Source organism: Odocoileus virginianus, chromosome 28 (assembly GCF_023699985.2).
Source record: "Odocoileus virginianus isolate 20LAN1187 ecotype Illinois chromosome 28, Ovbor_1.2, whole genome shotgun sequence".
Classification (NCBI taxonomy): Eukaryota; Metazoa; Chordata; class Mammalia; order Artiodactyla; family Cervidae; genus Odocoileus; species Odocoileus virginianus.
The window spans coordinates 39,003,256-39,268,557 of NC_069701.1; the positions used below are offsets into that span (position 1 = coordinate 39,003,256).

The 265,302-nt window shown below is 56.2% G+C and overlaps 21 protein-coding genes and 3 long non-coding RNA genes across 51 annotated transcripts; 12 read left to right on the plus strand and 12 right to left on the minus strand.

Annotated features, from left to right (window-relative positions):
* The first annotated feature begins 3,903 nt into the window (after nt 1-3,903).
* Nucleotides 3,904-22,745, plus strand: GRK2 (G protein-coupled receptor kinase 2). 3 transcript variants are annotated; one of them, XM_070457712.1, is made up of 21 exons: nt 3,904-4,260; nt 14,024-14,100; nt 15,846-15,919; nt 16,050-16,151; nt 16,243-16,317; nt 16,442-16,503; nt 17,260-17,311; nt 17,546-17,637; nt 17,793-17,892; nt 17,976-18,054; nt 18,144-18,274; nt 18,502-18,596; nt 18,670-18,777; nt 19,241-19,307; nt 19,596-19,696; nt 20,277-20,343; nt 20,408-20,521; nt 20,746-20,908; nt 21,068-21,204; nt 21,286-21,399; nt 21,497-22,745. In XM_070457712.1, exons 1-21 carry the CDS (start codon nt 4,148-4,150, stop codon nt 21,659-21,661), a joined length of 2,088 nt encoding a protein of 695 aa, XP_070313813.1. In that variant the 5' UTR covers nt 3,904-4,147; the 3' UTR covers nt 21,662-22,745. The 3 variants fall into 3 exon arrangements, with proteins under 3 accessions (XP_070313813.1, XP_020743427.1, XP_070313814.1); XM_020887768.2 differs by having other exon boundaries at nt 3,905-4,260; nt 20,426-20,521; XM_070457713.1 differs by lacking the exon at nt 3,904-4,260 and adding an exon at nt 13,364-13,593.
* A 3,235-nt stretch (nt 22,746-25,980) lies between these two features.
* ANKRD13D (ankyrin repeat domain 13D) lies at nt 25,981-37,140 on the plus strand. 8 transcript variants are annotated; one of them, XM_070457714.1, is made up of 16 exons: nt 25,983-26,242; nt 26,793-26,928; nt 27,047-27,171; nt 27,262-27,426; nt 28,101-28,146; nt 28,241-28,384; nt 28,606-28,795; nt 33,773-33,839; nt 34,206-34,287; nt 34,509-34,570; nt 34,679-34,809; nt 35,634-35,791; nt 35,888-36,004; nt 36,095-36,258; nt 36,338-36,426; nt 36,699-37,140. In XM_070457714.1, the coding sequence occupies exons 1-16, from the start codon at nt 26,153-26,155 to the stop codon at nt 37,108-37,110; spliced, it is 2,178 nt and encodes a 725-aa protein (XP_070313815.1). In that variant the 5' UTR covers nt 25,983-26,152; the 3' UTR covers nt 37,111-37,140. The 8 variants fall into 8 exon arrangements, with proteins under 8 accessions (XP_070313816.1, XP_070313815.1, XP_070313817.1 ...); XM_070457718.1 differs by having other exon boundaries at nt 25,987-26,242; nt 36,776-37,140; XM_070457719.1 differs by having other exon boundaries at nt 26,153-26,242; nt 26,670-26,928.
* An 86-nt stretch (nt 37,141-37,226) lies between these two features.
* Nucleotides 37,227-45,837, plus strand: SSH3 (slingshot protein phosphatase 3). 2 transcript variants are annotated; one of them, XM_020887775.2, is made up of 14 exons: nt 37,227-38,232; nt 38,788-38,828; nt 39,351-39,582; nt 40,524-40,642; nt 40,729-40,800; nt 41,137-41,202; nt 41,290-41,478; nt 41,558-41,651; nt 41,901-42,029; nt 42,108-42,154; nt 42,914-43,060; nt 43,236-43,436; nt 43,531-43,804; nt 44,874-45,837. In XM_020887775.2, exons 1-14 carry the CDS (start codon nt 38,167-38,169, stop codon nt 45,144-45,146), a joined length of 1,950 nt encoding a protein of 649 aa, XP_020743434.1. In that variant the 5' UTR covers nt 37,227-38,166; the 3' UTR covers nt 45,147-45,837. The 2 variants fall into 2 exon arrangements, with proteins under 2 accessions (XP_020743434.1, XP_020743435.1); XM_020887776.2 differs by having other exon boundaries at nt 38,791-38,828.
* Nucleotides 45,838-67,949: 22,112 nt separating this feature from the next.
* On the minus strand, nt 67,950-69,748 carry POLD4 (DNA polymerase delta 4, accessory subunit). Of its 2 annotated transcripts, none has more exons than XM_070457721.1 (4): nt 69,450-69,748; nt 69,114-69,203; nt 68,793-68,929; nt 67,950-68,445 (listed from the first exon to the last, which is right to left on the minus strand). In XM_070457721.1, the coding sequence occupies exons 1-4, from the start codon at nt 69,544-69,546 to the stop codon at nt 68,176-68,178; spliced, it is 594 nt and encodes a 197-aa protein (XP_070313822.1). In that variant the 5' UTR covers nt 69,547-69,748; the 3' UTR covers nt 67,950-68,175. The 2 variants fall into 2 exon arrangements, with proteins under 2 accessions (XP_070313822.1, XP_020743437.1); XM_020887778.2 differs by having other exon boundaries at nt 68,326-68,445; nt 68,793-68,904; nt 69,450-69,747.
* An 8,576-nt stretch (nt 69,749-78,324) lies between these two features.
* On the minus strand, nt 78,325-88,152 carry CLCF1 (cardiotrophin like cytokine factor 1). The gene is made up of 3 exons (XM_020887779.2): nt 88,008-88,152; nt 81,587-81,753; nt 78,325-79,766 (listed from the first exon to the last, which is right to left on the minus strand). The coding sequence occupies exons 1-3, from the start codon at nt 88,021-88,023 to the stop codon at nt 79,272-79,274; spliced, it is 678 nt and encodes a 225-aa protein (XP_020743438.2). The 5' UTR covers nt 88,024-88,152; the 3' UTR covers nt 78,325-79,271.
* A 4,038-nt stretch (nt 88,153-92,190) lies between these two features.
* LOC110133679 (uncharacterized) lies at nt 92,191-95,705 on the minus strand. The gene is made up of 3 exons (XR_002312842.2): nt 95,396-95,705; nt 93,268-94,189; nt 92,191-92,395 (listed from the first exon to the last, which is right to left on the minus strand). It is a non-coding gene; the product is annotated as an uncharacterized lncRNA (long non-coding RNA).
* A 1,042-nt stretch (nt 95,706-96,747) lies between these two features.
* LOC139031900 (uncharacterized) lies at nt 96,748-100,735 on the minus strand. The gene is made up of 2 exons (XR_011484419.1): nt 99,948-100,735; nt 96,748-98,844 (listed from the first exon to the last, which is right to left on the minus strand). It is a non-coding gene; the product is annotated as an uncharacterized lncRNA (long non-coding RNA).
* A 172-nt stretch (nt 100,736-100,907) lies between these two features.
* On the plus strand, nt 100,908-106,378 carry RAD9A (RAD9 checkpoint clamp component A). 2 transcript variants are annotated; one of them, XM_020887783.2, is made up of 11 exons: nt 100,909-101,070; nt 101,154-101,224; nt 101,696-101,824; nt 102,272-102,386; nt 102,474-102,573; nt 103,947-104,056; nt 104,179-104,288; nt 104,370-104,434; nt 104,526-104,666; nt 105,398-105,614; nt 105,899-106,378. In XM_020887783.2, exons 1-11 carry the CDS (start codon nt 101,037-101,039, stop codon nt 105,992-105,994), a joined length of 1,188 nt encoding a protein of 395 aa, XP_020743442.2. In that variant the 5' UTR covers nt 100,909-101,036; the 3' UTR covers nt 105,995-106,378. The 2 variants fall into 2 exon arrangements, with proteins under 2 accessions (XP_020743439.2, XP_020743442.2); XM_020887780.2 differs by having other exon boundaries at nt 100,908-101,070; nt 104,179-104,434.
* Nucleotides 106,379-106,637: 259 nt separating this feature from the next.
* Nucleotides 106,638-110,115, minus strand: PPP1CA (protein phosphatase 1 catalytic subunit alpha). The gene is made up of 7 exons (XM_020887785.2): nt 109,979-110,115; nt 109,313-109,444; nt 108,935-109,165; nt 108,192-108,296; nt 107,381-107,604; nt 107,163-107,297; nt 106,638-107,083 (listed from the first exon to the last, which is right to left on the minus strand). Exons 1-7 carry the CDS (start codon nt 110,031-110,033, stop codon nt 106,973-106,975), a joined length of 993 nt encoding a protein of 330 aa, XP_020743444.1. The 5' UTR covers nt 110,034-110,115; the 3' UTR covers nt 106,638-106,972.
* A 923-nt stretch (nt 110,116-111,038) lies between these two features.
* Nucleotides 111,039-116,916, plus strand: TBC1D10C (TBC1 domain family member 10C). The gene is made up of 10 exons (XM_020887786.2): nt 111,039-111,142; nt 111,399-111,577; nt 112,295-112,394; nt 112,605-112,712; nt 112,799-112,905; nt 113,114-113,228; nt 113,926-113,991; nt 114,102-114,291; nt 115,773-115,927; nt 116,227-116,916. Exons 2-10 carry the CDS (start codon nt 111,426-111,428, stop codon nt 116,572-116,574), a joined length of 1,341 nt encoding a protein of 446 aa, XP_020743445.1. The 5' UTR covers nt 111,039-111,142; nt 111,399-111,425; the 3' UTR covers nt 116,575-116,916.
* A 6,686-nt stretch (nt 116,917-123,602) lies between these two features.
* CARNS1 (carnosine synthase 1) lies at nt 123,603-132,569 on the plus strand. 5 transcript variants are annotated; one of them, XM_070457724.1, is made up of 11 exons: nt 123,610-123,682; nt 123,811-123,915; nt 124,110-124,147; nt 125,445-125,718; nt 126,504-126,593; nt 126,848-127,335; nt 127,571-127,745; nt 127,831-127,916; nt 128,653-128,884; nt 128,994-129,274; nt 130,326-132,569. In XM_070457724.1, the coding sequence occupies exons 3-11, from the start codon at nt 124,145-124,147 to the stop codon at nt 131,550-131,552; spliced, it is 2,856 nt and encodes a 951-aa protein (XP_070313825.1). In that variant the 5' UTR covers nt 123,610-123,682; nt 123,811-123,915; nt 124,110-124,144; the 3' UTR covers nt 131,553-132,569. The 5 variants fall into 5 exon arrangements, with proteins under 5 accessions (XP_070313824.1, XP_020743450.2, XP_020743449.2 ...); XM_070457725.1 differs by having other exon boundaries at nt 123,616-123,682; nt 125,648-125,718; XM_070457723.1 differs by lacking the exon at nt 123,811-123,915 and having other exon boundaries at nt 123,603-123,682.
* A 100-nt stretch (nt 132,570-132,669) lies between these two features.
* Nucleotides 132,670-140,329, plus strand: RPS6KB2 (ribosomal protein S6 kinase B2). Of its 2 annotated transcripts, none has more exons than XM_070457726.1 (15): nt 132,670-134,230; nt 134,577-134,617; nt 134,717-134,837; nt 135,247-135,315; nt 136,320-136,467; nt 137,528-137,585; nt 137,680-137,780; nt 137,858-137,948; nt 138,033-138,123; nt 138,239-138,346; nt 139,006-139,068; nt 139,204-139,281; nt 139,365-139,472; nt 139,566-139,678; nt 139,909-140,329. In XM_070457726.1, the coding sequence occupies exons 1-15, from the start codon at nt 134,153-134,155 to the stop codon at nt 140,096-140,098; spliced, it is 1,458 nt and encodes a 485-aa protein (XP_070313827.1). In that variant the 5' UTR covers nt 132,670-134,152; the 3' UTR covers nt 140,099-140,329. The 2 variants fall into 2 exon arrangements, with proteins under 2 accessions (XP_070313827.1, XP_070313828.1); XM_070457727.1 differs by having other exon boundaries at nt 139,368-139,472.
* Nucleotides 140,330-140,422: 93 nt separating this feature from the next.
* Nucleotides 140,423-142,822, minus strand: PTPRCAP (protein tyrosine phosphatase receptor type C associated protein). The gene is made up of 2 exons (XM_020887793.2): nt 142,434-142,822; nt 140,423-141,267 (listed from the first exon to the last, which is right to left on the minus strand). Exons 1-2 carry the CDS (start codon nt 142,524-142,526, stop codon nt 140,665-140,667), a joined length of 696 nt encoding a protein of 231 aa, XP_020743452.1. The 5' UTR covers nt 142,527-142,822; the 3' UTR covers nt 140,423-140,664.
* On the plus strand, nt 142,005-147,086 carry LOC139031901 (uncharacterized). Its single transcript, XR_011484420.1, has 2 exons — nt 142,005-142,156; nt 146,157-147,086. It is a non-coding gene; the product is annotated as an uncharacterized lncRNA (long non-coding RNA).
* Nucleotides 142,917-148,331, minus strand: CORO1B (coronin 1B). The gene is made up of 11 exons (XM_020887792.2): nt 148,222-148,331; nt 147,240-147,439; nt 146,703-146,825; nt 146,450-146,579; nt 146,102-146,283; nt 145,891-146,010; nt 145,106-145,210; nt 144,878-145,023; nt 144,565-144,622; nt 143,535-143,813; nt 142,917-143,379 (listed from the first exon to the last, which is right to left on the minus strand). Exons 2-11 carry the CDS (start codon nt 147,435-147,437, stop codon nt 143,254-143,256), a joined length of 1,467 nt encoding a protein of 488 aa, XP_020743451.1. The 5' UTR covers nt 147,438-147,439; nt 148,222-148,331; the 3' UTR covers nt 142,917-143,253.
* Nucleotides 148,332-151,951: 3,620 nt separating this feature from the next.
* On the minus strand, nt 151,952-153,695 carry GPR152 (G protein-coupled receptor 152). The gene has a single exon (XM_070457728.1). It carries the CDS (start codon nt 153,682-153,684, stop codon nt 152,140-152,142), a length of 1,545 nt encoding a protein of 514 aa, XP_070313829.1. The 5' UTR covers nt 153,685-153,695; the 3' UTR covers nt 151,952-152,139.
* Nucleotides 153,696-153,779: 84 nt separating this feature from the next.
* On the plus strand, nt 153,780-161,970 carry CABP4 (calcium binding protein 4). Its single transcript, XM_020887802.2, has 6 exons — nt 153,780-156,014; nt 156,409-156,439; nt 156,524-156,667; nt 158,042-158,151; nt 158,471-158,618; nt 158,728-161,970. Exons 1-6 carry the CDS (start codon nt 155,658-155,660, stop codon nt 158,754-158,756), a joined length of 819 nt encoding a protein of 272 aa, XP_020743461.2. The 5' UTR covers nt 153,780-155,657; the 3' UTR covers nt 158,757-161,970.
* A 91-nt stretch (nt 161,971-162,061) lies between these two features.
* On the minus strand, nt 162,062-169,875 carry TMEM134 (transmembrane protein 134). Of its 5 annotated transcripts, none has more exons than XM_070457729.1 (7): nt 169,586-169,868; nt 168,583-168,647; nt 168,077-168,166; nt 167,848-167,924; nt 165,618-165,662; nt 165,349-165,402; nt 162,062-162,203 (listed from the first exon to the last, which is right to left on the minus strand). In XM_070457729.1, the coding sequence occupies exons 1-7, from the start codon at nt 169,757-169,759 to the stop codon at nt 162,106-162,108; spliced, it is 603 nt and encodes a 200-aa protein (XP_070313830.1). In that variant the 5' UTR covers nt 169,760-169,868; the 3' UTR covers nt 162,062-162,105. The 5 variants fall into 5 exon arrangements, with proteins under 5 accessions (XP_070313830.1, XP_070313831.1, XP_070313832.1 ...); XM_020887808.2 differs by lacking the exon at nt 162,062-162,203 and adding an exon at nt 165,070-165,240 and having other exon boundaries at nt 169,586-169,862; XM_070457730.1 differs by lacking the exon at nt 167,848-167,924 and having other exon boundaries at nt 168,572-168,647; nt 169,586-169,875.
* Nucleotides 169,876-176,594: 6,719 nt separating this feature from the next.
* AIP (aryl hydrocarbon receptor interacting protein) lies at nt 176,595-183,197 on the plus strand. Of its 2 annotated transcripts, none has more exons than XM_020887797.2 (6): nt 176,595-176,838; nt 180,003-180,182; nt 181,573-181,761; nt 182,139-182,315; nt 182,418-182,551; nt 182,890-183,058. In XM_020887797.2, the coding sequence occupies exons 1-6, from the start codon at nt 176,740-176,742 to the stop codon at nt 182,960-182,962; spliced, it is 852 nt and encodes a 283-aa protein (XP_020743456.1). In that variant the 5' UTR covers nt 176,595-176,739; the 3' UTR covers nt 182,963-183,058. The 2 variants fall into 2 exon arrangements, with proteins under 2 accessions (XP_020743456.1, XP_020743454.1); XM_020887795.2 differs by having other exon boundaries at nt 176,596-176,838; nt 182,418-182,559; nt 182,890-183,197.
* Nucleotides 183,198-183,773: 576 nt separating this feature from the next.
* On the minus strand, nt 183,774-197,284 carry PITPNM1 (phosphatidylinositol transfer protein membrane associated 1). Of its 3 annotated transcripts, XM_070457734.1 has the most exons (24): nt 197,089-197,284; nt 196,063-196,181; nt 194,371-194,585; nt 194,164-194,285; nt 193,737-193,961; nt 191,718-192,047; nt 191,530-191,625; nt 191,342-191,449; nt 190,581-190,642; nt 190,233-190,489; nt 189,724-189,913; nt 189,515-189,622; nt 189,098-189,255; nt 188,808-189,013; nt 188,161-188,331; nt 187,357-187,521; nt 186,951-187,099; nt 186,699-186,809; nt 186,175-186,291; nt 185,814-185,962; nt 185,572-185,721; nt 185,296-185,479; nt 184,889-185,017; nt 183,774-184,269 (listed from the first exon to the last, which is right to left on the minus strand). In XM_070457734.1, exons 2-24 carry the CDS (start codon nt 196,138-196,140, stop codon nt 184,006-184,008), a joined length of 3,744 nt encoding a protein of 1,247 aa, XP_070313835.1. In that variant the 5' UTR covers nt 196,141-196,181; nt 197,089-197,284; the 3' UTR covers nt 183,774-184,005. The 3 variants fall into 3 exon arrangements, with proteins under 3 accessions (XP_070313835.1, XP_070313834.1, XP_070313833.1); XM_070457733.1 differs by lacking the exon at nt 197,089-197,284 and having other exon boundaries at nt 191,342-191,446; nt 196,063-196,517; XM_070457732.1 differs by lacking the exon at nt 197,089-197,284 and having other exon boundaries at nt 196,063-196,513.
* A 1,240-nt stretch (nt 197,285-198,524) lies between these two features.
* On the minus strand, nt 198,525-200,862 carry CDK2AP2 (cyclin dependent kinase 2 associated protein 2). Of its 2 annotated transcripts, none has more exons than XM_020887809.2 (4): nt 200,183-200,862; nt 199,771-199,871; nt 199,550-199,682; nt 198,525-199,056 (listed from the first exon to the last, which is right to left on the minus strand). In XM_020887809.2, the coding sequence occupies exons 1-4, from the start codon at nt 200,262-200,264 to the stop codon at nt 198,989-198,991; spliced, it is 384 nt and encodes a 127-aa protein (XP_020743468.1). In that variant the 5' UTR covers nt 200,265-200,862; the 3' UTR covers nt 198,525-198,988. The 2 variants fall into 2 exon arrangements, with proteins under 2 accessions (XP_020743468.1, XP_020743469.1); XM_020887810.2 differs by lacking the exon at nt 200,183-200,862 and adding an exon at nt 200,058-200,161.
* A 5,915-nt stretch (nt 200,863-206,777) lies between these two features.
* Nucleotides 206,778-211,508, minus strand: CABP2 (calcium binding protein 2). The gene is made up of 7 exons (XM_020887812.2): nt 211,452-211,508; nt 210,777-210,965; nt 210,170-210,200; nt 209,213-209,347; nt 208,413-208,522; nt 208,166-208,313; nt 206,778-207,037 (listed from the first exon to the last, which is right to left on the minus strand). Exons 1-7 carry the CDS (start codon nt 211,506-211,508, stop codon nt 207,012-207,014), a joined length of 696 nt encoding a protein of 231 aa, XP_020743471.2. The 3' UTR covers nt 206,778-207,011.
* A 7,818-nt stretch (nt 211,509-219,326) lies between these two features.
* On the plus strand, nt 219,327-223,241 carry GSTP1 (glutathione S-transferase pi 1). 3 transcript variants are annotated; one of them, XM_070457735.1, is made up of 8 exons: nt 219,327-219,559; nt 219,692-219,727; nt 220,117-220,223; nt 220,319-220,406; nt 221,156-221,244; nt 221,340-221,447; nt 221,613-221,660; nt 222,900-223,241. In XM_070457735.1, coding segments are annotated over exons 1-8 (687 nt in total). In that variant the 5' UTR covers nt 219,327-219,558; the 3' UTR covers nt 223,110-223,241. The 3 variants fall into 3 exon arrangements, with proteins under 3 accessions (XP_070313836.1, XP_070313837.1, XP_020743475.1); XM_070457736.1 differs by having other exon boundaries at nt 219,368-219,559; nt 219,692-220,223; nt 221,141-221,244; nt 222,900-223,232; XM_020887816.2 differs by lacking the exon at nt 222,900-223,241 and having other exon boundaries at nt 219,417-219,559; nt 221,141-221,244; nt 221,613-221,860.
* Nucleotides 223,242-248,771: 25,530 nt separating this feature from the next.
* Nucleotides 248,772-251,674, plus strand: LOC110129404 (glutathione S-transferase P). The gene is made up of 7 exons (XM_020880767.2): nt 248,772-248,867; nt 249,066-249,101; nt 249,374-249,480; nt 249,602-249,689; nt 250,214-250,317; nt 251,132-251,239; nt 251,406-251,674. Coding segments are annotated over exons 1-7 (633 nt in total). The 5' UTR covers nt 248,772-248,866; the 3' UTR covers nt 251,595-251,674.
* The last annotated feature ends 13,628 nt before the right edge of the window (nt 251,675-265,302 follow it).

Sequence of the window (265,302 nt, forward strand, 5' to 3'; positions counted from 1 at the left end):
AGATGGGGTTAGATTTAGGCCTGTGAAGACTCTAAAAGATTCTGGCTAGAGGAGAGGCAGGGTGGAGGCTGGTGCAGAAGTCAGTGCCAGGCAGGAGGTGATGGGACTCAGATCGGGTTTAGCAGGGCACAGTGGAAGGACTTGGGATGTATCAATACCTTGATCCTGGAGAAGACTCTTGAGAGTCCCTTGGACAGCAAGAAGATCAAACCAGTCAATCCTAAAGGAGATAAACCCTGAATATTCATTGGAAGGACTGATGTTGACGCTGAAGCTCCAATACTTTGGCCACCTGATGCAAAGAGCTGACTCACTGAAAAAGTGACTCACTGACTCACTTTCCCTGATGCTGGGAAAGACTGAAGGCAGGAGGAGACGGGGGCAACAGAGGACTAGATGGTTGGATGGCATCACCAACTCAAAGGACATGAGTCTGAGCAAACTCGGGGAGATAGAGAAGGACAGAGGAGCCTGGCGTGCTGCAGTCCATGGGGTCACAAAGAGTCAGACACGACTCAGTGACTGAACAACAATACTTTGGAGACAGACACACCAGTAGTCAATGGGATGAGCTGGATAACAGCCAGGAGAGGGGGCACAGGAGCAGGTGAGGGAAGAGAGGAATGGAGGATGACTCCTGGGCTTTTGGAAAGTGAAGGAGGCACGGCTGAGAAGGGGAGGCGGGAGAGGAGCAGGTTGGACTAGGCTGGGTGGTGGGAGCGAGAGCTAAGTGTGGTACATGTTAAGTTTGCAACACGCATTAGTCATCCAGGGGAGATGCCAGGTATGGCTGTATCTGCAGCTTGCCAGCTGGGTGGAGATGGGATTCCACTCCTCCACCCCAGCCAGAGACTGGCACCGTCTAGGCACCAGACAAAGGCTGGTTGAGAAGGACTGAAGCCAGACTGAAAAGGCAAGTTGACAATTGACCTTCCCTCAACCACCAGAGGGCAGCACCATCCAAAACACAGCCTCCCCAGGCCAAGGCTTCCAGGAGCTGCTTTCCAGGGTCCCAGGAATCAGCGAGGAGAGGGCCCTGGAGGCTCGCTCTCTCTCAATCCTGGCTTCAGGCCTGCCTGGGTTGCAGGTTGGGCAGTGGGTGGGAAGGGCTTTCTGGGTTTGCAGGTGGTGTGGAGGAGGTTGGGCCTCCTCTGGGAGCAGGATGGGGGGCTTTCAGAATTCACAGGGGCTCTGGCCTAATGAGTTCACTGGACAGAAGTTTTAAAACAGGAGCTGTTCCAGAAATCCCAGGCCAGTGAGTGACTGTAGTTAGAGTCCTGAAGAGTTTCGGAAAGGCAGGAGGAGAGGAAGTCGGAGGCCTTCTGTCACATCCTCCTATTACTCTGGCCATCTTCTCCCGCAGACACCATGTGCCACCTTGGGCTGTGGGGCTCGTTCACTCAGTCACTCATTCATTCATCAAATGTTGACTATATCTTTCTGTGTCAGGTCTCATGGTGGGCTCTGGGGGCCTTGGTTTCAGTGAGAGGAGGTGTGAACATCAGGAGGCATTTTCCAGTGGATGCGAACATTGAATAAAGCTTCGTGGATTGATTCAGTGGACCTGAGTTTTGAGCAAGCTCCAAGAGATGCTGAAGGACAGGGAATCCTGGCGTGCTGCAGTCCATGGGGTTGCAAAAGAGTTGGACATGACTGAGCAACTGGACAACAACATACACACACATCCCACCCCCCGTCAAAAACTTGAAATGACATGCATCTTGCAATTGATGATGTTTTCAAATCAAGGAAACAGGTACTAAGTGCAGAACTGGAGATGTACACAATTGGGAGCAAGGGGATTGGGGAGGGTGGCCTGGAGGAGGTGGGTCTTAAAGAATGAGCAGGAGTTAGCCAGGGAAGAGGACACACAGAGTGCTTCGAGACAGTGGGAGGGGCAAAGGCCCAGGGGTAAGAGCTGATGGACAGGCTGCTGCGGGTGTACCTCGGGCTTAGGGGATGATGGCAACACTGGCCTGAGAGGGGAGCAGGACTCAGTCATCCAAGACTTTGATTTGCAGGTTAAGGAACTTGCTCACGTGATTTGCTTTCGGCAGAGTCGGGTGGGGGCCTGGAGTCCCCTCTGAATTCCCCACTCTCAGCATCCCCAGAAGGCCTGGAGCACTGCTTCTCAGTGCTAAGTAGACAGTAAATCTATCAGATCAAGATTCGAGAGAGGCATCTCTGGTCAGGGCCTGTATTAGGGCAGGAGCCCTGGGGATCTTTAGAAGCGGACAGGTTTAAGAAAATTCTCAGGAGGCCAGGTGAGAGGGTATGGTGATAGATTAGGGCATAGGGAGACAGAGGAGTCAAGGGTAATGCCTGGAGTTCTGGCTGAGTGTCTGGGTGGATGGTGGTGTCACCTGCTGAGAAGGGGACCTCACCATCCTGACTGATGCGCTCTGGTTCCAGGCTCTGCCGAGGCTGATCTCAGAAGGTAACCTGAGGAGTGCACATGACAATGTTGGTGGAGAATCCTAGACTTTGCAAAAAGGTCCTGGTTACTGACCCACAAACTGGCATGAGGCTTTGGTTCCATGTGCCCAGGACTGGGAGGGAATCTTGTCACCTTGGAAAACAGAGAGGCTCTTAAGAGCAGCGCACTGAGATGGGGTGCTGCTTTGTGATACATGGATCCCCTCCACCTCCACCATGCAGTCTCATCAGAGTAAATTTCCCTTGCCAGGCAGTCCAGTGACCCCCATGACCCGCCCCCCCCCCCCCAAGGCTGAGAGAAGTTGGATCCCGCTTTCAGGAATCATGATAATTCTGACCCAGGGAGGGGGTTTTTGGTGCATGGTCCTCAGTCTTGAGTGGGAGTCCTGGGGCCTGGAGTAGGAGTGGGGATTGGGACTGGGGTAAGTCTGGAGTCTGATGGCAGTCATCAGGTCCCAGGTTCATGACGACCCGTTAAGGGCTCATTTGAGTCCTTGTTGGATGTCTTGGTCCTGGGTCTGTGTCCCAAATTTTTGGGTTCAGAGCCCTGGTCTGGGACTGATGGTTCAAGCCCAGGCCCAGGCTCTGTCCCCAAGTCCAGGGTTTGGAGTCATGATAGTGGTCTGAATCTGGGGGTGGAATCAAGGTCGGGCTCAGCAACCAAGCTGGGATCAAGGTCATGGTCTGTGGTTGGGATCAGTGTTTGAGGTCGTGGCCCCAAATCTGAATCTGGGGTCCTGTTAAGGGTCAGGGGTCAGCATCAGGGTCTGGATGTGAAGGGGATTGGTGGTCCAGAATGGTGACCTGAGGTCATGGTGTCTGAGGGGGTGGTCTAAGGTCTAGTTCTGAGGCTCCTGTTTGGAATCTGGGGTCAGAAATGTGATCGGGTCTGGTGTCAGGTTTCCAACTGTGTCCAAGGTCAGGGGTCAGGGGTGATAGCTAAAGTCTGAGATCCATGTCCCTGGGAACACATTCTGCAGTGCCAAGTCTGGGGTTCCGGCTATGGTCTGTCGTGGCCCCTGGGATCACATTCTGCAGTGCCAAGTCTGGGGTCCGGGCCGTGGTCCATCGTGGCCCCTGGGGTCACATTCTGCAATGCCAAGTCTGGGGTCCGGGCCGTGGTCTATCATGGCCCCTGGGGTTACATTCTGCAATGCCAGTATGGGGTACCGGCTGTGGTCTATCGTGGCGTCTGGGAGCCGAATTGTGCCCCGAGTCGTGGTCAACGCCTGGGTCTAGGGTCTTCTGCGGGCGAGGGTCCCTGTCGTGTCCCAGGTCAGGGGACAGGTCACGGCCGGTGGGGGCCGTGGGCGGAGAGTCGAGGCCGGGGTGGCCTCGGGGGTCAGGCTCGGTCCAGCCCCGCGGCCTCCAGGGGGCGCCGCCGCCCGCCCGGCCGGCCCCTCGCGGGCTCGCTGGCGCTGTGCGCGGCAGGCGGGGCCGGAGGCGGCGGCGGCGGCTCCGGGGCGCGGGCGGCGGCGGGCGGCGGCGGCCCGACTGCAGTCCCGGCGGGAGCCGAGCGAGCCGGGGCCGGGCCCGAGCCGGCGCCATGGGGCGGCGCCGCCTGTGAGCCGCGCAGAGCGGAGCCGCGGGCGCCGAGCGGGGCCGGGCGGGCGGCGGCGCCCGAGGCCGACGGAGCGGCCGGGCCGGGCCGAGCGCGCCGAGCGGAGCGGAGCGGAGCCGAGCGGCGGGAGAGGCCGCCGCCGCCGCCAAGATGGCGGACCTGGAGGCGGTGCTGGCCGACGTGAGCTACCTGATGGCCATGGAGAAGAGCAAGGCCACGCCGGCGGCGCGCGCCAGCAAGAAGATCCTGCTGCCCGAGCCCAGGTGAGGCGGGCGCCGCAGTCCCGCGCCCCGGCCGCCCGGGCACTGGCCCCGCGATCCCCTCAGCCCCCCTCAGCGCCCGGCGTCCGGCAGCCCTGCCCGGCCCCCGGCCCTGTGCACTGAACACCCGGGGCGCCCCAGCGCGGGGGCTTTCCGGCTGCGCGGGCTCCCCGACCCGCCCGCTGCCCCGGGCCGGCTCTGCCTGCCTCCCTTTGGCTTCACACACTCCGCCTGGCCCCCTTCTCCGTCAGCCCCCCTCGCTCTTGCCTTCTCCCCCGGGGACGCCGTGCACCCCCTTCATCCTCCTCTGGATAGCCCAGGGTCCCCCGCTTCCCACCGTGGAGTCCCCCACCTCTGCCTGCTCATCTCCCCGGGCCCGACTGTGTCGTCCATCCTGTCGCTGACCCGACCGACTCCCAGCACCACCCTCTTTGGGGTTCCACCGGCCCCCACCGTGGCCCCCTCGGGTGGACCCTTCGTGAGGTTTGGGGCAGACGAGTCTTCCGGGGATCTTCCCCGGGATCCCCGGTCTTCGGCGGGTCACTGGCTTGGGGTGGGAATGGAGAGTACTCTGGGGGCTGGGGGAGCGGTGGGGAGCGGAGTCCGGTGTGTGCCCTGTGGCTCTGTCCCTCTCCCCTGGAATTCCGCCTCTGGTGAGAATCCTGTCTGTGCAACCCGGGGGTGCTGCTTGCCAGGGGATGTCCCAGCATGCCTGCAGCAGCTGGATCACAGCTGCCCCCTCTCTGGGAGATAACTGACCTGATACCCAAGTTTCACCTGCTCAGGGTTTAGGCGCAGGAGTGGACAGCGTAGGGACAGTAGCTGAGGCTGTCCAGCATGTTAAGGCTTCGAGAGTATTTTCCCATCCCTTGAGCCTCGCAACAACCCAGGGGGCCGGTCGGTCAGGTGTGGTTTTGTCTCCGTGGATCAGATAGGGAAACTGAAGGCCCAGACATGAGTGGCCTGCCCAGTGTCACAGGTAAGCCAGGGCGGTGCTGGGCCACCAGAATCAGGGCTTCTGGCTTGTGGTTCCACGTTGGGTCCACCACTCTAACCTGAGCCTGGGTCTGGCCATTCTGCCTAAAGAGCCATATGCCCTGCCAGCCAGGACCCTGGACCCTTCCTAGCTGTCTTGGTCTTATCATGTGACTTTGGGCAAGTCCCTTCCCATTTCTGGGCCTCAGTTTTCTCATCTGTGAAATGTGGACGGTGTGAAATAACGGCTGTGACTCTGTGGCATCCTGAGTGAAGTGGGGCCCAAATGGCCTCGGGGGGTGGGTACCATGCCGACATCTCCAGTGCTTTCTCCTGCCCGTTCACTGGGTTTCGGATTGACTGAACACCAGGCCGGGGAGAGGAAAACTGGTCTGCGTTTTGCAGAGGCTGTTAGGGCCCTTTTTTTCTCAGACATTTGCAATCAGATTTCTCAAAACAGGAACCAGACTGACTGCCAGCCCCGGGGCTGTCCGGGGAGCAGCGACAGTTAGAACAAAAATGAGTTCAGAAATGACAAAGCCACGAGGGAGGAAATGGGGGAGTTGGCCTCTGGGGCACACAAGCGGCTCTCCGTGGTGGCCGCGGCCTCGAGACCCTCCAGCAGGTTGGACTTCTGCAAAGAGTGAGGCGGGGCTTTTTCTGGAACTCTCTGCGTTTGGGTAATCTCGCCCCAGAATGCATTGCTGGCGGTGGGGCCCCGCCTCGGGTTGGCTCTGCAGGTGTTAGAACCCTGAGAAAGAAGACGTTCCTCTTTTTCTGTCCCTGTCACACCCTTGATATCGACGGCGCTGAAAGGAGTAGTGGTGGAAGTCGTGATAATTTATTTATTTCTGACATCTGTCATCTCAGCCGATCCAAAAAACCACCCCGCGAGGTTGGCAAGGCCGTGCCTTGCATGTAGTAGTTGCTCAAGAAATAGCAGGACCACATGGTGTCTGAAAGCAGGGGGACTGTGAGATTGAGGGGAGCAGCAGGAGGCCGAGAGCCAGGGGCCAGGGGTTCTCAGGTAGGGTCACCACCTGGCGGCACGACCTCGGGCAGATGGCCAGCACCTGTGAGGTGCACTTGATGCACTCGAGGCCCTCGCCGTGAGCTGAGGCTGGGCAGGGGCCTCGGAATCCACACCTTCCACCTCGGAGGGGACGCTGCCCATTGCCTTATGCTCTGCACACCCCCTGGGTCTGATGCCTATTGCCCTGAAGATTGTTATGACTGTATCTTACAGTTGCCAGTTTGCAAAGTGCTTTGTACCTCGTTTTATCCTTTTCACAACTGTAAGAAACGGGCACGGCAGCTTGTATTTTCCCACTTAATGAGTCGAAGCACCTGAGGCTTGGAGAGGGGAAGAGACTTGGTCACAGAGGCGAAGCGGCGTTTGAATCTGGGGTCTCCGGGCCCCCAGGCGGTCTTTGCCCGCTGTGCTTCCTGTCTCCCACACGCCCTTGCGGACCTGCGCTCACCCTGCTCCTTCTCTTGAGGAATGTTTGCCAGCTGGCCCCCCATGCCCAGGGAGCCATAGGTCTGGGGGGAGGGTGGCCTGGAAGCCCCAGGGCAGACCCCACGCCTTCAGCTGTCTCGATTCACAGGGCCCAGCCCCCTCCCCGCCCGGGGTCACATCATCCCCTCGGCCACGACATTGGGGTCAGGGAGGAGGGCCATGCTTTGCCTAGGACAAGGTGCCATTTGGAGCCATTCCCACCTTGGGGTGGTCCATCTTGGCAGCCTCCCTGTGGCTGGTGCCTGGGTTGTGGCTTGGCTGGGAGCTGGGCTGGCTCACAGCTCTGACTTCTTGGGGCTGGGGAACAGGAGCTGTTGGGCACAGGGCCACTTCGAGTTGGCACAAGGGCCTCCCCTTCTGTCACTCTATAGAATCCAAAGGAGACAGACTCATTTCTCGCCCTCTGGCAGAGGGAGGCAGCTGTGTGGCAGGAGTCTGGAGACCTGGCTTGCAATCCCGCTGCAGCGCCAGCTCACCTGGGCCCTAGGGACACCCCTTATCCTGGCCGAGCCTGCCTCAGTTTCCACCTTGGTCCAGCGAGGGGGCTGCCCTTGACTGATGGACCCCCCGCTACACACACACCCCCGCCATGCTCCTTCTGCTCTCAGGGTCTGTGGTCAATGCCGCTCTCCAGAGAAGCTGCTGTCTGTCTTTCCCAGCAGCGGCCGCGGTCCCATAATGATCGTCGTTTGCTTAATATGACCACGGAGGCCTCGTGTAATTAATCTCTGGGCTCCTGGCGGGGGAGTCCGGCCTGGGCGGTCCCGGGAGATGCCCAGCCCTCCCTGGTGACTGCGGCAGCCCCAGTGGCAGATGTCAGAGCCGGGTGCCTCTTGCAGCCGGGTGCTTCTCTCGCCTCTTTCTTTCCCGGTCCCTCCCCCCCGCCATGAATTTCCTCCTTCCTGCCCTTTTCTGGCTTCCCTGTCTCCCAGACCCGCCGCTCTTCCTCCGCTGCTTCTTCGTTCCTGTTAACTCTTTGCTCCCAGGACTTCCTGCCCTTGGTCTGCGGAGGGAAGAAGCGCAGGCGGTGGTTTTCTTGCTTCCTCCTCCCTCCGCTTCTCCATCACCAGCAGAAACCCTGCTGGCTTTTATCCCTTACCCAGAACGTTCCGCTCCAGTAGCATCATTTTCCCACCCTATCCCTCCGCCTCCCACCATCCCCCGCCTCCAAAAACAAGATTATCTTTTAGGGCACTCATCCCCTCCGGGTCTTCGAAGCTCCCTCCCACCCCCGCTCTCCCCAGGAGTGGGTCTCCAGGACCTCTTTCCCCATCTGTTCTCCTTTCCAGATCATGGGGTTTCACATTTTTGTCATTAAGTTGCTCGCCTGCCCGCCGTTCTCTCAGTAAATGGATTCGAAGGGAGCATGAGCTTGACAGGTTGGAATCCGTGCCGGGGAATCTGGGCTCTGTCAAGCCAGGAATAACGTGCCCTATTAATGCATGATCAGTCCTTAGTAGTAAACTCCCGGTGACGTCAGGTGTAGGCACAGTCTGGGGCGGCGTTTCCTGCCCGCCGCGGGCACCTGGGGAGGCTGTGCAGAGGGGCCGGGCTGTGTGCACACAGCTGGAGCCTCCAGGATATTATGTTCCTGCCTTGGAACAGACAGCAGAAGCCACGAGGACCGGAGAGCCTTTGAAGAACACAGCATCCATCACACCTGCCCTTATTTTTTTTTTTGGCTGCACCGGGTCTTAGTTGGCACATAAGGAATCTTTGTGGCTGCATGTGGGATTTAGTTCCCTGACCAGGGATCAAATCTGGGCCCCCCTGCGTTGAGAGCACAGAATCTCAACCGCTGGGCCACCGGGGAAGTCCCACACCTGCCCTTCTTTTTTCCCTGTGGCCCCAAGGGACCAATGTCCTCTGCTGATCACAGAAGACAGAGTTATACCCAAGTCATCCTTCATCTGTTTCAAACAGAAGATACTAAAAAATGAGGCGTTTGGCTGCAGACTTTTCTAAGACAGTAACCTGCCCTCTGCATCGCTGTTAACAGGCAGGGTAGTGTCTTGATTGGCTGAAGAGCAGGGTTTCCGAAGTGGGTTTTCTGTTGCTGACGTGTCCGCTGCTCTGTTCTCTGAGCAGGGAGGCCATTCTGGGTTTGGGGTTCCGGATAGCTCTCTTCCTGGGAGTGCAGGGCAGGGAGCCCTGCAAGTTGTTCCAGGTTTGTTCTCACGGGACAAGAGCAGTGAGCGGCAGGCTGCAACAAGGCCACTGGAGTGTCTTTTCCTGCAAGCCGTCACTTTGTGGCTGCCATGCCTTGGTGGGCTCATGGGTGCGGTGCCCCGAGGTGTCACTTCTCTTCTCCGGCCCCGGACTTGCTCCAGAGCTGGCCGATTCAGTCGTTCTTTCCCATTTGGTATGTGGTCCTTCCTCGAGCTCTGAGGATGTTGTCAGCCCCAAGGAGAGCCATTGAGAAATATTCATCAGAAGCCCCTGAGGACTTCCTCATACCTCTTGGCACTGTGGTGCCAGGTTTCCTGGAAATGCCCCAGAGGAGTGCCCCGGCCGTGGCGACAGCCTCTGGCCTGCTGGCTTGCCAGCCGTCTCTCCCAGAGCGTGTCGCTTCCTGGCGTGGCTGCCCCCGAGTGCAGAGCCCCCGGGCCAGCTTGCACCGTGGCTGTAGCATCTTGTCACCCAGGAGCACAGGAACCACGGCCCCTGGCCCTGCCACATGCCAGCTGGGGCTGCCCCAGCCTGATCGGCACCCACAGCCAGGATACAAGTCCGGGGTCCCCTGGGACCCTGCACCCAGCTCTCCCAAAGAGGCCCTTTCTTGGGAGGGGGGGCTGGACATTTTATTGCCACTGGCTTGGTTGGGACTCAGGGTGTGCTGCTTCTCAGCTTCGTCTGGCCTCGATTTCCTCACCATCAAGATGAGCGTGTTTGCGCTCAACCCTGAGGTCCCACCCCATCCACACAGGCTGCGGTCTCTGACCCTGAGGGGGTGTATCTGGGAGGCCACCGTGCCACAGAGCCAGGGACTTAGCTTTCCCCTTGAACCACGTGGCACCAGAAGGTGCCGGAAGCTCTCCCCCTCAGCCCTCACCCTGCCACCCCATCACCCCAGCCCGCGCTGGGGTGGCGGGCCGGAAGTGCTGTCTCCCTGGCCGCCAGGCAGCTCTCACTGGGGGGCCTTTGCTCCTGGCAGGGCAGGTATTGGGCTCTGCCCACGGGGCCCCCCAGGCCAGTCTGTGAGCAGAATGGAGTTCCAGCACTTCGGGCTCGGGGACGTGCTCACGGGCCCTGCCCTGGGGAAGGGTCCAGTCGTAGCCCGACTCTCTGAGGACATGGCAGGTGTGATCAGATTCTAGAAGGGGGGCTCCCTCCAGGAGAAGGCAGCCCGACACGACAGGCTGCGTTCTTCTATCGCCGTGTCCTCTCCGCCTTTCTCAGCGGTCAGCTCAGTGTTGGCGATTCAGCATTTGTTGACATCCTCATTTTACAATGGGGAAGCTGGACATTTAAAGTCTGTAACTTGGCCTGGCCTCTGGGAGGGAGGAGGGAATAGCCACTTGGAGCCTAAGCCTGGACACCAGGCAACTGTGGGAACCAGGTCGGCCGAGCCCCTTCCCCCGAGAGGCTGGGAGCCAGAGGGTCCTTCGGGGGCAGGGACGGAGGAACGATGCAGGCATGGGGCTCCCCTGACAGCCCGACGTCCATCTGGGGGCCGCACGCTCCTGGATATCAGAGTCATTGACCTGGGTGGGGTCAGGAATGCTGCTGTGGGCCCATCGCCACTCAGACTCCGCCAGTATCAGGGTGCGGGGGTAGGAGACAAAGGTGACCCAGCCCAGGAGGCTGCCACCGCCTCCCGTGCCAGCCTGTACTTGCCACCCTGGCAGGAGTGTCCCCCACGACACGCTTTCCTAACCTACCAGCTCCCTGGGCCACAGCCCCGTGGGAACAGACAGGAAACCCTAACGTTGCCGCCTGGAGGCCTCCCCTTCAAGGACTGCCGAGGTTGACCTCGTGTTTGATTCGGGTTGGGGTGGGGGGGGGTTGTTTATTTTATTTAGAAAACATTTTTTTCTTTTTAAGGAAGAAAGTGAAGTGCTGCGGGCTGGGAAGAATGCTGTGGCCATCCACCCCGTGCGGTCTTCCGAGGGAGGCGGGGTCTAGCTTGCTGCACCCGGGGCCCAGCCGGCAGCGGGCAGAGCCCCTGGGAGGGAGAAGGCCTGTGCCCGGCGCGGTGCCCAGAAAAGAGCTGCTGGCTCTGCTGGCTCTCGGGCAGGCCCTTGGAGAGCCCGTTTCCCTGGCCTTGGTGTGTCCAGCCTACGGGGCCTGCAGAGGGAAGTGGAGGCCCTGCTCCCCGCTGGGCATTCCCATCGTGTGCCACCTTTGCTGAGCCTGGGCCAGTCCTGCTGGTTCCTGGGGGGTGGGGCTGGGGGGGCGGGGAGGCGCTGCCCTGTGACTGTTGCAGGGGCCACACCCAGCTGCCCCATGGGGTCACCTGACAGGCTGGTGTTGCTCTGCCTGTCACCCGCACTTACCTGTCTCTGGACATTCCCCTGACCACCCCTCTGACCGTCCTCCTCCGTGGAGGATCAACATTCTGGGATACTTCTTTTTTCTTTCTTGCTCGTTACCATCCCCCTTCCATAGACCAAGAGGTCCTGAAACCCAGGAACGGGATGTGGACACAGAGACCCAGGAGCCGAACCGCAGAGCGGTTGAGGGCCCAGCCCTCCTGTCCGCCTCCCAGGAGAAATCTGGCCCTTGTGGGTCCCCGGAGCCACACATCCGTACCTCCGGCTGCCGGGTCTTGTGGACCTGCTGAGCGTCCGTTACCTTGGACTGGGCCCCCTGCTGTACTCGGCCCAGCACACCACCCAGCCTGTGTGCCCGTCCAAAGGAGAGGCCCTGAGCTGCCCTCCGCCAGGCTGCGGGCCCGAAGGGATGGGCACACACTGCGGCCCGCAGCCTCCCTGGGCTCCTGTCTCTAGTCTGAAGGCCTGGCGCGGGGGCTGGATCTTGCTCAGTATCACAGATTTTTAAACTCTTGATGTGTGTTAAGTGCTTGGGGGGCCTTGGAGTCGGGTCTTGCCTCCAGAGTCCCTGCAAGTCCCTCAGGACCAGGGAGCCGTGCCCTGGGCAGAGGCCGGTGGTGACTGTGAGTGGGTATGTGGCCCCCAGGAGGGAGGGTGTGCCAGCCTGGCTCAGGGCCACTGCCCAGCCTTGGAGTCCCCACAGCCGTGGAGGGCGTCCTCGCTTTCCGGGACGGAACTGGCTCTGGAGCGGTGGCTCAGGGCCACTGGGCCCCAGGCAGTCAGCTGGGGCTCTTGTCGGCTGCAGTCCCAGGATGGGGACACAGGAGGCCCGTCGGGATCAGCAGCACCCCACTCTCCTGTTAGACAGTTCTCAGGGAGGGTCACAGGGTCTCCGAGCTCCTGGGATTACGGCTCCAGGCCTGTGCCCACAGTGGTTCTGTGTGCGCCCGCGTTGCCTCGTGTGGCTCAAGTGCAGGCAAGGGCCTGGCCAGCTCAGGGCTGGACCTCCACCCCAACCCCCTCAGAAGGAAAGGGCAGGAGTCACCCCACCTGTGAACCTAGGTTAGGGCTAGGGGCTGGGCAAGGTCTGCTGGTTGCACTGGCCTTCTGTCCTTAGGCCCCCTCTCTGATGGGGCCTCAAAAACCCCAACTGGCCTTGTCATTTCTGTCCGTCCGTCCATCCACCCCTAGCCTGCTCCTACCCCACTTTGGTTCAACCCTCCTTCCTGGCCCCGCATCATCAGATACCTGGGCTTCCCCCCATGTTGCCTCCATCAGAGCCTGTCCACTCACCCGCCACCCAACCGAGCTTCCCAAGTGTGGTCTGTCGAGCCTCCTCCCTGCCCAGTGGCTCTCCCTGGCCAGGCCTCCCGTGTCTGTCCCCACGTCCACCACCCACCCTGGGCTTCGCCACCTGTCGACATCCTGTTTGCATTTGAGGAACCTGGTGAGGTTCCACCTCCTCCACGTGACCTCTCCAATGGCCCAGAACGTTCTTTCCTGCCTGAGTCTCCTCCAACCGACTGGGCCCCGTGCAGTTCGTCTCATGCTTTCTAATGTCACAGAATCGCAGACGTAGGACCGGTGCCCTGGGCGGGCCTCCCCGGGGGGCAGGGCTGCATGGCGCCTTCTAGCAGGTGGTGGGCAGCAGGGCCCTGTGCTGGGCTCCACGAGGCGGGCAGGGATACGGAGAGGTGGGCACACAGCATCCTTTTCACCTGTGACCTGCTGGTGGCCCCCCCATATCTTGAGGCCCTGTGAGCATCTCGAGAGCCAGGTGGGATCGCAGCCGGTGGCTGGGCAGGACTGCAGGTGGCCTAGGAAAGGAGAGGAGGGGAGACCAAGCTGCCACTGAGGCATGAAAGCTGGCCAGGTGTGACTTTCCCAGAGCACTCGGTGTTGGGGGTGAGATAACCGGGGGCGGGGAGTGTGATAACCTGGGCTTCCGTGTCACAGGGGCAGCCCCGCTCCTCTGCTGCCCTGGAGGCAGCTCAGGGCCAGGGGTCCTACTTTAGGTATTAGGGACAAGGGAGCTGAGGCTTGACTCCCCCCTCCCCAATATTGGAATATAATCCACATGACAGAAAATTCATCATGCTGAAGTGCTAAAGTCAGTGGATTTCAGTACATTTACTGTGTCATGCAGCCCTCATCACTGCCTAATTCCAGAACATTCCCATCACCTTATAAAGAAACCCCGGCCCATTAGAAGTTATTCCTCTTTTCTTCTCCAGCTTTTGAAACTCACTCATCTGCTTTCTGTAGATCTGCCCCTTCTGGACTTGTGGTATAAATGGAATCATATAATGTGTGGGCTTTGGTGACTGTTACTTGGTGGAACACTCGCAGGTTGGTCCGTACTGTGGGGCACACACATACCAGCCTTTCACTTCATTTCCCATTGTGAGGATGGGCCGTATTTCCATGATCCATCATCTGCTGATGGGTGGAGGCCTGGCTTCTGAGGTTCGGCCAACTCCCTGAAGCCAGCACGAGGAAGGGCTAGGACCAGACTTCTGAGCAGCCACTTGCTGGTCACCCTAGCTTTGGAAGACGGAGCTTTGGTGGGCAGACAGGCTTCCTCGGGTCCCACTGGTGTGACCCACGGTCAGGTCTGACGGGGTGGCTGCCTTGCTGGAAGGGATCATGACACCCACTGGCAGTGCCCTCCACTCCAGATTCCAGGGGCAGATGCAGCCACCCTCCAGGGGAGCAGGGCCAGCAGGCCTGGCGGTAGCCATGGGGACTCTGGGTCACTACCTCCCGCCCTGTCTTCCAGCATCCGCAGCGTCATGCAGAAGTACCTGGAGGACCGGTGCGAGGTGACCTTCGAGAAGATCTTCTCCCAGAAGCTGGGTGAGTATGGCGGGGGCTCTGCCAACCCCAGGGCATCCGCCCCACCTCCCAGTCCGCCTGCCAGGCCTTTGTATGCCACCCCAGCTGACCGGGCTGTGTGACCCCTCTTTGCCAAGAGATCTCCTGTCCACCGTGGGGGAAGCACAGGGCAGCCAGTGAGCCCCGCTGCTAGCGGCAGGGCCGGAACCCAGCGTCTCCCAGCCCCTGGCCGTCGCCCCAGGAGGCCCCTGAAGCGGGGTGGGGGCCCAGCAGTCTTCCAGGGCCGCCAGGGAAGTTCCTCCTTTGGGGTTTTTGTTTTCGAGAGTTGCAGCTTCCCCTTGGCGCAGGCACAGCTGCTGGGGCCGTTGGTGGAACTGACAGGAAGGGGCGGGGCCCTTCCTGTGGCGCCTGCCGCTGCGGTCGCCCCCGCCCCCACGGCCCTCTTTGTGAGCAACCTGCGCCGGCAGGCCCCTCGGCCGCCGCCTCCAGGGCCCCGGCCTTAGAGGCGGGCACCCGCGGGAGGGGGAGGCGAGGCGTGGGGAAGCAGGCCCGGGCGCCCACAGCTCTGACTCGGCCTTTCCCGGAGAAGGGACCTCGGCTATGAAATGGGAGTGGCCTGTCCCGGAGGTCAGGCGTAGGGAATCTGTGTGTCAAGGAGGCCTGCAGCGTGGGTCCCCTGCCTGCGCTGTGTGACCTTGGGCACAATGCTGCCCCTCTCTGAGCCTCGCCTGAGAGCTAGCATTCTGGAGCCTCACTGTGCAAGACTGTTGCAGGCCCAGGTGCGGTGGTGGCAATGAAAAGCCCCTTGCCCACTGGGAAGCCCGGGGCTCAAGTTCCTCAAGGTCCACTGTTGAAAGGCCCGTCTGCCCTTACCAGAAGCCGTGGCCGTGAGCTCTGACAGAGGGGGCAGGGCCCCCGGAGGTGTGCGAAGCCTCCCAGCTTGAGCCTGGGCACCCATGTCAGGCTCGAGTCAGGACCACCCTTCCTCCTGCTGGCCCTCCAGGGCTGCTCTGGGGCCCGGGCCCTGGCCCGCGTCTTCCAGGGTCTCCTGCCTGCCCTTCCTGCAGCCCGTCTCACCCCCTCCCGTACCCAGAGGCCGTGCTGTCTGGAGCCCTCTGCACACAGCCTCTGCCCTGTCCTTCCCAGGACCTGCCACTGGGCAGGAGAGCCCTGAGTTCCCCTCAGGCTGCCAGGTTCCACCTGCCTGACAGGTCTCCCTGAGCCTCGATTTCCCCCACTGCACTTGCCGCCCCATCCACTTGTTTGGAGTGGCAGCTGTGAGAGCCAGCCTGATGATGGAGGCGGGGTGTAAGGTCCAAGGACAGGGCACCCCCAGCCCCCACGCAGCAGCCCTGGCTTGGCCCAGGCAGATCTCACTGCACCGACACGGCCCAGCTGCCCTCTGGGTGTGTCCCCCTCCTGGGGGAGAAGCAGGCCCCAGATTGCATTGAGAGGGCAGGGGGCCCAGGTGCCAGAGTCAGCCCCACACTTTACCTCACCAGGGCACCTGCCGCTTTCCAGCCACCATCAGAAGAAGCAGATTCTGAGAGGGGTGGGAACTCGGGCGCCCCAACCCTGAATCTGAGACTCTTCGGTTGGTGGTGACCTCCGAGGCCACCTTTCCCAGCCTCTGTCCAGGGCAGGGACCACCTCTGCCACCTCCTTGGCCAGTTCTGCCCAGGAAGCCCCAAGCCCACACCCCCCACCATGATGGGACGGCGTCTGTGGGGCTGTGACTCAGCCTGACGCAAAACACTTGCTTTCAGGGTACCTGCTCTTCCGAGACTTCTGCCTGAAGCACCTGGAGGAGGCCAAGCCCTTGGTGGAGTTCTACGAGGAGGTGAGGCCGGGCTGGCATGGCCCTGCAGCATGTGGGGAAAGGGAGGGGCTTGGGCTGCTTGCATTGAACCTGTAAGACAGTCCCGCGCCCCGCTGGGCCAGGGCTCACCTGTGGGGATCTTGTCCTCCAGATCAAGAAATATGAGAAGCTGGAAACAGAGGAGGAGCGCCTGGCCTGCAGCCGAGAGATCTTCGACACGTACATCATGAAGGAGCTGCTGGCCTGTTCACATGTGAGTGTCTGGGGCCCATGTACCGGCCTGGGCAGATGGATGGGCGGGCCGGCCCCGTGGAGAAGTCACTCGCCTCTCCCTCCTTCCCCAGCCCTTCTCGAAGAGTGCCATCGAGCACGTCCAGGGCCATCTGGTGAAGAAGCAGGTGCCTCCAGATCTCTTCCAGGTGTGTGCTGGGCTTGTCCCCACTCCCGCCCAGCCCAGTGAGGGTCCCCCATGGGCGGCATAGTCCCGGAGCCTAGTTGGCTCTTGCTATGGCTCAGTCACCCACCTCCCACTCCCTCCCTTAGCCATATATCGAAGAAATTTGCCAGAACCTTCGAGGAGACGTGTTCCAGAAATTCATCGAGAGGTGAGAGCAGGGCACGTGCAGGAGCAGAAGGGGTGCTCTGAGAAGGGGTGCGGATGTCCTGGAGGAGAACTGCCGGCCTGCTTCAGTGCCCAGCGTGTGTGCACCTGGGCCCGTCTACACCCCAGCGCGGGGACTCCTGAGAGGTCACCACCTCCCTCACCTGCCCTGCCCTTCTCAGCACTAGGCACCTCAAAACCCGTCCCTGTCTAAAGGGAGCGAGGGACCACCCATGTGTCTTTCCCCCCATCAACTGTCTAGCCCCTTGCTGGGCCCACTGGGGATGAGAAGTATCAGGCTGGTGGTGAGGATGGGCACGAGGACACACTGCCCACCCCTCTGCCCCCGTGGCCTTCATGGCCAGAGCCAGCCTGGGGAGTGTTCCTTGATGTGTCCCAGCTGCCCTGCCATCTTGTAGGGGCTTCACTGGGAGAGAGTGGTGTGTCACTGGACGTATGCAAGGAGGGAAATGAGATGAGCCTTGTTGTGGATGTGGTAGCAGGAAGTCGGGGTCAGATGGGATCTTACCTCTTAAGTTTATCTGATCCAAGTAGAAACCCAGAGACTGATAACAATGCTGGTATTGCTGGGAGGCAGGTGGGGGCAGCCTGTGTAGGCATTCTTCCTGGCAGGCCCGGAAGAGGACCCTGAGGTTTGGGAGCCCAGGCAATAGCAATGGGTGAGGCCAGCTTGCCCCCAGCATCAATTTCACTCACTTTCTAAGGCTTAGCTGAGCTTGGGTTCTTTCTTCTCTTGCAGTGATAAATTCACACGATTTTGCCAGTGGAAGAATGTGGAGCTCAACATCCACGTGAGTGGGCTGGGTGGGCGTGCAGAATCGTCTCCCTGCTGCTCCTCCCCAGGGCCCGGGGCGGCCGGGGGAGTCTACCTTCAACCCCCAGGGGCAGCTGTGGGCTTGGTGCTAGGACCCCAGTGTGGATGGCTCCAGGCAGGGCGGCACCTGGGAAGGGTGGCCCTGGGTCAGAGGCCTTGGGGGAACACCCTGCTGCTCCCAGGGTGACTCCCCCGCCTCCCACCCCCGCAGCTGACCATGAACGACTTCAGCGTGCACCGCATCATCGGGCGAGGTGGCTTTGGTGAAGTCTACGGCTGCCGGAAAGCCGACACGGGCAAGATGTGAGCACCGGGTCCGCTGCCTTGGGTGGGATGCCTGAGGGGGAGGAGGGCCCCCCGAGGGGTGCCCTGAGGACCGGCCACACCCCACTGCACCCCTGGGGCCCTGCACTGCAGGTGCCAGCAGACTGACTGAGGGACTGGCCCCTCTCCCCCAGGTACGCCATGAAGTGTCTGGACAAGAAGCGCATCAAGATGAAGCAAGGGGAGACCCTGGCCCTGAACGAGCGCATCATGCTGTCACTCGTCAGCACTGGGGTGAGTGGCAGCCCGCCTCGCCTCAGCCCCCGGCTCCAAACCCAGTGCAGCCTGCGCTGACCTCCTCTTCCACCCCCTCCTAGGACTGCCCATTCATCGTCTGCATGTCATACGCCTTCCACACGCCAGACAAGCTCAGCTTCATCCTGGATCTCATGAACGGTGAGTGCCTGGCCTGGCCCCAGGTGGACCTTGGGGCTGGGGACCGGGGTGGGAGCTGAGCGCCCCCCCCTGCGGGCTGCCTCCTTCAGGCGGGGACCTGCACTACCACCTGTCCCAGCACGGGGTCTTCTCCGAGGCGGACATGCGCTTCTACGCGGCGGAGATCATCCTGGGCCTGGAGCACATGCACAACCGCTTCGTGGTCTACCGGGACCTGAAGGTGAGGCGCCGCCCCAACCTCCTCCCGCCATGGCCCCGCCCTCCTCCCGGCCTGGCTCCTCTCCTTTTTGTGCCCCGCCCTCTTCCCGGCCTGGCTCCTCCCCTCCGAAACCCCCACGCCCCCGACCCAGGCCCGTCTCTGGATACCCTTACCTCTAGACAGCCACCCGGCTGGCGTCTTGCCCGGCCGGGTCCTGTCCTGAGCTGCTCACTGAGCCTTCTCCACAGCCGGCCAACATCCTGCTGGACGAGCACGGCCACGTGCGCATCTCAGACCTGGGCCTGGCCTGTGACTTCTCCAAGAAGAAGCCTCACGCCAGTGTGTGAGTGCCCCAGCCCCACACCCCCTTCCCGCACCCTCCGACCGACCCGCTTATGGCCTCCTTACTCCGCCAGGGGCACCCACGGGTACATGGCTCCCGAGGTTCTACAAAAGGGTGTTGCCTACGACAGCAGTGCTGACTGGTTTTCTCTGGGCTGCATGCTCTTCAAGCTGCTTCGAGGGTGAGCAGGCCGTCCCAGGGCGGGTGCACAGGACAGAAACAGGCTTTCCCCCAGGGCTGGGGTGGGGGGCCCCCTGCTGCCTGGCTGTCAGGGGTGACACCATCCCTGGCTTTGGTAAGGATCATTCATGGGCTTCCCAGGTGGCACTACTGGTAGAGAACCTGCCTGTCAGTGCAGGAGATATAAGAGTTGTGGGTTCGATTCCTGGATCAGGAAGATCCGCTGGAGGAGGGTATAGCAAGTTTAGTTCAGTTCAGTCGCTCAGTCATGTTGGACTCTTTGCAACCCACTCCAGTATTCTTGCCTGGAGAATCCCCAAGGACAGAGGAGCCTGGCGGGCTACAGTCTATAGGGTCTCGCAGTCAGACACGACTGAAGTGACTTAGCAGCAGGCACTCATGCAGCCTGCCTCAGTTTGCACATTCCCATTCTCTGACCTTGGACTTTGGCTTTTCTTGCCCAGGCATAGCCCTTTCCGGCAGCATAAGACCAAAGACAAGCATGAGATCGACAGAATGACATTAACAATGGTGCGTGGAGGGTCCCAAACCGGGGAGGCTGGGTGGAGCTCATGAGGGGCCATAGTGCGGCTGGGGTCTCATGTGGGCATCAGGGTCTTGGCCGCCAGCAGCCCACCCTCTGGCCACGTATGCTTTCCCTTCCCCACGCTGTCAAAGCAAACATGCCTACTAGGGGCATCCGGAAGCTCTCTGCCGGGGGCCTGGACCCGCCCGCCCCTGCCTCATGAAGCCTCAGGAGGCCCAGAGCTGTGATGGGGGCCAGGGTGGGCCCCTGCCAACATCCCCTCCTCCCTGCAGGCTGTGGAGCTGCCCGACTCCTTCTCCCCTGAGCTCCGCTCCTTGCTGGAGGGGCTGCTGCAGAGGGATGTCAACCGGAGGCTAGGCTGCCTGGGCCGAGGGTGAGTGCCCAGGACCCCGGCCATTATCCCAGGCCTTCCTGCCCTGCTGGGTGATGTCCACACTGCGGTGTCTAGGCGTCTGCAGGGGTTGCTGGGGCAGCCTGCCTGAACCTCCACCCGTGTTCGTCTGAGGCTATGTCCTGTCACTGGAGCCCCCCCAGTCTGTGGTCCCAGCCTCCTTACAGAGTTCACAAGTTGGGGCCAGGACAGCCCTGCCCAGTGTTCCCAAGTGGAGAGTGCCTGCCATACAGCTGCTGGGGGTGGGCACAGACCGGACAAAGATGATGTTGCTAATGATGATGACAGCAGCTTTTTATGTTTATTAAACATTTACTAAGCACTGGGCGTGATGTTGCAAGATTCCCAGTATTAAACTCACCACAGCCCTATGCGGTGGAAACTGCTGTTCTCCCCATTTGATAGATGAGAAAACAGGCTGAGGTTTAAGGAACTTGCTCAAGGTTGCAGAGCCAGAGCGTGGCTAAACCAGCAGTTAAGCCTAGGCCACCTGTCCCGCAGCCCAGACCTCGCCCCCGCAACCTAGGTAGTGCCAAGCCCCAGTGACCCACTCTTCCCACAGGGCCCAGGAGGTGAAGGAGAGCCCCTTCTTCCGTTCCCTGGACTGGCAGATGGTCTTCTTGCAAAAGGTAACAGCCCAGAAGCGGGGCTGGGTGGGGTGCTCGGGAGCCCCTGCTCAGTCCTGATGCCTAGCCCCTGCTCCAACTGCAGTACCCTCCCCCACTGATCCCCCCACGAGGGGAGGTGAATGCAGCCGACGCCTTCGACATTGGCTCCTTTGATGAGGAGGACACAAAAGGAATCAAGGTATGGGGCCTGGCCTGGCCTCCTGGGCCTGAGCACGGCTAGCAGGCCACCGTCCTCTGGCCCTATGAGATCCCTGCGTCAGTCCCATCTGCCTGGTGGGCCCCGAGCTCCTGCTTCCCGCACGTCCCCGGGGGTGGCCACTGGACCGGACCATCATGTCCGGGGCCCTGCGGCCGGGCTGGCCTGTGGCTGAGAGCCATCCCTTCTCCACCCTCTGGGCGAAGCTACTGGACAGCGACCAGGAGCTCTACCGCAACTTCCCCCTGACCATCTCGGAGCGGTGGCAGCAGGAGGTAGCAGAGACTGTCTTTGACACCATCAACGCCGAGACGGACCGGCTGGAGGCCCGCAAGAAAACCAAAAACAAGCAGTTGGGCCACGAGGAAGGTGAGGGTCAGCAGCTACCGTGGGCGCCCACTGCCCGTTCTAGAGATGGGAAGCAGGCTCAGGTGTCAGCCAGGGTCCCTGCCAAAGAGCAGCCGATCCAGGACTCAGACCCGGGTCGGGCAGCCGGCTGAGTGCCCCTCTCTTGCTCTCTCACGTCAGACTACGCCCTGGGCAAGGACTGCATCATGCATGGCTACATGTCCAAGATGGGCAATCCCTTCCTGACCCAGTGGCAGCGGCGGTACTTCTACCTGTTCCCCAACCGGCTCGAATGGCGGGGCGAGGGCGAGGCCCCGGTAAGGAGCAGCCCGGGACCCGGGAACCCCTGGGATGGGCGGGCGGTCCCAAGCCCTCACCGCCCGCTCCCTGCCCTGCAGCAGAGCCTGCTGACCATGGAGGAGATCCAGTCGGTGGAGGAGACGCAGATCAAGGAGCGGAAGTGCCTCCTCCTGAAGATCCGAGGCGGCAAGCAGTTCGTCCTGCAGTGCGACGTGAGTGGGGACCCAGGCTGGGGCCGGGGTGGGGCCAGAATAACTGGGGCGGGGCCAGAAGGGCCGGGGCCCCGCCTAACAGCTCGAGTGCGCGCAGAGTGACCCAGAGCTGGTACAGTGGAAGAAGGAGCTGCGCGACGCCTACCGCGAGGCCCAGCAGCTGGTGCAGCGGGTGCCCAAGATGAAGAACAAGCCGCGCTCGCCCGTCGTGGAGCTGAGCAAGGTGCCACTGATACAGCGCGGCAGCGCCAACGGCCTCTGACCTGCTGCCCCCTCGCCCGGCCACCCTCCTGCCCGCCCGCCTTTTATAAACCTCTAATTTATTTTGTTGAATTTTTATTATTTGTTTTCCCGCCAAGCGGAAAAGGTTTTATTTTGTAATTATTGTGATTTCCTGTGGCCCCAGCCTGGCCCAGCCCCCAGGGAGGGGCCCGCTTGCCTTGGCTCCCGCTGCCACCCACCCAGCCACTGTCCATCCACCTCACCCTGCCCCCAGGGGCCTCCACTCCCGTGTCTCCCCCACACAGGGAGAGCAGCAGCCCCCGGCGCCCTCCCACCCTTCCCCAGGGACCGTGTCTCCTGGAGTTGGGCCTGCCGCCCCCCTAGCCCCAGCTCTGTGCCTACAGCACAGCTGGGTGGCTCGCTGGCCCCACCCAGGGGAGGCTGCAGCACACGGAGGCTACTTGAAGCTCCCACCGGCTGACCTGCCCTCCAGCTAGTCGGTAGATAAGGGAGCCTGTGGACTCGCTGACCCCAGGGCCTTCCACGTGACTTCGGCTCCTGCACCCTTTCTCGGGAAGAGCCCCCGTGTCACTGGCTGCCTCCCCGCCCACCTTCCCTTGGACACAGTGGGGCCTCGCCAGGAAGGGTGGCATTGGCAGGGGCTGCTGCTGCCCCCATCCCCCGCCCCCCCCCTTCCCACCCAAGCGCCCAGGCTCAGGGACCACAGAAAGGCACCTTCGGGGCTGTGCCACACTGGCCTTGCCTGGCCCCGAGCCCCCTTCCCCTGGGCTGGGCAGGGACTCCTGCTCAGAACCGTCGGGGGCCGGCCTGGGCCGGACGGCACAGTGCGAGGGGCTGGTGGGGCAGCCCTCCCCACTCCAGCGCGCCCCTCGCGGTCCAGCCCCACGTCCAGTCAGTGCCGCCGCCCCCAGGGCGCCACCTCGCCCGCAGCATGCCCCCTCGTGCCAGTCGCTGCCGTGTGGTGTCGCGCCCTCCCCCGGGGCTGGGTCGGCGGGCCCTCCCCTCCCATCTACACTCCCCGGGGCGTTCCTCTGCCGATTTTTGAATGTGATTTTAAAGAGTGAAAAAGGATACTATGCGTTTTTATAAAAAATAGTGCCTGACTCCTTGGCTGTGTCAGACTCTTGTGTCATTTTCAGCCTCTCCCCGCCCCCCCACCTCGGCGTGGGGCCTGAGGAGGGAGGGTCTTGGTGGCGCCAGATCTCCGCCTCCAGGGCAGGCACTCACAGCCTGGGGAGGGTTGGGGGTGGCTTGTACCCTGCCTGTCCCATCCCGGTGGAGCAGAAGGAGGTCTTCTGCCCACTGCCCGGGAAACAGGAGGTGCCCGCAGGCTGGTACTTAGTGTCATGTTTGGACTGGCTGGGCATCTAGCCCACCGGGGCCCATGCTGAGGACCTGCTGTGGACAGATGCACACCTCTGCCCTGGGGGCCACACATGCAGCCTCCAGCCTCAGCCTCTGGCTTCGTCCTCACCTCTGGCTTTGCAGCGCAGCCTCCAGTAGAGGTCCCTGAAGCCTGAACGATCCCCCAGCACCAGGCTTCACGTACCCAAAGGCTATGTTCAACTTTCTTCTCCCCACGTCTCTGCCGTCCAGGCCCCCATGGGTGATGTCGCTGCTGCCCTTTCCAGGCAGGGGTCTGCAGGCAAGGACTCAGGGCCCCAAGGAGTCCCCAAGGAAATGGCTTTGGAGCTGGCCCTCCAGCTCTGGGTTGGACGAGGTGGGGAGGACATTTCTGATGCAGGGAAGGGCCCAGCGGTCAGGAGTGGCTCAGGTTGGCAGCAGTACTGTGGGAAGGAAGCAGGCCTGGGAGGCCCTGAATGCCAGGCTAAAGCCAACCCAGCGTCCAGGGGCACTTAGTGACTGCAGCACAAAGATGGGAATGGAGATGGAGCCTGAACCTGGATAGGCTCTCGGGAGTCCTTGACGGTTCTGGACAGGGGCTGGGTGGTGACCTGACAGCTGACTGCAGAACTAGTTGCTGGTTACATGTGCAGGGTGTGCAGAAGGAGATGGAAGATGAGTCAGGGAGACAGGGGAAGGGCCAGTGATTCTGTCCAGGGAAGAGATGTCATAATGATGCTGGTGGTAGAGGAAGAGATGCACAGAGGCTGGATGGAAAGAACCTGGCCCAGCGGGAATGGGCAGGACTTGGGGACTAGAGAGAGGTGGGGGTCTACGATGGTACACCAGGAGGGCCCTACGGTCACTCAGCCACGACAGTCAGGGAGCAGAGCTGGCTGGAAGGGAGGAGGGTGAATGTGGCCTCATTTGGCTTGGGACCTGCTGATGGATTGCATGGGCCTTCGGGCACAGAGGGGTCCAAGGAAGAGCTGAAGTGTGGTCCTAGAGGTGGCACCAGGGTGACATTGGAACAGACAGGCTTTTAGCCGGGAGAAGCCTGATTTGGGAGTCAGGAGGAGCCCTGGAAAAGGGTTGAGAAGACAACGGAATTAGGAGTCAAGTACCGGTAGGGAGTTGTGTTCGAGGCTGCATAAATCAGGACAGGCTGGGCCTGAGACAGTCCTGTTAGATTTGGGGTGAAGAGGGCTTGGGACTTTTTAGGGAAGGTGGAGGCTAGAAAGAGCTGCAACAGTGGTGGCTGGTAGGACCTGATTTTATTTTATTAAAAAAAATTTTTTTAAACACGAAAACCATTTGTATTCAGGTATAGCCAATTAACAATGTTGTGGTAGCTTCAGATGAACAGCAAAGGGCCTCAGCCGTACATATACATGTATATATCCATGCTCCCCCAAACCCCCCTCCCATTCAGGCTGGCATATAACATTGAACAGAGTTCCAGATGCTAGGCAATAAGTCTTTGTTGGTTATCCATTTTCAACATAGTAGGGTGTACATGACCTTCCTAAAGTCCCTAAGTAGCCCTTCCCCCCAGCAACCATAAGTTTGTCTTCTAAATCTGTGAGTCTCTTTCTGTTTTGTAAGTTCATTTGTATCATTTCTTTTTAGACTCCATATATAAAAGGTGTCCTATGACATTTTTCCTTCTCTGTCTGACTTACTTCACTCAGTATGACACTCTTAGGTCCACCCACATTGCTGCAAATGGCATTATTTCATTCTTTTTAATGGCTGAGTAATATGCCATTGTATATCTGTACCACATCTTTATTCATTCCATGTCTGGTAGGGCCTGATTTTAGAGTTCTAGACATTCAGAGGCCTCTGCTCTCGTAGACCCATGGACATTATAATGACTTGATGGCACCACAGTGCAGGGTAGCAAGTCATCCCAGATAACACAGGAATCACTTGGCCACAATGAGAGGGCAAGGTAAGAACGTTAACTAGGGCCTCCCAGCCCACAGACAGACCTCAAACATCTAGATCAAATGGCACGACCCTTTTATAAACAGAGAGATGGAAACCTGAGGGTCAGCCTTGGCCAAACCCAGCCGCTGCCTCACCAAGTCTGGGGCCAAAACCCAGGCTAAGGCTAGGGTAACACACCAGAGCTTAGCAAGGCCTGCACCCGGGTTCCGGTGCGGGCGGAGGGGGCTGGCCCTGATTTCGAAACTCTCCTTCCTTTCCTGACACTGGCAGCAAAGCGCAGCCTCTGCAAAACGGACACACGCGGCAGCTGAAAGCAGCCACCACGCTGTGAAGGGCCCTCCGAAGGTCTTGAGCTAGCCAGGCCGGCTCCCCACCCCGCCCCATATTCCCATTCCTGCCTCCCGTGCGCCCCACCCCCATCCCCCAGGGCAGAGTCCAGCCCAGGAAGGGGGCTTCAAGCAAAGCTGGTGAGCATTTAGGGGCATCTCAGAAGTGATGGGGTTGGGGCCAGCCAGCAGCTCGCATCCCACCCGCACAGTCAGGCACGTTCGAGTACCCATGGGGCCTGGGGTAGGAAGATCGGGCTCATGGACAAGGCGGGGAGCTGCCGGGGGAACTCTGGTGACCAACAGCCGCGGGACCGCGGCCCGCCGAGCACGCAGGCGCGCACGTCCGCTCGCCGGGCCGCCGGGCCCCCGGCCTCGCTTCTTCCCCTTCCGGACCCGCGAGGACTGGTCTGCGCCGTGCCTGGGTCGCCCCCTGCAGGGCGCGGGCTGAGCTGCAGCCTGGCCCTGCCCCCCGGAACGCCCTCCGCAGACCCCTCCCGGCCGAGACCCGGGGCTGAGACCCGGGGCTTGGCTTCTGCCCTGGCGCCCGTGGTCGGCGGCGCTTGCTTGGCGGCCCCCCTCGCCCGTCCCCGGCGCGCGCCAGCCCCGCCGAGTTTCGATGGCTGCGAAGCAAGGCGGGCACCAAGCCCGACGCTCCGCCCCGCCCCGGCGCCGCCCCGCCCGCCGGGCCCTCCCTCCCCGCCGCCTGCGCCACCGCCGCCGCCGCCGCCACTGCCGCCGGGGGCGCGGGGGCTGCGGTGGGCGCAGCTCCGGCGCGGCGCGGACTGGAGGTGAGGGGGCCGCACTAGGTCCCCAAGCCGAGGGGGGGACCGGGCCGCCCCCGCCGCGCCCGCCCGCCCTCCCGGGATGCGGCGCTGACGCCCAGCATGGCAGGCCCGGGTCCCACCTTCCCGCTGCATCGGCTCGTCTGGGCGAACCGGCACCGAGAACTGGAGGCCGCTCTGCACAGCCGCCAGGTGAGGAGGCCCACCAGGTCCCGGGGCCTTCCCCCTGGCCACCCACCCCCCCCCAACCCAGATCTGTGGTCTCCATCCCGGAGGCCGCCCGCCCGGCTCCCTCTCCCCGGAGGTCCAGAAGTCCAGGTCACCTGCCCCTCGAGCTTGGGCTTCTGGCCTCGGGACTCCCAGCGCTGGGCCTGGCCCTACCGATCTCCCCACTTCGCATTGCATCCAGCCTCCGAACTCGCGCTGCACCACCCCTGAGCCCAGGCTGAGAAAAGCAGCTTGGTCCTGATCCTCAGGCCAGCCCTGACTCTTGACGTCAGCGGCTGCATCTCTACCTGACCAGACGCCCCCCTCCATCGGGCCCCCAGCTCTGACCCTGGCAGAGAGCAGGAGAGGTGGGCAAGCCCTTCCCACCTGCCCCCTTCTCTTCCTTTGCCAGGACGCTCAGGCCACCGGTGCCATTCCCACCGCCAGTCTGCAGTGACTCCCGCCCCTGTTCATCCCCGCGGCCTCCTTGCCCCCGCCTCTTCTTACTTGCCCTGCTGTGTCCCATCTCCCCCAGCACGACATTGAACAGGAAGACCCCCGGGGGCGCACCCCGCTGGAGCTGGCCGTGTCCCTGGGGAACCTGGAGTCCGTGAGAGTCCTCCTTCGACACAATGCCAACGTGGGCAAAGAGAGCTGTCAGGGCTGGGCAGGTACTGCAGAGGCAAAGAGGGGCTTCCTTGAGACTGGCAGCAGGGGGTGGTGTGGGGGAGTGAGTGGTCCAGCCTGGGGCCGTCTAGGGAATGCCCCTCAGCCGCCCGGTGCCCCCAGTCCTGCAGGAGGCTGTCAGCACTGGGGACCCTGAGATGGTGCAGCTGGTGCTCCAGTATCGGGACTACCAGAGGGCCACGCAGAGGCTGGCCGGCATTCCGGAACTGCTCAACAAACTCCGCCAGGTGCAGCAGGGCACGGAGGTGTGGCCCGTGCGGGGAGTGTGGGGTGCCACGGAGGGGGCCATGACAGACTCTGTGGGGTCACCCCGCCAGGTTCAGCCATGGAAGGACACCCAGCCTGTGCAGCATGTTTTTCGGACCCTATCAGTGGGGTTCCTCCCTCTGGACCCCAGCCCAGGGTCAGGCAGGAAAGAGGGGCATCCGGCCCCGTGGATGAGAGCGGGCCCTTTGGAAGGAAAGCCTTTGCCAACATCGAAGGTCCTCTATGATGTGTCATCTCGATGTGTCTCTGTGGTCCAACTCGCCCCCGACCCCAGCCAAACCCTGCCCAGGAAAGGGTGAGCCTAAATAGGTCTGTGAGTCCTCAGGCTATAACCATCTGCAGGCCAAGGGGCCAGGCTCAACCCCACCACTAGCCTGCTGATATGTCAGAAATCTCAACAGAGCTTTAGGTGGTGGGTCTCCTGGTTCTTGCACATTTCCTGGAAGGAGGATTTCATCCAACGTAGCAGATGTGGCCTGGACCCCCGTCCTCCCTTCTCAAAGCACACGATGGGCGGGGCGGGGGGGTGCCCCACTGGGAGAGTTCACTGCCTTGTGCCCTGCAGCCCAGGGGTTAGGCCCAGAGGGGGTCACTGTGTCCCCTTTTCAGATGAAGACTCTGGGACCCAGAGGGGGTAGAAGTGCCCTCAGGCCCCCCAACAGGTAAATGGTGGGCTTGAGCCTGGCCCCCAGGCCTCCAGATGCTGATAACCTGAGGACCTGTTTAGGCCACATGTGGCCCACCCTTTGCTCGGCAGGGTTTGGCTGGGGTGGGGGGTGAGCTGGACCACAGAGACACATCGAGACCCGCCAAGGGGCTGGGCACCCCGTGGGGCTGGCCCCCCACTGCAGGCAGGGAGGGCCCTGAGCGGTGCTCTGGTCTCTCTCAGGCCCCCGACTTCTACGTGGAGATGAAGTGGGAGTTCAGCAGCTGGGGTGAGTGGGGACCTACCGCTTGGCTCTCGGGGGCCCGGGATGGGGCCTTGGGGAAAGAGCGCTGGTGACCTCCGTGACCCCCCACCCCCCACAGTGCCCCTGGTGTCCAAGATGTGCCCGAGTGACGTGTACCGCGTTTGGAAGCGGGGTGAGAGCCTGCGGGTGGACACCAGCCTCCTGGGCTTCGAGCACATGACTTGGCAGCGTGGCCGGAGGAGCTTCATCTTCAAGGGCCAGGGTGAGCTTGGGGGTCCGGCCTACAGCAGACCAGGGCCCCCGGCTTTCCTGTGAGGACGGTGCCATCTTTTGTCTAATAGAGGTGGGGTGGGGGGACCCGGAGCCTGCGTCCACACCCGGCAGCAGCGGGTGGCTGAGGGGTCCCGGGGTGGGGGGGCCCTGCAGCCACCGTCTGGACCTCACACTGATCGGTCACCCTCACACCCCCATGCCGGCACGTAGAGGCCGGAGCTTTGGTGATGGAGGTCGACCACGACCGGCAGCTGGTGCACATGGAGACGCTGGGGCTCACGCTGCATGAGCCCGAAGCGCTGCTGGCCGCCATGCGGCCCAGTGAGGAGCACGTGGCCAGTCGCCTCACCTCTCCCATTGTCTCCACCCACCTGGACACTCGCAACGTGGCCTTCGAGAGGTCAGTTGGGGCCTGGCCATGCCACGGGCAGGGCTCTGGTTCAGGCCTCTGGGAGGCTGAGCCACCGGCAGAGGCTGCTTGGATGGGGCAGGGGGCGGTCACTGCAGGCCCAGTGACTCCTGGACCACCTGCCGGTCTTAGACCTGTGACACCTTCAAACCCCTGCACGCCTGTCTGTACTGGCAGCTGTCTCCCGGGGAGGAGGCTAGGTCAGGGTGTCCCGTTTCCTGACTTCTGACCTCACATGCTTTCCCATAAGACAAGGATTAGGGCTGTGGCCTGTTTGCACCAGAGCTGGCTTCTCAGGGGTGCAGGTGTGTCTAGGCCAGAGTCCTTTGTGGGTGGGCCAGGATCCTATCCCCGCAACAACACGTACCCCAGTTCCAAAGCAGACTTCAGAAACTTAAAAAAAAAAAAACAACTCTCTTGAGATAATAATTTTATATACCATACACTTTACCTGTTTTAAATTGTTTTAATTGGTCTCTAGTATATTCACAGGTGTGTACCACATCCAACTTTAGAACATTTTTGTCACCTCAAAAAAGAAACCCTGTCCCCTTTCATTGACTCCCATCCCCTCATCCCCGCCCCCAGCTAATAACTTTCTGTGTCCATAAATTTCCCGGTTCTGGATTTTCATATGAATAGAATAATACAATTTGTGCAGTCTTTTGTCACTGGCCTCTTTGGCTTAGCATAGTAGTTTCAAGGTTCATCCAAGCTGTAGCATGTAATGACTTCATTCCTTTTCATGGCCAGATCCATTGTATGAATACCCCACATTTTGTTTATTCATTCGTCCGTTGGTGGACCTAAGGATCATTTCCACCTTTTGACTGTTGACTATTAGACTATGAATAACGCTGCCCTAAACGTGAGTGTACAAGTTTTTGTGTGGACATATGTTTTGTTTTGTTTTTTTGACGTATGTTTTGATTTCTCTTGGGTATTTACCTAGGAGTGGAATTGCTAGGTCATGTGCTGATTAAACACAGATGTTTAATTGTTTGAAGAGCTGCTAGAGTGTTCACTGAAGGGGCTGTGGCATTTTCCATTCCCATCAGCAGTATATGAGGGTTTCAGTTTCTCCACATCCTCACCAACACTTACCACTCATTTATTTATTTATTTTGGGGTTATCACCATCCTGGCCGGTATGAAGTGGTATTCATTGTGGTTTTGATTTATATTTCCTTAATGACTAATGATACTGAGCAACTTTTCATGTGCTTGTTGGCCATTTGTGTATCTTCTTTGGAGAAGTGTCTATTCAGATCCTTTGCTCATTTCACAAATCAGGTTATCTTTTTATTATTGAGTTACAAGAGTTCTTCATGTATTCTGGATATAAATCCCTTATCATGTACATGATTTGCAAACATTTCCTCCCATTCTGTGGGTTGTCTTTTCACTTTCTTGATGGTGTCCTTTGAAGCACAAAAGTTTTTAATTTTCATGAAGTCCAGTTTATCTCTTTTTCCTTTTGTTGCTTGTGCTTTTAGTTTTATACCTAACAATACTTTGTTGTCAAATCCAAAGTCGTGAAGATTTTCCCTTATGTTTTGTTCTGAAAGTTTTCTGGTTTTAGCTCTCACATTTAGCTCTTTGATTTATTTTGAATTAATATTTGTATATGGTGAGAGGTGAGGGTTCAGCTTCATTCTTTTGTATGTGACTATCCACTTCTCCCAGCTCTATTTGTTCAAAAGACTATTAATTCCCATTAAATGGTCTTGGCACCCTTGTGGAAAATCAGTTGACCAGAGACAAATGGATTTATTTCTATATTCGCAATTCTATTCCACAGATCTGTATGACTCTCTTTATGCCAGTACCACACTATCTTATTAATCACACATTTTTTTGTAATAAGTTTTTGAAATCAGAACATAAGAGTCTTCCGACTTTGTTCTTTCTCAGGATGATTTAGGTATTCTGGGTGGGTCCCTTGCAATTTCATATGAATTCCAGATTCAGTTTATCTGTTTCTACAAAGAAGTCAGGTGGGATGGTGTTTGTGTTGAATCTGTAAAGCAGTTTGAAGAATAGTGCCATATTAATAATGTTAAGACTTCTGCCATGAACATAGGTTATTTTCCCATTTTAGATCTTTAATTTTTTTTCAGTGATGTTTTGTAGTTTTCAGTGTTTTGCACTTAGAATAAATACATTTATTCTAACTAATTTATTCTTTTTGATGCTACTATAGATTATTTTCTTAATTACATTTTGAATTGGTCATTGCAAATCTGTAAAAACATAATGGAGTTTTGTATACTGATCTTATATCCTGCAACCTTGTCAGACTCATTTTTTAGTTCTAAAGTGTTTTTAGTGGATTCCTCATGATTTTTTTATATGTAAGATCATGTCATCTGTTAATAGTTTTACTACTTCCTTTCCAATCCAAATCCCTTTTATTTCTTTTTCTTATCTAATTGCTTTGTCTGGAACTACCAGTAGAATGTTGAATGGGAGTGGCAAGAGCAGACATCTTTATCTTGTGTCTGACCTTAGGGGCAAAGTTCAGCCTTTCATCATTTAGTATGATGTTAGTTGTAGGCTTCCCTTTATCAGGTTGCGGAAGTTCCCTTTATTCCTAGTTTGCTGAGTGTTTTTCTCATGAAGGTGTTTGAGTTTTGTCAAGTGCTTTTTCCGTGTCTATCGATAGAACCGTGTGACTTTTTATTTTTATTCTGTTGATATGTGTTGTTGTTCAATCACTCAGCCGTGTCCCCCTCTTTGTGACTCCGTGTATTGGAACACACCAGGCTTTCCTGTCCTTCACTGTCTCCAGAGTTTGCTCACACTCATGTCCATTGAGTCGATGATGCCATCCATCTCATCCTCTGTCGCCCCCTTCTCCTCCTGCCCTCAATCTGATGTTGAACCAGTCCTGTATCTCTGGGATAAATTTAGCTTTGTCATGGTGTATAATTCTTTTCATATATTGCTAGATTTGGTTGGCTAGTATTTTGTGTCCATATTCATAAGAGACAATGTTTCATAGTTTTTTTGTACTGTCTTTGTCTGACTTTAGTATCTGGGCAGTGCCTCAGAATAAGTTAGGCAGTGTCACCTCCTAGTCTATTTTTTGCAAGAGTTTCTGAATAATTGGTGTTAATTCTTCTTTAACAGTGTGGTGGGATTCTTTGGTGAAACTGTCTGGGCTGGTCTTTACTCTGTGGGTAGTTTTTTTGTTTATTTTTATTTTTACTACTTCAATCCCTTTTCTCATTACAAATCTATTAGATTGTTTATTTCTTGAGTTAGTATTGGTAGTTTAGGTCTCTCTGAAAGTGAAGTCACTCAGTCGTGTCCGACCCTTTGGGACCCCATGGGCTGTAGACTGCCAGGCCCCTCCATCCATGGGATTTTTCCAGGCAACAATACTGGAGTGGTTTGCCATTTCCTTCTCCAGGGGATCTTCCCGACCCAGGAATTGAATCCAGGTCTCCCACACTGCAGGCAGATTTTACCATCTGAGCCACCGGGAAAGCTCTAGGTGTCTCTAGGATTTGTTCATTTCATCTAAATTATCTAATTTGTTGGGGTACAATTAGTTCAACATATTGTTTTATTTATAATCCTTTTTATTTCTGTAATGTCAGTGGTAATGCCCTCTCTTTCATTTCTGATTCTGGTAATTGAGTCATCTCTCTTTTCCTGTCAATTCCATTGATCTTTTCAGAGAACCAGCTTTTGGTTGAATCAGTTTTCTCTATTGTTTTCCTGTCCTTCATTTCATTAATTTTCACTCTGATATTTATTATTTCCTTCCTTCTGCTTGCTGTGGGTTTAGTTTGCTATTTTCCCAGTGTCTTATTGTGGAAGATTAGGTTACAGCTATACATTTCCTGGTGAGCATTGCTTAAATTGTGTCCCACAAGTTTTGATATGTTGTATATTCATTTCCATTCATCTCAAAGTATTTTCTGATTTTACTTTTGATTTATCGTTTGATCCATTGGTTATTTAGGAGTGAGTTACTTTTCACATACTCGTGAGTTCCCAACTTTTTTTTCTGTTTTTAATTCTAATTTCATTCAGTCGTGACTGGAAAACATCAGTCCATCAGCTCAGTTCTCATTGGGTCCTACTCTTTGCGTCCCCATGGACGCCAGGCTTCCTTGTCCATCCCCAACTCCTGGAGTTGGAGAACATACTTTGTGTAATTGCTTTCCTTTCAGTTTTGTTGTGGTTTCTTTCATGGCCAAGCATATAGTCTGTCCTGAAGGATGTGTATTCTGTTGTTGTTGGGTGGAATGTTCTAAGGACATCTATTAAGTCTAGTTTATAGCCTGTTCAAGTCTTTTGTTTCCTTGTTGATCTGTCTACTCGTTCTTTCCCTTCTTGAAGGTGGGGTTATAAAGTCTTCAACTATTATTGGGTCAGACTTTTTTTTTTTTAATTTTTATTGTGGAAAATTTAAAGCACATAGACTAGTATAATGTATTCATCACTCAAACTTTAACATGTATCAACATTTTGCTATTTTTTTTTTTTTTTTTGGCTGTGCTAAGCAGCACGCGAGATCTTAGTTCCTTGACCAAGGATCGAACCCATGCCCCCTGCAGTGGAAGCACTGAGTCCTAACCACAGGACCACCAGGGAATTCCCAGCATTTTGCCAATCTTGTTGAATCTACTCTTCCACACTTTTTTCCTTTTCCTTTATTTTAAAGCACATCCCAGATGCCTTATCATTTCAACAGTACATGCATCTGTACGTGACTGTAACAGATAAGGATGTTTTTAAACTGAGCCCTAACACTGTTAGCAAAAAAGAACAATTCCCCAGTACTTCCTGGTCCTCAGTCCGCTGTTCATTTGTCCTAGCTGTCCAGGCAGCCTCTTCAAGGTTCCTCTGTGTCTCACAGCGGGAAGGCTAATTGGAGGGGGTCTTTGGAAGGGACAACTTTGGCCAGAGTTGGGGGGTGTGAGTCCTCATGAGCTCCTGTTTGGTCTGTTTCAGGAACAAATGTGGTATCTGGGGCTGGCGGTCTGAGAAGATGGAAACCGTTAGCGGCTACGAGGCCAAGGCAGGAGAGCCTAGTGGTGGGGGCTGGGGTAGGAGACGAGGCCCAGGAACTCGGCCCCTTCTCCGCATCCACCCCGTGTGGAGGGAGAGACTGAGCAGTCCACGGGCTCCGGAAGCCCCATGTGGCCCCCGCTGAGCCCACAGGGATCACCCACAGCACAGGCCCCCACCCAGATCACCAAGATGAAGCGAGGAGCGTTTCCCCTCGTTAGTGACTCCCTGGGGTTCAGACCCCTCCGCCTCCACTGCGGGGAGCGAGATCTCACCTGTCCCTGGGGACAGCAGGCCTTGGGTCCTGTGCTAGCGAGGCTGAGTGTGGGGGACAGGCTCTGAGCCCCCAGTTCCCCATGTCCCCCCTGCTCCCCAGGTGTACAGTGCCACCAACGTGGAGCTGGTGACACGCACACGCACGGAGCACCTCTCTGATCAGGACAAGGCGAGGATCAAAGGTAAACCCAGGTGCGCCTGCCTGCTGCCCAGTCACACCGTATGGGCGGGTCACCCGTGTGTGGGGTCAGGGCCAGAGTGTCTGGGCCAAGCTGGGAGGCGTCCCCATTCCTATCTACTCTGCCTCCCACTACCCAGGAGGCTCCCAGGGTGGAAGGTGGGTGTGGGCAGTCTGGGGGCAGTGGCCCCAGGTCCCCTGATTGGCTCCACCCCTTCTCCTTAGGGGGGAAGACTCCATTCCAGTCCTTCCTTGGCATGGCCCAGCAGCACTCCTCCCACAATGGGGTGAGCCAGGGCTGGGGGGTGGGTGCTGGGGGCCGGCTGGCAGGGGCCACTGGGCAAGGCCAGGCCAGCGCCTCTGGAGCACTAAGCCTAGTCCTGGGGCCCACGCAGGCTCCTGTGCAGCAAGCAGCCAGCCCCACAAACCCCACAGCCATTTCCCCCGATGAATACTTTGACCCCAACTTCAGCCTGGAGTCGAGGAACATCGGCCGCCCCATTGAGATGTCCAGCAAAGTACAGAGGTGAGGTCTGGGGGCTGGTTGCAGGCCTCCCTCTGTGCCCCAAGCCGTTGTAGATTCCCCTCACACCCTGGGCCCCCTGGAGTGGGGGGACCACTCACCCAGCCAGCTGCCTGCTAGATTATTCCCTGGGGGCAGGGGCCTGGTCTGCTTTGGCTACCATGGTCCTCAGCACCCAGCTTGGGGCTTTGCTTAGAGGCCTGATTGCTCTTCCTGGTGAATGAATGAATGAATGGATGGCTTTCTGTTCAACTGAATGAGCACCTGCTAGGGGCCAGCTTGTGGCAGAGGGGAAGGACACGGGGCTCTCACACCTCCTGGCTTTGGGGCCTGAGGAATCATCTTCCCCTCTGAGAGTCTAGACCCCCCCCCTCAGTAAAATGAGAACAGTCGCATCTGACCATCTGCCCATAAGATGCTGGGAGGCATCTCATGGGAAGGTCTAGCACTTCCCATGAGCCTGGCACTGTCCCGGAACTTCATGTGGGCTCCCTCAGCCAGAGGCTGGGATGTGACCCTAGTCGTACAGTCCTAAATTGTGTGTGTGTGTGGGGGGGGGGGGTGCTGGACCCCAGAGGAAGCGATGTGCGAGGTGCTGGCTGTGGGCTGAAGAGGAGGATGGGCCAGACTGAGCCTGGGGCCTGGGGACAGCCCGGGCTGTAGGGCCAGAAGGACATAAGCTCCCAGGGGAATCAGGCAGGGGCCGCTGAGCAGAGAAGAGGGCCCCCCAGGCTAGGTGGAGAGCATGCATAGAGGCAGAGTAGGTGGGCCTCAGCAGAGGGGCCACCAGAGGTCCCTCGACCCACACCCTGTGGCTGGCCGGGCAGGTTCAAGGCGACACTGTGGCTGAGCGAGGAGCATCCGCTGTCCCTGGGGGACCAGGTGACGCCCATCATCGACCTGATGGCCATCAGCAATGCTCACTTTGCCAAGCTGCGTGACTTCATCACCCTGCGCCTTCCACCTGGCTTCCCGGTCAAGATTGGTGAGAGGGTGGGCGGGGGAAGCAGGAGGGTCCCAGGCAGCCCCCACCCCCCGGGAGTGGCGGCAGGGCTGGCTCAGGCGGCCCATCTCCTCACAGAGATCCCCCTCTTCCACGTGCTCAATGCCCGCATCACCTTCAGCAACCTGTGTGGCTGCGATGAGCCCTTGAGCTCCGTGTGGGTGCCGGCGCCCGGCTCTGCTGTTGCAGCCTCAGGTACCGCTGCGGGCAGGTGTGGGGCCATGAGGTTCACCCGCCTCTGTGTGCCGGGGAGGGGGCTGAGCACGACCCCTCTGCTGTGCCCAGGGAGCCCCTTCCCCTGTGAGGTGGACCCTGCCGTGTTCGAGGTGCCAGAGGGGTACAGCGTGCTGGGTGCAGAGCGCAGCGAGCCCCTTCGTGATGAGGATGATGACCTGCTGCAGTTTGCCATCCAGCAGAGCCTGCTGGAGGCGGGCACAGAGGCGGAGCAGGTGGGCTGCAGGCTGGGGCCGGGCCCTGGGCGTGGGCCAGGGTGGCAGAGGTGACAGCTCAGGGCTCTGGCTGCTACAGGTGACTGTCTGGGAAGCCCTGACCAACACCCGGCCTGGCGTCCACCATTCCCAGGCCGCGGCCTACGAGGAGCAGCTTCAGCTGGAGCGGTGAGCTCGCTGGGACCTACCAGGGCCAGGTCTCAGCCCTGCCCTGCCTTGCGCGTCCTGCCAGCCCTGGGGGCTCTTGGCCGGTGGGGGGTAGGGAGCAGGGAGGTGCTGGCCGCAGGATCCCACACCCTCTTTGAGGCCACGCTCCATCTTGAGGGCTGCCCAGCAGGGAGGGCGGCAGGCATGAAGCCTGAGGAGACAGGACCCTGCCTTGTCTCTTCTCTCGGGTCTTCCGGTCCCAGCCTCCCTGCCCTTATCTGCGCCCTCCACAGCTGTGGCCCAGCCCCCGTCCCCTCCCCAGCCTTAGGGCTCACGGGTCTGCTCTCTCATCTCATGCCTGGCCTGGAAGGGCCCTCCAGGAAAGCCTGCGGATGTCCACAGAGCCTGGGGGTCCGGGCTCCCTGCACCGGGCGCCCCCATCCCCGGCCCCCCCCAGCTTCGAGGAGCAGCTTCGCCTGGCCCTGGAGCTGTCCTCGCGAGAGCAGGAGGAGCGGGAGCGCCGGGGGCAGCAGGAGGAGGAAGACCTACAGCGGATCCTGCAGCTCTCGCTCACCGAGCACTGAGCCGCCCTCGGGAGGGCATCCGGGCTGCTCCCCCACCCACTTTTGTAATTTATTTATTTATAAACACTCAGCTGCTGGGCTCAGGGGGCCTGGAGCCCTAGATGGGGGGAGCTGGCCTTGAGACCAAGAAGGAAATAAAAAGACCCCAGCAGCAGGCTTGCTCTGCTCAGTGTGGGGTGGGGCTGGGGGGGCCGGGGCGGGGGGTATACCAAGGCAAGACACTGTGGGTGATGGCCTTGGGGCTTGGATTTGAATCCTGACCGTGGTCCCCTTGGCCTGTTTCCTCAGCTTTAAATGAGACCCCCTCCAACACTCAGGGCTGCTGGGAGGGTAAGATGAGTCGACAGGTGTCAAGTGCCCTCGCGGGGCAGGTGCTCCGTGAGCATCAGTTCCCCTGAGGCCCATCGCACCTTCTGGAGACCCGGAATGCGGGAAGGGCAGAGGCTGGTTCTCCAGCTGGCTCGGAGGCGGAGCCCCAGACCTGGGTTCCTGCCCCTACCTACCTGGCAGGTTCGACTGCAGCGACATTAGACAAGTCACTTCCCTTTGCCGTGGCCCTGAACCTGCTCAGCTCCGCCCAGCTTACCTCCAAGGTGGCCCCGAGGACCCCTTGTGAGCCTGTGGGTTTGTTCTAAATCCAGCCTGACACCCCTCAAGCCGAGTGGAAGTGCCAGGACCAGCCAGCCAAAAGAAATAAGTCTGGGGTGCGTCCACTTAAGACCCACCGTGCCTGGTCCTCTCCCCTGCCTCCCTGGGCTCCACCTATGCGGGGTAACAGAATGGTTGAGGCCCAGAGCACAGCTCAGGTGACCCAGCCGGGCGGAGCCGGGGACTGGGGCGGGGGCGCCTCATGGGAGGAGGGACCGAACCCTGGAGCTCTACGTAGGCTGCCTTTTCCCGCCGCGGAGACCCGGCACCTCACCTGCGCCCCGCCCCCGGCCCCGCCCCCAACGTGCCTTGAGGCGGAGACGCGGAGGGAGGGGCGGTGGCCACAGCGTGCGGGCTCCGCAGCCCGGGCTGGACGTGTGTCTGGCCCTTTAAGGTCCGCCCCGAGGAGGTGCCAGGCCCTGGTGGCGCCGGACTCTCCTTCCTGGTCCTGCGGGGCAGGGACCGTCTGTCCGCGGGGCCGAGGGAGGGCGTCGTGCCGTCCCGGCCTAGGGGCCCCCGGCCTGGCCCCATGGCCCTGGTCACAGTAAGCCGCTCGCCCCCGGCCAGCGGCCAGTCCACGCCTGTGGGGCCCACGGTGAGTCTGGCTTGGCTGTGGTTCCTGCCCACGCAGTTGGCTGCCAGTTGGGCCTGGGGGAGTGATTGCTGCCCACGGGCAGCCGCCCCTCAAGCCTGGGGGTGTGCGGAGGGGGCCTTCACGCCTCAGGCTGGAGCGGCTTAGGGGAGATCTTGAGGCAACCAGGAACTCGGACCAAGGCAAGATCCAGAGCCCCGAGCGCCCGCGGAGGCCCTACCCCGTTCTGGGCCCAGACCTGGGCCAAACCCTCAGGCATCTCCAGCAGCGCTCCCCCTCCCTTACCTCTGGTTGCCGGCCTGAACCTGGGCCCGGCTCCGCCAATGTCTCCACGTTAAAAGTGGACTGGAACAGAAAAGGATCTGACACCTTTTCTGGTTCCTTTCCCCACTGTGGGGGGGGGCGGGAGGGGGCAAGGAACGAGGGAGGGCAGAGAGGAACGAGGGAGGAGGGCGGAGTGGGGGGAGCGTGAATTCTGCACTCCCAACCCCAGCACCCTGAACGTGGGGAGGAGTCCGTTCCCATCACTTCACTCTGCCCTGGGGGCTGCCTTCTCAGCAGGACCAGGTGTCCCAGCGCAGAAGCCGGCTCCAGCGAAGGTGAGCACCTCTCCCCACACGCACCTCCAGCCACCAGGCTTGGCCACTGCCTTCTAGGAGGACTTGCAGCCAAAGCCCACTACTTAGTATGTGGGGGCAGAGTTGCTAGTGGGCACGGCTGGCTGCCTTTGCTTCCATCTTCCCCCAGTCAGTTGAGGCTTCTTCATCCACTATCCTGGACCTGGCTCTGGCCAGTGGTCCTGCGTTATGGGGCGAGACGGGACACCTGGGTCCCCACCAAGTTCACGGTTATTTCTTGAGTTAGTCAGATGGGAAGGGAAAGTTGGGCTCGAGGCTTGAGAGCCTCCAAGGCAGTGGTTCCCCGAGCACTGAGGTGGCATCACCTGGGAACTGGGTAGGGATGCACCTTCTCAGGCCTCCACTCCAGACGTGCTGACTCTGGGGATGGGGGCCAACACCTGATTTAACAAATCCTCAAGGCGGTTCTGGGGGTTTGGTTCCCCCGTCCTGAGGGGTGGGATGGGCCATCACCGTGTCACTTTTCCCTTGCTTCCCTGCCAGGCAGAGCTTTGCAGTACTCCGAGGGGCTGTCCTGGGACTGCAGGATGGAGGGGATGATGGAGATGCCTCCAGGCCCAGCCCGGAACCAGCAGAGGAGCCCCCTGGGGAAGGGCAGCCCCACGGGGACCAGACAGACAACGGGCACGGGCCCCCGAGTCCTCGCAAGCAGGAGCAGAGTCAACACCTGCACCTCATGGTGGAGCTGCTGAGGCCACAGGATGACATCCGCCTGGTGAGGGCCCCGTCCAGAGCCCTCTGGTCCCCCGAAAGGGGAGAGAGCCACTCCTCAGGTGGGAGGGGAGAGTGGAACAGAGCCAGCGTGTGTTTGGAGAGCCTGTTTGGAGAGCCGTGGTGTGAGGGCAGGGGACACCCTGGGGAGTATAGAGGTTACCCAAACCATGATGACTCTGCTGTTTCAGCTAGAGTTTTAACAGGCCGAGGTGGTGTCTTCAGGTCTCTGGAGAGAGCTGGGAGAGGATGGGGAGGTTTGTCCCACGTGAGCCTATAGGGCAAGATTAGGACCAAGAGCGGGGAATTACCCAGAGGCGGGTTTCTGTTCAACCAGCACAAGACCTTCCTGACCGTGTGAGGTGTCCACAAAGGGACTGGTGCTCAGGGGGGCCTGCTGAGCACCCACCGTGGGCTGGTGTCCTAGAAGGGCCCCTTGGGGATGGGACACAGGCGGCAAAGTGAGAACCTGGATGCCTGTGGAACATCTCACTGTCTACAGCAAAATGGGAAAAATGAGACACAGTCTTTTGTAAGGCAGAATTAATTCCACGGAAGCACCGTCCTTCACTGTGAGATTGGGTCCTTAATATTTCTTTAGTAACAAACATTTCTTGAATCAAATTATGGTAACTGGAAAGGTATTTTTTAAACTTCCTTCCTAGCAGGAAGAAAAAAAAAGGGTGATGTCATGCCCACGCTCCCCTTTTTTTCCCCCACATACATCCCCTTTGAGAAAACTCTTTTTATTAATGGACCATGAAGTCCCAAAGCTGGGAACCACTAGACTGTAACCACTGATCTGATATCTGCGGAGGGAGGGGTGGGTACAGAGGGAACAGGTGGAGGTCTGCTCCAGACCCAGATGTGTGTCGGGTGGGGGTGGGGAGAACAGGTCCCCTGGGCCACTGCAACCCCAGGCTTCTTCCTTCCCGTCTTCCCCAGGCAGCCCAGCTGGAGGCGGCTCGGGCCCCCCGGCTCCGCTACCTGCTGGTCGTCTCCACCAGAGAAGGCCTGAGTCAGGATGAGACAGTCCTTCTGGGCGTGGACTTCCCTGACAGCAGGTGGGAGCAGGGGGAGGAGGAGCAGGAGGGCCCGGTGGGGAGGCACTGGTACTGATGGGCAGCCACGTGCCCTGTGTCCCTGACAGCTCCCCCAGCTGCACCTTAGGCCTGGTCCTGCCTCTCTGGAGTGACACCCAGGTGTACCTAGATGGAGACGGGTAAGAGATGGCGCCCGGAGGGAGGGGAGAGGAGAGGGCGGGGCCAGCGGGTGAAATAGCCAGGTGTGATGTATGCCTGGGGGCTTGGTACTGGGGAGCAACTGCAGAACTCCAGGCTGGGCCTACTCTCAGCTCCACGAAGATCCACTGGGTGAGCCTGGGCAAGTCACCTAACTTCTCTGGGCCTCAGCTGCCCCATGTCTGTAAACAGGGCTCATTTTGAAGCTCAGACGATGTGTATATGTTCTGAGGACCAGCCTGGTCAGGTGACTAATGGGTAGGCCTCTCGGAGGCACTGTTCTAGAGCCAGGTCCCACCCCACCGGGTCTCCCACAGGGGCTTCAGTGTGACGTCCGGGGGGCAGAGTCGGATCTTCAAGCCTGTCTCCATTCAGACCATGTGGTAAGGGGTGTGGCTCCACCGTGGCTGCAGGGCCCAGGGAGGGCCGCTGGGAGGACGACTGTGTGACCGGCCTCCCCACTGTCCCAGGGCCACACTCCAGGTGTTGCACCAGGCGTGTGAGGCGGCTCTCAGCAGTGGTCTTGTGCCAGGGGGCAGTGCCCTCGCCTGGGCCAGCCACTACCAGGACAGACTGAGCTCTGACCAGAGCTGTCTCAACGAGTGGACGGCCATGGCCGACCTGGAGTCTCTGCGGCCTCCCTGCGTGGAGCCCAGCCGGTCAGTCCGGGGAGGGGGCTTGGGGGGAGGCGCACAGCAAAGAGGGGAAGGACCCTGCACTGACAGGCTCTGGTCCCAGACCCTCAGAGCAGCAGCAGATGGAACAGGCCATCCGGGCCGAGCTGTGGGAGGTGCTGGATGCCAGTGACCTGGACAACGTCACTTCCAAAGAGGTGGGCCAGGTGTGGGGGTAAGCGGGGAGCTGGGCCCTGGGTGGGGGCCCTCCGGCTGGGTGCCAGAGTGGTCCTCTCCTTGGAGCCTTCCCTTTTAGCTCTCCTCCTGTCTGAGCTGTTCCCACGTGCCTGGCCTCAGCTTCTCTGCCACGATGGGACACAGTACTGACCTCAGAGGCCCCAGAGGGGAGGCTGGGGCATAAGAGCCTTGTGAGGTGCCCCAGCCTCACCTCCCCCGCCTGCCTGCAGATCCGCCAAGCCCTGGAGCTGCGTTTGGGATGCCCTCTTCAGCAGTACCGTGACTTCATCGACAACCAGATGCTGCTGCTCATGGCCCAGCAAGACCGGGCGTCCCGCATCTTCCCCCACCTCTACCTGGTGAGCTGCAGGCTGGGGGTGGGAGGGGGGACGGCCAGAGCCGGCAGAGACCGAATGACGGGCTCTCCCTGTTCCCAGGGCTCAGAGTGGAACGCAGCGAACCTGGAGGAGCTGCAGAGAAACAGGTGGGGTTTCCAACCCTCTCAGGACTGCCCAGCCTCCATCTTCCCCAAGAAGAGACCTGGCCAGAAACTCCCAGAACCCTCTCCCAGCCGCTAACTCTGCTTTCAGCTCTGCCCCGGGGCTGCTCCCCTCCTGTGCGCTCAGGCCCGGGCAGGCTGGTCTGCTGGCAGCTCCCTGGCCCCCTCTCCCTAGCTCTAAGGCAGAAAAGCCCCTCTCTGCCTGACCACGTCTCTTGGAGAAGGAAGGGCCCCTCTCCGGCTGCCTGCTCCTGACACTTCAGTTCCTTGTCCACCATGGGCCTTCAGCAACCCCATGACAAGGGTCATAGGTTTTAGCTATTGCCCATCCAGCCAGGCCTAGCTGAGCTCAAAAACCCTTCTCTGGGGACTTCCCTGGAGGTCCAATGTTAAGACTCTGAACTTCCAATGCAGGGGGTGTGGGTCAGGGAACTAAGATCCCACATGCTGCACAGTACAGCCCCATTTCCTGCCCCCCCCCCCCCCAAAAAAAAGGTCCTCTCTAACTGACTTCTGATGATAAGATAAGGGCTTGTGCGGCAGACAGCCTGCAGCTACCTGGAAGGCGGGGACAGGGAGGGGAGGACAGTCCTCAAGCCCAGTGGGGTAAGCCGATTTGCTCAAGGTCACAGTCACCCCCTATCCCCACTGGGACTAGACCACACCCCAACCCTCAGCACTGGGAACGCGAAGCACCCAGCATGCATTGGCCCCACCTCAGCCTGGCTCATGCCTGGGCTGCAGGGTGAGCCACATCTTGAACATGGCCCGTGAGATCGACAACTTCTACCCTGAGCGCTTCACCTACCATAACGTGCGCCTCTGGGATGAGGAGTCGGCCCAGCTGCTGCCCCACTGGAAGGAGACACACCGCTTCGTGGAGGCCGCCAGGTGGGGCTGTGCTGCCCCGCCGCCCACCACACCTCAGCTGCCTGCCTGCCCTGCCCTCCACTTTGCTGGCCCCAGGGCCCTCCCCCTCTTTCCCCTCTGCTCTGGGCTGCCCTGCCCCCACACGGCACAGCGACGGGGTGGGGAAGGGGAAGCTGACCGCGTGTGGCCTCCGCAGAGCGCAGGGCACCCGGGTGCTCGTCCACTGCAAGATGGGCGTCAGCCGCTCGGCTGCCACAGTGATCGCCTACGCCATGAAGCAGTATGGCTGGAGCCTGGAGCAGGCTCTGCGCCACGTGCAGGAGCTCCGGCCCATCGCCCGCCCCAACCCCGGCTTCCTGCGCCAGCTGCAGACCTACCAGGGCATTCTGACTGCTAGGTATGCGGTGGGGGAACAAGGAAGGGGGCGTGCGGGTGGCCGCTGGGGGTGGCCGCTGGGTCACCAAAATTGACTCAGGGTCCCCCCATCGTAGCCGGCAGAGTCATGTCTGGGAGCAGAAAGCAGGTGGGGCATCCCCAGAGGAGCCCCTGGCCCCCGAGGTCTCTACACCGTTCCCACCTCTTCAGCCAGAACCGGGGGGCAGTGGGGAGCTGAATGCTGTGGGGTCAGAGGACAGCCAGGCAGCCCCAAAAGAAGCGCCTGGGTCGCGGCCCCGTATCAACCTCCGTGGGGTCATGAGGTCCATTAGCCTCCTGGAGCCGCCCTCCGAGCTGGACAGCCCCTCCGGCGATGCTGACCTGCCAGAGGTGAGGCTGCGGCCACTGGAGGAGCTGGGCTGAGGCAGGGTGGGGGCCAAGAGGAGGAGGGGGCGGGTGGCGGGAGGGTGAGAGAGTCCAGGACTGAGGCTTGGCTGGCCCTGAGCAGGGGGCTCCCGAGCAGGCGGCCATGCCCTGGTCTGCTCCTTTTCATCCCCTCAGCAGCGGAGGAGACACGGGGTGGACAGGTGAGCCCCGCTCTCCACGGGAGCGGGAGCGCAGCCTTGGGACAGGGCCATCTGGTGGGCGCCACAGCCCAACAGCCCTAGGCTGGCGGCTGCAGGCAGCTCTCAGCCTGACGAGGGGACCTGCTGCCTGAGGCTCAGGGCTGCCCAGACTTGGGGGAGCATCCTCCCCAGGCCAGGAGCTGCACAACCAACTGCTGAACCCAGACGGGTATGGATGACCTCAGCACCCCCTCCCAAAGCAGAGGGGCAACCCATTGAAGGATGGGGTGCAGAGTGGTCAGAGCATTCACACAGCCAAAGTCGCGGCTGGAGAGCTGAGCACTCTCACTCTGCTGAGAGCGGCAGGGCACATGTGTGAGACCAGAAGCTGGCCCCTGCCTTGCAGTCAGCTCATGCCTCTCTGCAACTTGAGGCCAAGGTGGCTGACCCGAAGGAAAGAAAAACAGCTCATCTCACAGAGGAAGGGGACATATGGGAGAGGCTTCCTGGAGGAGGTGGCACTGGGTGTGGAAGGCTGGGGGGAATAGATGGTTGATGGGGGGTGTCAGTGTTCCTAAAGGCAGGGTGTCCTCACTCAGCACCCAGCTCAGGGCCTGGCATGGAAGATGTGTCTCTTGTGGCACACAGGACGGGCTCTACAAAGCAGTGGGGGCAAGAGGAGGAGAGGGGGCTAAGAAGGGCTGCTGGGGGCCACTCGGGGGCAGGTGAGGAGCAGGAGTAGGAGGCCTGGGGTGCTGCCTTCCCTCCTAGGGAAATCTGACCTGTCAGTAGCTCAGTGTTTCTGTATTCACTCAACAGACATTCTGCATCTACCCTGTTCACGCCCAGCCCTGGAAAGACTACCCCCTGACTCTATAGTCTCACTCTTCCAGGTTTTCTCTTCAAAAGAATCTTCAGATGAGGAGCCTCCCCAGCCCTTCCCTCAGCCCTCAAGTGCCAAGGGAGGCCGGCAGGTCCGCAGGGGGCCTTGGCCTGCCCTGAAGTCCCGCCAGTCGGTGGCGGCCCTCAACAGCGCCGCCCTAGTGGCCAGCCGGACCCGGGCCTTCCAGGAGCAGGGGGAGGCCGGCTGTGCGTCCACACCCAGGCACCAGAAGATTGTAAGGCAGGCCAGCGTGGATAGCAGTGGGGAGGAGGGCGAGGCATGAGCCCTCACGCGTGCCCATGCCCCCTTAGACACAAGTCGAGGCGCCCGAGCACAGCTCCTGGGGCGAGCACCCCTCAGTCCTGCCAGTGTTCACATTCCTCTTAGGAGGAGGCCGCAGGCTCCTGTCACTACAGCCTCAGCGCCTACAGCCTTAAGTCTCCCACCCATGTCCACCTCTCCAAGGGCTCAAGATTTTCTCCATATTTGGGGATATGGTAGAGACTGAAGGTGCCTTTGCGGGCAACAGTACCCTAGCTTCATTCTCAACTGCTGCCTGAAACACACTTGAAGCCACAGATTTAAAAAACAGAGTTTCCTGGTGCAGAAAGGCTCAGGCTCCCTCCCTCTCCCACTCCCATCTGCCTCATCCCCCCAGCCCCGCCATTTCATTCCTGGGGCCCTCCAGAGAAGCAGTGGCCCCTCACCTGCCCCCCCCACCCCCGCCAAGGCCGAGAGTAAACTCAGTCCTCAGTGCCCGGACCCCTCCAATGGGGCTAGCGGTCGGCCTCGCTCACACGCCCTGTAAGCAGCCTGAGTCTGCTGCTGCCCCAGCGCCCTCACCAGCACTGCACTGGAGCCCAGGGCACCAGGCCAAAGAGAGTCTTCTTTGTGCTTCATGGCCTCTGGCCAGTTTTTCACAGTCTTAATAGTATCTCGCTTTGTACTCAGAAATAAAAAACATTTTCATACCATTTTCAATTTTATGATAAAGCCTGTCAGTCCACTCTTTCTCTGGTTACACAAGGAGTCTGGCCTCTCATTACCCCTTCCAGTCTCCTCACAGTTCCCAGGTTATCTCGTGACAGGCCCATGTGGGCAGTGGTGTGTTTGGGGTGGGGTGGGAGGAAGAATGGGGAAGAGATGAGAGGAGGTGGGAGCTATCTCCCTCATCTCCCAGGGCAGGGCCTGGGTAAATGCTAGCGGCACACCCCCTCAGGCAGGTCAGCAGGGGAACAAGTCTACACTGGGCAGCAGGTGCTCGACGCTGTTGGGGCAGCGGAAGGGAGTTACTTACGCGGAAGTGGGAGCTGCCAATGCCTATCTGGACAGGACCGAGCCTGTCCCGGAAACTGAGGTTCCTTTCAGACACTTGCTGCTAGTTCCTGAACACACTTTGGGTCCCAAGAATCTTCCTGCTACAATGCAAGACAGCCTCATTTTTCAAGCCAGCCCACCACTGCCAGGGAAGAAGGAGCCTTGACGGGCCCTTCTCTCTGCCGAGGGGTTCTTTCTGTGCAGTTACAGTGTTCAAGAAGAGTAGGCAGGTCCATCGTTGTCACTTCTCTCCCTGCTTCCCAAGATAATATAACACGGTGCCCTATACCACTAGTTTGGTTGGGGGCGGGGAGTGGGCGGGTGCAAATCCTTCCCTCGCAGCAGACCTCACAGATCCAAGCTGGTGGCAAATGTTCTTGTTAAATGAGATGTCATGCTCAGTTCTAGAAGTGAATCTCTCACCCAGACCCTCATTGGACCCCCAGCCCTGCTCTAACCTGGTGGACAGAGACTTGGGTTGTAGCCCTAGCTTTATCACTTGCATGTTACTTCACCTTAAGTCCCTGTTTCTTTCTGTAAAACTAAAGGATTAAACTAGGAGATCCCCATGCTTCCCTCTCCTGCTTTGATATTTTAACAATACACGTCACCTGTACATTGACAGAATTCAGCCTCAACGTGCTCTCTGGAAGAGGAATCGTTTTCTGTGGGTAGCAGGTTCAGGGTCACAATGTGAGGTTTAGAAAAGCTAGATCTGACTCTTGATCCACTAGGCTGATCCACCCTACTGAGCTGTCTGCAGGCAACCCTGGTTCCCACCCAGGCTGCACTTTCAGCAGTCCAAGGCCTAGGCTGGGGGGAAGTGGGGGTGACAATGTTGGGCCGGAAGCCAAGGCCAGGCCCTGCCCTCCTGAAGTCTGTGCAGCTGGGAAGGCAGGATTCAATCAGGAACTCAGAGCTGTGGGGCCCACTATAATCTACGGACTCTGAAAAGTAAGAATTCACCACCAACAAAAATTGGAAGGAAAATTATCTGTATCAAAAATGCAGATAAATGATTAAGAACTATATATGTACTGGGAGTTTCCTGGTGGCCGAGTGGTTAGGATTCCAGGCTTTCACTGCTGGGGCCTGGGTTCAATCCCTGGTTGGGAAGCTGAGATGCCTCAAGCCAGGTGGCACCGCGCCCTACCCCCCCACCCCCATCCCCGCACCAAAGAAAAAGAACTATATGTATAGATAAAGATCACACAAATTGCTAAAGGGGCAAAAAATACAGTATTAAAAAAAAAGATATGAAAATAATGTCTCCATCTGATCTTGCCCTCCAATCCTTCACAGGCAAACACTGTTACCAGCTTGAATCCCTCCAAAGACATTTCATGCTTAAGTCATCCAATATATTTGTATATTCTTTTTAAAATATAAATTAAATCATTATTATTAACATCCTGCATTTTGACAATTTTTTTCATATCACAGAGAGCTGCACATCAGTACAGTAAGCTCTGTCTAATTTTAAAAATAACCACACATATCCTCTTTAATGGAATCCATCATTATTTAAGTGGTCATCTATCAATGATTTGTTGTTTTGTTTCCAAGTAATGCCTAATTACTTTGTATACACTTTCTTGTGCACACATGACCACTAATTTCATAGGAAGTATTTCTAGAATCGCTGAAGCAGAGGTTATGTGCATTTTTTATTGTTTTCATTTTTTAAATTTTATTTTTCTTTTTAAAAATTTTTATTTATTCTTGGCTGCTCCGCCTGGCATGTGGGATCCTAATTTCCTGACCACGGATGGAACCCACGCCCTCTGCACTGGAAGCACAGCGTAACCGCTGGACCGCTAGGGAAGTCCCACTACGTGCATTTTTAATTCTAAAAGGCACTACCCTAATTTCCTTACCATAAATTGCACTAATTTACAGAGAATGGGAATGCCTGTTTATGTTCTTAAAGGCATGTCCAATCTGCACATCAATCATCTCTTATAAACCTAGTAACACTCTCAGAGGAGAAATGGGAGCTATTACAATTATCACCCTTTTAGAAATAAGGAAACCGAGGCCCGGTAGGTCCTGGGTCAGCTCCCACCTCCACACCGTTCTCCCTCCGGCCGGCCCGACTCGGCCCGGCCTGGGACGAGTCACCGGCCAGGGCATCCCCATCTCAGGATAAATTTTCAAACGGCAAGACGAAACGCTCCGAAGACCGCGACCCCACCTCTTCACCTCGCCTCCCAGACTCCTCAGAGCCGCGGCTACCAAGAGAAACTACCTTTCGGCCTCCACGGCCTCTCCTACGCCGGCAGCACCCAGGAAGGGCCCAGGCCGGCCGGGGAACCTGGAGGCTCAGAACGGACAGCGACGCTGGGGCGCCATCTTGCGTCCGTTCCTCTGGCCGTCGGGTGACAGTCTGGAAACCACATTTCCCAGTGTGCCTAGCGCCGCTGCGCAGGCGCGAAGAACCCCCACCCCCACCCCCCCCGTTTCCATAGGAACCTTACCCTCCCGGGTGCCGGCGGCTAGACTCTGAGGAGGGTCGGTTGTCGGTCTCTCTGTGGTGCCCCGACGCCAGGACCGGGTCTATAGACTGTTGAGGGGGCAAAGTAGGAGCCTGAGGAAAGGAGACCAGGTGGCCCTGCCTTCGGGCTGGGGCCAGCGCTTCCCAATTCTCCTCAGCCTCCGGGCCTCCTGGGGCCTCCGCGTTCTGAGGCGAAAGGACCCGGGTTGGCGAGACCAAGTCAAGCACTGGTCTGCGCGGCCCTGCTGGTCCCGCTCAGCGCTTTGTCACCCCCTGCCAAGAGCCTGCGCCCCGCCGACAGGTATTCCCGGGGCGCAGGCGGGTGAGTTGATGATTGGCGCCCCAGGTGAAGGTGAGGGTAGCATCCGGCAGGATAACGGACGCCCCCGGAGTTGGATTCCGCTCTGCCTGTGATGGATCGGGGACCCGCGCTCAGGGCTTCACGTTCCCCTCTGTAAAGTGGAGCTTGGCCTGGTACTCTTGCGCACATTGCCATTCCGTTGCAGAGCAGTTCCTGGCTCTGTGAGACCCAAGGAACATGTCCCTTTATCTCTGTGGGCCCAGGTTTCCTCTCTCTAAAGTAAGGAGGTTGAAGCAGATGATCCATAAGGTCTCATCTAGCAGGTATGAGGTCATTGTCCCTCACTGCAGACCAAATGCAAAAAGGAAAAAAAAAAGGGACCTGTATGGTTTGGGCAAGAAGAGCCAGAGACGCTTGGGTTTGTGACTTTGGACAAAGTGGCTACATCTCTTGAGGCTGTTTCCTGATTTGCAAAACTTGGGGTAATGATAGAACCATCTCAGGCTTTTGATGGTTAAATGGGAGTGAGTTTTTAGCCTACCTGTAATAAGTGCTGTCCCCTGTCCCAGCCATCAGTTCTGATACTTTCAAAAATATTCCTTAGCCACTGTGAGAACTTAATTTTTGGAGTCATTTCCTCCAAGGCAGGATGGTTTTATAGGCTGATCCTGATGGGAAAACCTAGGCCTTCTTACCCAAGGCTGGATGCTCAGAGCCGGTATATCTCTTCCCTTCAGCCTCAGTACAGCACAGGATCACGAAGCAATCTTGAGTACCAGTGATGGACAGTCCTCTGGCTCTTGTGGCTTTTGTGTCGTTCTTGGCTCTTCTTTTTCTGGGGCCCACTCTTCCCCAGAGATATTCCTCTCCCAGCTCTGACCCACCTGGGAGTAGGGAACTATGTACCACACCAACAGATTGTTGAGATCAACAGCTGCTGCAAAGGAATGAGGCTGGCTCAGCAGCACCATCTTCAGGCTGGCTTCTAGGCCTTGCCCTTCCACAGGCCTGCCTAGGGCTGAACTTGTGCCAGGAGCTGATGCTGAAGCGGACCACTCAGAGCAGCTGTCCAGTGACCTGGGGAGTGGAGAACTTTAGGATCTGGGATGGAGCTGTTACTTGAGAAAGGCAGAACAGAGAAGATTGAAGAGAGAATGGCTTGAGGACAGGACAAAGCCTCCCAAGTCTTGTTTAGATGTCCCCTGGGATCCTCTGTTGCTCACAGAGGATGTGGTCATCCTCTGAACAAGAAAACTGGGGAGAGGTTAAATAGGTACGACCAAGGAAGGGATGGACCACAGCTGACACTCCATTTTCTCACTATATGTGAGGTGGTGCAGGACGTCTGGGGGCCACAAGTGCTCCTTTTCCTGGAGATGTGACCCAAAGTGAGCTGTTACACCGTCTTTCTGGTAACGTGTGCTCCCACCTGGGATCCTGCACTTCCTCTCTGCCCTGCTTCTCCAGTTTGCTCTACTCCGCTGGCTGCAGGTAAGTGCCTGCTGAGTGTCAGGATTCCCGTGTAGTGAAGTGCCCTAGGGAGTCTTCATTACTCCAGACCTGGTGCAGCTCAGGGCCTGCCTCCATCAACCTACTGAAGGGTCATGATGATCTATTGCAATTTACAACAGCTGAAAAGTCTTATGACTTTCACTTTCCCATCCGCGGGATATTGAGTTTTCAGGTTTAGGTCACAGAGCCAGTGGTAGCACTGAGAACAGGGGTCTTTCTACAGCCTTGGCTGTCATTGAAGTCATGCCGTCTGCCTCCTGATAAAGCCACAGTCCGAGGCTAACCTGCAGTTAAACCAGAGCTCTCCTTCCTCCCATTTCAGCCAGAATTCCCAGTCCATTTTCCCCAGTTCTCCAGCCCAGCTTCTCTGTCATTGAGCATATTTGACCAGAGCCTCTCACTCTCACATCCTAGCGAGTTGCTGACTTGTTCCCATGGCAGCAGGTCTTACCAGTGCTGGCACTCCTTTCCTTTCTCTGCCAGGCTTACTGGTTCCCAGGCAGTGGCCCTGGAGGGTTAGGACATTTTAGGGAATTCTGTATCTGGGCTTGAGGACCAAGAATACGAAAGCTGTCTTCCCAGTGGGTGGGGAGGCAAGTTGGTAACATCTGCCCAGTGGGATTCCCTGGCCTGGGCAGTGATGCTACCTCCACCCTACTGGCACCCCTCAGTGAGCCTTGGAGGTAAAGTTGGGGAGGCAAGAGTGGCAGGGAGGGGCATACAGAGAAAGCCCTGGCTAAAGCAAGGCCCCACATACTGGCCTAACTCAGGCCAGACATAATTGTGGAGGTTAGGCGACAGTTTGGTTGAAGGAGGCTGCCCTGGAGGCTGGCATGGGGAAAAAGAGCTGATTATATGCACCCCACGTTATTGATTTTCACACAGCCTGAGACGGTGTGAAGCTGGGCGTGTCTTCACACCACCTGTCTCCGCAGGCCACGCTCTGCTATGCAGCTCATCTCTTGGTTTGGAGAACTGGCTCTGAGACCTCCGAGTTTCTCCATGGCTTCCACTCTCACTGGTGGCTCAGCCCAATGCATCTGAAGGTTGTAGTCCAGAGAAGGACTCAGGATACCAGTCAGCTCAAAGGGCCTGCTGGTCTCGGGGATGGGTTGTGGGGCCGGGTGAGGCTGGTCTAATGGAGAACTCTGTTTCAAGTTGGACCATTTGACAGCCTGAGGGTCTGTGAAGGATTCATTTGACAAGAAGACAGGGTTAAAACTAAACCTATTCCTTTTTCTTATAATTCTTCTCTTCAAGCCTTGAGCTTCAAACTTTTCTCTCCTGTTGACTTTCCCACCTCCTCTATTTATACGTAGCTGTAAATCTCAGGGTGATAACCCTTACTTTTCACATTTAATCAGTTATCAAATTCTGTGGGTCCTCCACAGAACAGTTGCCTTTTATTCCCACTTCCTGTACCTAACCCAAGCTCCTGCTCCCACTCCTAGACTACCGTAATAGCCTCCTAACTGTGATGCCCTTTGGTCTGTCCAGAGTGTCCTGACTAGATTAACCTTTCAGGAGAATTGCATCACTTCACATGTTACTCCCATGTTTATTGCCTTCCATGGTGCTCCTGTTGCTTGCCAAGTACAGTACACACACTCTGTTCTTTTGTTTAGGGCTTTTCCCAGTTTGGCACACAGCCTACCTACCTTTCTGACTTATCTCCCAGAACGTCCTAGTATGCACCTTTGACTCAGATCAAACTAGATTACTCACTGTTTCTTGAAAACAATTTTCCTCCCCTTAACCTTTGTTCCTGCTGTTCTTTCTATCTAGAACGGTCCTCTGTCACATTCATTTATTAATTTTAAAATATTTATTGAGGGACTTCCCTGGTGGTTCAGTGGCTAAGACTGCGCTCCCAATGCAGAGGGCCCGGGTTTGATCCCTAGTAGGGAACTAGATCCCACATGCCACAACCAAGACCCAGTGCAGCCAAATAAATAAAAGAGGTTGTTTTTTTTTTTTTTGAGTTTTTTTTTTTTTTAAATGTATATATGTATTTTATTGAATACCTTTTTATTTTGAACATTTTTAGATTTAGTTGAAAGTAGTAGTACAACAAACACATATCTAAATTCACCAGTTGTTAATCTCCTGCCACATTTCTTTCTTTTTGTTCCCTAGATTCACTAAAAATAAGTTTCAGGCATTAAGAGACTTCATCCCTAAATATTTTGGCCCGTATCTCCTAAAAATAGGATATTTTCTCATATAACCACAATATCCTTTTTAAAAATTGTGGTAAAATATACATAACATGAAATTTACTATTTTAACCATTTTAAGTATATAATTGTGGCCTCAAATTTCTTTACAATGCTGTGCAACCATCATCATTATCCACTTCCTGAACTTTTTCATCATCCTGAAAGGAAACTGTACCTAGTAAATATTCCATCTTCCCCTGGCAACCTCTGTCCTACTTTATGTCTCTATGAATTTGCCCATTTTCAGTAAGTGGAACCATGTAAGTAGAACCATACAATATTTGTCCTTTTGTGTCTGGCTTATTTCATTTAGCATGATGTCTTCAAGGTTCACCCATGAAGCATTATCAGGATTTCATTCCTAAGCAATACTCTGTTGTATGTATAGATCACATTCTGTTTAGCTACTCATCTGTTGAGGGACACCTGGCTTGTTTCTGCTTTTTGGCTGTTGTGAATAATGCTGCTATGAACACAGGTGTACAAGCATCTCTTTGTACCTGCTTTCAGTTCTTTCAGGTATATATCTAGAAGGGGAATTGCTGGGTCATATGGTAAGTCTATGTTCAATTTTATGAGGAACTGTGGAACTATTTACCATAGCGACCAAGAAATTTCACAGTGCAGTATTATTATCTAGGTTAATTAGGCCATAATAGCATTTCTCCAAATATTCCTAAAATCTAGTTTTCCTGCCTTCTTGTTTTTCATGACATTGATATTTTTGAAGAATCTAAGCTAGTTTTCTGGTAAAATGCCCCTTGATTTAAATTTTCTTTGAATGTTTCTTCACAATTAAATTCAGGTTAAACGTTTTTGCAAGAATACTACATGAGGGACATGTTCTCTCTGTTGCATTGTTTTGGTCATTTAAAGTTGCTTTATCTCATTAATGTTGATGCTGAACCAAGACACACACAGAAGTACAATGAGAGGAAGAAAAGACAGATAGGAGACAATGAATCACACTTTTAAATTGCTGACAAAGGGAGAGTTTCAGTCTAGAGTTCTATATCCAATGAAAATATCCTTTAAAATGAAAGAGAAATAAAAACATTTTCAGAAAAATGAAAGATAAGAGAATTTATTGTCTGCCGACATGCACTATGAGAAATACTATGAAATTTTTCAGGCTGAAAAGAAATTTGGAAACTTGGATCTATAGGAAGGAATGAAGAGCCACAGAATTGATAATTCTGGGTAATTATAAAAGAATTTTTTTTCTTTTGTTAATTTCCATAAAAGACAAATAATTGTTTACAGCAAAAGCAATATAAGTGTAAGGGGCAGCTTATGATATATGTAAGAATAAAATATATGATAATAGTACAAAGGATGGGAGAATAAATGAAATTAAAGCTTCTTTTGTGAAATGTGTTCAATTACACTGTGATAAATTAGTGATACATGTTATAATTTCTAAAACAATCATTAAAAATAATAAAAATGATAAGATATAGCTAAAATCCAAAGAGGAAATAAAGTATAATATTAATGATATTTAATATTGAATTATAATGTGTAACAGGTATCTATATTAATAATGAATACTATTAGATATATGCTATTAATTATATATGATATTAATATAGATTTAATATTCAGTTTCTCAGAAGTCAGGAAAAGAACTAAGGAACAAAAGAACATATGAGGCAAATAGAAAACAAATAGCAAGATGATAAACTTTGTTATGGGTTGAAATGTGTCTGCTACCAAAGCATATACTGAAATCCTGCACCTCAGATTGTGACTGTATTTGGTAGAGTCTTCTTTTTCTTGCCTGTTAAAATTTAAAAAAATTTTTTGGAGGTGGAATCTTTATAGAGGTATTACGTTAAAATGAGGTCATTAGGGTAGACCCTAATCCAATATGACTGGTTTCCTTATTGGAGAAGGCAATGGCACCCCACTCCAGTACTCTCGCCTGGAAAATCCCATGGACAGAGGAGCCTGGTAGGCTGCAGTCCATGGGGTCGCTAGGAGTCGGACACGACTGAGCGACTTCACTTTCACTTTCATGCATTGGAGAAGGAAATGACAACCCACTCCAGTGTTCTTGCCTGGAGAATCCCAGGGACGGCAGAGCCTGGTGGGCTGCCGTCTGTGGGGTCGCCTAGAGTCAGACACGACTGAAGCAATTTGGCAGTGGTGGCGGTGGTTTCCTTATAGGAAGAGAAAATCTGGACACAGACATATACAGAGAGAAAACAACATGGAGACACAGGGGGATGATGGTTGTCTACAAGCCAAAGACAGGCCTGGAAGAGATCCTTTCCCACCCACCTCAGAAGGAGCCAACAGTGCCAACACCATAATTTCAGACTTCTTGCTTCAGAGCTCTAAGTAAATAAATTTCTATTGTTTAAGGCCCCCAGTCCAAAGCACTTTGCTATGACAGCCCTTGCGAACTAACACAGATTTAAACCCAACTGTATTAATAATTCCACTAAATATAAATGCTCCAGTTAAAAAACAGAGCTGGTCAGATTGAAAAATCAAGACCCGGCTATAGTTGACCCTTGAACAGTGCAGAGGTAGGGGACACCAACCCACCTAGCAGTGGAAAATTTGAGTGTAACCTCATAGTTGGCCCTCCCTATCTGCAGCTCTGCATCCACAGAGTCAACAAACCACTGACAGTTTAGTACTGTAGTACGTGTTTTTTAAAAAGAAATCCATGTATAAGTGGGCCCTGCAGTTCAAATATGTATTGTTCGAGGGTTAACTATATATATCTAAGAGAAATAAAATTTTACTATACAGATAACAGACCGTAAAAGATGAAAAAAAGATATACTATGTACATTAAAAGCTGGTATGGCTACATTAGTATCAGATAAAGTAAATTTTGAGACAAGGCGAAATAGCAGAGAGAAAAGCATTTCATAATCAAAAAAGGGTCAATTGAACAGGAGGATATAGTCCTAAATGTGTGTGCATGCATGGTCGCTTCAGTCCTGTCCGACTCTCTGCCATCCCATGAATTCTAGCCTGCCAGGGTCCTCTGTCCATGGGATTCTCCAGGGAAGAATACTGGAGTGGGTTATCTTGCCCTGTACCAGGGGATCTTCCAGACTCAGGGATCAAACCTGTGTCTCATGTCTCCCGCGTTGGCAGGCAGATTCTTTACCACTAGTGCAACCTGAATCCTAAATGTATACACCTAATAGCAGAGCTACAAAAAATGAAATAATAATTGACGGAACTAAAGGGAAAAACCGACAAAAGGATAATTACATTCAGAGATTTGAAAACCCCTCTGCTGATAACTGGTAGAACATTTAGGCAAGAAAGCAATGGGATTTAGAAAATCTAAACAATACAGTCAACCAACCTGATATAATTGACAGCATATCAGCAGGACAGCATATCAGCACAGCATATCAGCAGGACAATCAAGAGAGGAGACACTCTCTTAAAGAAAGTGGAGTTTAAAGAAACTCCACCCCATAAATGCAGAATGCACATTTTTTTTCAAGTACATGTGGAATACTCACTAAGCTAGATTATATCCTTGGCCATAAAATAGATCTCAATAAATTCAGAAGATTAAAATCTCATAGAATATGTTCTCTAATCACAGTGGAATTAAGTTAGAAATAAATAAATAATATATCTAGAAAATCCATAGATGTTTGGAAATTAAAGACTGTATTTCTTTATAACTAATGAGTCAAGAAAACAAATGAAATTAGAAAATATTTAAAGCTGAACCATAATGAAAGCACAGCATATCAAAATTTGTATAGTGCAGCTAAAGAAGTTCTTAGAGGAAAATATTTAACTTTAAATGCCTATATCAGAAAAAAAGAAAATTTTCAAGTCAATATTCTACATTTCTACCTTAATAAGCCAGAAAAAGTTTGGTGGTTTCTCAAAAAGTTTAACAGAATTACCATATGATCCAGCAGTTCTACTTCTAAAAATATACCCAACATATATTCATATAAAAACTTGTATATAGGTGTTCATAGCAACATTAGTCATATAGCGGAAAAGTAGGAACAACTCAAATGTCCATCAACTGTTGAATGGATAAACAAAATATGATATATCAGCCCAGTGGAATACTATTCAGCCATAAAAAATAAATAAAATAGTTACATCTTGAGTACCTTATGCTAAGTGAAAGAAGTCAGACATAAAAGGCCACATCTTGTATGATTCCATTTACATGAAATACTCAGAATAGGCAGGTTCATAGAGATAGCAGACTAGTGGTTGGCAGGGGAGAACTAGGACTGACTGTTAATAGAGTAATGAAAATGTTCTGGAATTAGATGGTGGCGATTATTGCACAACATGGTGAATATACTAAAAACCATTGAATTGTACACTTTTTTCTTTAGTAATTATTTATTTTTGGCTGTGCTGGGTCTTCGCTGCTGTGCAGGCTTCCTCTAGTTGTGGTGAGTGGGGGCTGCTCTTTAGCTGCAGTGCGTAGGCTTCTCACTGAAGTGGCTTCTCTCGTTGCAGAGCACTAGTTCCGGGTGCATGGGCTTCAGTCGTTGTGGTGGGCAGGCTCCAGAGCACGGGCGCGGTAGTTGTGGCACGCGGGCTTAGTCGCTCTGCGGCGTGAGGGATCTTCCTGGACCAGGGATTAAACGTGTGTCTCCCACATTGGCAGGCAAATTCTTTAACACTAAGCCACCAGGAAGCCCAAGTTATACACTTTTATAATGGCAGTTATATGACTACTATCTCAAAAAAGGAATAAAAGTAAAAAATGAACAAAGTAAACCCAAAGGAAAGAATAGTGAAGAGCAGAAATTAATGAAATAGAAAATATACAAAGAACAGAGAAAGCACAGCAAAAAAAGTTTAATTAATTAAAAAATAATATAAAAAGAGCCACTTTGGAAAACAGATGGGCAGTTTCTTGTAGAATTGAGTGTATATTATATTACACCTCCCAGCAATTTGACTGACATCTACCCAAGAGAAATGAAAATATGTGCCTATACAAAGACTTGTACCTAAATTTTTATAACAGCTTGATTCATTAGAGTCCAAAACTAGAAATAACCCAAATGTTCATCAACTGATAAATGGATAACTACATTTTAATATATTTGTACAATGGAATATTACTCAGCAGCAAAGAAATGCTGATATACAATAATGTGAGTAGATCTCACAGATATTATATTGAGTTGATGTAAGCCAGATATGCTGAATGGTAGCATTTATATGAGTTCCAGAAATAGCAAAACAAATCTTAGAATATAGGAATCAAGTTGTCTAAGATGGGAGAAGAGAGAGAGACAAGGTGCAGAGGAGAGTGGGGGAACTTTCTGGGCTGATGAAAATGTCCTAGATCTTAATTGGGTTGAATTGGTAATTACACTGGTGAATAACTGTTATCTTGGTGGTGCAGCCAAAATAAAAAGAAAACAAAATCTATGTAGTTTTGTTGTAGATAAATGATACTTCAATAAAGTTAATTTTAAAAAAATCAACATACTGATACCTCCAATTCAACTCCAACACTTCAGAACTCTTTCCCACCTTTCCCCATTCCAATTTTCCCCCTCTCTACATGGTTTGTGGGATCTTAGTTCCCTGACCAGGGATCAAACCCATGCCCCCTGCAGTGGAGGTGCAGAGTCCTAACCACTGTACCATCAGGGAAGTATCCCTCAATTCCATATTTTATCTCCCTTTTTTCACAGTGAAGTCTCTGGTTCCCAACATCTATATATTTATTCATTTTAAAATATTTTTAATAAAAAGACAGCAAAACAGTTTTAGAATTTATATATCAATACCATTTATCAACAACAAACCTACTAAGTAAAGCTCAAGTTTTTTTTTTTCCATTTATTTTTATTAGTTGGAGGCTAATTACTTTACATCATTGCAGTGGTTTTTGTCATACATTGAAATGAATTAGCCATGGATTTACATGTATTCCCCATCCCGGTCCCCCCTCCCTCAAGTTTTCTTTTTTGTGTGGTTCTTTTGTTCTTTTGTTCTTACGAAGTCCATGAATTGTGTTCAAAATTTACAATTCTTATATTCTTTTTCTGTGAGGTTATATTATTAACATATAGTTGGATTCATTTGCTACCATATATATTCAACTTTAGGATTTTTGAAAATCTCTTTTGATACATTTTTAAATATGCAAAATGTTTATGTGGTTCAAGAGCTGAAATTATATAAGAAAGTATATTTAGAGAAATCTCATTCCCATCCTATCTCATCCACTTTCTTCTTACCTTCCCCAAACAGTAACCATTTTATTTGTTTCTAGTTTACTCTTCCAGGGTTTCTTTTTTCGGATATGTATCTCATTTCCCATTCTTTCTTACCCAACGATAGTATACTATGTATTTAACAGTTTGTCTGGTAATCACTCCATATCAGCTAATGGGAATCTTCCTCATTTTTCAAAATGGCTACACAGTATTACATTGGGAAAGTTTGTTTAATCTGTGGACCAGAATTTAGGGTGTTTCCAATATTCTGCTTTCACAAATAATGCCGGCGAATACACTTTTGCCTATGTTGTTTCACGTTTGTCAAAGTGACTCTTCAGGGTAAATTCCTAGAACTGGGGTTGCTGGGTCAAAGGTGAATGCCATGTCATCTTGTCAGCACTATCAGATTCCCCTCCATGTAGGCTGTGACGTTTTCTACTCCTGTGTGTTTCCCCCAGGCCTTATCAACAGACTACACTGGTCAAATGTTTCAACTTTTACCAGTCTTTATTTTCTTATGTATTATTTATTATGTATTATGTATTTATTATTATGTATTATTTATTTTCTTATGTATTTATTTATTTAAATATATTTTATGTATTTATTTATTTTTGTCTTCATTGCTGTGCAGGCTTTTCTCTAGTTGTGTCGAGTGGGGGCGACTCTTGGTTGCAGCGCTGGGGCTTCTCATTGTGGTGGCCTCTCAGGTCATGGAGCACAGGCTCTAGGGTGTGTGGGCTTCAGCAGTTGTGGCACATGAGCTCAGTATTGTGGTATACAGGCTTAGTAGCTCTGAGGCATGTCGGATCCTCCCGGACCAGGGATCAAACCCATATCTCCTGTATTGGCCAGGCGGGTTCTTTACCGCTGAGTCAGTAGGAAAGCCCTTTTGCCAGTCTTGTTTGGAATGAAGTGGCACATCTTTTGATGTATTTAAGAGTAGACTGAAAACTCTTTTAGGCTTGGGACCCAAGCCACATATTCTCCACACTACTCACTCTAGCAGATGCCCCATTTGCATTTGTTAAATGAATAAATGAATGAACTGGTCGGACTTATATTGGACTCATCATGTTGGCACTCTTGTGAAACCTGTTCCCATGACAAGTTGCCTCTTGTCCCAGTGTAGGGCAGTGCCAGGTGCCTGGCAGAGGTCTAGTGAACAAGGAGATGGGCCAGCTAGAAGAAGTGAGTCCTGGACCTTCCCACTGCCAGTTCAGTTCAGTTCAGTCACTCAGTCGTGTCTGACTCTTTGCAACCGCATGAATTGCAGCACACCAGGCCTCCCTGTCCATCACCAACTCCCAGAGTTTACTCAAACTCATGTCCGTTGAGTCGGTGATGCCATTCAGCCATCTCATCCTTTGTCATCCCCTTCTCCTCCTGCCCCCAATCCCTCCCAGCATCAGGGTCTTTTCCAGTGAGTCAACTCTTCGCATGAGGTGTCCAAAGTACTGGAGTTTCAGCTTCAGCATCAGTCCTTCCAATGAACACCCAGGACTGATCTCCTTTAGGTCCCACTGCCAAGACCCCACCAAACGGACAGATAGAAGCCCCCTTTCTCCCTATATTCTCCCAGTGGAATATAGTTAAAAGAGTGTGGCATCATGAGTGCAGAAAATACACAAAACCATCACAGTGCGTGATACAGAACCTTGTATCCTAGTGGAATTGTTTCTATTATTTTTATTTGTTTTGTCCATGCCCCACAGCATGTGGGATCTTAATTCCCTGTAGTACTTATTAAATAAATACATCAACATGGATATGGTGAGACTTTTTTCTTATTGATTGATCAAATAGGTAATATAAAGTTCAAGGTTCAAAAGTCTCATTTAATGGAAAATTTCCCTTCATTCCTATTTCCAATCCACCAAGTTACCTTCCTCTTATTCCTATTTCCAATCCACCAAGTTACTTTCCTCTCAAAGACAACTGATGGTATTGAGTTCGTGGATATCCTTTCAGGGATATTATATGCAAGAAAGAAGTGAATGCACACACATTTTAGCCCAAACTGTAGCATAGTGTGCACACTGTTCTGTAAATCCTTTTTTTCCCACTTAACTATTTCTTTCAGAGCTTATCCTATTCTGTACCAATACATAAAGAGTTTCCTCAAACTTCTTCACAGGGTACAGTATCCATTGTGTACTACTTACTTTCTGGTTGCCTTATTGATAGGTGTTTAGGCTGTTTATAGTCTTTGCTATCACAAACAGTGCTATAATGTTATTTTATACATACAAGAGTATCTGTAAGGTACATTTCTGCATATGAACTGAAAGGGATCTGTGTACTGGTAATTGTGATAAGCAAGGCCAAATTGGTGTCTTTGGGGTGTACCAGTTTACACACCAGCTCTGCGGGGGTGAGAAGGATCCTGGCCTGCTGTGCTCTTGAGAGCATGTAGAGATGTTGGCTGGATGTTGCCTCCACTCCATCGAGAGGTGGTGGTGGTGGTGTAGTGACTAAGTCATGTTCAACTCTCGTGACCCATGGACTGTAGCCCGCCAGGCTCCTCTGTCCATGGGACTCTCCAGGCAAGAATACTAGAGTGGGTTGCTATTTCCTTCTCCAGGGGATCTTCCCGACCCAGGAATCCAACCGAGGTCTCCTGTGTTGCAGGCAGATTCTTTACCAACTGAGCTACAAGGGAAGCCCAGAGGATCTCAGATGAATGCTCAGTGGGCTGGCCCAGAGAGGGTGCAGGTTTCAAAACAGGAATTGAACACGATCCTGCTTCAGAAGTCGACAGCCTTGATGCCTTCCTTGACAAGAAGGCTCTAGGAAAAGATGGCTCCTGCCGTCAAGGTCACACAACCCGAAGAAGTGACTTAGAAGACCAAATTGCATTGGAGTTCAGGACTAGCCTTCAGAACTGGGACCTAAATGATTCTCACAGGCTGGATAGGACCATCAGATCAAATGGTAGGTGTGAGTGAGGCAGGAGGGTTCTTTCAACTCTGAGTGCTTTGTTGTTGTTCAGTCGCCCACTTGAGTCTGACTCTGCAACCCCATGGACTGCAGCACACCAGTCCTCCCTGTCCCTCACCATCTCCTGGAGTTTGCTCAAGTTCACGTTCATTGCACCGGTGATGCCATCCAGCCATCTCATCCTCTGATGCCCTCTTCTCCTTCTGCCCTCAATCTTTCCCAGCATCAGGGACTTTTCCAGTGAGTCATCTATGCACATCAGATGACCAAAATACTGGAGCTTCAGCTTTAGCATCAGTCCTTCCAGTGAATATTCAGGATTGATCTCCCTTAAGATTGACTGGTTACTATGCACAGTGCCTGTGCCGGTTACTCTGGTGACAAGGATGCCATACTCTCCGGCAGTGGAGATGCTGAAATGTCCAGTTGTAGCAATGTGACACATCGCTACATAATAATATATGAGCTTCCCTGGTGGCTCAGATGGTAAAGAATCAGCCTGCAGTGCAGGAGACCTGGGTTCTATCCCTGGGTCAGGAAGATCCCCTGAAGAAGGGAATGGCAACCCACTCCAGTATTCTTGCCTGGAGAATCCCATGGACAGAGGAGCTTGGCAGGCTATAGTCCATGGGGTCAGGAAGAGTCCGACATGACTGAGTGACCAATACTTTCACAGGAGGAGGAGGAACCCTTAATTCTCCTCAGGGAAAGTGCCTGGAGAGAAGAGCATGCAGTCAGGGTGGGGCTCACAGGAGGAGGAGCCAAGGGAACCTCCTGGTGAGGTGAGAGACTTCCTCCTCATAGGAGGTCTCTAGGAAATGGCTGTCCCTTCAGAAGAGAAAGGACCCAAGTAGGGCTCAAGAATTACCCGGCACTTGTCCCCGGTGGAAGCCATGTGGAAGCCCCTACTCATCCTTGAATGCTGAGTTAAAGGGCCATTTTCTGGAAGCCTGAGTTCCCAGAGTCCAGTTTACACCCATCTTGTGGCAGCATTTACAGTTCTTTGGCACATCTTTTCTCTGTCTCCCTCTGCAGTAAGCTCTTGGGGCTTAGGGACTAGGGTTCTGATCTGCCATGACCAGCACGAGACCAGCACAAAGCTGGTTTCTAATTTAGGACTCAGGTGGATGAACTGGAGGCCAGCCTACCTGCCAAGGAAACTAGCAATCATGTTGCAGATGCCCTAAGTCCTCGAGGTGGTGTCAGCCCTGCTCAAGCTGGCACTGCTGTGGCTCCCATCTACTTCTAGACTAATTCAGAAACATCTTCCTTTCCCTGTTTACTCAAGTTTCTTGGTAAATTAGCTCCCTAAGCCCTCACGCTACCAGTGAGTTTGTCTGAGTTTGAAGGTGGATAAATGTTGCCACACCTGAGTCAATAAAGAATGAATCAGTGTGCCCCTCACTGATGGGTGTGGCATGGTGGTTACTATGACAGCTGAGCTGCCAGGGAGAACTGCAAAACAGGGACAGAGGGAAGCAGGAAATGTGGGGACCAAATTAGGGTGAGACACCCTGTTCCTTTCCATCTCTTCCTAACGACATCTTCCTTGATATCTCGGCATCATCACACCTGCGCTACCACGTGTGAAGTTCTCGGAAACCTCCCAGACACGACATGGCCTCTCCTGCCACTCTGACACTATCCCCTCCTCTTTGCTAGTTGTTTTCTACCTTCTAGAGAGACTTTTCCCAAGTGTGATCTTTGGTCCTATCCATGCCACCTTCCCCTGTCTCCCTTTCCTCTCTCAGAGAACTCATCCATGCTCATGGGCTCGAATGTCAGTTCCCTGCACGTGATTCCCCTCAGTCCCCTGGATTCCACACACTCTCTGTCCTTGCTTCAGCACTTGGGCTCTGGCTTCCCATTGCCTAATCGATGTTTCCATTCAGACGTCCTGTTGTCATCTCAAACTAAACATGCATGAAATCAAGCCTGTCCTCCCCTCCCAGTTTCCATTTCTTTTTCTGCCCACGGCACCAGCATTCTCTCATCCATCCACGCTCAAAACCTGAGTCATATTTGACCACTCCTCCCCATCCTTGCCTTCCCAAAGGCAAGTCTTGCCAGCTTCCTTTGTGACTTCTCTTTCTTTGTCCTCTGCGTTGTCTGCTCATCTGGGTCTCAGCACCCATGTTTTGAATATTTTAGAGCTTCCTGCTTGGCCCTCCTGCCTGCAGTTTGTTCCCCATCTAGTCTCTCATACCTGGTCAGACAGATTCTCCAGAATGATTACTCTTCTGCTTAGAACCCTTAGGCACTGTCATCACCATTGAGGAGTCCACACTGCAAAGGCCCCAGGCTCAAGACCCTGTGTCGGTCAGTCCCAGCCACCTCACTAGTGTCATCCCACGTGATATGGACGCAGGCTGTGCAGCGGGGCTCTGGAATCAAATCCTGTCCCTCACAGTCACGTGCTGTGTGATCCTGGGCAAGTACTTAACCTTTCTGTGCCTGAGTGTTCTCTTTAGATCACCTTACAAAATGTTTATAATTGTTTCTAGGATTGCTGTGAGGATAAAGGTCACTTAGGACAGTGCTGGGTACATAGCAAGCACTGAAACGCTAGCTTTGGGCTGTGCTGATTTTCACAGAGCAAGTGCTGCGGTCCCCACACGTTTCCCCTGGGTGCACACACCCACCCCTCCTCACGGCCTTTGCTTAGCCCGCTCCCTCAGTCTAGAATGTTTTCCCCTGTCTGCTGACTCTTACTCACCCGTCAAGGGCCACTGGCCTCCCATTTCCTCCCAGTGCACACTTGCTGGGTGCTTTTTACCGTGCTGCTCAGCCTCAGCTGGTGGTAGTGGGTGTGTCATGGTATTTGAAACCAGCCATAGGCCACACATGAATGCGTCTTCCTGGGGTTCATTTTACTTGATAAGTAACTTCAGCCGTTTTTGTTTTGTTTTGTTTTTGGCTGCGCGATGCACAATGGGGGATTTTCGTTCCCCAACCAAGATTGAACCCACGTCCCCTGCAGTGGAAGCTGGGCGCCTTAACTGCTGGGCCACCAGGGAGGCCCCAGGTTCAGCCGTTTTTATGTCACAGCAGCTACTTCAGACATACCATGGAATAGAATGCAAAATTTGCCAAAGATAAAACACACAACTACTAAGAATGTTCAGAGTGGTCCCAGGGGTGGGTGTGCCCTCCTTCTGCAGTGGAAAGGTCTGAGAAGCAGGGGCCTGATGAGTTGAGGAGCCAAGTGTGATGAGATTGAGCAGGGGTCATGTAGCAAGATGTGGCAGCCCTGGACTCAGGGCCCTTGCAATGAGGCTCCCTGTGACACGCTGTGCCTGGTCCGTCCTGAGAACTCTGTCTGTACCTTCCTACCTGCCCCAGGGTAGCACTCGTAGTGCATTGTTTTTCCACTTTCCACATGGGTAGGTCTTTTCGATGCCACCCTAAACACCTGGAGTGCAGATGTGGGTAGGAATGCAGGTGTGCGGTCTCAGAGTGGGAAGGCAGACCCGGGTGGGAGTTGGGCCCTGGTGTTCACTGCTGAAGCAGGGCACTTTTCCTCTCAGCCTCGGTTTCCTCATCTGTGAAAGTGGCTGATACTCACCTAACGAGATTGTTCTGAGCAGTCAGCGGGGTGACCTGAAGCGCGGCAGATAGCACGGGTCAGTGCTCGGTAAACATCCGCTCCCTCCCAGTGTACCAGGCTGTCAGCAAACATCTGATTCTTGAATGTTCCCTCCCCCGGCCATGTCCTCTTCCCTGCATCTGCCCCCACTCCCTCTGCCTCCCTTCCTGTCACCATGGATGCTCTGATCTAAGGCCACCCTCTTCCCTGTGCTAGTCCTGGCCCTCCTCACCTTCACAGACTCCACTCATCACACTGCCTCCCCTGTCTCCTTGCCCTCAGTGCCCCACCCCACTGGGTCGGTCTCCCCCCTTACTGGGTCATTGTGCTGTGCTGCCACCCTAACACAAAAGACAAAGCAGAACAGCAAATAATAAACACCGTTCCTTGACCCCCACATCCTCTCTAGTTGCCACTTCTCTGCTCCCTTCACAGTGAAAGGTCCCTGACTTGCTCCTTGTCTCCACTTCCACCACCCCTCCTTCTGCGCCCACTCTAGGCCCAGTCCTATAACCACCAGTCCAGGGGAACCGCTTGTCTCCAGTGGCCTCCACGTGCCCAAGTCCAGCATGCACTTCCCAGGTTTATTTTACCAGCCTGTCAGAAGCATCTGAGACCTTGAAACACCCTCTGCCCAGGCTCCCAGGCCCTCCTTTCTCCTGACTTCCTCCTGTTGCCCCTCCTCAGTCTCCTTGCACAGGCCCTTGCCTCTAACTATACACACTCAGGTAATCTCATGCCCACACATGGCTTTCATTGCCACCTAAAGGATGCCCAAATTTCTATATCAAATCGAGAGCTCTTCCTGGAATTCCAGGCTTATGTATCCATCACTGCCTACTCCCCAGCTTGGATGTGTCACAGACCTCAAATCTGAACTCTTAATTCCCCGCCCCACCCTCCCCTTCCCGCAATCTTTCCCATCTTAGTAATGGGAACTCTGTTCTTCCAGTTGTTGAAGCCAAACCCTTTGGAGTTATCCTTGGCTCCTCTCTCTCTTAAACCCCACAGCCAACCCATCAGCAAGTCCTGTCAGTTAGTTCTTCCTTCAAAATACAGAAGGAATCTGGCCACTTCCTACCTCCATCTCCTACCCTGGTGTGCATCACCATCACCTCTCACGAGGCCAACTCCAGCAGCCTCCTGAGTGGTTGTGTTGCCTCTTCTGCCCCCTGCCCCCTACTGTGTTTTCTGCCAACAGCCGTGTTTGTCATTTGTTGGCTTAAAACCCATTGACGACTTCCTCTCTCGCTCAGAATAAAATACAGGTTCCTCACCCTGGTCTGCAACTACCCTGGGACCACCCTGGTTACCCATCTGTCCTCATTTCCCCGCACCCTCCCCTCACTCCCTCCGCCGGCAGCCCTGGTCTCCGTGCTGGGAGCACGCCTGCCTCGGGGAGGGTGTGCTGGCTGTGTCTTCTGCCGGAAGCCCTCCTGATGCCACCCTGTCGGAGAGCCTCCCCTCACAGCCTCTCTAGCACCCTTGGCACTCTTTGTCCTCTCACCCTCATTTTGCCCAGCACTGACCACTGCCTGACATAATACTTATGTGTTTGTCTTTGTCCATCTCCTCACCACTAATAATACCCCCAGAGGACCTCTTGAGTCCAGCACACAGCAGGTGCTCAGCAGCCAGGTGGGGCGGGGGAGACTCGAAGAGCCTAGTGCACATGGCCCCTAGTCTCTGCACCACCACATACTTGCTGGTACTTCTGAGCAACTCTGTACAACAGTCTAGGCTTCAGTGTCCTATGTAAAACCTACTGTGAAGATGTTTTTGGAAACTTAGAGATAATACATTCAAAGTACTTGAGGCATGGTCAGTGCTCAATAAAATGGGGACTAAAAAGACCACTTGGCTGCCCCCTGGGCCTGCTTCCAAGGAATTAATAGTTCTGTCTCTGGCTGCCACAGGACAGAGAGCTGAGGCATCACATGAAGGTGACACCTTATAAGCACTGATTCCATTCTCCGTGTCCCAGGGTCCCCTAAGCATTGTCAATACAGCCAGTTGTCCTCCATCTCCAGGACCTGTCAGTTCCCTACCGAAGCTCCTCAGATGATGGCCATCTCTGAGCAGGTCCTGCAGGTTGAAACCCTCCCCCAACCCTGCTTTGGAGCCAGCTGGCTCCCAGTGGCAAGTGGAGGTGCTTGCTGGGAATGTGATGTCTGTATGAACCTTATAAGTGGGCCCATGGGTCCTGCTCTGACAAAGGACCCATTTTTGTGAGTTAGGCAGCACTGGGCAGGCTAGGTGATGGGTTCAGTGGTTTTTTCCTGGCTGGTCGGTGAAGGTGGCTAGAGTCGTTCTCCTGTGCACCACCAGGGGGCGCCAGAGGTTGCCCAGCGCTTGTAAGGACCAACGGTTGTTTTTTTTTGAAGGTGTCTCTCCTTCCTCTTTGGTCTCCGGTTAGGAGGGGAAGAGACACAAACACCTTGCAGGACAGCACTGTGCTGGTTCTCAGCCACCTGTCAACAGCCCAGGCAGGGCCCCATAAAGAGACTGGTCAGGTTTCCAGGCTCAGAGTTCTTTATTGATAAGCACTAGTGAACCCCTTGCCCTGTGAGCTCAGCCAGTTCTGCCCCCAGGCTCCTAGCCTGAGGTGCGGGTGCATCTTGGCCTCTGAGGTCATCTGCCTTCTGCCGGAGTCTGGTTCTGCCCAAAGCTGCGCCTGATTTGCCACATTATGCCAGGGACCACAGGCTCCAGGTCAGGGGTGTGGCAGGCTTCAGAAGGGTCATGGCCAGGCCCTTGTCCTCAGAGACCACTCTCCGTGTAGGGGGCACCTGGCTTCCGCAGTGTTGATTCTCAGAGAGGGCCCTGGAACCCTGCTGGTTAGACCTCCAGATTCAGCCTCTTTCCTTCCCTGTGAGCCTCTTTTCTGCCAAATGTTCTCCACGGCAGAGCTGAGCCGTGGGGCAGCAACTGGCTCTGGCTTGTGTCCGGTTCTCAAGTAGCAGGCGGGAGGTCTTCGGTGGCGCGTCAGAGGGGGTAGAAATGCCAGAGGCTGTGCAGGGGGTTGGGATGGAGGGAAAACCGAGTCAGTGAAGTCTCTCCACTTGCTCTCACCAGCCCCAGCTCTTGGCCACAGCCTAAAGTCCTTGGCCAACCTTTGAGCATGAAACAGTTCCTTACCCTTCCTCCACCATTAGCTCAGAGATAAGAATAACATAGGCAAGCTTCTGCCTCCTGAGCCCAGCACCTTGTAGAACCTTCTTGCCTGCCCAGTGATGATCCCCAAGGCTACACCTACTTCTCCCGAAGGTCAGGACAGCCCCCATCCGGGGCCAGCAGGCTGGTGGTACCTGAAGTCCCTGCCCGACCCCCCAGAGCTCTCCCCGGCTTGTCTCTGACCTGCACTGGAAGCGGGGATCCCCGGGGTGGCTCTGCAGCACCTGACGCACTTCTGGGGGAGGCTTTAGGCCCATCTGCTCTGCCCGATGCCAGCGCTGCAACCGTGTGATCCCTGTAGGAGTGGAAAGGAGACAGGCCTCGAGGGGGATAGGGAAAAGTCCAGGCTAGAGAGTATGTTTGGAGGGGTGTGTCAGGACCTGCACACCCCCCCATCTCAGGAGGCGGTGCCCAGAGGGTCTAGCAGGGGCTGGGGTTGCTTGGGAGATGTGTGAGTGGCAGGACTGGCTCCTGGATGTGCTCTCCGGCCTACGGGGCTCTCACCTGTGCAGGGCCCGTACTGCCAGGCCAGGTCAAACTGCCTCAGCAGCTCCAGCTCCGCTTCATCCACGCTCAGGGGTAGGGGCTCTTCCCCTGCAATGATATGCTGTTCCTCAGGCCTGCCCAGGCCTATGCCCTGCCGGGCTGGCCCCCTGCGCCTTGCCTCACAGCTGACCCACGGTTCCCCAGCCCTCACCGCCCCTCTGCCTCTGCTGTCCACTGGTGTAGGAAGTAGGCCGGGTGTCGGAAGTAGAGGACATACTTCACTTCCCCTTCCACTTCCCACGTCCTTTCATGTCCCGCGCGTCCACTCCTCCCGCCCTCCCACATCTCAGAGACCTAGCTCTGGTGCCAACTCCCCCTTGCTGTGCCCAGCGGAGCCCTCCCTCCGCTTCACTACAGGGTAGGAGTCAGTGATGAGCCGTTTCCGGCCCATGGCGGCCACCCAGGCAGGCAGAGGCGGAGGCGACTGCCGGGAAGGAGAGGCAGGCCAGCGGGCACGAGAGAGACAGCTGCTGAGAGAGAGCGAGAGAGGGCTGGGGCCAGAGAGCGAGCCTGGGGCCAGCGATGGGCAGACGGACGACCCAGACAAACAGCAAGGAAGTCGGAAGGTTCCAGGGAATGACGCGTCTTCCCCACCCCCGCAAGCATGAGCGAAGAACTAAGCCAATGAGAGGCCGCCTCTGAGGGGCGGGGCCTGGTCCCAGCCAATGGCAGGCTGTGAAGGCAGGGGCGGGGCAGTTGATGCAGCTGTGCTCCGGGGGTGGGGACCTGTCACGATGCCCCAGACAGCACCACCTCCTCCAGCCACCCTCCACTGGTCTGCAGTGGGTCTCAGGGGACTTACAGAGCGTTATCCTTGGCCTCTCACTTCCCGTTTTCCCTTCCTAGGCAAATGTTCTTTTCAGCCTCACTAATCCCCGTGGCAGGTCTGTAACTCCCCAGAGCCCAGCGGGAGACTTCCACTCCCGCCCCTTGGCCCAAAGAGCGTTGTGGGGGCAGGTCTGGAGGTCCGGAGAGAGTTTGGGCTAATCCAGACCCCTTCCCTGCTCCCACCCCGCCCCCACGGGCCCCAGGAGACCTGGCTGGCTGGAAAAGCCCAGGGGTTCTGAAAGCTCCTTTCTCACAGTCTGCGCCCAGAGATACTGCTCACTCTTAGTCCAGGCGAGTGCTTGCCTCTTCAACTGTCCCGGGGTCCCACAGCCTGGCCCTGCCCGCCCTCTGTTCAGGAAGATTCCACACGGTGCAGGAGGCCAGAGTGTGTTTGGACCCCTAGTCCTGCGTCAGTAAAATCTGTCCCAGTGTGAGAGTATAAGCAGAAAATACCAACAATAAACCTAACACTTACACAGTGTGCCAAGTTCTGTCCTGAGCACTTTCCCACATATTCTCTCAACTAAAATAGACAGAAATGATTCTTGAAAGTAGGAAGTATTGAGGACTTCCTTGGCAGTCCAGTGGTTAGGACTCGGCGCTTACACTGCAGGGTGAACAGATTCAATCCCTCTTCTGGGAATTAAGATCCCACAAGCATCCCAGTGCAGCCAAAATAAAATAACAGGAAGTAGGAAGTAGGAAGTCACAGGCATGGTGGGGCCCTGATGAAACCATTGTCCTTCTGTGTCCCCCAGGAGCTCACAGGCCAATAGGCAAGCAGACAGGCACACAAATGGCAGTGCAAGGATAAAATTCCTAACAAACTAGAAGAGGAAGACAGGGTCAGAAATGTGTTGTACTGTGAGGCTGGCTTAGCACTGGAAGTCCTCCTGGAGGAGGTGGGCTGCAGTAAACAGTGTCTCTCAATTCTCCACCCATGACCTTTGTCCCTTGGGCTCCTGTCATCGCTGACTCACCCATGTACCCGCCTCCTCCTCACCAACTTCCTGGCAGCAGGCAAAAGTGCTGGCCAGTGGGAGTCTGGGAATCAGTGCAGGGCCCGGCCCAGCACTAATCGCCCTCCACAGATCCCATCCGGTTCTTCCTCCCAGGGGCACAAAGACCTGCTCAGGGGCTTCTGCTTCCCCCTCTCCCACTGCTCTGGGGTCTGGGCGCTCTGTCTCAGGAGGAGTGTGGGCACAAGGGAGGAGAACAGTCCACCAAAGAGGAGGCGCAGGAGCAGGAACAGGCCGTGTCTGCAGGGGCCTCCTCCCGCCTGGCTCTCCCCATCCCTTCCTGGAGGAAGAGGAGTGGAGGAGTGAGAACTCCTGGGTGCACTGCGCGGAGCTGGAGGGCCCTTCCCTGCTTTATTGTTTGGGCTGGGCCGGGTCTAATCCCCACATCTGCCTCCTGGACTAAGTGGGGCCTGCACGGAGGGAGACAGGGACCCTGCTGTGGCGGGGAGGAAGACAGGGAGGCCTCTCCACCAGGCGTGGGAAGGGCTTTGGTGTGGGGTCGTCAGGCAGGGCGCACTCCAGGGAGGGGTGGTGCTCGGGCTCAGCGGGTCTGACCACCCCTCCCCAGAGGGCGTGTCCGGAGGTGCTCGGCACCCACTTTCTGAGCCCACAAAGCCCTGAGGGAGTAGGGAGCCATGGGTGGGGCAGACCCCTCCTCATTCCCAGTCCCTCCCACCCCTGAAAGCTGATAGCCGTGGGGCCCTGCCACCGCCCAGGGAGCGTGAAATGGGGTATGCGGCTGGGCGGCCACAGCGGCTCCTACTGCTGCCTGAGCTAGTCCCCCTCCCCTCTGGCACCCTGGCTGGCTCCATGAGCACTGTCTGGGTCATCCCTGCCAGCTGCCCCCAGCCCTGTCTGGTCCAGGCCCTGCTAGCCTGCCCTACCCAGCCTGGAAGATGTCTCCCTTGGCCTTCGGCTTCTCCCAGTCCAGGTCACCAGTTCAAGTGCAGGCACCCTAGGATGGGCTTTCCGGCCTGGAGTTGAGCAAACTCTCCACAGGCAGTGTGGCCCCCTCTCCTAGTCACACAGCAGTGGGCTCAAGCCCCAGGGCCTGAAGTAGTTGGCACTCAGGGGTTTGGGGGCCATCCCTGTCCAGTTGGCATCTTTGCCCAACTTGGCATCTGGATTCCTAAGCTGTCAACTGGCAACTAGGCCAGACGTCTGCCTGCCCGTCCTCAGGTGTTTTCCTTCTTTGCTCCCCAACCCTGTCTGCCTCTTTGGCCCTTCCTTCCTGGAACCTCTATCCCTACTCAAGCAACCTCCTGGCCTAGCCCCAAAACTGCTGTCCTGGGGCCTGTTGCAGTTCAGGCTTCAGGCTGGAAGGCCAGGCCAGAGGTCTGACTTGGGGGCTGAATTCTCTTTCGGGGAATTTCCTGAGACCCAGGTGTAGGTTCCTTGTCAACCCTGATCCCCAGAGGCTAGTGATGAGACTAGCAGGAATGACCTCTACACCTTGGCCTGGGAACACTCAAGGCCCTTGCCTCACGGCCAAGTCCAAAGTCTTGGGGGAACCCAACAGAGAAAGAGAGAAAAGACCTGGAATAGGATCCCAGCACCTTCCTGAGGGCTGAGGCCTGCCATTGACTGCTCTGAGGGGAAGGGGGATTAGGCCTGGCTTAGCTCAGACAATGTGGCAGGTTGGGGGGCCTCAGCACTGCACATGCACCCGAAGAGCCCCTTCCCTCCCCACCCCCAACAATGAGGCCTTTGGGGAGGGCCCATCAGAGCTCAGAAGGAGGGGCAGGTGGAGAGAGGGAAGCAGCTGCCTGGGGCCAGTGGGGCGCAGCCGCTCTCCTTCCCTCTCCAGCACCCCTCTTCCTCAGGCCCTCAGGCCCTGCCACCCACCCTGAGCTGGAGATTCTGGGCACCAGACTCACAGCCCTGAGCCCCGTTTCCCACTCTGTGGGGCCAAAATTCTTTCAGGCAGCTCCTCCTGGTCCCTGCTGACCCTCTCAGACATCCTCCTTCCTCCTGCTCCAGGTTCTCTGGAGCCTCATGGGCTTCAGGAGCCTGGGGGAAGGCAGACGTTCCCCTGGGTCTGAGTTTCTGCCACTGGATGTCTCTTCCGCCCTGTCCCCACCAGCCCATCCAAACCTCCCTTCCATCACCTCCCATTTCACCTTGGCCTTCCCGGTGAAGTCCTAGGGAACTTTGAAAAGGGGCCCTTCTGTAAATCCATGGCTAATTCATTTCAATGTATGACAAAAACTACTGTAATGATGTAAAGTAATTAGCCTCCAACTAATAAAAATAAATGGAAAAAAAAATTAAAAAAAAAAAGGGGGGGGGACCCTTCTGGCCATTCCTCACCTTGACCACCAGGTGTCAGACTTTGTCCAGCTGGGAGGAAGGTCCTCCTTCACGTCCATCCCATCAGCCTGGCCTTGTGGAGATGAGGGCCAGGTTGGGAGGGGGCCTAGAGGTGACCTCTGAACTAGGAAGGCTGAGAGACACTGAAGGCTGGGGAGAGGGCTGTAGCTCTGGTTCTAAAGCTCACAGTGACTCCCTCACTGCCCCCACCTCCACCCCCACCCCACTGACGAGGGCTTTGTCCACTGCTGGGAAACTGGGGAAACAGGCTGAGTCAGGGTGCTCAAGACTTGAAGGGACAAAGGCAGGGACAGTTGTGGCTCCAGAGAATAAGGGGGAGTTGAGAGGGAGCCACCCGTCAGAGCGCTCAGCTAGGCCGGGATCATCGCCCTTGCCCTCTAGGTTAAGAGGAACAAGGGCCTCCCTTGGCCCCCTCCACTGTGGCAAGTGGGTGAAGAATATGTGTTTGTGTGAGAGCGGGTGCTTGAATGAGTCTCCCCACATACCAAGGGGGACCGAAGTCCTAGATATGGGTCAGCCTTTGCAAAAGCAGGAAGCTGGCAAAGCATGACTACCCTTCTGCTACCTCCCAGCAGAGTCTACTATACCCGCTCCCCCACCCCGAACGTTGCCTCGCCCAAGTCACAGTTCTCCATCTGGTAGACATCCTCTCAAACACAGGTGTGTTCACAGGCACCCAAGATGGGGGTGAGATTTCTTCTTCATGTGCTGTTGGGGGTGGGGGGTGACAGGGAAGAGGGCCTTCTCTCCTTCCCTCCCACCTTCCCTAGCCTTCCTAGGGATAGAAGGAGGTCTAGAGGTAATGCCCTCCCCCCCACCCCACCCCGTGGTAACTGCAGGGCCCTGTGTTTCAGGTTCTTAAATTGACCTCTGCCTCCCTGGGCCTCTGCCTATCAGTTCAGTTCAGTCCCTCAGTTGTGTCCGACTCTTTGCGACCCCATGGACTGCAGCATACCATGCTTCCCTGTCCATCACCAACTCAACTCATGAGTTTACTCAAACTCATGTCACTTGAGTCGGTGATGCCATCCAACCATCTCATCTTCTGTCGTCCCCTTCTCCCGCCTTCAATCTTTCCCAGCATCAAGGTCTTTTACAGTGAGTCAGTTCTTCGTATCAGGTGGCCAAAGTATTGGAGTTTCAGCTTCAGCATCAGTCCTTCCAATGAATATTCAGGACTGATCTCCTTTAGGATGGATTGGTTGGATCTCTTTGCAGTCCAAGGGACTCTCAAGAGTCTTCTCCAACACCACAGTTCGAAAGCATCTATTTGGCACTCAGCTTTTTTATGGTCCAACTCTCACATCCATACATGACCACTGGAAAAACCATAGCTTTGACTAGATGGACCTTTGTTGGCAAAGTATTGTCTCTACTTTTTAATATGCTGTCTAGGTTGGTCATAACTTTTTTTCCAAGGAGCAAGTGTCTTTTAATTTCATGGCTGCAGTCACCATCTGCAGTGACTTTGGAGCCTGAAAAAATTAAGCCTGTCACTGTTTCCACTGTTCCCCACTCTGGCTATAAGATCATACTTAAGAGGTGGAACATGAGATAACCAACGACGCTAACTAATGAAGGTAACCAGTGAAAATTCATCACCTCTCCTGAAGCAACTGTGCATGGAGAACCCATGACAAACCCATTCACAGAAAAGCCTGATGAACTGTGGTTTGTCAGAAGCTGCCTGCCCATGGTCCACAGGGCCAAACCCGAAGGAAAGACTCAGCCCTGATGTCATAGTAAGGAACTATTTGGGGGAAAATGCCCTTTCTGGCTGGGTTCTCCTGTGTCCACTGCCTGCCCCCTGCCACCATTTCCCTCTGCTCCCTGCCCAGCACCCCTGCACACAACTCACCAGCTCACAGCCACTCAACATGCACTCTCTAGCCCTCTAGAGCCTCTCACCCCTTGATTCTCTGCCATTCCTGCCTTGCCAGTTCTCAGCCTTGGGAAATAGCCTCTCTTCACTCTGTCCGCCCTCTCTGGCCGCCTCTGGCTCGCTAGGAAATGTCAGAGAAAGTCACAATCCTTCCGATGAGTCCACAGCAGAGAAGTGTTGGCTGACCTAACTGTTGCCCCAGCAGACCTTTTGACTCTCCCCTGCCTGTCCCTGATTCCATCCCCCAAACCTCTCAGTCCTTCTCCCCCACCACCCCCCACACAGCAACAACATGTCCTGACCTCCTGCAGGTAAAAACACCCACAGCAAACCACCCAAGCAAAACACCTCCCGTGATCCTGCCGCTCGCTCTAGATATTCCCTGTGCCACTAAACTCCGGAGGGAATAGGTTTATTCTTCCACCTTCCTTCTTACCACCTCCTTCTTTAATCTCACAATTCAGTGTCTCAACTGCTCTTGCAAAGGTGGCCTATGACTCCCTGGTGACCAAAGCCAGTGCAGTTTCTCCCCACATCTCCTCTCCAATCTCCTGGGGCTGCCTCCTTGAAATGCTCTTCTCTTGGCTTTTCACGTACTGTTGTCTTGACGCTCTTCAAATCAGATCATCAAGTACTTTATCATTGTGGGAAAATGCTTCAAGCATACAACAGTGAATACACGGTGGAGCCTGCCCTCAAGATACTACCTGGTTAAAAAGGAGGTGGACACAACCAGCCCTGGTCCTGCCCACCCTCCAGGAACAGTGTCAAATCCCCCTCAGGAGCACCCGCTGTGTCCTGGGTGCTGGGAATACTACAGAGACTGCAGACCCCACTTCCTCCCCAGTGGAGCTCACAGACCAGTAGGGCCCTCGCCCGCCTGGATGCCATCACTCCTTCCTTCCAATAGTATTTCGCCTGCGTCTTTCTGCACTTAATCAAATTCTGCCTTGGATTCTAGCATTTGGCAGAGGGTGGGGATGGGGCGGGGGCTGGTCCCTTTTCCTGGATCGTTTCGTTCCACACGCTAACTGAACACCTTTGGGCTTGAGCTTGAGCCTGAGCTGTGTGCTGGAGAGGGAATTGGGGAAGACTCGAATCTGCCCCCAGGAAGCACACAGTAGGAGGGAAGCACCTTCCTTCAGCCTGCATCCTGTTTAGCCCCTTGCCTGGTGCCTCACAAAACAACCTCTGCATGGAGACAGCCCAGAGGCCCTTTTCTTTCTATCTCCTTAGGCTGGCGGGTGGTGGGACCTGCAGGTGTCCCTGGTCATGCCTGGACCCCTCAGGGTGGGTGTGTCCTCCCCACTTGGGTCAGGTGATTCAGGGACCTTTGACAGCGCCCAGCTCTCCCCTCCCACAAGCAGGTTCGTGGCTCCTGCACCTGTACTCCCAGATCTCCTGCTTCCGGTGACTCTGCACTTGTCACCACCTCCAGGGTCTATCTGCAAGGGCAGGCTTCTGTGCTTTTGTTCCTTATGGGTTCAGGCGAGCCCAGTTTCTTCCCAGAGAGATTGCAGGCTCTATAAGGGCAGCAGCCAAGTCGGGTCCTGGCCTCCTTTTGGCGTTCCCACACCAGTTAACACAGTGATGGGCAGGTAATTAGGTCTTCAAAATATCTGTCAACTGGTTGACATCACCCTCATTGTTACTCCCTTCGTTTAGGGCACTGTCTGCAAGAGACCCTGGTAAAATATCCCCGTATTACCTGGGAACAATTAGCCCATTGATCCACCCAGCGGCTCTTCACCAGAGTATCCTGATATGCTGACCTCAGTCATCTGTGACTATGGATCGTTGGTGCCTCAGCCAGGCATCTTACCTTCATTGTGTCTCTTATCCCTTCCAACATTCTTATAAGGGTGTTAATTTTACCCATTTTACAGATGGGGAAACTGGACAATAGACAGCTTTAAATCATTTGTCCAAGGTCACCCAGCTGGTAGGTTATGGACCTGGAATTTGAGCTTAGGTCATCCTCGACTGGGGCTTCCCAGGTGGCTCAATGGTAAAGAATCTGTCTGCCAAGCAGGTGACGAGGCTTCGATTCCTGAGTTGGGAAGATCCCCTAGAGAAGGTAGTGGCAACCCTCTCCAGTATTCTTGCCTGAAAAATCCCATGGAGAGAGGAGCATGGCAGGCTACAGTCCATAGGGTTGCAAACAGCCAGATATGACTGAACAACTAAACGACAACAACATCCTTGAACAGCATCTGTCTTATTTGCTTGCATTGCAGTGTGAGTTGTTCTCTGTCCTCTATTAATTTTATGTTGAAGAGCAAAGTGTAGAATCACAGCTGAGGCTTGTGACTTGGCCTCTCTGTCGCGCTTCCTAGGGGATGAAAAGTATCTATAAGGTGAGGGTCACTGCAGGGGGGCTCGGACAGGCAGCCACAGGTGGGGGTCCTGGGGAAGCTGAGGGACCTGGAGAGAGTGCCAGAGGGCAGATAGACAGCTTTGCACAGGGACAGACCTATGGGACCACTAACGCGATCCAGGGGAGTGAGGTGAGCAAAGGGAGCAAAGGCCGGGAGGAGGAAGGGAAGCGACAGAGGGGAAGATACTTGGGAGGACTGCTTGGACAGCAAGGAGATTAAACCAGTCCATCCTAAAGGAAATCAACCCTGAATACTCATTGGAAGGACAGATGCTGAAGCTGAAGCTCCAGTACTTTGGCCACCTGATTTGAAGGACCAACTCACTGGAAAAGACCCTGATGCTGGGAAGACTGCAAGCAAAAGGAGAAGGGCATGAAAGAGGATGAGATGGTTGAGTCCACTGACTCAATGGGCGTGAGTCTTGAGCAAACTCAGGGAGATGGTGAAGGACAGGGAAGCCTGGCCTGCTGCAGTCCACGGGGTCACAGAGTCAGACACGACTGAGGGACTAAACAATAAGAGAAGAGGGTGGGTGAGAGGCAGGAGTGTCTTCCCGGTGGACCCAAGGGAGAGAGCCTCTTCCCCGGCTCTTGGCATCTCCTGAGCTAACCCTTGGGCTTGTGACCCTCCATCAGCAGGTGTGGGAGCCTAGGGCTGGGGGTGGGCAGAGGGAAAGCCAGAAGAACATGGATGAGAGCCAGGGGTGGGGCACGGTCAAGCAAGAGATGACGTTCTGGGGCAAGCATTTTATTTGTTAATACAAGAATAGAAATTCTGCAATAAATATCATCTAATAAATAACATCTCCAAATAAATAAATATTAATACAACAAACTTAAAAGAGTCATGAGTTGGGTGGGGCTGGGGGGCAGGGCCTAGGGGAGCTGCCCCCGTACCCCAAAATGCTACCGCAATGTAAACTTTCAGGAAATCCTGTGGCTGTGGCTGTGGCTGCCCTCCCCAGCCTGGGCAACCGACAGATACCCTGGGAAAGGGGGCAGAGGGGAGGCGCCCTGAAGCTGGCAAGAAAATTCAAGGCAGTGTCCTTTTGGATGATGCCCTGTGCCACGGATCGCCTTGGTGGCCCCTGGGTCCAGTCTGTCCCTGCCCCTCTGCTTTCAGTATTACCTCCATTGCAGACCCCACCTTTTCCATTTTTCATCACATCTCTTGCATCTGGACTTGGCCACTGTGTGTTTCCTGAACTGGATGTATTGAGTTGTTTGAGGGGTGGGTGAGCAACACCCATCTAAGGAGAGCAGGGCAGCCAAAGGGTTTCACCCCAGAAAGGCACATGTGATGGTGCCCCCCTGTCCCTGCCCTACAGGCATGCTTCCTGGAAGTGCCACTTGAGGGGCTGGGTGGGCGCTGGCAAGTGGTGGGCAGGAAGCAGGAAGCTCCAAGAGCTTCACACTGACTGCAGCCACTCTGGGTGCCCTTGGGCATGATGTCCTCTGGAAATGGGATGGGGCCTATTGCACCTCTTCCTCAGACCCGTAGGACTTAGGGAGGCCAGGAGGGGATGGGCCTTATTGCATCACACCCTCCTCCAAGTCCAGGGAGGCTAGAGGCTCACGGCTTCTGTCTCCTGGCTCAAGAAGTGTTGGTGTACACGTTTCTCCCTCCTAGAGTGGGAGCAGGGCTGGAAGGAGGAGGGGGAGGAGAGGGTGGTCAGAGATCAGAAGCCACGGGCCTCCAGGTGCAGGGTGACCGCGGTGGCCGGAGGCTGCATCTTCTTCTTGAGTCGGTTGAAGTCCTTGGCCGAGCGCCAGAGCCAGGTCTGCAGCTCCTTCAACAGCCAGAAGTCGTCCATCTTCTGGAGGAAGTCACTGTGGGCAGGGCCAGGGGCCCAGGTGGGCTCAGTCCCGGGCAGAGGCTGGGGCAGCGGGTAGCCCAGAGCTGCCATGACGCCCGCGATGCTGCCCAGCAGGCCCTGGAGGCTGGTGCAGAAGTGGGCCAGGCTGCGGCGCAGCTCGGCCGTGGCGGCCTGGCGGTTGAGGCCCCGCAGGTAGCACAGGAGGTGGCTGTAGGCCTCGTAGTTCTGGGTCAGCCGCAGTTTGTCGTTGAGGCTTCGCCACACCTCCAGGTTGACAGTGGCCTTGGGCAGAGTCTCCACCCCCAGCCGAGGGGGGTTGAAGTCAGGCTCGTTGAAAGGGGGGCCCAGGTAGTTCAGCTGTGAAAAGGAGAGGACGATGGGGAAGGAGGGGGGCGGAGGAGCCTGCTGGCCTGCTGGGAGATGCTCGCCCCCAAAGTTTCTATTTCCTGCGTCCCCTGACACTGGCCCCGTCTCCATGCTAGGCATCCCCTAAGTTTCTCCAGGGATGTCATTGGCATGGAGGTGACAGCTGAAGCAACGAGGGCGATGAGCTCCCCTATGGAGAAGTGCAGAAAGAGAAGAACACGCAGGAGAAACTCAGGAAGGACGCGCTGATGGGCTGAGAGCACACGCCTTGGGAGAGCGCCCGCGGGGCGGGGCAGAGCGGAAGAGGAGCCCTGAGGACCCAGGAGGCCAGGCCACAGAGGTGAAGGTGGACCAGGGAGTCCAGAGCCAAGCAGAGGAGCTCGAGAAGGCGGCAGGGCTCAGCAGCAGGGCTGCAAGACAGAGGGCGAGGAGAGTGAGTCTCAGGAGCACCGCCAGCTCGGCAGCAACGGGGTGCCTGCCAGCCGTGGAGAGAACCGCCCCCGTGGCCTGGAAGCCGGACTGCAGGGGTTAAGGCCTGAGTGGGCGGAGAGGAAGTGGAGGCAGAGGCTGTAGACCACTCCTTCAGGGACTCTGGCAGGGAAAGCCCGGGGAAGAAAAAGGGTCGGGAGCTGGAGCGGGCAGCAGAGTCAAGCAGAGGTTTCCTGGACGGGAAGGCAGAGAGCGCGGGTGGGAAGGCAGAGGGCCCGGGAGCACCCAAGCTACGCCTGCCCCTGACGAGCCTGGGCCACTCGTTGGAGGGCAGGGGCCACGGTCCTCGCTGAGGCGCCCCCCCAGAGAAGGGCTCAGAGGCGCAGGGCTGCCGGAGGCAGAAACGGGCCATCTCAAGAGCTGGGCAGGAGGAAGGGTATGAAGACAGTCTAGGGAAGAGGACACAGCCTTGCCAACCCTCAGGGGAGAGGCCTGGGGCCCAGGGAGAGGGCGAGGGAGCCGGCTCAGCTGGGAGAGAGAGGGAGAAGCAAGAGGCGAGGCCTGGGATAGGCAAGGGCCCAGGGGGGAGGTTCACACGCTGACAAGCTCAGAGACAAACTAATTTCCTCGGTGTATCCTGGGGCTGGAGCCAGCTCCCCCGTCACCCTCCTCCCCCTGCTTTCCCTGGCTCCAGAGTAGGGTCTGGGATGTGGAAGAGGAACACGGGAAGAGGGGCCAGTTCCCCACGGTCCTCGGCAACCCCGACCCTCCTCCCTTCTCTCCTGGGCTCTCTGAGCACCTCCGGACCACACCCAGATCCTTATGGCATAGCTTCCATCCGCACCCCAAGCCCCCCTGCCACTCCTGGCCGGGGTTCCCTACAGCCCCCTTTTCTCCCCAGGTCCCCCTTAGGAGGCCCAACTAGGATGGGAGAGGCAGACAGAAGGGAGGCCCATGGGTCCGGGGCAGCAGGGCCCCAGGTCTGGGGCAGAGACGAGCTGGAACACAGGCATGGGGGGTGGGGCCCTCCAGCCCCACCCAGCCCCACCCGGGCGAGAAACACCACAACACGGTGTAAACAGAGGAGACTTCCCCGGCCCTCAGGGGGAGGCGGGCGGCCGGGCCGGCAGCCAGTGCGGCAGCGGGCCAAGGCGGGTGCGAGGCCTGCCCACATGCCTAGTCCTGGGGCCAGGGATGGGGAGGAGGGGGCACCTTCGCCAAGAGGGAGGGCAGGAGATGGGCCAGCCAGGGGGACTGCTGGGAGCCCAAGCCCCTGCCCATCACCCCGTCATTTACCAGGACCCCCGCTCTCTTGGTGTTCTCTCTTCCCCCATCCCCGTTCGCCACCCAACTGCCAGCCCCTGAGCGACCCGGATACTCACATAGGTCCCAGCCAAGCTGCGGAGCTGGTGCTCCAGGTAGCGGGTGAGGTCATAGGTTTTCTGGATGGAGGGGCCGGGCCCCGGGTCTCCTGTGCGGTTGAGGGCTGGCACCGCAGGGACCTGCCAGAGAACGGTGCACAGGCACGCGAGCATCCCCCACGAGTCCCCTGTGGGCAGGACAGGGAGGAGCGTGAGGGCGGCCCAGCCCAGGAGGCAGCTGGCAGCCCCTCAGGTGTCTCTCCCCACCTTGGGCGGGAGCGGGGCGAGGGTGGGACACCAGGTGGGAGCAGGCGGAATGGAGGAGGGGCGCTTCCCGGCCTGAGAGAGTGTGCTCATTGAGGCATATTTTATGTTTGAGGACGAGGACTTGGCCTGTGTGTCTACCAGGAGGTACCGGAGAGCATCTGTGTGTCAGCTAAGAGTCGCCGTGTGTGTGGTGTTCGTGTGTGTGTGTGTGTGTGTGTGTGCGCGCGCGCGTACGTGGGGGGACAGGCCAAGGGATGTGAATCAGAATCAGTATTCCCGGAGTTCCAGTGGTACCTTGGCTTTCTCTCCCACCCTATGCAGCTTAGGGGGAGCCCATGGGTTGGGAAACAGCACGTGTCAGAGATTCAAGTTGAGAGAAGTCAGCCCTGAGAGGGACTCGTAAGAGGCAACCACAAGTGGGAGTCAAGCCAGAGGCAGGACGCAAGGTCAGACCACCAGGGTCAGAGGCAAGGTGTAGCTGTGGACATCAGGGCCGGGCGGGCTGAAGGACATGGGGCTGGCTCAGGTGGGTGGTACATTCTGGGATTTGATTCTGGCGCGTGGAAAGTACAGGGTCGAGTTAGACTGAAGGAAATGTGGTGTTCGCTCTGAGAGGCTGGCTGCAGTGAGATTTGCCCCATGCTCCTCTAGGGTATCAGATGGGGGAAAGTTAGACCTGAATGAGACCTGGGGATCGGTCTGCCGTGAAGACAGGGCGGGGGTGGGGCAGAGACAGCATGTGATGTATTTGATGAGTCCTGCTTGTCCGCTGCGGAGAAGGCAATAGCACCCTACTCCAGTACTCTTGCCTAGAAAATCCCATGGATGGAGGAGCCTGGTAGGCTGCTCCTACCAGGGGTCGCTAAGAGTGGGACACGACTGAAGTGACTTAGCAGCAGCAGCTTGTCCACTGATGGTGCTGAAGAATTTGGGCCCCGAGGATATCAGAGGCCAGGGGTCAGAGCTGTGAGGACAGATTCGACCGTTGGGAAACATGATGTTCCCAGGTTTTAGGTGAGGTTCAAGGTCAAGAGTACTAGACCAGGATTCAGTGGGCCTTGGGATTGGCAGTGGCAATGAGGGTTAGGAGAGAGTAAGGCTGTAATTGGCACTGGGCTAGATTAGGTTTAAGGACTGGGTTCCTTTTAAAGTTTCAGGTTAGTTTATTGGGATCTGGCTGACTGAGTGTGGTTGAGGTTTGAGTCCAGCTGGGGGATGTGGTTAGGTTTGGGCAGGCAGAGGGTTGGCTAGGGCTGACATTTGTGCATTTGTTGATGTAGCTGTCTGATGGGGTGATATATGGCATGTCACTCAGTAGGGCCAGTTTGGGTTTTGAGCTTGGGGAGCTGTGAGGTTGACAGTGGTTTCCTTCTTTTAGTTTCGATTATATCCTGTCAAATTTTCTACAATGATATATGTTGCTTTGACAGAAATAAGTTGGATACAGGTTTAACAAGTTGATTGTACTTGGAGTTATGGTAAGTGTGGAGTTAGGAAGAGTTAAGACCAGGTTGGTTTAGACTTCGTCATACGCTGGTTCAGGGGTTTAGAGAGGGTTGCAGCCTGGGAGAGCTTAGGATTCACACGGTCTGGAAGGTCTCTGTGGAGGGCAGGGCTCAGCCGGGACCTTCTGCCATGGCCCGCTGGTCGGTCTGGCTCTTTCAGATGCATTGGCACCGGCTGCACTGATGGAGCGTGGTAACAGCGTGCCTCTAGTCTCAGGGATTCTGCTGTCTTGAGTGAAGGGCTCTTGTTTGAGAATATGTGTGTGTGTGCATGCACGCACGCACGCACACACATGCCCCACCCATGTGTGTTTTAGGACAGAAGGCAGGGCCAGACCCATAACTGCTGCCTGGGGAGACAGGCTCCCCTTTTCCTCTTCTCCATCTGTAGCCTGTGGCTTCCCTCCCAAATGGTCCTCTCCTCACCCTTCCTTTCCACTCCTAGCTCTTGCTGACTCTGAGTTCCCTTCTTTCTCCCCCTCCCCTCCTTTTTTGGCTGCGCTGAGCAGCACTGGGGGTATCTTAGTTCCCTAAGCAGGGATCAAACCCATCCGTGCCCCCTGCAGTACACGCGTCGAGTCCTAACCACTGGACCACCAGGGGAGTCACCTGAGGTCCTTTCTATTCCCTGTCCTTCACATCCCCGGACAACTCCAGGCCCTTCTCCTCTGCTGCCCTGCCCTCAGCCGCTGTCTGGCTGAGTGCCCAAGATCCTAAGGGCACAGTGAGGGGTCAGTTTCAGGGGCTGGAGACCTGCTGAGCAGGGAGTGGCCCTTCTGGGACTAAGTCCGGTCTCCTCCTCAGTCAGTGATGACGCCGAGGGTCCCAGCAGAATCTGCAGTGAGGAGCTAGGCTTGGCTCTTTACCCCATGCTGCTCTGGGCAGCCCTGCCAGCCAGGGTTCGAGGACTGGCTCTGCCTGGCCCGCAGAGGGTGGGGGCGGGGGGTTAGGAACCCAGTTCTGGGCCTTGTTCTTCCCTCCCTGTCTGGGCCCTGTGGGACATCCCTGGGGAGGACTGGCTCCCTACACAGGGACGGCACAGGGAGAAGCCTCTGGAAAAACAAGAGCGAAGTCATCTGGGCAGAAAAACGGCTCATGAAATTAACCAGACAAGGCCGGTGTTTCCAGGAATATTTCAGTTCTGAGGTAACTGTGTCACTGAAGGCTGGGGGGTGGGGGGGTGGGGGGAGAGAGCTGAAGGATCTGAGGGATCAGGAGGGAAGGAGCCTCAGAAATCCAGAGGGAGAAGAGGCAGGAGGGGAGTAGAAGGCCAAAGGGCTCTCCTCTCTGTCGGGATGGCCGCTGCTCTGGGCAAGATGTCCCACCTCTCAGGCAGCAAAACTGAGAGCTGTCTGGGCAGAGAACACCTGTGGTTTAGTCGTGGGCCCTGGAACTCGTGCCTGTGTCCCTAGGAGGGCAAGTGCTGGGGGCACCCTGGAGTCCTCACACTCCCCCTCCTCTGCAGGCGCAGGGTGTGCAGGTGGGCCGGCCAACGGGGGGCTGTGTCCTGGGCCCCCTCCCCCAGCCCTGGCCCCCAGCCCGGCCCCCGCCCCAACTCTGCCTCTGGCTGCTGCCCACTGATTGTTTACATCCCGTCTTCCCCTGTGTTTATAAATCCGGCTGAGCACGTGAGGAGCTAATGAGAGCAGCTCACATTTCCTGCTGCGGGGGCCCCCCGCCACCCCCTCATCCTGGCCCCCGCCCCGGCCAGCCCCTAATTCCATCCAGATCCCTGGGCCCTGGGAACCAAGGCCCCCCTCATGAACACACACACACACACACACTCAGCCCACGCACGCGCATGGCCACCCTGACATGGCTGCACAGGCAGGCAGACCACATGGACACATGTCTCTAGGCAGCTGCCCCCCTCAGCCCATCTCCCCCAGTCTGACCTCAGTCGGGAAAGATAGGGGGCTCAGCAGTGCACACGAGCCAGGGCAGTCATGGTGGGGAGGACCGGTCAGCCAGGAGACTCTGCGCCTTGGACTGGTGGCTCAGAGCCGTCAGCCCGACAGGTTGGAGCTGGGAGGCGCTGCCCAGAGGCGCTGGGCTGAGGGTCCAAGCAAGAGTGAAGGCCCTGCCTTGAGGCCGGGCCAGGCTCAGCACCCTGGTGATCTCGGAGGGGTCAGTGGGGGAGCACCACGGGAACGCAGCCACTGAAGGGGTGCTGGGTCCACGGTGGTGAGAGAGTCAGGGCACAGCTCTGGGGGTCACCCCCAGCCCCGTTCTCAGAGAAGGGCCCAAAGGAACAGCCCAGCTTTCCTGGTCTTCTGGGCCGGCTGCCCCTCCCCTGTCTTCCTTCTCTCTCTCCCATCCTCTCCTTGGTTCCCTATCCCCTAGGCAACTGAGAAGAGGCTCAGGGAGTGGGTAAAGGGTGGGCCCAAAGTCAGGAGACCTCTCTGTCACCAGCCCATCCAGTGGCTGGGCTTGTGTGATGGCGTCCCACTGTGCAGCTAAATTTCAAACCACCTGGCCCTCCAGCTCTGCTGTCCTCTTCAGCAGACCCCTCCCTGCCCTTCTCTTCCAGCCTAAATGACAAGGAGAAACTGAGGCCCAGGGAAAGAAGCAGATGGGCTGCCGCCTCCCAGCCTTGAGGAGTGTGTTCCCACTCCAGGAGCTGGGCTTTTGTTGGAGTTGAGGGTCGGGGTTGTGCCCCAAGAGGACCCTGGGTGGAGCCGGGCAGAAAGCAGGCAAGGGGGTGCGGAGGGGTGTGTGTGGGGGGGGGGGGAGGGGGTAGCGCAAAATGAAGGAAATAGTCCAGCAGTGGTGCGGCTGTGCTTGAAAGGGTGCTCTTATCCAGAGAGTGTGGGAGGGGCTCGGAGAGCGTGCAGGAGCCAGAGTGTGAATAGACAGGTGGGATTGTGGGGAGGAATGTGAAGTGTCACTAACAGAGTAGCTAGTGCCGAGGGGGGTGTGCAAAAGTGTGACCGGCCCGCGCAGGGCTCTGCCAGGGGGAAAGGGAGCCATTACATCGGCTGGGGGGTGGGGGGAGACCTCGGGGCTGCTGCGGCGGGACAGTTGCTGCCACCGCTGCCTGCTGCCTCTTTCCTCCCCCGGTTGGCTCCAGGGCAGCGAGCGTGTCTGAGCCAGTGGGGGCACCGGGTCTGCTCTGTCGGGGCGGGGGGCGGTGTATCCCCGTGTCCCGCGGGAAGGGCAGACGTGTGCTCCCGCAGCCGGAGAGGGGCTCCGTGGGGACAGGGAAAGCACAGAGGTGTCAGCCCGGAGGGGTCAGGGTCAGAGACCGCCCAACCGAGGAGCGCGTCCAGTGGTCCCCCGCCCCCCCACAGCCGCTCTCCGAGGCTCCGACCGCGCCGGCCAAGCCGGACCTCCAGCCGCCCCTCCCCTCCCGGCAGCCCCCTCCTACCCCAGCGGGGCGGGCCGGGCCGGGCGCAGGAGGAAGCGGGGACGCGTCCTCTGGGAGGTGGGAGTCTGGGGAGGGCATCTGGAGCGCAGAGTGGAGTCGCTGGGAAGGAAGGTGGGGAGAGCCGGGATGAGGGGACTCTGGAGATGCCCGAGGCCTGGGGGTTCCCTCGAGGGGCTCGGCCCGCTCGCCCGCCCTCCCCCCTCGGCGGTGACCTCTCGCTCCCGGCCCCCTCCCTGCGGCGGCGGCGGCGGCGCCTTCCCCCTGTGTGGCCCCGGCGCCCCCGGCCCCGCCCCCGGCCCGCTCCCGCCCGGTCGCTCCCTTCCCGGCGGCGGGGGCGGGGGCGGGGTCCGGGGGCGCCGGGGCTCCGGGCTCGGCCGGGCCGCTGCCCTTTCCCGCGCTGTCCACTCCCTGCCCGCCCTCCCGCGGGCCGCCGGGGCCGAGCGGCCGCCGCCGCCGCTCCCCGGCCGGTGACAGACTTTGCTGCCCGGTCCGGCCGGGCTGCGCCCGCCACCGGTCCCCCCCCAACCCCGCCACGCCCGCCCGCACTAATCACTCCCAGGCCACGGCGGGCCGGCCCGGGGGGCTCGCGGCCGCCGCCCGGCCCCTACCTGCCGCCGGCTCGCCCGCCACAGGCAGCATGGTGGGCTCCGGCCGCGCGGCGCGCAGCGAGGAAGCCGCGACTCCCGCGGCCCGGCCCGGACCAGCCCGGCGCGGCTCTGCCCTCCGCCCTCCTTTCTCCGCTCGCCCGCCCTCCTTCCCGCCCTCCCCTCTCTCCCCTCCCGGCGGGCCGGGGAGGGAGAGCGGCGCGGCCCGAGGTGTCGGCCTCCCCTCGCCTCCCGCCGGCCCGGCCGCGGGCTCCCCCGAGCCCCCCTCCCTCCCTCCCGCTTCCTCTCCCGGCCCCCTCCTCCTCCGCGCGCGCCGTCTCCTCCCGCAGACCCGCTCCCTCCTCGGACTCGCTCTCCCGACTTTGGCGCGGGGCTCGGTCCTCTGGGGTCCCGGGACCCCGCCTCGCCGGGCTCCAGGTGGCCGCCTCCCAGGTCTGCGGGTCTCCCGGGCCGCCCGCCGCGCTCCGGCCACCTCCCGGCCCCGCCGAGCGGACTCCAGGAATGCCGCGTCCCCGCCCGGCCCCTCTCGAGGGCGCCCGGCCGTGCCCCCCCGCCCCGGCCCGAGCCCCGCGGGCGGGGGCAGCGCCCGGCTCCCCAGCCCGGCCCCGGCTCGGGACTCCCCGGGGGAAGGACGGGAACCGGATCTGGCGGCTCCCGGGCGGGGGCGGGGGCCGGGGCCTCGGACGCCTGGCTCCTACCTGCTCGGAGGTCCATGGGGCTGGGGGCCGGGCGGGCCGGGCGCGGCTCCTCTCCCGGAGGCTGGCGGAGTGGGAGGGCGAGCCGCGGCTCCGGCGAAGCTTTAATAATCCCATCCGCCAGGCCCACTCGCAGGTTTTTTTCGCTCGGTTTCGGATTTTTTTTTTTTTTTCGGTGTGGGACATTCTGCAAACTTTTTTTTTTCTGACGTGTAAAGCTGTAACCACAAATTGTAGCGGCCCTCCCCGGGGTGGGGGGAGGAGGGGGGAGGAGGGGAGGGAGGGCTTCTGGGGCTCCTCTCCCTCCCACAACACCGAGGGGGGGTGAGGTGAGGCGAGGCTGCGGCGGTACCACCCCGGGCCTCCTGGGGGAGGGGGCGGGAGGGCATCCGTCCGGCGGCGAACTCCCCAGAGGCAGGGGAGTGAGCTGGCCGCCCGTTTTCTTCTCCCTGGGTGTCGGCCTGGGGCGCCGGCCCCGGCCCGGCGGGGTCCGGCTCTCACCCTACCTCTGCCTCAGCATCTCTAACCTCCCCACCCCTCCGTCCCCCCTCCCACCCCGAGTAAACGCAATGACACATTCTCCCAAATGCCAGCGAGCTGGCTTCGAAGCAAGTGATGGTGTTTTTCCTGCTGCCCTTTGTCTGGGCTGACCGCCCCCCTTGCCTATTGTCCCGCCGCCTGTCCCATTTCCAAACGCCGAGGCCGAGCGAGGCGCTCGGGCTGGGGCAGGTGACTAACCGGCTCACAATGCCCGCCCCCCGGGGGGGGGCGGGCAGAGGGCACCGCAGGCCCACTGCCCAGTGCGGAGGGAAGAAGAGGGCACTTGGCAGAGGGCTCTTCCCTCCAGTTCACAGGGTTCTTCATTCTTCCTGCCCCTGGCCAGGCGAGTGCTCATGGGTGGGGGACTCGTAATTCATTAATCAGCACGAGGCACCGGACCAGTTTCAACACCAGAGGTTTCAGGGGTGACTCAGCGAGACCTTTCGGGTGCAAGGCGATGGAGAGACCCAGAGTCCCCACTTGTGACATGCTTCCCCATGAAGACTCTGCTTTCTCCTGCCTTTGGGGTTGGGGCTGTGGGCTCTCTGGGGGGTGGGGTAGGGGTGGCTGGGCTGTGGAGTGCTCTCTGTCCGCCCTTCCCTCGGGACTGGCCAGGGACTCGTCAGGTGGGATCCCTAAGGGACCCATAAGCCCAGACCCTCCCTGGAGGGTCTGCCTCTCTCCCCACACAGAGGACTCCAAGGAGACTGCAGGGGAAACGCTCCCATCCGGGGGCGTGCAGACATCCCCACTCCACGACTTTTCTTTGGTCATTTGTCTCCAAGGCTTGAGTGCTCTAGAGCCAGACCACCAATTAAATCACTTGGTAGTAAGTTGCTTTTGTTGTGGTCTCTTTGCCGCCTGGAGGAGAGAGAGGTGGTGGCGGGCCAGACCTGCATGAGGACTCCTCTCAGAACAGCATCAGAGCCTGCGCCCCACCACGCCCGCCCTGGTGCCCCCAGAGAAAGAAGGGTGCCCTGCCGGTCCTGCCCTCACCCCTCGAGGCGGGTCAGAGGGAGAGGCATGGTCCTGCCCAGAGCGGGGCTCCCACGGCAGCTCTTCCCCTTTCTGCTCTTCCAGAACTGAGGTGGGGGGGGTGGGGGGGTGGGGAAGAAGTTTGTTTTCAATTACCTCACTGGAGTGGGACAGACTTTGTTGTTGGGTTTTTTCTTTTTTTTTCCCCCCTCTTCTTTCTTTTTTTTTCCGCCCTAAAGGAGGAGAAAAAGAGCTGGGAAAGGGGAGATGGCCTGCGGTGGGGGGCAGGGGCTTTTTTTGGGAGTCAGGAGCAGCTCTGATGAAACCTGCCTTGGGGGGGACCCTTGGAGAAGTGCTCAGGGGGGCCTCCTCCCGCCCCTCCCCCAGCCAGAGTGCTGGAGTTTCAATGACATTCTTGGCCAGCGAGCCGAGGATCTTTTGATGCCCGTGCCAAGGTCAAGGAGGCAGATGCCCAGTGGGTGACGGGCACTGAGGCTGGCCAGGAGGTCTCCTCGCAGCTACCCTTTTGGAGGGAGGAGGGCAGGGGAGGAGACGAGGGGAGCCGCTCAAGCCTTTCTCCCCGGGTTTGCAGCCTGCTCCTTGCGGAGAGTGTCTGCACAGACAATGTGGTTTGGATTTGGCCGAGCCCCTCAGCACCTTATAAAGCACCTTGCTGAGTCAGGGAGAAAGCAGCCCCAACACGGGAGAGAAGGAGGGGGCCAGGAGAGAAAGGGGAAGGAGGGAGAGGGGATCTAAGGAGGGGGGCGCTGAGGGAAGAGGAGGGAGAAGAGAGAAGGGACAGGGCAGGAAAGCGGAGACACAAAGAGGCAAATCGGTAGGTGGGAGCGGGAAGGAGGGGGAGGCCTACCCGAAGAAGGAAGAGGAACCGGTGCAGTGGAAGGGGAGGGACACGTCCATGTCCCCCACCTCCACCCCGGCAAATGTTCATCTCAGGAGTCTAGAAAGCATTGGTTTGCAGGAACTGAGTTTTGCAGCTCTGGAATGGGGACCCAAGCCAGCTGGTGCAAGGATGAGTGGCTTTCCACACAGCGCCCCCACCCCCTACCCCGGAGCTGGACGCCCCGACCCCAGGAGCTGGGGAAGCCCTGTTCTCCCTCTGCCTCTTGTCTGGACTTGCAGCCCTGCCCTCTCCTCTCACCTGGGGGGTGGGGTGGGGGAGCAAGCTGCTGCCCTCCCCACCTTCCCCACTGCCCAAGGGAAAATCATCTCCATCTCCAAGCTGCCAGTGCCCCTCTGCCATGTCTGGGCAAAGGCAGCATGCCGGCGACGAGCTGCCAGTTGGGCCGGGGTGGGGGCTGGAGCAAAGACAGTGCCTTTATTCTGCCAAATCCCCAAGGGGGTGGGCAGGTGGGGGTGGGGTGGGGAAGGAGAAGGGAGGGGTGGAGAGCGGAGAGCCCCTGCAGGGTTTCTGCTGGGTGGCCGAGGCACAGGTGGCTGCCCTCTGACTTCCAGGTGGAGACCTTGGGGGAAGTTGCGGCTCCCCCGTGGCTCTCAGACACGGAGTTTTCCGGGGCCTTCCAGCTCTCACCATCTGAGATGCCTGGTGGGGGCAGGGCAGAGGCGAGATGGGGGGGGCCCTCCGAGATCCATCTGTGCCATGATGGCTCCTACAGGCATTTCCTGCGCCCCAGGTCTTGTAAAGGACAGAGGAAAACCCACCCCTTTCTTCGAGAATTTCAGAGTCTGGTGACAAAGGACACTCATTAAACTGAGATCAGAGGGAAGGCCAGCTCTGAGAGGAGATGGAGCTTTTGGGTGGACATGTGTCTGGATGGCAGGAGGGGTGGCTATAACCACTGGCTGAAGCCCTGAGGTCCCACAGGCTGAGGCTGGCAGGCGGAGTGCAGGACGGGGAGTCAGGATGCTGGGCTTCCAACTGGCTGGCGTGGCCTTGGGACAAGCCCATCACCTCTCCGTGGAATGGGATATGACCACCTCCCCAGGGCATGGTGGAGTACCCGTGAGCCGATGAGGGGGATATTGTTCTGATGCCCTCGCTGGCCTTCTTCCAGACTTCACTCCTTACCATCTGCAGGGTTTAGCCGGTCAGGCCTCAAAGGGTGTGTCTGGGTAGGGGGCAGGGCTGGCACCCAGAGATGACTGAGCAGCCCTCCAAGGGGGTGGGGGTGAGTCAGTGTTGACTCAGGGATGGGCTAGGGTTCCACCCCTCCCTCCAGCCTCCCCACCTCCCCCCATAACTGGCACCCCCAGGGAAGGCCGTCTATATGCCCGAAAGACACCACACAGCTGCAGAATTGACACTGAAGGCACCCTGGCTGCTGGGGTATCTGGGGAAGGCTCTGGTCTGTGCCCTCTTGGTGGGTGAACAGGAATGCAGTACTGGAGAAGCCACGGAAGTGAGTAAGGACTTCCATTCATTCATTCATTCATTCATCTCTTTGTTCACCAAACCTTCATGAGTTCCTGCTCCATGCCAGGCGCCAGGGACACAGAGCCCTAAGAGGACAGGAACCCTAAGAGGCCCTGGGGTTGGGGGGGTGCAGGTCCCACCCCAGAGACTCTTGCCAGCCTGCTGCGATGCCTGGCGTTTCTCAGTGACACGCTACCCTTTTGCACCTCTCGGGCTTAACTCATGCCAAGTGTCAAAACACACTGAGCTCTCACCACGAGTCAGGTCCTGTGCGAAGGCTTATGTGAATGATTTCATTCCATTCTTACAATAATCCTAGATAATAAGAACTGGTGTTTCCCCATGTGATACACGAGAAGATTGAGGCTTGGTAAGATGAAGCCACTTGGCTGAAGTCACACCAGGAGGTAGAACCAGGGCTGGAACTGAGGACTGTCAGCCTTGAGCACGGTTCCCTCTTCACCACACCCACCGTGCAGGGACCCTTGAGAAGAGAAGAGGTTGGATGCAGAGACAACAGCATGTGCTGAGCACCCCCTGGCTCAGTTCAGTCCAGTCGCTCCATCATGTCCAACTCTCTGTGACCCCATGGACTGCCGCACACCAGGCCTCCCTGTCCATCACCAACTTCCGGAGCTTGCTCAAACTCATGTCCATCGAGTCAGTGGCTAGGAGGCATCCAACCTGGGGCGCCCCTGGTCTCTTCAGGACAGTAGCACGCCCTCTGGGTCAGAGTCCCCGTGTGCCTGGAGTAGTTGACCTGGGCTCTCCTGCCCACAGCCCCCACCCACGACTGATGGGCCAGACACCCCACGTGGGCCTCCTGGGTTGGTGAGAGGCGCCAGCCAGGAGCACTTGCGTCCCTTCAGTAGACTCCATGAGCAGAGCATGGAGTTAGAACCACGGGATGAGCACTGAGCCTGGAGTCAGATGGAGGCCTGCCCACAGAAGCAGGACAAGGGCTTTCCCGTGCCTCCTGAGGGCCGACTCTGCGGTCTGCAACATCCCAGGATGAACGCCCCCTCAGAGTGCAGGGGCCACGGCGGGCAGGAGGGGGAGGAAAGGCAGCCTTCACGCCCCCTTTTCCTCCAAGGGCAGGAGTCCAGAGGGCCCTGCCTCACCCTGAGCTGGCTGTGATGTCAGCGGAAACCCCAGGACCAAAGGCCTCCTCCTACCTTAGCAACAGCCCTGCCCCGTCCTGTATCCCCCACCCGGGCCTGGCCCAGCTTGGGCCTCCTGAAGACACCGCGCTCCCAGCCCCCTGCCTCCTAGCAGCGGAGAGGAACCTGGCTGCTTCCTGCCTCTGCCCTGCCCTACGGGGGTGGGAGGGGGGTGGTGGGGGGGCGGCTTGCTCACCCATCTGCAAGGATGTCAGGGTGATGGATGTGTGAGGAGGGCAGGGCAGAAGGGATGCCCCCAGCTGCTCCCCTCCATCCGTCCGCCAGGAGCTTTGCCCGCCGTTCTTCGGGATGTTCCGCTGCCCTGGCCAACCCATGCCGCGGGCTCTGTGACTCCGTCTCCCCTGGCAGAGGAGTGGGGTTACCTCTCCCTGGGCTGGAAGATCCTTATCCTGCCTTGCTGAGTCACTGCCGGTCCCCTCCCTCCCACCAGCCTTCTTCCTTCAGTCTTTCTCCAGACTGTCTGGGTTGCACAGGAGCCCCCGGAGGGGTCAGAGGACAGCCGGCAGCTGCTACCTCCTTGGGGCCATCCCAGCAGGCTGGGAGCTGCTTTCACCAGCTGCGTGACCTTGGGCGAGTCACTTGACCCCTTCACACTCTGTCTTCTCTTGCATAAAACAGGGTGATGATAATGGTATCTTCCTCAGAATAAGGGATAATTGACTGGGCACGGCAATCCACTCCAGTGTTCTTGCCTGGAGACTCCCATGGAGCCTAACAGGCTACAGTCCATGGGGTCGCACGTTGGAAGCGACTTAGCACCCACACAGTACTTAATACAAGTCAAACCTCTGGCACTTAACACGCAACAATGTTACATACTATTATTATCTCACTCTGTCCTCCCATCTCTGCTCATGATGCTGCCCTGACCCCTGACCCCTGCAAACCCCATGTTAATCTGCCTGCACCTTCTGTTCTTTCCCTTTGGCCTTCTTCCTGAGCCCTGTCCCCAGCACCTCCACTCTGACACCCCACACCAGGCACAGACACGGAACCCTGGAAAGTTCTAGAGCTGGGCAGCTGCTCAACTTTCCTCCAGCAGGTCCTGAGCATTGGCTTCAGCCTCCTGGACGGCCTCCTCGTAGGCAGTCAGCGTGCTGCAAGATGGACAGAGGCACAGTGAGCTCCGGGGCGACAAGGGGAGCCACCCGCCGCCCCCCAGCTGTGCCGGGTGCCAGCCCCCTTCTGTCTGTGAGGGGCTCCCCCATCCCTGGCCCCAACAGACACCTTTCCGGGGCCCACCTCGTGGTCCCTGGCAGAGCACCCTGAACACATGTCAGCTTCAGCTGCTGACCGCTGTGACACTTGTTCAATGAAACCAGGGCTCAAGAGCTCAGACAAGTGCAAGAAGGGCTCTGGTGCCCAGAAGGCAGGGGTCAGAGGTCAGGAAGATGTCAAGGGAAACTGTGAGGGTGGCTGGGGAAAGCCAAGCAGTTGGGGAACCACACTTGGCCGGGAAAGGGCTCCCGGGCGGGGAGGAGCTGGCACTCGGGTCTTTGGGGTCCAGTCAACCCCAAGGCTTTCTGAAGCACCTCCTACATGTATCTGCGGGACAGCGGGGTCCTACGGAGAGCCGCGCCCTGCCCACCAGGGGCTGGGGTCTGCGGGGACAGGGAAGATGGCTCAGAGCCGCCCTGCTCTTGAGTGGTCTCCTCCCTGCCCTGCCCTCAGCTCACTGAAGCCCCTCCTCCCCCCGCACTGTAGTAAGCCCCCCTTGGCCAGGGAAGATGGCTCCTGGGGCCCCTCTCCCCTGGGTGCCTGGCACAGTGCTGGACACCGACCTGGGACCCTCGGGCGCCCACTTGCCCTCCCCAGGGCAGCCTGGTCTCTGAGCTGGAAGCAGGGACTGGACATGGTGTCTGTCTCCCTCTGCTGGTCCCTGAGGGCACAGCCGGGCCGGGCCACTTTCCCAGAGCTGGCAGTGCCCACGGCTCCCCAGACAGCTGACGGCAAGCGCTGGGGACACTGAGGCAAGAGCCTGGGAGTCAGACTGGGCTCCAGGCGGTAGGAATACGGACGCTGCCTCCTGGGTCCCCGGGGCCTGAAGCCTGCCTCCAACAGGAGCCTGGGGGTGGTCTCAGGGAGGCCAGGTCATCTCCCTGATGTCTTCTCCATGGGCCAGGAGGCCCCAAACAGCTTCCTTCCCTTCTAACCCATGAATGGAGCTGTCATCCACAGATTTATCTAAACCTTTTGTGAAGCTATTTCTATTTCCAGCCGAGACCACATCTTGGGGTAATGAGTTCCATCGAGTCCTCCCCTGCTGGGGGAAGCACGCTGCCTTTGATTTGTCCTAAACTTACCTCACTCGTGCTCCGAGGGGGCCCTGTAACTCCAGCGTGCCAGGTTCTGGTGAACAAGCCTGAGCTTTCCCCTTCCCATCTGCAGCCTTAAAATATTCCATCTCATCTCCCCTTCATCTCCAGCCCTGCAGACGGAAGGGACCTGGTGTCTCAGCTGTGCTCGGAGCCTGGCAGTGCCAGCCCCCAGCAGCTGGCCAAGATGGTGAGGGCTCATCTTCTCCCTCCGGAGGGCAGAGGGCACGCTGAGGGCCCAGGATGAAGTGGGGAAAAGGCCCCCACCCCGCACCTCTTCCCGGGGCTGGCTGACTCCTATCCCTACCTACGCTCTCCCTCTGAGCCGTCTCCAGCTCCTGGCCTCCAGACCTTTCCTCTGTGAAGTTACTGTGGGGGGCGGTCCCTCCCAGTTCCGAGTGTGGATTCACCCTGGCCTCAGCCGTGTTGATGATTTATTCTGTACCTGGTCCCGACCCCAGAATATCGTGAGGGGACACTCCGAAGACAGAGGAGCCAGGACACAGTAGCCAGAGGAACAGCATCACTGACCGTGCGGACAAAGGGCTTAATGAACATTGAGAAAGTTCATCTTCACGGCCCTCTAAGAAGGGACTGTTAGCTGTTCCTCCCCCAATTTACAGATGAGAAAACTGAGGTTCAGAGAATATAAAAGCAAAGCGTTCATTTGCACAGAACCTGAAAGCGACGAGGCCAGGATTCAGACTCAGGCACACAAGGGCCTAGAACCCCATGGTCCACCTCAACAGACAACGTGGCTTCAAGTCTTGTCAACCTTCAGAATCCGACACTCTTCGGCCATCCGACCTACGTTTATTAAACCACTGCTATGTGTCAAGCTTGTTCTGGGAGAAACGCCAGGGAACAAAAAAGGCCCAGGCCAGGCGCGCCTCCGAGGGCTGGAGGCACCTGGTGTGCCACAGGCCCATCAGCTCAGAACTCCCTCTCACACCGGGAAACCCCAGCGTCACCACGCACAGCCCACCTCCCGTGTGTGCGCAGCCCAGCCTCGGCAGCGTCAGGCCCTCTGGAAGGGATTTTTGTCCTGGACTCTTTCCCCCACTTAGAAAAGTGTGTCTAACACGTTTGTTTGTTTGTTTTTTAGTGTGTATTCAGATTGCTGCTGCTGCTGCTGCTAAGTCGCTTCAGTCGTGTCCGACTCTGTGCGACCCCACAGACGGCAGCCCACCAGGCTCCTCTGTCCCTAGGATTCTCCAGGCAAGAACACTGGAGTGGGTTGTCATTTCCTTCTCCAGTATTCAGATTGACCCTATTAGAAATGTTCATTTAAAAAATTATTTATTGATGGCTGCGCTGGGTCTTCCTTGCTCTTCCAGGGCTTTCTCTAGTTTCGATGAGCAGCGGCTACTCTTGGTTGTGTGCGGGCTCCTCATTCTGGTGGCTTCCCTTGTGGGGCGTGGGCTCCAGGGCTGGCAGGCTCCAGCAGTCGTGGTGCACGGGCTTAGTTGCCCCTCGACATGTGGAATATTCCTGGACCCGGGATTGAACCCGTGTCCCCTGCATTGGCAGGCGGATTCTCATCTGCCGTACCACCAGGGGAAGTCCTAACATGTGTTAACTGAATGAATTACTGAGCTCTGAGGATTCTGATTCAAAATCTAACAAGTTGGGTGAGAAGCGGCGGTTGAAATTTCCAGACAGATCATTATTTTAGAAGCTTGAAATGGTAACCACCTTCCCCCACTTCATATCTACCCCCAAGACACTCACTCACACACTCACACACACACTCCCACACAATCACATGCTGTGTACTTGCAGGAGGCCATCTCTAATGTGGGGTATGGTGAAGACTGTAAGAATGTGGGGTTTTAAAAACTCTTGAGACAGCATCTCATTCAACCTGCTCACTTTATCAAGGAGGAAACAGACCCAGAGAAGGGCCTTGACTTGCCTGAGGCCGTCTGTGAGCAGGGCTGGAGTCCCCTGTGCCTCCTCCCTTCTGGACCTGGAAGGCCTTCTTGGCTACGCCAACTGCCATCCTGGAGAGGCTGCCTGACGTCTGATGGGAGAGCTCCCTTCCAGCCCCACAGCCTGGGGGAGCAGGCCTGCCAGTTCCAGCTCTTCCCAGAGTGGCGGTGGCTAGCAGAGGGGCTCAGAGCAGTCAGAAGGCCCCTTGTAATCTCAGCACATCAAGTTGGGAAGGGGTATCTCATGCCACCAACCATATTGTACAGTCGCAGACACGGGAGGGACTCACCCAAAGTCACAGCAGAGTCAGTGCTGAGGACAGACCAGAGACCCAGGACTCCCGATTCCCAGCTCTAAGCTCCTTTCTGGTGTCTGAGCCCTTCGCAAGGGTCAGGAGATTCCTGGCTTTGGCAGGTGTGTGTGCGCGCACACACACATACACATAGCTTAGGAAAGACTCATCAGAAGTCCAAAAGCATTTCTGTCTCCTTCTCCCTCCGTACAGGCAAAGTTATGGTTTTTCCAGTAGTCATGTACGGATGTGAGAGTTGGACCATAAAGAAGACTGAGCAATGAAGAATTGATGCTTTCTAACTGTGGTGTTGGAGAAGATTCTTGAGAGTCCCTTGGACAGCAAGGAGATCAAACCAGTTAATCCCAAAGGAAATCAACCCTGAATATTCATTGGAAGGAATAATGCTGAAGCTGAAGCTCCAAAACTTTGGCCACCTGATGTGAAGAGTCAACTCATCTGAAAAGACCCTGATGCTGGGAAAGATTGAAGGCAAAAGGACAAGGGGGCAACAGAGGATGAGATGGTTGGATGGCATCACTGACTCAATGTACATGAATTTGAGCAAACTCCAGGAGATGGTGAAGGACAGGGAAGCTTGGTGTGCTGCAGTCCATGGAGTTGCAAAGAGTCAGACACGAATGAGCAACTAGACAACTTCCTCCCTCCAGAGCCTTGCTCCAAAGCCTGGAGGCTACAGGACCCTACAGCCCCATAAGACTCAGAAGCAGAGACCTGGCTGTTTGATGAGTCACAGCTCCCCTCCCTGCCTTCCAGGGAGTGTTGGATCTATCTCCTGTTCCAACTGGGCTGCTCAGGCAATGGCTGGGGAAGCAGTGGAGAAGCCATGAAGGCTTGGCTGATTCTCACTGGAATAAAAAGAGAGAGGGTGAGATCCAGGGAGGAGGAGTGAAATAAGGAGAAGAATAATGAATGCTAGGTTCTTTCTTTGGGGGGTGGTGGACTGGACAGAATGTGGGGTGACAGCTATCATCCACGGAAGGGTAGGACTGTGGGCAGGGCTTGGAAGTTTTATTTAATCACAGCACTGTGCTAAGAGGCAACCAGAGGCAACTCAGTTTCACTTGGATCACACACTTACTCCCTGAACGTGTACTTACTGATCACCTGCTGAGGGCTGGGCTCTGTGGGAGGTACGATGACGCAGTAACAAACACAACAGACTCAGTCCTGGCCTCCCGGGGCTGACATCCTAGGGGCAGTACAGAAGTAGACATATGTGAGATAATGTTGAGTTGTGCTAAGTGCTGTGGATGACTCCGAGCAAGGGATAAGCTGGATGATGGGGAGGGGGCCTGGAGCGGGGAGGCAGAGAAGGCCTATTTGAGGATGGGCACCTGAAGCTGAGCCCTAGGAAGAGAAGGTGCCTCCGTGTGAGAAGGGGGAAGAGCATTCCAGGTGGTGGGAATAGCTTATGTGGACAGCCCAAGGTGGAGAAGGATGTGGTTGCTCCCCAGCCCAGCTGCAGAGGGAGGCCAGAGACAGGTAAAGAGATGGGCAGGGCCAGATCCTTCCTACAGGTTTGGGGTAAGGGGTTTAGTTTTTGGTAGCTTATTTATTTATTTAGGCCATGCTTTGTTTCCTAACCAGGGGTTGAACTTGCGCCTTTGGCAGTAAAAGCTCAGAGTCCTTACCAGTGGATCCTCAGGAATTCCCAAGGGATTTAGATTTGCTGGCAAGTGCAGTAGTTGGAAACCACTGCAGGATCTAAACCTGGGAAAGGCATGATATGAATGACACTTTAGGAAGGTCACTTTGGTGCTGTATGGAGAGTGGAGTGGAGGGACAGGAAACCACTCAGAGTGCTCCCACCATCATTCAAGTGAGAGATGATGGTGGCCTGAGCCAGAATGATGGTTGTGGACATGGGAGAGGAGGACCAATTTGCCATCTGTTTGGGAGGCAGAGCACTCAGGGCTTGCTGAAGTATTATAGTATGTAAGCATTGGGTCAGGATGGCATCAAGGATGAGTTCCAGTTTACTGAGCTAAATGCCTGGGTACAAGTGGTATCATTTACACTGAACCCCTTAAAAGGCAAGAATAATCTCCCCCAGTAATCCAGGGAAACCTGGTGAGGGAGGAAAACTGAGGGTAAGGAGAGGAAGTGGGGTCCAGAATTGCAGGCCAGGAGCGCAAGGGTCCCGCAAACGTGGCTTCCTTAGTGGCGACAGTGCCAGAGGAGCAAGGCCCTAAAGGAATGCAGGGGTGCCCAAGGGTCCCTCAAAGCACACCAGGTGCTGCAGGAAACCAGAGGTCAGGAGCCCCTCCATGACTTGCCCTCCTCTTCACTCACTTGAGGACCGATGCTGAGGACGAGGGGAAGACCTGACCGGCTGACTGCTGTGTACGGGCTCAGTCGTGTCCCACCCTTTGCGACCCCATGGACTGTAGCCCACCAGACTCCTCGGTCCAAGGGATTTTCTGGGCAAGAATACTGGAGTGGATTGCCATTTCCTCTTCCAGGGGATCTTCCCTACCCAGGGATTGACTCAGCCCTTTTGGCACCCTCCCTTGGTCTTTTTCAAAAGGCCAGAGACGCAGGAGTCTATCCTCATAAAATGTTTCCAGCGCTTTCCATCAGAGACCCTCTTTTTCAGCAGCACCCATCCCTCCTCTCACAGACGCACTTCCTTCCCAACGGAGGGAAAAGCCCCACGCGCTGCTGAGATTCTGTACTCTCGCCGTCTCCTGCCGGCCACATCCTTCTACCCCTTTCCGTCCGGAGAAGCTTCTGTTCTTCGGGATCAAAGGAGGCTCGCCGAAGCCACGGCGAGCAGCCACCTCCCACCCCGGGATCCTGTAGCAAGGTGCGTTACTATCTTTTCAAAGCTGGTAGTTGCTGCTTCTGTCCGCGTCCCCGGCCCGCTGGGACGGGGTGAGACGGTCTTGCATCGACCCCGTACGCACCCCCTGGCGCCCGACAGACGTCCAGGAAATCCGTACTAAATTAGTGACCCCGGCCGGGCCCGCCTGCCCATCTCTGGATTCCGAGCCCACTGTTCGCTCCCGGACACCCTCTGGGCACCTCGCGTTCGGGCGCGCGGCCGCCGTGGGCCCAGCTGACCCGCCCGGCTGCCCGGGGCTCTGGAGAGCAGAGGGTGGGCCCGGACCACACAGGGGAATGACACTCCCGGGTCACGTGACAGGACCCGCCCCGGGCGCAGACTCCGTCACGTGATGCGCAGCCGGCTAGCGTCTTTCTCACGTGACAGAGCTGCCGGCCTGCGGCCCAATCAGGAGGCGGGGGCGGGGCTGCCGGGGGCGGTGCGCGGGAAGGGAACCCCCGGCCGCCTAGAGCAGCGGGAGAGATCCGGAGGGGACCGTTGAGCTGGGGTTCGCCCCCGAGCCCGCCGCCTGCCCCATCCCGGTCACTGGGGGCAGCATGAAGTGTCTGGTCACGGGCAGCAATGTGAAGGGTGAGTCGGGGCCGGCCGGGGGCTGGAACCACGTGGGGCGGCCCGAGGCTCCCGCAAACCCCTCTCTCCCCTCCTCCCCGCAGTGCTCGGCAAGGCCGTCCACTCCCTGTCCCGCATCGGGGACGAACTCTACCTGGAGCCCCTGGAAGACGGGGTGAGGAGACTGGGTGTGGGGGTGTGACGTGAAAGTCCCACAGGGAACCCTGATCGGGGCTCGAGCCTCGCCCCATCAGGCAGGGTGCCCGGTGGGCACGTTTGCTGAGTTTAGCAAGGGCCTCCCCTGTTGCTGGGACGTCCCTCTGGGCCCTGTCATCTTCCCTGGCTCGTGTCCGAATCGAGAGCCCTTGCCCTCCCTAAAGTGCCTGGTGGGGGTGATTAGGTAAAGGCATGGGGACTGAAGGCTGGGTCGCGCCCTTGCTGTGGAAGGGGCAGCGCTGAGGCCCACTCGGGACTTGGGGAGGGCTGCATGGAGGACACCACGGATGACTGGAAGGAGAGGGCGGGCTTCCGCAGGTGATGGTAGAACGGAAGCCGTTGGGGCAAGTGCCTGGGCAAAAGCTAGCCTGAGGGCTGGGCCCAGCACTGCTGGTGACCACATCTTTCTCCCCACTTTTCCTGACCCCAGCTCTCCCTCCGGACCGTGAACTCCTCCCGCTCGGCCTACGCCTGCTTCCTCTTTGCCCCCCTCTTCTTCCAGCAGTACCAGGCGGCCACCCCTGGTCAGGACCAGCTGCGCTGTAAGATCCTGATGAAGGTGAGGCGGGTCCCTCAGCAGTAGCAGGGCACTCCCCCAGGAACCCCTCCCCGTAGTGCAGTTTGCTCTGGGGCACACAGCAGGTTCCTGTAGGGGGAGAGATGTATACCGGAGCAATCCGGTGCAGAACGCAGGGCCAGGACTGAGTAGAGACATCCATGGGGATAATGGGCCACATGGAGAGGGTAGCTGAATCTGCCAGGGACCTGCAGGGAGTAAATGACTTTGAGGTTGGTCCTTGAAAGATAAGCACGTCTTTTGAAGGCATTCCAGACCAGGGTAAGAGCACGAACGAAGATCTGAAAGAGTGCAGATATCTGCATGTGTGAAGGGTCCCTTCTTGGTGTGACAATGCTGAGCCCATGATGGGCCAGAGCCCAAGGGGACTGGACCTGAAAGCCAGTTGGTGGAGGCGCAATGCTGAGTGGATGTGTTTCCCTTGCCTAGTCCTTCCTGTCTGTCTTCCGCTCGCTGGCAATGCTGGAAAAGACTGTGGAGAAATGCTGCATTTCCCTGAATGACAGGAGCAGCCGCCTGGTAGTTCAGCTGCACTGCAAATATGGTGAGTGAGCAGCTGGCTGACCCAGGGGTCCTTGCAGTGTGGGATTAGAGGTTGGCGAGTCCACTGAGACCCTGTCTGCCCATCCAGGGGTGAGGAAGACTCACAACCTGTCCTTCCAGGACTGCGAGTCCCTGCAGGCCGTCTTCGACCCAGCCTTGTGTCCCCATGTGCTCCGTGCCCCAGCCAGGTGAGCACACCCCTGGTTGCACGCTGAGCCCTAGGCTTTTCTCTTCCTTCTTTCGGCCTCAGGAGTCAGTTTAAGGAGGCACCTCCTCTGTTTTTCCTGCAGGGCATCTGTGACCCTCCAAGCGTTCATCTGACTGGGTTTGCTTTCAGGGCCTTGACTGGCTCTTTAAGGGCAGAGGCTGGAGTTAGGCGGGGCAGATGTTCCATGTTCCTGTCTGTCTCCTGAGTCTGTATTCTCCACCTCAAAGTCTGACTTGGCTTTCTGACCGCCCAGACCCACTCTGACTCCTCTTTCAAAGAACAGGTCTCTGGCTTGCCCTCACGTCTCCTCTGGCCTGAACACCTTTGAATGTCCCTTAATTTTTGTGGCTCTGGGACTTGTAACCCTTCTCTGATCTGGTCATCCTTCTTGGATGATCCCCATTCAAGGGCAGCCTCTCTTCCTACCTGGCTGGGTTCTAGCCCTGAGGGGTCCTCAGGCCATGGCTGGACAGGGAGGTCCCGGAGGGCTGCCTGAATAACCAGCTATAGGAGAGGAGCTGTTCTGGGCAGTCACAGGGACCATGCAGGGCCTGGGAGATGGGGAGCCCAGCAGACGCCAAGGTCCCTGGAGAAGACCAGAGAGGAGGGGCTCCCCTCCCACCTGCCCATGTGCAGGGTGCCCCTTGCACTCAGTAACCCAAGGTCTCACGTTTCTTTGCTTTTGGTAGCCACAGGATATGGTAACTTGAAGGTCCCTTTGAGCCCTGACTTTGTTTTTCTGAGTTGTGTTGAAATAGCACTGCCCAGGATTCCTTTGGGTAGAGAAAGAGGGAATCAATCCATGGTCTGGGTTTTGAGGATTTTTCTTTCTTTTAAAACGAGTGATGGTTTCTCTTTGTCTTATGGACAATTTCAAATTCATATTAAGCAGATAACCAACTTCTGTCCCAGTTGTCTTGAGGCAAATTCCAGGTGTTATTTCCCCTGTAACTCTTTACCAGCCTGTCTCTACTAGACAGGGACCTGTGGACTGTCTGTAAGGCAGTGTTTATGTGGACAGTGTGGGTCTGGTCTCCCAACCGTGGATGGGCAGGTGCCGCCTGCCTGGTTCAGTTCAGCCCAAACCGCCTGAACTTCCTGCTGCCTTCTGTGAGCCTGTTCTTGTCTGCCTCCATCTTTTGCAAGAGGACTGCTCTCCCACAACATCCTGGGAGCCTTGGATGAGCCAGGGACCGTGTCCTGCTGCTCCCGTGCTCCACCCCGGGGCCGTGCTAGGCCTGGTCTGGTTCTCTTCGGACGTTGGTGTGCCTCGCTGTCCCGCCTCAGGTCCTCTGAGAGCAAAGCCGCTGGGTGGGGCCGAGCCTCAGGTGTGATGCTGTGCCCCCCTCACAGGGTCCTGGTGGAGGCTGTTCTGCCTTTCCCCCCCGCGCTGGCTGAAGTGACGCTGGGCATCGGCCGTGGGCGTAGGGTCATCCTGCGTAGCTACCAAGAGGAGGAGGCAGGTGAGGGGACCGATGGGGCCTGGGGCAGAGAGCAGAGACTGGGTGGGGGGGGTGCAGAGAGCAGAGACGGGCTTGGGGGGCAGAGCCTGGCTTCCTTCTGTTGCTGCCCCCCCCCCCCCCAGACAGCGCTGTCAAAGCCATGGTGACGGAGATGAGCATCGGAGAGGAGGATTTCCAGCAGTTGCAGGCCCAGGAAGGGGTGGCCATCACTTTCTGCCTCAAGGAATTCCGGGTGAGGTTCCTGCCGCGCACTCACCGCCCCGTCCACCCCTCCTGTCTGCCCTGCCTCCATGCTCTGCTTCTCCCTTCCCAGGGGCTCCTGAGCTTCGCAGAGTCAGCCAACTTGTCCCTCAGCATTCACTTCGATGCCCCGGGCAGGTAAGGCCCAGCCTTGGGATAGGGAGGGGAGCGCTCTGGGGTGCCAGAAGCCAAAGGGCCTTGACCATGCCTGGACCTGTCACCTGCCCAGGCCAGCCATCTTTGCCATTGAGGACTCTCTGCTGGACGGCCACTTTGTCCTGGCCACACTCTTGGAGCCGGACTCGCACCCCCAGACCCTGCGTGCCCAAGAGGAGCTCCAGCGACCAGAGCCCCGGCTTCAGGCTCACAGGTGAGAGCTCCGCCCACCCTGTGCACCCAGGCTGGAGCCTGCCACTACTAGCGTCTGCACCCCCACCCTGCGCAACCCCCACCCCCACTTCCTGTCGAGCCCCAGCCCTTACAGTGCTCCTGCTTCCAGCCCTGCAGGCTCAGCCCCACTGGTCAGCTGTACTCAGAGATCCCCCCACCCAGGGAAGTGTCCCCACGGTCGGGCTGGCTTCCTTCTCTGGCTGAGGCCTCCTCCCGAGCCAAGGAGGGAAAAGGGCTGCCGGGAGGCAGGGGGCTGCCTGGGATGGGGGAAGCAGGTGGCTGAAAGGGCAGGTGGGTTGGGGAGGATGGGCCCAGCGTAGTTTAAGCAGAGGAAGTTTGGCCTGGCCCTCCGCCCAGCATGTCCCTGGGCCCCAGTGCTCTCCAGTTCCTGTCCCCTGGGAAGGTGGGGGCTTGGGCCCCAGGTGGCCCAGCTCATTGGACTTTCCGCTCCCCTCCCCCAGCCGAGCTGAAGCGGGCCCCAGGATGCCTCCCTCAGGCCTCTACCTGAACTCTGATGAAAGGATTCTAGGTCAGCCCCCTCCCGGAAGCAGCCACTTAAAACGCCACCCCCCATCCTTTCCCCTCCCACCAAATCAGGAAGTAATAAAACCAAGAGGTCACCAGTGGTCACTAGGCTCCTGCAGTCCCTGGCTGAGCCCTCCAGGGGGGGCCCTGACTCTGTACCCCGGCTGATACTGTCTCTGCCTGTAGCACGCCCCACCTAGACCTGGATGACTTTGCTGTCGACGACATGGACTCTTACATGATCGCCATGGAAACCACTGTGGGCAGCGAGGGCTCCCGGGCACTGCCCTCCATCTCCCTTTCACCTGGCCTCCAGCGCCCCTGTAGCTCCAGCCCCCACTCAGACGAGGAAGATGATGACATGGAGCCCAGCACAGTGCCTGGGACTCCCCCGCCTAAGAAGGTAGGGGCGAGAGGCAGAGGGGCTTCCCTGGTGGCTCCGACGGAAAGAACCCACCAACCATGTGGGAGACCTGGGTTCAGTCCCTGGGTGGGGAAGATCCCCTGGAGGAGGGCATGGCAACCCATTCCAGTATTCTGGCCTGGAGAATCCCCATGGACAAAGAGAAGCCTGGTGGGCTACAGTCCATGGGGTTGCAGAGTCAGACACAGGCAGGGGCTGGTGTGGGAGGCGGAGGGAGGGAGCAGCCTCCGGAGCTCATTCGGCTTCCTCTGTTCTCTCGCCAGTTCCGCTCGCTGTTCTTTGGCTCCATCCTGACCCCTGCACACTCTCCTCAGGGCCCCAGCCCTGTGCTGGCTGAAGACAGTGAGGGCGAAGGCTGAGCCGGAGAAGTCCGTGCTTGAGGACTGGGCCAGATGAAGCCCCGCCCCACCCCACCCCTCTCCCAAGGCCAGCCAGGGCAGGTCTGCTCTCCTCCTTGGTGGGTGGTAGAGGTGCGCCCTGCTGGAGCTGAGCTGACTGGTCCTGCCACCTCCCCCAGGGCCTCGCCTGGCCTGGGTCTTGTTGTTTCCCTTCAACCCCCAATCATTCATTCAACCCTCAATCGATCATGTCTCTTCCCAGTCTTGGTGCTGAGCTGCCCTCTGCAGGGAGTTCCCTCACCTCTTAATCCAACCCTGTGGCCAGAACTGGGGGACTGCCTTCTCTAAGCCCACCTCCCTAAGAAAGAAAAAAATCATTGTGGGGCTTTTGCCCCTGCTGATCCACCTTCTGCCAATCATGACTTGCCCCTCCCTCAAATCCTGAGCGCACCACTGGGATCTCCTGTAACTGGCACACACTGTTTTGCTTGCTTTCCCCGAACTCTTTGGCCCTGGCTTGGAAGTTCCAAGGGCCCCTGTGGGCCGGAGCATATGGCTGGGGTTTTCCTGGCTGGGGCCCCGAGCCCAGCAAGCCTCCCAAGCGGCTCTGGGTGGAAGGGTTGCCAGGCCCAGTGTTTGGGACAAGGGAGACAGAGGCTATGGCAAGAATCCAGCTTTGACCTTTATTCAAGAGACCAGATGGGTTGCCCCAGGATCTGGCTGCCAGCCCTGAGCCCAAGCAAGGCTGGAGATCCCGTCTGGCCCTGCTTTGCCCTGAGCTGCAGCCTCAGCCCCAGGATCCTGCCTGCAGCCGCTGCAGGTACAAGCGGGAAGAGCCCTGGGGGACTGGATGCTGCTACTGATTCATAAAAAAAGAAAGATACACCAAGCCTCCGTGGTCCCCGTGATGGGTGGGCCTGGGGGGCCAGCATGAGCCCCCTGCAGCCACGTGATTTCTGTACAATCCACCATCTGGGGCAGAGGGCGGGCACACAGAGGCTATTTCTTGGCTTTGGCGGAGTTTCGGGGTGGGGTGATGGGCCGGCCTCCAGGGTTCAGGCCACTGAACTGCCCATATTTCCCCTTGTTCTTGTCGGCGGGCTTGAGGATCTAGAAGAGACAAACTGGTCAGGTTCAGGGGGCCGAGCTGTAGGCCCCTGGGCCCACCTGCCCCCAGCCCGACCCCCACCTGGAAGGAGCACATGAGCGTCTCATCCACGCTCATCATGGCACCTGCGTTGTCAAACTCGCCGCAGTAGTTGGGGGCTGAGAAGAGTGTCACCAGCTGCCGCTTGGCAAAAAACTCGTAGCCGTCTTCTACTACCTGGATGAGGGTGGAGGCGTTTAGTTCAGCAGGAGCTGGCTGCCAGTCCTGCTCTCACCCAGACAGGGGGGCTGCCAGCCCACCTGGTGTGCCCGGCAGATGAGGTCCAGGTCATGCTTGTGCAGGAACTTGGCCACCACCTCGGCTCCAAAGGTAAAGGAGACGCCACGGTCATTCTCGCCCCAGCCTTGCACATCCTTGTCAGGGTCAGACCACAGCAGGTCACAGAGCAGGCCCTGGTCAGGCACATCTGTGGGCCGCATGATACGCCGGATCTGCTCCATGGACTGTAAGTCTGGGGACAGGCCTGGAGGGCACAGGGGGCAGGTCACCTCCTCTAGGCAGCCTTTGCCAATCAGCCTCTGCCCCCCACCTCTCCAGGATTCCTGGGAGCCTACACAGGCAGAACTTATCACCTCCTGCCTCTTCCAAGTCCCTGTCCCTTCAAGGAGCACACAGCTCCCTGGAGAAAGTGTTAGCCACTCAGTCGTGTCCGACTCTTTGCAACCCCATGGACTGTCCAGGCAAGAAAGCTGAAGCGGGTAGCCATTCCCTTCTTCAGGGGATCTTCCCAACCCAGGAATCAAACCTGGGTCTCCCGCATTGCAGGCAGATTCTTTACCATCTGAGCCACCAGGGAAGCCCTGGAGAAAGGGGACAAGCAAACTCCATGCAAGAAGCTAAAGCCATGACACGACAGTGGGTGCAGCCTAATGCTGCAGCGCTGGGGGACTTCGTGGAAGAAGTACTACCCATACCAGGACTCCAGGGAGACTTGTTCCTGGCTTCTGGGAACACATCTTCAGCTGACGCCTCTGTCCCGAGGTCCCCAGGGGTGCTCGCCCTGGGAGGCTCATCCTTCCCAAGCATTCACACGCCCAGAGCCATGCTCACCTCCGTGGCAACAGAAGATCTTCTCGTCCACAATGGCAGCGATGGGCAGGCAGTTGAAGCAATCGGTGAAGGTCTTCCATAGTTTGATGTTGTAGCGTCTCTTGCCTGCCCAGGGGGAAGGAGACAGCTCATCAGAGGGCCTCTCTGCCCCACCCTCAGCCCGGGTCTCCAGGCCTTCCAGGGCACATTGTGTGTTGTTCAGACACAGCTAGGAGGAGAGAACAGAAGGCAAAAAAGGAAACCGAACACCCGCCCCCCTACTCCCAGGATGCCCACTGCCTCCCAGACAATTCTAAAGCGGCTGAGTCCCCAGGAACCCCAGAGTTCCACTTCTGGCACGACTTCAAGGTTGGCACCCACCCCCAACACAAGAGCAGGGCCAGGTTGAGACGGGGTCTGGTTCATCTCGGCTTCTGGCTAACAGAGGAGTCCAGTCCTGACAGGCATCCTAAGTGCTTAAGTACCGGATGCACTAGAGGGGAGTGTCAGCAGGTGAGGCCCTGCCTTAGAATCCTGGCAGCCCTTCAGTCAGCAGCCACCGGCCAGGTCCCTCCTGAGTGCCAGGACCCGCTCTAGGAGGGCAGGGGAGGGCAGCACGGGCTGGCGCCACCTTCACGGCGCTCAGCTTAGCAGGTGTTTGTCAGACGCTGACACCCCAGCCACCAGGTCAGCACAAGGGTCGCACTGAATGGCAAGGAGCGCCCTTCAGGCCCAGGGCAGCCCTGGACGCGCTGCCCACTCACACTCGTCATAGAAGCCGTAGATGCGGTTGATGCTGGCACACTCGTGGTTCCCACGGAGCAAGAAGAAGTTCTCTGGGTACTTGATCTTATAGGCCAGCAGCAGGCAGATGGTCTCCAAAGACTGCTTGCCCCTGTCCACGTAGTCGCCCAGGAACAGGTAGTTGCTCTCTGGAGGGAAGCCGCCATACTCGAACAGCCGCAGAAGGTCATAGTACTGGCCATGGATGTCACCTGGGACCCGGGGAACCAGGTCAGCACTAGGGGCAGCCTAAACGTGAACCCAGGGTCAGGGGTGGGCCCAAGGGAGGAGGGACTTGCGGGGGGGTGGCAGGCAAGGCTGCTTTCAGGAGGCCACGGGGACCTGGGCTGGAGGCTCACCGCAGATCTTGAGGGGTGCCTCCAGCTCCAGAAGAATGGGCTGGCTCAGGAAAATCTCCCGGGATTTGAGGCACAGACCACGGATCTCGTTCTCTGTCAGCTGTACATTCTTTCCAGGCCTGGAGCCCTGCACTGGGGGCGGAAAGAGGCGTCAGGACGCAGGTTCCTCAGGCGAGAAGAGGGTGAACGACATCGGTGGCCCCACAGGCACTTCTGGGTGGGGGCGCCTGGGCCTCCCGGCCCGCCTTGCCCAGAGGCAGCTGTTCCTGCTGAGCCTCCTGGGACCCCCAACTGCCCTCAAGGCGCTCGCGAGGGGACTGCTGTGCACAGAGGCCACCCAAAACCTCCAAGCACAGGACCCCTTCCTGGGGCACTAGGCTTCTCGGGTTTCTCCCTCAGCCAAGAGCCCAGGCCAATCCTTAAGCACCACCCCCCAGCCCCCGCCGAGCCTACTCTGGGACGGGGAGCAACCCCAGACCGCCCAGCGCGCCGCGACTGGGGTGGGGTTGGGGGGGGGGGGACGAATGTGGCCACGGGACCTCGCGGTCCGTCCCCGCCCAGTCGAAGCTGGCCCTGGGAGGAGCAGGTCCACCCGCGCGCCACTTCCGGGCCGGGCAGGAGACCAGGGCGCGGCGGGCGCCCACCTCCCTCGCCGCCCCGGCCAACCTTCCAGCAGGCGTCCGATGATAGAGTCCAGGTTGAGCTTCTCGCTGTCGGACATGGCGGCGCCGCCGCTCTGGCCCAGCACCTCCGGGCCCAGTCCTGCCTCCCGCCCTCCCGCGGCCTCCTTCCGGCCTGGTGCTCCTTCCGCCCGCCCGGGCCCGCCCCGCCCCGCCCCGCCGCCCCGCCTCCTCGGCCGCCCGCCCCGCCCCGCCGCTCCCGGCCCCGCCCCGGTCCGCCCGATCGCCCACCTCCCCTGCGCTCTAGCGCCTCCGCTGGACGCCAGGCCCCGGGCCTGAGGCGGCCCGGGAGGCGGGGACTCGGCCAGGGGGCGGGGCTCGGCTGACCTGGTGGGCGGGGCGGAGCCTGCACGGGGGCGGAGCTGCACGGGGCGAGGTCGACTCTAGTTCCGCCCTTGAGGAGTTACCCACCCTTGCACCGAGGATGTGCGGCCGGAAGTAGTGTGAAGTTGTTTTTCTCTTTCAAGGGCCCAATAGTTCTTCCCACTTCTGCCCCGGGCTGGAAGGTGTTTTGACCTCATTGGTATCTCATTGGGTCTCTCCAAAGAGTGCAGATTAAGTCCACGAAGTGCAGGAAAGGAAACAGGCTCAAAGATAGCAAGGGTTGTCTTCAGATTGACGGAGGAACTCTTATCTCTAGGGTCCCTGTGGCCTGCAGACGGCTGACCAGACCCAGACACCTGTCACTGAACTCCGAGCTCATTTTGGTCCCCATTGCCTATGGTGCATGCTACATCATTATTATTTTTTAATGTCTCATCCTTGTGTTTTGAGGAGCGCAGTTAATGCCTTACTGTTTGACTTGTCGAAAGCATTAACAAAAGAGGAAACGTTAAATAAAGCGTAATGCTCACTGGAACCCTGAATTGAGTATTTTATTTGCCGGTGACCTCACATCTGGAGGCGGCGTGGCCTCTCTATCTCTGGCAGGGGCTGGCTGCATCACACCCAGCACAAGAACCCAGGCCTGCACCCACCCAGCCCACCGGGGTGGTGGGAGGAGCCCATGGCCCAGGGCCACTGGGGCAGGCCGGAAGAGCCCTGGAGAGGAAGGGGTACCCCCCCCCCACGCACTTGGGAGGGGCCCCCAGCGTTGCTGAAGCTGTGGCTAAGGAGGAAGTGAGAGGAGGAGGTGAGGTGCAGCAGGGAGGTAAGCTGGGCTGCTGGGGACAGGGGCTGGGCCTGGGTCTCCAGTAGGGGGCCTGGTCTTTCTGCACCATCTGGACCTGTGCCCCACCCCCACCCCACAAGAGGAGAGGGGACCGAAGGGGTGTGGTGCGATACCCTGCAGCCTCTCCTCTTAGACCAAGTGGGCAGGTCCTGGGGCTGAGGCCTAGCTGAAGAGGCGCCCGGCCCCAGGCTGGCCAGGAGCCCCCGCTCACACTGGCTGTCCCCACATCTTGCAGCCTGTGGCACCAGGGGTTGGTGGCGCCATGGCCCAGGCCCTGGGCGAGGACCTGGCGCAGCCCAGCGAGCTGCAGGATGACTCCAGCTCTTTGGGGTCCGACTCAGAGCTGAGCGGGCCTGGCCCGTATCGCCAGGCTGACCGCTACGGCTTCATTGGGGGCAGTGCAGCAGAGCCAGGGTAAGTGGGGCAGGGATGAGGAGATTACGGGGTGCTGGGCCTGATGGTGGAGGCTGAGAGCTGAATTCTAGAGTGAGGCCCAACCTCAAGGGTCCTCGAAGGGTCTGGGGACTCTGCTAGTATCACCTGTTTTCGGGTTCTAGATGGAATCTTAAGGTTAGCAGGGCTGTGGGGGGTGGGTCCCTGTATGTCTCTTCCTCCCAGTCTCTGAGGGTTCCCAGAGGGGCTGAACCCGCTTCTCCTTTCAATCCGGCCCAGGAATCCCGAGGTCATAGAGCCCATACTTCTTCCCCTACCAGTCCTCCCCCTTCCCCAGGTGCTGATGGGAAGACAAGTTCGGAGATAAGATAGGGAGGTCACACCGCCATCAGAGACAGAATCAGGCTCAGAGAAGACTCCTGGTTTCTAGCTCTTGGGCTCTGTCTACTCAGCTTCCCTGATGAGTTGTCTGTGTCCCCGTCCTGGGGGACAGTCAACCAGCCCCTCCCCCAACACACACCTACACAGCCTCTTCGGTGTCTCCTGCTACCGCCCACATCGGAGCCACATCCTTTCCTGTCCCCATGACAACCACTGGCAACTCCTGGGTGACAGGTCACTCCCCACCCCAGAGATTTCCAGAGATCTCCAGGGCCAAGAGTTGGGCTCACCCAGGTAGCCGGAAAGGTGGTGGATGTGGCTGTCCCATGTCTGGACATCTGTGCCGTGTATCCCCAGGCCGGGTCACCCTCCTGCAGACCTCATCCGCCAGCGGGAGATGAAGTGGGTGGAGATGACTTCACACTGGGAGAAAACCATGTCTCGGCGGTACAAGAAGGTGAGGGGAGAGCGGTCCCACGCGGGCCTCCTTGACTCGTCCCCCTTTGCCTGGCAAAATTCAGCCTCCTGTGTCCCAGCACCTCCTGCCTTCGTTCCTTGCTTCTCGCGGAGACTCTTGCCCGATAGTAGATTGTGCCTGAGGCCTGCTGAGAGGAGCAGGGGAATCTGGCGTGGCTGGCCTAACGGGGTGCCCTGGCCTCACCCACAGGTAAAGATGCAGTGCCGGAAAGGCATCCCCTCGGCCCTGCGGGCCCGGTGTTGGCCCCTTCTGTGCGGGGCTCACGTGTGTCAGAAGAACAACCCTGGCACTTACCAGGTGAGGGGACCGGCGGGGGTCCCAGCCTCCTCCCCTAGCCCTTCACCCCTCTGGGCCTTCACCTCCACCTTCTTGCCCACCTGCAGAACCTGGCTGAGGCCCCGGGAGACCCGCAGTGGATGGAAACCATCGGCAGGGACCTGCACCGTCAGTTCCCGCTGCATGAGATGTTTGTGTCACCCCAGGGTCACGGGTACGAGGCCGGAGATGCCCAGGGACCCCCAGCCCCCAATCCCCAGGCGAGTCCAATCCTTTGGCCAAGTCCCTGACCCTGGCTTGATGTCTCTGCATCTCAGAGGACCCAGCAAGGCCCCTGAGGGGCCGAGGCCTGGGCAGGGGCCGCCGGAGGGTATGGGAGGGATGCCCGGAGGCCTGGCCCCTGACCGGGTCTTCTGGCACAGGCAGCAGGGGCTCCTGCAGGTGCTGAAGGCCTACACCCTGTACCGGCCGGAGCAGGGCTACTGCCAGGCCCAGGGCCCTGTGGCCGCCGTGCTGCTCATGCACCTGCCCCCGGAGGTGAGTGCCCTCAGCCCCGTGGCAGGGACCCCAGACCCAGACGCCCACCCCCAGGGACTCTGACTTCAGTTACCTGAGACCCTGGACCCCCAGCTCCAGTGACCAGGGGCCAAGGCAACCTGTGCCCTGGACCGTGACCACCGCCCCCGTCCGTCCCCCGGAACTCTGGCCTCTGGGACCTAGGATCCTCAAGTCCCACGCAAACCTGTCCTAGTGAGCCAGGGCCTCATGATTGCCAACCTCAGTGACGGCCAAACCCAATGACCTTGATTCCAGGAACATCGAACCCTGACCCCTGACCTTTGGCCCAATGATCTAAAAGTCTGGATGTTATCACCTTGACCTTATGACCCTTGATTCTGAACCCTGTGACCATGATCCCTGACCCCAATGACCCCAAGAACCTAAGACTTGAACTTTGGGACCTCCGCTCCCTTGACCAGTGAGCCCCCACCCTGCGACCCTCAAATTCAGCCCTCTGAGCCCTGTATTCCTACCCCTACACCCCTTGGTAGGCCTCTTTCTAGGCAACGGGGAGCTTTGTGGTAAGACCCACCCCTCACAACCCCATCCCCAGCACTGAGACCAGGCTCCCGGCTCCAGAGTCACCCCAGATGGTGTCCAGGCCCTCCCCTGTGCCCCTCTCCCCCTGCGGTCCCCTCTGCGGTGGGCACTCAAGGCCTGTGCCCGCCCCCAGGAGGCCTTCTGGTGCCTGGTACAGATCTGCGAGGTTTACCTTCCTGGCTACTACGGGCCCCACATGGTGAGAGGCTGGGATGGGCCCCGAGGGCACAGGGGGAGAGCGGGCTGGGGGGTGGGAGCCTGGCCACTCGGCGGGGCCTGGGGTCGTGGTGCTGATGGACGTGGCCGCAGGAGGCTGTGCGGCTGGACGCCGAGGTGTTCATGGCCCTGCTGCGACGGCTGCTCCCACGTGTGCACAAGCACCTGCAGAAGGTGGGCGTCGGGCCCCTGCTCTACCTGCCCGAGTGGTTCCTGTGCCTCTTCGCCCGCTCCCTGCCCTTCCCCACGGTGCTGCGTGTCTGGGACGCTTTTCTCAGCGAGGGTGAGTGGGGGGCCGGCCAGGTGGGCGGGGGCAGGAGGGCGTGCCTGGTGGGCCCAGAGGGTGAAGGTGCCAGCTCTGCTCTGCCCCGCCGCCACCGCCAACCCTGATCCCGGGCCTGGGTGCTGGGGTGTGCCGAGGGTAACCCGCCCTTGGCCACGCATCACCAATGGGAGGAACGGCAGCCCTCGCCGCCGCCAGCAGTGAGGCCACCACAGGGAGGGCTAGAGTCAGGGAGGCTTCCCTGAGGTCGATGGGGCAGGAGCTGGCGACACCACAGCAGTGGCACAGCTCAGGGACTGGGCACGGTGGGGGCACCTCAGCGCGAGCCCTTGGAGGCCAGGCGCAGCTCTGGGAGCCAGGGCCACTTGAGTGAGTGAGACCTACATTCTGGTGGGGGTGGGGATGGGAGGCGGCGGTACCAAATTAACAAGATATTTATAGATTGTCATAAGTTCCGTGAAGAAAATAAAACAAAGGACGTGCCAGAGTGTAAGGGAGCGGCAGGAGAGGGCTGTTTAAATATGCTGGCGGCTGCCCCCTGGAAGAGGCAGCCATGCGGAGCCGGGTGGAAAAGGAGAGGCAAGCAGGACCCTGTCCGCAGGGTCCCGGCCACGGATGACTTGAGGGGTGCGGGCGTGGGGAGAGGTGCCAGGCCAAGAGCAGGGGGCAGTCAGAGCGAAGCTGAGCTGGACTCAAGGTCTTTGGAGCTCTGCCTGGTACCCCATCAGCGGCACACTTGCATTCCGTTCTATACGGTTTGTCCGGCGGTTGCATGGTAGAAATCCATCAGTGCATCGACTGAGCACCTGCTGTATGCCCAGTTGGCTTCAGACTGGCTTAGTGTTCTAACCCTGGATGTCCAAGTCCCCGTCCGCTTGTCCTCCCCTGCAGACTTGGACCTTGAGGGTGGGGTGGGCGGGGCCCCCGCGGACGCACCCTTGCCCTTTGGTGACAGTGACGACGTTAGTAGTCCTGTTGTCCATTTACACGGCAGGGTGGTCACCAGGCCTCACTGGTCCCCTGACTGCTTTTCTCAGCAGGCCCGAGGCTGCCAGGGAGGGGCTCTGAGGCTCCAGGAGCAGGCCAAAGTCACGTGCATGTGCATGCCTGTGTGTGTGTGTGCACATGTGCTTAGGGGTGAGGAGCTCTGGCTTGAATCTTTCTAGAATCAGAAGCTCACAGATCTGAGCTGGAAAGGCTGTCCCATCACCACCCAGCCCCTTGCTGGATGGGGCGAGGAGCCGAGGCCCAGAATGAGAAGGCCCAGTGTGAGGCTGTCAGTAGCCCTTGGCTCCTGGCAGGCCGTGCTGCCCACAAGCTTCAGTGGCTGCTGGGACCCGCTGGCCGGTGCCCCCACGTGGCCAACCGGCTCTCAGTCCAGGCGGCAGAGCTGCAGGAGGGTGAAAGGAGTCTGGCCAAGGACAGGTTTGGGCCCGGACTGAGAGCTGGCCCCGCACTGAGAGAGCCCCACCGGCCTGCAGGTGTGAAGGTGCTGTTCCGCGTGGGGCTGACCCTGGTGCGCCTAGCGCTGGGCACCACTGAACAGCGCCTGGCCTGCCCGGGGCTCCTGGAGACGCTTGGCGCCCTTCGATCTATCCCGCCTGCCCAGCTGCAAGAAGAGGTCTTCATGCCACAGGTGGGTGCCCCTTGCCTGCCCCCTGCAGCGGCCCAGCAGCCCCCTGCACAGCTGGGGAAACTGAGGCCCAGAGAGAGTAGTCACAGTAAGCACCGGGCTCCCTACTTGTTCTCTGAGCAGCAGAGAATGTGGAAACCCCAGGCCTCAAGTGGCTTTTTGTGGCTCCCTTAGTCTGTCTCTTTGTCTGTCTGTCAGCCCTTCAGCCCTCAGCCACTTCCTGGGGCTGTGTACTGCCCGCCCTGCGGGGATCTCATTGTTTCCTGCCCTCCCCCAGGCTCAGTATCAACCACTCCCCGCAGGTGCATGGCGTAGCCCTGTCCGAACTGGAGCTGCAGCGGGAGATCAAGGCCCAGCTGGCCCAGCTGCCAGCATCAGCATCCGAGCCACCCCCGAGGCCGCAGGCCCGCCTGCCCGGGGCCCCGGCCATCTTTGAGACCCAGCAGCTGGCAGGAACCCAGGGGAGCCCCCGGCCCGAGGTGCCCCGCATCGTGATACAGCCCCCAGAGGAGCCCCAGGCACCCCGGCGCAAGCCCCAGACCCGAGGCAAGACTTTCCATGGGCTGCTGACCCGGTCCAGGGGCCCCCCTATCGAGAGCCCCGCCAGGTCCCATCGAAGCTCCACCTCCTTCCTGGACACCCGATTCTGAGGGTAGGTCCCACTTTTGAGGGTACCACGGACTCAGGGTCCCCCCGATCCCAACTGCCTGAACAGTGGATGCCAGCCTCGAAGTGGGCACTGCACTTTACAGCTGGGGTTGGATGCCTCGCTCCCTTCCTGTGGACTGCCTCAGGCCTGAGGAGGATGGGAGGCTGCAGAGTGGGGTTTGGAGAACCCAGGCCACCCTCCACCCACAGGGCTGCCCGGGTGCCTGGGCCCTTGCACGCATCAAGCTCGCACTGGAGGTGTGCGCGAGAGAGGGCACGGGTTGGGCCATGGGGACCCCAAAAGGCTCCTGAGGGGTCTGGAATAAAGTCTGAACAGAAGCCTGCATGCGGTCAGATCAATGCCCTCTGCCCCCCTCAACCCTCCACCAGCCGCCCCCTCCCCTCCGCCTTCGCTCCCCTCACGGCCCCGCCCCTCCGAGTCCCGCCCGGCTCCCCAGGGTGCAGGGAGGCTTTGACTGCTGGAAGGTGTTTACCAGCTACAGGAACCCACAGCAAGTGCCCAGCCTCTTGGGGCCAGGTGAGGCTCCTGTGCCTGGGCTCCCCCAGTGGACGCTGGGCCCACATGTGGGACTCTGTCTCCTCTTCTGCTCCCTCCCCTTGCTGATTTCAGGAGCCCCCCAGTGGTAGGAGCACTCTAACCCAAGTCCGCACCCCCCCCACCCCGGGTCCTGGTCCCATCCTCAGAGAGAGGCGGCTGAGAACAAAGGCCTAGTGTGCCCAGACAAAGGAGAAAGGCCCCGCCGGCCCTTGCCTCCTCCCGAAACCCCAGCCGCACCCCCTGGGGACTGCCACCATGGAAACCCCCTCCCACACTCGCTAATTGCCCCCGTGGGTGCCTGAGGTGCCTGGGACAGGAGCCATCGCCAGGACAACGGGGCTGGTTCCGAGGCAGGCTCGTGTCCCTGCAGGGCCACTCTTGGTGCCCTGCATTCTTGGGTGCCCTCCCCTGAGGGCAGAGGGCGGAGGGTGGGGGGGTGGTTGGACTCGGGAGTACCCAGAGAAAGTGACTGCAGTCTTGCTTAAATGGTGGAGTGTTGAGTGCACCCTTCTCAATGGCTGTGCTGGAACACATTGGCACCCTCAGACCACTGATTCCAAATGGGCTGCTGACGAGTCCACGGCCACAGGAAGACGCTCACTCTGTGTTGTTATTGTTGTTTAGTTGCTAAGTCATGTTGGACTCTGCAACCCAACCCCACGGACTGCAGTACGTCAGGCTTCCCTGTCCTTCACTATCTCCCGGAGCTTGCTCAAACTCATGTCCATCGAGTCGGTGATGCCATCCAACCATCTCATATTCTGTTGTCCCCTTCTCCTGCCTTCAGGTTTTTTCCCAGCGTGCGGGTCTATATATACTTTCCTTCTTTTAATTTTTATTTATTTGTCTGCATCAGGTCTTAGTTGCAGTACAAGGGATCTCTAGTTGCAACATGTGGGATCTAGTTTCCTGACCGGGGATCAAACCTGGGCCCTCGGCATTGGGAGCACAGGGTCTTAGCTGCTGGGCCACCAGGGAAGTCTCTGTGTATATACTCTTAGGGCGCTTACTATGTGAGTGGCCAGGTCCCGGGTCCAGGGGCAGACCATCCCACTTTCAAGGAGCCTTTGGTCTGGAGGAGGGACTCACATGGAGGTCCAGACACAGAGCTGAAGTTTGCCTGGGCGGAAACTGAGTTTGCCAGGAGAAGAGGCAGTTGGGCCCGAGCTTTGCTGCCTATGGCAACCCGCTCCAGTATTCTTGCCTGGAAAATTCCATGGACAGAGGAGCCTGGTGGGTTACAGTCCATGGGGTCACAAAGAGTCAGACACGACTGAGCGACTATCTTTCTCTTGCCGCCTATGGCAGACCCAAGGCTCACCCCTCCCCCCACGTCAGCCACCACGAACCTGACACCCACACCCATCCGTCCCCCAGGGGGTGCTCTGTCTCTCTCCTGTTCCCACCCACTCCCCCAGTTTCACTCCAGCCCTGGTTCTGAGTGTGGGGCAGCAGCTGGGCCCCTGTGAGTTAAAGAAAATTTTCTGAGCCCCCCCTTCCCTCCCAAGCCCCTACCAAGGTGCTCAGTCGCTTCAGTCGTGTCTGACTCTTTGGACTCTTTATGACTTTGTGACTCTTCATGATTTCATGGACTGTGGACGAAGTTGTGTCCAACTCTTTGGACCCTTTCTGACTTCATGGACTGTGGCCCACCAGGCTCCTCCATCCATGGGATTCTCCAGGCAGCAATACTGGAGTGGGTTGCCGTGCCCTCCTCCAGGGGGTCTTCCTGACCTGGGGATTGAACCCGCATCTTTTATGTCTCGTGCATTGGCAGACGGGTTCTTTACCACTGGTGCCACCTGGGAAGCACCCCCACTAGGGTACTTAGAGCTTAATAATAACGCCTTCCCCTGCAGTTCACAGACCCCTTTCTCAGACCCTCACTCACCCACACACCCTGTCTCTGCAGGTGGCACTGAGCCTCTGTAGAGAAAGGGGGACCTAGCCAGGTGGAGTGTCCAGCCCAGGATCACAGAGAGAGGCAGGGCTGGCTAGACCATGCCTTAGGCTTAGAGCCAGAGTCTGATGGACTCTCAGGCAGGGAAGCAGGCAGGTAGGGGCCTGCAGAGAGTTTATGGGGTCCACCCTGAACTCCCTGCCTCCCACCACTCAGCTCTTCTGCCGAGAGGTTAGGGGAGCAGGAAGAGCAGCCTTGGTCCTGGACTAAGAACCCATCCTGAGGCTGGAGGGGAGGCCACAAGGCATTCCCCACGGATCCGGACCCTGGGGCAGGCGGTCTCCAGCAGGGCCCCTGGAGCAGGGGCTGAGTCATGGCCTTATCTACTCAGAGAAGCATTTTCTGGACCGTCCTTCCTCAGGTCCTGTTATCAACCTGGGAAGCCTGGGCCAAGGGGTCAGACCAGAAGAGGACCGCTCCCTCCTAGTGTGAGCACTTTTACACATGCCTTTCCCACAGGGCTGTGCTACCCCTATGGCACCCGGGTGCTAGCTAGGAAAAGATGTCCCCCCTCCAGGTACGTGCAACCCTGCAGGACCGCAGGGAAGTGACCGCTCAGCAGGGCAACTTTGTACAGTGAGCAACCTGCACAACTGCACTCAGGGGACTAGCAGCCCCAGCTCCCTACACCTCTGCCTGGAAGGGGGCTCGGAGAAGGCAGGGCACGTACCTGAGAGTACTCAGCCCGTGGGAACCAAAGCTGGGCTGGCATCTGCCTGGGTCAGCCCAGGGGACAGCGAGAGGAGTGTGGGGGAAAGCAAAGAAGTGGAAGGGCAGACGGACCCCTCATGGTTGGGGGGCATGGTCTTATCTCGACTGCCACCCACCCCAAACGTCCCCCCATCCCCACACTGTCCAGAGGTCAAGCTTGGACTTCCTGTAAAGTCCTGCTCAGAGTGGAATCCTGTCCCCAGGCGCAGGTGGCCTTGCAGCAAAGCCACAGAAGCGGAGCCCAGAACAAAGGTCACCTCCGAAGCTGACTGAGCCCCTTTGTAATCGTTGCCCAAAGCGCCCCTGATCACTAAGAAGCTTCCTGACTCCTAATTTGGCAAAGATGCCCACTCCAGTAAACACCCTATGGTACCCCATCCAATCACCTAATATCAACCTTCCAGCAGGAATTTTCTTTGTCTTGAAACTGTAAAAATTGGCTCTTAACCCAGGAAATCAGTCAACTTTCCCTAGTCTGTCAGGTGGTTGGCCCCCTGAGCTCACAGTGCCCACTTTATCTCTGCTCTTTGTTCTTAATAAACTCACTCCCTTCTGAAATGCTCTGTGTCTGGAAATTCTTTTCCAACCCGCGTTTGGACTGCCTCAACACATAGGAAAGGCTGTCTCACTCTCTCTGAGCCTCCACTTCCTCCTACAAATAGTGGGATAACAGCAGCTCCCACCCAGCCCCAAGAGCACTCCACTGGGGTCATCTTTACTGGGATTACTGTCTAGTGGAGCTGGGCAGTAGCTCAGGCATGGCCTCGCCTCACCCCACCCCTACGTGGCTCAGCTCCGCCTCGGGTGACCTCCAGGCTCTCCTGGCGTAGACAGAGCAAGACTGTCCTGCCAGCCTGCTTGCCCCCACCCCCGCCGAGTCCCAAGGCTGCCATAGCTCGACCCTGATTTTCCTCTCTGTGTCCACAAGGCAGATGCCATCACAGCTGATGCCCAGCCAGGGCAGTCTGGGGGTGGGCATAGGACCACACCGCCCTGTGTGCATATGCTGTGGCATAGGGAAGACCCCAGCCCTGCCCCTCATCAACTGTGTGGCCCTCGGCAAATCACATTGCCTCTCTGAGCCTTGATTGCCTCATCAATAAAAGGCAGAGAATCACAACTGCTATGGGGTAGGGTTAAGTGAGATATGGCACATAAAACACTCCGTAGTGCCTAGGACAAGTCAAAAAACATTTGCTAACACTATTGCCTTCTGCCAGGCGCCCCATGCCCAGCCAAGCCTGGGCTGAAGTAGGCATCATAATCCCCATTTAAGGATGAGAAAACAGATGCTGCACTGCTTGTGTTAAAAACAAGACAGCAGGAACGTCCCTGGTGGTCCAGTGGCTAAGACTCTACGATCCCAATGCAGGGGGCCCAGGTTTGATCCCTGGTCAGGGAGCTAGATCCCACATGCTGCAACCAAAGATCACACGTGCTGCAACTAAGACCTGGTGCAGGCAAATAAATAAATGTTAAAAAACAGGAACAAGACAGCAGGCCCAAGATGGAGTCACTGATGCTAAGCTCTCCGTCACCCAACTGAGACAACTTAATTACTGGCTCAGTTGGTAAAGAACCCACCTGCAATGCGGGAGGCCAGGGCTCGATCCCTGAGTCAGGAAGATCCCCTGGGGAAGGAAATGGCAACCCACTCCAGTATTCTTGCCTGGGAAATCCTGTGGACAGAGGAGCCTGGCGGTTTACACAGTCCGTGGGGTTGAAAGAGTCGAACATGACTTAGCACCTAAACCACCACCACCAATACAGCTCCAGCTCTCCTGGAAATTCTATCTTTTAAAGCAATCAATCTGGAATCACCTGACCAGCACTAGTGAGGTCATCTACTCCTGCTGTCCCCCCAAAATAAAGTGACTTTGCAGGGAATTCCTTGGCAGTCCAGTGGTTGGGACTCTGTGCTTTCACTGCTGAGGGCCCAGGTTCGATCCCTGGTCAGGGAAAGAAGATCCCAAGCCATGCGGCAAGGACAAAAGAATAAGGAGGAGAAAGTGACCTTGCAATAACCAACCCGCTTTTTCGCCTGAGTATAACTTTTGTGTCTGCTCCCTTCTGCCGATAAAAGTCTTAATCTGCACGACCCCTTGGAGCGCCTTTCTGTTAGCTGGATGGAATGCTGCCCGATTCATGACCCGTTGGATAAAGCTGACAAGATCTTTAAAAAGTGTGCTGCTGAATTTTGGTTTTTAATACGTGCTAAGTGTCAACGCTCGTGCTCTTTGGTGACGTCCACGCCCTCACCCCTCATCCCTTCCGTGGATCTCCGTGGAGCTCAGGGTACCCACGCAGCAAGAGGATGGATCTTCTAGGGTGGCCGTGCCTGATTCCAGGAGCCTGGGCCGGCCATGGGGAGGAGCAGAGTGTGGATCTGGAGCAGGGGGGCCCAGAGCAGCTCTGGAAAGCTGGGTGGGGGGATCCAGATAAGTCACTTCTACCCTCAGTCCCTGCTTTGGTAGACGGGGGTGGTCCTCACAGGCTGCTCTGACTATAGCTGTAGAAAGAGCTCAAGGCAGCCATCTTTTCCCCCACAAGTGCTGCAGGGTCATTAGTCCTTCCCCTCCAGCCCAGGAGGTTCTAGAGATCGACCAGGGCATCTCTGGAGAGACGGTCTGCGGGGGAAGACCTGTAACAATCACTTCCCTGTCCAGGGCGCCCAGCACAGGGAGTTGTGATCATTTCAACCCAGTCCTGGGAGGCAGAAACAAACATATAGGAGGAGCAGATGAAAGGGGAGGTGCAGAGGCCCCGCAGCTGGATCGAGGGGGAAACTCACCTAGGGGGACACACCTAAGGAGAGGGTGTGAATCTCTGGCTGTGTTTTCTGGGGGGGAACATGTGAGTGTGAGTCAGGTCTCTTGCGGTGTGCTTCTGTGGCTGTTTAGGTGGGTGTGTCTGGGGGTAAGGATGTGTGTCTTGGGAAGATAGTGGGTATAACTGTGGGTGTCCAGTGGACCTGAGTGCTGATAGGCAGGGCAGATCGTGTAGACACCCCCTTTCCTTTCCTGTGCTCAGAGCCACGGGAACTCCCAGCCTGGCCACCCCCTTCCCTCCTGGCCGCCCCTAGGGCAGAGGGTGTCCCGGGGAACTGCGACTGTCCTCGTGGGGCCATCTTGCCCAGTGGTCACTACTCTGGAAGGTCCAGGAGAGGTAAGAAGGGACCCTGGATGTACAGGGACCCCCGTTCACGAGAGCCTTTCTGGGCATGCCATCTGCTATGGGGCAGGGCGCTCCTTGGCAGACAGCTGTGGTTGGGGGTGCTGGGGGAGTTTAGGACTCCATCCAAGGGCAAGGCACCAGACTGCGAGCCCCACCAGCTCTCCTGGACACTCCACCCCCGGGGGCAAGCCCTGGTACCAGTCTCTGCCAACTTCCCCATCCCTCCCCCCCTCCCCGCCCTCCCCCTCTAGCCTCTCTGCATCGCTCTTCTACTGTGGGTCTCTCTATTTATCCCCTCCTCCTCTGTTTGTCTTTACTGTAGCCCCTAAGTCTGACTCTCTGGGATGCTCGCTGTCCGTTAGAACCTGGCCCTCTCTTCGACTTACTGTGGCTCTAAATGTCTCCTGTCTGTCCCCCTGTCTTTCCCTGGCCCGCCGGCCGCCCTACCTCTGACCAGGTCGGGCCGCGACCACCCCGGCCCCCGTGACCCCAGGTTGGGATGGCTGGCGGAGGTTTTGGCGGGAGGGGTGGGGCGGGTTCTCTGGCCGGAGGCCGGCGGGCCCGGCCCCTGCGCCCCGCGCCGCCCCCGCCCGGCACTGGGCATGCCCCAGTCGCTTCTATATAAAGCGGCGCCGCTGGGGCCGGGCGCTGTGCCGCCGCCGCCGCCGAGTCCCGCCGGCTCCGCAGAGCTGCTACTGCGCTCCAGGTACCCCGGCTGCTGCCCGCGCCCCGGGGAGAGCCAGGGAGGGGGCCGCGGGGACAGGACCTTGAGCGCCCGCGACCCCCGGGGGGACCCGAGAGACTACCTGCACCCCGCCACCCCGCCTTTCCCAGGCAGCGCGTGCACACACGGGGGACCCGGTGCGTCCCGCCGCTGGAAGGGCTGAGTGCCAGGACCCCCAGCGCTGCTGCGCGCAACTCGGGATGTGTGAGCTCTGGGTGCGCCCCCTTGGGGTCCCGGTGTCAGAAATCCCTCTGTTTCCTTGGAGTGGGGGTGGGGCAGCCTTGGACACCTCGGAGCTCAGGCAGAAGAGGCACGGTGGCTGCCACCTCTTCACCCGCAGGGTCTTAGGGGCTGGACGCGGGGTGGAGACCCTGGCTGCCCTGATTCCCCGTCTGTCTCTCTCCCTCAGCCTCTCCCATCAGTCTCAGCCTCCCCACCTGTACGATGGTGAGTCTCCTCTCCTCCCTCCCCACAAAGCCTGAGACCCTAACCAGGGGGAGGACCCAGAGGGCAGCAGCGGGCACTAAAAGCTTAGCCCCGGCACGGCCTGTGCAGGCAGCTCAGACCCGAGACCAGCTGCGCGCACACCCCTCGACTCCCCACCATGCACCACGGGACAAGCAGCTGCTGGGGTGCCAGGCACTCCGTCTCTCCCCATCAGCCCCGGGAGGCGGGCACTCTCCGTGCCCTTTGGCATTCATTCATTCTGCCACATTCATTATTGCCATGTGCCCGGCCCCATTCTAAGTTTGGGGACATAGCAGTGAACCCAGTGTGGGCTCTCAGGGAACGCAACTTCTAAGAAGAGGCACCAAAGCTCAGAAATTTGGCACCAGGAAACCGGGATTCAAGTCCAGGTTGGAGGCCCAGACCTCTGCCCTCCCGGCTGCCTGCAACAGGTTGTCTCTTGATGACCGAGGGGATTCTCTGGGTCCAAGCCATATCAGGACCCTGGGGATGGACAGGGAGGGCACCAGGCAACCCCAAGGCCCAAGGAAACCTCATGACTTGTCCGGGGAGGCCCAGCCTTTCCCCTGGAGGACAGGCCCACCTGTGTCCCCACCTGTTCACCCTGAGCCTCTGGGCAGGAGTCAGGACTCAGCCAGCCTCAGAGGGGCAGGGTATAAGATTTCATGCAAAGAGCACATTTCCATGACTCAGAACATCTGAAAAGAAGGACACCAGCTTTTTCCTTACTGGTGCCTGGCCCAAGGCTGGCCGCATAACAGATCCTCGGGCCTACTTGGGGAAGACGCTGGGCCAGGTTCACCTACATATTTAGGTCTTGGCAGAACTCCATGATGGTCTGTGGGTCACTGAGGCCAGAGAGAAGAAAACAGCCCAAGAGTGACTGCTTGGTTCATTCGTTCATTTATTCTTCAGTCATCAAATGCTGAGCAGCATGACAATGTGCCAGGGCTGTTTCAGGTGCCAGGGCTACCTTGATAAACAAAACAGGCAAAAATCTCTGCCCCTGTGAACCAGGCTGGGGCAGACCTGGGTGTGGGATGACAGGGCAGCGGTCCTGCTAGAAGCACATTGCTTTCTGCCCCCAGCCCTTGGGGCACCGCACGTACAGTTTGCAAAGCGCTCCCAGCTGCATGTTCCTGCTGACAGGCCTTCACCCTCCAATCCAACCCCATCCTCTTTGGTTCCCAGGCCTGGGTCTGCCCAAGGTTAGGAGACAGGGGTGCTTAGACCCTTGCCCACCCTGCCCAAGACCCACCACTTCTGCCCTGCTCAGCTCTCCCTGGATCCGCTGGGTCCCGAGTGGGACTGCCCCCTGGGCTCCAAGGACCTGGAGGAAGAGGAGGGCCCGTGGGGCGGGGGCTCTGGCCTGCCGCCCCCGGCCTGCTTCCCTGGTTCCTGGCGCCACGACGTGGGCCTGGACTGCAAGGGCTCCCCCGAGGGGGCAGACGCCCAGGCCTGGACTGTGTACTTCTACAGCCTCCTGCAGAGCTGTCTGCAGCAAGCGGGCCTCCCGGAGACCCAGGACCGCAGCCACGTGCCCCGCACAGGTGCCTGAGGGCTCCAGGGAGGTGGGGGGCACCCCCAGGGAGCGGGGGGCACCCTCAGCCCAGCCTGCTTTCTATCTCTGTCAAGGTCAGCCCCTTCCCCCCAGGCTCGGACTCGGTCTGAAGCCAGGAAGGTGAGGTCAGTCAAACTCCGGCAGGCAGGCGTTTCAAAGGGCAATTGGCACCAGTCAGGTCAGAGATCAAGGCTTCCCTCCCACCCCCATAAGATCCAGCCCTGGGATTTGCAATCCATGTTCAGTGGGGCCAACGCTTCTGTAGAAGTGTTTCGGGAGCTGCTGTGGAGGCAGCTAGCATTGGGACCCAAGACTTCTCCCCTGGTTTATCTGTTTTATGTATCAGGCAGCCACAGGAGAGCCTGTGTGGACAGAGACTTTACAGCCAGAATAGGTGAACATCACAGGCTTGGTCTCAGTGTAACAGACGGGGAAACTGGGGTGCAGCGACTCCTCGCCCTGCTGCACAGGGACCAAGGGCCGCCCAGAAAGTGTCAGAGCTCAGGCTAGAACCCAGGTCTCCAGGCATCCAGCCTCCAGAGTCTCTGGACCAGCTGCAGAGAGAAGGGGGCAACGTCACAGGGCGGGGGTGGGCAGGCAGCCTCCCCTTCCCTTTCCAGCCTCCTCTGTCCCTTTTACTGTTCTCATCCAATAACCGGGAAGGACCTGGGGGGCCCAAGGGTGAGGCCAGGGCTATGGGGGCAGGGAAAGGCAGGCAGAAAGACAGCAAGGGGAGCCCCTGGTGAGCTTGGCATCATTTTCTTCTCTCTCAAGGCTGCCCTGGGGCGGAGGTGACCTTGTGCATTCTGGGGTCCCCCAGCACCTTCCTGTCCGTGCTGCTGGAGGCTGGGGTCCAGAGCCCGGGTGAGTGTATGCCCAAGTTCCCCCACCCCCTCCTTCGGAAAGGGCAGCCCTGCCCTGGCCCGGCCACATCCCAAAATACCCGCCGACCCTGGCAACAGCCTGCATTCCACTGGACCAGCTGCCCTGCTCCGGAGGCGAGAGGGGGGAGTTCTGGGAGCAGCTGCCCCCTACGACCCAGGGGCCCAGGCGGGAGATGGAGGGCATGGGGGCATCAAGCCTTCCCTGGCCAGCAACCCTCCTCTCTCTGCCCACAGGAAACATGCTCCTTTGCCTGTCCCCCGCTTGGCTGACAAAGGTGCCAGCCCCGGGGCAGCCGGGTGAGGCAGCCCTGCTGGTCTCCAAGGCCGTGAGCTTCCACCCGGGGGGCCTGACATTCCTGGATGACTTTGTCCCCGCTCGTCGGGCCACCTACTTCCTGGCTGGCCTGGGGCTGGGGCCTGGCTGGGGTCGAGAGGCGGCTGAGCTCGCCCGCGACCTGACCTGCCCCACGGGAGCCTCAGCCGAGCTGGCCCGGCTGCTAGAGGACCGGCTGCTGACGAGGCGGCTGCTGGCTCAGCAGGGCAACGTGGCCGTGCCAGCTACCCTGGCTTTCACCTACAAGCCACCGGCACTGCTGCGGGGAGGGGATGCCAGCCCGGGACTACGGCTGGTGGAGCTGAATGGCAAAGAGGGCCAGGAGACACTGGTGAAGGAGGAAGTGGGGGCCTTTCTGCATTCCGAGGCCCTGGGTGATGCCCTGCAGGTAACCGGCTCCTGCCCCTGAGCCTGTGCAGATGCCAATGGGAGGGGACCCCCGGATGGTTACAGGTCGTGCCAGGAAGCCATCCCCAGCTTTGAGCCCCCACCCCCCCCCGCCCCATCTCTGTGATAACCACCTGCTTTCTTACCTCCGTGTCCTGACTGGCTCCTATGGTATGACTGTCCCACCCTGCAGGGGCCTGGGTGGTGAGGGTACCGCCTTCCCCTCCCTATTGCAGGTGGCCGTGAAGCTCAGTGGCTGGCGCTGGAGAGGGAGGCAGGCCTTGCGTCTGTATCCACGAGCTGAGCAGGGCCCAGTGGTGGACACAGTGCTGGCGTTGCTGGAGAAACTGGAAGAGGAGGAGAGTGTCCTGGTGGAGGCTGTCTGCCCACCTGCCCGGCTCCCCTTTCCAGGTGAGGGCCACCTGGGCCAGCCCAGGGTGGAGCTTGGCTCGGCCTCCCGGCTGCTCTATGCTCAGGCCTTACCGCCTCTCCCCAGGCAGCCCTCCCCCTGGCCCTGAGCTGGCCCTGAGGATCTGTGCGGTGGTGTGTCGGACACAGGGTGACAGGCCCCTGCTGAGCAAGGTGAGCCTGGCTCGGATTCAGGTCACGGTCCTGCTGCCGCACCCCAGTTTACTTTCACTGAGCTTCTGGGGGACCCCTGGGCAGGGAGGACAAAATCTTGGGGGTGCGGACTCTGGTTGCCTCTGGAAGGCCTCCTGGTCTGACGCCGCTCTTTCCTCTTCCACCCATTAGACACCTGTTCCCCCCCCCCCCACATCAATAGCTTTACCTGGTATGCCATGCTGGCTACCAGGGCCCAGGGCTGAATCCTCTTCCCCTGGAGCTCTTGCCCTCAGAAGAGACTGACCCAGGGTCCCTGATAGCCCTTAGGAGGGGTCTCCAAGCTGGGGAGTTCAGGGAGGCTTAGGGATCCTCCTAGGTACACAGCTCTGGGCCAAACTGAGAAGAGATTCAGCCTTGCCCTCAGGGAGCTTTAGGGTTGGGCCCACCAGGCTGGCATAACCCGCCCCCCCCCCCCCCCCCAGCGCCGGAGCTGAGGACCTAGGAGCAAGCATACTTGGCACCCTTAGGGAATAGAGACCCTCAGCTGGGCCTGGACGCCTGGAGAGAATCCCGCAGGCGGACCAGATGCGCAGTGACGGGGAGAGTGGTTTGTGCAGTCTAAGTCACATTGGAGGACAGGACTTGTTGAATGTCTAGGGAGGAGTGTGGCCGGGATCGTGGCATGGGGGAGGTGTGCTGGGGGCCGGGGATGGTCCCAGGAGGGACCAGCGCCCTGAGTCGCCTCCCTGCGCAGGTGGTATGCAGCGTGGGCCGTGGGGACCGGCCTCTGCGACATCAGAGCTCCTTGCCCCGGACGCTGGAGGCGGCGCTGGCCCAGTGCGGCCTGGCGGAGGCTTCTCAGGCGGCAATCGTGCGGCAGCGCGTCAAGGCGGCGGCCGAGGCGGCGCTCGCCGCCGTGCTGACCCTGGAGGCCGGCCTGAGCGCTGAGCAGCGCGGAGGACGCCAGGTCCGAACTGACTTCCTCGGTGAGTGTGGGGCTTCCGGGGATGAGGACCGGCGGAGGTGGGGGGGCGGATCCCCCGGAGGCCCGAAGGCGGCCTGCACTGAGCCCGCGCGTCCCCCTGCCCGGCCCAGGGGTGGACTTCGCCTTGACGGTGGCCGGTCGTACGCTGACCCCCGTGGCCCTGGAGGTGAACGGAGGCCTGTGTCTGGAAGCATGTGGCGCGCTAGAGGGGCTATGGGCAGCGCAGCACCTGGGCCTGGCGGCCGAGGAGGCGGCGGCCGCGCCGCTGGTGGAGACGATGCTGCGGCGTTCGGCGCGCTGCCTCATGGAGGGAAAGCAGCTGCTGCTGCTCGGCGCGGGCGGCGTCAGCAAGAAGTTCGTGTGGGAGGCGGCGCGCGACTACGGGCTCAAGGTGGGCGGGGCTTTGAGCCCCGGTAGGCGTGGCGGAGGCGGGGCCCCGGGAGGTGTTGGCCTCGGGGCGGGGCCTATGTGGGGCGGTCCAGCTTGGGGCTTCCCAGGTGGAGCTAATGCTTAAAGAACTCGCCTGCCGGAGCAAGAGGTGTTAAGAGACTAGGGTTCCGATCCTTGGGTCGGGAGAATCCCCTGGAGGAGGGCACTGGAGTGCTCCACTCCAGTATTCTTGCCTGGACAGCCCCCATGGACAGGGTGCCTGGCAGGCTACGGTCCAGGGTCGCGGAGAGTCGGACACGACTGAACCCACTTAGCACAGAGCCTCAGCACAGGGGCGGGGCCTGTTGCTCCGCCCAGGTTAGAAATCTCAACTTTTTTTTTTGGCCCCTCGCTAAATTTTGTTCCCTCTGGGAGTAAAAGGCACCGCCTCGGGCCACTAGGCCACCAGTCCTAAGCCCTAACCCTGTTGGTTTCCCTACAAACCCAGGCCAGACTGTGCCTGCCAGTGGGAGTTGACCAATCCTTTCTGACACCGTCTGTCACCTAGATCACTCCCCCCACCAACCTCTCTCCTGCAACTGTCTTTCCTCGGGCTAAATCTTATCCCCTGGTGGCTCAGACAGAAAAGAATCCATCTGCAATGCTGGAGGCCTGGATTCGATCCCTGGGTTGGGAAGATCCCCTGGAGGAGGGTATGGCAACCCACTCCAATATTCTTGCCTGGAGAATTCCATGGACAGAGGAGCCTGGCAGGCTACAGTCCATGGGGTCGAACAGAGTCAGACATGACTGAGCGACTAAGCACACAGCAAATCTTACTGAGCTCCCAGTTTAAGCACTGCCTCCTCTAGGTTGCCTTCCGTCCCGTCTAGGCTGGATTAGGTGTCTCACCTCTGTACTTTTCACTCAGTCTCCATCAAACACGCTTTGAGCGCCTAGAGCTAGTGAACCCTTCTCCCCCGAGGGCTAGGACCATATTCCAGGCCCCATCCCACTGCCCAATGCCCCACAGGAGCTGATCTCGGCGTGTCACTGTTCTGTGGTTTCTGCAGATACACCTGGTGGAGTCGGACCCCAACCACTTTGCATCCCAGCTGGTGCAGACCTTCATCCACTTCGACGTCACGGAGCACCGGCGGGATGAGGAGAACGCCCGGGTGCTGGCGGGGCTGGTGCGGGCACGCGGCCTGCAGCTCGATGGCTGCTTTTCCTACTGGGATGACTGCCTGGTGCTCACAGCCTTGCTCTGCCAGGAGCTGGGCCTGCCCTGCAACCCGCCGGCCGCCATGCGCCTGGCCAAGCAGAAGAGCCGCACCCAGCTGCACCTGTTGTGCCGCCGTGGCCCACCCTGGCCCGCGCCCTCCCTCTATGCTGTGCCCTGCTGTCCACTGGAGAGTGAGGCCGATGTGGACAGGGCTGTCCGCCAGGTGCCCCTGCCAGGCGTCATGAAGCTAGAGTTCGGGGCTGGCGCGGTGGGTGTGCGGCTGGTGAAGGATGCCTCGCAGTGCCGCGAGCACTTTTCCCGGATCGCCCGAGACCTGCAGGGCGAGGCTGACCACCCAGGCATTGGGTTGGGCTGGGGCAATGCCATGCTGCTGATGGAGTTCATCGAGGGCACGGAACATGATGTGGATCTGGTGGTGTTCGGCGGGCGACTGCTGGCTGCCTTCGTCTCTGACAACGGCCCCACGCGGCTGCCTGGCTTCACTGAGACCGCAGCCTGCATGCCCACTGGGCTGGCCCCAGAGCAGGAGGCACAGCTGGTGCAGGCCGCCTTCCGCTGTTGCCTGGGTTGTGGGCTGCTGGACGGGGTCTTCAACGTGGAGCTCAAGCTGACCGGGGCTGGGCCGCGGCTCATTGAGATCAACCCCCGCATGGGCGGCTTCTACCTGCGAGACTGGATCCTGGAGCTTTACGGTGTGGACCTGCTGCTGGCTGCGGCTATGGTGGCCTGTGGCCTGCGACCTGCCCTGCCCGCCCACCCCCGCGCCCGGGGCCACCTGGTGGGTGTCATGTGCCTGGTGTCCCAGCACCTGCAGGCGCTGAGTTCCACCGCCAGCCCCGAGACCCTGCAGGCTCTTCACGACCAGGGCCTGCTGCGCCTCAATCTGCTGGAGGAGGCCCTGGTGCCTGGCGAATACGAGGAGCCCTACTGCAGTGTGGCCTGTGCTGGGTCCAGCCCGGCCGAGGCCCGTCACCGCCTTCTGGGCCTCTGCCAGGGCCTGGGCATCGATGGGCCCCACTACCCCGTTGCCTACTTCTTGTCCCACTTCAAATAGCGCTGGGGCCAGAGGGCAGGGGCAAAGTGCTGGAGGGGGGTGCTGTGGTACCCTCTGCTCCTGGAGCTTTCCCAGCTTCTCTTCCTGCGGCCCTGCCCCACCCTGGGCTGGTCCACTCCAAGGCCCCAGGTCTTTCCAGAGCCCAGGGCTCTTTCGACACCTAGGCCTCCTGGACTTGAGGGCCACAAAAGAAAAGTTCTGGTGAGCCGCCACTGGGCCTTCTTGCTGTCTCGAAGGCCTCCGTCCAGCCCCACGGCTGCCCAGGACGCTAGCCATAGAGAAGCAGCACCTGCACACACAGAGACACGCACCCTGCCCCCAGGTTGGTGGGAGTAGGCCCAAACTCAGCCCATCCTTCCCACCCCTCCAGATATGTTTCTCTTCCTGCTGCCTACAGAAGAGAGCCCAGCTGGCCCCTTGCCTTGAACAAATCCCAAGAAAACCTGAGACTAAAACCCTCATCCTCCTACTCTCACCCCCTCATTTAACAAATTCTAGATAGTTCTAGAGCCTGCTGACAACTTTTGGCAGTGCCCCGTCTGCCTTATTCGGCCTGAGCAGTAGAAGCAGGTGACCTGGGCTCAGCAGTAACCATCTCCCCTCCAGGCAGACACTATTGCCCCATTTTACAGATAAGGAAACAGGCTCAGAGAGGAAAAGCCACTGCTTCAGTGTCTTGCCACTGTGACTGAAGGGAGGAGGACAAGATGCACCATCCAGATTTCCGCTTTTATCAAGCCGTACCCGCCCACTCAGCTTCTTGGCCCCGCCCACCTCCTTACCCTCATTCATGTGTGGTCCTGGGACAGGTGAACATCCCTCCCATGCACTGTGCACCTTATCCGCCAAGCTCTGGTGCTTTGGCCGCAGGCACACCTAACTTGCATTGGCAGAGAAGACTACACTCCTGTCCTCATCCAGGGGAGGCTGCTCTAAGAACTCTTTCTCCGTGCAGCACGGGAGCTGTGGACAGCTCCACAAGCATCCCTCTCCAAATAAAGGCTTATGGACTAGTGACATGAGCAGAGTTTGGGCCAGGTTCTTGCCACTTGGACAACACTTCTCAAGCCTGGGTAGACAGGGGACATGGAAGGGGGAAGGAGAGGTAGTTAAGGGCTAGCTGTAGCATCTAAAAAGTCAAAGTGCTAGTCGCTCAGTAGCTGGCCAGGCTCCTCTGTCCATGGGATTCTCCAGGCAAGAATACTGGAGTGGGTTGCCATTTCCTTCTCCAGGGGATCTTTCCAACCCAGAGGATTGAACCTGGGTCTCCTGCTTTGCAGGCATATTCTTTACCATCTGAGCCACCAGGGAAGGATAAACTGCTACACTGCCAGGCCTCTCGGTTCACCACTGGCAAGGGGCATGCCAGGGGCACCCACACCAGGACCCAAACCTGAGGGTTTCCTGAAGGTGGAATTACAGCAAGGGCCAACCCCAACCAGATAACCCTTCTCCAGGCTGGAGACTGAATTGTGTCCATTTGAATTCATATCTAGCCTCCACGGTCCAACTGGAATGCACATCCAGACAGTTTCCAAACTGTCGGAAATCATTCAAGGTCTGATCTGGCCCAATTCACACCCCCAGAGTCCCATCCAACAAGAATCTGTGCCCACATCTAAACTGACAGACCGGGTTTGGCATGTTCATTATTGTAGTGTTGCCAAATACAATTTCTTGTGCCTGACGCACAGCCCAAGCCTGTATTTATGGGTGGTTTGATGAGACTCGAAGGAACCCATTATTGAGGAATCTGTGGCTCAGACAGTAAAGAATATCCCTGGAGTGTGGGTGAAAGTGAAAGCAAACTCGCTCAGTCCTGTCCGACTCTTTGCGACCCCATGGGCTGTAGCCTACCAGAGTCCTCAGTCCATGGCAATTTTCCAGGCAAGAGTACTGGAATGGGTTGCCATTTCTTTCTCCAGGGAATCTTCCCGAGCCAGGGATTGAACCCGGGTCTCCCACATTGCAGGCAGACGGTTTACCTCGGTCGGGAAGATCCCCTGGGGGAGGGCATGGCAACCCACTCCAGTATCACTTTCACTGGCAACAAAGCCCAGCAGTGAGCTGAGTACGGAGCAGTAAATGCTCTGACTTTCAAGTCCTCCAGCCGAGAGGCACACTAGCGAAGCCGTGATGCAGCTGCCGGCTCCCTTTCAGGGTCGAACAGAGATACCGGACCTGCCTCTCGCCGCCACCCAGACAACCCGGCAGCGCAGGGCTCCACCGGGGCTGGGAATTGTGTTTACGCTCAAACCTGCAAGCACTTCCGACTATCCACGCCCAAACTCGCCCCAGAACCAAAACAGTCGCCTCCCAGGAGGCTCTCATCCGGTGCCGCCCCCGGGGAGCTGTGTTGGGAAGACGGAGCGGCCGGCCGAAACCTGGATCCGGCTGGATTCGGCATCTCAGCACTCTGGAACTACCACTCCCGAGGTGCCTTACGGCAGACGCCCCGCAGACTCGGGGGCGGGGAAATCTCTTGCGTCATAGGTGCGCGAGGCTGTCGCGGAGTGATGACGTAAGGCCCCCGGGCTCCCGGCCTGTCAGTCAGCGCGGAGCTGGGTACGCGCCGGTGGGCCCGCTGGGCCGGCACAGCCATGGCGGCGGTGTTTGACCTGGACCTGGAGACAGAGGAAGGCAGCGAAGGCGAGGGCGAGCCAGAGCTCAGCCCCGCGGTGAGTGGGCCGCCCGGGCGCCGTTTGATCCCGGCTCGATCCCGTCGTTCAGGCGGTGGGATCGCCCGGGCACCCCGTAGCAGAGTGGGCTCGGCTCCCGCAGACGCTGGTTTGTCTCAGATCCCAGCCACTGTTAAGATCTGACCCTCCCCACACCCCGATCTATCCTGCACGCTCCCGGCCCTTCCCCTGCGTCTCCCTATCCTGCCCTCGCCTGTCCTCCCCAGTCCTGGTCCATCGCCTGTCGGCTCCGATTCCTGACCCTCTCTTCTGGGCTAAGCAGTCCAGCTTTGGGGAGAGGGAGCCTGGCACCTCCCTTGGCTCTTAACCCCTCGGTTTCTCACAGGACGCGTGTCCTCTCGCGGAGTTGAGGGCGGCTGGCCTGGAGTGAGTGAGGGTCGTGTTGGGGGAGGAGGGAATGGGCTGGGGAAGGGGACCTGAGGAGCGCAGGAGCGCATTGCCCCCGTTAACCTCCTGTGTCTGCAGGCCTGTGGGACACTATGAGGAGGTGGAGCTGACTGAGAGCAGTGTGAACCCGGGCCCTGAGCGCATCGGTCCCCACTGCTTTGAGCTGCTGCGTGTGCTGGGCAAGGGGAACTATGGCAAGGTACTGGCTCTCCTCCTTCGTGACTGGCCTCATAGCCTCAGTTTTGCTGCACCAAAGGGTCTCAGAACTAATTAGACTTGTAGGGACTACCCTGGTGGTCCAGTGGTTAAGACTCTGCACTTCCAGTACAGGGGTGCAGGTTCTTTCCCTGGCCGGGAAACTAAGATCCCACCTGTGGAGCTGCCAAAACATTAAAAAAATAAAATCAGACGTAAATCAGCGGAGCCTCTGATTGAGCTCAGAGGGAAGGAAGGAAGAGCAAATCCTCTCAGAACTGGACTTGAAATCTTTACTGCCCCACCCCTGGGTGGGCCTAGGCTTTCTTGGTCCCAGTACCAGAGCTTCAGGGTGGAGCTTTTTGAAGATAGGTATGGAGAGGGAGGTTGATCCTGTCTCCCCTGCCCTACAGGTGTTCCAGGTGCGAAAGGTACAGGGCAGCAATCTGGGCAAAATATATGCCATGAAAGTCCTGAGGAAGGTGAGTCATTCATTTTGTCTACAGCTCATCACTGAGTGACTGCCATTCCCAGTGCTCTCTGTTGGGCTTTTCAGGGACAGCAGTGAATGTGGGAGAGGAGATGGTCACTGTCTTGAACATTTGCTTGTTTATTGTCAATTTCGATTATGTTGTTTTGCTGCACTTCTCAACTGTGGGCCCTATGGCCTCCCAGGGGACATTTAGCAATGTCTGTGTACATTTTTGAGTCATGACTAGAGGGGGGATGCTACTGGTACCCAGTGGGTTGAGGCCAGGGATTCTGCTAAAGATCCTGCAGTGCAAAGATAGCCCCCCACCACAAAGAATCGTCTGCCCCAAACATGAGTGCAGAGGTTGAGAAACATCATGTCGTTCAGTCGCAAAGTCGTGTCCGTATGGGTTCTGCTTCTTGGAAGAACTGACCCACTGGAAAAGACACTGATGCTGGGAAAGATTGAAGGCAGGAGGAGAAGGAGACAACAGAGGATGAGACGGATGGATGGCATCACCGACTCGATGGACATGAGTTTGAGCAAGCTCCAGGAGTTGGTGATGGACAGGGAAGCCTGGCGTGCTGTAGTCCATGGGGTCGCAAAGAGACGGACATGACTGAGTGACTGAACTGAACTGAAGTCATGTCTGACTCTTTGTGACTCCATGGACTGCAGCATGCCAGGCTCCTCTGTCTTCCACTCTCTCCCGGAGGCTGCTCAAACTCTTGTCCATTGAGTCAGTAATGCTGTCTAACTACCTCATCCTCTGCTACCCCCTTCCCCTTTTGCCCTCATTCTTTCCCAGCATCAGGGTCTTTTCCAATGAGTTGGTTCTTCACATCAGATAGCCATGCTACTAGGATAAACCAGTCCCTGGAAAGCATGGTTGCTGATAGCAGTAGACTGTGGAGAAATATAGCGGGGTGATAGAGGCTGGCCAGGGAGGGTCATGACTGCAGGGGCTGAGGGAGTCCTGGGCACCCACCTTCTAACCCATCCCTGCCTCTGCAGGCCAAAATTGTGCGCAACGCCAAGGACACGGCACACACGAGGGCTGAGCGGAACATTCTGGAGTCGGTGAAGCACCCCTTCATTGTGGAACTGGCCTACGCCTTCCAGACTGGCGGCAAACTTTACCTCATCCTTGAGTGCCTCAGCGGTACGAACGGGGACGCAGCCGGGGAGCGGGCAAGGCCAGAGAACCAGTGCAGGGAGCTCTGGCGGGGAACTGGGAGAGATGTGGGGAGCAGAATGGCGGTGGGCCCCCACCTCATCCATCCCTCCATCCATCCATTCATGCATGCATACATTCATTTATTCAGCAAACGTCTGTCCAGAGCCTCTTGTGTTCCTCCCCTGTGTTGGGGTGAATGGGAATGGTGGGAGTTGGTAGAAATGTCCAGAGGGTTGTTCTGTCCATTTCCACTACGACTCCGTCATGTCCTGGTCCTCTCTTCTGTGTGCCTTGCATCCAGTTAGACCCCAGTCCAGGTGGCTTATTCTCTACAGTGTCCATCCTCTCTGCTCTCTCGGGGGGAGGGGAGGAATCCCAGTGCTTTCTTCACTGGCCTCCAAGGCTCCAGCTCACTCCCTTCCTAGTGTCTTCTCCACGAATCCCAGGGTTGGCATCTCAGAGCACGGGATTGTCCCCACCCTCCTACCCAGAGCTCCGTGCCTCCCCGTACCTGCCTGGATGGCCTCCTTGGGCCCGGTGTCTCCTGCTTGCCGGGAAGTGATTGGGGCCTGTTCTTCCTGCTGACCCCAGCTGTACCCACGAACCCCGGGGGCTTCATTCTCTGCATGCCATCCCTGCATGCCCTTAAGTCTCACCGCTGCCATGGACTTTCTCTGTCCTCTCACTTGGGGCTGGATTGTGTCCGCCTGCCCCCTCGGTGAGGGTTTTGGGGTTAGGCTCTTGGAGCCGTAGCCTCGGGCTGGCGTATCCGAGCATCCGTGTGCGTCCGTCTCCCCATTAGACTGAGCGCCCTGAGGGCTGTGGCTGGGTCTCTTCATCTCTGTCCCCAGCTTCACCCCACACAGGGCCGGGCACCGAGTAGGCGTCGGTAGATGTTTGCTGAATTGAATTGAATCCCCACGGCAGCTCTGGGAGGCAGGTAGGGCAGGAATTCCGAGCCCCACTCTCCCCGAGAACAAACCGACACTCGGCGAGCAGAGGAGCTTGGTCCCGGCACGCAGCTGCTAACGTGTTTGTGTCACAGGCGGTGAGCTTTTCACGCACCTGGAGCGGGAAGGCATCTTCCTAGAAGACACGGCCTGGTGGGTGTTACCTCTTGCCTCTCTCCTGAGGGGGTCCAGGGCCTGGGCCTGGCTCCAGCCCCACCCTGGCCTTCACTCTGTCCTGTCCCTGCAGTTTCTACCTGTCAGAGATCACACTGGCCCTGGGCCATCTCCACTCCCAAGGCATCATCTACCGGGACCTCAAACCTGAAAACATCATGCTCAACAGCCAGGGTGCGCAGCTGTGGGGAGGGTTGAGCCCCATGGAGGGCAGCAGGGCTGGGCCCTGACCCTCTAACATTTTCCCTCAGGCCACATCAAACTGACGGACTTCGGCCTCTGCAAGGAGTCGATCCACGAGGGCGCCGTGACCCACACCTTCTGCGGCACCATCGAGTACATGTAAGTGGCCTCCGGCGGGGCCCAGGGGCGGGCAGCGCAGTCAGGCAGGGCTTGGTCTGACTGGCGGTTCCACCTGGCCCCCAGGGCCCCTGAGATTCTGGTGCGCAGTGGCCACAACCGGGCGGTGGACTGGTGGAGCTTGGGGGCCCTGATGTACGACATGCTCACTGGATCGGCAAGTCCAGCCTCCTCGGGAGGGTGGGCGTCAGGGCGGGAGGAGGGGCCCCTCCCGGGGCAGGGGCAGCCAGTGGGAGGCCTGCAAGGCGCCTCTCACCCTCTGCCTTCTCCAGCCGCCCTTCACTGCAGAGAATCGGAAGAAAACCATGGACAAGATCATCAGAGGGAAGCTGGAGCTGCCCCCCTACCTCACCCCGGACGCTCGGGATCTTGTCAAAAAGGTGGGTTCCCTCCTGCCCCCGGTCCTGCCCCATCTTCTCTCCCAGGCCCTGCATGCGTGCCTGAACCTCCCTGGGTTGGGGTTGCTTTACCCCCCACCCCGCTGACACACACACACCAAACACTGTACGTTTGGAAAGAGAGCACTTGCTATGGGGTCCGAGACGTCAGCTGTCATACAGATCAGCTGCCAATCCTGGACAAGTCTCTGCGCGTGCGTGCTAAGTTGCTTTGGTCATGTCTGACTCTTTGCAACCCCATGGACTGTAGCCTGCCAGGCTCCTCTGTCCGTGGGATTCTCCAGGCAAGAATACTGAAGTGGGTTGCCATGCCCGAGTCCTAATCAGTGAGACTAGCTGCTCTCCTCAAAAAGGCGGGGATCGAGGTTGGGAGGGCAGACACCCCATCCAGATTGTACCCCCATGAATTTGCCCTTGGGGCGATGCCAGCAACCAGACAGCTTTGCAAAGGCTTCGTGGAGAAGGGGGTGCTTTTGGACCAAACCTTGGAAATCCTGAGGGTGTCAGTAGGGAGACCATACTCCAGAGCCCCCACCACAACCCCCAACCCCTGTGTCACTTTTCCCCTCCCCCGGGCCCATCTCAGCACACTTGGTCCATAACTCTGCCCGAGACCCTGACCCTCTACCTTTGTCCTATAGTTTCTGAAGAGGAATCCTAACCAGCGGATTGGAGGGGGCCCCGGGGATGCTGCTGATGTGCAGGTGAAACCATCGTGAGGGGGCATGGCTGAGCTCCCGGGGTGCCTGGGTGCAGCGGGCGGGGCCTCAGGGCAGAGGGTGTTTCTGAGGGAGCCAGGGTTTGAAATGTTGGCATGTTTCTGGGCACTCTACTCACAGAGGCACCCCTTCTTCCGGCACGTTAATTGGGACGACCTCCTGGCCCGCCGTGTGGACCCCCCTTTCCGGCCTTCCCTGGTGAGTGGAGGCCCCACTGGCCTAGGGGTGGGTGGGGGCCCCTTTCCTGGATGCCCCTCACCCTCGCTCCCGGGTGCCCACAGCAGTCAGAGGAGGATGTGAGTCAGTTTGACTCCCACTTCACGAGGCAGACGCCGGTGGACAGTCCAGACGATACGACGCTGAGTGAGAGTGCCAACCAGGCCTTCCTGGTGAGGTCGGGGGCCTGAGGGCCGGGGCCGGGGCCGGGCCGGGGCCAGGGCGCCACTGACCCTGGGCGTCGCCTGGCCCGGCCTCTGCCCCAGGGCTTCACGTACGTGGCGCCCTCGGTCCTGGACAGCATCAAGGAGGGCTTCTCCTTCCAGCCCAAGCTGCGCTCCCCCAGGCGCCTCAACAGCAGCCCCCGGACCCCCATCAGGTACCGTGGGGGCGCGGCCGGCTCCAGCTGTGGCTGTGCCGCCAACCCCAGGGCCGCCCTGGCCGTCTCGTGACCAGCCTCAGCCTCCGCTTGTTCGTCTGCTGCGGGGACTCCTGTGGGTGGGCAGGTGACCACACAGCCTGAGCTCCAGGCGGGGGAGCAAGGGGGGAAAGTCGCCTCTCCTGACCCCGGGCCAGAAGACACTGATTTGGCCTTGATTTCCCCTGCAGCCCCCTGAAGTTCTCGCCCTTCGAGGGGTTCCGGCCCAGCCCTGGCCCACAGGAGCTCGTGGAGCCCCCGCTGCCTCCCCTGCTGCCTCCGCCACCACCGCCCCCGCCCCCGAGCACCGCCCCCCTCCCCATCCGACCCCCCTCAGGGACCAAGAAGTCCAAGAGGGGCCGTGGGCGCCCTGGGCACTAAGAGAATGGGTGGGGACGCGGGCGGCAGGACGCTGGGCCAGTTCCAGAGACCCGGGGCTGTGCCTCGAGGTGCAGGAGTGACTGGTGTGAGTGGGTCTCGGTTGGGGTGGCCGTACCCCAGAATCATGACCACCAAGGGCTGCAGGCTGTGACTGCCGGTCGAGGGGCCGCCCACCTGGCCTCCTGCAGTTGAGCTATGCCCTTGGAGAATTAAAAGTATCAAATCATGGCACCGACCTGGCTCTTCCTTGGTTTCCGGGGCAGAGGTGGTGCCCGGACGAATCCCAGCTTAGGGATGGGAAGGGTCATGACAGGACCACAGATCCATGGAGCTGGAGGGATTTTATTTCCGTTGATTGCCCAGAGCCCCTGGGGGATGAATGGCCTTGCTGGAGGGGCTGGGGATACGCAGACTTGGGAACAGAACTACGGGGGGAGGGGCCTGGGGCAGGCGTGACAGTCCGAGGCTCTCCAAGCGGGGGTGACCTGAGTCCAGGGCAGCTGTGTCCAGCTGCGGCAGCTCGGAAGCAGAGGGACGGTGGCTGGCGTGTGGCTGCAGGGCCGTGCCTACAGCGCGGTGACGTGGAGGCCCTGGCCGCCGGCTGCCCGGGAGCTGTCATCCCAGGCTGCGCTCCCAGCGAAGGCGTGCAGGTCACTCAGCAGGGCCTCGGCACTGCCCCCCGAGCCCGCTGGCCCCTGGCAGCCGAGGCCCAGGCCACCCTCCGCGTCATCGTCGCGCGCTGCCCCGGCCGGCTCGGGGGCCTGTGGCGGGCTGGGCCCCTCTCCCCGCTGCTCCTCTTCCTGGGATCTGGGCTCCTTTTGGCCACTGACCAGATCGTAGTCGTCTTCCACGTCCGGCTCGTCCTCCTGCTGCTCTGGGTCCTCATCTGGTGAGCCCAGCTCGGCCCGGAGCCAGCGGCCTGGCGGGCTGGCCCAGAGCAGGCGGCGAGTGCGGCCCCAGAGCGCGGCGCCCAGGCGAGCCGGGTGGTAGTAGCCCCCTGAGTCCCGGCTAAGGCGGCGCCAGGCCAGTGCCAGGCCAGCGGCCAGCAGCAGAAGCAGCAGCAGCAGGACAACGATGACTGAGGAGTTGGAGTCCCTGGCGCTGCCGCCCGAGCCCAGGGCCCCGGGCAGGGCCAGCAGCGTCCAGAGCCCTAGGGCGCAGGGCAGGTCCTGTGGGGAGACGGGCAGAGGCTCACTGCTTGGGTTGGCTGTCTCTTGGGCAAGTTTGAAAAGCCCAAGTGCTTCCTCAGTCATGAAGGCCTGTCCTGGCTCTGCGACAGCCGGCCACCCGTGCCCCACTGCCTCCCACTGCACCACAGGAGCCTGCTCCTGCCTGGGGCCGGTGCCCTGGCGGCACCTTCAGTCTGGAACACACCATCCCCCTGAGAGCCCCCCGGCTCCCTGCTTGCCCTGGCTCAGGGTGCCTTCAGTCAGGCCTCACCTCCGTGGATGCCTACCCTGACATTCACCCCTGCGGCCCAGCGCTGTTCACCCACCCCTCCCCAACACGGGGATCGCTCTGCTGTGTGCCATGCTTATCGTTCTATCTTCCTACCAGGAAAACAAGGATCTTTTTGGCTTAAGCACCTAAACGACTCCTAGCCCAGAGTAGGGGCTCAAGAAATATTGGTTGAGTGTGTTAAGATTCTGCCCCCACTCCCCCGGGAGGTGGGGGGATGGAAGGGAAGGAAGGCAAGGCTGGCTCTTCCTGAGGCCCAGGAGGGAGGCACCCAACCCGAGGCAACTCTTTCCTTCCATTTGTCCAAGTCCCAGGACGGGGGTCACTGAGCCCCCTCTTCCTGCCAGCTGTGGGACTGCCCCAGCTGCAGCGTTTCCGTTCGACTGCGTCCCTGGGGGCCTCAGGCTTGCAGGGCCAGGGGCTGGGGAGGCGAGTGCAGCTGCCGGAGGAAGCCTGCGGTCGGAACAAGGCAGGTGGGGGGTGTGAGGGGGAGGGGTGCTGAGGTGCAGGCAGGCCTTTCCCCACCCAGCTGCCTGCCTGCCTGGCTCCTGGGATGCAAGTCCAGACGGTGCGCGTGTCCCAGGCTCCGGAGCAGATCAGGTGAGAGTCCCTCTGGGGGGATCTTGGGGGCGGTGGTTGGGTACACAGTGGGGCGCTGAGGGCCACCCCCTGAATCCCAGGGAGGCCCAGGTCTAAGGTGAGGTGAGAGAGAGGCCCAGTCTCCGCCCCATGTTTGTCCCGCCCGGGTCACCCTACCTGACTGCTCAGTGTCCCCAGGCCTGTGGGGGGTCCTTCCTTAGCTCCCCGGGGGCCCAGACGGTCCAGCCCTGACCTCCTGCAGCCCCTGTCCCCAGGACGCAGTCAGCCCCATGCTCACCATCAGGCCGTCGCCTCTCAGCGCTGGGTTCCCACCTCCAGCTCTGGCTGTGTCGAGTGCGAAATGAGAGCAGCGACGGCAGCTGGGGTTCATCGGCACTTCCGCTTCCTGCCCAGAACACCCTGCCCGGCCCTCCCACACGGGACCCCGGCGGGCCCCTGGGGCCTCTCAGGACCACCCCGATTCACAGCAGATCCTCAGCGGCCTCTCCTCCTGCCAGGCTGGGGCCATGCGGCCTGTGGCCTGTGGCCTGGCCTCCGAGAGGAGGAGGAACTGGGCATCCGGCTCAAAGCAGGGCAGGCCCTGGAGGCATCCGCAGGGCTTCTGCCTCCGTTTTCCTACCTGACAGATGTCAGGGAAAACGGTGGGGGGGATCTCAGGGCCCCCTCTCTCATGTCTGTGAGCCCTGGGGGTGTCCCGTGTCCCCAGGTGCCCAAGCTTCCTTTCCCAACCCCACCCTTGTAGCAGAAGGGCCAGCCTGGCTTTTTAGAAACAGCATTTTATTTGGAATGAAAATATAGAGCCCAACCCTCCTGCTTCCTCAGAGCAGGGAGCAGGAGGGCTGGCTGGAGGCGGGGGAGGTGGTCCCTCACAATAGAAGTGCTCCTTGGTACAAAAATCCTCCAACAGTAACGCTGACCAAAGCCCAAAGCCTGGCAGTGGCTCCAGCCTGGGCCCGCGGGAGGGCCCCCCCTGAACCTGCCCCAGAAGCCCTCAGCAGGGGCAGGGGGGCAGCCCGCCCGCAGTCGGTGTGACAGAGGCTGAGTGAGACGGGGGTGGGGGAGGAGGTGACAGGGAGCAGTGTCCGCGGGCCGGGGACCTAGGCATCTCCATTCTCTATGCGGCCCAGCTGCTCCTCCAGGCGGCCGATGCGCACGCCCTGCTCCTGGACCAGCGCTCTCAGTGTCTGCAGCTCCTGCATCACCTCCTCCAGCTTCCCAGCCTCCTGCGGGGACACCAGCAAGGGGCCCGGCGTTGCAGGGCCGCAGCCCTCCCTACATCTACTACGGGGCAGGGGCCCGGGGCCCAGAGAGGGCAGTGAATGGTTTGGGCAGGCACAGCAGACCTGGGCAACACCACCCCGCGCCAAGGGGCACATACCCCGGCTCCGGCGAGGCTGCCGCTGAGCGCGGCGATGTTGGTGGAGGCCGTAGGTGCAGAGGGCCCCGGGCGGGGGGTACCAGGGGCCGCGGCGGGCCGGCTGTCCGACAACACGTTGCGCCGGTTGACCTTCAGGTCCCGCTGCTTACTGGGCACGTAGGCCTCCCGCAGGGAGATGAGGATGGGGCTGGCGTCCCGCCCGCTCACCCACTCCTCTGCCTCCAGGGCTGCCTCGGGCCCGGCCGTGTCTGGATACAGATCATCCTGAAAGAGGTCCGACTGCCCCGGGGGCGGCGGAGGGAGGCCTGGGTCAGCTGGGGGCCCACCTGCAGGGTCCTCTGGACCCTGAGCAGACACCTCCTTGCCACTCTTCTGACCTCCAGGCTGGCAGCCCATCAACCCCTCTTCCAATGGCCTGACCCCAGTGACCTTTCTAAAGCTCCAATCTGTCCTTTCACTTCCCTTCTGGATGCCACTAACAGCTCCCTCTGAAGACTCCTCCCACCTCCCCAAGCAGGGGCCAGCTATGTGCTTTATGGGACTCCGGGAGCCACGTCAGGGCCCTGTGGATTGTGAACTGGGCCAGGCCCTGTTCCCTGGATGGGCTTGGCACGCTATACAGCACTCAGTTAACGCTGGCTGCAGAGATATGGAGCTCGTTCACGGCTCTCAGCTGGGGCCCCGAGGCCAAGCCACACGTGGCTGAACCCTCGCCTGCTGGGAGCCTCCCCTGCAGCCAGACTCCTGGCTCTCATCGCTCCCACCTCCGTGCCTTCACTTGGCTTACCACCCACCCCTCATGGAGATCGTACCCCAGCCAGGAGGCTGCCCCGCGTCCGTCCAGAGTAAGGCCTCAGCTCACCCTGTGTCTCATCGCTGCCTGCCCCGGTGGGGCACACTGGCGTCCATGCGGCCCACTGACTACACTCGCACTTAGCCATGTCCCACTCGCAGGCCTCACCTCGGTCACCCCCGTGTGGTCTGTCTGCTAGAGAAGGGAGCAGGTGGGCAGGGAACAAGGCGGCCTCACCTTTCTTGGCACAGTCATGACGATGGGCTCACACTTGCGCTCGTGCAGTTTGTAGAACCTGGGAAAGGGTGCGGAGGGAGGACCCGTGGGTGGAACCTACCCCTCTACCAGCTCTCCTGGCTCCCTCTGCTCTCCGTATCGTCCTTCCCCTGGGCCCTCCCACGGCCTGATCCCGACTCCGGAGCCTCTGTGGGCCAGCTCCTGTTTCTGAGCAGCCTCCTGTGATCTGACCTTTCACCCTGGGTGCCTAGGGTCCAGCTCCCGCCCCCACCCCTATCCCCCTACAGCTGGCCTCCTCAGCGGCCCTTCTTACCGGGCAATCTCACACTTGCTGACCTCCAAGCCCCTCTTGGGCATGCTCCCCATGCCCCTCTGGGGCTCTTTGCTGGTGAATGTATTCAGGAAGTGGATGTAGGGGGGCTCGTCCGTGATCTCAAAGTACCGGATGCTGGAGTCGCCCTGGAGGGCGGGAGGGGCAGGGGTCAGCACCAGGGCCTGCCTCTCTTCTCTACCACCCCACCCCCACCCTGCCCGGCCCCACCTTGCCGCAGACGTAGACCACGTTGGTATCAGGGTCGTAGAAGGGTAACAGAGCTCCGTTGCTAGAGTCCAACTCTTGCAGGGCCATGGGCTCCCCGAAGTTTTCCTGGCACATGGGTTGAGGGGCAATCGGGCCAGGTCAGAACCTGCTTCCTCCCCTCACCATCCCAGCCCTGCTTCAACACTGGCCCTGACCAGCCTCACATGCCAGCCAGCACTGCCCCTAACACTCTCACCCTCTGCCCACACATTGTGCCCTACTGGGCCCCGCTGGCTCCCCTCCACCCCGTGGTCCCAGTTTTCCCTGCCTCTTCCAGGCCTTCAGACAACTTGCAGGCCACCAACCAGGTGCTGAGAAAGTCCCCAGGGAGCCAGGCTGCAGGGCAGCACTAGCCCCTTCCCTGGGGGGCCCCTGGAGGTCACTATACAGGATAAGGCTGGGGGACAAAGCACTTCAGAGGAAGGGCTGGGAGGCTTCCTGGAGGAGGGGGCCTCTGCACTGGGGCTCCAAGGATAGCCAGAGTAGAAACAGACAAGCAAAGGAGGGAGGGCCTTTCAGGGGCCAAGAACACTGCTGCGGGCAGATGTGGAGGCAGGTGGGGGAGGCCAGAGAGCAGGGACAGGGAGAGAAGAGGCCGGAAGGGCTGGGGTCCTGGATGCCTGGATGCCTCAGGGGCCAGGCTGAGAACCTGGGAGGGACAGGCCTCTCCAAGTGACTTCCACCCTGCTTGCCCAGGGTGGAGCCTGTCCTGCATCCGCCCCCTCAGGGAGGCCACAGCCACTCACTGGGTTCCAGAGCGCCAGCTGCCGCTCGCTCATGCGGCTGAAGCCCGTGGTGAACACCTTGCCGTCGGCCAGGAAGATGGCCCGCATGGGCCGGGCTCCCTCGTGAGCCTTCTCCCGCTCCTGCGGAGGAGACGGAGGAATTGGCCTGTGCGGTGCCCGGAGAGAGCCCCTCGGCCGGTCCGCGGTCGTCCTCACCCTCCGGGCCGCATACCGCCACCAGGGTCCCCCGGCGGGGGTCGATGACGCGCACGCTCTTGTCCTTGCAGGCGGTGCAGAAGAGGCTGCCATTGCGGTTCCAGCTGACGTTGTAGATGAGGTCGGGGTGCAGGCTGTCCAGGCGGTACAGCTCCTCCGCCGTGCCCACGTTCCAGATGAGCACCATGTTGTCGCAGCCTGCCAGGCGGGAGCGCCGTCAGCTCTGACCACCCTCTGACCACCCTCTGGGCACCAGACCTCCGACCTCCGTGGCCTCAGCTTTCACCTGTGATGTGGCTGGGAGAGGATGTGGCGAGGGGCGGGGCCAGGGGCGGGGGGCGGGGCCAGGGGCCACAGTGCACACCTGCGCTTAGCAGCACGTTGCGGGCAGTTGGGTGCCAGGTGACGATGCCCACTCTCTTGGTGTGCCCCTCCAGCACCACCACCGGCTCTGTCAGCGGGGAGACCAGCCCGTTCTCCGGGATCTGCCACACCTGTCCGGGCGCGGGGGTGGGGTGGGGGAAGCGGGGAGGTCAGCGGAAGTCCCTGCTTGGCCCCGCTGCCAGGAGCCTTGAACCATACTTGCGACCCCGCCCCGCCACCGCCCCACGCCTTACCATGACCGTGCAATCCTCCGAGCCGCTGGCGATAACTTCGTCATTGTGGGGGCACCAGTCGATGTCCAGGACAGGTCCTGTGTGTCCACACACTGTCGGGTAGGCCTTGTCAATGCGACCGGTCTGCAGGCATGAGGGGAGGCTGTCAAGGGGGCCCCAGGAGGCCCAGGCTCCATCCCTCCCAGAGCTTGAGTCCTCCCCTCCATGGACGCGGAATGACAGGGGGTGATGCGGCCCCGCCTGGCACACAGGTGCCCCAGGTGTGACTCTTGCTCTGCCTGCTCCTGACCCACCTCCATCTCACAGGTGTCACCAGGTGAGCAGGAAAAGTTGCCTCTGACCCTGATTCCTTGGCAATAAAAAAAAAAACAAACCACACCTTCACCATGTGTGTTAGCACCTCCTGGGCAGTAAATCTGGGTTCTAACACCTGCCCAGCAGTGTGGGGATGGGCACTTCATGGGCTGTGAAGTGTGCGGAGACCTGGCAGATGTAACCAAGCTGCCTCTGTCTCTCCGCAGCTGCGACGGGGCCCACCTTGCTTAGGGGGAGCACCAGGAAGGCGCCTCCCCCACTGGCCTCCACAATCACAGCCAGGAACTTGGGGTTGACGGCGCAGAAGGTGCTGTCCCAGGTGACACGGGATACTCGGATGTCCTCATAGCACTGGTCATTCTTGACAGGCTGCCCAAACACATGTCGGAATTTGCTCTGCCGGACCACTTTGCGAAACATGACTGCAGGGTGGAGAAGCATAGGTCAGCCTTTGCCCATGCCGACAACCCCTAACCCTCCCAGGGCTCCAGGAAGGGTGGTGGGGAGGATGCAGCCGACGATCTGGTCCTTATAACCTGCCCGGCTCTCAGTTTCCCCGGTTACAAAATAGGGTCACAGTACAGGTCTGGCTGCCTCTCTTCAAGGGGGATCTGAAGGTAGAAATGCATTGACCTCCAGCAAAGCCATTGCTGAGACCTGAGGGGTTTGGGGGGCCTCTCCCAGGCTCTGATATGTGTGGGGGAGGTGGGAGGTGCCCAGCCAGTGCAAGCCTCGCTTCTTGGTGGGTCTCAGTCGCCAGCAGGACCCTTTCCCCCCAGGATTTGGTAGCAGGGTGATGGGGAGGACAGACAGAAGAGGAAGGAATGATCTCTGCTGGGGCGCTGCATTAGGCCACAGTGCTGGGTCGCACGGAATGTGCAGTGCCTGCAGGAATGTGCAGGGAGCCCCAGGCCGGTCCAGGAGGTCCGGCAGGACTGGGCGGGGTCGGGGCGCCGCTCCCAGCCGCCGAGCCTCCGAGCTCGCTCGGAACCGGGTCCGAGGTGAAGCAGGAGTCTAACTTCAAGGATTCTGGCTCCTCAGCGGGGAGACTGAGCAGCCAAGGGGAGTTGGGACTGACGGTGGGGCGCCGCAGAGGGGAAGTGCTCCTCGGACTTGCGACCCCCATCCCAGCTCCCGGCGATCTGCCCCCGAAGTCCCGCCCAACACCCCCGCCCGCGCCCCCAGCCCCATCCATCGCGCTCACCAGGGACGCCGAGAGGCTGCAGCACCGTCCTCGGGTGGCTCCGGATCCCAGTCTCTGGGAAGCAGGAAGCGGGAATCAGGAAGTGACAGAGGAGCAAGAGGCGGGGGGCAGGGGGCGGGGCGGGGCTCACGGGGGCGGGGCCGAGGTCACGCGTGGAAGGGCGGGGCTGGAGGCTGCAGGCGGGAGCCTGGTGGCCAGGAGCACGAGGAGAGCGGGCGAAGACTCCAGGGCACTGGGGCGGGGCCTGGGCGAGCCCCGCCCCTCCGAACTTCGGGTCCCTCTACGGCAGAGGGGCAGGGGCCCGGATGAAGATGGGGTTGGAATGGTGCAGCCTGGCCGCGGACTCGAGCCTGTTCCCCTCCTTGCTCCTCTTGTCGGCTTCCTCAGGAGTCGCCAGGGTCGGGTGCAGCCCTGCCCTCCCAGTACCCCACCTCAACCCGTGCTTCCCGATGGAGTCCACCTCGACTCCAAAATATACCCTGATGCTGGGAAAGACTGAGGGCAGGAGGAGGAGGGGCGACAGAGGATGAGACCATTGGATGGCACCACCGACTCAATGGACATGAGTTTGAGCAAGCTCTGGGAGATGGTGAAGGACAGGGAAGCCTGGTGTGCTGCAGTCCATGGGGTGGCAAAGCCAGAGTCGAACAAGACTTATTGACTGAAGGACAATATATTCATGTGCCTCTTAAGTTACAGAGGTACCAGCTCTTGGTACAATGTAAATAAAACAGTGGTGTTTTATGAGGCGAGTGGAAGGCCTCATTCTTCCCTCTCATTCTTCCTGGTGCACGCACACCTTTGGGTCCTTCCCGGCCTCCTTAATAAAAAGAGAAACAGTGCTATGACCTCCAGACCCCTCACACATTCCCCGTTTTCCTCAACCACCTCCCTGCAAAGCCTGGAAGTTTGTCCCAGACACCTCCCTCCTCCTGGCCAGCTCCTGAGACTGGCCTCCCCGACCTATCCATCCCCCTCCCACCCTCGGAGGCTTCAGTTCAGTCGCTGTATGTTCTTAATCAATACCTTGTGTTATATTGTATAACTATTGTATATTTGCTTTCATATATTTTTTATTTTTGGCCGCACTGAGAAGCTTGTGGGATCTTAGTTCCCTGATGAGGAATCAAATCCACACCGTCAGCAGTGAACATGAGAGTCCTAACCACTGGAGTGCCAGGGAATTCCCTAATTATCTGTGTATTTGCTGTTTGTCTGCCTCGTCCCACTAGGATGTCAGCAGATTGAGGACCACATTTGCCCTTGTTTCTCTCTGGATCCCCAGTACCTAGAACAAGACCTAGCACACAGTCTGTTCAGTTAATGTATATTGAATGAATGAATGAACAGTAGCTCTGAATGCATAATTGAAAAATGTTCATATTCACAGCTCTCAGAGTGCATGTCTGGTCCCTATGAAGGAGAGGGAAGTGTGTCTCTCACCTGTAGAAGGCGAGTCTTCCAACGGGTCACAGGAGCCCAGCCCCATTGAGTATGTTAGGAGTAAGGTGGAAGGGCTGTGGAATGTGGGGGGTAAGCCCTCCTTTCATCCCCTCTGGCCTTGGGGATACAAGTTTCCTCCAACACAAAGCCTTCCTCTGTGGGCTAGCAGGAGAACTCCTCTTTATCTCACAAAACCCTTCATGATGCTGCTCTTTCTTCTGGATAGCAAGTACCCATTATGAGTGGGGGTCCCTCCTGGGACCTTGAAGGAGGGATTCTCCAAGAGGTGGGGTTAGGAGGATGGACCAGAGTTGAAGCCAGGTGGCTGGCACTGAGGATTTAATCCCTGATATGCCTGCCATGTGAAAAGGCTTTAGGATCCCTATCTGGGAGAAGGAGGAGGGGCACTCTGCAAGGGGGCCATGCGCAGACCCTGCCCTCAGGAAGTGTACAAGTCCAGTGGGGCGGGGAGTGTGAAAACATTTGGAAAGTGGAGGAGGGGGCTGTGGGGGGGGGGAGCGCAATGCCTGATGGGCAGGATGCTGCCACATGGGCTCTGAGGGGTCAGCACTGTCCCAGGCCTGAGTGAGACCCAGGGATGGCCATTGGCATAGTCAAACTAATGGCTAACAATTATTAAGCACTTACTCTGTGCCAGGCAGGATCTGTGAACTTCACAGGGATTAACACTCAGAAAATGGAACCACTATTTATTATTACTCCCATTTTACAGATGAGGAAATTGAGTCTCAAAGAGGCCAAGAGCCTTGCTGAGGCTCACACCCCTGGTGAGTTGTGGAGAACCAGGATTCAAACAGCCTCTGAGGGGCACTGGAGGCCATGCCCTAATCTCATTCAAAATGGAAGGCTGACTGGAAAAGCACTTGACAAGTGCTTGATAAATATTTGCTGAATGAATGAATTAAACAAATTTGTGCCTGTCCAGAAATCTCTCTCCCACCAGCTTCAGTGGCCAGAATTCCAGGAAGTACTATGATTATGCTGCTAGTATCACCACCACCACCACCCAGCCTGCTTCCATCCCTGGGTTTGGTTAATGATCACAACAGCCAAATTTGCAAAGGGAACATCATCACCCCATTTTACAGAGGAGAAAACTGAGGCAAAGACAGGCCTGGGAACCAGAACCCAGATCGTACTGAACCACTTCAGCCTGCCTGTGTAGCAAGCACTGCTGGGAAGAGTAGCACTTAAAAGGTCATTGTCCTTTACACCCACTGGTAAGGGCACCCCTCAGCTTATAAAGGTCACAGTGCTGAGCTTAAGGGAAAGGGTGGGGGGTGGGGGTGAAAGGAGAAAGAGTTCATGGTTTTAGAACCCCAGTGACTGGGAGAAAGCTGGGTGGGGTGAGTGCCAGAAGAGAGTGACGGGTATGAAAAGGAAGTGGGGTGGGGGAGTCTGAAAATAGACCTTTAGCACTTCCTAGTTTTTCTTGCAGGGTCTGCAGCTGGAGACGGAAGAGGCCGGCTCTGCTTGGAGACACTGTGTGACCTCCAAGGGCCCTGTGCTGTCCCTGGAGCCACTGGTTCCCGGAGTTTTCTGCTGGGACATCTTCCCGTCTCTGCATCTGGGCTGAGAGTGTGGAAGGGGCTCAGGCAGAGGCAGGACCAGGGCACTCCTTCCATCATCCCCAGCCCCTGCATCCCTGGATGTCCACGAAGCATCTGTTCACTGAGCCCCTTCTGTGTGCCAGTTCCTGCCAGCACCTCACACACCTTCTCATTTAATCCTCACGACACCAGATGCAACAGGAGCTCGGAGGGTGAAGCGGCTTGTCCAGAGTCACCGGGAGCTGGATTGGAATCCAGGCTTGCTCACTCTTGCCTCTGTGCTCACCACCTTGCTGAAGGAAGTCTGGCCCCAGCCTCACTGCCTGTTGGGGTGGGGGATTGGAGGAGAAGGCTGCCAAGTCTGCTTGTGGGCCGCTAAGGCCCCGGGCTCCTGATGGCTCCTGCATGCCTCCCTTCTCTGTAGGGACTTCCTCCTGGGCTCCTTGTATCCAGGTGAGAGGTCGGCACAGGGAGGACAGCAGGGAGGGAAGGATGGAAGGAAGGTCGGATCAAGCCTGAGGAAGTCACTCTGCGCATCTTTCTCCTGCAGGACCGAGGCTAAGGAGGGGGCTGTCTGTGGGGCCTGGAGGGCACTGGAGAGCTGAACCCACAGCACACCATCACCTGTGGTAGCCTGCGTGGGGAGGCGGTGCTGGGCCACCGTGTAGGGGCCAAGCCTGCAAGAGCTTGCTGGGACCAGGGACATGACGTTCAACAAACCGTACGGGATTTTGGCTGCTTCATGTTCACGTCCCCCAAGTCCCGTCTGCCAGGCCCAAGGGACTCGGTAGGGGTTTTCCACGCGAACTTCCCCCACGGTACCCGTCCTCCTCTCTGATGGGCTGGTTCCTCCGTCTCCCCTGGCTCTTCTGCTGTCCTGGCGGGCCTGGACTTTCCCGAGCCCTCACGTGGGGCCTGAGCCCGGGGCCTCTTCTCGGGGAGCGCTGCTGGGGCCTTCTCCCTCAGAGGCAGCAGGCGCGGCCGGGTTCACGGGGGCCTCTAGGGTGGAATCCATGGCTGGTGTGGAGGAGGCTTCCTCACAGGCACTGGGGTCTGAGCTGGTAGTGGGCCCGGGGGGCTGGGCCTTGGGGCTTGCCTGTGACTGGGCCCCAGAATCCAGCTGGGGCTGGCGCTCGTCGTCCTCCTGTGGCTGGGTCGCGGGGTTCACCCGGGTCTGGGCCTCAGGGTTCACCTGTGGCTGGGCCACGGGGTCCACCCGGGTCTGGGCCTCGGGGTTCACCTGTGGCTGGGCCACGGGGTCCACCCGGGTCTGGGCCTCGGGGTTCACCTGTGGCTGGGCCACGGGGTCCACCTGGGTCTGGGCCTCGGGGTTCACTTGTGGCTGGGCCTCAGCCACTGGCCCTGGTACCGTCTGATCCCCAGAGTCCACTGGGGTCTGTGGCTCAGCTGGCATGAAGCTGCCCGGCCACTCCTCACAGAGAGCGGCTGCAAAGGAGGCGAGCATGGCGCGCAGCAGGGCCCGGAGGTCGGCGCTGGCCAGGAGGCAGAGGAAGGGACTGAGGCAGCTGTTCAGTAGGATCAGGTAGTCAGAGTAGACCAAGGCCTCCCAGAGCAGGTAGCCGGGGTAGAAGTCCCACAGGAAGGCCAGGTACAACAGCTGCGCCAGCTGGTAGGGCAGCCGCAGGACCACGTAGGCTGACAAAATGGTCTTGGCCACACGGGCGAAGCCGTGGCAGGCCGGGGCCCCAGGCTGCTGGCGGCGGCAGGGCCGGCAGGCGACCGCCTGGGTGAGCGCGTGGCAGACGAGCAGCACCAGGAAAGGAAGGAAGCCCCCCAGGATCTCCAGCATTCGCAGCGGCAGCTCCTCGCTGTCCCAGAAGTCCAGGCAGATGACCAGGTCGTACCACCAGACGGCGGCCTCGGGGAAGACCAGCCAGGGCACGCTGAAGAGGGTGGCCAGCACCCAGACCCCAGCACAGACCCAGAGGGGCAGGCGGGCTGGGCGGCACCCAGGGTACCGGCGAGGGCACAGCGCCAGCAGGCAGCGGTCCAGGCTGAGGGTGGCCAGCAGGAAGAGGCCGGAAGAGTAGGACACCCCCCAGAGGAAGTAGTAGAAGCGGCAGGCGGCCGTCCCCAGTGGCCAGTGCCCGCCATGCTGGATCTCCATGATCTGGAAGGCCGCTGCCGCCAGGAACAGGAAGTCAGAGAGAGCCAGGCTGAGCAGGAGCAGGGCGAGCCGCGTGCCTGCGCCCTGCCGGGCCTGCGAGCCGGCCAGCCACGCCATGAGACCGTTGGCTGGCAGCCCCAGGAGCAGCAGGGCCACGAGGAAGGCCGTGTCCCAGCCACCCTGGGGGTAGTCCTCGTCGTCGAGCTCTGTGCGGGGCCAGCGGCCAGGGGCACCCAGGTTGGCTTCCATAGCAGGGTCTATCTGGGGTCCCCAGTGTCTTACTGGACATGGAGTGGGCACCTGGTGAATCAATGAAGGCATGAATGACTGAAAACGAGAGAGAGGATGCTGAGCATCTCCGTGAAAGTCGCTGTCCCTCTCTGGGCCATCATCATCACCTTTGGAGTGGTTAGCCTTTGCTAGGGCCTTTAAACAGATTAGTTTACCTAGCCTTCCTGCAATCCATCCTACAGGTAAGCAGAGGAAGGTGACCTATGCAAGGTCAGAGATAGGAATGTGGGCACCAGGACTCTAATTATTCTGTTACCTGGGATCCCGCTGCATCCACACAGACCAAACCAGAGGCTTTCAAATTCATTTCAATATGATCTTATAGCAGAACTCCTATGTGAACTAAAAGAGCGTGCTCAGATTAAAGGAGGGCAAGCACCCTTAGGACTCCAGGGAACAGTTTAGAAACCGCTTGGGAAATCCCTGGTGGTCCACTGGTTAGGACCTGGCCTTTTCCTGCCGTGGGCCTGGGTTCAGTCCCTGGTGGGGGGACTGAGATCCCTCAAACTGCATAGTGCGGCCAAAACAAAACCAGCCCAAATGGTCAAAGCATCACAGGCTCCCTTTTTGTCTGCATCCTGGGTTCAAGGGTTGGAGATTCAGACTTCCTTGGTGGTCCAGTGGTTAAAGATCCATGCTTTCATTGCAGGGGACAGGTGTTCAATACCTGGTAGGGGAACTAAGATTCTGCAAGCCATGTGGTGCAGCCAAAACAAACAAACAAAAAGATTCCAAAGGGAAAGGCTTAGGGTCGCCTGGGCCCAAGAGTGGACAGGGAGTCTGGGGCAGAGGGGGGGCTCCCTTGTCCCCTGGGGTTACTCACTAGAAAAGGGGGTAAGGGGCTCAGCAGCATGATGAGGATGAGGGTGGCTGAGTCCCAAGAGGCCTGCTGCCCTCACCCTACCTCCTTAGTGGGGAGAGGGAGACTCCCTCTGAGGTGGAAAAACCAGATGTCCCGGAAAGCCTGGGTCCCGCCTGTGGCCCATAGCTCAAGCCATTTGACCTTTAGCCTGTGGTCTCCCCACCCCCAGGGCCCTTACTCAGGCAGACCCCACTCTGCAAGCTCCTTCCTGGATCAGAGCCCAGGGCACCCCCTGAGGCCCCAACTGGCGAGGCCTGGCTTACCTGTGAGGTGCAGGCCGCTGGCTGGAAGGAGCAGGGGGTGTCTGCCCCACGCCGGGGCCTGCTGCCTGGTGCCCTGCGGCACTAAGGCTGCTGGCATGAAACCCAAGCTGAGAGGACATCAATCTTTCATGGGGCTGCTCGCCGGGGAAACCCTAACCCTAGCCCAGTGGGGCCAAGTGACCAGCCAGGCCCCCCATCCTTGACAGGGCCGGATGGCCGAAACCCCCCTGCCTGGGCCCCTCCAGCTCAGAGCAGGCCCTGCGTCCCCCAGGGTGTACCTTCTCTGATGTCACCCCCGTGACTCTCAATCATCCGTGATCCCAAGCCCCTATGATCTGGCCTCTCTTCCTTCCTTTCACACACCCCCTGCTCCAGTCGGGAGGTCACCCACAGAGGGGTCACTTGTCCTCTCTCCCACCTCCCACCTTTGTACACACTCTTCCTCCTGCCTGAGCTGCTTCCCCATGTCCTGTGGTAGCTGAGTCCTGCTCATGTCAGACAACTGGGCTCTCTGATGCTTCAGCAATACTGCTCCCATTTTATAGGTGAGGCAACTGAGACAGAGAGGTGAGTCTGCTGGGTCTCCCAGCTCATGAGTGGCAGAGCTAGAGTCCGAAGCTCACTGCGGCCACTCTGTCCTGGCACCCCATGTTGCTGAGGATGTTTCCCTTGACTGATCGGCTTTGCCGATCTGGCCACCTGCAGGCAGGGGGCGGGATTAGGGCCTGGACTGCCTGACTCACTTACCCTAATCCCCCTCAGGGCCGGATCCCTGGTCATCAGCCCTCGGGGTGGCAGACTATAAGCTGCTTTATGGGTCCTGAGAAGCAGGGGTGCTCCCTGGTGCCACTTCTCTGAGCCCTGTCACCCCTCTCCACATGGCTGAAGAGCAGGTGAGGGGGCGGCATGGCCCTGGCCCAGCCCCCGGACCACAGAAGCCCCCCGAGGGGGTCCTGGCTTCCAGTAGTGGTGCTGAGGGGCCCCCCTTGACGAGGAAGAGAAGCAGCAAGAGGGAGAAGGGGCTCCGAGGGTCCCGTAAGGTCACCGGCAGCTCTGGGGAGCAGACCCCCAAGCAGGGCCCTGAGGCCCAGGGGAGCAGCAAGAACCCCTCCAGGACCGGAGAAGGGCAGGAGGGGCCGGCCCCTCGTCGCCAGTCCCACCGGCACCGTCCTGGCCCCCAGCACGATGCTGCTCAGAGGACGTACGGGCCCCTGCTCAACCGCATCTTCGGGAAGGTCAGGGGGGCCCGGACCAAGGTTGGGGGGCCTGGGGGTGGGGTTGGGACTCATGGGCTCAGGTTCAGCCCACCCTTCCCCTAACACTCAGGCCTCCTCCAATTTCTGCTTCAGACTCAGGAGCCGGGTTGTGGGGGCAGGGTTTCTGCAGTGGGGGGCGGGGGGGCCGGCGGCATGGGCAGTGGGTAGAGCTAGACCGCTAACCCAGGGGGTCTGTGGCAGCTCGGGGCCCCCAGGAGCAGGAACGGGGTCAACTCTTCTCCTGGGACTTCGCTGCCTTCTCCGGCCCTTGTGGGACGGGCCCTGCCCAGGCCACCGTGGCCCGGGGCTGGAGGAGGAAGGCTGGCCAGAGCCCTGACTGGCCCCGGGGACAAGCTGGACTATGCCCCTGCAGGACCGAGAGCTGGGCCCTGAGGAGCTGGATGGTGAGTGCCCCCCGCTGGGAGCGGCGGGTGGGCGGGGTCTCAGAGTCTGGCTGGCTGCCTGCGCCTGACCTCCCTCCCCTGCAGAGCTTCAGGCCGCCTTCGAGGAGTTTGACACGGACCACGACGGTTATATCGGCTACCGGGACCTGGGCGAGTGCATGCGGACGCTGGGCTACATGCCCACCGAGATGGAGCTCATCGAGGTCTCTCAACACGTCAAGATGCGGAGTCAGTGCTTGACCCCGCCTCCCCGGGGCGCGGCGGGGCGGGTGGGCGGAGCCACTTGGCTTTGCCACCGGGGTCCTTTCCCAGTCTCAAGGTTACCGGACGGAGGGGTGTTGGGCGGTGGCTCTGGCAGTCAGACAGGGGGGTGGTGGAGTGAGGGGGGTGGAATGGCAGTTTCCAGGACAGTTTGACGACGTTGGCCCCAGGACACGGAGGGTAGGGGGACGAGGAAGGCACCGGGTGATCCACGAGAGGTCCTCGGGACTGGAGTTGGGGACCCCCATCTCTGACTGAGATAAAACGGTCTGCGCTGGTACCAGCCACCTGGGCTGTCTCTGCCTCTCTCTGATCATCCTGAAAAGAGTCTTTTAAGGTTTGGTGAGGCCGAGCGGCAGAGAACCTTGGCCACTCCTTGCGATTAAATGTCCGACGGGCAGCCCTTGTGTGAGTATCAGTTCAGTTCAGTCGCTCAATCGCGTCCGACTCTTTGCGACCCCGTGGACTGCTGCACGCCAGGCTTCCCTGTCCATCAACTCCCGGAGCTTATTCAAACTCATGTCCATCGCGTCGGTGATGCCATCCAACCATCTCATCCTCTGTTGTCCCCTTCTCCTCCTGCCTTCAATCTTTCCCAGCATCAGGGTCTTTTCCAATGAGTCAGCTCTTCACATCAGGTGGCCAAAGTATTGGAGTTTCAGCTTCATCATCAGTCCTTCCAATGAATATTCAGGACTGATTTCCTTTAGGATGGACTGGTTGGGTCTCCTTGCAGTCCAAGGGACTCTCAAGAGTCTTCTCCAGCACCACAGCTGATTTATCAAATATCAGGTTCCTTTCATCCCAGGACACCAGCAATTTTTTCCCTTACAGTTCCCAAAATGGAACGTGATTTACAATTGATGTGAATATTCAGTGTCATGCCTCTTTCTTTCTCCCGAAGCTATTCATGGACCATTGGTGCTTTTTATAATTGACGGCCTCTTAGAATCCAGAAACTACCTGTGTATGCTTCTAAGGTGTCTTTACTGCTACCTCTGGGGTTCTGGCACTTTACAACCATGAACTCCAACTGCAATAGCACCCTGTCCTCCAGTGAGCAGGCAGGTCCAGCGAGTCATTTGAGGTCACAGCATCAGTGAGAGAGCCAGGCTTTGAGGCTGGGGCTCTCCGGTTCCCCAGCCTGGTCTCAGTCCCCCACACCTGGTGCTTCACTGAGAGCCCTTGAGCATCTTGCCCCCAGCAGAGCCCCGGGCTGCAGCCTCCGACCCCTGGGGACATGGAAGCTGGTATCCTTTCTGGACGCAGAGCGGGTGAGGGGCTGGGGTCCCTCCTTGGGCCCCAGTCTTCACCACTGTGACCCTCTGCCTGGGTCTGCAGTGGGTGGCCGTGTGGACTTCGAGGAATTCGTGGAGATGATGGGCCCGAAGCTGAGGGAGGAGACAGCGCACATGCTGGGGCTGCGGGAGCTGCGGATTGCCTTCCGCGAGGTGCGGGGGAGCCCGGGGGGCCGGTGGGTGGGTGGATGCTGGGTGGCATCCTTACTGGCCTCACAGGAGACTGGGAACCTCAGCCTCTGGAGGCCCCGAGCCCTGCTGCTGGTGGCACTAGGACTGTGAAGGGGGTTGGAAAGAGTTTGGCTCACTCCCGGCTGGGGGTCTCCCCAGGAGGACTTCCCCGAAGGCAGGGGGTTCACGGCCTCAGTCTGGGAGGAGGAGGAGAGTTTGGATGGAGGAAGTGGGGGTGTCCAGCAAGGTGGTGGTGGGTGCAGGAAGAGGGTAGGAGGGCTGAGTCCTGCCGGAATCGCAGTTTGACAGGGACAGGGATGGGCGGATCACGGTGGCAGAGCTGCGGGAGGCAGCACCAGCTCTGCTGGGGGAGCCACTGGTGGGTCCTGAGCTGGACGAGATGCTCCAAGACGTGGACCTCAATGGGGACGGCACCGTGGACTTTGACGGTGAGCGTCCCCCCAGACCAAGCCCCGTCCTTCTGGGTCCCTGGCTGAGCCCAGTGCCTCCTGGGATCGCTAACCTGGACCAGCTCAAGCCCCACCCCTTCTCCTGCAGAGTTCGTGATGATGCTGTCCCGCCACTGAGGTTCCTCTGGCCCCAGACACAGCAGCAAGGTTCAGGATGCACATCCTCCCTTGGAGGCCCCAGGATGAAAGAGACCCAGCAGCCCCCGGGCTTCTGCTCTGACAACCTCTGGCTGGAGACCTGGCTTGTGATGTCACACAAAAAAACCCCCCTCATTCTCGCCTGCCTTCCACCCGAACGGCCTGGAGGAAACCTGCCCTCGACCACCCGTCATTCCCTAGTGTGACAAGGTTTGACTCTCTCCAGCCCCTTGGGAAGTAGGGAGCTCCCTGGAATTGGCAGCATTCAGAGATGGGGCAGTGCAGGGGGTGGTTCTGGTAAAATGGGAGCTGAGAAAGGTGGCTGGACTCCTCTCACTCCTTATATGTGGAAAAAAATTTTTTAAAAACTGAACTTGAAAGACAGGGATGGTCCCAGGTACCAGAGACAAAGAGAAAATCCAAAGCTGGGTGGTGGGAAGAATCAGAGGCTGTGGAGGCTTCAGGGGTGGAGAGGTTCGGGAGTCTGGGCTCGGACACCCAGGAGGGACAAAAGACCTGTAAGAGGCTGGGGAGCAGGACATGACCTTCATATATTCCAGGGTCTCAACAGGTTACCCTGTTCTTGAAAAGGGGGCCAAAATATACCGCTACCCACAAACCTGAGAAAGTGACAAGGTGCAGATGTTCAACCTTGAGTGGAAAAAGCTACCCCAGTGAACCTGAAACTCAGGTCTGCATGTCAAGCAGGAGTGTGGTCTATCTCTGTGGTGTGAAAAGCAGAAGAAATAGGAAAAAAACAAAAAACTGCTGAGAAAGACACTCTTTCACCCCAGGGCACATAAGAGTTAAAAAAAAAACCCGAATACCCCTGTCACTTCTGAAGATGAACTCATGACAAAGGATGACAAATCACATAAGGAAACAAATCACCATGAGGGAGATGCAGAAGATGCAGTAAACAGGAGAGTCAGCACTCCAAAGTGGAAATCATAAAACACTCTAAAAGAGACCATGAAGTAAATGCAAAAACAAACAAACAAAAAACAGACAGACTAAACAAGAGAGAGGGTATCTGTAACAGCATGGTATGAAAACTGAATAGAAAGATTAAAAAAAAATAACCCAATAGAACTTCTAAAAATAGAGGATATGGCCATTGGAATGAAAAAAAATCAAGGGATAAATTAAACGGATTGGACACAATTTAAGAAAAGATTAATGAACTGGAAGCTGTATCTGAGAAATCCCCCACAGGTAGCATTGAGGGATGAATGACAGAAAATATTAAAGAGTAGTTAAAAGCTAGGTGAAAGAGTAGAGTGAAAAAGCTGGCTTAAGACTCAACATTCAAAAAACAAAGATTGTGGCATCCAGTCCCATCATTTCATGGCAAATAGATGAGGCAAAAATGGAAACAGTGGCGGGTTTTATTTTCTTGGGCTCCAAAATCACTGTGGATGGTGACTGCAGTCATGAAATTAGAAGACACTTGGTAATTGGAAGAAAAGCTATGACAAACCCAGACATTGTATTAAAAAGCAGAGACCTCACTTTACCGACAAAAGTCTGTATAGTCAAGGCTATGGTCTTTCCAGTTGTCATGTATGGATGTGAGAGTTAGACCATAAAGAAGACTGAGCGCTAAAGAATTGATGCTTTTTAACTGTGGTGCTGGAGAAGACTCTTGAGAGTCCGTTGGACTGCAAGGAGATCAAACTAGTCGATCCTAAAGGCAATGGCACCCCACTCCAGTACTCTTGCCTGGAAAATCCCATGGACGGAGGAGCCTGGTAGGCTGCAGTTCATCGGGTTGCTATGAGTCGGACACGACTGAGCGACTTCACTTTCACTTTCACACATTGGAGAAGGAAACGGCAACCCACTCCAGTGTTCTTGCCTTGAGAATCCCAGGGACGGGGGAGCCTGGTGGGCTGCCATCTGTGGGGTCGCACAGAGTCGGACACGACTGAAGTGACTTAGCAGCAGCAGCAAAGGAAATCAATCCTGAATATTCACTGGAAGGACTGATGCTGAAGCTCCAATACTTTGGCCACCTGATTCGAAGAACTGACTCACTGGAAAAGACCCTGATGCTGGGAAAAATTGAGGGCAGGAAGAAAAGGGGGTAACAGAAGATGAGATGTTTGGATGGTGTCACTGACTCAGTGGACATGAGTTTGAGCAAACCCCAGGAGACAGTGAAGGACAGGGAAGCCTGGTGTGGAGGACAGGAAGTGCAGTCCATGGGGTGAAGGACAGGAAGCTGCAGTCCATGGGGTTGCAAAGAGTCAGACACGGCTTAGCTATCAAACAACAACCACCACAGTCATTAGGAGTCTCAGAAGAAGAAAATGTAGAAAATGGGCATGAGGCAATATTCAAAGAGATGATGGTTAGAAATTTTCCATAAAGACTTCCACAAAGGGCCCGGACTGAAGGAGCATATTGGAGCCGGAGAAGGATAAATAAAAGGAAATGTATATCTAGATGCATCCCAGTGAAACTGCGGAATACAAAAGGAAAATCTTGTAAACAACTCGGGAGAGAAGTCAGATTACTTACCAAGGATTAGCAACTAGACTCTCCAAAGACTTTTTTTTTCATTGACAGCAGTAGATGCAAGAGGAAAATGGAGTAAATTGTTCAGTGTGCAGAAGAAAAAGTGCCTGCTGAGAAGCCAACACCGAGCTCATCTTAGCCAAGAATGAAGATGAAATATAACAACACAAGGCAGAAAGGGTTTATCACCCACAAACTCTTGTTGAAGGGATGGCTTCAGTAATAAGACAATTCAAGGTAGCATGTGTACTAAATAACAGTCAGAAAAGAAACCAGTAAAGGTACTGGTAGCTCTAAAGAAGCATTACCTATAAAAATAATAATTTGGGGGATGTTAAAACAAGGAGGGACTAAAAATTAGACAAAAATAAAATGGCAGATGGGAAAGAATATTTTAGATACGCTGAAAACTTTTTCTTGTTTTTCCTAGAGTAGGAAGGTTCATTGAGATTTTGTTAATCATGTAAGGGTAACAGAAATAGAGATACAATGTTCCATTCTCAACAGTTTAAGCAATAGAGGACGAAAATAGAGAAAGTGAAGACTTCTTGACTAAGCTAGTAGAAGTCTGGGAAAGAGGAATAAAAGCAAAGAAAAATCTACAGAAAACATTAAAACAGAAGGTAGAAATAATTCTTTAAAAAATTACAATAAGTATAAGCAAGATTTTTTTTTTTTTGGTTAAAAGTTGGAGTTTCAGTCCCAGAAGAAAATATCAGTGTTAGACTGGGGTCCCTGTAAGTGATGGAGACCCCAAACAACAATGCCTTAAACTGGATGGACATTTATTTCCCTCACAGGAAGAGTCTTAGTTGCAATCCAGCTGTATGGTCTTCAGGCCGTTAGGCTTCTTCTGCTGGCTGCTCTGCCACTCTGAGGGTGTAGCCACATTTGTTGGTTTCCCACCTGACAGAATGGGAGCAGAAACAAAGAAGAAAGGGCACAATCAGCAGGAACCACTTATACCCGGTTAGGGAGGGCTCTGCACCTGGGACACCTGGTTGCAAAGGGTGCTGGGAAATGCAGTCTTTATCTTGCGGGACCTTGTGCCCAGCTAGAAACCAGAAGTTCTTCTACTGCAAGGGCAGAGAGCAGATCTCAAAAGGCAGATACCCAGGCTCTTCCCCACAGCTGAGTGCACATACAAGAGACACATCAAAGCATAATGACAACTGAAAGGCTGAAACTGACAGCTTGGAAAAAATATTGACTAGGAGAGAATTAACCAAAACAAAGCTAGTGTGACTACAAAGTGGGCTATGGGGGGAAAAGTGTCGGGGGTAAATGGAGTCACAATCCGCTAAGGAAATCTAATGTTCTTAAGCTGCATGCAATTACTAATGCACTTTCTAACTAAAAAGAAATCATATTTAGAGTTTGGAGATTCATTATTTCCTGAGGATGGTGTTGCTGTCAATCCAATTTGGATTACATAAACTAACCAGCAAAAATCAAGCACATTGATCACATTAAAACTTTAAACCTTGCGATTCAGTATTCTGTCAACACATTCATATGGACCAAGTGTTGGCAACCTTTTTCTGTGAAGGGCCAGATAGTAGAGTTTAGGCTTTGCGGACCATATGATTTCTGTTGCTCTTTATAGTAGTTTGCATGGCTGAGCAGCCAAAGTCAATATACAAGTGTTGCTGTGTAGGGAATTTGACAAATAATAATTCATTGAATGCAACTTATGATACCAAAATTTGAATTTCATAAACTTCTGTGCCACGAAAGCTTATTATCCTTTTGCTTTTTTCCCAACCATTACTAAAATGTGAAAACCATTCTTAGTTGGGGGCTATATCGGGCCTGTGAGGTATAGCTTGCAGATCCCTGAAATAAGTCTTTTTCAAAAATTTTATTTTTGGCTATCTCGGGTCTTAGTTGTAACATGGAGGATCTTTCCTGCATGGCATGGCCTTCCCTCTAGTTGTGGCGCACCAGCATAGTTGCCCCGAAGCATGTGGGGTCGTAGTTCCCTGATCGAATCCGTATTCCCTACACTAGAAGGTGGGTTCTTAACCAGTGGACCACCAGGGAAATCCCTGAGATAGTCTTATAATATGGAGAATCACCACTTTTGGTTAGAGAAAAACTTCTAATAGAATCACTTAAAACTGTAAAGTGACAAAAAGTGATGAGCATAGCAACAACTCTACATTAATTGCTAATTTGCCCACTTTCAATGAATGGTTTTTATAACTTTTTTTTTCCCGTGTTTGTTCTGATTATATCTATTGAAAGGTAACTTTGATTAGTCTGGTAATACAAACTGTGGGCTTATATTCTGTATCTTTTAAAAATTTCACTCTTCTAGTTTTTTATCTTACTAAAGCATTGGTCCATAACGTATTAGAAATGAAAACTGGTCCTTTACCTCCAGCTAACTTGAGAATCACTCGTTTAGGAGTTCCTGCATCTAACTGGTGCCCCTCAAAGTGCCTTGATTGGTGGCTGAGAGTGGGACGTCTAGGTTGGCCAGATCAGGTGTGAGAGCAGGGGCCTTGGTGTTCATTCAACAAAATCACAGAAATCTAAAGGTACTGTCCTGGCTGCTGCAGACACAGTAGAGGCCACTTCAGAGCAAATACCATCTTAATGGCACTCATGTTTTACTGGGAGTGGAAGACTGTGAACACAAGAACACGAACTGGGTCTCCTCGGGCCACTCATTTGGCCTGTTGGTTAGCTAGGGACCATACCGGCTTGCTGACACCCCTTCCACATAAGTCACAGAAGCCCTGGGTTATATTCCTAACTCTGCCTTTGGCTGACCCAGTCTCTCTGGGCCTCGGTTTTCCTGGAGGATGACCAGAAATAACCCATGTTAAGTGCTTAGCACACAACCTGGTGCCTTCTAAGAGTCTGATAAATGGCAGCTATTATGATCTCAGATTTCAGGGTGCTCAAAGATTCTGTTTCCTGGTTATTGAGATCCGGAGATGCTTGGTCCTTCCAAAATTCTGCTACGGTCTGTTTCCAATGTTTTGTGATTCTAAGAGTCTTTGATCATTGAGGCTTTCTGTCATACAGGCCCTGCTTCCTATGTCCTTTGCCCCTGCTTCCCCCAACCCCTGGGTTTGGGAAGTAGGGCAGTGGGTGGAGGTGGCTGGGCGGCTGCCTTCTGGTGGCCCACATTTGGAGCTGGCTGTGGCAGCCCAGGGCCCCAGAGCCAGGCTGGAAGCAGGATACCAGCCTCCTGGCCCCAGGCCTGCGTCATCAGATTGCTCCTGGCCAGGGCCACGGTGGGTGGTGGAGGAGGCACCAGTGCTGCCTCTCTGAGTGGAGACGCAGCAGGACAACCCGGCTAAGGGCGGGGAGATCCTCCTCCAGGCCTGCAGGGCAGAAGAGCTCAGGCCCAGTTCTGCCGCTAATGAGCTGTGTGACCTTGGGCAAGTCTTGGAGCGTTAGGGCTGTATGTGTACCATAGGGGGGAACAGTCCCAGAGCCCTTCAGCCCCATGTTAAGTCTTTTCCTTGGCCTTTCTGGGAGGGGGCTGTGGCCAGCCTGGTGGGCCGGTGGCAAGCAAAAAGCCAACTGTGGGCTGGAATTAAGCACCGCTTTTATTAGCACAAAACATCACCAACCCAGCAAGCCCAGGGCCTGAGAATAAGTTAAGGCACAGAGAGGGGAGGGGCGACTTTCCCAGGCTCAGGTAGTGGCCCGAGACCCACATGCCCCAAACTTCCTGAGCAAACTCCCCAGACGACGAGGGGGCTTGAGGGTCCCGACGGGGCTTTTCCCTTGGGATGCGGGAACCGAAGCCGGGCGCGGACTCCGGGAGTGCCCCTCCAAGGATGCGAGGAGGCAGCACACACTGGGGCCTCTCGGCCCCGACGCTGGATCCCGCCGTCTGCTCACTTCTCGAAGTAGGGCAGGTAGAAGAACTGGAAGCCCCGGTGACCCTTGACGGCGCAGTAGATGAAGATCACGTGGTAGACTGCAGGGCGGGGCCTATCAGTGCCGGGCCCGCCTCCGGCCCGCCCCCGCCCACATCCTGCCCAGGGCCCCCGCCCACATCCCGCCCTCGCCCACCGCCCACTCGCACCTCCTGGGACCAGCAACAGGAAGCCCGGCACGAAGAAGATGGCGCTGGAGACACCTGCGGGAGGGCAGGAGGGGTCGGGTCAGGGCAGGGAGGCTCCTGGGCTGGCTCCCCGGCGGGCTCAGTGCCTGGCAAGTCTCCCTCTCCGAGGTCAAAGGGGCCGTTTCCTGTCGGGAAGGTGCTGACCGCTGGAGGAGGTGGAAGGGCTTGCCAAGGACCCCTGGGCACGAGGGGAGTGAGCGCTGCCTGCGGGGGTCGGAGGGGCGGCTCACCTGGCGAGGGGGCCACCTCCAGTCCCACGCCGGTCAGGATCAGCACTGCACACAAATGGAGCCGCGAGGGTGAGGGCAGGCGCCGCAGGAGGCAGAAGCTGGTGGCAGTGTGGGGACCTCCGCCCGCAACCCCCCCACATGGCTTAGGTCTGAGGAATGGTGTCCCCCACCTAAGCTGAAGGCCCTTTGGGTAGAGAACCTCCAGGGGAAGCTCACCAAGCTCTGTGTTTTCAGAGCAGGTCCTGGGAAATGTCCGTGAAAGGAGAGATTTTTGTCTGCTCCTTGGTGTGGCTCCTTTAGTCAGTCAGCAAAGGTTTATGGAGTTTAACTGCTGAGTGCCTGGTACTGGGAATCCCACGGGGACCGGCAGATGGGGTCTCTGCCTCCAGCCCCTTTCAGAGTGGAGCAACCAACAAGAACCTCCAAGCTACAACCCCAGTGATCAGGCAGCTCAGGAGCCTGGGGAATCAGAGAGGGCTTCTTGGAGGCAGTGGCATCTGAGCAGGGTAGCAGCAGCAGTAGCAGTCACCATTTAGTCACCTTTTACCAGGTGCTACCAGGTGCTACCAGGCACTGGGCTAAGTGTGTGACATGCAGTGCCTTATTTGTCACCTTGATTGAATGGACAGGTATTATCATCCCCATTGCGAAGAAGAGGAAACTGAGGCACGGCGTTCAGGGGGAGGGGTGGAGTAACGTCACTGGCTGTATTGGGAAGGTGGAGGTAATCTGACTCCAGAGGCTTTGTTCTGGGCACCCCACAGGCAGAAAGGGAGAGCAGTGTTCCAGATGGGGGAACAGCCTGGCAAAGGCCCAGAGTCTGGAGGGAACCTGGGGCCTTCTAGGAACTTCCAGCTTTGGGGAGACTGGAGAGGCAGAGTCCAGGTTTCAGGAGTTTGGCAGGGCCTGTAGGCCCTGGAGAGGGATGTGGACTTTGGTTAATGACAGTGGGCACTGGGGAAGCTGAGGTCATGGCTGGATCAATTTTTCAGATGCTGAGAAAGTCCTGGGTCCCCAGTTACAGGATGGGATGGGCGCAGAGACGGGGAGCTGGACTCTACAGCCCTGAGGATTGGAGGGGGGTACAGCACAGAGGCTTGAAGGACCACCATGGACTGCTGTGTGGTTTGTGTCCTGCACAGAACACCTCAAAAAGGATGGGATGGCGGCTGAAACTCACTCTCAGTATCCTGGCTCATGGCTGCGGGCTCTGCCCACTCAAAGGAGGCATCTTTTTCTAATTCCTCTTTCCAATTTATGGGTTGTGGCGGCCCACAGGCCTGACAATGTCACTGATGTGGGTTTAAATCCCAGCTCATCTACCCCCCAGCTGTGACCTTTCACCTGTGTCCTTATTTTTGAACTGGGATAGTAATAATGTTTGCCCTGTCGGGTAACGAGGATAAAATAAGGTAAGGCAGTTAGCCAGTGTGACTCACACATGTTGGGAAGGTGGCGGCTCCCTCCCCTGCACACACAGAGCTGAGGCAAGGATGCTGCCCAGCTTTCCTGCTAGGGGGCTCTGACCTTCCTGGAGGACGGAGAGCAGATGCCACAGTTGGGCCCACGTTATAGGATCCTCTTAATCCCAACCCTAGATTCTTTCAGGGGGACCCTGATTCCTCAGCCCCACAGAATGAGGAGAAAAAGAGTCAGAAAACATCTGGCTCTGATTTCTGCCTGCTCTGGGCCTCAACTTCCCTATCTGAGTAATGGACGTGGGGGAGAGGTCCTTCTCAGTTCCCAGACTCCAGAGGAAGGGAACTGACAGGTACCCTGTGGATCGGGCTGGCAGGGTACTCCGCAGTCCTGGCCACTGGGTCAGGCATATCCTTGCTCACCTGCATCTACACTTAGGTTCTGGTTCGTGGCCCTACCGCTCACTTGCTGTGTGACCTCCGTAAGGAAGCCTGCCCTGCACCTGGCTCAGAGTAGACACAGGATAAAGAGTAGCTCTTCCTCTCTCTTCCCTAGTGGGTTAAACTGACTTTAAAAAAAGGGAAATTTTGGAGCATGGACCCAGGTTCCATTTTCAACTATGTGTGATTTCTTGGCTGTGTGACCAGGAGGCTGCACCTGCCCCTCCCAAGGCCTCAGCTTCCTCGTCTGTAAAAGGGGGGTGGGGTCATGCCAGCCAGCTGCCTCCTCAGGGTGCAGAACCTGAGCAAAAGGAGGGTGGAGCCCTCATGGGGGTAGGCAGGGCATGCAGGGGGTCCTCGGGGGCACTCACCCAGCCCCAGCAGGAGAAGCAGGAAGGAGGCTAGCACTACCCGGTGGTTCTTCTGGATCAAAGGGTGTTGAGTCCAGCTGGATGGCAACAGAGCAGGAAGTGTGTGGACACGCTGACAGGAGGCCCACCGCCTCCGTGGGCACCCCCGCCCCCACGGGACCGTGGGGGAGCAGCCGGGGCTGCCTGTGTGGGGGCAGGGGCCAGCGGTGCTGGGACAGGGCAGTCTCACCTGCAGCAGGCGTTGTAGGAGCGCTGAGTGCTGCTGCTGATGCTACCAAACGACCACTGGGAGCTGCGGGTGGATGTTCGGCCAGAATCCCTGCAGGGCGGGTGGGGGGGGTGAGGAAGGGGACCCTTTGGGACAGGAATCATGATGACGTTGTGGGGGATGGGGCGGAGACTGGGCCGGGTGTTCCTGCAGGAGAGGGGACACTGAAAGAGGCCCGGGGTGAAGAGGAATTCAAGGGTTGGGGGTTTCTGCAGGACAAGTCACCTGTGAGAAGACAGGGGCCAAACCAGGCCGGGGGTTTCTGCAGGATAAAGAGCCTGGTGGAGGTGGGCGGGTGAGGCTGGCACTAGCATAGTGTGCAGGACAGGGGCCCCATGCGGGGGTCTCTTTAGGACAGGATGTGAGAGAGCTGAGTGAGGTGAGGTGGACGACTGAGCAGGGGCCTGGGGACGGGAGCCAGAAGCCTGGGGCTAGGAGTACGGGGTGGGTCCCCACCTGGCCCTGACCTGGTGCTGACTCCCCCATCCGGCTCTGGAGAGGCCTGGGCTCCATCCTCGTCGTTCTCCAGGTTCTATTCCAGAACACAGGGCTCAGAGGGGTTACTGGGCTCAGGCCCTTCCTCACTCCCCTCTGGTGGAGAGGAAGAAAGGGAGCCCACACAGCTGTTTGCCTGGCCGCCTGACAGCTGCTCCCTCCGCCCTCCCCGCAGAACGGGTTTGGTGATTCACAGAAACTGAAACCCAGGTAGGAGTACGAGCTGGGGGCTTTGGCAGGGAGGAGCCACCAGGGACTAGCTGAGGCTCCTGGGGCCAGGAGATCTCCCAAACTTTGGGAATCAGGGTGGGGGTGTCAGCATGGCATTTCGGGGGCCCAGTATGGAGGCCCTGGATTTGGGAGGCCAGGGAAGGGCAGGCCAATCGTTTCCAGGTTTGGGGCATAGGAATCTTGTTCAGGTTCTCAAGACAAGGAGTCTAGAGATGGTGGAGGTCCTCTGGGAAAAGGGGGATTTCCAGTTTAGTGGGCGCCATGGCACAGGCAAGGACTCACTCATCATGTGAGTCAGGGCCTTCAGCTCTGGAGGAAAGAATGGGGTGGGGACTTCCAGAACAGAAAAAGGGGTGCTGGTTCCCGTTGGATTATATGGCCTGGGGCTCTCAGGGCTGCTTCTGAGTATGGACAAAGTTTGGTTCAAGTACAGAAGAGTTCCCCATCCCTGTGGGGTAAGGAAAGGGAGGGTTAGTACCCAGGATGGACGGGGTCTCAAGGTTGGGGTCTCCAGCTGGGGTGGGGGCAAGCTCCTGGGTGTGGGCTCTCCAATAGTAGCTGGGGACTGAAATCAGAACTGAGAGGGTCTGGGCAGGGATTTGGATCAGTGGCCACCTCCCGGGGGCGGTCTCCCGCTCCGGCCGAGGCTTCTAGTCAGATTCTCGAGTTGGGGTTCTCCGGGGTCCGGCCTGGGGTCCGCTCAGACTCAGGCGAAGGTGGGGTGAGGTGGGCCGGGCGGTTCACCTGGTAGCGCAGCCGGGACTGCTTGTCCTCGTCGGCCACCTCGAACCGGGCCCGGCGCTCGAAGTGCAGCGGCCCGAAGCGGGCGACCCCGCTGGGCTCGAGCCCAGGGCCCGCGTCCTCCAGGGACAGCTCGAAGGCGTCATCAATGCTGAACTGGGGCCGGGAGGCACTCATGGCCCGGGCCCGCTCAGGCGCGCTACGCGGTCGCCATCTGCGCCCGCAGGCCCCGCCCCCGCGCGCAGGCCCCGCTCCCCGTGCCGTCGTCTAGGTTGCTCGACGGTCCGGCGCCCTGGCCGAGGCCCCGCCCTTACATACCGGCCCCGCCCCCTCCCGCCTTCAGCAGGCCAGGGCTGCCGAGCGCCGAGCAGACCGAAGGACTGGGCCCTCTCTCTTCCGGAACGAGCTGGGCTCGCCACGCCGCCCAGCGGCCGCCTCGGCCAGCGACAGCGGGTGCCGCTCTCGGAGGCAATCCCTGGGTGTATACAAGGGTCTTGGAGGAGCTGCCACGCGCCAGCCTTCCAGGCCCGAGATAGAGCTGTCTGCATCCCAGCCCGCTCCTTGAGTGCCGAGCAGGCTCCTGAGGACTGTTTTCCCACCCTTACTCACCACGGTCCTGCTCGGGAGAGGGATTGTCACCACCATGCAGTTCACTTCAGTCCAGTCGCTCAGTCGTGTCCGACTCTTAGGGACCCTGTGGACTGCAGCACGCCAGGCCTCCTTGTCCATCACCAACTCCCGAAGCTTACTAAAACTCATGTCCATCGCGTCGCTAATGCCATCCAACCATCTCATCCTCTGTCGTACCCTTCTCCTCCTGCCCCCAATCCCTCCCAGCATCAGGGTCTTTTCCAATGAGTCAACTCTTCGCGTGAGGTGGCCAAAGTATTGCAGTTTCAGCTTCAGCATCAGTCCTTCCAGTGAATATTCAGGGCTGATTTCCTTTAGGATGAACTGGTTGGATCTTCTTGCAGTCCAAGGGACTCTCAAGAGTCTTCTCCAACACCACAGTTCGAAAGCATCAATTCTTCGGCCCTCAGCTTTCTTCACAGTCCAACTCTCACATCCATACATGACTACTGGAAAAACCACAGCTTTGGCTAGATGGACCTTTGTCAGCAAAGTAATGTCTCTGCTTTTTAATATGCTGTCTAGGTGCAGATGTGGAAAAAGTTTATGTGGCTTGCACTGGTTTCCACGCAGCAGGCAAAGTGGTCTTTTAAAACATATCTCTCTGTTTGTCTTAAAACTTTTTTGTTTTTTAAATATACTGCCAAGTCACTCCTCTGCAGAAAACCATCCCTTGGTTTTCCATTGTGATTAGAATAATACCTGAACTCTTGACTAAATTCCACACAGAGCTCTGAACGGTTGCTGCCTACCTCTCCCAATCTGATCAAGTCCCCCTCTGCCCCTCTTTCACCTCATTCAGCCACACAGGCCAAGCTCTTTCCATCTCAGGGCCTTTGCAAGTGGTTTTTTCTATGCCGGGAAAGCACTTAACCTTGCTCTTTCACTGGGGTGGGGGGTGAGGGGGATTTTTTCATCATCTGTGTCCCTGCTGTAATGTCACCTCTCAGAGAAGCCATGCCTGACTCTGCAATCTAAAGTCAGTTTCATATCACATAGCACTTACCTGAAATTATGGTGTTTTACACTGTCTTATTCACACTGTGTCCACTGTGCCCAGAACAGTGTTTGGCGCTAAGTAGATCCTCAATAAATATTTGTGGACGACATGAATGCTTCATTCCCAGTTCCCTAATGCTTGTGAGTAGTAGGACTGGGATTTGAACTCAGGTCCCCCTAGCTCTAGGGGTGCTCACGCTCCTCCATCTACCCACCGTCTTTCACTTTGTGACTTCATGTACAGAGCTGAGTCAATCCTGCACAGTTTGTGACACGTCATCACTATGAACAAGGCCCCTCTTGAGTTATGTTCATTTATTTTCCTTCCTTCACCCCTGTTTTTCCTCCTGCCTTCTGTGAGACCCCACAGCAGTGTGCTCAATCCGCTGCTTTGAATCCTGTCTGGCCCTCTGCTCCACGTGGCATTGGCTCATTTCAATGTAGAGTGAGTTTAGATAGCATATTAAAAAGCAGAGACATTACTTTGCCAACAAAGGTCCACCTAGTCAAGGCTATGGTTTTTCCAGTAGTCATGTATGGATGTGAGAGTTGGACTGTGAAGAAAGCTGAGTGCTGAAAAATTGATGCTTTCGAACTGTGGTGTTGGAGAAGACTCTTGAGAGTCCCTTGGACTGCAAGGAGATCCAACCAGTCCATCTTAAAGGAGATCAGTCCTGGGTGTTCATTGGAAGGACTGATGCTGAAGCTGAAACTGCAATACTTTGGCCACCTCACGCGAAGAGTTGACTCATTGGAAAAGACCCTGATGCTGGGAGGGATTGGGGGCAGGAGGAGAAGGGTACCACAGAGGATGAGATGGCTGGATGGCATCACCGACTCGATGGGCATGAGTTTGAGTAAACTCTGGGTGTTGGTGACGGACAGGGCGGCCTGGCGTGCTGAGATTCATGGGGTCACAAGGAGTCAGACACGACTGACCGACTGAACTGAACTGAACTGAGAGTGAATTTGTTTCCTCAGCACTATCTACCAAACAATCAGTTCATTCTCCTTCTGAACTGTGGTGCCATTTTTATCAGACATCAAGTATGTTGTTGCTAACATACATATCTATTTTAAGGTCTGATTTTGGTTCCTCTGGTTCGCTTGACTAATTCTCAGCCAGAACCATGTGCTTTTTATTACTATGGTTTGCCCTGAGGTTTAATATAGCAGGGAAAGTCCCCTGCTTTGGTCATCTTTTTCAACCTTGATCTAGCTTTTCACAGACTTTTATTCTTCTACAAAAGTATTACAAAAATCTTCTATAAATATCCTCCCAATTATCACTGGGATTTCACTTAATTTTTAGATTAATTTCAGAAGAAATCACAGCTTTAAATGTTAAACTGTTCTAGTCATTAACAAGGTATGCCACTTCAGTTATTTGTATTTTCTTTTATGCTCTTAAAGTATTTTTTCTCTAAAAAGCTCTGGGCTGTGTTATTTCCTAAATACTTTCTGATTTTTATTGCTGTTTATTTTCTACTACATTTTTGGGTGGGTTATTGATAATGTTAAGAGTGTTATTAATTTTGTAACATTGCTGACTCTAATTTATTAAACTTGTCTGTAGATTCTGTTGGATTTTCTATGTAGATATAATCACTAATTTCTTTTTCTTGGTTTATTGCTTTGGCCAGGACTTCCAATACTTTGCTAAACAACATCATTGATAGGGAACATTCCTTACTTTGTTCCTGATCTTGAAGGGAATGTGAGTATTTATCCATCATACTTAATTGCATATGGCTTATGTCATTCTGATCAAGTTCCTCTTTTCCCCTATGAGTTTTTATCATAGTCATCAAAGCAAATTCCATCAGATACTTTTTTTGCATATTTTGAAATAATTATATGAGTTTTCTCCTATAATTCACTGATTTGATGAATTATAATAATGGATTGAATTATAATAATGGATTTTTTTTTTTTGTGGCCAAAGGGCGTGGCATGTGGGACCTTAGTTCCCCAACCAGGGAGGAACTGAGCCTCCTGCACTGGAAGTGTGGTCTCAAGCAGTGGCCCACCAGGGAAGTTCAGTAATGACTGTTTCTAATGTTAAACCATTCTTGGTTAAATCACTCTTGGAATGAGCCCTACTTGATCCTTTTTTTTTTTTTTCTTTTTCTTAAAAATTATTCATTTATTTGGCTATGTTGGATCTTAGCTGAGGTGGGCTCCAGAGCATGCAGGCTCAATAGTTGTGGTGTTTGGGCTCAGTTTCCTGAACATGTGGGATCTTAGTTGTCCAGCCAGGGATTGAACCCATTTCCCCTGCATTGCAAGGCAGATTCTTAACCACTGAAACACCGGGAAGTCCCCTTTTTTTTCCTTTTGAGAAAGCATTTAAAAATTTTAATTGTGGGTAATACACATGAAATGTATTATCTTAAACATTTTTTAAGTGCAAATTTCAGTAATGCTTTGTTGTTGTTCAGTTTCTAAGTCATGTCCAACTCTTTGTGACCCCATGCACTGCAGCAGGCCAGGCTTCCCTTTCCCTCACTATCTCCCGGAGCTTCCTTCAATATCTCAAACTCATATCCATTGAGTCAATGATGCCATCCAACCATCTCATTCTCTGTCATCTCCTTCTCCTCCTGCTCTCAATCTTTCCCAGCATCAGGGCCTTTTCCTGTGAGTCGACTCTTCACATCAGGTGGCCAAAGTATTGGAGCTTCAGCTTCAGCATCAGTCCTTCTAATGAATATTCAAGGTTGATTTCCTTTAGGATTAACTGGTTTGATCTCCTTGCAGCCCAAGGGACTCTCAAGAGTCTTCTCCAACACCACAGTTGGAAAGCATCAATTCTTCAGCACTCAGCCTTCTTTATGGTCCAAGTCTCACATCTGTACATGACTACTGGAAAGACCATAGCTTTGACTATAAGGACCTTTGTCAGCAAAGTGATGTCTCTGCTTTTTAATACTCTGTCTAGGTTTGTCATAGCTTTTCTTCCAAGGAGCAAGTGTCTTTTAAGTTTCATGGCTGCAGTCACCATCCACAGTGATTTTGGAACCCAGGAAAGTAAAATCTGCCACTGTTTCCATTGTTTCCCCATCTATTTGCCATGAAGTGATTGGACCAGATGTCATGATCTTCGTTTTTTGAATGTTGAGTTTTAAGCCAGCTTTTTCACTCTCTTCTTTCACCTTCATCAAGAGGCTCTTTAGTTCCACTTCACTTTCTGCCATTAGGGTGGTGCCATCTGCGTTTCTAAGGTTGTTGATATTTCTGCTGGTTCCAGCTTGAGCTTCATCCAGCCCAGCATTTCAGATGATGTACTCTGCATATAAGTTAAATAAGCAGGGTGACAATATACAGCTTTGATGTATATTGTAGTAGTGCTTGTAGTAGTTGCAGTGTTGCAGTGCTATTGAATATATTCACAGGAATTGCCTAGTGGCCTACTGGTTAGGATTCCAGGTTTTTGTTGCCATGGCCTGGGTTCAAACCCAGTTTGGAGAACTGAGATCCTGAAAGTCATGTGGCAAAAAAGCAAAAACACAACAACAAAAAACCATGTTCACATTGTTGTATAACCAATCTCTAGGATCTTTTCATCTTGCAAAACTAAACTGTACCCATGAAAGAACTCCCCATTTCCTTCCCTCCCCCTACTCAACTACCATTTAACTTTGTCTCCATGAATTTAACTTTGTCTCTAGGTACCTCATATAAATGAAATAATGTATTAATAATATTTGTCTTTTTGTGAATGGCACTCTTTTAGCATACTGAGGCATTTTTATATATACTAGTGGATTCATTTCGGATTTTTCATATCTATGTATGTGTGCGTGCATGCACAGTCATGTCGGACTCTTTGCCACCCCAAGGACTGTAGCCCTCCAGACTCCTCTATCCATGGGATTTCCCAGGCAAGAATACTGGAGTGGGTTGTGATTTCCTACTCCTGGGGATCTTCCCGACCCAGGGATCAAACCTGACTCTCTGTGTCTCCTGCATTGCAGGTGGATTCTTTGCCCCTGTGCCAACTGGGAAATCCTTCATATCTATATTTATTAGTAAAATCGGTGTAGACTTAACTTGCCTTATGGTTTAAGTATCTTTTTTAGAATCAAGATTAAACTAGTCTCATAAAATATATAGGTTGACTTTCCCTCTTTTTCCATTTTTCTGGAACAATCTGTGTAAGAATACAGACTACTCGTTGCTTCAGAATTCGGCAGAACTTGCCTGTAAAACATCCTGTGCGAGTAAAAAACAAAACACGTTTCCCTTTCGCCCCTGAGGTTCCACCTCTCTCGGGGGACTTCTTGGGGGAAATGAACCAACATAAACTTCTGAAGCCCTCAGCACGTGGGGCAAAGGGGATGGACAGTAATTCTTCCCAGTTATGAAGATGGAGTCAGGACAGCGCACAGACCTCAAGACATTCCCTTTTTCGGTTACCTAAACCTTGGGCTGAAAGGAGATCCAACCAGTGCATCCTAAAGGAAATCAGTCCTGAATATTCTTTGGAAGGACAGATGCTGAAGCTGAAACTCCAAAACTTTGGCCACCTGATGCAAAGAAATGACTCATTGGAAAAGACCCTGATGCTGGGAAAGACTGAAGACAGGAGAAAGGGATGACAGAGGATGAGATGGCTGGATGGCATCACTGACTCTATGGACATGAGTTTGAGTAAGCTCTGGGAGTTGGTGATGGACAGGGAGGCCTGGCATGCTGCAGTCCATGGGGTTGCAAAGAGTCGGACACGACTGAGCGAGTGAACTGAACTGAACTGAAACCTCGAAAGTGGGAGAAAACTCTTAGAGCTATTCTTCACTAATTTCCAGAGGCGGAGAGAAACGGTTTAGCCTCTGAAGTGCCTCATTTCTGTCATTCCTGTATTCCCTAATATTCACTGGGCCTAATATTCACGCGGTGGACCCCGTGGTGACGACACGGCTAGCCCGGACCCCACAAGCGGCTGTCCGTCTTCTGGGGAGCCTACGATTCCCACGGGAATACAGAAACCCTCCTCCCCCTCCTTCTTACACCTAGATTGACTGACTGATTGAAGAGAAAAATTCAGGATGGACACGCACGACTATTGTGCTAGGCAAGCTAAAAGAAAAAACAAAAGGAATACACAAAAATAGTAGTTTTAGGAGCTGGCCTTACGCATGGCGGCCTTCCCTCCCCCCACTTCTGTAACGCTGTCGTGCTACTTCTACAACTTTAAATAGCTTGGCACACGGCCACTTGGGACGGCCCAAACCAAATCGGTTCAAGGACACAGTTCCTAGGAACGCCCCAGGCCCCGCCCCGCCCGGCAGACTCCGGCCCCGCCTCTCTCACAGGCCCCGGCCCCGCCCCTGGCCAGATACGCGCGCTCAGCCGCGGAGCAAGAACCAATCACAGCCCGCTTCTACGTTCGGGCTCTTTTCGGCGTCTGCCCTTAGCCGAAATGGCGCCAGCTCGGAAGTTCCCGAAGTTCTAGAAGTTGCCGAAGCAAGTCCGGAAGCTGCCGAGCGAGTCCGGAAGTTGCCGAAAGAGAGCAGCGGGGAAGGAGGATGGCGGATATCATCGCAAGACTCCGGGAGGACGGGATCCAAAAGCGTGTGATACAAGAGGGCCGAGGAGCGCTCCCTGACTTTCAGGATGGAACCAAGGTTCGTGTCGACCCGTTTCCCCTTAACCCGTCGGTGGCGCGGTGCGCATGCGAGGCGGGAGGAGGCCTTAGGCGAGAGATCGCGCATGCCCAGACAGCAGTGGTCGGTGACCCTACCGCTCACATGCCGAGCTCGACGCTGATTGGCTTGGAATTAAGTAGAGGGTGAATTCGGATGCGTGAGCTCCGCCCCGTGGCTTGGCCGGGTGGCCACATAGGCCAGGGAGGCCGTCAGTCATCAATGAATATTTTGCGGTAGGTGGGGGTGTTGATCCCATTGCTTACACAGACCCAGCTCTGGAGAAGACCCCAAACGGGAAACCTGGGCTCTGGGAGGGGCCCCTGGATTGCAAGGTTCAAGGTCTGCTATAGATGGAAGGAAGGGCCTTCTGAAAACGTAGATCAGCTCCCATTGCTTAGATGGGAAAACTGAGGCCCTGGGATGCACAAACCCAGAGAACAGGCTAGGGGGGTCGGGTCTACCAGAGGAGAACCCTTTTGACAGCCTTCCTACTGCTCTTCGTGGCATTGGGTCTAGACAGATAAGGGCTGAGAAATAAAGAGCCCCCCATCTTCCTCCTTTGCACATCCAGGATCCTAGCTCCAGCCTCTTCCACCCCTCCCTGCCCCAATAATGTACGCCTCCAGGTTTACCTCCTTCTGCTCATGCAGTTCCTTCTTCTGGAGGGCCTCCCAGTTGCCACTTGTCCGTAGAGTACGGGCCTCCTGGGGGCAGCCCCTGTGCCCAGCAGAGCAGTCACACAGGATATGCATATTGAGTGAATGAGTAAAAGTCCTGGCACTGAAAATAACTGAAGTGACATATCTTCTTTTTTTTTTGGCTGTGCTGGGTTTTCATGGCTAAGCGTGGGCTTTCTCTAGTTGTGGAGAGTGGAGGCTACTCTCTAGTTGCTTCCTTCACAAGCTTCTCACTATGGAGCGCAGCCTCAGTAGCTGTGGCACACAGGCTTAATTGCCTCATAATATGTGGGATCTTCCTGGACCAGGGATCGAACCTGTGTCCCCTGCATTGGCAGGCAGATTTTTAACCTCTGGACTGCCAGGGAAGTCCTGAAGTGACATATCTTGTTGATGACTAGAACAGTTGAATGTTTAAAACATACAGGGGACACCAAATGTAAGAACTACTGTGCTGACAAGAGCTGCGCAGAGATGGCAAAGGTAAAGCTCCGAGCCTGGCTCACAGGAGTGCCCTGAGGCGGAACTGCATAGCCCTAGTGATCAGTGATATGTAGAGGGATGCTTCTGCAGATGAGAGAAGGGGTGTGGATGAAGTTCCCCATGGGTTGGGGCGGGGGGGGGGGGGGGTGGTTGGTGGCCTTGAGGAAGGTCTTGGCAAGTGAGATCTTGGATGGAACAGACACCAGTTGGAGAAAACACCAAAAATAGTGATGATCTGTGAACAATGACACTGAAAGAATAGGGACAAATAAATTAAACAAACAAACAATCACCGGCATTGATTGAGGGTTCACAAGAGCACGGTGCTCGATGCTTCACAAGTTTGCTTTCATTCTCACAAGGCGAGGTAGGTACTGTTGCTAACTCCATTTTACTGATGCGGAAACGGAGTTCAGAGGGGTGGCTAGGGGTGGGAAAGAGTGTGGGTTCCTCTAACCATATCCTGTGGAGGGTTCAGTCTCGAGACTTCTCTTCACTCACCCTGAGATGATCTCATCCAGGCTCGTGTTTTTTAAGAAACTCTCCATGCATGCCTGGACCACTCCCAAATGTGTGTGTCTAGCCTTCCCTCCCCCTTAAAGTTGATATCTGGTTCCCTACTCACCTTCTCCACCTGGATGTCTCATTGGCAACTTAACCTGCTCCCCTCAAGCCTCTCATCTCAGGGAAGGGCCCCTCCAGCCTTTTGGTTGCTCAGGCCAAAAACCTCCCAGTCTCCATGCCTCCTCCTCTCCTCCTTCTGTTCTGATACACCCACCCCGCCCCCCGCCGAGAAGATCCTCAAGATACACTCAAGATCTGACCACTTCTACCACTCCCACCATGGTCCAGGCTGCCTTCGTCTCTCCCCTGGGTTATTCCAGTAACGTCTTAACTCATCTCCTGCTTCTGTATTCCCAGCTCTCCTGCCTGTCTCATCCCCACAGCAGCAGAACCTACATCAGATCATGTCCCTCCTCTCCTTTGGAGCCACCCGGTGGCTCCCATTTCAGAGTGAAAAAGCAAAGTCCTCACCACGGGCTTTAGGCTCTGTGGGGTCCCTCCCTGCTGACCTGCTGACCCTGTGAGGTGCCACCCCTCCCCCTGGTTCACTCTGCTGCTGCGCTGGCCTCCCGCTTCGTGAACACACCACACACTGCCCCTCTGCAAGGCCTTTGCACCTGCTGTTCTTTTGGCCAAGAAATTTCCTGCCCCTTCCTACCTCAGCATCTGTCTGGCTTGCTTCTCCTGTACTCCTTTCACATCTCTGCTTTCTCTCTCTCTCTTTTTTTTTAGTGGGGGGAGGGCACACAGTGCAGCTTGCAGGATCCTAGTTCCCTGACCAGGGATCGAACCTGAGCCCCAGCAGTGAAACTGTCAACTCCTAACCACGGAACTGCCAGGGAGTTCCTTCAGTGACTCTGGCTCCCTGAACTCGCTGTGCCTTACCCTGCTGTGTTTTGATGTCTGATCCATAGCGTTTTGCTCCACCTCACAGAGCATGTTTTGTTTGAGGTCCGTCTCTTTCCTTTAAAAGTTCCCTGTGAGCTACATGGGGGCGGGGGCTTTTGTCTGTTTTGTTGACTGCCAGGCCTAGCACAGAGCTCAGGCAGGTAGTTGTTTAGTCGCTAAGTCGTGTCCAACCCTTTGCGACCCCATGGACTGCAGCACGCCAGGCCTCCCTGTCCTTCACTGTGTCCTGGAGCTTGTGCAAAATCATGTCCATTGAGTCGGTGATGCCATCCAACCATCTCGTTCTCTGTCAATATTGTTGAAAGAATGACTAAAGCCAGACCCCTTGGGCTCTCATCCCAGCCCATCCACCCACTCGCCATGTGACTGGGACCCCTTCCCTCCTGGGTGGAGCGGTAAAGTTCAGGTGGTGAGCCCTGTCCCTTGTGTCACCTGCAGGCTGTGAGCTGGCCTTGTCCTTGTGGTTGTGGGAAGGCCGTGCCCTTGTCTGATCCCATTTGCGGCCCGCAGGCCACGTTCCACTACCGGACTCTGCGCAGTGACGAGGAGGGCGCCGTGCTGGACGACAGCCGGGTGCGTGGCAAGCCCATGGAACTCATCATCGGCAAGAAGTTCAAGCTGCCTGTGTGGGAGACCATTGTGCGCACCATGCGGGAGGGGGAGATCGCCCAGTTCTGCTGCGATGTCAAGGTACCCCGTGCCCCGCGCCTGCCTGCGTCTGTCTGGCCACACCCAATGCCCCATCCTCTGCCCTGGCCGGGCCACCACCAACTCCCTCCAGGGCTCTGCACTACCAGGACACTGGCCTCCTGGCCCCTAGTCTGCCTTTTCCTCTCCTTTAGCCGGACTGCAGCCAGGGACTGGCTCTCAAATGCAATAATCGCTATAGCTCCTTGCTTCAATCCCCTCTGCTCCTGGTCACTGTTGAGTTGAAGCACAAGCCATAGGTGCCCACGTGGCCCCTGCAGGGCCTCCCTCTCACTCACCTCCCTGTGTTCCCATCTCCTTCTTAGCCAACATCTTCCTTCCTACTGCAAACTAATTCCTGGGTCACCACCCCCAGGAAGCCTTCCCTGACTACTGGTGTTTGGCTTGAACCCCTCCTCTGGGTTCTCCACCCCTCACACTCTGCATGGCCAGGATCTGGTCCTTTGTCTGCATCTAGGCTACTTCAGGGCAGTGACTGGGCCTGTTTACCTTGAAAGTGCCCAGTGTGGGCCAGCCCAGAGCCAAGACTCAGAACATATCTGCTGACTGGATGAACATTAGCTGAGCAGTCAGCCCCAAGCCGACGACAGGGTCAGTGAGAAGAGCTGGTTAGGCGTGGGGATGGTCTGATTTCTGCCATCCCAGCAGATGTTCCTAGTGAAAGGTCAAAAGCTAGGTCCCTGGGACTTCCCTGGTGATCCAGTGGTTAAGACTCTGCACTTCCAGTGCAGGGGGCCTGGGTTGGATCCCTGGTCGGGGAACTAAGATCCTACATGCCGCGTGGCCGAAAAGTAAAAAAATAAAGTGGGCCAAGACTGAAAAAAACAAAACAAAACCATAAAAAAGCTAGGTCTCCAATGCCTGAGGGTCCTCCATGAGGATTTTGAAGTTGCTGCCCTAATCCCAACTCAGAGAGGGGACCTGAAAGGGGTGGGGGTGGGGCCGGAGAGAAGAGATGCTGGGAACAGAGTGTGAAGGGCCCCTGGAAGGGTGAGGAGCCCAGCTTGTGGGCTGCAAGCCTGCAAGCCTGGGAGGAGGAGAGGTAAGAATTCCCCTGGGCTTGTCAGAGCTGGCAGACAGGTTGGCAGTGGGAGTGTGTGTGTGTGGCGGGTGTGTGTGTGTGTGTGTGTGGCGGGTGTATGTGTGTGGCGGGGGTCGGAAGCATGGGTGTTCGGCTTGAAAGTGATGGAGGGCTGGGAGGCCAGAGGAGTCTGGAGGGAAAAGTCTTCCTGGGTTTCGCCTGAACCAGATGCTGGTTCTCTGGGCCTGTGTCCTTTCTCAGATGGTGATGGGGCAAAGGGTGGGGCCTTTTGAGCCCACTACCAGCCAGCACGTGCTGACAGAGCCCCCCATGCCCACTCACCCTCTGCAGCACGTGGTGCTGTACCCACTGGTGGCCAAGAGTCTACGCAACATCGCAGCCGGCAAGGACCCGCTGGAGGGCCAGCGGCACTGCTGTGGCATCGCCCAGATGCATGAGCACAACTCCCTGGGCCACGCTGACCTGGATGCCCTGCAGCAGAACCCCCAGCCTCTCATCTTCGACATCGAGATGCTGAAGGTGAGGGGCCTCCAAGCCAAACCCCTACCGCCCAGCTTCAGAGAGGGTGCCAGCCCTGCCCCCTTGCCCAGAGCTAGGGGCCTCCCTGACTGTTCGGGGGCTGGGGTGGAATAGGCACAAGGACGCCTTGGCAGTGCCCTCCCTTCTGGGGCCCCTCCCCACTCCTCAGGTCTCTGCCAAGACAGGGCTTTTCACCATCTTGCTCATTGCTCTGTTTCTAGAACCCAGCACAGTGCTGGGCATGCAGGAAATGCTACATACATATTTGTTGAAGGGTCAGTGGATGAAGAAGTGATTCTGCTTCTTGTACCCAGTGTCCTGGGCCCGGCCAGCCCAGAGATTGACCCCGGGTCCTGAGCTGGCTTATGCCCCGGCAGGTGGAGAACCCTGGCACGTACCAGCAGGACCCGTGGGCAATGACGGATGAAGAGAAGGCAAAGGCGGTGCCGGTCATCCACCAGGAGGGTAACCGATTGTACCGTGAGGGCCACGTGAAGGAGGCCGCTGCCAAGTACTATGACGCCATCGCCTGCCTCAAGAACCTTCAGATGAAGGTGCTGCCTGGAGGCTGCGGTGGGTGAGGGGAGGGGTCAGGTGGGGTCCAGGGGGCCCAGGTTTCAGCATCTTTTGCTCTCTCCCTGCCTCCGTGCCCCCAGGAACAGCCTGGGTCCCCCGACTGGATCCAGCTGGATCAGCAGATCACCCCACTGCTGCTCAACTACTGTCAGTGCAAGCTGGTGGCTGAAGAGTATTACGAAGTGCTGGATCACTGCTCCTCCATCCTCAATAAGTATGATGGTGAGTGCTGGGTCGCCAGGGCAGGGGGCCAGCAGGTGGTCAGGCACCTCTGGGTCAGGCAGGCGGCCTCCTCCATCGCCTCTGGGTCTTCAGTATCACCCCCGTTCTGAACTCCCATGGGAGCCTGACCCAATCTCTCCTACCCAGGTGGGGCGTGGGCCCTGCTGTGCCAGCGAGGTACGAATGGGGCTTGGGGGCGGGGTTGGCATCCTCAGGGCAGGAGGGCTTCATTCACGCCGGGCCCCTGGTGCCAGAAGTCACGGTGGGGTGCAGGTTGGCCCCCGTTTCTCATGCCCTTGTGTGTTTGCTGCCCACTGGCGCCCCCTGCAGACAATGTCAAGGCCTACTTCAAGCGTGGCAAGGCCCACGCGGCGGTGTGGAATGCCCAGGAGGCCCAGGCTGACTTTGCCAAGGTGTTGCAGCTGGACCCGGCCCTGGCGCCTGTGGTGAGCCGCGAGCTGCGGGCCCTGGAGGCGCGGATCCGCCAGAAGGACGAGGAGGACAAGGCCCGCTTCCGGGGCATCTTCTCCCACTGATGGGGCCCCGCCGGCCCGGCTGCCCCGCCCGCTGCTGCTGCCAGCCCACCCCCACCCCACTATATCATGCTTCTCTGTATATAAAGGCCTTATTTATCTGTCTCTCTCTCCCTCTCTGGGCTTGCCGAGCTGATCCACTGGGAAAGCTGGGGTCATTGCCCCTCATTTCCTGGTACTCGGGTGGTTTGGGGAGGCAAACAATTGGGGTTCTAATCCCAGTTCCCCGTTCATCAGCTCTGAGACCTCTTTGGGCCTCCATGTGCCTGACAGAGAGACAAGCATGGTCTCTGTCACAAGGGAAGTGTTTCTTGCTGGTCAGGGCCAAGGTTCCTGGGAGCCTTCAGTCTTAAGCGGGGAGAGGAAGCAAGTGCAAGCCAAGAGGCTTAGTGCCTGGGTGAGGTGGGCTCCCAGTGCAGCCCTCCCCATCGCCCCCTCCCAACCCCCAGTCCCATGGCCTCAGCGCATGCAGGCAGTGGCTCCCGTGAGAAGCCAAGTCTGGGCCCCTGGGAACTGAAAGGCCGGCCCAGGTGGGGAGGGGAGGCTGACTCTCCAGGCCCTGCCCTCTGACCTGCTGCCTGACCCTGGGCACATCCCAGCTCCTCTGCCCTTCAGCATCTCTCTTGAACTAGAAACTGTGAGCTGGGCCGCCCTGGGATGCTACAGTGGTGGGCAGTCAGGCGGGATGCAGGCGGTATTTATTTCCGTGGAGTCACACACGTTGGAAAAGCCTCTGGACCCTTGCTGCTCCTTCCTCCAGCCCCCAGGGCTGGGTCCCCCAGCATGAAAGGGAACTAACACTGAGGGCAAAGAGATGCAGGCTGTGGGGCTGGGGCCCCAGCCTTCCACAGGCAGCCACAGGGGCTCCTCAAGTGTATGAATAAATAACCCAAGTCCAGCCACAGTTGGGACCTCACTCTTCACTGTCCAGCTTGAGGCTGATGCTCCGCGCCTTGCCCCGTGCCAGGGTGGTAGGCGGGGTCCCTGGGCCCTCCCGCTCCGCCTGGCTGGGGCCCCTTGAGCGGAGCAGCTGGCTCTGTTTCCGGAGGAAGTCCACAGGGGCAGCCCCGCCATAGCTGCTCTTGGCCAGGGCGGCCCTTGAGGGTCCCGCGGTGGCATGAGGGTGGGAGCCAGCCTCCAGCTGGCCCAGGTGGGCCACGTAGCCATCGGACAGGAACTGCGGGCAGAGGTGGGCCGGGTGAGGGGATGGCTGGTCTCGGGCCCACACACTGCCCTCACCTGCCCTTCCTAGGCTCTGGGCAGTGCTGGCTGCAGTACCGGGCTGGCACAGCCTGACCAAACCCCACCAGGGAGCCTGCCCCTCTCTGAGCCTCGTCCTGAGTTTCCTCATCTGTAAAATGGGGTTTTGGAGGGAAGTAACAGCAGCTGACATTTAGCAGGCACTTGCTTTGTGCCTAGGCCAGTGCTCGCTGACATGCAGTAAATTACGGTCTCTTCGTGACAGCTGCGGAGATCTGCGCAGGTTTATCCTTTCCATTTTACAGACAGGAAAGTGAGGCTCAGAGAGGTCAAGGCTTGTGCCCAGAACCATGCCAGCGTGGAACGAGCAAGGTCTTGCTCATACTCCAGCTTGAGTTACCCATTCTGGCCTGCCCGGCAGCTTCCAGCTGCTCCTGACCTCCCTGATCGTAGGAGAAGTCCAATTTTCCCGAAACCGGCCAGCTTGATCCTGCCTCCCTCCTAGGTGCTTCTTAACAACACAAGTAGCCCTCACGGCCCAGACTCAGGCTCCCAAGCCCCAGCTGGCTCGCAGCCCCACCCTCATCGGCCCTCACCTGGCACTGCGCCTGCAGCTTCCGCACGGCGCGGCCCACGATGTAGGTCTGGCTAGCAGGCAGGCCCAGCGCCGCATACACGGCCACGTCTTTGGGGGACCCGTAGCCGGCCACGAAGTTCAGTTCCACCTGTGGCCGGAGAGGCCAATCAGCAGACCCCGGGGCGGGGGAGACAGGGGGTGGGGTCTGGTGGGCGTTCGGTGCGGAAGGCTTAGGGGCGGGGCCGCTTAGTCTCCATCACCAGGTCTGGCTGGGACGGTGGGACCAGCCTTGACCTCAAGGACTCTAGAGATCCCTGCGGGGATGTGCAGTCTGTTAGCCTGGGAGCCAGGGCCATGCGGGTGGGAACAAATGGGCCTCCTCCCGGGGCAATCGCGGGGTTCGGGGGCCCTCCCCAGCCACCACACCTCCTGCACCAGGCTCTGCAGGAACATCAACTTCTGGCGCAGTGGGTCGTGAGTGAGGCCATCGCAGAAGGAGACGACGCCGTGGGGGAAGTTGTGCTGCGACAGCCAGGCCACCACGCGGTGCTTCTGCATATCAGGACGGCCCGTCACGTACACAATCAGGTAGCCCGCGTCCTGCCAGTGCCTGCAGGGTGGGGCGGCGGTCAGCCCCGAGCGCCAGGGGTGGGGACCAGTCCTCACCGCGAGCCGGGGAAGGGAAGGGGCAGCCTTTCCTACCTGACCACGTCCACGGCGCCGGCGCGCACCTTGGGGTCGCTGCCCATGATGGACACACTGGCGGTGAAGGAGCCGTCGATGCTGAAGACCACGGCCTCAGTGCCGCGGGCCACCACCGTTAGGCAGCACTCGGCGTAGGTGTGGTCGCCCCTACGGCCCGGGGGAAGGGGCTGTGTGAGCGGCGTGGGGGCGGGGCCCACGGGAGCCCCGCCCCGCAGAGGCCGGGCCCGCCCCACGCTCACCTGACCACCATGCGCACCGGGTAAACGCCGACGCCCAGAGCACGCTCCAGGGGCACTGGGAAGGTGAGACGGCCCGAGCTGTTGGTGACCTCGGTGCCAAAGTGGATCCACTTGCCCGACAGCGGCTGCGTCATGATGTAGATGTCCACCTAGCAGAGAGAGAGGGCCAGAGGGTCCCCCTGAGCGGTGCGGAGCTGAGCGGAGGAGGGCTGAGGCGGGGGAAGGAGGACCGGGTTGGGGGATCAAGCCGGCAGGACCCGCAGCTGTCCAGGGAACAGGAAGCGGGACCCGCTTGGGGCCAGGTCAGGGGCCCCCGGGGGGGGGGCCGGTCTACATGGGCCTGAGGCCTCTGTGTTCTAACCTTCTCTCCCGTGAGCGTGACTACATCCAAGGGTCCGTACATGAAGCGCCCGTTCAGCACCTGGGGGCGGCCCTCGCACACCACCGTGTCGCTCGCCCGGTGGTTGGAGGTGACGTTCTGGCGGGAGGAGACAGTGTGAGCCCGCAGCCAGGAGATGACAGGGAGGCGGGAAGAGCTGATGAGGGGGACCCGCGCCTTGACGTGTGTGCGCGCTGCCTGGAGGAGGCGGGCCCGCTCGCTGCGAGGCCCGAGGGGTGGGCACTTCTGCTGACCCCGATCAGAGGTCGTGGGGGGGGTCCTCTGTGCGGACTGCAGTTCCAAGGGGCGGAGGCGATATAGAGCCGGTGCAGAGGCTGAGAGGGGCGAGGCGAGCGCCAATCCGAGACCGGACTTGGCGGAGGGGGCGGGGAAGAGACTCGGTGGTGCCCGGGGGCGGGGCCGAGGCAGGAGGAGGCGGGACCTGGGAGGGGCTTAGGGGCGGGGATCCCAGGGAGACTTGAGGTCGCCAGGGGCGGGGCACGGACCCGAATCTTGACTTGGGTGCGTTTGCGCTGCCACTTCTCCCTGGGGAAGGCCGGGCTGTAGATGGATGGTTCCTCGCACTCGGTCAGGTGTGGCCGCTCCTTCTCGATCACCTGTGCGGGATGGGCCCCAGCAAGGCCACGTGAAGTGGGGGGAGGGGGAAGGGTCCCTGGGACTGCCCCTCCCCCAGCCCCGGCTCCCTATCCTTGCCCACTTCCCACCCCCCCACCCCCACCCCGCATCCCTGGGCCCACCTGTCGCAGGATGAAGGCCACCACGTCGGCCGACTCCCAGTAGCTGGCGTGGAAGAGGTGGGGCAGCGTGACGGTGGGGAAGGCGGTGAGCGCCTCCGGGCAGTACAGCGAGTAGTCAATCCGCTTGGTCCCCCACCAGCGCTCCAGGACTGCTCGGCCACGGTGGGCAGTGAGTCAGGGATGGCCTCCCACCCCAGGCCCACCTGTCTGGCCTCTCGGGCTCTTCCCTCCCTCTCTTCCACCAGCCCTGCTCTTTGCTGAGTCCAGAGTTGGGTGCTGGGGCCCCCTCGTTCCAGAGCAAATGCTCTGGGGCAAGGGTGTCTCTGCTGGGCTTCAGCAGTGGAACAAGTATCCGCACCCCCACCACTGCCCCTCACCCCCAGGCGGAATGGCTGGCTGGACTTACTCTTAACCACCTCACTAGTGGTGCTGGGGGCAGTTGGCTGGGCTGGCGGGTCACCGCCCAACTCACTGCCCTTCCAGAAAGCACCGCTGGCAGACGTGGGCGTTGAGGGCACCAACATCTCCAGCTCCTCCAGAAAGAGGCCTGAGTGGGTCTGCAGAGTGTCGGCTGTGGGTGAAGGGCAGCCTCAGTGGTGGGCAGGGCCAGGCCTCCGTCCTGTCTTCCCACTGGGGTTCCAGGACCCCTCCGCCCTGCACCTCCCCCATCTCCGCTGCCAGCCTTCCCTGGTCAGGTCTCGGCTGAGGCTGAACTGCCCCAGCGTGTGGGTGGATGCGAAGGGTGGGGGCATTCTCCCCTCTTAGCTCACCCCAGCAGCATTCCTGCCAGAATGCCTGCCACCATCACCCCAATCCAAGCCCGCTTGTCTCATGGGGCCAGATGGGTACTCACTTACATGCATGTGTACACAACCCACACCAGGACGTGAACTCAAGTGCCCATGGAGACACAACTGCATCCCTAGACACGGATACAGCACCCCTTCACCCCCCGCCCCAGTGGCAGGTGGCTGCTCTCGAAGTCACTGCCTCCTTTCTTTAGCCCAGTCACCACCACTGCCCCCAGCATCTGGGCAGAGGGTCTTGGGGATCCAGACTGCCCAAGGGGCCAGGGGAGGGCTCCTGGTCCTGGGAGTGGTGACCTGAGAGAGTACCAATGATGTAGGAACTACCTCTTGGTGTGGGGGGTGGTCTATCTCCATCCCTCACTGTTGGGGCCCTTCTCCTCTTTTTCCAGTTGAGTGCGTACCCAGCAGCAGAGATGAGCCATCTCCCAGAGGGAACTTCTGGTAGCGGGGCACTGCCAGGGGGGCGATGGCCTGGAACTTGGGGGCCAGCAGGGGCTCAAGGCGGGAGGCGCAGGGGTCAGCCGCGTGGAAGAGGTTGTAGATCTGCTCGCAGGCTGGCTGCATCTGGGCCACTGGTACCCAGAAGATAAGGAGAGAGGGGGTTCAGCTGAACGACCTGGGAGGTAGGGGTGGTGGGGAGTAGCTCCCTGACATGCTGGGTGACCCTGAAACAGCGCTTCCCAGACTGTACTCCCTGAGAGGTCCCTGGGGTCCTGCTTAAAAGTGAGACAGGTCTCTCGGCTAAGAAGGAATCAGTCTTTGATTTGCTGATGCTCAGGATGAAGCGTTCCCGAGGCCTCTTGGACCTCTTCTCAGGAAGGGCATCTGGGTGTATGAGTTCCTCCTGGTGCATGCTGGGAAACGTGGCCTTGGCAAGTCCCTTCTTTCTGGGCCTCAGGTTCCCCCTCTCTAGCCAAGCCACTTAATTTGTACAGTGGGGAATGGCGTAAATGCTCGAATTTCTGGTGAGAGGGAGAGGTTGGAGGAGCTAAGGGGAGAGGCAGATGGAGGAGGAGGCGTGCCCCCCACCTGCACCCCAAGGACTCACCCTCCAATGTGGGCATCACGGTTTTGCGCAGAGCCAGCACCAGGCCGAGCGGGGAGCCAAAGAGGAAGAAGCCGGAGACCTTGAAGTCAAGGCGGGCGGCACAGGGGGCACCGTCGGGAGCCTCAGAGGTGGCAGTGGGTGGGCAGGAGGCTGTGCTTGCCCGCCGGGGCTCCCCGGAGGAGGTGGCTGGTGGAGCTGCCTGCAGGCTGTGTGCGGAGGTGGCCGTCAGCGCTGCCGCCTCCGCAGCCCAGCACAAGCCCAGTTTGGGGTTGATGGGGTGGGAATGTCACCTGTTTTGAGAGCCCTCAGGCTCGGGACCGGCCATGTCACTGGGGGTGCGCTGGGTGGGCAGGGCAGAGGGTTCTGGGCTGGCCCGGCCCAGCCCCTCGGCCCCCTCTGCTAGGGGATCCCGCACTGGACCTGCCTCCGGGGAGAGCAGCCCATTGTTCTAGAAGGAGCAGGAGACAGAAACATCCTTAGGACTGGAGACAATCAATTTCTACTTATTTGGAAGTGAGGAAGGAGGTGTGGGGGTTGGGCAGGGACTTAGAGCCCAGAGCCCCAGAGGGGATGGACAGAGGCAGCAGGGAACAGGCTGGAGAGAGGTCAGATTCCGGGGGCAGAGAACTAGAGCAGGGGAGTCTCCTCACTGGCCCCCCGCTGCCCCGCCCCGCTCCTCCGGTGGAGGCGGGTCCAGCCACACTGACCATACTTCCACGGCGGCTGCTGCTCCGGCTCCCAGTGCCCACGCTGGCACTGTGGCAGAGCGCATCAAAGCCCAGGATCCCGCCGACGCCGTCCCCGATCAGCACCACCTGGGGGAGAGGGCAGCGCAGTCAGGAGGGGCTGCAGCAGAGGCAGGAGGGTGGGGGAGGCTTGGGCGGCAAGCTCCCCGGGAGCACCCCTAACCCCTGACCTGCCCGCAGAAGCCGGTGCCCTCGGAGGAGCGCAGGAAGGCCGAGTAGGCCTGGTTGGTGCGGGCGATGACTGTGGCCACGGCGCCCTGGTATCGGGATGACGAGGTGGCCAGCAGCGGCAGGGCAGCCAGGGGAATGTGGTCCTGGGAGCGGGACAGGCTGTCCCCATCATGGCTGTAGGGGCTCAGGCTGTAGGAGGAGGGGTGGAATGGATGGATGGGAGCATCCAGGCCCGCCTCTGCCTGCTCTAAGTCCCCTGACCTGTTGGCAAGTCCCAGCACCACGGGGGCTTTGTGGGGACCACCAGTATCCCAGAGGGCTCTGTGATGGAGCCATAGGCTAGAAACTGTGGTCCAGCTGGGTGGGTGACTGGCCCAGGTGTCTGGTTTGCTGCCTCCTCCCCCCGCCCCCCCATGGGGGCCTCTCTGGTTCCAGGAGCCTCCGGATGGCTGTCCACATCTCAGGGACCCTGTGTGTCCACCCCCCCCCTCCACCCCCTGACCAGTACTTGGAGACGAGGGCATAGGCGGCGGCACAGATGGGTGGGCAGGGCACCAGGCGCAGTGCCACGTGGCCTAGGGCTTCGGGAAAGTGGACGCGGGTGACAGCCTCAAAGGCTAGGCTCAACGTCTGCACGTCCGCCCGCTTGGAGTCAGCATCTCCTGGGCCCGAGTCTAGGATGCTGCCACTGTGCAGGACGAGGAAGAGGGCATGGACCGCGCACGTGTCTGCCCCCAGCTCCCCGGCGCTGTCTCCATCTGGGCCCTGCGGGGGGCACAGTGTGACACCAGCATCAGAGCGGTGGCTGGTGGGTGGCCAGGCAGAACTGAGACGCGGGGTGGCCGGCCATACTCACTTCTGAGTCCCTGGGTGCCCGGGCCCCGTCCCCTAGGTCTTTGGTGCCCTCGGTTCCAGGGTCTATGGGAGGGGGAGAGCCAGGGAAAGAGACTGAGGGCTCTGTAGGGATGCCCTCATCTGGCACTTCTGGTGCCCCTCCTCGCTGTCTGCCTGGGCACTCCCCCCGGCCCCCATCTCCCTCGGACCTCCCCTTCTCACCCGACCCCCCCAGGTTATTTCACACTTCTAGGCCTTTGCACAGGCCAGCCAGTCCCTGCTGTTCCCAGAGACGCCTCTCCCCACAATGCCTGTTTGCCTGGAAGATTCCTTCTGATCCTGCCCTGTCCCATGTGGTAGCCACGAGCCACATGTGCCTGTTTAAGTCGAAGTGAATTAAAATACTATGTAAAATTCAGGTCCCCAGTCACACTCACCACATTTCAAGAACTTAAGAGTCACATGTGGCTAGTGACGAGTACCTTTCCATCATCTCAAGAAGTTCTTTTGGACAGAGTTGCTCTAATCCTTCAAAATCTGGTTTAGATCTCACCTCTTGCATGAAGACTTCCTGGACTCCAAATGAATTCCTCCATTCTTTGTTCTCTGTCTTACATTCTAACCATCCATGCATCCACCCATTATCCACTCATCATTAATGATCCACTCATCAGGGTGTATTTAAAGAGCACCCTTTCTGGGTTGACATTTAGGAACGAGTAGTTCTCTGATCCCACCGCTTAGGGGGTGCGGGTGGCCGGCGGCCAGATAGGGGACCTTTACCTGGTGTCCCCTCAGCCTCCACGGGGGAGGCAAAGGCGTCTATGAAGTCGTTGGAGTTCCACTTGGTCATCTCCTTGGGGAAGACCTCGTCACTGTCCGAGAAGCCTTCTGAAGAGACCAGGGACTGTGTCATGGGCTCTAGGGGCTGCTCAGCGCCCCCGCGCCCCCAACAGGGCTGAGCTGCTGACCATGGGCATCAAAGAACTCGTCCTCGGAGCTGTTCTCAGAGTCCCGGGCGATGTTCTGCATGCGCCACTCGGACAGAGTCTGGGGAGACACGCCCCCTGCAGGGCCACGTGGGCCTCAGTCTGGGCATCCGGCCTGAGGGCCACTGTCCCCCAACACCCCGCCACCGGTCCCTGTGCCCCAGCCTCACCTCCATGCTGGGATGAGTAGGAGGAACGGGAGGATGAAGACCACTGCTTGCTGAAGCTGGCATCGGGCGAGGCATCAGGGCCCGGGGGGGCCTCGGGCCCGTCAGGGGTGCCGGCGTGGCTGGCGCCGCCGGCCCGGGCCTCAGTGCTTGGCTTCCCCGGGGGCTGGGCCTCGGGGCCCTCGCTGCCTGCATTGCACTTGGCCATACGCTGTGCCAGCATGCGGGCCGTCTCCTCCTCTAGTGCCCGGATGTCAGCCATGCTCAGCTCTGTCCACTCGTCCTGCCAGCACCAGGCCTGTCGGTGGGCCCGCAGCATTACCCGGCGCAGACCTGTAGGTGCCCAGACATCAAAGCCGTGCCCTCCCCACCCCCACCCCCAGCCCTGGGTTTTCCTGCCACTACAGCGCATACCAAGCCCTTGAATTCCCTTGAATTTGGGTAATGGCTCCCTTGGGCACACCACCCACCCAGAGCCAAGAAGTAGGGCAGGGTGAGTGCTGTCCAGGAGATGGGAGTGGGAAGTGGGGCATTCTTCTTCCTGTCCCACCTGCCTCCCTGCCCAAGGCCTCTTTTATCTCTCCAGACATCCCAACTCTTAGCTCTGAGCCCACCCCGACACCCCAGGAAGCTGAGAGCAATGTTTGTTCTTGCTCTTTCAGCTGGCTTCCTGCTGACTTCATCAGAGGAGTTAACAATTAAGGCGTTAACAGTTAATGAAATTGTTGATGGTTAATGAAGGTGTTAATAGTTAATGGAAGTGTTGGCACTTAATGAAGCAAAAACACTATACCCATTCTGGGATATTTTCATCTTAGCAGAGGAATAAAGTTAGAAACCTCAATATCTAGGAAATAAAGTAATAATGATTGAATTATAAACTTCTGGAAGGAAATGCATTAGAATTTTGGTAATGGCTATATGTGGGTGATTTTCACTTTTTTTTTTTTTTTGGCTGCACCACATGGTGAAAGTGAAAGTGGTCTGACTCTTTTGTGATCCCATGGACTGTATAGCCCACCAGGCTCCTCTGTCCATGGAATTTTCCAGGCAAGAATTCTGGAGTGGGTTGCCATTTCCTTCTTCAATGGTATATGGGATCTTAGTTCCCTGATCAGGGAATCAAACCCAAGCCTCCTGCATAGGAAGCGCAGAGTCTTAACCACTGGACCGCCAGGGAGGTCCCTTAATCTTATTTGTGCTTTTCGGACTTTTTCCAAATTTAGGATAAAGAGCCTGTGTTACTACTCTCTGAGCTAAATTTCCTCATCTGGAATCATAATAGTCTTTACCTTGAGGGGTGTGGGGGGTATGAAAGATATCTTGTATGGGAAGTGATTAGCAGAGGATTTGGCATCTTGTGATCAATATCAGCTTTTGCTATCTGGCCCAACTTTTTCCTTATTTACAAAAGGGACAATTAAGGAAGCAGCTCCCTGGAGGGGAGATTCCATGAGAGTCCATGGTGGAGTGGAACCCAGGTCCCTGGGGGCCCCCATCCTTCTTCCTGTGGGGAGCCCACCATCAGACCTGGGAGGTGGGGCAGGGCTAAGCCACGGGAGTATGACTTAGGGCCTGCTGAAGAGCAGAGCAAGAGGATGGAACTCAGAGCTGGGGTGGGAGGGACTCTGACAGCGGCTAGCTTCAGCTTGCACTCCACAGCATGTTGCCACTTACAGCTGGTGACCTTCCTGAGAGTCTCAGCCTTGCTTGACCCACAGAACATTGGCGTCTTAGAGTTTCAATGGATGAGCAGCCTCATCTCTGAGTGTCTGAACCTGCATGAAGCTCAGAAATCATGTCGCCAGCTTCTTGCCCTCCTGACTCTTCCCTGTACCTCAAGGCAGGCTCCCCCATCCCCAGCTAGGCTGCGCTGCTCCCCTCTACCCCAGCACCCACCCTATCAAATGGAAAGGCTGGTTTTGTGTTTCTGTGTCCCCGGCAGACTGGGAGCATCCCTGGTTCAAACACGCGGCCTAGTGCACGCTGGGTAAGTGAAACCTCCCAGGATGGGGTGCTCACCAACATCATGGATGAACTGCTCGATCTTGGCCTGCATGCCCCAGTAGCGGAACTCGACCTTGCACAGCTTGTAGGCGCACATGAGGGGCCCGGTCTGAGCTGCTGTGCGCGCCCAGTCATCAGCCAGCGGTCCTCGGCCTGTCTTGGCCGAGCGGTACAGCCGGGGGTCCTCTTCTGCTTTGTACTCGCCTGGGGCCACGGCGTCCCGCACGATGTCGATGGTATCTGGGGGGTTCCGGCAGCCCTGAGCAACACCAGCCCCCTCCAGCCCGAGCTACTCCTCCCCCACCTCGGGACTGGGAGGGGAGCTTTTCACGCACAGAAAGCCTAGGCCAGGAACTGAGCCTGGGACTTGTCAGAGGCCACCTGTCCAGGTAGCAGGTGGCCTGAGCGGGGCTTTGGGGTCATTACTAGCTGTAGGTCTCACCCAAGATGCGCTGTCTCCGCTCAGCCCCACTCAGGTTGAAGACATTGGGCTGCTGACCCCCATCGGGCAGGTAATAGGTCTCAATTTCAATGGAGAATTTCTCCACAAAGGGGCAGGTGTACCTGGGCAGAGGGCAGGGGTGAGGGTCACCAGTGGGTCCATCAGGGCCGTTCCCCTCCTGGCCCCTGACCCGCCCCACCCACTCACCGGGTTCGGGTGTAGGGATAAGCATTCCAAGATTCCTCCTCCACCTGCAGGGCGGCCTTGGGCAGCAGTGCCCGGAACCAGCCTGGGATGTGGGAGCCCACGTGGTACACCTTGTGCGTGTACTGTCCACTGCCGCCCGGCCCATCCGTGTAGGGCCGGTTGGCCAGGATCTCCACGCCACTGCCCTCGCCACTCGACTCCTCTCGGCTCTTTTTCTGCAGCCCAGGGCAAGAGGAGGACGGGCAGCTTAGTCCTAGCTCCGCTTCTGGGATGGGCTCCCCAGCTAGGCCTGGTCACCTGCACAGCTCTGAGGCCCGAGTCCCAGCCTTTCTAGCTCTCTGAAATCCCATCCTGTTCCCCTGTAGCTCCTGGGGTCAGGATTACAGCCTCTGACCGGTCCCCTCTGGGGTTCTGCAAGCCAGGACTTGTTTAGTCATTCAAGTATTTGCTGTCTGCTCTATTCCAGGCACTGTCTGGGCTTATATTCATTGGGATCTGTTGATGTACAGAGTAAAGACCCCTGTCTGCCCTTGTGGAACTAACTGTACACTCCAACGGAGGGAGACATAATAGACAGAAAACAAAAAAAAAGCATCTTAGAGGGTTCTAAGTGCTATGGTAAAAAGAAAGCATAGACTAGGGTTAGGTGGATAGAACTGGGGGTTGCAGTTTTGATAGGATGGTCAGGGAAGGCCTCACTGAAAAGATAACATGATCATGATTTGAAGATGACTTGGGGGGGAAAGGAGGGTGCTGAGCAGATATGGGGTGGGGGGGTATTTCAGGCAGAGAGAGAGCATGTGTAAGCTCCTGAGGGGGACAGGCTGCATGCCCTGCCAGCAAGGGGCCAGGGTGAATAGGCTGGAAGAATCAAGGAGAGTAAAAGGGATCCCTGCCTTTCTAGGACCCCAACACCAGCTCCTGCCACACCCCTCCTAGTTGGAGAGCACTCAGATCCTGTCCTTATGTAGCTCTGGAGTTTGAAGTTGGCCCACCCAACCCTCTGAGGCCAGATCCCAGCCCTCTTGCCTGCTCAGACTCTGGTCCCACATTTCAGGGGACGCCTCTGGAATGGGCACCGGTCTCCTCCCCTCCCCGGGTGCCTGCCCTGGCTCACGCTTCTCCACCCAAGCCTGGCTCCCTGCCTGCTTCCTGTCAGCCCAGACCTCACCCTCTGGGGTCCCTGCCTGCTCCTCTGACAGTCTCAGGGCCTGAGCCTCAGCCCATCTCCCTGACTGCCGGGGATGGCCAGGATCCTTCACCCTCTGGGAAACCCCTCCTAGTCTTTCTCTACCCCCTGGGACCCCTCCTCACTTTCTGCCCCCCACTCTTGCCTCCTCATGCACTCCTCTCCCTACCCCCAGAGGATTACGGATTCTAAGGAGGATTAAAGGAGATCAGATGGGGGCTGAGCGTTCAGCAGGGGTTGGGCACTCGGGGTGGGGAGGCACCACCAGGCCCTTCCATCCGTCTTCACAGGGTCCTTAACCACCCCACCCCTCCCTCACATCCGATTGGGGACGCTCTCCTGCTCCGTCTGGCCTGAGCCCTCCCAAGCCCCGGGGCTGGCCTGGAGGGGGATTGAGCTGGGCCCGGCCCCTTGTCCCAGGTGTGGCCTGCGCGCTCCTGCGGATACCCAGCATGAAGCATGCCCCCATCCCCTCCTGGTCTCCTACTTGCCACCGCCCTCACCTGGATCATGTAGAGCTGGGCCACCTGGTACTCGTCCAGGCTCATGGGCAGCAGGATGTGGTACTCCTTGATGAGCATCCTGAAGGCGCTCGGTCGGCCGCGCGCGGCCTCCGCGGCTCCTGGCGCAGGGCACCGCGCGGCCGTCAGTGCGGGGCGGCGGCGCGCGGCCCCGAGCCCCGCGCGCGGGCCGAGGGGCTCAGGCGCGGGGACCCCATGCCCGGGCTCGCCACAGGGCAGGCAGCGGCGAGCCCAGCTCGGCAGCCAGCGCCGCGGGGGGCCGGGAGCCGCCGCGAAGACTGAGCGCTGACCTCTTTTCAGCGCAGCCCCCGCCCCCCGCCCTCCCATTGTCATGGCAACCGCGCGCTGACGCGGGCCCCCAGGAGCCGAGGGAGGTGGCCGGCGGGGTGGCGGGCCAGCCTCGCCTCTCCGGCCGCAGCGGCGTCCTAAGCCCCTCGGAATAGCATCCTTTGGGGACCCGCCCCCGGGAGCCCCGGGGCCCCTCCTTCCGGGCCGCCTTCCACCACCGGCCCCTCGGGGCCCGCCCCCTGCATCCCCTTCCCCGAGTCGGTCCGTGTCCCCTACTCCTGGACGTCCACTTAGAACCTTGTCCCCCGCGTGTCTCTCCGCGGAGCAGCCCCGTGCATCCCCCTCTCCCCGCACTCGAAACTACCTTCAAAGACCAGATAACACGTCCGCCCCGAGACTTGTCTTCCCCACCCTGGCGGGCAGCCCAGTCCCCAACTCCCCCTTCCTCGCGTCGGTCCTGGACCCCCGGCACTCGTCTATGCAGCTGCCTCCTTCTCCAGGGCTGACCACTCTTCGGGCTCAGGCTAAAAGTACCCTACGGGCCCCCGCCCTGCAAGCCCCGCTCCGTCCACCTGCGCCCCGACTTCGCTGCCGCCCTACCCCCACCTCGCACCCACTGAGCAAGCGAGAGGCCTCGTTGCCCCCACTTCCCTCTGCTCTCCGGCGTCCCCGTCCCCCGCCGTGCTCTCGGTCGGCCCGCCTTCCAATGTCCTGGCTCACCTCTAGTCTAGGGTGGACGCCCCTCACCCGGTACGGGCGGGGGCCGACGGGCGGCGGGTCGGAGCCCCAAGCGCCCCCAGCCCCGGCCGCGGATTCCAGCAGTGGCCGGACCCTCTGGAGGCGCAGCGCGGGCCCATGGCCCCGATCTTCCTCCGGGTCTGCCCGCCGGCACCCCTCCTGTCCCTCCCCGCCGCCCGCCGCGTCACTGCGGCCGCCCCGCCCCCTTCCTGGGCCCGCGGCCCTCCCCACCCCGGCGGGGTCCGGGCAGCCCCGCCCGCGGCGGCGGAGGGCGGCCCCAACCTTGCTTCCTTCCCCAGGGCGGCGGGGGAAGAAGCCCTTCTCCAAATGCTGGCGCTGCTTAGTCCGGCTGTGTTCTTTGGGATCCCCAGACACGCTGGGATCCTACCTCCACCCTGGCCCGGCCCTCCAGTGTGCTATGGAAATATGACAAGAGTCCCATCCCCAACTTCCCAGGCCCTGGGAAGCCGGGGCCCAGGGTGAGGGAAACGCCTCCCCGTCCTAAGTCTGGCCAGCGGTTGGTCTCTGACATCCCTGGCCTAGCCGGTGGGGTTCCGGTGTCCCAGACCTCCAGGTCATTCAGAAGGCTGCAGTCACTTTCACTTCCAGTCTTGGGGCTCCTCCCGGAACGGGCCCCAGCGCTTTCCCCACCTGTATCTTCCGGGTTCACAAGTCTGGCCAATGGCTGCCAGGGCCTAGGGCTGGGCTCTTGGGACCACACCCAGTTGGTTAGAGGGCACTGGGATGGTGCAGGGCGGCGGGCGCAGGGTCTCAGCCCCACTGGGGAAACCAGTTCTCACTCAGGTCCTGGGGGTTGGGAAGTAGCCTGGCTCCCTTTCTTTCCTCTCAGGACTCAGAGACAGGGTGTATTCCGAGCCCCAGGGCTGATTCCAAGCTTAGGGTGTTAGGGTGTTAAGGCATGTGAGGGTGGGGCTTAAGGGAACTGGCATTTCCACCCTCCAGGCACCTTTCGTCCAGAGAAAGAACCCTCTAGGCTCAGGCTGGAGACAGAGCCCTCCAGCTGGGGAAGCAGCCCAGGCCTTGTGCTGCCCCCTGGTGGCATCTTGTGAAGGAGGGCAGGGCACTCAGCTATTGAAGTTCAACTCTTTCCACAAACAGCGGGCAGGTCGAGGGCCCGGGAAGGGCAGGCTCCCACTCAAGGTCAATGGGCAGTGGAGGCAAGGCAAAGCTAGGCTCGGTGGGCCTCCCTCCCACTCACTGTACCCCCTTCTCCCTCCGAGTCTCTTCTTTCCCTTTCTTCGTGGCCCACCCAGGCTTAGCAGAAGCACCAGGCTCAGAGAAACTATGAACTGTGGGTTTCTCTGGTGGTCCAGTGGTTAAGATGCCAGGCTTCCAGGGCAGGGGCATGGGTCTGCAGTGCACGGATAAAAATAAAATAAAATAAAAAGACTACGAGCTGAGAGAACAACTCCAAATTATATTTTATTTATATAAAAAGGGCATATTTAGCAAAAGACACACTGAGAAAAGAGTTATTATGGCCCAGGAGAAAAGGCAGGGAGGCGAGGGGCCTTCTGAGGCCCTGCTGGGGGAGAAGGGGTCTGGGCAAAGTGGATAAAAGTCCTGGGTAAGTGCTGAGTGGTGGGGGCCACACAAAGGAGACAGCTCCAGCTGGATCAACACTGTTGGCAGGTCATGGGTGAGACTCACAGTGACCTCGCTGCTAACTCTTTCGGGGGTTCCAGTTAGTGCTGCCGACTGGAGTTAAGAGCCATCCCACTGGATCCTGGAGGGCACCCACCAAAGGACACAGGACAGGAAGCCCAGGACGGGAAGTGCAACTCGGGGTGAAGGCCAGGGAGAAGCAGGTGCTCTGCAGTGGCCAGGAAAGGTCCAGAAGCTGAGGTGGAGTCGAGTCCTGTTACGTGCGGGCGTTCCGCTCTGTCTCTGCCAGGCACTCTCTGACGAGGGCCCGGGCATGGATGATGCCTGGGGTGGGCATGGGCAAGTAACATACAGGATCTCAGTGACCCGCCACAGTCCCAGGTCTGCCCTCCAGAGGAAGACCCCTCCCTCACACCCCCTTTCCTTTCAGTGAAGGGGACTATAATCTAATGAGGGACTCGATGACATTAGAGGTTTAGACATTAACCAGCAAATTTACCCCACTGAAATACAACATTGGATGGCATCATCAACTCAACGGACATGAGTTTCAGTAAACTCCGGAGTTGGTGATGGGCAGGAAGGCCTGGTGTGCTGCAGTCCATGGGGTCACAAAGAGTTGGACACGACTGAGTGATTGAACTGACTGACTGAAATTCCCTGGTTCTTCCTTAGAAACTGACTCAATTTCAGTTCACTTCCAACGCCTCTCTGGATAGTGATCCTGGCCCTCGTCTAGGCTTGGCTCAGGCGGCCTCCAGAAGTCTTTCCTTCCCTATCTTGGGAAGGATTGTTCAGTGTTTGTCTCCTCACTCACCTCTCTTCAGGCGCTCCATGGCGCTCTTGCTGCCAGCATAGGTGGGCCGGATCTCTTTGCCCATCTCTTCTATGACGGACAGCAGGTCGGTGTAAGTGCTCTGGGAGCCCTGGGCGCCAGGTGGTTTCATTGCCTACGTCAAAAGAGAACAGGGCAGTGAGTTCAGGCCAAGAGGGCTCCTCCAGTCCTTATCCCACAGGCAACCCCTCAGCTCCACTCACCTGCACATAGCCCATGGAGGGAGGTCCAAAGTCATTAAACAGTGGTCTGAAAGGGGCAGCGGCTCCCGGCACAGAGCCCGATGGTGATGGGACACTTCCAGCTGCAAGAGGAGCGAGTAAGCGGTCAGCGCTGGTCAGAAGCGCCTCCTCCCGGCGCTCCAAGCCTCGGACTAGACTCGCCCCGATTCCCTCCACAGGCACGCTCCATTCCAGGCCGCTCAACTTCAGGACAGGCCCCCTCCCGCTGCGCTCATCCAACAACCCTTACGCGACCACGCCCACTTTACAGGCCAGCAAACTGAGGCGCGGCGAGGACGGCGGCGGGCCTAGTACACTGCAGAACTCGGGCCGTCTTCTCTTCGGAGACCTCGACCGCCCGGGCAGGCAAGCAGGGATGGAGCTGGGTCCTCACCTGTCGGGACCGGGGTGCCGGGCCCAGGCGTGCTGGAGCCGGGGGTGCTGCTGGGGGCGGGGGCGATGGGCTTGTAGGACATCCCCAACTCCTGGGTGCGGCGGACGCCGGCCGGCCGCTCCTCCCGGGTTGGCTGCCTGGCCTCTGAGCCGCGCTCTGATTGGCAGGCCGGCAGCACGCCCCTGGTAAATAGAGCTCGGGCCGGAAGGGCGGGCGGGCACGAATGATCCTTCACTCCCAATTGGCGCGCGGAGATGTCACTCGGCCCTCCTCATTGGCAGAGACCGGCCCCAACAGGCCGCAACCGCTGCTGATTGGCCTCCGCCTTCCGGACCTCGCACCTGTCTGCTTCGGATTGGGCGGTGGCCGACACCCTCCACAATTGGAGAGTTCGCGGCCCGGGCCGGCGCGCTCTCAATCCGATTAGTCCTCAAGCCTAAGGGGCGGGGCTTCGGCAGCCTGAGCGCTGGGTCTGGTCCGCCGCGGTTCGCGCCGAGCCGGGCTTCCCCGGCGCGGGTGCCGCCCTCGCACCTCACTCACGTTGCTTTGTACGTCAGCGTCCCGCTGCCCCGTCCCGGTTCGGCTGGGCTGTGGCCGCCGCTGCCGTCACCGCCGCGGCGCGCGCGCGCGCGCCTGTCCTCCGCTCTCGGTGCCGGAGGACGCAGGGCTTTGACGTTCCCAGCCCCGCGCCCCACCCCGTGCGCTTTTACGTCACCTTTCACCGGTTCCACAACCTGTCCCTGATTCGCGCATGCGCCCTCCCCGAGGCCTCCTCATATGTTCCCATGGCAACGGGTCCTGTCCCTACGCGGGTGATGCGCCTCTCCCTTCCGGTTGCCTGGACCTCGGGTCTAGGCTGGTGTAAGGTCCAAGGGCGACTTCAAAGACTCCTCAACCTGCCCACCAACCCCACCCCACGAAAGCCCCATGCCGGTGCCTCGTCATGACAATCGCAGGAACAGCTCACCTTGAATACTTAAAACTGTTTGCCGGGCCCTGTACAATGGATCGTCCAGGATCCTGGACTACAGCACCATCTGTAGGGGTCAGACTGATGGTTGGAAGCTTACATCACGCCCGCTAGCTGTTTGCCCTTGGGCAAGTCACTTCAATAGGCCTCAGTTTCCCCGTCTGTAAAATGAAGACATTCAGTTCAGTTCAGTTCAGTCGCTCAGTCGTGTCCGAATCTTTGCGACCCCGTGGACTGCAGCATGCCAGGCCTCCCTGTCACATTGCCAACTCCCAGAGTTTACTCAAACTCATGTCCATTGAGTCGGTGATGCCATCCAACTATCTCATCCTCTGTTGTCCCCTTCTTCCTCTGCCGTCAATCTTCCCCAGCATCAGGGTCTTTTCCAATGAGTCAGTTCTTCGAATCAGGTGGCCAAAGTATTGGAGTTTCAGCTTCAGCATCAGTCCTGCCAATGAATATTCAGGACTGATTTCCTTTAGGATAGACTGGTTGGGTTTCCTTGCAGTCCAAGGGACTCATAGGGTTGTTGTGGGGATTAAATGAATATTCATAAAATGTCTACTGTTTCATTTTCCTTTTCCCTATCCATATCTCCACTCAGATCCCTCCCCTCAAATCTCATTTCTCACAACCCTGGATCTTAGACTCTCCTCCAAACATTAACCCTTTTCCCGAGACTCCTCCTTAAAATCTTGTGCCCCTCCCCGCCCCCAGCTCTGTAGATTTTTCTCATCCCCAGGACATTGTTTATTCATTCAACAAACATTTTCTCACTCCATCCTCCATCTCAGGCCTTGTGCTGGACACTGATGGAAATGAACTAGTCATGGTTTCTGTCCTCAAGGAGATCCTAGTCTCAGAGAGACAGACAGGGAAGTAAAGCCACACAGTAGAGTAAGACAGTGTGGATTCCTGGGACAAGGAATTCCAGAGGGACAATTCCTTTGGAATTCAGAGTAAGGGTCCAGCCTTGTGACATCACAGAAGTCTTCCCAGTAGAGGTGGCTTTCAACAGGTGAGTCAACAAAGAAACTGATGTTAAAAAAAAAAAAAAGAAACATGTTTTTATACAATGGACTCTTATTCAGCAATAAAAGGAAATTATCTACCCACAAAAAGACACAGACATATTGCTAAGTGAAAGAAGTCAGTCTGGGGATCGGGATGGGGAATACATGTAACCCCATGGCTGATTCATGTCAGTGTATGACAAAACCCACTGCAACGTTGTGAAGTAATTAGCCTCCAACTAATAAAAATAAATGAAAAAAAAAAAGAAGTCAGTCTGAAAAAGACGCATGCAGTATGATTCCAATGATATGACATTCTGGAAAAGGAAGACATACAGAAGGTAAAGAAAGTATTGGTTGCCAGGAGTTGGTGAGGGGTAAAATTGAGTAGGTAAAGCATAATCCAGAAATTAGAAATGAGTGGAGTCCATAAGAACAAAGACAAAAAGCACTGCACCCTAGTTGATGATGTGGTTTCCCATGGGAGTATGGGCTAACAATTCTCGATGTTGGAATGAGAAGTTACAGGTAAGTAAGGAGGACGAGGAGGCTAGAATGATCCATGTGGTAATGGACTAGAGTTGGAGATAATAGGAACTCATGTTTAGCTTGATATAAATACAGTTGGTTATATGCAGAAATATTTTAAATTTTTTATATTCACATTAGTGTAAATATATATATATATATATCCTCATTCTATTAGCTTAGAGTGCCTAGAAGCAACTTAACATCCGGATCTTGGTTTCAAATACCATTTTCCAATAAAATGAAGCAGAGTTCCTTGGAGAAATGGCTTGACTCTAGGACTGGGACAGGAAATAGGCAAGATAATTCTGGAGCAGCTAGTAGTGCCTGAAAGTAAGAAAATGCTAAAACAACACTCAAAACTCCCAAACCCAAGTCCTTACAGGGATGGGGGTATGTCAGTGGGGCACAGGAGTCAAATGAAAGAGCTCTCAATGGCCAAAGGTGGAACACTTTGAGCAAGAAAATTAATAAAATAGTACTGGATTATAACTTGTATAAAATAAATGAGTCCATATTGATATAAAAAAGAGTGAGGAAATAAATAAATGGAGAAGAGACAAATCGACCTTTAACAGGATTGTATGTAACAGGAAAAAGAAAATGAAATGAGTAATTTTAAAGTACAGAAAGCTGACAGAAACACTACTCTAAGCAAAGTGATCAAGATCAAAATCAATAATGATGTCATGTTGATAGTATAGGCCCTTCATATGCTGGGATGAGAACCCCATTCTTTTTTAAATATTTATTTGGCTGTGCTGAGTCTTAGTTGAGGCATGTGGAATCTAGTTACCTGACCAGGGCAATTGAACCCTGGCCCCCTGCATTGGGAGCTCAGAGTCTTAGCCACTGGACCACCAGGGAAGTCCCAAGAACCCCATTCTAACTGTGATAAAAACAAACAAATGTCCCAGTTTAGGGACATTCTATAAAATACCTGACTGGTATTCCTTAAAACTGACAAGATAATTAAAAAAGAAAATTCTGTAAAACCATCACAACCAAGAGAACCCTAAAAAGATATGATGTCGAGTGTAACATGGTGTCCTGGAAGGCACTCTGAAACAGAACAAGGGAAGAAGTGATGAAATCTGAATAAAATGTGGTCTTTAATAATAATGCGTCACTATTAGTTCATTGGGCTTCCCTGGTGGCACAGACTGTAAAGAATCTATGTGTAATGTGGGAGATCCAGCTTCGATCCCTGGGTTGGGAAGATCCCCTGAAGAAGGGAATAGCTACCCACTCCAGTATCCTGGCCTGGAGAATTCCATGGACTGTGGGGTCTCAAAGAGTCAGACATGACTGAGCAACTTTCACTTCACTTCATTAGTTCCTGACCAGTGACAGAGGTACCATTCTAATGTAAGATGTTACTAGAGCATCATGGTTCATTCTGTGTGTTGACCTGACTAGATCACGAGGTGCCCAGGCCATAGGTCCAACATTATTTTGGAGTGTCTTGAGGGAGCGTCTGGATGAGATGCATTGAATCTGAGTACTAAGCAAAGCAAATGGCTCTTCCCAGTGTGGGTGAAGATCTGAACGGAACAAAAGGGCTGAGTAAGCGGGGAGTTTTGCCTGCCTGACCTTTGAGCAGGACTCAGACTGGAACTTCCAACACTGACTTTTCTGGTTTTCGGGCCTTTGGGCTCAGACTGGAACTGTATCACCAGGTCTCCCATATCACTAGCTTGCTGACTGCAGATCTGGGGGTGGCTCAGTGCCCATAATTGCCCGAGGCAATTCCTTAACACTATATATCTTTACACAGTCACATCTCCTATTGGTTCTGTTTCTCTGGAGAGCCTTGACTAACATATGGGAGAAACTGGATGTGAGGTATTCAGGAGCTCCCTGTCCTGTCTTCAATATAATTCTGTAAACTGGGAACTACTCTAAAATAAGTGGATTAATATCCTTATCGGGTGATGGCTACCTGGCTGCATATGCATGCAAAAATTCACTGAGCTATATATTCATCCATGTTACTGAACATACATTATACCCCAACTATTTAAAGTGAAACTGGGACTGCTCTGGGGGTCCAGAGGTTAAGAATCCACCTTCCAGTGCAAGGGACACAGGCTTGATCCCTGGTCGGGAACAAAGATCCCACACGCTGCAGGGCAACCAAGCCTGAGCACTGCAGCTACTGAACCTGCAAGCTCGAGAGCCTGTGCTCTGCAACGAGAGATGCCCCCACGTGCCACTGCAAAGACCCAGGCAGCCAAAATTTAAAATATACAAATATACAAAGTGGACTTAATGTAAAAATCTCAACTGACAGCTTCCCTTGGAAAACCAGGAGGTCCTGTAGCTCTAGCCTATTCCAACTGGCAGCAGTCAGCGGAGCTGGAGGGCAGGTGCCCCCTTTAGGCGGGGGAAGGGGTTCTTGGCTCCACATAGTTGCCGCCTGCTTATTGGTCCTTCCAGCCCTGGTCCCTGCTCCTGATGTGTCTGCTTGGAACTTCTGGGCTAACAGCCTTTTTGGGGTGGGAGGGCATATGGGGGGCTTGGGGGAGCTGTGGGTACTTCTGATGCCAGCAGACACATGGCAGCCAATTGAAATCTCCCCACCAACCATCCCCCGTCCCCGCTTCCAACCATAGCACCTGCCAAGCTGGGGCCAGTGGGAGGCTGACCTTGAGCAGGGTCTGCTCTTCCCCTGGCCCATGTCCATCATTCTTCTCAGCCCCTGCAGGGGGACAGACTTCTCGGGCAGCAATGCCATCTGTGAAGGTAGGAGGAGGGAGGGTGGACCATGGCTCCCAGACAAGCTGCGACTCCCCCCTCATCCCCAAGCCTGCCAGACTGGCAGGAGAGATCACCTAATTGGGGATTAAGGATTAATTGTGATCTGCCAGGCAAGTGGTGCTGAGGCTGCTGCAGCCAGCCCTGGCACCTCGGTGCCCAGGCTCTGGACTGAGCGAGGCGCTGGTGGCTGCCCGCCTGCTCTGTCTCAAGGCCATCTTGTCAGTAGAGGTGGTGAGACCAGGCACAGACACTGAAAGCTCCTCCCCCTGCTGGGCCTAGAGGTCAAGTTCATCCTTCCTCCCAGCAGGTGGGAACGGCGGCTGGTCACGTAGGGCTAGAAGAGGCCTCAGCCTGTCTGGGGTCCACTCCAGCCTGAAGGTGCCCTTTCCGGTTGGCACTGTGACTCTATAGTCCCCAGGCCTGGCTGAAGTCCCCCGATGCTTCTTCCTATCGTGTGTGACTGTATGCCAGTTCCTCATCCTCATGGAGCCTTCCAGCGCCAAACACAGGGGCCGGACCAGCCCAGGGGGCAATGGGGGACCATGGCCAGTTTCTGGATAGGAGTGTGACAAAACACAAATGGCATTTTAGGAAGAAAAATCTGGCAGCATGTGCTGCATGGCCCGGAGCAGGAAGAGGGCGATAGAGCTGGGAGAACTCTGCAGGTCGCTGAGACCTGGCCTCCCGGGTCCCTCGATATGGAAAATGGGGTTATGACGACCATGGCAGGGCTGGAGTGAGGAGCTGTGTCATTTGGTTTCCCTGGGAGGCAGACACCAAGACGAAGTTAGGAATGTGAAAAATAGGAAGTCTGATGAAGGACTGGGCAGAGAGTCGCTGATTCAAGGCTGACCTGACCACACCTCGGCTAACCTAGAGAGGAGCTCGGAACAGAGACCAGCTGTGTGCTCGGTCAGTGGCTGCTGGCTCCCGGAAGAGCGAGGTGTGTGCCCAAAGGCTAAGATCATACCCTGAAGGGGCCTGTCAGCTCCCTCACTCCCTGCAGCCCACCAGCAAGTTTTTTCTTGCAGGGAGCTCTGAGCTGCACCCCTCTAAGAGGAAATGGGATGGAGCTTGGGAGAAGCCCTTAGGCCTGTGGTCCTCGGTTCTAACCCTGGATCCATCAGGAGCCCTTCACGGGGTGAGGGGTCACTATGCACCCAGCTCTGGGAGAAGCAGGTTGGGTTTACTCATCCGGGAATATTTCTCAATACTTGTTCTGGGCTGGCTGCAGGATTAGGGAGGGCCCCTTACCCACCCAAAGTTCACAATCGAGAGGACTTCACTTCGGGGGCCAGATACCTGCAGGATGAACGAGTAAGCAGTGGAAGCTGTGTCCCCAGCTCGAAGATGCTTTATTGTCAGAGAGACAGAGCTGGGCTTGGGGGCTCGGTGGAGGAGTGGGGTGGGGGTGTTGCAGGCAAGGGCTGTGCACACAGGTGCGGGCAGGGAGGAGAGGGAGAGGGGTCCCAGCTGGAGGTCGGGGCTCCAGGAACACACTGGCAGGCAGTGGCTCTGGTCCCAAGTCCTGTCTGCTGCTTCCAGCTTCTGTGCAGGCTCAGCGAGACATCATTCGCACAAACTCTGCCAGGACAAAGCCAACATTTCAGTCTGCTCTCTGGACCTCGACCCCCTGGAGTGAGGCGAAGATACTGGCTTCGAGGTGGGAGGGAGTGTGGTCAAGGGCAGGGCCTGCAACAGAGTCCCCTGAATTTGGTGGAGAATAGGCCAGGAAGAGGGGCTTTGTTTTATGGGGGGAAAAAAATCTTGTAACTGAACCTACTTTCCTCTTTGCTTTGGCTGCTAGGAAGCTCGGGAATACTTCTGGGCCTACCTTGGAGAATTTCTACACACTGACTTTCCTTGTGTGTGTTTAGTCGCTCAGTCGTGTCCGACTCGTTGCGACCCTATGAACTGTAACCCACCAGACTCCTCTGTCCATGGAATTCTCCAAGGAAGAATACTGGAGTGGGTAGCCATTGCCTTCTTCAGAGGATCTTCCTGACGCAGGGACTGAACCTTGGTCTCCTGCATTGCAGGCAGATTCTTTACCATCTGAGTGACCAAGGAAGCCCTGACTTTCCTTGAAAGTGAAAGTGAAAGTCGCTCAGTTATGTTTGGCTCTTTGCGAGCCCATGGACTATACAGTCCATGGAATTCTCCAGGCCAGATTACTGGAACGGGTAGCCTTTCCCTTTTCCAGGGGATTTTCCCAACCCAGGGATCGAACCCAGGTCTCTCACATTGCGAGCGGATTCTTTACCAGCTGAGCCACAAGGGAAGCCCAAGTATACTGGAGTGGGTAGCCTTTCCCTTCTCCAGCAGATCTTCCCGACTCCAGGAATCAAACCAGGATTAGCCGCATTGCAGACGGATTCCTTACCAGCTGAGCTATGAGGGAAGACTTTACTTTCCTCGGCTTCCTTTTATTATTTAATCCTTGTTTTCCCTCTGTTGGGAATGGGTAGGCTTCCTGGATCTAGATGCTGGCTCCATCCACTTCTTTTGCTAAGCACCCTCGCTTCCCTAAGAACTTTCTCCTCCCTAAGACTTCCCCCTCCCTATGGGGTTAAGCGTAGCTTCCTCCTAGGTTCTCCTGATGGTTAGCTGGGAGAGGACGTAGGTGTGCTTAGCGCAGAGCCTTACGGCTCTTCCTCGCTGAAAACTCGTGAGGGTCCGCGGTGCTGAGCGTAGGGGAGCGGTGGGCGGTACCTTCGAAGTCCACCAGGCCGTCCCCGTTGAGGTCAATGTCGCGGAGGATCTCGTCCACCTCCCGCTGACTGAGCCGCTCTCCCAGCAGGGCCTTCAGGGCCGCCCGGAGCTCACCCAAGCTGATGCAGCCGTCCCCGTTGGTGTCGAACTGCGGCGACACCGGGTCACGGACCGAGTCTTTAATTAGCGCGGCCCCTCCCTCACCGCAGACACGCAGGCCCGCCCCCGCCGGCCCCGGGGACCCCACCTCCCGGAAGGCGTCCCGCAGCTCCCGGACACCGATCATGTCCGCGGTCTCCGCCAGCAGCTTGGGGCCCATCAGCTCCACAAAGTCTTCAAAATCCACCTTCCCGCCACCTGGGGGCCACGCCCATAAGAGACCGGGAACCATCAGAGACCCCTGCCCAGCCCTGGCCTCCTCCACCCTCCCCTCCTGGCCTGTGTCTCTCTCCCCGTCCCACTGAATGGGCCTTTCCCTCCCTCCGAGTCTCCTAGGCTGTGTCTCCTGCTGGCTTCCCTCAATTTTCCTGAAGAGCTCAGTTGGGCTCAATTCCTGGCTCCAGTGGCTCGGCTGTGTGACCTTAAACGAGTCACGGGAACCTTTCAGAGACTGACTGCGTGCTAAGTTGCTTCAGTTGTGTCCGACTCTTTGTGACCCCATGGACTGCAGCCCGCCAGTCTCCTCTATCCATGGGATTTCCCAGACAAGAGTACTGGAGTGGGTTGCTATTTTCTTCTCTAGAGGATCTTCCTAACCCAGGGTTTGAACCCTGGTCTCTTAAGTCTGCTCCATTGGTAGGCAGTTTCTTTACCACTAGTGGAGATTGTTCCCTCACCAAAAAGTGGGCCTGCTGGCGCTTGACCCACCCACCTCACGGGGGATGGTGAGATTCTCTGGAGGCAGAGAGCTTGCCGTGAGAATGACCAAAGTCTTGGGTTCTGGGAGCCAACCTGTGTAGACACCTCGGTTCCTTGGGCTGCCCGGCTGCCCTGACCCTGGCCATGGCCTCTGGAGAACTGGGGGTGGGACAGGTCTCAGGCACATACTGATTTGCTGGGAGATCTCGATGAGCTCCATCTCGGTGGGCATGTAGCCCAGCGTCCGCATGCAGGCCCCCAGCTCCCGGTAGCCGATGTAGCCGTCCCGGTCTCGGTCAAACTCCTGGAAGGCGGCCTGCAGCTCTGCCAGGCAGGGCGGGGTCAGTCCTTTCTGCATGTCCCCTGGGACCCCAGCCTGGATTAGACCTTCTCACCTTGGTCCAGTCATGTCCATGCTCTCTAAACAGCCGTTTCTGTTTTGCTACCCCAGGGCCTTTGCATATGCTATTCCTTAATTCACTCTGCAGATATTTAAGGGACATCTGCTCTGTGCCAAGCGCTGCTCTGGGTACTGGGGATGTGGCAGTGAAGAAAGAAAAAGATGAAGGAGGGAAAGAGAGAGGGAGGGGAAGAAAGAAAGGGAGAAAGGAAGGAAGGAAGGAAGAGAGGAAGGAGAGGAAGAAAGGAGAGAGTGAAGGAGGTGAGAAAGAAAGAGAGGGAAAAACAATCCTTGACCTCATGGAGCTCACATTCTGGAACATTCTTGGTCTTTATGCCACCTATTCAAGGAGGTCTTCCCTCTCAATTCAGTCCCCTCTGGCTCCTTTGATCACTTCCTTGAGAGCACATAGCACCATTTGTACTGGCAATTGACCTGTTGACATCTCTCTCCAGAGGACACAGGCCAGATCTATCTGGTTGGCCACGTTTCCCAGTACTCAGAATTGGGCCAGGCCCACAGCGGGCACCCAGGAAGTGTTCGCTGGATGAATTAAAGGGGACAGGGAAAATAGAACCAGGAAACTGACGGCTGGGGGTTCTCAACTCCGCCCTGCTCTGTCTGGTCCCCGTCTTCCCGCTCGGATCCCCTGCAGCCTGCTTGCTCCCAGTTCCTCCTGGAGACTGCTCAGACCCCCACCCAGTGCCCACAACCCGGAAAGTCTCATTCTGTCCCCAACCCTTTACCTTCAATCTCCTCAGGCCGCAGCTCCCGGTCCTGAGGGGAGACAGAGGGGTTAAGAATTCCCTGGACAACCCCCCAGGTACCAGCACCTCCTCATTCTTGTTCTCTGGGGTTCCCCACTCAGCCCACACAGCATGCAGGCACTCCTGGCCTCCCACCATTCCTGCTGATGGGTTGGGCATTTGGGCAACCCTTCCCTGTCCCCTGTGCCCCGCCTCCTGGAGCTCCATTAGCCGGAGGTGGAGCTGGGGTTGGGCAGACTCTCGGGCTTGGCCATGGGGGCATCGGGGTCACCACATCTCTCTTGTTCTCTCTCTTCCTCTTTGGGGGCCCTGTCCCCTCCCTGCCCGTCCCCTTGGTGGCTCCTGTCTCTGCCGTTTCTCCGAGTCGCTCTCTGCCCCACTCTCCTCTCTTTCCTGGCCTGTTTCTCCAGGCCCCCCCCTGTTTTGATCTTATGTCTGCTTCTCCACGCCTCTCTGTCCCCCACACCCCTAGACCCGCGAGCCGTTGCTGTGAGACCCCCACTCAGTCCTCTCCCCGCGCTCAAGGAGAGGCAAAACCTGGGGCAAGGGTGGGGGCCGGAGGCAGGCAGGTGGTGGCCGTACATACGAGCTGGGTGGCGGCGATGCTGGGCCGCAGGAAGATGCAGGCAGGCCCCACCACGCTGCTGAGCACGGAGAAGCCCTGGACGCCAGGCCCAGGGGCCCCTGGCTCCTCGGGACTGGGGCTGGGGCTGGGGCTGGGGCCCAGGCCATGGCGGGACCCCCCTGGGGGGGAGCCAGGCCACTGCCAGCGGTCCTGCAGCAGAGCCAGCCATGAGCTGGAGCAGTGACGCCTCTCCACCCTCACTTGCCAGCCTCTCCCGTCATTAGAACCCAGCACAGGACAGTGGAACCTTACCATCAACACTCTCTACTAGAAGGGGCCACTCCCTTACTGTTCAGTGGGGCAAACCGAGGCCCAGAAAAAGGGCAAGGCACAAGGCCATGGTCACTCCAGAGGGCAGGGGCAGCAGCAGGAAGGGGGCAGTTGGATGGGCAGCCGGGGTGGGGGGCCTGACGAGCTTGGCAGGGGGAGACCCAGAGGTCTGCAGGAGCCAAGACCAGGATGGGTCCGAGTCTGGGGTCTGCCAGGGGAGATCTTGGTCGACGGTGGTGGGTGCCAACCCCTCCATCCCCCTGCTTTGCCCACTTGCGACCCCGTCGGGCCCAGCCCACCCCATCAGACAATTTCAGGGTCCAGCCCAGCCTCCCGGCTTTGGCTTCTCCCCCTTAACCCTCCTACCTTAGGACCCCGGTGCCGGGGCCGCTTGGCACAGTTTCCCATGGGCCCTTGAATCATGCCAGGCCTGGAGTCCCGGGGGCAGCCCAGGGCTGGGCCTCAGAGGATGCTGTGGGCTCCCACTGGCCCCCAGCTGCTCCCAGTGAGAGTCTGGGATCACTGCAGGGGATTTTCCGAGGGTTTTGTGGGGAAGATCGCAGGCGGGTGGGCAGGCGGGGAGCCCGGGACACAGGGGCTTGGGTCCTAATCCGGGATTATCTCTGAGCATCTCTGCTGATGAGGGGGGCCACTCGGGGCGCAAGGCCCCCCCTGGAAGGCACGGCCTCCCCATGCTCACTCCTGAGGGTCTTTCAGACACTCCCTCTCCCTCTCCAGCATCCTCTCCCCGCAGCCCAATCTGGAGAGATTTAATGTCTTCAGAAGCAGGGCCTGGAACTTGGAGGAGGAAGCCAAGTGCCTTGATTCCCGGGGTGAGCTGGGTCATCTCTCCCAGGAATGGCAGACCCAGGAAGCACCTGCCCCTCCCTGTTGGACCCCTGCTGTTACCTCAGAGCATCCGCCCAGCCTGCCTGCCCTTGGCACCCCTGCCTGGACCTGTCCCTGCCCTGCTACTTGGGTGAGGACCCAAGGACAGCTGACTCTGGGCTCCGTGGGCTGGAAACGGGGCTCAGTGATGGTAGAGGTGGGGGTGGGGATGCCAGCCTCCCTCTGGGCAGCTGAGCGGCTGCTGGCCTCTCCATCAGCGTGTGTGTCTGAGCTCCCCTCCCTGGGTTCAGCCCTGGGTTTGTCTGATGGGGCCCCAGCTAAGCCATGGGGTCCTCGCTGTTCCCCCACGGTGCCCTCAGCTGAGGATGACCCCACACCCCGGCCCCCTTTACCTGCCCATAGGCGGCCTGCACCTGAGCCTCCAGTTCCCGGAGGAGCGCCCGCCGCCTGGTGGCTGCTGGGCTGGCAGGGGCCCGGCTAGGCCCTGGAGTGCCCTCGGAGGGGGTGGGGTCCCCCGTGGGGAGGCTGCCATCTGCTGGGCCCTGGGGAAGGGCCATGGAGACGAGCGCTTGGCACCTCCTGCCGTCTGAGGGGCACTGCCCCACTCCACATTCCCAGGGCCTGCGGGAGGGTGGCTTTGTGGGCAGCTGCAGGTGTGGTCCCCGCAGGGTCCCTGCTACTCTTCTTCCTGATTCCGGCTCCAGAGGCTGGTGGGCCCCAGACCCTGTCTTTCCTAGCTCCCCAGACCCCTCGCACAGCCCCTCCCTGAAACCCTGCCTTGCCACCCACCACATTCAGGCTGCCACAGACCATGCCCAGGGCTCCTCGAGTCACAGCGGCCTCCCTGCCCATCTGCCCATATGCCCCTCCCCTCTGAGTCTGTATTGCTCTCTGCCCCTCACTGGCCCCTCTGCCCCGGAGGTCTCTCTGTGTCTGTCTCACCTGCAGCTCTCGCTCCGCCCCCTGCCCCCTGCTGACATCTGCCCAGCAGTGTCCCCGTGGGTCCCTCTGCCCGCCCGTGCCCATCTCTTTGTCAGTTTCCTCCCTCTTTTGGGTGAGACTCTTTCCCACATCGGTCTGTCCCTCTTTCTGTCTGTGCATTCTTGCTCTTCCTGTTCTCAGTAGGATGCCCTCTCCCAGGATGGCTCCTGGACTCTGGAAAGACCATCCTCCTAAGCCCCATACCAGATCTGCCCCTCTTTCCCCCACCCAGAGCCCTGGGGTATCTCTGCACTTGTCCACCTCCCCACTTCCGCCCGCACCTCCCACCTAACCTGTGCCAACCTCCAACTTCCTGCTTCTCAGGGAGAAGCGTGGGGTGGGCCAGGCAGCCTGCAGAGGCCTCTTGTGCGCCCCTCCCCCCAGGTTTTGCCCCCCAGCCCACTTACCGCCCAGCTGCCGGCTCCTCACCTCCCAGAATGAGGTCAGTTGTCCTGCCCTGGCCCTGCTCTGGGCCGCTCATGATTTATTCACCTGCCCCCCACACCGGCCTTTGTCCAAGGGAACCAGATCTCACCAAGAACCTGCCACCTGAGCTGGTGGCGCTGGCCTCTCTTGGCCACAGCATGGCCATCCATTCATGTATTTCTTTCGCAAACACCCGAGGTCTGCTGGGATCCAGCCCCGGGCCAACAAGACAGACCCTGTCTCCTCTGAGGGCCCTGTTTTCAAGCACATCTAATTCAGAAAAGGGCCAAGAGACAGTCTCCAAGAGCTTTGAGGCATGGACCCAGGCATCAGGAAGGCATCATGGGGGAGATGGGCAGATGTGCAGCATTCTAGGCATTGCCCACTGATGTGTACCTGGGCTAGTCCCAGGGTCCCAGCAGGGACCAGCTGTGAACATGGGGTGTTCCAAGGCACTGGAATCCAGCAGGGTCTGTGGGTGGAGGCCCTCAGGAGGGAGGAAGGGCTTGTAACCCCCTGCAAAAGCTGCAAGAGGTAGGAGAAAACTCCCAGGAGAGTCCAGCAAATGTTTGTGGACCCCCTGCTGTGTGCCTTTCTGGACCCTCCCACCTGGTTTGCACCTTCAGCAAACCCAGAGAGGCTGTGGAGGGGTGAGCGCAGGGAAGGGCCTGGCCGGCTGTCAGAGGAAGAACGTGGGGACCTTGCTGTGACAGGGGCTGGGGAAGTGACCTGTGAGCCGAGACCAGAGGGATGAAGGGAGTGACTGCATGAAGAGGGGTGGGTGGACTTGCAGGCAGAGGGAACAGCCTCCACAAAGCCCTGAGTGAATCTGAGCAAAGGCCAGCGTTGAGAGGCAAGTGGATGCCGGCTGGTGGTCAGTGGTGGCTCATTGTGACCATTCACGTTGACCATTTGAAGGCTCAGCTTCAGCATCCTTCGGTCCCTCTGCGCCCTGAGTCACAGCTCCTCCCAGAGGCCAGGCGTGCACAGCATCCCCAGCAGGACTGCAAACATCCCTCAGAGAATTCTCCTGTTTTCTGCACGGTCTTAGAACGGACCTGCAGGCCTGGGATCCCCACTGCAATTGCTGTGTGACCCTACACAAGGTATTTCACCTCTCTGAGTCTTACTCTCCTTATGGAAAGTGGGTAAGAAAGTTTCCTTATCTGGAAAGTAGGGGTTGACCTAGTATTTGCCTCATGGTGCCTTTGTGAAAATTAAATGAGAAAAGACCAATCAGGTTCCTGGCATATTGGAAGGGCTCAAAAAACTGTGGATGTCACATGAGATGAAAGAATCCATGTCCAAATAACCTCCTAAGAAGGTGGGGAAATGTTGAGAAATGTGTCCCAGAGTATAAGCCAAAGAAGTGGGGACTATTACTGGTCAGGGTATGTGGGCTGGAAGCGTTTTCAATGAAGTAGCAAAGGCTTCATGTCTGGCTCCAGGGTCCAAGATGACCAGGTGGATCAGTGGTGGACAAACGAATGGATGGATGGTTTGGTAGATAAGTGAGTGGTTGGATTGGTTACCAGATGATGTGAAGGGTTGATGTTTGAATGGTTGGTGGTGAGAAGGATGAACAATTGAGAAGATGGATGGATAGACAAACATGGATGGAAGGATGAATGAATGGACAGGTGAATGTATAGTTGAGTAGATAGATGGGAAGTTGGATGAATGAATGGATGGACAGTTGGGTGACTGACTGCATGGAAGGATGGGTAGATGATTTGATGGGCTAATGGTTTCATAGACAGATGGTTGGTTGGATGGATAGATGGGTGAATAAAAAGATGGAGGGATAGACAAGTAGAGGATGATTGTGTAGGTAAATGAGTGGTGGCTGGGTAAATGAAATGGTGGGTAAATGGACAGGCAGATGTTTTGATGGACTACTGGTCTAATGTTTGGTTGTTGAATGGCTGAATAACTGGGTAAAAGCGAAAGTCGCTCAGTTGTGTCTGACTCTTTGTGACCCCATGGACTATACAGTCCATGGAATTCTCCAGGCCAGAATACTGGAATGGGTTCCTTTCCCTTCTCCAGGGGATCTTCCCAACCCAGGGATCGAACCCAGGTCTCCTGCATTGCAGGTGGATTCCTTACCAACTGAATAACTGGGTAGATGGGTATCTAGATGGACAAATAAGTGGAGGCGGAGAGATGGCTGGGTGGATGGACTTGCTGTTGAAGGTCTTACATTCTTTATTCAAAGAGTCCATTAGGGTAAAGACCATATTTTACTTGTTTCAGTGTCACCCCTGATGTCTGGTCCAATCATTGCTGAGATACACTAATTAATGTGTGAATAAAGACTTTTGCTTGGGGACTTCCCTGGTAGTCCAATGGTTAAGACTCTGCACTACCAATGCAAGGGGTGTGAGTTTGATCCCTGGTTAGGGAACTAGGATCCCACATGCTCCAGAGCACAGCAAAAAAAAAAAAAAAAAAAAACCTAATAAGAAGTTCTTAAAAAAAAAAAAAAAGACTTGTGTCTATCTCCTCCTACTCTGAGTTGAGTTGTGAGTCCCCTAAAGGAAAAGATGATGACTTCTTCTCTACCCTGCTCCCCATAAGCCAAACCCAGGCTTGGCCCGTGGTAAGATACCACTTGAGATGTACACAGATCCATATTTAGGTATCACTTCACGGTCACCAGGATAGCTACAGTGAAACAGACAAACAATAACAATCATTGGTGAGAATGTGGAGAAGTTAGAACCTTCACAGTCTGCTGCTGGGCTTATACAATGGTGAAGTCACTTTGGAAAAGAGTTTGGCAGTTCCTCAAAATGAGTTACCACATGACTCAGCAACTTCACACTTAGATATATACCCAAGGGAACTGATAAGTTCACACAAAAATTTGTGTGTAGCACTGTTACAACTTTCACAAAGTGAAAGTTGCTCAGATGTGTCTGACTCTTTGTGCCCATGGACTATACAGGCGCTGGGATTCGCCAAGCCAGAATACTGGAGTGGGTAGCCTCTCCCTTCTCCAGGGGATCGAACCCAGGTCTCCTGTGTTGCAGGCGGATTCTTTACCAGCTGAGCCACCAGGGAAACCCAAGAATGCTGGAGTGGGTAGCCTATGCCTTCTCCAACAGATCGTCCCACTCAGAAATCGAACCGGGGTCTCCAGCATTGCAGGCGTATTCTTTACCAACTGAGCTATCAGGGAAGGTGTTACTCATAACAGTCAAAAAATGAGGCAACCCAAATGTTCATTAATACATAAATGGGTAAACAAAATGTGTATGTCCAGATAATGGAATATTATTTGGCCATAGAAAGGAATGATGTCCTGACCCATCCTACAACATAGATGAGGCTTGAAGACATTATAGTGGAGAAAGCAGCCAGACGTGAAAGGCCACATCGTGTATGATTCCATTTATATGAAATATCTTGAAGAGGCAAATCTATAGTGACAAAATAGATTGTGTGCGTGCGTATTAGTCACTCAGTTGTGTCTGACTCTTTGTGACTGTAGCCCACCACGCTCCTCTGTCCATGGGATTCTCCAGGCAGGGATGGCAGGAAGAGGAATGAGGTGTGATGGCTAATGGGTCCAGGGTTTCTTTTTGGAGTGATGAAAATGCTCTGGAATTAGTGGTGATGATCACGCAACACTGAGTATACCAAAACCCACAGAACAGACACTTTATAAGGGTGAATTTTGTGTAGCAATAAAGCTCTTACATATACTTTAAACCCCACCAAAGACAGGGGCTGACATATACATGGACTGGAGGCGGGGGACGGACACAGGAAGCTGCCTGCCCCATGCGACTGGGAAAGCTGTGCTCTGGGCCTCAGAGGAAGAGGCCCCAGGGTGGCCGCAAAGCTAGACCACAGGCTGGGCTGGGGGAGCCAGAGGCCTGTGGGTAAAAGCAGTCACCAGAACACTGCAGCATGGTGCTAAGGCCTGCCCAGCGGGCCCAAGCATGATGGCTGGGGTGTGAGCTGGCGGGAGGTCTGCTGGCTGTCAGCATGTCTCCAAGCTCCCAGGTGTGTGATGCTTGTGCACAGAAGGTGCGCAGGCGTGCTCCAGGCCAGAGCGGGTAACCGAGTCTTTCTGAGCCTTGGTGTCCTCTTCTGCATAATGGGAACATGACCCCCTTCCTCCCAGGCTGCGGTAGAGATGACATGAAACCATTTATGCAAAAGCTCTTTGTAAGCTGCTAAGTGCTGGGCAGATGTTCCTGCAGCTGTGAGTCAGGGATAGATCCCAGCTCTGGGGCCACCTCGCCCACCCCCTCCCAGACCCAGGCAGCTGTGGGCTCCATGAGGCTCAGGGATGCTCCTAATCGGGCTTGCCTGATGTTTTCCCACGCTTGCGCTAGGTACTTCTGCACCTGCGGAAGGACAGCTTCCTCTTTCTGGTGGTTCTGATGGGAAAAGCAGGCTCAGTCAGGTGCCAGTTCCCAAGAGGACCCCACCCACCGCCACCCCCAGCACCAGGAAGGGGCAGCCAGGAGAATCGGGCTGCGGGTGCACATGGGGCCATAGGGAGGCTGGTACAGGCCCCGCCTGGAAAGACACAGCCCTCCCAGGTCCAGAAAGTCGTGCTCACTCCAGTTCATCTGTCTTTCCATTCAGCCGTATCCCTGGGCTCAGCCTGCATTTGAAGAGCACTTTGTTGTTGCTTAGTCACTAACTCATGTCTGACCCTTTGCAACCCCACGGACTATAGCCCACCAGGCACTTCTGTCCATGGGATTTCCTAGGCAAAGGATACTAGAGTGGGTTGCCATTTCCTTCTCCCGGGGATCTTCCCGTCCCTGGGATTGAATTCATGTCTCCTGCATTGGCAGGGAGATTCTTTACCACTGAGCCACCTGGGAAGCCCTCACAGAGCCCTTCAATTCAGTTCAGTCACTCAGTCGTGTCCGACTCTTTGCGACCCCATGAATCGCAGCACGCCAGGGTGTCCTCCCTGTCACCAACTCCCGGAGTTTACTCAAACTCATGTCCATCGAGTCGGTGATGCCATCCAACCATCTCATCCTCTGTCGTCCTCCTCCTCCTGCCCCCTCCCAGTCCCTCCCAGCATCAGGGTCTTTTCCAATGAGTCAACTCTTTACATGAGGTGGCCAACAAATTGGAGTTTCAGCTTCAGCATCAGTCCTTCCAATGAACACCCAGGACTGATCTCCTTTAGGATGGACTGGTTGGATCTCCTTGCAGTCCAAGGGACTCTCAAGAGTCTTCTCCAACACCACAGTTCAAAAGCATCAATTTTTCGGCGCTCAGCTTTCTTCACAGTCCAACTCTCACGTCCATACATGACCATTGGAAAAACCATAGCCTTGACTAGACGGACCTTTGTTGGCAAAGTAATGTCTCTGCTTTTTAATATGCTGTCTAGGTTGGTCATAACTTTCCTTCCAAGGAGTAAGCATCTTTTAATTTCATGGCTGCAATCATCATCTGCAGTGATTTTGGAGCCCCATAAAAAGTCTGACACTGTTTCCACTGTTTCCCCATCTATTTCCCATGAAGTGATGGGACCAGATGCCATGATCTTAGTTTTCTGAATGTTAAGCTTTAAGCCAACTTCTTCACTCTCCTGTTTCACAGAGCCCTTAGACGTAGTCACATAACAAGGCCCTGCAGAAGAAAGAGTGAGGGTTGAAAGTGATGCCCCGAAGCCAACCTGACGTCTTCACGCTCTGACCTTGGGAACGTCACCCTGTGCTTCAGTTTCCTCCTCTGTAAAATGGGATCTGAACAGGACCAAGTCTCAGGGTTGTGAAAGGTGTAAATTTCTCAGCGGCAGCCCTCAGTCCCTGAGGGTTTGCTATTATTATCAAGGAGAGGCTGCAGAAATGGGTGTTTATTGAAACTGCATTCATTCAAGCAAAAAGCATTTAGGGAGCACCTCTGTGTGCTGGTGCTGGGACGCTCAGCCCTGGCCCTCTGGGGGCCCTGAGGATGCTGTGTTCAGGTGTGGTGAGGAGGCCGGCAGTGGCTGCTCCGTGCTGAGTGTGGGAGCCTCTTGTAAAACCGCTGCAGCAGCAGGTGGGGTGCAGGGCTGCAGAGACCCGGTGGGCCCCACCGGCCCGGCCTCACCACACCCACACCTCGCCCCAACCCCGCTCGTGACTCGGCGGATTCCCGGGGTGGGGCGCCGGGGTGGAGCAGGACCTTAAATATAAGGCCTCCGGGTCCTCCCCACTTCCTGCCACACTTGAACTCCGCCGAGGCCTCCAGTGAGTAGGGTCTCGACCGGGCGGGTGGAGGCGCAGGCTGAGCCACCCTGCTCTCCGGGCGGCCTGAGCGCCGGGCTGCCAGTCCCTGGGGGTCCTTCCTCCTGCAGCGTCCTGTCTGTCTGCCTATCCTAGTGCCGCCCTACACCATCGTCTACTTCCCGACCCGAGGTGCGGCCGCTGCTCCCTTAGGAGGGCGAAGGGCCCCGGCAGGACGCGCAGACTGGACAGCGCCCGAGGCGGAGGCGGGACCCCGGGGCGGCGGGGCGGGATCGCGGGCTCGGGTCCCGCCGCGGAGTCGGCTGTCGGGGCGGGGGCCCGCGGGCGGTGCGCTCTATTCCTTCCTGGGGCGAAGTGGGCTGGGCCTCCACCCCTGTCCCCCTGGCCCAGACGCTGTGGGGGCCCACTCTGTATCCTCAGCTCATCTTCTCAGCGGGCTCAGAATCTAGTCTGTGTCCTGTCTCCGCATCCAGCTCCCATCCACTCCTGACTTCCCCAGGGGGCTGCTGCGAGGCTGGGCTCTCTGCCCACCCCCACTGCCCCGTCCTCCCCTCCCCCAGGGCGCTGCGAGGCCCTGCGCATGCTGCTGGCCGACCAGGGCCAGAGCTGGAAGGAGGAGGTGGTCACCAAGGAGAGCTGGCTGCAGGGTCCACTCAAGGCCTCCTGCGTGAGTGACGGCGCCCAGACAGGTGGGGCAGCCCTTGAGGAGGGGGCACCTAAGCTCAGTGTCCCTCACCAAACCGTACCCCCCCCCACCCCCAGCTGTACGGGCAGCTCCCCAAGTTCCAGGACGGAGACCTCACCCTGTACCAGTCCAATGCCATCCTGCGACACCTGGGCCGCTCCTTTGGTGAGTCCCGAGGCTGAAGGCAGCCCAGTCCAGGAAAGCACCTGAAGGGTCCCACCCAGATGTCCCGGGATCCGGTCCTACAGCTGGGGGACGGGACAGATGGCCCTTTGGGAAAGGGCAGGGCCTGGGTTAGGAGGGCTCTAGGTTACAGAGCTGGGGTCTCCAGTCCCCCCAGGGGCAGGGGCCACATGGCTTGTGCCGGCAGCCCTCCTGGGTTCATTGCTTCCTGGATGACAGCTCAGAGGTGGTCACTGGCCCCCACATGGTGCGTGCTGCTGTAGGCTAGAGTCACTGTGGGTGTGACCAGGAGCTGCAAGGCCGGTCTCCTCCTGCCCGGGCCTCACCTGAATCTGGAAAGCTGGGGCACTCAATGAGCAGGCCCGTGGCCTTGTTTCAAAGGTGGCAGGAATGTGGCTTGGGGAGGTGGCTGCCTCTTTTTTGGCTAGCTTGTGGGAAGGGGATCCCACATCAGGGAAGTCAGGGAAGGGGAGTGGGAGCAGCCAGGCCCAGGCCCACCCTGACTTCGGTGAGACCCAGGCGCCTGGGCTCCTGCTGGTATGTTCCTTGGGCTTGTGGAGATGGGAGTGGCAGAATTGGGCAGAGGGCATCCCCCAGCACATGGGGACCTGGGTGCCCAGACCTGAGGGCTTCAGGTTTGGGGGGAGAGGGGAGCACTGAGTGGGCAGGATGCCAGCCCGGACAGAACGTGACCCTCCGCCCGGCCGCTGATGCAGGGCTCTACGGTGCAGATGAGCGGGAGGCAGCACTGGTGGACATGGTGAACGATGGCCTGGAGGACCTTCGCAGATGCTGCAGCCACCTTATCCACCACAAGCGTGTAAGCCGTCCAGGCTGGCGCTCAGGGCTGGGGTGGGGAGACCGCACAGGGCCAGGCCCACCACAGACCACCACGGGCATCACTTCCTTTTGCAGGAGGCAGACAAAGCCCAATATGTTCAGGAGCTGCCGGCGCACCTGAAGCCTTTTGAGACCCTACTATCCCAGAATCAGGGGGGCCAGGCCTTCATCGTGGGTGACCAGGTGAGCGCTGGGTCCAGCCATCGGAGGCCCATTTCTCAGATGGGCAAACTGAGGCCCAGAGAGGGCCTGTGAACTGGCTCCCTGGAGCAGCCAGTGTTCTGCATGCCCCAGACGCCTGCCCTGTCTCCTGATCCCACTCAAGCTCTCCCGCCCCCTGCCCTGCAGATCTCCTTCGCCGACTACAACCTTCTGGACCTGCTGCTCAATCATCAGGTGCTTGTCCCCGGCTGCCTGGACCCCTTCCCCCTGCTCTCGGCCTATGTGGCCCGCCTCAGCGCCCGGCCCAAGCTCAAGGCCTTCCTGGCCTCCCCGGAGCATGTGAACCGGCCCATCTTTGGAAGCCGCAAAATATGAGCCCAGCCTCCCCTGGGAGAGGGACTGCCCTTGAGACAAATAAACACAGTGAGAGGGAAGCTGTGCTGTGGTTACTGAGGGCCCGGCTGGCCGCTGGGGAGCCCCAGCCCTTCCCAGACTGTCTCAAAGAGGATGAGGGCTGGGCTGGGCCTTGAAAAAGCTCCATGCCCTCAGAGCTGCCAGGACACAAAGAGGAGTTCCAAGTCCAGAGAGGAAGATGAGATTCCACACCTCCAAGATCCACCCTGGAGGGCTGCCTGCAGGAGGGGATTGACCCTCCCAGGGCCGCGGCAACCTGGGAAGCATCTCCATCGGAGAGAAGGGCCAGCGTGTAGGGGACGCACAGTTCCTGACCACTGTGTGATGAGCTCCGTCACCCAACACAGGCAGGGTGACTGGTCTCTGCACCCTCCGGTGCTGTGCACACGTGTCACTTGGAGTGACACACACTCGAGTGTTTCACACGCGTGTCCGTGTTGCCCGTTCTTGGGTGTCACCCACGGTCACCCCCAGGCAGTGCGGCAGGTGGCCAGCAGGGCCCAGGTGTGTGGCTGAAGACAGACCTGGGAGTTCTGGGCGTGCCGTGCTCCTTGGGGATGGGGGTGGGGGGTGGTTCAATGTTCTCCTCCAGCTCCTGGGGCCTCTGTCAGCTCCTCCCCCCGACTGTGGGAGCACGCCACCAGCTGTCCGGTCCCAGCCCAACTCTCCTTCCTGCAAGGCTGTGACTGCTCAGCCTGTCCCGGCTCTCCTGGTGCTCCTCAGACAATGTGCAGGCAGATAATTCCAGAAGGCCTGCATTCCCAGCACAGAGCTCTCATGGTTCCTCGCTGCTCTCCAGGCAGAGTCCTCAGAATAATGAGCCTGCCGGGCCTTCCTACATCAGAATTCTCTGGTTTCCAGAACATTCCCCACCCCCAGCTGCCTGGTTCACCCTTAGAGCTGCTCTCTGCTCTCCAGGTAGCCCAGCTCTCCTGCCCCTCCCCGCCTTTGTCCGGCTGATGACCCACTTCCCCGCCCACACCTCGCCTCCCCCACTTTCCCCGCCACCCCCCACAGTCACGCCCCTCAGCCCTCACCTCCCTGCCCCTCTTCGGCCAGGTGCCCTGGGCACTTCTGCCTCTCTGCTCTGTGGGGTCTGGCCGCCCAGTCGTCTCCCCTCCAGCCCTCCCCGTGAGGTCAGAGACCGGATCAAGTTCGTTTCTGTCTCCCCTGGCCCCAGGTGAGGTGCTGCTGACTCACCTTTGTTGTTGCTCAGTCGTGTCCAGCTCTTTTCAACCCCGTGGACTGCAGGACGCCAGGCTTCCCTGACCTTCACCATCTCCCAGTTTGCTCACACTCATGTCCGTTGAGTCGATGATGCCATCCAACCATATCATACTCTGTCACCCGCTTCTCCTCCCACCCTCAATCTTTCCCAGTGTCAGGATCTTTTCCAGTGAGTCGGTTCTTTTCATCAGGTGGCCAAAGTATTGGAGCTTCAGCTTCGGCATCAGTCCTGCTAATGAATATTCAGGCTTGATTTCCTTCATGATTGACCGGTTGGATCTCCTTGCTGTCTGAGGGACTCTCAAGAGTCTTCTCCAACACGACGGTTCAAAAGCATCAATCCCTGTGGTGGTGGTGGTTTAGTCACTAAGTTGTGTCCAACTCTTTGCAACCCCATAGACTGTAGCCTGCCAGCCTCCTCTATCCATGGGATTTTCCAGGCACGAATACTGGAGTTGGTCGCCATTTCCTTTTCCAGAGGATCTTTTGAAACCAGGGAGCGAACCCAGGTCTCTTGCTTTGCAGGCAGATTCTTTACCATCTGAGCCACCAGGAAAGCCCATAAGCTCCTTTAAGATGCCACAAGCCAGGATTCGAACCTGGGCTCTCTGGTCCCGGAGCCTGCGCTTGTAACAACTCTCCCAGCTTGCACCACTATTTTTTTACATCCTGGCCCAGGGTGACTGCAGTTACCAGGTGCCCTGCGAGCTGGTAACTCTGGTGACCCCTTCCCCCACTCAATTATATGGAGACAGGAGCCCTAACAGGTTGGGCTTCCAGCCTTTCAGGGTCGGGGTGGAAGTGGAACTGGTTCCAGTTTAAAGACTGGATCAGGAACTTCCCTGGTGGCACAGTGGACAAGAATCCATCTACAAATGAAGGGGACACGGGTTCGATCCCTGGTCCAGGAAGACTCCACATTCTGAGGAGTAGCTATGTCTCTCTGCCATAATTACTGATGCCCACACACCTAGAGTCCGTGCCCTGATACAAGAGAAGCCACGGCAGTGAGAAGCCTGTGGACCGCAGTGAAGAGTAGATCCCACCCTCGACAATGAGAGAAAGCCCGTGTGCAGCAACAAAGACCCAGTGCAACCAAAAATAAATAAAGAGTTGCAGGGGAAAAAAGGGGGAGGTGGTGGTGTGTGGAACTGGAACATTTAAAGCCTGTTGATTGGATTTGCTCTCCAGCTGGGGAGGAGGGACAAGCAGTTACGGACTCAAAACGCCAGTCCCTGTGGGTGCTCCCAGTCCTCAACCAGCTGCAGTTGGGTCAGAAGAGGCGAATAAAGGGCTTGATCCCAGTTCCTGCAAGGATTAGCCCTCTGGTGGCAGCTCTGGGACTCGAGAGTCTCCCTTCCTGGGGTGTTAGCCCAGGGAGGTTGGGGGTGAGGGGTTCAGGGAGTCAGCCCAGACCTCGGAGGTAGAAGCCCAGCCTGCTATGGGGCCTAGAGTCCAGGTCTCGGCCTCTGGGCCTTGCTCAGCCGCCGCTCCAGAAGCCCTTCCCAGGCTTGCCTCTGCCCTGCACCGCCTTCTCCCGGCTCTGTCAAGGTCCCAGAAGGCTCTAGCTTGGGCCCCACTCCCCACCTCCAGCCCATCCCCCTGAGCCCGCTTGGGAAGCCACCTGAAGACTCTTCCCAGCCCTGGAGGTTGGAAGCCCTGGCTGCCTTTCCCTTACCCTCTCTGGGCCCGTTTCCTTTCCTGACGTCACAAAAAGCCACAGTGTTTACCAAGCACCTTCTGTGTGCCAGACACTTAGTGGCTCTTAAAACTTCCATTTTACAGATGAGAAAACTGAGGTCAGAGCTGGAATTTGCACCCAGGCAGACTGACAGCCTAACCTACGTTCTTTCCCAAAGAGCCCCAGCAAATGCTCTCAAAAGTGCTCTGCACGAATCTAGCCTTCAACAGAGTGGTTATTTGCAATGTTAATGTTAGTGAAATGTTAAATATCCTGATTGCAATCAAAAGGGAGCCACAGGAATTTTAGAAGCCGGAGTACAGGTCATGTTCAACCACTGGCCTGCTTTGTGGTTTGCTATCAAGGCCGAGAGGCTGGAAACCAACTCGGCAAACATGTGGAGATGAAACCAGGGTGAGCACGAACGACTGGGAGGAGCCTCTCATGACCCTATGGAGACGTTTACCCTCAAGAACTGTTGTGTTTGTCCAGAAAGTGCTTTTGGCAGGAAAACTTGAACTCCAAATCTTCCTCTTGGAAGACTTTCCACCGGGGTGGGGTGGGGAGCCTATACAATCTCCAGATGGGATTTTCCACAAAGTCAGGAAAATAGCCCAGGATCCCGCGAGCTCTGGTTACTGTCCCTCCAGGTTCCTTGCCTGAGTCTTGATCTTAAGAGAAGCATCTAGGGGAGAAAATAAAACGGAGGCTTTTAGTTCATCCATTGGCTGATCCCCAGCTGGGTTCTGGCTCAAAAGTGTATCAACCTTGAGAAAATGGTGGTTTCTCAAAGATTTGGCCTCAGTATGTTTAAGTCTCCGGCTAGACCTACTGATGAGGCCACATCTGGGGAAAGTTGGTGGCTCAGTGGCCAAGAACCCACCTGCCAATGCAGGAGACGTGGGTTCCATCCCTGGGTCAGGAAAATCCCCTGGAGGAGGAAATAGCAACCCACTCTGGTATTCTCGCCTGGAAAATCCCATGGACAGAGGAGCCTGGTAGGCTACAGTCCGTGGGGTCACAAAGAGTCGGATATGACCTAGTGAGTAAACAACAACGAGAGTGGAAAGTTACCATTTTGAGAGTTTGAAGCTGTAGCTTTTTCCTCTTATGCCAAAAATAAAACAACTGGGAACTGGGCTCATAAATCAGGCCCCAGGAGACTGAGACACACAGCTGGCTTGGTCGCTCAGCTCTAACCTGGTGACGTCTGTGGCTTCTCTTCCTCTGACTCTGCCAGCCCTCATTGTCTCCTCCTGGCAGCAGGCTCTGCCCTCCAGACACATGTGACCCAAACCCAAGCCCCAGCCCTGGGCACAGTGTGGTCCAAGGGCTGAGCCCTGGCAGGGAGCTGGGCCCATCAGAGTCCTGCCCTGACCCAGCTGGGTCAGGGCTGGCCAGGCACCAGGAGCTTTCTCTGCAACCAGAGCTTTCTTTTCTTCACAAAAGTCCATGAGGGGACTTCCCTGGTGGTCCAGGGGTTAAGAATCTGCCTTCCAATGCAGGCGACACAGGTTCAATCTCTGGTCAGGGAACTAAGATCCCACATGCCACCAGGCAACTAAGCCTGTGCGCCACAACGTCTGAGCCTGCTCGCCACAGTGAAGACCCAGCACAGCCCTTGCAGAAAAAGAGTCAGTGAGGGTGTGACTTCAGAGCAGACTGTGGGGTTGGTTATAGCTGAGAGAGTTGAGCCCATGTGTGTGTCTGTGTGTGTGCGTGTGTGTTTGTGAGAGAGAGTTTTCAGCCATGATTCCAGTCCCCCAGAGGCCGTGTCCTTCCTCTGATTTGTTCATGTGACCTCATACACGCTTCTTGTTTGGAGTGGAGCTTCTGTGATTTCAGCTGAAAGAGACTGTGACAATTTTCAAATATGTCCACAGATCCATTTTCCCCATCAGAATTTGGAATCAATCTCCTACCCCTTGCGTTTGGCTAGACTTAGTGACTTGTTTCCAGCTCACTGGTGTGGGAGAGATGGTGCAGATTGTCCGGGACTAGGTCGTGGAAGGTCTGTGGCTTGCTCCAGGCTCCCTCTCTTGGGTTGCCAGCCAGCCATGAAGATACTCAAGCAGCCCTGGGGAGAGGTTCAGGTGACAAGGAGCGGAGGCTTCTTGCCAAGGCAGCACAAAATCACTGCCCATGTGAGCAAGCCATCTGGAGGGCCTCCTCCAGCCCCAGTCGAGCCTTCAGATGGCTGCAGCCCCAGCTGCAATGTTGACTGAAACCTCATGAGAGACTATGTTAACCATGTGTTTTAGTTTCTGATTTTGTTTTGTTTTTTTTGGCTTTGCTGGGTCTTAGTTGCAGCATGTGGGACCCAGTTCCCTGACCAGGGATCAAATCGTGGCCCCCTGCTTTGGGAGTGTGGAATGTTAGCCACTGGACCACCAGGGAATTCTGATTTTCTGTATTCTGATGCTCTGACTGACCCTGCAGGGTTAACTAATTCTTATTGGAAAAGACTCTGATGCTGGAAAAGATTGAAGGCAAAAGAAGAGGGCAGCAGAGGGTGAGATGGTTAGATAGTATCACTGACTCAGTGGACATGAACATGACTAAACTCTGGGTGATAGTGGAGAACAGAGGAGCCTGGTGTACTGCAGTCCATGGGGTTGCAAAGAGTTGGATACAACTTGGTGACTGAACAACAACAAAAGTGATGGTAAACAATTGGCCTGACAGTGTGCCTTTCGAATGCAAACCAACCAATTCAGAGCCCACGTCCCACCTCCCTCAGTGGGCTCTTATACTCTGGCCATACACCTGCCATAGTCACCCCAGGGCCAGGTACCAGACAACCAGAGATGGCTCCTATGCTCCAGAGCCCACTGCAATGATCCAAACTCACCGATCCTCAGCCTGCTTACCCTGCCTTGTGTTTCTTTCCATGGAAACCACAGCAGAGGCTCTGCCCAAAGCTTCCCTTCTCCCTCTGCCTCCTGACCGCCCCTGGTGCATCCTTGGGTGGACGCCCCCCACCGCTACCCCAGGATGGCGTGCCCCGTTCTCTTGGGATTTGTGGGAAACTATCTCTTTGGTGGCAGATGCCTCTTGATCTGTTGGCCTTGCCAGACCTAAATAATAATAAAGCCTATATTTAAAACAGTGACTCTGGGCAACAACAACTCAGCCAAGCCACTCCCAAATTTCTGACCCAGAGAAGGAGATAATACATGTTTATTATTTTAAGTGAATAAACTTTGGGGTCATTTGTTAGTAATAGATAACTAATACAGGATCGGAACCAGGCCAGCACCATCTGGTCCTGGCGTAGGATGGACATGGAGCAACTTTTCAGGTTCACAAAGCAAGGCAGGTGCTCTGAGGTTTCATGAGCTACTTTCCAGAGGTTTTCTGGTTCCTTTGGTTGAGGTTTGGTGTCTTCTCTGACATCACTGGGCACAAGAGCTGGTTAGTGCTCGGGATAAAGGCACATTCTTCAAACAGGAATCTTTCCTTTGATGATCTATCTCAATTCCTGGTTGCAAACCCAGCATGGCCCAACACCCCAATGCATATTCCAATGACTAGTTTTTCCATGCAGGTCATTCACATTGAAGAGCAGCTAATGAGCTTGACTTCAGGTCCCATCCCTTTCCCTCATTCGCTCTGTGATCCTGATCACCATACCCAAACAAGGCAATACATCTAAAACAGCTCGGGACTTTCCGGGTGCTCCAGTGGTTAAAAATCCGCCTGCCAATGCAGGGGACACAGGTTTGATCCCTGGTCAGGGAAGATCCCACATGATGTGCGGCAACTAAGCCCATGTGCCCCAACTACTGAGCCACACACCTGGAGCCTGTGTTCCACAACAAGAGAAGCCACTGCAATGAGAAGCCGTAATGAAGAGTAACCCCCGCTCACCACGACTAGAGAAAGCCCACGCGGCAAAGAAGCCCCAGAGCAGCCGAAAATAAACGAATAAATCATTAAAAAAAAACTCTTATCTGTGTCTCCCCTACTGGTTCTGTTTCTGGATAGAACGCTGACTAATACACTATTTAAACAGAAGACTAGGCTAAGTGGCCAAGTGGCTAAGACTCCACGCTCCCAATGTAGGGGGCCCAGGTTCGATCCCTGGTTAGGGAACTAGATCCCACACTCTGCAGCTGAGACCTGGAGCAGTCAAATAAATAAAAATAAGCATTTAAAAATAAATTAATAAAATTACATTTAAAATTAAAAATACAGAAGAATCACTTATTGAGGGCTGTCTCTGAAAAGATCGCTTTTCTATTTGTTGAACAATCTGTTTGGTTTTTATTCTTTTAAAAAATTTTATTTATTTATTTATTTATTTATTTATTTATTTTTAATGGAAGGATAATTGCTTTATATTATTATATTGGTTTCTTCCATGTTCATCATACATGAACATGATGGCTTTAATTCTTGCATAACATGTTGATTTTAAAAATTGAGTAATAGAAAACTTGATTTTAAAAGCTTTACTTGGAGAGGAAATCTCAGTGTAGTAATATTTCTTTGTTTCATTCTAGACCCAAGTGCTCAAATGATGACTTGGCTGAAAATGTTGAACTTCAAGTTTTGCTAGAGGTCAACATACCATCAGTTGTTTTTTTTTCCCCCTCTTGCTCAATTGCATATTTGTGCAAAACATATGGTGAAAGAAGAGATGCCACCGTCTCAAGATGTTGAGATAGCCCCGAAGGTGAGGGTGATGAAAACACCTGCAGAGCTGGCTTCTTACAAAAATTGTGTTCAGCCATTTATTGAACATATATTATGGGCCAGGCATTGAGCTAAATGTTTTCTTTATTTTTTTTTTTTAAATTTGGGTGGTCTTCATTGCATCCTGTGGACTGCCCTCTACTTGTGGGGCACACGCTTCTCCCTGAGATGGCTTCTCTGGCTGCAGGGCCTGGGCTCTAGAGTGAAAGCTCAGAGTTGTCCTCAGTCACGTGGAGTCTTATTTTATACATAGTAATTTGTATCTGCTAATCCCAAACTCCTAATTTACTTCTCCCACCCCTTTCTCCTTTGGTAACCACGTATTTGTTTTCTATGTTTGTAAGTCTGTTTCTGCTTTGTAAATAAGTTCATTTGTATCATTTTTTTAAGATTCCATATATACACGATATTGTATATTTGTCTTTTTCTTTCTGACTACTTCACTTAGTATGATGATCTCTAGGTCCATCCAAGTTGCTGCAAATGGCATTCTTTCATTTTCCCACTTTTCCCTGGTGGTTCAGACGGTAAGGAATCTGCCTGCAGTGTGGGAGATCTGGGTTCAATCCCTGGGTTGGGAAGATCCTCTGGAGAAGGGAATGGTTACCCAGTCCAGTATTCTGGCCTGGAAAATTCCATGGACTGTATAGTCCAGAGGGTTACAAAGAGTTGGACACAACTGAGCAACTTTCACTTTCACAATTTATGGTTGGTGTGCATGTGTGTGTGGGTGCTAAATTGCTTCAGTTGTGTCCGACTTTTTGCAATCCTATGGACTGTAAGCCCTCCAGGCTCCTCTGTCCCTAGGATTCTCCCGGCAGGAATACTAGAGGGGGTGGCCATTCTTTTCTCAAGGGGATCTTCCCAACCCAGGGATCAAACCTGTGTCCTGTGCATTGCGGGGAGGATTCTTAACCACTAAGCCACTGGGAATCCTCCAAACTAACACAGATATCCTTCAGTGGGTAAGTGGTTAAACATACCAAGGAATACAACTCAGGAATAAAAGAAATGAACTGGGACTTCCGCAGTGGTCCAGTAGCTAAGACTCCACACTCCCAATGCAGGAGTGGGGGGCAGATTTCGATCCCTGGACGGGGAGCTAGATCCCACATGCTGCAACTAAAAAAAAAAAAAAAAAAAAGACTCCTCATGCTGAAACTAAAAGATTGAAGATCACAGGTGGGGCAACTAAGACCCAATGCAGTCAAATTAATTAATTAATTTTTAAAAAGAGGAATGAACTATTGATTCACAGGGCATCTGGAATCCAGAGAAGTGTGCTGAGTGGGGGAAAAAAGCTGATCCCAAAAGCTTACATACTGTTTGATTCCATTTATATAACATTCTTGTCATGACTAAATTATAGAAATAGAGGACAGATTGTGGTTGCCAGAGATTAAGGACAGGCGAGGGGATTGCAAGTGGTAGGGAATCGGGGGGAGAGACGTGGGTGTGGTTATAAAGATGATGTAAGAGATTGTGTGGTGAGGAACTGTTCAGGGTCCTGACTGTGGTGGTGGATGCGTGAAACTACACAGGTGATAAAATTGCATAGAATTAGACACACACACATACACACAGACACACACACGCACACAGGAGTCCAGCTGAAACCAGGGCAATCTGCACACAAGATGGTTAGATTGTATCAATGTTAATATCCTGGGTGTGACATCACACTCCAGTTTTGCAAGATGCTATCTCAAAAGGAAAAGGTTAGGTCAAAAAAGGTAAACAGACATAAAGGTTCTAATTAAAAGACACAGGATGTCAGAATAACAAAAGAACATTAAATTATACTCTATGTATAAGAACATGTTTCAAGCGTAGGATGCGGAGAGGTTGAAAGTGAAAGGATGAAAAAGGCGTGCTGTGCAAGTACCACCTGAAAGAAAGTAGCTGCATCAACATCAAGACAACAGCACTTGGAAGCCGAAAGTCAATACATGACAAATGAAAAACTTAAAAAAATATATAGAGGGAATTTTGTTAATGTGAAAAGCCTCAATATTTATCCAGAAATAAAAAAATTCTAAGTTTGTATGTGTCTAATATCATGGCCTCAAACTTGATAATGCAAAACATGATGGAATTGCAATGAGACATACCCAAAGCTGAACTCATTACATGTGTGTGTGTGTATTTGCCAATCTTGTTTCATTTATATTTTCTGTCAGTCTGTATTCAGATATTTTAACATGCTTCTCTTAGTAACTGATAGATCGGGCAGATAAAAAATGCAGAATAACATGAAAAAGTCAGACAACCACAGAATACACTTTTCTTTCTTTATCTGGCTGTGCTGGCTCTTAGTTGCGACATGCGGGATTTTTCCTTGCAGCACACGGACTCTCTAGTTGTGACGAGCTGGCTCAGTAGTTGAGGAGTGTGGGCTTAGTCCTACTGCGTTTGGGATCTTAGTTCCCCGACTAGGGATTGAACCTGTGTCCTCTGCATGGTGAGGAGGATTCTTAACCACCGGACCACCAGGGAAGTCCCAGAATACACTTTCTTTTTAATTCGTGTATAACCTATATCAAAATTGATTCCATAGAAATGCCAGCGCATTCCAGTGGATTGAAATTGTAGAGTCCGTTGTCTGTGCACAGTGCAAGTGAGCTAAAAGCCAATTTCCAAAAAGACAACTTAGATGTTTGTGATTAAAGGACTATTTCAGGAGGTGAGTTCTCATGCCAGCGAACCACAAGTACCACAGAGAATCATTGCTTCTTAGAAAGCAAACCAATATGCAAAATGGTAAAAGAAAAATTTACCTCAACTTTTTTTAAAGAAAATTAGTTAATTTATTTATTTGATTTTAATTTAATTTGGGTCTTCATTGCTGTGTGGGCTTTTCTTTAGTTGCAGCGAGTGGGGGCTACTCTCTAGCGGCAGAACGTGGGCTTTTCACTGCAGCGGCTTCTCTTGTTGTGAAGCATAGGCTCTAGGGTGTGAGGGCCCAGTAGCTGTGTCTCGAAGGCTCTAGATCACAGGCTCAGCAGCTGCGGTGCATGGGCTGAATTGCTCCCTGGCACGTGGAATCTGCCCAGATCAGGGATCAAACCTGTGTCTCTGGCTTTGGCAGGAGGATTCTTTACCACTGAGCCACCAGGGAAGCCCAAATGTGTATTTTGTTTTTTGTTTTTTAATTTTAGGGATAAATTTTGCTGCTGTCGAGGTATTATACATCTATAAATACATTATTATGCCTATACTGCACATACTGTAAACTGCACTCCTCTTTAAGTGGATTTTGTGAGTTTTCCTATTCATGCAGACCTCTGCAGTTACCACCAGATCAAGAGAGAGAGAATGTTTCTAATAGCTCAACCCCGTAAATTTCCCTCAAAGTTAGTGCTCATTCTCCCTGAAGATTAGTGCCATCCAAACCACACATCATTCTGGCTCCTAACACCATAAACTAGTTTTGCGTGTTTCTGAATTCATATAAATGGAGTTGTATACCATGCACTATTTTGTGTGCCTTCTTTGGCTTAGTGTAACATCTGTGGGTTTCATCCTTGTGGTGAGTGGCAGCGTTCCATTGGGTGTTTTAGTCGCTTAGTCACGCCCGACTCTTTGCAATGCCAATGGACTGTAGCCTGCCAGGCTCCTCTGTCCATGGAATTCTCCAAACAAGAATACTAGAGTGGGCTGCCATTTCTTTCTTCAGGGGATCTTCCTGACCAAGGGATGGAACCCAGGTCTCCTGCCTTGCAGGCAGATTCTTTACCGTCTGAGACACCACGGGAGTCCTCCATTGGGTGACCATATCATAACTGATTGGTGGACATTTGGGTTGAATGTCTGATTTGGAGCTATTATGAGTTAAGGATCAGCTTATTTGATTGTGGAAGCTTGGTAAATCCAAAATCTGAAGGGTAGGCTGGCATTATCTACTGATTTAAATGTCAATCTCATCTTAAAAAAAAAAAAAACCTTCAGAGAAATATCTAGAATAGTATTTGACCAAACATCTGGGTACTGTGGCTTATTCAAGTTAACACATAAAATTAACCATCACAAATATATACCCAGGAGTGGAGCTTTAGTAGAGAACACAATTTTTCCAAGTAATTGAATCATTTTAACACCCCCACCAAGAAAGCATGAAAGTTCCAGTTGCTCTGTGTCCTTGCTAACACTTGGAATTGTCAGTGCTTCCAATTTTTCTAATGAATGTGTAGTGGTAATCTAATGGTATTGTGGTTTTATTTTTTCATTTCCTTGATGACTAATGATGTCACACACATTTTCTTATGCTTGAGGGTTATGTAATATTGCCACACAAAATATTTCCAAACAGCAAACTCTTTCTCCCCCCTTAATTTTATTGAAGAATAGTTGATTTACAATGTTGTGTTAATTTCTGCTTTACAGCAAAGTGATTCAGTTATACCCATTTATGTATTTTTTTCATATTCTTTTCCATTTGGTTTATCACAGAATATTGTTTGTAGTGTTTTATGCTATTCAGTAGGACCTTGTTGTTTATCCATCCCATTTATACAACAAGCAGTTTTATTTTATTTATTTATTTTGTCCTTGCTGGTCTTAGTTGTGGTGTGTGAGATCTAGTTGCCTGAACAGGGATGGAACCTGGGCCCCCTGCATTGGAAGTGAGGAGTCTTTTTTTTTAAATTAATTGATTTATTTATTTTACTTTACAATATTGTATTGGTTTTGCCATCCATTGACTTAAATCGGGAGTGCAGAGTCTTAACCATTTCCCTGGGCCACCAGGGAAATCACAAACACTTTGTTTTTTAATGATGAGAGTTGGACTCTGAAATATGGGCACAGGTGGCTAGTAATCTGCTCCCCTTTCAAATCAAAGTTTTTAAATATTTAGTCATCACATATTAAATATTAAGTTTGGCCATATAGAATCTGCTTTAAAAAAAGAGATTGTTTACAGAAACATACTCACTTTCAGGGGGTGAAAAAAACCTTCCTAGCCATTGCCTACCTTTCTGCAGTTCTCATTCTTGCTTCTTTGTTATTGCTCTTTAGTTACTCAGTCGTGTCTGATTCTTTGCGGCCTCGTGGACTGTAGCCCACCAGGCTCCTCTGTCCCTGGGATTTCCCAGGCAAGAATACTGGAGTGGATTGCATTCCCTTCTGCAGGGGATCAAACCCACGTCTCCTGCATTGCAGGTGGATTCTTTACCACTGAACCATCTGTGAATTCTTGCTTCCAATTGTGTGTTAATTGGATATAAGTTCAACTGAGGTTACAAAGCTTTCAAATAACAGAAGCTGAAACAAGTTAGTTCTTTTCTTGCTCAACTAACTGTCCAGAGTCATCTGGATGGGCTGGTATCCACTCCCGTGGTGTTGGAGACCCAGGCTCCTTCCAGTTGACTGTCACACAGCTGTCCCATCTCCTCTGAGTTCCAGGGGAAGGGGGTCTCTGAACCACACCTGCTGGGGAGGCACCTTCTGGGGTTTACCATGCAGCTGGTAAATAAGTTACTTGCTGCCAATACCCAGCATGACCCCACGCAGCATTCGGTAAGGAGCTGACTTTCAATTGGCAATGATTTCTAGTGAATAGGCCTTGCAAAAATCCTCAGCAAAGAGAGGCAATATTATTAAGAAGTCTCTTTTTGTCCATTTTCAGCTCTTGGGGGAGTGCAGATCAATTCATATTCAACCAGTTATCTAAGGAATCAAGGTTGGGGGAGGTAAGCTGCTTGCTGTATAACTGGTTTATTTCAGTTCTGTTTCATATATGGGCCCCCAGGGAAGCTCCCCGTGGGCTCCGCCCAAGCCCCTGCCTGACTAGGGTGACACATCCCTGGTTTGAAGCAGTGATTCTCTCACACTCTACCAAGCATCCCCTGAAGCCCACAAACATGCCACCACCATGGCGGCGGAGGGCTCACTCCTGACACTCCTCCACTTGTGTTAGGACGATTTGGACTATGAGTCACAAAAACCCCACTCAAAGCAAAGTGAACGGACTGACCCAGCCTGCAGGGAGAGGATGGTGCTCCTGACTTGAGGCTCACCGGCTCAGCTCCATCCTGTCCCAGTCTCCCTGCCCCCTCACCCCTGCTCCATGGACCACTGCCCCAAACCAGCGGCCTGCCCCAAACCATGTCCTGGTCTCGGATTCTGCCTTCTGGGGAGTCCCAGGTTGAGACAGAAGGGGCTTGTTATGGTAAGTTTTTTGGTGAGTTTTTCCAACCTTGGGAAGGGGAGTGGCTGATATATTTAGTCCCATGGGTGTTTATTGGTATGATCCGTCAATGCGCGGGGAGCGGGGGATCAGGCAGGTTCCATGGGCTCAGGGACTCTGGCTCACCCCCTGCTGAGTTCTCAGTGCCTTGACCCATTCCTGATATTCACTAGATGCTCAAGGAAAAGCTGTGGAGGGCCTGAGGGAGTGGGCAGTCCCGCTGTTTTGGGGCAGCATCTTCTGGTCCTGTCTCTCTGTGCCGAGTTTCTTCCTGGGTTGCACCTTCCTCCTGGCCGCTGCACTCCCCGGTTGTGCCTCAGGAGGGTGCCAGAACCTTGGCATCTAGAGAGGAAGGGCGCTCCCCACAGCCCAGGACCTGAACCTGATGGTCTGGGTGTCTCAGGATGTGTCCGGAGGAAAAACCTTACCAGCTTCTCCTACACGAGGCTGGAACTCATCAGCCCCTGGTAGGTGTGGGGATGGCTCTAGGGTGGGGTGTGCTCTCTGGCGCCAGTCTCAGGGAGCAGAGATGCTGAGAGCAGAAAAGGCATCCGGGAATATCCCAGGATAGATGGGCAGGACCAGAGGTCTAGATTCTGAGTTGGCCCAGTGGGTTCTGACCACCTTCCCTCTGCAAACTGGGGAGGTGGGAGAGAAGAATCTGTGGCTCTGTTTGGAGTGCGGGGCAGCAGTCAGGGACCAGGCCGAGTATGAATGATACCTCTGTGTGCCAGTATCATCTCATTTAATCCCTACAGCTTGTCCCCACTTTGCACTTGAGGAAAGGGAGGCACAAAAATTCTAAGAAGTGAGGCCAAGGTCCCTGAAAGTGCGGGGGAGCTAGGACTTGAATGCAAGCCACTTGGCCTCAAGAGTACACTCTTGCCCTTGAAGCCCAAGATGGGGAACTATAACCCAAGTGCCACGAGGGCAGGGGACTTGCCTTCTTGATTGCTCAGTTTGTGGAGGCCTCTGCTTTCGAACTGTGGTGCTGGGGAAGACTCTTGAGAGTCCCTTGGACAGCAAACCAGTCAATCGTAAAGGAAATCAACTCTGGATATTCATTGGAAGGACTGATGCTGATGCTGAAGCTCCAATATTTTGGCCACCTGATGCGAAGAGCCGACTCACTGGAAAAGATCCTGATGCTGGGAAAGAGGGTAGAAGGATAAGGGGGGGCGACAGAAGATGAGATGATTGGATGGCATCACGGACTCAATGGACATGAATCTGAGCAAACTCTGGGAGATAGCGAAGGACAGGGAAGCCTGCGTGCTGCAGTTTATGGGGTTGCAAAGTCACAACTTAGAGACTGAAATAACTCAGCTCTGGACCCTAACTGTGCCTTCCTGGGCCTTTATTAAAGCAGGCTGCGTGCAGGCTGGTCCCCGAGAGCTGTGCAATGCTGAGGTGTGGTCTATCTGGTGGCAGGGCTATTATTTTTCAATTAAAAAATTTTTTTTTCAAATTTATTTTGGGCTGCACTGGGTCTTCGTTGCCGCACACGGGCTTTCTCCAGTTGTGGTGCAAACGCTCCTCATTATGGTGGCTCCTTTTGTCTTGGAGCACAGGTACACAGGCTTCAGTATTGGGGTGCACAGGCTTTTTGCCCCCAGGTATGTAGGATCTTCCTGGACCAGGAAGTGGACCCGTGCCCCCTGCATTGGCAGGCCGATTCTTAACCACCGGACCACCAGAGAAGTCCCTGGGCTATTACTGTTTTATTTATTCGTTGGCTGCACCACTTGGCATGTGGGATCTTAGTTCCCCCACCAGGGATCGAACCTGTGCCCTCTGCAGTGGAAGCACAGACTCTTAACCATTGGCCCTCCAGGGCTGTCCCAGGACTGTCGCTGCTGCTTTCTCAAAGCCTGTGTGGGGGGAGCTGTGCCTGCGGCCTTCACCTGCCCCCGAGGGCGTTGGACGCCCGCATCCGCGGACACAGACCCTGGAAGAACCTCGCTGTCACCAGCTGGCCCTGCTCCAGCGCGGCTGGAGATGAAAGCCCTTCTGGGGTTTCCGGTTGCTCTGGGAGGTTGGAGGGGATTACTCTGAATGCTAAACTGCTACACGAGCTCACCCCGGTTATCTGGTTGTGCTGGGACACCACAAACGATATGAGCAGGGCCCCGGAGCCCCAGGAATCCAGCCCCAGTCCCTCTCAGCCTTCTAGGGAGCAGTGGGGTAAAATCATCTTCCCTTCGTGCCCCTGGCTTGGCCTCTGAGGCCTGACTGAACCCGAGTCCTTGGTCACGCTTCCCATGGGAGGTTGGTAGGCACAGAGCGGCACTGGATCAGCCCAGGGCCGTGGGCTTTCCCTGGCATCAGCCCGCTCTTGGGGACCGGCTCTCCCGTGGGAGGTGGAGCGCCCGAGATGGGCTGCTGTCAGCCTCTTTCAGCGAGGCCCACGACTGAGCCCCCAGAGGCCAGGTAGTCATGGTAACCAGCCCATGATCGACCAGGCCCCTGGGCTCCTTTCCCCTTGGCAGGCTGCTGAACCCACCGCGGGAGGGGCCCAGAGTGATTTGAGGGGGAGCCTCCCTATTCCGGGCCTCCTCCTCCTGGGGCCTGGCTCACAGAGGTGTCAGCCCAGGCTGCTGGGTGCTGTCGGGTTTGGGGGAGCAGAGAGGGGCTACAGGTCCCTGGTCTACTTTCTTGCTTCACACCCTGATTTGGCTGCAGTGAAACTTCACACAGATTCCTAAGAAAGGCCTGGAAGCTAGCTTTTTCGAGGCCTTCATATCTAAAATGTCTATCTTTCCACTTGACCCATCATTTGGCTGCGTGGACATGTGTGCTGGAAATCGTCCCCACCTCAACCTGGAGGTCCTCCCACCTCTACCCTGGGTTGGTGGGGTAGGGAGGTGGGGGGTGCTGGGGGGTAGGGGTCTAAGGCCAGTCTGATTTCACTCTTTTGTGAGCAGTGCTTTTTTTCCTCCAGGGAAGCTTTTAGATTTTTTTCACTCTGGATATTCTGAAACTCCTCAGCCATGGCTGTAGATGTCAGTCGTCCCCCACCCCCCGCCCCTTCATTCCCCTGGATTCCTAAGGTTTTTCAGTCTGGAGATGCACATCCATTAGCTCACAAAACCCTCTCCTATCACCTGTGCGATAATGTCATTTTCTCTGCTCTGTTAGTTGGATGGCAAAACTCTTGGTTTCATTCTTCCTGTCTCTAGTCTTTTTCTTGTACCTGCTGAAGAGTAACAACAAAAAAATCATAAAACGTCTCTGCAAACCTTTAGTTAGATTTTTGTGTTGGCAGTCATTTTGAACTTCTAAGAATTCTCTCTTCTGTGTTTCAGTGTTCCTCTCTGGGGAGATGCCGTAGTGCCTGCTGAGAAGAATTCCCTTCTGAACCGAAGGGCAGGACCAACTCCCCAGCCCTGGGCACACGGGTGGCAAACAGCCCTGGGCAGTCTGTCCCCTTTGGAACTGCTTTGGAAGACATTCGAGTTCACACCTGAGTTCACGCCTCCTTCCCAGCCTACATCCAGTGAGAGGTTGATTTATTTTTTAATGGAAGTTCTGCTTACTTATTTATTTGGCTGTGCCGAGTCTTTTTTCTAAAAACAATTTATTTAGTTTTGGCTGGGCGGGGTCTTCATTGCTGCCCGGGCTTTTCTCTGTTGTGGTGAGTGTGGGCTTCTCATCTCTAGTTGTGGAGCGCAGCCTCGAGGGTGGCGGCTCCCAGGCTCCAGAGCACAGGCTCAATAGTTGTGGTCCACGGGCTTAGTCGGTCCTTGGCATGTGGGATCCTCCTGGGTCAGGGATTGAACCCATGTCTCCTGCATTGGCAGGCAGGCAGCTTCTTCACTACTGAGCCACCAGGGAAGCCCCAGAGCTGAGTCTTAGTCGTGGCATGCAGGACCTTCGGTCTCTTTTGCAGCTAGGCATGTGTGATCTATTTCCCTTACCAGGAATTGAAACCCCAGCTCCCTGCATTAGGAGCGCAAGTCTCAGCCACTGAACCACCAGGGACGTCCCCAATGACTGGTTGACAAAGGAGTAAAAACACTCAACCTTTGTCTGAACTCAGGACAATCTTCCAGAACTATCCAGCTTCCACACTTCCCATGGGGTTGGCTGAGACCTTCATGGATATTCCCACTTCAGCTCAGTTTAATCCCTCCACCCAATCCTGTTTCCTTCCTTTCTCTCCCCTGGGTGTTGACCCTAAGAACTCTCCCTATAAACCTTCTGCATGCCGAGCTCTGCTTCCTGGGGAGCCCATATAACAACTGGTAACAGAAGTGACCCAGAAAGCAGACAGTCAATGGAAGTTTGGAGCAGGGTCACCCATCACCCAGCTGGCCGTGACGATATGCCGCGCTAGTGGCAGAGAGAGCTCCTGGCCCAGGTAACAGAATGACTGCCATACTTTAATTGGGGGCGGGGGGGTGGGCAGTGGAAAGGAATGCACCAGCTGTCCAGCTAGATCAGGCATGTGAGAAACAGGAGGGCAGGTGTACCTACAGGATGGTGGAATCAGATGTCCATGGCTAAGCCTGGTTGATGCTTTGGAAAAAAAGACAGTGAAAGGCTGAGCCCATTGAATTGGGATGAAAAGCTACGGGGTGTGAAGAAAGAGAGCTAGGGGGAAGCCTACAGAGCTGGAGGGCAGAGTGCCAGGCCAGGAACTTAATCCGGAGAGCAGCCGAGCTCTAAAGAAGGTACAGTTTCCATCGAGGCAGATCTGCTGTGCCCAGGACAACATCTGGGCTGACACCCCCCCAAACTCTAGAATCCCCAGCTTCCCCTGAACCTTCAAGCCAGAAGTGGCCCACCACTCTCGGTTAAGGGCTAAAGCTCACCCCCACCCCTGTCCCACTTGCTTGAAGAAGATGTAAGCGAGACAGCATGGAGCCTCCCCACCCCCAGCCTCTTCCAACTACTGTGCAAATAACTAGGTGAGATCACCATATGACCAGGTGGGAACAAGCTGGGCTGATGAGGGAGAAATAAGACCGCATTCAAAGGAGCCGGAGACCCAGACGGCACAGACTAGGAGAAAACATGCCAGGGGCTGGATGGTGATCAGAGGAATCTGATGTTGAATCAAGGAGAGTGTATTGACCTGGGAACACTCCCCCAGGGTTATTGGATTCAGTTTCTGGCAAGGACCCCAGGAAACGGGGCACCAGAACTCTTTGGGTGGCTCTTAGCAGTAACATCCACGCCAAGTGAGGCAGAAATGCTAGGGTTGCCATGGTCGATGGCGGAAGGTACAGGTACGGGTTAAGTCGCTAAGTCGTGTCTGACTCTTGTGACTGCATGGACTGTAGCCTGCCAGGCTCCTCTGTCCATGGACTTTTCCAGGCAAGAACACTGGAATGGGTTGCCATTTCCTTCACCAGAGGATCTTCCTGGCCCAGGAATCAAACCCGGGTCTCCTGCACTGCAGGCAGATTCTTTACTGACTGAGCTATGAGGGCAGTACAGGTATGAGGCTCAGAGAAGCAGGCACGCAGGACTGGATATTCTGCATAAGGCTGGAAACTCCACATAAACCAAAGCAGTGAAGACTGCGCTGGCAAGAAGGCCCCAGCCTCACTGTGAAGCTCACGGCCATGCCCCTCTGCAGGCCAGGGCCGACAGTAGGAGAAACTGTGCAGATCTGGGCTCCCCATGGCAACGGGATGTCAGAACCCTGAAACAGCGTAGCCAGGTGGGCGCTTATCCAGAAGGAAGCAGGAGCAATTATTGTTAAAAAGAGAGAGAGAGTAGAATCAAAGTGACAGCTCAGGTTCTGATTGCAGAGGGGTATGTTTGTTTTTTTTTACTACAGAGCAGAAATTTGGTGTCATGGTGATAAGGAAGAGAAGAGGAAATATATTGCAGCATTTCTAAGAAGAAAACGTCTCCCTAAAGAACAAATCCAAAGTGCAACTGCGGCTCTCCCTCTTGCTGGAGCTCCGGATGCATTTAAAATTGAAGTGCAAGGACAGGATGAAAAAGTCCTTCCGGACCTGTGGTTTTCAATTGTTGGAGATTGAGCGCCCCCAGGGGACATCTGGTACTGTCTGGGGACATTCTTGATCATCCAGGGGAGACTGCTGGCTAGTAATGGGTAGAAGGCAGGGGTGCTAAGAGGCCAGCTGCAGAACACAGGACAGCCCTGGATACAGAACTATCCAGACCACAGTGTCCATAGTCACATCTGAGGAGCTCCCTTTTATTTTATTTGAATTTATTTATTTATTTGGCTGCATCGGGTCTTATAGTTCACGGCATGTGAACTCTTAGCTTTGGCCTGTGGGATCTAGTTCCCCAACCAGGGATTGAACGCAGACCCCTTGCACTGGGAGTCAGGAGTCCTAGCCACTGGACCACCAGGAAAGTCTCAGCTCTGTTCTATCTTATATTTTTTAAAGAAACTTCTTTTTGAAAAAATTATTTATCTATTTATTTTTGGTTGTGCCTGGCCTTTGCTGTCAAACCACTATGCCCGCAGTGCCCACATTACCTCTGCTATTTGCTCTTAATAAACTCACTCCTTTCTGCAATACTTTTCCAACTCTCGGTCAGACTGCCTCAACAAATACATCATCTAGGAGTGCTACAGTCCATGGGTATCACAACAGAGCTGGACATGACTTGGTGACTGAACAATAACAAAACAAAAAAAGAAATTCATTAGAAATGTATCCATATAAATCTCTACACAAGTAAAAATAAAAGAGAAACACCATCTGATGACATTAAGCAATGTAGGAAACACATTTAATAAGATTTATTTATTTATGACACAAATTCTTATTAAATTGGGAATGGAAGAGAATTTCTTGAACTCAGTGCAGTTTCCATGCCAAAAATTCACAGCAGATACATAATGGCCCTTAAACCCCTGCTTAGACACCTTGACCAGGGGCAAAGTCACCCCGAACCATGCAAAAAGGGAGGACTTGGATAAGACATTTCCTTCTTCATTCATGCTCACCTATCCCTTTAATATCAGAAGCAAGATATTCATATTTAATATAGTTCTGGAGGTGCTGGTCAATGAAATAAAGGAAGTAAAATAAATTAAAGCTGCAAGGATTGGAAGAAAGGAGATAAAACTCTCCTTATTTGCAGATGATGTGAGCATTCATTTAGAATGGACTCAACAGACTATTAGAACCAATAAGATTTCAGTAACATTGCTAGATAGAAAGCTACAAAATCATAGTATTTTTAGAATTTCTCTACATCTTTAATACCCAGCTAAAAAAAAAAAAAAAACAGATTTTACTCACAGCAGCTAGATACAAAGTATCTAGAATATATTTTGTTGTTGGTTAGTTGCTAAGTCATGTCCCACTCTTTGCAATCCCATGGACTGTAGCCCGCCAGGCTCCTCTGTCCATGGTATTTCCCAGGCAAGAATACTGGAGTGGGCTGCCATTTCCTTCTCCAGGGGATCTTCCTGACCCAGGGATGGAACTCAGGCCTCTTGCATTGGCAGGCAGATTCTTTGCTACTGAGCCACCTGGGAAGACCCATCTAGAATATATAAGAATATGTAAAACTTCTCGGCAGAAAACTTTGATAAAAGGTATAGAAGAGAATCTGAATTAGCAGAGAACAAGACCATCATGTGGATTTCCCTAGTGGCTCAGGCAGTAAAGAATCTGCCTGCAAAACAGGAGACCCGGGTTCAATCGCTGGGTCAGGAACAACCCCTGGAGAAGAAAATGGCAACCTACTCCAGTATCCTTGCCTGGAGAATTCCATGAACAGAGGAACCTGGTCGGCTATAGTCCATGGATTGCAAAAGTCGGACACGACTGATCGACTAACTTTCACTTTCTTTCGGACAATAATGTAGGGTAAGATGACAAAGTTATCGAGATGTGGTTGTCTCCAAATTCATTTCTAAATGTAATGCAGTCCTAATCAAAATTCAGTTGGATATTTTGGAGAAATTTGATAAATTCACAAAAGCACTTTTATAGATGAATAAAGATCCATAAATAGATAAGAAAAACTTCAAAGAAGAGGAGGGTTCGGGGAAGGAGTGTGTGCTTTTCCTTACCAGAGTTATAAGACCATGAAAGTGAAAGTGTTAGTTATTCAGTCATGTCCGACTCTTTGTGACCCCACAGATTATAGCTCGCCAGGCTCCTCTGTCCATAGGATTCTTAAAGCAAGAATCCTGGAGTGGGTAGCCATTCCCTCCTCCAGGGGATCTTCCCAACCCAGGGATCGAACCCAGGACTCTTGCATTGCAGACTCTGTACTCTCTGAGCCACTAAGGAAGGCCTGTAAGTCTACAGTAATAATAAAAAAGAAATTGCGGGGACTCCCCTGGTGGTCCAGCGGCTAAGACTCCTTGCTCTCAATTCAGGGGGCCTGGGTTCGATCCTGGGTTGCTCCCACATGTTTGCGTGCCACAAGCTGCAACTAAAAGATCCCACGTGCTTCAACTAGGACCTGGCACAGCCAAATAAGTAAATTAACTAAATAAATATTTTTTGAAAAATTATGGCACTGGCCAAGGAACAGACACAGAAGAGGATACAGAACTGATGAGCAGACCCGAGACCTTTAGGAGCTCAATATGTGAGTCAGTACGTTGTTCAGTAGATGGTGCTGGCGAGGTGAATTCCTGCCTGACAGTACAGGCAAAGTGGCCTCTTGATGGATCGATGGTGTAAATGTGAAAGTGGCTTGACAAAGTTAACAAAAGAAAACATAAGAGCATATTAAAAGTTGTTTTTGTTTCATTATTAATCCCCAAGCTGCGTGACCTAACTAGAAAACATTGCCTCTTACAAGTTACGCAAGTATAATGTTCTATGTATTCTCTCCTGTCATTAAAACAAATAGTAACAGGACTTCCCCGGTGGTTCAGTGGTTAGGACTCCATGTTTCAAATGCAAGGGCACAGTTTACATCTCGTGTTGGGGAAGTAAGATCCCTCATGCCCCACAGCACAGCTAAAAAGGACACAGAACAAAATAAAAACATTCATAAATAAAAGGATTTTTAAACAAAGTTTCAAAAGGACAAAACACAAGCAATCCACTCCCCCAGAGAAAAGCCTCCTGATGAATTTGATTACATTGCTTAGCGAAACACCTCTATGAATTTGATTACACTGTTTAACGAGAGACATCTTGAACAAAGGGAAGAGACAGACTGAACAGAGGTTCTTGTAATGCTTGATACGTCTGTGACCTCAAGGACTGTCCCCCTCCAGGCTCCTCTGTCCATAGGATTCTCTAAGCAAGGAGAATACTGGAGTGGGTAGCCATTCCCTTCTCCAGGGGATCTTCCTAACCCAGATGGGAACCCAACGCCTCCATCATTGCAGGCAGATTCTTTACTGTCTGAGCCACCAAGGAAGCCGGATATCTAGAATAAACTCCTGCAAATCAACAAGAAATAGGCAGCAAATCAAATAGAAAATGGCCAAGATATGAAGGGCAAAACAGAAGAGGAAAGCAAAATTCAAGGTGCATGGGAAGAGATGATGCAGATCCTTAGTAAAGAGGGATGCCATTCAGAACAACTTTATACCTTCGGGACTGGCAAACATGCCAAAGCTGCTGATGCTGCGTGTTGGGGGTACATGGGTCTGGAATGAGTCTGAAGGATAGGAATGAATCTGAAGAGTAGCTGGGGTTTGGGGCGGGCTGGAGCAGCCATTTGGGACGGCAGCCTGGCGCTACTTATGTAAATCGAGAGTTCACACACCTGGGACGCAGCAGAGTGGAATGTGGGGATAAAGGGAACACGGAAATGACTAAATGCACACAAAGCAGGAGGGTGGAGCCGGAGCAAGGACAGCGGGCCAGAATCTGAGGAGCATGCGTGCCACACACACACCACACACACCCTTGAGGTCCAGCAGGCGGAGCGGCCCAGGATGGCCCTGCGACTGCGCCGTGGGAGGAGGGGGGGCGCGACAAGCTGAAGTGAACCCAGGAACCAACAGAGGAGTGGACAAAACACCTAAGCCAGCCCTCCGGCCTGACCCCTGGCCACAGCCCTACCCTCACTCAACATAAGAACAAGCTCACCACCACTGCCCCCCACAACACGCAAGGGCAAGGGAGAGCAAGGGGAGCTGTTGTCTGCTCTGTTTCCCATCTCCCTTGCCGTTACCAGAAAGTAAAAGTGAAGGCATTAGTCGCTCAGTCGTGTCAGACTCTTTGGGACCCCGCGGACTGTAGCCCACCAGGTTCCTCTGTCCATGGAATTCTCCAGGCAGGAACAATGGAGTGGGTTGCCATTTTCTCCTCCAGGGGACCTTCCTGACCCAGGGATGGAACCCGGGTAGAGGCCCCAATAAAGCCCTGCCTGAAAAAATAAAACACACCCTGGAGATCTCTTAAGGCCCACATGGCACAGGGAAGGCGGGCAGGGGTAGACAAATGCTCCTGTATACCCCAGGGCAATCAGCGAGGTTGAGTTAAGTCTACTCAGAACCGTGGGAAAGGGACAGAGGTCTGGGGCTGGGGCCACAGCAGGACGGGTGGGGGCGGGGAACACCAGCCAGGGCCACCCCCCAACCTCATCCACCTCAACCCCCCACTTCAATTGCCCAAACCTAGGAGGGGAAGAGGACAACAGAGGATGAGATGGTTGGATGGCATCACCGACTCGATGGACGTGAGTTCGAGCAAGCTCCGGGAGCTGGTAAAGGACAGGGAAGCCTAGCGCGTGGCAGTCCACGGGATCGCAGAGAGTCGGCCATGACTGAGCGAGTGAGCAGCAGAAAGGACCCTGCCTGTACACGAAGACCTGAGGCCTGGCTGTCCCTCTCAGGCCCTGGAGAGCCCAGACGAGGGGGCCCCTGCGGGGCCTGGTGAGATCCTAGTCCCGATCATGTTGCGTGGGATATGCAGGTGTGTTTGCGTGTGTGTGATGTGTGTCAAAGGGCTGTACGGGTGCGGATGTGTCTTTGCAGGTGGGGGGCGCGTGGTCCTCATCAGGGCTGTGGAATGTGCTGCCAAGGGAGAATGTAGCAGGAAGGGAACTGTATAGGCGGGTTGTTTTTGATATAAAATTGCAACTGTTTCTTAATTTTTTTCTTTGCTCTTTGTAGTTCACTGAATACCCAATGTTAAAAACTGGGGGAGGCAAATTTCAGGTGACTCTTAGCTCAGGTCAAATAAGCAAAGGGAGCTCTTCTGGAAGAAAAAGAGAGTTTTGTGCCTTAAGGGATGAAGACGGTGTTGGTAGGACCTGAGGGAAGAGGGTTGTGAGTGGGGGAGGAGCAGAGACCCTAAGTGCTAGCCCCTGGGGGGGTGGGAACCTGGAGCGGTGCTAAGGCCCAAGGCCTGTGCTGATGACTTTGCCCAGCCCTGCCGGGGGCCAGAACTGACTGCCTCACAGCAGTGCCTGTCCTTGCCTGTACCACCTCGGCCTGGGCCAGTGGTGATGTATAAGGAAATGATTGTTTCATTACGCACTTAGAAAGTTACATATTGACGGTATTGTTCAAGCTCTGCATGGCCCCTGAAAAATCCCTGCTGGGGTGGGGCAGGTAGGGGTGCAGGAGATGTCAGGGGGGTCAGGAGAGCTGCACTGGTCTTTAGGCAGGAATGTGGTTCTCTTGACTCCTGTCTGGGTTTTCTTTCTGCCTCTGCCCCCACCGCCACCCCAATCCCACAAACACCTGGACTCACCAGGTCCAGCAGGATGCTGGATGTCCTCCCAGTGGCTGCCTCTCCTCCCGGGTACCCCTCTCTGTCTCCCATTAAGGCTTCCTTCCCCACACAGTCAGCAAGTCCAGAAGCTTCCACTTGGATGTGCTTGGAGAACTTGCCCAGGGCCCAACCCAAGGCGTCCTGCCTGGGGCCTGGCTCCTCTGGAGTCTCAGCCAGCTCAGCCAGCTCTAGGGGAGGGGTCCTTATGAAACACCACCTGGACACCCCTCTCTGAAGCTTTCTCCATCACTGCCATCAGGAAGACTCAGAGTAGGGCCTGAACAACCCGGAAAGGGGCTCCCAGGTGGACAGTTGGGGTTAAATAGCTTGGATGCTTGTCCTGGAATCCTTTAAAATCGCTCTCAATCGTGATGGAACTGAAGGATGCTGATCAGCTGGGTGTTATTGTGCCAGAAACTGCTAACTTTGCTGCTAGTGGCACGTTTGAAAAGGGAAGATCAGACTCTAAAGAATGTGCCTCCAGTGCAGGAGACCTGAGTTTGATCTCTAGGTCGGGAAGATCTCCTGTTGAAGGAAATAGCAATCCACTCCAGTATTTTTGCCTGGAGAATTTAATGCACCACAGAGCCTGGTGGGCCACAGTCCATGAGGTCACAAGGAGTCGGACAGGACTGAGCAACTAACACACACACACAGTGTCCCATTGTCTGGGGTTTAAAAAACCATGCTCTTCTCAGGTCGCGTTTCTATGGTGAGGCGCGTGTCACAAGTGGTGTTTGCTTCCACTTAGGGGAGTAAGACAGGTTCCCTCTGCAGGCATGTCTGAGCTGAAGTGAGAATTAATTAATTTTTGTGTGTGCTCAGTCGCCTCACTCTTCTCCAACTCTGTGACCCCGTGGACGGTACCCCCCCAGGCTCCTCTGTCCATGGGACTCTCCAGGCAAGAATACTAGGGTGGATTGCCATGACCTTCTCCAGGGGATCTTCCCGACCCAGGGATTGAACCAGGGTCTCCTGCACTGGCAGGCAGGTTCTTTACCACTAGCACCACCGGGGAAGCCCGATTAATTTTTAAATTAATTAATTTAGAGAAAAATGGTAAGGAAGGGGCAGCAGGGCACATGAGTCATACAAGAACCCCAAGGTGGCCTCTAAACGGTCCCTGAGTCTGAAAAGACAACCTAGGGTGTGAGCTGGGTGTGCGGGCGTCGGTGCACAGGGGTGTGTCTCCGTCTTTGTGTGCAGCATCTGCCTTTTGTCTGCTGAACAAGTGTCCACACGCAGGGGTTTGCGTGTCTGGGGTCTGCAACCCCACTAGGGGTCGGACCGCGCGGACCCTCCGGGCTCTGGAAGCCCTCGCCCATCAATGCCTGGCGGACGTTCGGCAGTCGGTCCCGGGCAGGCTGCGGGCCCCCAGGGGACGGAGATTAAGCGGTGGGGCTGGGGGCAACTGCGCCGCGGCTCGTGGCCAGCGCCGTGACTCAGCACTGGGGGCGGGCCGGCCGGCCGGCCGGGCGGGGGCGGGGCGCGCCCACCCCTTTAAGGCTCAGGCCGCTGCCGAGCGCGCTGGAGTTTTGCCGCCGCCGCCGCCGCCACCGCCACCGCCGCCTTTGCAGACTTCCCCGTCGCCAGGAGTGAGTTCCCCGCTGCCTGGGGCTCCCAGGGATTCCGAGGGGGGGCGCCCAGGGTGTTTGGTGGGGCAGTTCGGGCTCTCGAGGGGCCGGGCTGGAGCGCCCAGGGCCGGGGATGGGACCCCGGGGAGGACGGGCCGGGTCGTCTCCCCCGGAACAGGCCTCTCCCGCCGCTAACTGGCTTCTTTGTGCATCTCGCAGTGCCGCCCTACACCATTGTCTACTTCCCGGTTCAAGGTAGGGGCCTGGGACGGCAGGGTGCGGGTGGGAGGGGAGCCAGAGGCTGGGGGCTGCAGGCCACACCCCCGCTTTCTCCCCTGGCATCACGTGGCTACTAACTCGAGCCTCCTTCCTGGGCCCTGGAGCTGCCCGGGCTAGCGTACCTCAAGCCTCGCGGCCCTGGCCGGCCCTTCCACTGTGTGCTGTGAGGTCTTCCAAGCAGCCCCCAGCCCCTTGGCCCCTGCCCAGGGCACTGCCCACCCTCACGGCCCCGTCCTCCCCTCCCCCAGGGCGCTGCGAGGCCATGCGCATGCTGCTGGCCGACCAGGACCAGAGCTGGAAGGAGGAGGTGGTGGCCATGCAGACCTGGCTGCAGGGCCCCCTCAAGGCCTCCTGCGTGAGTACTTCTGTCCCGTCCCCGGCTCAGGGGCCTGACCTTGTGGGGGCGAGTGGGGCTCAACACTAGGGCGAGGGGCAGCCGAGCCCAGCACCTCTGACAGAGCTGTGCGTCCCCCCAGCTGTACGGGCAGCTCCCCAAGTTCCAGGACGGAGACCTCACGCTGTACCAGTCCAATGCCATCCTGCGACACCTGGGCCGCACCCTCGGTGAGTCCCAGCACTGCAGGTGGCTCAGCCCAGGCCGGGGGCGGCAGCATCAGCCAGCCTTCCTGAGCACCTCCTGAGCCTCCATGTCAATCAAATCGCCCAGCTACCCTTGGGATGGAGGCGTGTGGAGGTTATCTAGGGCTTCCCTGGTAGCTCAGTTGGTAAAGAATCCACCTGCAACACAGGAGACCCCGGTTTGATTCCTGGGTCGGGAAGATCTGCTGGAGAAGGGATAGGCTACCCACTCCAGTATTCTTGGGCTTCCCTTGTGGCTCAGCTGGTAAAGAATCCACCTGCAATGCAGGAGACCTGGATTCTGTCCCTGGGTTGGGAAGATCCCTGCCCTATAGCGGGGCCACCTGCCCCTGAATTCTGAGTGCAGACTCAGCCCCTTTCTTCCTGCGAATCCTGCTCCCTCCTGCCTGGCCCAGGCACACTGGCAGCCACGTGGCCTGGCTGCGGGGGGTCAGGTTGCCGTGGCTTTCAGGCTCCCACTCACGCCCTCTGCTCTCCCGCCACCCCAGGGCTGTATGGGAAGGACCAGCAGGAGGCGGCCCTGGTGGACATGGTGAATGATGGCGTGGAGGACCTTCGCTGCAAATACGTCTCCCTCATTTACACCAACTACGTAAGCGCGGGCACGAGGGTGGACACGGAGGACAAAGAAAGAAAGGGGCTGGTTTCCTTCTCGCCCTATACCGCCCCCTCTTGTGTCTGTGGTCCCCCCCCCAACCCCGGGGCTGCCTCTGGTTCTGGGGAGGGGGTGGTGGGAATCAAGAGCCATTATAGACTGGACATACCCCACTGCCTCCCTGCCTGGAGGAGGGACCCGGTCAGGTAGCAGGCCATGGCAGAATGGTGCTAGGACAGGAGACAACCAGCCAGAGGTGGTTCCTTGATCCTCAGCCCGGGGAGGTCAGGAGGGCTTCCTGGAGCAGGTGCAGAAGGAGGAGCTTCTGGAAGGGATGCTGGTACTTTCAGATGCACAAAGTGTGCAGGCACAGGGTACATCTGGGGACTTGGGAGCAGTTTCAGAGAGGCAGGGTGTGCCTCTGTGTGTGTGCGAAGGAGTGTCAGGAAATGGATGGAGCTGGAGGAACAGCAGGCCCGCTCCTGAAGGTCTCGGCCAGCTGGCTTGGAGATGCTCTTTGGGGAGTCTAAGCAGGGTGGTGTCTGTACGATCTGGAAAGATCCTGTGAGGCTTTTGCAAGCCTGGGGAGTGATCGTGACAAGAGTGGACTAGAGAAGGCTCAGTCTCTGAAATGGAGAGGATGTGGCAATAGCCTGGGGTGGGGAGTGAGGAGAGGAGGGCGGGGCTGGGTGGGTGGGATCCACTGAGATGGAGCAGACGGAAGGGAGCATCCCCGGGGGCGGGGGATTGGGACAGGGTGGGCAGCAGGCCAGGGCCAGGAGGATGATACGCAGTGGCCTCTTTCTGGCAGGAGGCGGGCAAGGAGGACTATGTGAAGGCACTGCCCCAGCACCTGAAGCCTTTCGAGACCCTGCTGTCCCAGAACAAGGGTGGCCAGGCCTTCATCGTGGGCGACCAGGTGAGCCGGCCCCGTCCCCGCCCCTTCCGCACCCCACTCTGTCCACGTGGTGCACCCGTGCAGAGACAGCATGGGGGTCATGGGTTCAGCGAAGCTGGGAACTGCCTCGGGCGCCCTGCCCCCCAACTCCCACACCCTCTGAATCCCACCCCGCTCGGCCTTGCAGATCTCCTTTGCGGACTACAACCTGCTGGACCTGCTTCGGATTCACCAGGTCCTGTCCCCCAGTTGCCTGGACTCCTTCCCCCTGCTCTCAGCCTACGTGGCCCGCCTCAACTCCCGGCCCAAGCTCAAGGCCTTCCTGGCCTCCCCGGAGCACGTGAACCGGCCCATCAACGGCAACGGGAAACAGTGAGGGCTTGCAGCACTCTCTGCACGAGGCAGGGGGCTGCCTGCTTCCCTTTCCCCAGGACCAATAAAACTTCCAAGAGAGAAGCAGTGAGTCTTGAGTTTTCTGGGCAGGCGGCCTCCCTGACCCTCTCTCACTCAGGCTTGGGGCGGGCCGGGGCAGCTGGCTGGGAGGCTTGGATCCTAAAACACAAGCGGGCTTCCCTGGTGGCTCAACAGAAAAGAATCTGCCTCATGTGCAGGAGACCCAAGTTTGATCCCTGGGTCAGGATGATCCCCCGAAGGAGGGAGTGGCAACCCACTCCAGTATTCTTGCCTGGAGAATTCTATGGTGAGCTACCGTTCCTGAGATCGCAAAGAGTCGGACACAACTGAGCGACTAACACTTTCACTTTCAAAACATAATCGGTGTCTTCCTGAAGCCCTTGGGCTGGTCTGTGTTTACTGAACTCCAGAAACAAAGAGGGGAAAGGAAAAGAAAAACGGGAAGAGAAATTAACTATGGTCCCTGCTCTGGACATCCACACAGTCTAGAGAGACAGCTTCACTTAATTAAACATGCTTTCTGGTCTCAGCCAGCCATCTGCCAGAGGGCCCCTGTGCAGGACAGCAGGAGCTGAGGGGCCCTTGGCCAAGAGGAGGGGCGTAGAGAGGAGCTGAGTGGCTCAGAGCAGCCCCCACTGGGGCAGTGGGAGGGTCAGTCACCTGTGCTCAGGTGGGGCTGTCCTTGCTTCCCCGTGCCTCCCGGGTGTGGGAGCAGCACAGTGATCCACGTGCCTTGCCTGATGCCTTCTCCTCCCATGCTTGTTAGCTAGGCAGAGAGAACAGCCCAGCCTGGGTGAGCTGGCTCTGGGTTGTCCACAGTGGGGAGGCATTGGGGTGCAAATAGCTTGGGGCTCTCAGGACTCTCGGGAATGGCTGGAGAGAAGGGGTCATGGGGAGCCCCCTGTGGTGCAGCCTGGAGGAGAAGACCCTTCTCTGGGAAGCCTTGCCCAGCATCAGAGCTTCCTGCTCAAAGGAGGAGATCCTGACCTCTCAGGAAGTCTACCTCTCATTTCTTTTTTAAAGTAATTTTTTAAATTAATTAAAAAAAAAAAATCTTGGCTGTGCTGGGTCTTTCTCTTGGCGCATGGTTTTCTCAAGTTGTGGTGTGCGGGCTCAGTTGCCCTGCAGCTTGTGGGTTCTTAGTTCCCAGACCAGGGATGGAACCCTCATCTCCTGTATTGGAAGGTAGATTCTTAACCACTGGACCACCAGGGAAGTCCCAACTTCTCTTGTTTCTTATGAGAGAACTCATAATAGGTTGAGACTTCCAGGAGATGCCACTTGAGGGCCAAGGGGGAGGCATCTGTGTGGCGATTAAGGTTTCCTGCCTGCCTGCTTCAGGGGTGATGGGTTGGCAGAGAAATACCTGCATGTACCCATCCCACACCCAGAGGCCCTATTTAGGGGCCATCCGTGGTGTCAGAGGAGGTGTGGTCCAGCAGCAGGACTGAAAGCCTGAACACCCGCGGAGAGGCCTGGGAGCACCGAAGAGCTGAGAGCAGTGCCCTCGGGGGGTGGCTGGGGAAGCTGACTAGAGGCTGGAATAGATATTGCCAGTGGGGGACTTTGGGTTCAGGGAGTGTATATCAAAACTGAAGAGGCCTGCATCCCCCAGCCCTCTATAGCTGCCCTTGCAAATTATGGTAATAATTACTAAAGCTTATCGAGTCCCTTGGATGCCAGGCATCATAGGAAATTCTTCAGTATATATCATCTTCCTTAATTCTCACCACCCTTGAGTAGGTATGCTTATCCCTATTTATGGATGAGAAACTGAATCACAGAAAGTTCAACTTGTTGATGTGTGAACAAAGGCACTCGCAAGGTTATTCATTTTATTGCTTGTGGTGTCCGTCAACAGGAGACTGGCTAAATATACTAGGTGCACACACAATGGATCTTGCTGGTGCGCCACGGATTTTACTGCTGTGAAAAAGAGAAAGGAGGTCAGGATTAGACTTTTATGGAGTACAGGAGGCTGGGCCAACAGAGTGAAGCCCTCTTTGCAAGACCTTTTCTATTGCACATCCATAACGTGGGAAAATCAAATTTCCCTGTCCCCTCTGCAATTGGGAGGCACCACATAACAGGTTCTGTTGCTGGACTGTGGGTTGAGTGGGTGATTCACTTCCAAGGACAGCATAGAGCAAGGCATGTGGAGTGGCTGAGCAGAGACCTGTGGTTTTACACTACTGGCATTTTCTTTTTAAATTTTTTAAATTTATGACTGCATCAGGTTTTAGTTGGAGCATGCAGGCTTCTCTCTGGTTGAAGGGCATGGGCTCAGTTGATCTGAGACTTGTGGGATCCTAGTTCTCCGACTAGGGATCGAACCCATGTCCCCTGCATTGTAAGGCGGATTCTTAACCACTGGACCACCAGGCAATTCCCACTACTGGCATTTTCGAGTTGTTACTGCGGCACAACTTGACCCAATCTGTCTGATCTACCCTTCACTCTCAGGTCAGGCGAAGGGAATCCAGTCACCTCCTACCTTTGTCCTGCCTCTGAAGGTGATCAGGGGAGGAAAGAGGGCTGTGACCCTGGGGTATTCTCCTTTGCCCAGGCCTAGGTCCCCCAGGCTCTCTCAGACCTGTCAGTGATGGGGAAATGTCTGAGAAAATGTCTCTCTGGAGGGTGGTTGGGAGGAAGACACGAAGCTGATCAGAGCCACTAAAGGGCACAGTCCTCTCCTTCACATGGACATTCGGCTGCAGGGCCAAAGTGGGACAGACTCTCTAGGGGACAGGCCCGGGCCTGGCGACCCTGACCAGGTGACTTTGGCCCCTGGGGAGACCAAAGGATGGTGTCAGAGCTGGGCTGGGCTGCTCCCTCTGCCCGGGAGCTCACTACTCTAGTGAGCTCACTGCTCTAGTCCACTGCCCCCGTGGATGAACAGAGACGCATCTCCTGACCGCAGCACCTCCGTCATCTCTTTCGGAAACCCCACTTTCCTCCTAGCTGGTTCTAGCAGCCCTCTGTGCAAGTAAAGACCAGCAAATGAGAACAAGCAGCGTGTGTCCTCAAGGCAGGGAGTGCTCCAGCAAGGGAGTCAGCCACAGCCACTAGACCCGCAAAGCTCAAAGGCAGAGAGAGGAGTGGGGAAGTTTATGGGGTTGAAAAGGGGAGACTTCAGGCGTGCCCTGAATGAAGGCTGTCAGCCTGGGGCGCTTTGGGTGGGCTGATCGGAAGTGGGACGTCCTATGTCACTGCTTAGGGGAGCAGATTTGGCTTCCTCTGGTTGGCCTTAAGTTGGAAGGTGATGGTTAAGTTGCTCTGTTGTGTCCCTGACTCTCATGACCCCATGGACTGCAGCCCACCAGGCTCCTCTGTCCATGGGATTCTCCAGGCAAAAATACTGGAGTTGGTTGCCACTTCCTTCTCCAGGGGATCTTCCTGAACTGGGGATCGAATCCAGGTCTCCTACACTGCAGGCAGATTCTTTACCCACTGAGCTATGAGGGAAGTCCCCTAAGTTGGAAGAGGGAATGAAAATTAAGGAAGCAGTCACCTATTGGGGCAATTATTACAAGGGTTATCCTAAATCATCCTAGAGAGAGTCGCCAGTCTTCCTGCAAGTCTGACCTAAAGTCTGACAGGCTGGGTTCCTGTCCGGTCACTGTAAATACGAGGTTGGTTTTCAGGCAGGTCGCTGCAGGCCATGGGTGGGTCAGATTCTACTTCCATATATAGTCCGGCCATTGTCTGTTGTGTTTTCAGTCTCCTCTGCAGAGGTGACCCAGCCACAGCAACTGGAAGCCTTTTCCTCTGTCATTTTCCTCCTCGAGTGGAGAAATCCTGTTGGGAGAAAGCAGGAGCCCACACAATCTCTTTCCAGGAACAGTTCTTGGCTCATTTCTGGGCCCTGGAGGAGACTGAACACTCGGGGCACCAGAGGATCAGTCTGACTTGCCCCTGAGAACACCAAGGCAGAGATGGTGTGCCAAAGGGCACTGCTTCCCCTGCATGTGGTTATTGAGGGACCTGGGAAGCTGCAGGAGTTGGTGATTCACGTTGCCAACATGCCTGTACCCACCCCACTTGGCCTGGAGGACCCTGGGAGCTAAGAAAGAGCTGGGCTTCCAGCCAGGGTGGGCTGCCCTGAAGGACCCTGGAGAAATATGCTCTCCTCAAGGAAGAGCTTTGAGTGGGAACTCTCAGTGCCCACTTCACCAGGAAAAGAGAGAAGGCCAAGGTCAGCGTCCAGAGTCTGGGGCAGAGGCCAGTGATCAGGAACTTGGAGTGGGCAAGATTGGGGGGTGGGGGTGGGCAAGACTAGGGGTTGGGGGGTAGGCAAGATCAAGGGGGTGGGGGGATGGCTGGCATTGAGGCTGTTGGTGTTATAGCCACGCATTCCGGGAAGCAAACTCACTCAGAAGGACAATGCAGATAGTGGAGTGCAGTTTATTATACCAGCAGGCCCAAGGCAGAGTCTCCTCTTAACCAAGGACCCCGACCAGCATTTGTGAAAATCTTTTATACCCCATGTGTACATGTCCAAACCCACCACCCCAATTCCCTTGAGACTTACATAAACAAAGGTAGGGTAAATACAACTACAATAACCCCATCATTCACGTGTTATGTGTTCAAACAGTCAATAATCAATAAGCCCGCAGTTACATTCCAAACAGTTAATAATCAATAAGCTTGTGGTCACGTTCCAACCAGTTAATAATCGATAAGCCTGTGATTACATCCTGATAGATACGGAAAATGTTTATGACCTGTCTGGAGACAGGGGTGATTACGGTATGTTTCTTTTTAGGCAATGAGGAACTTGGATGTGATCTTCAAGATTCCCCAGTCCGGAGGGCGTCTTATCCTTTCATTGTCGTTCCCGCAGGCACTAAGCAGAGAGTTCAGAGTTCACGGGAGAGGCAGCTGAGCATGATCAGCACAGATAGGCCTGAGATGGAGTCCTGGCCCTGTGAATTCCTTCTTCAGATAGGCCTGAGATGAGTCCTGGCCCTGTGAATTCCTTCTTCGTATAGGCCTGAGACGGAGTCCTGGCCCTGTGAATTCCTTCTTCAGATAGGCCTGAGATGGAGTCCTGGCCCTGTGAATTCCTTCTTCGTATAGGCCTGAGATGGAGTCCTGGCCCTGTGAATTCCTTCTTCGTATAGGCCTGAGATGGAGTCCTGGCCCTGTGAATTCCTTCTTCGTATAGGCCTGAGACGGAGTCCTGGCCCTGTGAATTCCTTCTTCGTATAGGCCTGAGACGGAGTCCTGGCCCTGTGAATTCCTTCTTCGTTGGCAGAGAGGGTTAAGGGAGGACCTTAGGATGGCTGGTGGGATCACCTTGCTGCAGGAAAAAAGCTCCCAACAATCAGAGGCGCTGACCTCTAGAAGGTGCTTGGCTTCCTCCCTCCCCAGCTGACTCAGTCCCGGTGGGTTTCGAGGCACCTACTGCAGCAGCGCAAACTTGGTGGCATCACTCTCTCTCAGGAATCCAGGCCTGGCGGAGATCTGGGTTGGCCTCCTGCGCTCGGCGACAGGCAGTGGGCGAGGCTGGCTGCCTGCAAGCCCGAGCACAGGCCCCCAAGCCCCGCCCGCGTCGCCGGCCGGCTCCAGCCTGCATGTGCAGACAGGCCTGTGCCGGCGGGAGCGCCGAGGGGGCATCTGCGAGAAATGGAAACTGAGCCGCTGGCCACAGTCCCGCCTTGCAGATCACAGTCCCGCCTTGCAGATCACAGTCCCGCCTTGCAGATCACAGTCCCCTCTGTCACCCACTTGCTGTTGCTCAGCCGGGGCTCTTTGGGACCCCATGGACTGCAGGAGGCAGACCTGCTTCCCTGTCCTTCACTGTCTCCCGGAGTTAACTCAAACTCCTGAACTTCTGAACCTCCATCAAACTTCCTGCTCATTCCTAACACCGCAAATCAACAGACAACAAACAATGGCCAGATATTTGAGATAAATCTCTAGCATGTAAATGATAACAATGAACAGGAGGGAGAAAGGAACTCAGAAGACAGAGACTGTGCATGAGAAAACTTCAGTTAAAAATAAACTTTAATGATTATCTTCAGGGAGATAAGAAAAGTTATTAACTCAGAGGGTTGGTGGAGGTGGTGGTGTTCAGTTGCTCAGTCACGTATGACTCTTTCTGACCCTATGAACTGCAGCACTCCAGGCTCCCCTGTTCTTCACTATCTCCCAGTTTGCTCAAGCTCATGTCCATTGAATCCGTGATGCCATCCAGCCATCTCATCCTCTGTCGCTCCTTCTCTTCCTGCTTTCAATCTTTCCCAGCATCAGGGTCTTTTCCAGTGAGTCAGCTCTTCACATCAAGTGGCCAAAGTATTGGAGTTTAAGCTTCAGCATCAGTCCTTCCAATGAATATTCAGGGTGGGTTTCCTTTAGGATTGACTGGTTTGATCTCCTTGCAGTCCAAGGGACCCGGAAGATAAAGTGAGGCTATTAAAACAGAATGTTCAGTGGGACTTCTCTGGAGGTCCAGTGGTTAAAACTGGATCAGCTTTCATTGCAGGGAGTGCGGGTTCAATCCCTGGTCAGGAGACGCACAAGCCACATGGTGTGACCAAAATGAAACAAACAAAAAAGTTCTCAAAACTGAAAGTACCTTCTAAAAAAACCTAAAATGTGATAACAAAAATGTAAAATCTCAGAAAATAAAGTTGAAAAAAAGAAGACTCTTAAGAGTCCCTTGAACTGCAAGGAGATCCAACCAGTCCATCCTAAAGGAAATCAGTCCTGAATATTCACTGGAAGGACTGAAGCTGAAACTCCAATGCTTTGGCCACCTGATGAGAAGAAATGATTCACTGGAAAAGACCCTGATGCTGGGAAAGATTGAAAACAGGAGGAGAAGGGGACGGCAGAGGATGAGATGGTTGGATGACATCACCGACTCAGTGGACATGAGTTTGAGCAAACTCCGGGAGCTGGTGATGGATAGGGAGGCTGGAGTGTTGCAGTTCATGGGGTTGCAGAGTTAGACATGACTCAGCAGCTGAACTGAGCTGGTGTTTTATATCTTGACTAGATATTCCGAACTCATTTCCTCTTCCTGGGCACAGAGCCCCCTTGAATCTGGACGCAGCGGAAGTGAAGAGTGTCACTCCAGGCCTGGGCAGTGGGAGCAGGTGTGCCTTCATCCCTGCCCCCTCCTTCCCCTCCCTCTCTCCCCCTCTCTCTCCAGCTCTGGTCTCTCCATGTGGGCTCTCTCTGTGGCAGCCTCAGGGCAGCTGGATCTTTTACACAATGGCTAAAGTGAGTGTCTCCAGAGACACCGCAAAGCTGTGTGACCTTCTTGAACTTAGCCCGGGAAGCCCCACCTCGTGGCTTCCTCTGTCTTCACTGAGGCAACAACAACGACCTGCCCAGCTTCGTGGGAGGGCATGGAGATGCCTAAGTGGCAAAGCATTTGTTTCGTCATCACCACAAGAGAAGATGCAGTCTCAAATTCTTTATGCCGTGAGAGTGGTGTTCTTCTCTCTTCACAGGGTTGCATTTGCCTTCTGAGGGCCCTGGAATTTCATGGTTGGCTCCTGTATCAGTCTTGGGTCCTTTTTCATTCATGTGCTGGGTACTTATTATGCTTTTCAACGTGACAGCTCATCTTCTTCAGGCCTGAGAATATGTATTATTCATCTGATAAGTGAAAGTGGCTCGGTCGTGTGAAACTCTTTGTGACCCCATGGACTATACAGGCCATGGAATTCTCCAGGCCAGAATACTGGAGTGGGTGGGTAGTCTTTTCCTTCTCCAGGGGATCTTCCCAACCAGGGGATCGGACCCAGGTCTCCCCCACTGCAGGCAGATTCCTTACCAGCTGAGCCACAAGGGAAGCCCATTCATCTGATAATCTGCCCCCTACTGTTTTTTTCCTTGTCTCTCTCCCTCTCTAGATTTCCTTGACTAATACTTTATTTTCCTCATTTTTCCGTGCTTTTATCTTTTCTATTTTTATGCATATTTTTCAACTTTCAGTTCAGTTGCTCAGTCGTGTCTGACTCTTTGCAACCCTATGGACTGCAGCACACCAGGCCTCCCTGTCCATCACCAAAGCCCGGAGCTGGCTTTTCCCATCAGGGGGCCAAAGCATTGGAGGTTCAGCTTCAGCATCAGTCCTTCCAATGAATATTCAGGACTGATATCCTTTAGGATGGACTGGTTTGATCTTGCTTAAGATCTCTGCATATACAGGAACTTGATGTGTAATAGTAGTAGCATCACAAATTTCTGAAGAGTTCTTTAGTAAAACTGATTCACTGTATTGAGGAAAATGAGTGGCTTCTTGCCTCACGCCATTTACAACAATTAACTCCAGCTACCTCAGTGGTTCTTAATAGGGGGTGATTTCGTCCCCTAGATTATGTTTGGCCATGAACTCCCCTGGTGGCTCAGACGGTAAAGCGTCTGCCTACAATGCGGGAGAACTGGGTTCAATCCCTGGGTCAGGAAGATCCCCTGGACAAGGAAATGGCAACCCACTCCAGTACTCTTGCCTGGAAAATCCCATGGGTGAAGGAGCCTGGTAGGCTACAGTCCATGGGGTCGCAAAGAGTCGGACATGACTGAGCGACTTCACTTCACTTGTCCCCTAGATTATGTTTGGCCATGTCTAGAGATATTTTTTTTAATCCCACAATTTAACTCTGATGTATTTAACCAAGAGAAATGGAATTATGTGTCCACAGAAGACCTGTGAATGTTCATAAAGGCTTTACTCATCATAGCCAAGAACTGGAAACAACCCAAAGAGCCATCAACTGATGAGTGGGCCTTTTTAATTGTGTAAAATTATTTTTGTTGCCACAACTTTTGGTGTGCTGCTGGCACTTAGGGATGCTGCCAAACATCTTATGCACAGTAAAGTCACCCACAACAAAAAATTCTGCAGCCCCAGATGTCCATAGTATCAAGGTTCAAAAACACTGCCACAGGGCTCACTTATGTGTGAACAAGAAACATAAAATACCAACAAGAAACAATATTTTCTTTGTGACCTTGGACTGGGGATGAATTCCTTGAATGAGGCCCTCAAATGAATGAACTTGACTAGGTCAAGACTCAGGATTTCTCAGGGACTTCCCTGATAGTCCAGTGGTTAAGACCCCAAGCTTCCACTGCAGGGGGCATGGGTTCAGTCCCGGGGCAGGTAAATAAGATCCTGCATGTTGTGCAGTGCAGCCAAAAAAAAAAAGAAACAACCCTCAGTTTTTCTACTGTACGAGGATAGCTACTATTATCAGTTATTAGAGAGATGATAAAGGAGATATATTTGGAACATCTGACAGGGGAAGGGGGCCCAGTGGTTTATAATGTTGCAGATGGTGTTCCCACAAATCTTTCAGAATCCCCTCAAAGCCACAAAAAGCATAAAAAAGCAAACACACACTCCATCTCTCATGTTGGCAGGAAACATCTGAAGTGTTTATAGTTATGAGCTTCTATGCACCGAATAACATACCCTGACTTTCATAAAGAGAAAGCTGATGAGAAGATAGAGACTGAGACATCTGGAAACAACAAATGTCAAACTCTGCAATAAGGACACAGAGAAGTCACCGTCCTTTCAATTGTGCTTGGGATATTTACTTCAATAACTATATATCATGGCTCAGAGAAAGTTTTACAACATTCCAGGGGGAGAAAAAGGAACAGTACAGACAACAGTCTCTCATTAGAAGTGACAAAGTGAAAAAATAACAAAACCCAGGAAAACACAAAGACCCTAATGTTTATAGATATAATATTTATAAGTATATTTATAAATCTCTCTTAATATGATATGTCAAAAAAGAAATCAAGGGCTTTCCTGGTGGCTCAGGGATAAATAGTCCTCCTATCAATGCAGGAGACATGGGTTCGATCCCTGATCTGGAATGATCCCACATACCACAAGTGCTGGGGGAAAATCCCACAGCCTGAGAGCCACACCTACTGAGCCCACTCAAGTACTGAAGCCTCCACGCCCTAGAGCCTGTGCTCCACAGTAAGAGATGCCACTGCAATGAGAAGCCCTCACGCTGCAGTGAAGACCCAGCACAGCCAAAAATAAATATAAATAAATTTATTCTATACGTGAAATTTCAAAAAAAGAAATAGGAATCAAAATGACAGAACTTATAGAAAATGATGATAAAGGAGCACCATACATCGGAAGCTTGGTCTCCTTGTCTTGATCACTCTAGCTTTAAAATTAGTCTTACTCTCTGGCAGGGCAGATCTCCCTTCAATTCTTTTGTTCATCTTCAAGACCAGGTTGGCCATCTTGGGCCCTTTGTTCTTCTATATCCGTTTTATTTATTTAAAAAAATATTTATTTATTTGGCTGCGCTGGATCTTTAGCTGCAGCCTGCGAACCCGGGCCCCCTGCATTGGGAACATGGAGTCTTAGCCCTTGGACCACCAGGGAAGACCCTGTATCCATTTTGGAACCAGTTTTCCCAGCTCCATGAAAAGCCTTGATGGGATTTTGATCGGAATTGCAGTGAGTTTGTAGATTAACTTGGAAAGATGTGACATCTTTATGATATTAAGTCACCCCACCTGGTAAAGTCTCCTGATCAGCCGCAGTACTGGCTGGAGGCAGAGGGAACGTGGGATTCGGGAAGGAGGAAGGAAGCCATAAATACTGGCTATGGCGTCATGACCGTTGCAGCAGCGGCGCCCCCGACCATGTGTCCTTCGTGGCTCTGAGTTCTGTATATTGGGAGGAAATTGTCTTTGGAAGGTGCAAAGTGGTCATGGGAGGAAGAACATGTAACAGAAGATGAACGGCTCAATCTGTTTCTAATAAACACTCAACAGGTTTTGCTTTTTGCTGATTTATAAGGTAGGTCCTGGCATTTCTAAAAACTGAAACTTGAGTCTCGTATTTCTAACGGTTTGGGATAAGTTGAGGGGTGTGTAAGCTCTTCCTGGTGTCTGTCATCCCAGATAACTGTCAAAGGCTACATGGGGCAAAAAAGAAACTAGAGCTTTTGTATTAAGGAACAAAGGGGGTGTAGGCAGAATTCCAAGGGGCAACTTAAAGACGGGAAAGGGGCTGACATGGAGACCCTGTAGATACCTCGACCTGATCTACCAGGTGTCTGAGTATGTGTCTGCTGCCAAGGAGGTGCCAGGGTGGGTGGGCTGAGGGGACTGTATTGATCCCTGGGACTGAGACTTCCCAGGTGCTCCCTGATGGAGGCTGCAGATGGTGCCCAGGGCTTCAGGACCAGGATTAGCCAAAGAGGGACCCTGAGACACTGGCAGGCTGACAGGTTCTCACGCCAGGACCAGAGGGTCTGCAGGGCATGTGCAGGCACTCTGCCCTGGAGAGCAGGGAGGGAGGCAGGGTCACATGAGCCGTTAATTACGCTGTTTGCACTCACCTTGAACTATGTGTGCTTCATCAGCGAAGGCTGATTGACTTTACTTTCTCAAGTTTAAATTAGTGGGGAAAAAATAGGGAGCTATCCAGTTGAAGATATTAGAGTAGAACCTAAGATGCACCATTTCCCTCTCAAAGAAACAGAGAAGGAAAAAAAATCGTTAGTAATGACATTCCAATCACACAGATATGAACAAGGGAATTCTGTGTAGACTCGAAATAAGGCTCTCTTTGAAGGAAAGAAATAGGAAGAAACCCCCGGCCTGGGGTGGGAGCTGAAGCCTTGTGACTTAGCCAGGAAGCGGGAACACAGCCAAGCTGAACACACAGGGCCTGGGGCCAAGCCTCAGTCTGTGACCAATGCTGGTTAACAAGACTGACAGGCTTCAGTGATGGAGGCCAGGTCTTCACCAAGAGCATGAAGCATGGCACCGGAAATGCCCTCCCTGCCAGGTCATAAACAGAGCCAACCCAGAAAACAGGAATGCAGAATTTGTGATAGAAGTAAGTACAGAGAGACGCAGAATCGCCTGTTTTTGTTTCAATTCAGCAGGAGGATAGACATATAGATTAGCTTTTGCTGGAAAAGGAAATTTCCATCTGAGTGTTAAAAATGTAAGGGAAACCACTAAAAATAGAAATAAAATGTATAACTTTGAAACCAATACTGGGGAAGAAGGGAGTAGCACAAAGAAAACTCAATTAATTCAATAGAAGTTCAGGAAACAGATGAAAAAGAAATCAAGAGAAAGAATGCTCAGTAGAAAACATAATATAATATGGCAGATATATGTTCTAGTGGAAATACCAATAAATGTAAATAGGTCAGACTCTTTTTAAAAGACAGTGACGTTGGGTTAAAGTAAAACAAAATGAAAATTTAATTATGGGTTGTTTTTAAAGTCATCCCTAAAACAAGAGAAAGATGGAAAATAAAAATAAAAAATCCCAGGGATTTCCCTGGTGTTCCAGTGGCTAAGACTGTATTCCCAATGCAGGGCTAACAGGTTCTATAGCTGGTCAGGGAACTAAGATCCCTTATGCCAGATGGCACAGCCAACAAAAGAAAGAAAGAAAAGAAAAACCCCAAATATTAATAAAAAGAAAGCTTAGGTAGCAATAGTAATATCAGAGACCCTAGACCTCAAGGCAAAATCGTTAAAAGCAGAAAAATATTTTATATCAGAAAAAGGGACAATCCATGAAGAAAACATTCTTTAAAATATAGGTGTTCAAAACTGGCTCAAGGAAATAAACAAATGGCCATAAAAGAAATGGGAACAGTGGTCAGATCACCCCTAAGCAGAGGCCCTAGCTCCAAATGGCCTTACAGTGAGTCCTAGTGATGCTTCAGGAAATGAAGACTTTTACCCTCAGAAAACTCCTACAGTGAATAGGAAAAGGGGGAAAGGGACACATCACAGCCGTCAATCCAAATGAAAAAATATAACAGCATGATCAAAAGCCTTGTCTCTGGAATAATAAAAAACGAGAACAGCAAACATATAGCACTTCCAATGCTCGGGGCCCCGTCGTAAGGACTTTACGGAGATTAAAGTAGGTCACTGTTGTAACTGGTCATGAGGCACAGAGAGGTGAGGAAACTCGTCTGATGCCAAGCAGCTGGTAGGCGATAGAACCCAAGATCCAAACTGTTCTCTTAGTGACCTCACTCTGCCACCCCTTTAGGTCAAAATTAACTCAGTAGATTCGAAAAAAGATTGATGTAATTAAGAAGAAAGAAGAAACACAATACCATCCTCTCAGAAGAAGCATTCAGTGAAACTGAGCCTTAATGCAATCAAGGTCGCTATCAAACTCCTCAGCAAACTTCATACTAACAGGCTGTCTTGACAATTGTCACACTTAGCTTTTTTTTCCTTTTGGCTGCACCACATGCTTGTTCTAAAATAATAAATGGGCCAAAGTCTTTAGGACATTTACAATCCTGCCTAACTGGAGGAGAAATCCATTTCCAAGCTGCCCCGGGGCAACTAACAAAACCACGCCCAGATCTGGTAGGGCAATCCAAATGTTATTACCCAGATCCACCCTCCTCCCAACCACGCAGGGTTTGGAAACAAGCCACACCTCTGACTGACTAGGGAAGAAGATGATCTGATTATCGCTATTGATTGTTTAGTAGTCCTATCCGACTCCTCAGTGACCCTATGGACTGTAGCATGCCAGCTTCCTCTGTCCATGGGATACTGGATGGGTTGCCATTTCCTCCTCCAGGGCATCTTCCTGACCTGCATTTCCTGCACTGCAGGTGGGATCTTTACCACTGAGCCACTAGGGAAGCATCCAGATCTGTGAC

Bases quoted from the DNA above. Each gene is read 5' to 3' on its own strand.
- AIP (XM_020887795.2), top strand. From the start codon at position 176,740: ATGGCGGATATCATCGCAAGACTCCGGGAGGACGGGATCCAAAAGCGT. The intron at 176,839-180,002 runs GTTCGTGTCGAC...TGCGGCCCGCAG, and splicing joins ACTTTCAGGATGGAACCAAG to GCCACGTTCCACTACCGGAC. The intron at 182,560-182,889 runs GTGAGTGCTGGG...CGCCCCCTGCAG, and splicing joins CATCCTCAATAAGTATGATG to ACAATGTCAAGGCCTACTTC.
- GPR152 (XM_070457728.1), bottom strand. From the start codon at position 153,684: ATGCCTTCATTGATTCACCAGGTGCCCACTCCATGTCCAGTAAGACAC.
- POLD4 (XM_070457721.1), bottom strand. From the start codon at position 69,546: ATGGGCCGGAAACGGCTCATCACTGACTCCTACCCTGTAGTGAAGCGG. The intron at 68,930-69,113 runs GTGAGAGCCCCG...ATCCCCCTCGAG, and splicing joins GCAGTACGGGCCCTGCACAG to GCCTGTCTCCTTTCCACTCC. The intron at 68,446-68,792 runs GTCAGAGACAAG...CCCCCTGCACAG, and splicing joins GATCCCCGCTTCCAGTGCAG to CCTCTGGCATTTCTACCCCC.
- TMEM134 (XM_020887807.2), bottom strand. From the start codon at position 169,759: ATGAGTGCCTCCCGGCCCCAGTTCAGCATTGATGACGCCTTCGAGCTG. The intron at 165,663-168,076 runs GTGAGACTGCCC...ATTTGTGTGCAG, and splicing joins TCCTACAACGCCTGCTGCAG to TGCTGATCCTGACCGGCGTG. The intron at 165,403-165,617 runs GTGAGCCGCCCC...GCCCTCCCGCAG, and splicing joins GGAGGTGGCCCCCTCGCCAG to GTGTCTCCAGCGCCATCTTC.
- RPS6KB2 (XM_070457726.1), top strand. From the start codon at position 134,153: ATGGCGGCGGTGTTTGACCTGGACCTGGAGACAGAGGAAGGCAGCGAA. The intron at 136,468-137,527 runs GTACGAACGGGG...TTTGTGTCACAG, and splicing joins CATCCTTGAGTGCCTCAGCG to GCGGTGAGCTTTTCACGCAC. The intron at 138,347-139,005 runs GTGGGTTCCCTC...TTTGTCCTATAG, and splicing joins CTCGGGATCTTGTCAAAAAG to TTTCTGAAGAGGAATCCTAA.
- CABP2 (XM_020887812.2), bottom strand. From the start codon at position 211,508: ATGATTCAAGGGCCCATGGGAAACTGTGCCAAGCGGCCCCGGCACCGG. The intron at 210,966-211,451 runs GTAGGAGGGTTA...GCTCTGCTGCAG, and splicing joins CCCGGCACCGGGGTCCTAAG to GACCGCTGGCAGTGGCCTGG. The intron at 208,314-208,412 runs GTGGGGTCCCCG...GTGTCGCCGCAG, and splicing joins TGCGGGACGCCTTCCGGGAG to TTCGACACCAACGGGGACGG.
- RAD9A (XM_020887780.2), top strand. From the start codon at position 101,037: ATGAAGTGTCTGGTCACGGGCAGCAATGTGAAGG. The intron at 101,071-101,153 runs GTGAGTCGGGGC...TCCTCCCCGCAG, and splicing joins CACGGGCAGCAATGTGAAGG to TGCTCGGCAAGGCCGTCCAC. The intron at 105,615-105,898 runs GTAGGGGCGAGA...TTCTCTCGCCAG, and splicing joins GGACTCCCCCGCCTAAGAAG to TTCCGCTCGCTGTTCTTTGG.
- CDK2AP2 (XM_020887809.2), bottom strand. From the start codon at position 200,264: ATGTCCTACAAGCCCATCGCCCCCGCCCCCAGCAGCACCCCCGGCTCC. The intron at 199,683-199,770 runs GTGAGTGGAGCT...CTTTTGACGTAG, and splicing joins CCTCCATGGGCTATGTGCAG to GCAATGAAACCACCTGGCGC. The intron at 199,057-199,549 runs GTGAGTGAGGAG...TGCCCACCCCAG, and splicing joins CATGGAGCGCCTGAAGAGAG to GCATCATCCATGCCCGGGCC.
- PPP1CA (XM_020887785.2), bottom strand. From the start codon at position 110,033: ATGTCCGACAGCGAGAAGCTCAACCTGGACTCTATCATCGGACGCCTG. The intron at 109,445-109,978 runs GTTGGCCGGGGC...TTCCGCCCCCAG, and splicing joins CATCGGACGCCTGCTGGAAG to TGCAGGGCTCCAGGCCTGGA. The intron at 109,166-109,312 runs GTGAGCCTCCAG...CCCGGGTCCCAG, and splicing joins GGCACCCCTCAAGATCTGCG to GTGACATCCATGGCCAGTAC.
- TBC1D10C (XM_020887786.2), top strand. From the start codon at position 111,426: ATGGCCCAGGCCCTGGGCGAGGACCTGGCGCAGCCCAGCGAGCTGCAG. The intron at 111,578-112,294 runs GTAAGTGGGGCA...GTGTATCCCCAG, and splicing joins GGCAGTGCAGCAGAGCCAGG to GCCGGGTCACCCTCCTGCAG. The intron at 112,395-112,604 runs GTGAGGGGAGAG...CCTCACCCACAG, and splicing joins TGTCTCGGCGGTACAAGAAG to GTAAAGATGCAGTGCCGGAA.
- CORO1B (XM_020887792.2), bottom strand. From the start codon at position 147,437: ATGTTTCGCAAAGTGGTCCGGCAGAGCAAATTCCGACATGTGTTTGGG. The intron at 146,580-146,702 runs GTAAGGCGTGGG...GCGCCCGGACAG, and splicing joins CGGAGGATTGCACGGTCATG to GTGTGGCAGATCCCGGAGAA. The intron at 143,814-144,564 runs GTGAGGCCGCCT...CCCCCGGGGCAG, and splicing joins TCATGACTGTGCCAAGAAAG to TCGGACCTCTTTCAGGATGA.
- SSH3 (XM_020887775.2), top strand. From the start codon at position 38,167: ATGGCCCTGGTCACAGTAAGCCGCTCGCCCCCGGCCAGCGGCCAGTCC. The intron at 43,061-43,235 runs GTGGGGCTGTGC...TGGCCTCCGCAG, and splicing joins CGCTTCGTGGAGGCCGCCAG to AGCGCAGGGCACCCGGGTGC. The intron at 43,805-44,873 runs GTGAGGCTGCGG...TCACTCTTCCAG, and splicing joins GCGATGCTGACCTGCCAGAG to GTTTTCTCTTCAAAAGAATC.
- CLCF1 (XM_020887779.2), bottom strand. The intron at 79,767-81,586 runs GTGAGTATCCGG...TCCTTTTCACAG, and splicing joins GCAGCTTGGCTGGGACCTAT to CTGAACTACCTGGGCCCCCC.
- PITPNM1 (XM_070457732.1), bottom strand. From the start codon at position 196,413: ATGACAATGGGAGGGCGGGGGGCGGGGGCTGCGCTGAAAAGAGGTCAG. The intron at 187,100-187,356 runs GTAAGTCCAGCC...GTGGCCGAGCAG, and splicing joins CACTAGTGAGGTGGTTAAGA to TCCTGGAGCGCTGGTGGGGG. The intron at 185,018-185,295 runs GTGTGGTGGCTG...CTCCGGCCACAG, and splicing joins TGCAGAGCCTGGTGCAGGAG to GTGGAACTGAACTTCGTGGC.
- GSTP1 (XM_070457735.1), top strand. The intron at 220,407-221,155 runs GTGAGTCCCGAG...TCTACGGTGCAG, and splicing joins ACACCTGGGCCGCTCCTTTG to ATGAGCGGGAGGCAGCACTG. The intron at 221,448-221,612 runs GTGAGCGCTGGG...CCTGCCCTGCAG, and splicing joins CCTTCATCGTGGGTGACCAG to ATCTCCTTCGCCGACTACAA.
- LOC110129404 (XM_020880767.2), top strand. The intron at 249,481-249,601 runs GTGAGTACTTCT...GCGTCCCCCCAG, and splicing joins GCCCCCTCAAGGCCTCCTGC to CTGTACGGGCAGCTCCCCAA. The intron at 249,690-250,213 runs GTGAGTCCCAGC...CCGCCACCCCAG, and splicing joins ACACCTGGGCCGCACCCTCG to GGCTGTATGGGAAGGACCAG.
- PTPRCAP (XM_020887793.2), bottom strand. From the start codon at position 142,526: ATGAACCCCAGCTGCCGTCGCTGCTCTCATTTCGCACTCGACACAGCC. The intron at 141,268-142,433 runs GTGAGCATGGGG...GTCTCCCCACAG, and splicing joins TGAGAGGCGACGGCCTGATG to GACCTGCCCTGCGCCCTAGG.
- ANKRD13D (XM_070457714.1), top strand. From the start codon at position 26,153: ATGGCAGGCCCGGGTCCCACCTTCCCGCTGCATCGGCTCGTCTGGGCG. The intron at 26,243-26,792 runs GTGAGGAGGCCC...CATCTCCCCCAG, and splicing joins CCGCTCTGCACAGCCGCCAG to CACGACATTGAACAGGAAGA. The intron at 28,385-28,605 runs GTGAGCTTGGGG...GCCGGCACGTAG, and splicing joins CTTCATCTTCAAGGGCCAGG to AGGCCGGAGCTTTGGTGATG.
- GRK2 (XM_070457712.1), top strand. From the start codon at position 4,148: ATGGCGGACCTGGAGGCGGTGCTGGCCGACGTGAGCTACCTGATGGCC. The intron at 18,597-18,669 runs GTGAGTGCCCCA...TTACTCCGCCAG, and splicing joins AAGAAGCCTCACGCCAGTGT to GGGCACCCACGGGTACATGG. The intron at 18,778-19,240 runs GTGAGCAGGCCG...TTTCTTGCCCAG, and splicing joins CTCTTCAAGCTGCTTCGAGG to GCATAGCCCTTTCCGGCAGC.
- CABP4 (XM_020887802.2), top strand. From the start codon at position 155,658: ATGGCTGAAGAGCAGGTGAGGGGGCGGCATGGCCCTGGCCCAGCCCCC. The intron at 156,440-156,523 runs GTGAGTGCCCCC...CCTCCCCTGCAG, and splicing joins GGGCCCTGAGGAGCTGGATG to AGCTTCAGGCCGCCTTCGAG. The intron at 158,152-158,470 runs GTGCGGGGGAGC...CCGGAATCGCAG, and splicing joins TGCGGATTGCCTTCCGCGAG to TTTGACAGGGACAGGGATGG.
- CARNS1 (XM_070457723.1), top strand. The intron at 127,917-128,652 runs GTGAGCCTGGCT...CTCCCTGCGCAG, and splicing joins ACAGGCCCCTGCTGAGCAAG to GTGGTATGCAGCGTGGGCCG. The intron at 129,275-130,325 runs GTGGGCGGGGCT...TGGTTTCTGCAG, and splicing joins CGCGCGACTACGGGCTCAAG to ATACACCTGGTGGAGTCGGA.